This window comes from Serinus canaria, chromosome Z (assembly GCF_022539315.1).
Source record: "Serinus canaria isolate serCan28SL12 chromosome Z, serCan2020, whole genome shotgun sequence".
Lineage (NCBI taxonomy): Eukaryota > Metazoa > Chordata > Aves > Passeriformes > Fringillidae > Serinus > Serinus canaria.
Window position 1 is genome coordinate 66,427,542 of NC_066343.1, and position 205,137 is coordinate 66,632,678.

Genomic DNA, 205,137 nt, shown 5'->3' on the forward strand with positions numbered 1-205,137 from the left:
AGCGTCAGCAGGAGAGCACATCTTGGGAAATGACCTTATGTAGGTTATCATGAACCATAAACTACAGGCCCAAGTTTAGGGCTGTAAGGACCCTAAAGACCAAGAAGCTTCAATGTGGACCTTCTGCAGATTGATTCATGTGACAGGCAGGCACCTGTCCCATCATCCTGGATGTGCAGAGATTCCATTCCATTCCCTTTATCTGCTTTTATACCCTTTGTAATCACCTCACCCAAGCCATCAAGACTCTACAATATTCCCACGTGCAGCATCAGTCCAGACTCCTCTGGGTGACCACTGGAGCTGACTGACTGCCTTTGCCTGGCACAGAAACCTGGGACTGATGCCCTGGCATGGATTCCATTTATAGCAATGTGCTGACACTGCACCTTTTTGTGCTGGAGGCCAGGCTCGCCACAGGGTCCATGTCTGACAGCTCCCACCAGCTGCTGGAACCCAAACACATCCTGCATTCCCACCTCAGCTCCAGGCCAGGCTTACCTTCTGCAGGCAGAAGATGCGTTTGACAAGGCCTGTGGTGGTCCAGGTGTTGTTCAGTGTCACGGTGAAGTTGCCATAGACCTGCTCCTGCTCTGGCCAATACTGCTCACACTTGATCTGTCAACAGAAGTGAGATCTCTGGGCGCAGGAGAACTCACATAGAGAGCATTGCGGGGGTGCAGCACTGGTCCCTGCCCCCACTGACAGCTGCACTGGGAGCACAGCAGATGTGGAGGCCTGGCCTCTGGCAATGCCCAAGCTGAGCATGGGCTGAGTGGTTTTCTCTACCTTGTTCTGCTCCACTAAGCCCGTCAGCATCACAATGACTGAGGTCTTCTCCTGCCAGATCATGTGCCAGAAATCCTCCAGTGTCCCAGGCAAGGGACCTTGGGAAGGAAGAGGAGAGCCCTGTGCAAGTGTCCAAGCCATGGGCACATTTTTTGACATTGCCAGGCTTTCCTCTGCCTGAACACAGAGGTACAGCCAGCAGACATCAGGACCTGAAGGGGGTGCTGGCCACATCAGCTTTATCACCATATTAGAAATTAGGACAAGGAGAAGGGAGAGAAGATAAACCCATGTCAGGGATTCACTGCTGCTTTAGGGGCTCTTGCCTGCACACTCTTCAGATGACTATCAGCTGGTCCCACATTTAGGGTCCTATTTTCCAAGGAGCATTTCTGCAGCTCTACAGGAAGCCAAGACCTCCTCATTGCATGCTGCACAGAGCAGACAAACCCATCCAGGCTTTGCACTGCTGGGGGGGAGACTGTATACGAGTGCACTGGGTGCAGATACGCCAGGCATTTGCAGGATTGTCCCTGTCATGCCAGCTGCCAAAGGGAACAAACTAGGCTTGTGAGTGGAAGGACCATGACCTCATACGGGGCAGTGCAGACACCATCTCCAGCTGCTGCCAAGCTACCACTGAGACTTTCCATGCCCTGTAGCACCTGTAACAACTGTTCAGAGAGAGCTGAACAAGCCCAGAGACCCTGGAGATACAGGGACTTGGAGTGAGCCACTCACAGCTCCCTGGCGAATGAGTGGCTCACTCATTCACCCAGTTCCCCATTTCCCAGATTGCTCAGGCTAGTGAATGGCATCTCCTGTGGAGGAGGTTTGGGAGCACCTACCTTGAGCTGCAATGAAGAAGCGTGGACTTCGGTAGGTCTGCAGGGGAGAAAGTCAAACAGCTCTGATCACATGAGTTAAATGTTTAACAGGGAATGAAATAAAGGATCCATGCCCTAAGCACCAAAGCCCAGAACTCTCAGCATAGTGTGTCCCACAGCACCTCTCCTGGCCAGCACAGACAGTGGGTACCCAGGGGCTGCATCTCAGTTCCTGTCCCTTCACATGGGTCCCATTTTGTTAGAGGTGAGAACTGTACACAAATCCAGAGTTCTCCAGGCAGCTCAGAGAGGATTCAGGGGAATCAACATCCCAAGATCTACCAGCTTAAGGGCAAAAATGCCAGACCTCATGGCCCCCCTGTGTGAGCAGGACTGTCCTCCTGCCAGGCACCTTTCCTACCCTTCCCAGGGAAAAAATTCCTCACTACCTACATCCACATAGCTGGCATTGATGTAGCCATTCCCGGTGTCAGAGGGCTGCAGCACCACACGGCAGTGATCATCTGAAAGAGAGGTGAGGTGGGCTGATGCTTTAGGGCAGCAACAAAGAGACTGATTAAGAGGGAATGTGTAAATTATTAAAGTCTGTGATTGTCTGTTGTCTCCCCAGCAGCACCCGAGGCCTCAGGACATGTTCAGGGTTAAAGAACAGCTGATGAGACAAAGGCTGACATGGCACAGCAGGAAGTGCAATGGAGTTTTAAGGAAGATTATGAAATGACCAAATGTACACACCATGTGGGGGCCAGAGGAGCTTTAAAGTTGGGAAGAAATTGGGTCACTCCTTCCACTTGCCCACAAATACCTGCCTCTGGAGGGGACATGGCAATGTTCAGCAATGACTAGCACCAGGAACAGGAATATGATGTTTGATTAAGTTTGCAGGAAGATTTGAAGAGCAGAACAAGGATACTCCAACTGTATATAAAAGAGTGGGGCCAGAAATGTCTCTGGGTTTCAGTGGCCATGGAGGATGAGATGAGTAGCTCAATATTTCTGAAGTGCTGGAGGGACACCTACACCAGCCCAGCATCCTGTGCTACCCCAGCCAGCTCCAAAAGCCTGAGCCAGTCCCTGGAGAGCTCTGCTTACATGGGATGATGCTCTTGTAGCGGTTCTTGTTTTGATTACAGAGCTCCTTGCCAGCATTGCAGGGGTGCAACAAAGTGGAAGACAATTTCTGCAGAGGAAGAAAACAAGCCCAGTCAGTACTGGGATATTTTCTGGGGCTGCGGCCACGGCCGATTGTATCACACATCCAGGGAAGTGCTGAGGAGTGGGCAGTGCAGCCAGGTGGGAAAGCAAAGCTAAACCAGACCTGATATTCTCTAAGAAGCCCAGCACCATGCCTGTTGACTGATTCATCATCTGTCTGTTCTGCCTCTATTTCTTCCCTCTTAAACATCTTCAGAGCCTCCAGCAGTTCCTCCACTGGGATTTGTGTGTTTGGCTTGCATACATCTGCAGAGACCACAAGGACAGGACTTCAGCATCCAGCTGGTGCTAAACTGGCCAGTCCTGGAACTCTGCAGCTGGGACTGAAATGGCATGGCAGTAGCCAGAACTTCTCCAAACCTTAGACTGTCCCTCCCCACACAAGTGCCTTCTCCTGGGAGGAGTCCCTTTCCCTGTGCCAGCCAGCTCTGACCACCTTGTTCCTGCAAAGAACTTGCGGAGCTGCAATCATCCTGCCTGTTCTTTTAACAGACAGCCTGTTCAGACAAGGCACACAGGGCCCTTGCTCATACTGCACCTTTTTGACATCCTCTCAGGGGTATAGTGCTGTTGTTCTCCGAGCCTCTTGAACTGTTGCGCTTTAGCCTGCAAAACAGCAAGTCAGGTGCACAGACCAGCAGAAAAGAGAGACAGAGGAGAAGCTGTTGCCCATCTAACCACCCTGCCTCATCTAGGGCTCCACTTGGACACTCCCTGTCACTGCAAGGTGCTGAATGCCTCATAGAGGGCAAGAGAGGTGAGCCACATACTGACCTGAAGACCACAAAAAGCAGCAAAATCCCCAGTGCCAGGAATGCAACAGTCAGTGCTACTGCCATAACCACAGACTTGCTGACCAGCAGAGATGATGACTCCTGCCCTGCAAGCAGCACAGCCCAGGCTCAGGCTCCTGCACAGCCTGTACCAAGCATTGGGACATCCCACAGGCACATGGAGAGAAAAGCAACTTTCCTTGTCTTCCACCCTAGGCTTTGCATTAGAGAAAAGCTGAGCTGGGGCAGAAGAAGCAGGTGCTTGCCTAATGTGATACCTTCCGTTGTGGAACCTGTGTCCCTGAAGACCCCAAGCACTGCCAAGTGAGGTATCCACACTGAAGGGTTGCAAATACAGCAGGGGATTACTGGGATTGGACTAAATATGTGGTGATGGCAGGGATGATGTGCAATTTCCAGTGGTCATTGGGACCCCACCAACCCAACAGTCCGGAGGATGTCCAGAGCCCATCTACCACAGATAGTCTCAAAATATAGAGAACTTCTATGAACACCAAAGTATGACAATATTTCACCTCATCTGCCCTGGGCCAGCTCGTTTGCAGGGAAGTGGCCAGGCTGGCAAAAGGGAACAGGCAGGAGAGAGGCTTGGGCACGAGGAGCAAGGTGGCACTTACCAAGAGAGAAGCTGTAGCAGACACAGGTGAACTTCTCTGCCTGTTGGAGGAGACAGGAGGGAGAGCTCAGGCCACTCCTGCAGCACTGGCCTAGCTGGAGGCAAAGGTTCCCCCGCAGGGCCAGCGAGTGAGCCGGCTGTGGCCCGGGAGCCCAGGAACACCACGGTGCCGGGGCATGGGCCAGGAGCATGGCCTCAGAGGCAGCCCAGAGGCAGCGTGGGCCCAGCCCCGGCCGGCAGCAGCCGCAGAGAGCGTGAGCCCCCGGATGATACCTGCGGGCCGAGGCGGACGAGGCGCAGAAGGGCCGTGTAGTCGCGGCCCGGGCTGAGGGCAGCGTTGTGCAGGCCCTGCCCGCGGCTCCCGTCGCCCAGCACGAAGTCCGTGGGGGCGCTGAGGTTGAGGACAGCGGCCAGGTACACGCTGGCATTGGAGAGCCGTGCCTGCCCCGAGCAGATGCTCTCGATCAGCGAGGCGTTGTGCGTCGCGGCCACGATCAGCTGGTGCTCCCTGCGGGCCCAAAGGCAGTGGCACAGGGCACGGGGCCACGGAAGGGAGGCGTCTGCAGGCAGCGCCGGCGTGGGGAGAGCCACGGCGGGGCTGCAGAGGCGCGGGGCTGCGCTCACCTGGCGGCCTCAGAGCCACGGGCCATGGGGAGCAGGGGGAGCACGGCCGTCCCTTGCGAGGGGGCGATGTCGCGGGCACTGCGGCAGCTGATGGTCTGGGGGTACGGGGTATCTGCAGGGGAACAGCGGGGAATGAGCATCGGCAGGGCCGGGCGAGCAGCAGGGACGGCCTCGGGCAGCGCAGGCCGCCGAGCAGGGCTCGCCTGTGCCCGGGCTCCCGGCCCGGCCCCCCAGCAAAGCTCACCGGAGCTGCTGTTGCTGTGAAACTCCCTCATCAGCGCAGCCCCGGCTCCAGCAGCCGTCAGTCCCTGGATCATCACGGCGTAGCTGCTGCCAGGGCTGTGCTCCGGCAGCCGGTGCTCGGTGACGGAGCCACTGAGGCGCAGCCGCTCGGTCTCCAGCACGCCGCTGTCCCCTGCGTTCCTGGCTGTGATGTTCAGCTGCGGACAGGAGACGCAGCTGGGACGCAGCAGCTCCCAGCTGGCCGCTGGGAAGGTGCCCGCAGCTGGCAACGTCCCTGCCGGCCTGCCCTTCCCTGTGCCTGCCCCCTGTGCCTGGGCAAGGCTCCGGAGAGGAACGGGCGGGAGCCTCAGCCCCACGCGGGGAGCTCAAAACAGAGGAGAATAGTGGAGGAATTTGGAGCCAACATTAAGGATGTATGAGCAGCAACGTCTGTGAGCAAAGGGCTGGGCCTCTGAGAAGGGAGGAGGGATGTACTCCTGATATTTTCTGAAAAATCCTTTCCTTATTATTTTTTCTCCTGAGAAGCTGAGAGGCCTCAGGAACAAAATATAAACAATTTTTATCTCCTGCTGTGGAAAGCAACAGGTGGATCTGTGACTGGTCTCATGTGGTTGTTTGTAATTAATGGCCAATCAAAGTCTGAACTGTCACGGTCAGTCACAAGTCTTTGTTATCACTCTTTTTCTATTCTTAGCTAGCCTTCTGATGAACTCCTTTCTTCTATTTTCTTAGTATAGTTTTATTATAATATATATCATAAAATGATAAACCAAGCCTTCTGAAACATGGAGTCATTATTCTCATCTCTTCCCTCATCCTGGTGTTCCCTCTGTGAACACCACCACAGAGGGCGGCTGCTCATTTGAAGGGCTGTAGATATATGTACTGTGCCCGAGGACAGGTCTGGCAGCATCAGAGGCACTGTGGTGACATGCTCCACAAGAGAAGCCCTGAGCTTCTCAATCCTCCTGTATTCCCTCATGGCTGTCCCTTGCCCACAGTTCCCAGTGTGCCTGCACAGAGCTCCAGGCCATGAGGTGAGGGTCTGCCCTGGTCCCTGGTACCTGGTATCCAATGATCTCCCCATTGCAGGAGGGCAGTGCGCTCCACCTGAGAGAGCCCCTGTTGGGATCCAGCCACAGCTGCTCTGGTTTGTCCGGCACTGCAAGCACAGACCATGGGGTCACACACAGGGCCATGGGCAGGGGCTGAGGCTGCAGGAAGCTGCAGCAGCTCCTGGCCAAGGGACAGGATGCAAAGGGGCTCTCTATGAAGGGTTTGTCCCCTGCCAAGGCTGCGTGTGCTGCAGCAGTGGAAGCACAACAGTGTGGGGTGGAGTGGGACAATGAGAAGGGGCTGTGCCCTGCTCAGGGCTCTCACAGCCCTACCCCAGAGGGCTCTCCAGAGGACCCAAGCAGCTCTGATCCCAGGCACATCCCTGCATGGAGCAAATGATCAGACTGAGCTGACAGGTGAGGAGAACATCTATCCACCCTGTGACACATCTCTGGACTGTTCCTTGTCTCTGATATTTCTGTGCACTTACCTGTTTCCTTTGTTGTGAAGAACCATGAGAACAGGGTTGTGTTGGGGGGCAAGTCGAAGGTGACTCTGTACTCAGTGAAGGGCTGCAAAGGGGAGCAGGTGAATGTTCCCTCCTGGCCATGTAACATCTGCTCTACATTCACCTCCTCAGCCTCACAGGGAGGGGAGGGAGGTGCTTCCAGCCGGCACATGGCCCTCATGCCCTGGCAGGCATTGGGGAACCTGCAGGTCCATTTCAGTTTGATGCTGGTGCTGGAAATCTCAAAGGTCTCATGGTCAACCTGGAGCACTTCTGTGAAGGAAAGTTTACCAGAAGGTCACTTGATTCCCTTCCACTCCCAGCCATGCAAGGATGCTGCAGTCAGACAGCTTCGACATCTCATAACCCGACATAGTGGGAGGGAAAGGGAGAGACTGCAGGTGATCACTGCAGCCCTCTGAAAGGGGAGCAGGAAGAGTTTTCAGTCATAGGGCATTAGGAAACTGAATGTCAGCCAATGGGTGAATTTCTCCAGTGGCAGAAGTGCTCCTGTTCATTCAAATATCAGGACATCCTGGGAAAACAGAGGGAAGCCAGGAGGGTGTCCCCAGCTGGGCTATATCACAGCTCACAGGGAGCAGCAAAGGGATTTTGCCTGCTTTAAACATTCTGAGCTATGTGGATGCAGCCATCCTTTGGTGCCATGGGAGAGCACAACAGGAGACATTTCCTCCTGGCCTGGAAGCAGGAGCGGCTTCCACAGCCTGCATCCTCACAGACCTTCCCATGCTGTCCCCCCCTCAGAGATGTTCTCAGGATCTCCCCCTGCAAAGGATTACCCTGCTCCAGGTCCCTCCCTTACCGATGCACTCCACACTGGACTGAATGGGGACCCAGGCACCTCTGGAGTCTCTTCCAAGCCAAAATTCTTTGTAAACATGTGTCCCATAAACCTCATACTGGAATTGAGTCTGACACTGGATTTCAGTGAAGGGTGGCTGGAAACCCTCAGGGCAGCTCAGCATCACTTTCTCATCCTTCTTATAATTTGTCTTGTCTGGTGCCAGTGTGAGTCTGGAGTCCCGCTGGGGCATTTGGCACGTTTCTGTCAGAGGTGAAAGTGGCTGTTAGATGGGCTAGACATGATGAGATGATGAAGTGGTGGGAGAAAAATCCCCAGCAACCCCTCCAGGCAATGAAGGGAGAGGGAAGGTGACACATCCATCTGCTGGGATGAGACCAGAGGGCAAGCCTTGTTGGGAAGGGGCTTTCCTGATGCATGGAAATTGTGAAGGATCACTCATCCAGGAACTAGCCCCATTCCCACTTGTGTCCATGGGCACCATATTCCCTCCTCCAAAGCCCAGAGCAGGGACATTCCCAGCACAATCACCCCTGCGCCAGGGGATTCCCTCCAGCCTCTCATCCAGGTCTGTCACCCAGCCCAGCCCAGGTGGCACTTGCTGGGCCATGGCACCACCACTCCTGCTGGCATGCAGGGCCCTTCAGCCATGGCTCATCCCTGCCACAGGGATCAGCCAGGTCCCTGTTACACTTGGGGGCTCCCTGTTCTCACTCACTCTGTGCCTTGGCTGCTCTCCTCCTGCCCCACACCCCTGGGCAGGGGGACAGGGGCTGAGCAGTGCCTTCTGCATTCACATCTCCCTCTTTAACAATGCCCCTGCCCCTTTCTCCTGACACAACCCTTCCTTCTTCTCATCACCTCCTCACCAAATTCACCATGCTCCAGGCTCAGTGGGCAGTAGCTGAGCAGCTGGTCCCAGCAGTTTGTCCAATGCTGCAGGGGGGAGGCTTTGTGGCAATGATTCCTACAGAGAAGGATGCTGGCTTCTGGAAGGAGCCCTTGCCTGTTCAAGCCTCTAGAGGAAGGTTTGTGCGGCCTGAAGGGGTTTAAAATACAACCTGCCTTCTCCCAAAGGGGCACATGTGGGTCTCACAAGGTCCAGACCAACTTTGGCACAAAGGGAAATGCTGTGACAAGGCACTTGTGCTGAGGCTTTGTTCTCAAACAGCCCTGATGGCAGAAGACCAGAGATGCCCAGCTGAGTACCACAACCAGCAGCTTTGTCCCCCTGCCACCCCAGCCTGGTTGGATGGAAAGGGAGAGACTGAAGGTGGTCACTGCAGCCCTCTGAATGGGGAGCAGGAGAAGTTTTGGGCCATGGGGCACTAGGAAACAGAATCTCAACCCTTCGGTGAATTTCTCCAGTGGCAGAAGTGCTCCTGTTCCTTCAAACATCAGGACATCCTGGGAAAAACAGAGGGAAGCCAGGAGGGTGTGTCCCCAGCTGGGCTACATCACAGCTCACAGGGAGCAGCATAGGGATCTTGCCTGCTTTAGACATTCTGAGCTATGTGGCTGCAGCCATCCTTTGGTGCTGTGGGAGAGCAAAACAGGAGACATTTCCCCCTGGCCTGGAAGCAGGAGCTGCGTCCACAGCCTCCATCCTCACAGTGCTGTGGTCAGGGAAAAACCCTGACCTTCCCATGCTGACCCCCTTCAGAGATGTTCTCAGGATCTCCCCCTGCAAAGGATTACCCTACTCCAGGTCCCTCTCTTACCAGTGCACTTCAGACTGGACTGAATGGGGATCCAGGCACCTCTTGAATCTCTTCCAAGCCAAAATTCTTTGTAAACATGTGTCGCGTTATCCTCATACTGGAATTGAGTCTGACATTGGATTTCAATGAAGGGTGGCTGGAAACCTTCAGGGCAGCTCAGTGTCACTTTCTCGTTCTTCTTATAATTTATGTTGTCTGGTGCTAGCTGGAGTCTGGAGTCCCGCCGGGGGTTTTGGCACGTTTCTGTCAGAGGTGAAAGTGGCTGTTAGGTGGGCTAGAGATGATGAGATGATTAAGTGGGTATGGGTGGTGGGAAGGCAATCCCAGGAACCCCTCCAGGCAATGAAGGGAGAGGGAAGGTGACACATCCATCTGCTGGGATGTGACCAGAGGGCAAGTCTTCTTGAGAAGGGGCTTTCCTCGAGCTTGTAAAGTATGAAGAATCTCTCATGAATGAGCCTGCCCCTATCCACCCAATTCTCTCTGTGGACACTCCTATCCACCTCCCACATCCCAAAGCAGGGAGATTCCCATCCTATCTCTCCCTGTGCATTTCTCCTGAGCTCTGCCATGTACTGCCGTGCCCCCAGTGAGCACAGCTCTGTCTCTGCCAGGGACAGCTCTGCATCTCCATCCCCTCATGTATGCATTGCTCCTCACCCAGGTCCATCCAATACAGGCTCCTGTCCCAGTGCCAAGGGCTGAGCCAGCCCTGCATCATCAGGGCTCCTTTCATTCCCCTCTACTCCAACCCCTGCAGCTGCAGGAGGTGTCCACCAAGTCCCTTATCTATGGGCCAGCAGGGAAACAAGCAGACCTGTGCATTCCAGGGTGCAGCTGGAGGCACAGCAAAGATAATGGAACTTCCATGGGCACCTGGGTGGCAGCCTCGGATCCTGCCCCTGGCCTGGGCACCCGGGAGCCCCAGATTTGGCCTGCTCAGGAACCCCTGCAGGAGATTTCAGCTTGCCCAGCTGGTTCTGCCTGGTCTGTTGTCTCCTGGCTGCGTTGTCCTCTTTGCACAGGCAACAGAGCCCCAGGGAGGGTGAGGGTAGAATGGACACAAGGGCAAGCTGCTGCAGCCTCACTTACCCATACACAGGACATCCTCCTCAATGCGTGTCCAGGCACCTGTGCTGCTCCTGGCCCACCAAGCATCCACATAGGCTGGTTTTCCAGAACTCACTCTCTGGATTTCCTTTGTACATTTGACCTTGGTGAAGGAGGGCTCAAGGCCTTTGGGGCAGATCAGTGTCAGTTCTCTATTCTGTGGGTACTCAGTTTTGTTCTCCAAAAACTGAAGTCTTGTGTCCCACTGAGGTTTTGGGCATTTTGCTGTCAGGGAGAAAATATGAGAGTCCTTCTCAGTGAGGGAATGCTCAGGCAGGAGAGGGAACAAGGCTTTTCCATGATGAACTGTGGTTAATGTCAGCATTCCACACCATGAGGAAACCCAAGGACCCCCAAGAGTAGCAAAAGAACATGTGCATGGGCAAGGAGGTGATACAAGACACTGGAAGAGAGATGAAAAGTGAGGGGCAGGATCCCCTCCAACTTCCCTGTGACATACAACTTAGGAATAGACTGGGAGATGCAGGGATAGAGAAAACCTGTCCCACACTGAAGGCTTCTAGCCCTCTCCACCTTGGAGACTGCTCCCAACTGGGATCTGACTGAGCTGTGCCCAAGGTGTCTCAGAGATACAGCAGGATGTCCAGGTCCCCTCCACAGTGTGAAGTGCACGTAAGAAGGGGAGACTGACTGCTTCACAATTTACCTGTGGTGCAGCTCAGTTTCTCTGCCAACCTCTGCCATTTTCCTGACATGTCCAACACCTCCCAAGCATCCTTCCCGTCTGCACATCTGATCATAGCGAGGGGAGGAGCGTTGTTCTTTAAGCAGCTCAGTGTCACCTCTACATTGACCCTGTAAAATCTCTGCTTTGGCCTAAACTGGAGCTGTGAGTCCCACTGGGCTGCTGACATTTTTCTGCACAGAGGAGAGGAGAAGGAGCTCATGTAAGCAGGATGGGAAGTGGTCTGCTGAGATATCTCTTGCTGTGATTTGGACAGGACACATCTCCTTTGGTTACCACATTCAACTGTGGATCCCTCTCTTGCAGCCTAGAACAGAGTTATTGGTGGCAGCAGACCCAAGAGCAGTCCCATCCATGCCTACAACAGTCTTGCAGGCTCCACTTAGGAAAGGCCGGGCAGGGACTGAATTCCTTCCCAGTCTTCACACAGAGTTCCATTCCCTCCCACCACCTTGGCCATACACCCAGAAATTCTTGGAAGGCACAGGGCTTACAGTAGCCCCCAGGGCAGGGAGCATTGTTCCTGCCTTTGAACCTCTCCCAGGAGCACAGACCCCAGCAGGTGCCTACAGCAAGGTGCTGAGACAAAAAGAGCCTTGTCACTGCCAGGACATGGGGAAAAGCCAAGGCATCCAGGTCTGCACTGTCATCTGTGTGACCAGGTCACAGAGGGTCTGCCACCAGCTCAGGTGGCTGGGTCAGGGTGGTGCAGGGCTGTGCTTACCCTTGCAGGTGGGACAAGGATCATTGCACAGGATCTGGGTCTCTCTGGAAACGCATTGAATCTACAGGACAGATGGTGCAAACTCCCCAGCACAGCTGAGCTGCACCACTTTGTTCAAGGCATAGTTGCTCCTCCATGGATCAAACCGCAGTTTGGGGTCCCAGTTGGAGGGAAGTTTACATTTTCCTGTGTGTAAAGGCCAGGAGGCAGAGCCTGAGGGTCACTGGGCTGCAGCAGCATCCATGAGGATGAGGGAGTTCCATCCAGAGGGGTGCCAGTGCCTCTCTCTTCAGAGGGGTGACAGAGATGGCACCTCCCAGGATGAGCCCCATCCCCCAGATGCTTATCCCTCCCCACACCCTCTGGAGCAGTGCAGGAGGGTTATCCACAGGGTTATCCTGCCCACCTGCTGCTGTGGAGACACCTCAGCCAGAGGGGTCCAGCAGCCTTGGAAATGCTGCTCTCTCCCACAAATACAGGGGCTGTGGGAGTGCACCAGACTCTGCTGGCACCACTCATTGGCATTCCTTTCATTCTGCTGGACACAATCTGCTCACACCCACAGGCACACTTGTTTGCAGCAAAATCCCACTTGAGCTGCTACTTTGCTTTTGGTCTGGATGTTATGCTTGTTATTTCCTCTGCTCTATCCCTCTCACAATTATCTGCTGGCTCCTAGGAGCAGCTACCTCCCATCCCATATCCCTGCTATCCTCACCCAAGACAAGTGAACACCCCTTCATCTGAGTGGGCTGAAGGGGCTTAGAGCATGTAGGTATTTCACCGGCTGCACGTTTGGTTGTGTTTTGCACCATGCAGATTGGGCAATTGATTGAAGTAAATCTTCATATTTGTTTTCATTAAATTCTAGACAGGCATGCTGGTGCCTCTCTGCATGGATCTGCATTTGGGTCTCTACCCTCTGACCAGACCCCACTTTTCACAGAACAACTGTAACTCTCTGAGAGTGTTCCTCCACCTTACAAATTTAGCTGTAGCTGTCCAAACTTTGTCCAATGTTACCAGGGTGCAGTCAGGCAGGCACAGAGAGTTTGCACTGCTTCCTACAACACCCAAGTGGCATCAGGACTCCCCAGGAAATCAGGAGTGCTCTGCAGACCTCATGCAGTAATGGACCACAACAGCTGCACCCCCTCAGGCAGAATGAAACCCCTGACAAATAAGTGGGGAAAAAAATAGCCCTAGACTGGCAAATTGAGCTTCAAGTATTTCAGTCAGGTGAGCGCTAGTCATGAAAGCATTTCTTGTGTTTTAATTTGTATTTCAGGGCCTTAAATGTGCCTCTAGGATGATTATTCACTGACGGGTATTCTTTGATCCTAGAGGTACCACAGAAATGTGAACAAAGTTGCTTGAAAAGAGTCATGTGAGGCTTGGCCTGAAGCAAGAAGCAGTTTGAGGGGATGGAAACTCTGCAGTGGAGGTAGCCTTGGGAGCTGAGTGGGTCGTGAATGCTCATGAGCTTGTCTGGCCTCTCCCACATGGCCATACTCTTGACTTCAGTGCGAGGGGGCCTCACTATTTATCCTTCTGTACCACACCGCCTGCTAGTTGTGAGACCTCCCACAGCACTCAAAACCTACTGGCAGCATCACACTTGGCAAGCTGCCTGGCTGTAAACCAGGAGGAAAAGAAAAAATTTCCTCTGCAGGCACTCTGCTGACACAGGTGCTGATTTCAAGAGGTAACTAGGACTGGGTCTTTCAACAATCATGGAAGCTCTGCTGGCAAGGGTGATTGCAGCTGCAGAACAGAGCTCTGCCTTACTTGCAGCTCTCGCTAAGCCTTTTCATAGAGCAAAGCTCTTGCTGCTGAAATAACTGCAAATGAACCTCTCTAGACTTGCCAGGCTTCCTTGCAGGGGCCGGGGTAAGGTGAAAAAGCCACACCTTATGTTTGCTGCTTTAGAGGTGCAATATAAAGCAGACTTACTGTAGCAAAGATGAGAGCTAGTCTTTGTTTAAAGTTTGTAACTTTTCCTTTTACTAAAAGGTGCTACTTCTGCATAACTGAAATGAGGCATATTTAGTGTTATGCTAATTATTGTTTTCAGGCACCTAGGACTCATTCAGTTTTTCATAAAAGCATAGAAAAGCTTGGGCTGGAAGGTTCCCAACAAAGATCACTTAGTTCTAGCCCTTCTGTCATGCACAGGGACACCTTCCACTATACCAGGTTGTCCAAAGCCATCCACAGTCTGGCCTGGAACACTTTCAGGCATGGGGGAATCACAGCTTCACTGGGCATCCTGTGCCAGTGCATCTCAAAATACTGACTGCAACACTTTGAGTGTTGCAGCTAACTCCTCCCCCACGGAGTGGTCCATCCATCAAATCCACACCTTCCCAGTTTGGAGACAAGGATGTCATGAAGGACAGTGTCGAATGCCTTGCACAAGTCTAGGTGGATGATGTCAGTCACTCCTCCCTTATCCACAAATGCTGTGCCAACAAATTACTCAAATACGATTTGATCTTTTGAAGCCATCACAAGTAATTTCCATGTGCCTCAGAATAATTTCCAGCAGGAACTGCCCCATTATCTTGCCCAGCACCAAAGGGAGACTGACTGGCCTGTAGTTCCCTGGGTCCCCCTCACTTCCCCTTTCTAAAAAGGGGGTTGTGCTTCTCCTTTTACACTCAGTGGGAGCTTTACTGGAAGTTGCTGGCGACAACTTCTCAGCTGTGATGGATAGTGTCTTTGCCACTTCCTCTACCCTCAGGACCCACACATGCATCTGATCAGGTCCCATGGATTAGTGCACCTTCAGGTGCCTCAGACAGTCTCAAACCTCGTCTTTTCTTACATTAGGATGGTCTTCATTCTGCCAGCCCCTTCTTTTGACCCCTGGAACTCAGGTTAGTTTTCCTTGGTGCCTTATGGGTACAAGAAAATAGGTGCTGTGTAAGACTCCTGGGCTGGAAGCAGGTGTGAAGGGAGTGAATGAAACTGTGAACTGAGCTGGCATAACAGCCACACATTTCTGACTAGGTGTCCACCTTCACCAGGACTCCAGCCAATCATTTCTCTTAGACCTGGGCATTTATCAGATTTAATCCTTTGCAGGAACATCAGCCTCTTCTCTGTTGTCTTTGTTTCAAACAAAAAGGCCTCCACAGATGTGCAGACTTGATCCAGGGTTTCCTCAGTGTTCCTGTCAGTGTCTGCTGAGCTGGAAGGGTGGGATGCTGCTGGGACACTGCATGGATTCCAGCACAGCCTCAGGCAAGGGTAGGCACGTGAAATGTGCTTCTGCAAAGACCACACGTGTGCCAGCAGTGTGTTTGCCCTTTGGACACAAAGACTACACAGGAGAGCAGTCCTACAGGCAAACCCTCGTGCTCCCTCCTTGCTTCTTCTCTGCCCACAGGGCCCCTTGCAAGCACCAGAGTCATTCCTGTCCTCTGTGACTCATCCTTTCCTTCCCAAGCTCTCTGAGCTGTGTTTGATGCCATGTGCTTGCTAAGGGGAGCTAAGAAAAGCAGCCACAGTTTCCACAGAGAAAACCACTGTTTTTCCAGTTGCATTGTAAGCCATGGAGAACAAATCATGGGTCTTACAGCATCTCTCTGAATTTGGGAAGGGAGGTGATCATTTGGCCCCACTTTTAAAATTCCTTCCAGGTTCCCCTGTGCCCTTTGCCCTGCCAGATGTGCCCCTGTTGTGCTCAGGGGCAGACAGAGGCTGATACAGCACCCATGTCCAAGCTTGGCACAGACCATGCTGGGCAGAGCCCAAGGGCTGGGTGGGAGAGATCAGAAAAGGCAGGCAGAGCCCACAGCTCATTCCCATACTCAAAGAATCCAGTGACTGGAGAGTACCACTACAGGGGAATGCACCATCTAGAGAAATTATCCTGGGAGTTAACAGTGTCTGACAGAGGGATGAGTATGGCAAAAAAAAATCTTGTTTGCCTTGCAGAGGGGCAGTGTATACCAACAGGGCAGCCTGAGGGACTGCCAAAGCCTATCTACCTCGTGCACACAGAGCACCCTGCCAGCAGTGCCCAAACATCACACCCCCTCCAGGGCTTGCCTCCTGCCCACATTCCTACTGCTGCAGAGGAGCTGAACCCCCTGCCACAGCACTGACACCATCTGTATCCAGGCATCTACAGCTGCTCAGAGTCTCTCCTTGTGGCATTTCTGATGATTGAGGGTAAAGCCTAGAAAGCTCTGCAAATAAGTGGGGAAAAAAATAGCCCTAGACTGGCAAATTGAGCTTCAAGTATTTCAGTCAGGTGAGCGCTAGTCATGAAAGCATTTCTTGTGTTTTAATTTGTATTTCAGGGCCTTAAATGTGCCTCTAGGATGATTATTCACTGACGGGTATTCTTTGATCCTAGAGGTACCACAGAAATGTGAACAAAGTTGCTTGAAAAGAGTCATGTGAGGCTTGGCCTGAAGCAAGAAGCAGTTTGAGGGGATGGAAACTCTGCAGTGGAGGTAGCCTTGGGAGCTGAGTGGGTCGTGAATGCTCATGAGCTTGTCTGGCCTCTCCCACATGGCCATACTCTTGACTTCAGTGCGAGGGGGCCTCACTATTTATCCTTCTGTACCACACCGCCTGCTAGTTGTGAGACCTCCCACAGCACTCAAACCTACTGGCAGCATCACACTTGGCAAGCTGCCTGGCTGGAAACCAGGAGGAAAAGAAAAATTTTCCTCTGCAGGCACTCTGCTGACACAGGTGCTGATTTCAAGAGGTAACTAGGACTGGGTCTTTCAACAATCATGGAAGCTCTGCTGGCAAGGGTGATTGCAGCTGCAGAACAGAGCTCTGCCTTACTTGCAGCTCTCGCTAAGCCTTTTCATAGAGCAAAGCTCTTGCTGCTGAAATAACTGCAAATGAACCTCTCTAGACTTGCCAGGCTTCCTTGCAGGGGCCGGGGTAAGGTGAAAAAGCCACACCTTATGTTTGCTGCTTTAGAGGTGCAATATAAAGCAGACTTACTGTAGCAAAGATGAGAGCTAGTCTTTGTTTAAAGTTTGTAACTTTTCCTTTTACTAAAAGGTGCTACTTCTGCATAACTGAAATGAGGCATATTTAGTGTTATGCTAATTATTGTTTTCAGGCACCTAGGACTCATTCAGTTTTTCATAAAAGCATAGAAAAGCTTGGGCTGGAAGGTTCCCAACAAAGATCACTTAGTTCTAGCCCTTCTGTCATGCACAGGGACACCTTCCACTATACCAGGTTGTCCAAAGCCATCCACAGTCTGGCCTGGAACACTTTCAGGCATGGGGGAATCACAGCTTCACTGGGCATCCTGTGCCAGTGCATCTCAAAATACTGACTGCAACACTTTGAGTGTTGCAGCTAACTCCTCCCCCACGGAGTGGTCCATCCATCAAATCCACACCTTCCCAGTTTGGAGACAAGGATGTCATGAAGGACAGTGTCGAATGCCTTGCACAAGTCTAGGTGGATGATGTCAGTCACTCCTCCCTTATCCACAAATGCTGTGCCAACAAATTACTCAAATACGATTTGATCTTTTGAAGCCATCACAAGTAATTTCCATGTGCCTCAGAATAATTTCCAGCAGGAACTGCCCCATTATCTTGCCCAGCACCAAAGGGAGACTGACTGGCCTGTAGTTCCCTGGGTCCCCCTCACTTCCCCTTTCTAAAAAGGGGGTTGTGCTTCTCCTTTTACACTCAGTGGGAGCTTTACTGGAAGTTGCTGGCGACAACTTCTCAGCTGTGATGGATAGTGTCTTTGCCACTTCCTCTACCCTCAGGACCCACACATGCATCTGATCAGGTCCCATGGATTAGTGCACCTTCAGGTGCCTCAGACAGTCTCAAACCTCGTCTTTTCTTACATTAGGATGGTCTTCATTCTGCCAGCCCCTTCTTTTGACCCCTGGAACTCAGGTTAGTTTTCCTTGGTGCCTTATGGGTACAAGAAAATAGGTGCTGTGTAAGACTCCTGGGCTGGAAGCAGGTGTGAAGGGAGTGAATGAAACTGTGAACTGAGCTGGCATAACAGCCACACATTTCTGACTAGGTGTCCACCTTCACCAGGACTCCAGCCAATCATTTCTCTTAGACCTGGGCATTTATCAGATTTAATCCTTTGCAGGAACATCAGCCTCTTCTCTGTTGTCTTTGTTTCAAACAAAAAGGCCTCCACAGATGTGCAGACTTGATCCAGGGTTTCCTCAGTGTTCCTGTCAGTGTCTGCTGAGCTGGAAGGGTGGGATGCTGCTGGGACACTGCATGGATTCCAGCACAGCCTCAGGCAAGGGTAGGCACGTGAAATGTGCTTCTGCAAAGACCACACGTGTGCCAGCAGTGTGTTTGCCCTTTGGACACAAAGACTACACAGGAGAGCAGTCCTACAGGCAAACCCTCGTGCTCCCTCCTTGCTTCTTCTCTGCCCACAGGGCCCCTTGCAAGCACCAGAGTAATTCCTGTCCTCTGTGACTCATCCTTTCCTTCCCAAGCTCTCTGAGCTGTGTTTGATGCCATGTGCTTGCTAAGGGGAGCTAAGAAAAGCAGCCACAGTTTCCACAGAGAAAACCACTGTTTTTCCAGTTGCATTGTAAGCCATGGAGAACAAATCATGGGTCTTACAGCATCTCTCTGAATTTGGGAAGGGAGGTGATCATTTGGCCCCACTTTTAAAATTCCTTCCAGGTTCCCCTGTGCCCTTTGCCCTGCCAGATGTGCCCCTGTTGTGCTCAGGGGCAGACAGAGGCTGATACAGCACCCATGTCCAAGCTTGGCACAGACCATGCTGGGCAGAGCCCAAGGGCTGGGTGGGAGAGATCAGAAAAGGCAGGCAGAGCCCACAGCTCATTCCCATACTCAAAGAATCCAGTGACTGGAGAGTACCACTACAGGGGAATGCACCATCTAGAGAAATTATCCTGGGAGTTAACAGTGTCTGACAGAGGGATGAGTATGGCAAAAAAAAATCTTGTTTGCCTTGCAGAGGGGCAGTGTATACCAACAGGGCAGCCTGAGGGACTGCCAAAGCCTATCTACCTCGTGCACACAGAGCACCCTGCCAGCAGTGCCCAAACATCACACCCCCTCCAGGGCTTGCCTCCTGCCCACATTCCTACTGCTGCAGAGGAGCTGAACCCCCTGCCACAGCACTGACACCATCTGTATCCAGGCATCTACAGCTGCTCAGAGTCTCTCCTTGTGGCATTTCTGATGATTGAGGGTAAAGCCTAGAAAGCTCTGCTTCCCTGCAGATTGGGGAAGAGAAGGCACTTTCAGTCCATGCCTGCTTTCGACTCAAGAACATTGTTGAGATTACAATCCAGCTCAGCCTCACCTCTCCAAGCCTGTGTGGCATGTGATTATCACTTGAGGCTAATCAGGAGAAACCAGTCCATGGCTGCCTGGATGCAGTCGGGATGCACGGGCTGGGAGGGACACCTCTGTCCTCACGCTCCTTACACCCCTTTCCAAGTCATTCCATAGAAATTGCTGTAGGAAAAGGGCACCTAGGAGCAAAGAAGCCTGTGCTTTAACCCAGGGTGAGTTTTTGTGTGCTTTGGAGGTGTCCATGGGAAGCTGTCAAGGAACCTCCACTGGAGAGATGGAACTCCCCACCAGTGCAATGCAGATGGATGTATTTGTGAGGCTGGAACACTAAAGGAGAAAGGAGAGTGCTCAGACAGAAAGGGGAAAAAAACTCTGAGCTTCCAACCTTGTAGGGATTAACAGCAATTGGGAGAGTAATGGAACAGTTCTCAGACTGTTTTTTACCCTGCACATTGGCACGCAGAGAGACGCCCACAAGTCTCTCTCCCCAGCTAGAGGAAGGAGGCTGAGTCAAGTGAAATTTCAGCAAGGAAAATATGGAGTAGATGTGACCAAATAGGCGCCTTTTGTAGTGTGCAATGTGTGCTCACTGTGAAATGGGAAATACTGAATGCCTGAGACAGGAATGGTAACAACAGGTTGGTCTATTTGCCTCCAAAGGCAGATATTTACTGTTTTGGGTTTTTTTCCTAGTTGATGCTATTAAATGAATACTCTCCCCCTCTGATATTGTTTATTACTCTATGAATCTAGAAAGCCTTTTCCAGAAATGTCTGGACTGTCTGTCCCTGCTGCAAGGAGTTATGAGCCTGGCAGGCTAAACAAAGGCCCAGCATGGGCCAGAAGGGGAGGGTCAGGAGAAAAGAGAAACAGCTATGCTGATCATTCAGGACAGGCTCCTGGGTTCAGCCCTTTGCTTAACAGCAGAAGGTGTTCTTTCTTACACTGTATTATCTCACGCACAAAGAAGAAAGGACAAGGTGAAATATAAGAAGCAGTAGGCAAAGTTCAGCCCTTTTGGCAGGGCAGCTCAGCAGCTGAGAGAGGTGACAGCAAAGTGCACTGCAGTCTTGCTGTGTTTGATGCCATGTGCTTGCTGAGAGGAGCGAAGAAAAGCAATCACTCTCAGTGGAGAGTTGTATTGCAAGGCACTGCGAACACAAACATGGGTCTTAGAGCCTCTCTGTGCTCCTGACTACCAACCAAAGCTGCTGAGCAGGTCTTCAAGAGTGATGGAGCAGAGAGACCCTGGGGATGCTCTGCTTGGGAGTCATGGCAGGGAAGGGGGTGGCAAAGCAAGTCACTGAACAAGGGCTGAACAAGGCATTGTGAGAAGAACTGGGAAATGGTGGTGCTTTAACCTGTACTGGTCCACCAAATGCTAAAGGACATCTGACATGTGTCTAAGGACAGGAGGAAAAAATCATGTTTCCTGAATCTGTGCCCTGGTGATGGGAAGTGGAAGCATGGTGGAGCACACAGTTCACCACCTCTAGGGTGCCAAGACCCAGGCACTCCTCTGCAGTACCTCTTAGCACTCATGCTCCCCATAGGATGTACTCTAGGCACAGTTTGGAAGTCGGCTGACACAAACCCTTTCAGATTGGCTATGGCTTAGTTTCAGCTACCATCCTCCCATGCATTGCAGCTGTGCTCCTCATTAGAACCTCTTGTCAGCTGCCACTAGATCACTGCACAGTGTCAAGCAAGGCTGATGAAAAAGGGGTTCGAGCCAGCTTGTATGCCAGACCCTTTAAACAGAAACGTGCCCTAGAAGCTTCCCCACCCACCTTCCAGGTGCACTGTGGCCATAAAGGGAGGAGAGTTTTGTACAGGTATGGCATTTTAGGGAGGAAAAACTCCCTGTGAGAGTAGCACAACAAGACAAAAAGACAATGACACAATGCACCCTGCTCAGTGCACAGTGTCCCCATGATGGGGCGAGCTGAGCAGCAGGGCAAACCGCACGTGCAATCCACATCCTGTGCCTGTGGTTGCACTGCTGCTCACTGCACTGCTCTCTGTGGCACTATGCACAATGGGTTGTACCCTGTCTCTGTCAGGGGATGTGCTCAGGGATCCCGCCCTATTGTCGCCTCTCTCTGTTCAACAGCTTTACCCTGGCCCACTGCCACTGTCAGCCCATTGCACCCTAGCAGGGACGGGAGAGACCCTCCTGCCTCACTCGGGCCATTTTCCTTGTCCTGTCCCTCTGCAAGAGAAGGACCCTGATGCATCAAGTTGGAGCTCAGCAGAGGTGCCAGGATGGGATGAGCCCACATGCTGAGGATGCAGGCAGGGCTGCTCACACTGCTGGGTGTGGCCAGCACATGTTTCTGTCTTGGTTCCTCTTTTCACAAGCACCAAGGTGCAAACTCAGCAATATCATCTGTGTCACGGGCAGCACCAGACTCCTCTGGGGATGGCTGGGTGGCTGAGATCTGCAGAGTGAGACAAGAGTCCACAGGACCCTATTGCATCCCACTGTACATAACACAGACCAATCCTGGTCCTAGTGTGCACCAAACAGGAAAGCCATGATTGCACATGCTGGCATGGGAGAACAGCTTCAGCAGGGATCTGAGCAATGGGAAGGCACTCTGGGCAGGAGAATTCTTCTCTTGCAGTTTTAGCCCTTGTTTTCTGCGTGACAGTGTGCTGTGCTTACACTCTCTGCAACCACACACATTTTCCCTGGAAACAGGCTCCCGTGACACCTCTCACACAGTACAGCCCCTGATGTCACTTCACATCAGCAATTAAAGTTTCTGATCCCATTCCCTGTACTCTGTCACAGCCACTAGATCAGCTGTTTTCTCTAGCCTGCATCCACCCAGATACAACACCACAGCAGACCAGGATGACAGGATTAGATGCTAGTTTAATGATTTTTATCACCTAGCTCCAAGTTTAATGATTTTTATCACCTAGCTCCAAGAAAATTAGTTTAGACAAATACTCCAAGAACGATACAGGACAATGCAAGGTCACAGTTCCTGCACCCACAGCTCAACTGCCAGACAGTGCAGCCTCCTGGGAGGACAGACAACATGTGAGCCTGCAAATTCCCACTGACTCTGCTGGCATCAAAGTGTGCAGCCAGGGAAGGAAGAGCCCAGCAGAACCCTGGGGGTGCCCTGATCCTTCCAGCACCAAGGAAGTGCATTAAAGAGCAATCCCAGAATATGATAGGTCTTGTCCCCAGACTGTCCTGGACACCCTGGGCCTCAGCTCATGGCTCCCCAGGTCTTGGCTGGGCACCAGTACCCATCTCCTCTGTGGTGAGCACATGGCATGCTGACACTGTGCCAGGACAGATGGACACCTTGTATTTCCAACTCCATGGAGAAACACTACAGACTCTGCAGAGGCTTTCCCAGCAGCCCAAGCTTTGCTGCCCTCCTTCCTCAGCAGAGCTCTGCCCAGCCACAACCCAGCTGGTGGACTTGGGCCCCAGTGTGGACGTCAGTCAGACTTCCCTGATACAGCTGCTGTATCCTGCACGCCATAAGGCTGCACAGGGGCTCTGCAAAAGGAGCACAGTAAAACCTTCGCTTGTGGGGGCAGAGGAGAGAGAACTGCTTACCTCTTCCCTTGGGTTTTCCATAGTTGTTGGGATAGAGCTTATCACGATTTTGTGCTGCCAGCAGAGGTGTAAGGAGCAGGAGACACATCCATTGCAGGGCCATGTTTGCCTATGCTCCCAGGGCAGGACTGATGTCTCAGCTGCCCTGGCTGCCTCACTACACTCTCATCTGATTGTGAGTGGTGCGAGCACGGAAAGGAAACAGGCACGCAGAGAAGTCACATATGGTGCAAGAAGCTTCCTCACTGGAGAGGGAAACTCTGCCAGTGTCAGCACTGCCTTCTTTCTCTTTCAGCTCCATGACCATTTTGCTTTCTTGCTGTCTCTAATTTCTTGTCGAAAATCATAGTTTTTAGGTCTTCTGTCAGGACCAGCTATTAGTGACAGCTGGGTTGCCTCCTCTCCCAGCACAGATTTCAGAAGGACTTGTGAGATGTTCTGGTTTGTGGCTGGGCTTTAGTCTGGCATGAAGCTGAGGTGGGAATGCAGGATGTGTTTGGGTTCCAGCAGCTGGTGGGAGCTGTCAGACATGGACCCTGTGGAGAACCTGGCCTCCAGCACAAAAAGGTGCAGTGTCAGCACATTGCTATAAATGGAATCCATGCCAGGGCATCAGTCCCAGGTTTCTGTGCCAGGCAAAGGCAGTCAGTCAGCTCCAGTGGTCACCCAGAGAAGTCTGGACTGACGCTGCACGTGGGAATATTGTAGAGTCTTGATGGCTTGGGTGAGGTGATTACAAAGGGTATAAAAGCAGATAAAGGGAATGGAATGGAATGGAATGGAATGGAATGGAATGGAATGGAATGGAATGGAATGGAATGGAATGGAATGGAATGGAATGGAATGGAATGGAATGGAATGGAATGGAATGGAATCTCTGCACATCCAGGATGATGGGACAGGTGCCTGCCTGTCACATGAATCAATCTGCAGAAGGTCCACATTGAAGCTTCTTGGTCTTTAGGATCCTTACAGCCCTAAACTTGGGCCTGTAGTTTATGGTTCATGATAACCTACATAAGGTCATTTCCCAAGATGTGCTCTCCTGCTGAAGCTACACCTCAGATAAAGGGCAGAAGTTGAAAGAGTTGCAAAGAGGGAAAATAGGTATAATATGAAGAAATTGCAGTTATGCATATTCCTGTCCTTCCTTGTCTTGCCCAAAGCAATATGCAGCCTAAACGTAAAGCTCCAAGAGCACCTGATGGTAAGATGTAGCATTAGTTCATGCCAAGTGAATGTGATGTTTAGAGAAAATCACAAAGGGCTGGTAACAAGTGACTACATTCACATCAGTGTAGTAAGAGCCTTAGGGTATATCTTTTCTGGGCAAGGCAGGGCTTTTTGATGACTGTGGAAATACCCTAAGCTGTGATTTGTATCATTTCCCTCTGGGGCACATGCTGCTTTTCCTGCTTTGTGTTCACTGCTCATGGTGAAGCAGAGGACAAAATGAATTGTGTGGCTGTGTGATGGGTGAATGTGCCCTTTAGTGTCTGAGGAGCTGCAGTGGAGCAGTCCTTATGATGCAGTGGTGCTGGAGGGAGCACTCTGTGCTGGTGCCCCTCTCAAGTGGTTTTCTCCAGTGCCGCCTCCTCGGTGGCAGGCAGTCACTTGACACAAGTTTCCTGGTGGCTTCCAGCTCGCTGTTGCCAGCCATGTCTCCCTTTCTGCAGGCAGGCTGTGCTCTGCCAAGAGCAGTGGAGCAGTTTCACTACCTGCTGTGGCCGGACCACGGGGTGCCCAGAAACCCGTCACAGCTGCTGGGCTTGGTGGAGGTGGTGAACAAGAGGGTGCTGGAGGCACCTGCAGGACCCGTGCTGGTGCACTGCAGGTACCGTGCTGGGGCTGTTTGGGTGCTGGGGCACAGCCAGCGGGGGCAGCACTGACCCGCGGTGTTCTCTGTCCTCAGTGCAGGCATCGGGCGCACAGGTACCTTCATCGCCCTGGACTTCCTCCTGAAGATGGGCAAGGCTGAGGGGAAGGTGGATGTGTTTCACTGTGTGCAGCAGCTGCGGGAACAGCGGGTCAGCATGGTGCAGACCAAGGTGAGGAATTTGTTCCCTCCACGCCTCGGGCTGCAGAGCCAATGCCCATCTGTGGGGTCAACACAGGCGGGTGGCCAGAACATCCACAAACCCATGGCTGAAATGCCAAGAGTAAATTTATTCATTACCTCACTAGCTGGAGGATGCCAGGAAGTAACAGACGAGTGGGAGCACCAGCACCATCAGGCTCAGTCCATCCTGGGAGACAGTAGAGCTGCTCTTTTCACCCATTTAACAAAGGCCTGTGCACCTGTAGTTTACCAGCTGGGCTGTGACCTCCACTGTGTCTTTGTGACCTCTGGTCTTTGATGTGTCCCAAAACAGGGAGTTTAACCATGTTCATGACAATGGGCTCCAGGTCTCTGTAAACACCAACATTCCCTCTGCACGGATTCTCCTCCCCAAAGCAGAGAGAGGATAAACAGCAGTAGGCTGTTTATACACAATATATAGGATTTCTCACACTGTCATTTTCCAGACCTTGGTATTTCCAGCTGTAAGGCCACTTGAGACAATCCACCATGCTCCTTCTGAATGAAAAACCATTCTCCTGCTTTTAAGCCTTTGCTGTCAACACCTCCTTCCCAGAGATGTGGCATGCAAAGCCACATTAGCCGTGCTGCTCCTGATCTAGCCACAGGAACTAAGGCTACCAGGTGATGGAGACTGAAGGATCTTTTTCAGTTCTGTTTCCAAAGGTAGCTGGAATCTGCATTTCCCCGAGACCCTCTGAGGTATCATCAGCATTTGTATGTATTGGTCACCCTGACACAGAAGGGCTGTATTGTAGGCAAGGATGATGAACGAGAGTCCACCTGTCCCTCCGGCTTTCAGGATGTCTGCCCTCCTGGACACTCCTGGGCAGCAGCGTCCTGGCCTAGGGACTATGACCCCATGATCTGCTTAGTGCTGGGCTCATTCAGAGAAAACCACACTGGGCTGGGCCAACCAGCCTCTTGTACAAGGTCTAATTAGTCCACAGGTTTTGCGGGCTGCCTTCCTCAGAGCAGGGGTCTGGTGTGAGAGGGAGCACTAAACCTCAGGAAGACGGTCTTGTCTGGGTTGCTGGAGTTGCTGGCTGTGTCCCAAAGCAGGGCTGCCTACAATGAGAAGTATCTGGCCTCAGGGATCCACAGCAGGAAGGTGAAGGATGAACCTGGCTCACTTCTGGCACAGTTTGAGGACAGCTGGCGATCTGGAGCTCCAGGGTTCCTCCTGGACTGGCTCCAGACTGTGCAGCTGAGCCGTGTCCTCCCACAGGAGCAGTACAGCTTCCTGTACGAGGCGCTTCTGGAAGGTTTGCTCTGTGGCAGCACCGGGGTGCCCGTGGAGAGCATCGCCAGTCTCGTGCGCTCCCTTCGAGACGAGGAGACCTCAGGCTGCAACAGCATCCTAGAGAAGGAGTTCAAGGTACCACCAGGAGACAGTGCACTGGTGCTGGGAGGGCTCATCTGTGATGCCAGCCCCCTCCCTGCTCCCCTCCCCAGCAGTGGGATGGAGATGGGGGATCATTCTCTGCAGTGGCCCAAGGTGAGTGGCTGACATGCAGATCTGACTTGGCTGAATAATCTCTACAGGCCCTGCAGAGATTTTCTGAGTTGTTCCAGCTCCTGCCATGCAGAGAAGCGGAGAAACCCAGAAACCAACCCAAGAACCGCAAGCCAGGGATCCTGCCAGGTAACACTGGCAGGGCTGGGCAGCCTCTTGCTCTAAAGCCAGAGCCTGACAGCAGCATGGGGAGAATGATGCTTTCCTGCTGCTGCTCTCCTTGGCACATGACACTGATAGGTTGGGCTCTGGGTCCAGGAGTTGTACTCTGGTTAGTAAATAATAAATACAGATTAGACTGATTCGTTCTGAGCCTGTTGGAGTTACAGGAGGTACACCTGGGATAAATAAGTCCCTGGTCTAAACTTTCCCAGTGGAAAAGATCAGATGAGGCACATCAGAGAGCAGTGAGGAGGGTGGATGTGCTGTGCCCCCAACCACAGGGTTTTGGGCATCTCTCATCAGGGTGCCCTGAGCTGTCAGAGCCGTGGGTGTGGTGCTGCCTGTCCGTTCAATCCAATCCAACCCATGCTGCAGGGAGCTATATTGACTGAACCTGTTGCAGGGAAAGCCCCCTGCTCCTCTGTGGGGAGGGAACGACCGATCATTTCCCCCTCTCTGCTCCTTGCCTCTGCAGCGGACTCCTGCCGGCCCATCCTGATGTCCTCGGTGAACGCAGACGGTTCGCCAGCTTACATCAACGCCGTGTTTGCCAGTGTAAGGCTCCGCCCGCCGCGAGAGCGGGAGCGTTTCGGGGCAGCCGGGAGCCCCCTGCTCCAGGCTAGGGTAGAGCCCCCAGCCCGGGGCAGGTGTCCCAGCCCTCGGGCTGCTGCACGGTGACTGCTGGCGCTGCTGCCAGGAGATGGCCCCCGCGACCGCGATCGGCGGAGCCCAGCCTGCGCAGGCAGCGCAGCGGCGTGTGCCAGCCACAGCCTGCTGGGAGCTGAGCCCGGGTGCGATGAGCTGCGAGGGCAGCGGGGCGCTAACATGAGCTGCTCTGAGCAGGGCTGGGTGGCCTGTGCCCTCTCCATGTCATCAGGGCGGTAGGGAGCCGTCGCGGCTGTGGGAAGGGCTCTCAGGGATTGTGGGACTCTCCCCACACACATCGTCCTGGCTTTTGCAGACGTACACCGAGGAGGAGAGAGTCATCATCACGCAGCTGCCTTTCCCCACCACACTGGTGGATTTCTGGGCTCTGGTCTGGGATTACACTTGCACATCGGTAGTTGTGCTGAATCAACTCCGGGAGCTGGACAAGGTCAGCAGCCCAAGCTCTGACAGCTGTCCCCTCTCCTGGTTCCTGTGGGGCCGAGCAGTGTGATTTTGGCCTTTGGCCCTGCAAGGATGTTATCATGAGAGCCCTGCCTGCACCAGGATCTACTGCAGGCTTGTGGGGCTCCACCTGGGAGAGCCCTGAGGACAGTCCCAGCTCCACAGCAGGGGGCTGTCCTCGGTCGCACTGCAAATGAGCATCCCTCGGGTTTTGCTGACCCTTACCCAGGTGTTCTGTCTGATGGAGTGTTATTCTCCGGCTGCAGCACTGGGTTGGTGCCCAGCAAGTGTCTGGCAGAGCCATGTGCATGCGGCTTATGGGCGAGGGGCTGGTGTAAGCCCCCCATGTGAGGGGCCAAGCTCTGCCCTGTCTGCAGGCGGGGCCGTGTGTGATCATGCCCCTCTTGCCCTTCCCCAGACATACGTGCAGTTCTGGCCCAGCCAGGGCGAAGATGACTACGGCCGCTTCCATGTCCAGCTGATCTCAGAGGAGCCCGGGGCTGGCTTCACAACCTGGACACTTGTCCTCAGCAACAGGCAGCAGGTGGGCCCTCTGCTCAGAGCTGGCAAACTCCTTTGAGAAGAATCTTTGCATGAGCTGGGAGGAGCAGCTGTCAATAGGCTTTAATTGGCGTCAAAGTCCCAGCTAGAGATGGCAGAAGGATCTGGTGGGGTCCTGGCAGGGCACTGACCACAGCCCAGTCTTTTGCCTTGGCAGAGAGGGTAATCCCAAGAAAGTGAGGCTGCGGGCAGAACTAGAAGTTAGAGGTGTTTCTGTGGGCCTTTCCAACTGGAGGACAGCAGCTGTGGATGGAGTTTGTGCATCTCAGTGGTTCATGGAAGGGGAATTACTGCAGGCAGCTGGACACAGGACTGGTGTCAGTCTGAGCTGCATCTGGTGCTCAGCTCTTCTCTTATGCTCTGTCTGTTGCTGTCAGAGCACTTGGTGGAGAAGAGCAAAGTCTGGAGTGGCATGGCCCACTGTGGGGCTGCTCCCTTGATCCAGTGTGCGTGGCTGAGCTAGGACTGGCATGCACTGTCCCTCCCCTTCCCTCCATGAGGCCAATAGGTCTCTGCTCTGCCCAGCCCCCTGTCTCTCTTCCCCACTAGCCCAAAAAATCTGCAGTGGAAATCCGGTTACATCAACTGACAGACTGGCCCATGCAGCAGCCCCTTCCCCCACACCCTGACACCATCATCAGCCTGCTAGGGAAGGTGGAGACACACCATCGGCAGAGCCAGGATGGACACATCCTTGTCACCTGCTGGTGAGTGATGTTTCCTGGAGGAGCAGCCATGGCACAGAGCTGAACACAGCTCAGGCTGTGTCAGTGACATTGGTGACAGTTCCATCTCGGGTGGATGTGTGGATATGAATTCGGCTATGTTGAGGGAGGAAGGCTCTCCCATGGAGGCCGGTGGGTGTTGCAGTGCATGCTAATTTCATTAAGTTGATTGTTCTGTTATTAAGTGCTGCGAGGGCAGCGGGGCGCTAATATGAACTGCTCTGAGCAGGGCTGGGTGGCCTGTGCCCTCTCCATGTCATCAGGGCGGTAGGGAGCCGTTGCGGCTGTGGGAAGGGCTCTCGGGGATTGTGGGACTCTCCCCACACACATCGTCCTGGCTTTTGCATACGTACACTGAGGAGGAGAGAGTCATCATCACGCAGCTGCCTTTCCCCACCACACTGGTGGATTTCTGGGCTCTGGTCTGGGATTACACTTGCTCATCTGTAGTTGTGCTGAATCAACTCCAGGAGCTGGACAAGGTCTGACAGCTGTCCCCTCTCCTGGTTCCTGTGGGGCTGAGCAGTGTGATTTTGGCCTTTGGCCCTGCAAGGATGTTATCATGAGAGCCCTGCATTCAGGATCTACTGGTGTAGATATAAGTGCTATATTCACTTATCCCTTGTTTTAACCTATATGGTTCTTCCCTGAGAATGCCCTTCAATTTAACTGTCCCTTAAGTTGCTTTCTCCCTTTGTTCCAGACCCTTCCTTGCCTGTCAATGCAACCCTGCCCATTCTGCATTGTCCATCACAGTAAACCCTGCCCTTTTTTCTAGAATGTTCTTTGGCAATTATCTCTTGAACCAATTCCCTATTAGATCGTCTGTCTTCCCCTAACCCTAATTAGCTGCTATCCTGAAACCACACTCTAAGAGTTACCCTATTGGTTACTCTATTGTATCCACACCCTGTTTTTTGATAGTTTAAAAACCTGTGCCCAGAATGCTTGGGGCTCTTGCTGTCTGTGAACCCCTCAATTGTGGGTCTTTCTCCTGGTTATCCTCCACATTTCCTCACCAATAAATAAGTTGGAATGTCACCACAGAAGAGCCTTGCCTGCCCTCTTTATCCAGCCCTTGCTGTGTCGCCCTACAGCACCTTTGCAGAGCAGTAGGCTCTAAGGTTCTGACTTTATCAACGCCCTACCCAGGTCAGTTCCCACACTTGTCACTGCTCCGGAACTTCACCAAACTAGCCAGGGCTCTGGCAGACAGTGGCAGCTTGGGTGTGGGATCCATGGCCAAGATCATCTGGAGAGTGTGGGGGTCTAGGGGGATGCCTCTGAGGCTCAGCCCTCCCACCTGCCATCCCAGAGCAAATGAAGTTCCCCTTGCCCTCCTCCACAGGGATGGAGCCAGCCGGAGCGGGATCTTCTGTGCTGCTGGTTTCCTGTGTGAGCAGATCCAAAGCGAGGGCATGGTGGATGTATCCCAGGCTGTGAGGATGCTGAAGAGGAGGCGGAGACAGTTCATTAAAAATGTGGTAGGTGCTGACTTCAAACCCAGCTGGATGGCAGCACCAAAATGAGCATGATCTTACATTGCCCCAGTAGCTGCCCTAGCCCCTCTGTTCTCAGATTATCCTGAGGCTAGGTGCCAATGAGATTGTTGAAAGCTCCAGTTTCTGCTGCTGGGACACACCCACTCCCTCAGTGGCAGGTTCTGCAGAACTGATGTGGCACCAAAGCATCCTGCATGATGAGTGGCCCCTTTCTGGTCCACCTGCCTGCTTAACACTTTGTGTCATGGATGTTGGCCCTCCTGCAAAAACCAGCTGGCTCCAGTGCTGGTGTTATCCTTCCCATCCTCTCCACTTCTCTGGATTCTCCCAGGTCCTGGCTGGGGCTGAACTGCCTGATCTCCAGCCTAGCCCCTTTACCTGTGGAGAAAAAGGGCACCAGTGTCAGAGACAGGCTGGAGGAGCATAATGCAGTGCCTGCCACAGCCCAACCCTTCCATCCCAGCTGTGCCCAACCACAGGAGCTCAGAGGTGCTGTCAGTGCTGAGGTGAGAGCAGCAGCCCCTCAGCCTGACCCTCCTGAGACCCCTCCCTGCAGATCCCTAGGAGGGATGGCACAGACATGGTCACTCAAAGAGCTCAGTCTTCGGGATGCTGTCTTTGCTCACCCTGTCCCTGCTGCAGGCAGGGAGAATTGCCTGGGACCAGGCTCTGCCTCCTTGTGGGGCTGAGTGGGCAGAGCCATCCTGACCATCCCCAGCTAAGGCAAATCAGGAGATGTATCAGTGCAGAGTACAAACTACTGCTTCTCCTGAAACTTGGGTTCTCCTGGGAGATTGCTGCTCTCATGCCACCTGCCCCATAGCCTGATAGTCACCTCTGTGATGGCTGTCTGCAGAACTGCATTTTCCTGTGGGAACTCAGCACATCACTCCTGATGTCCAGAGCTACCGAGAGAACCCTTGGGGGGGCTCGGGATTCTTGGAATGTTGCCAAAAGCACTTGGTGGCTTGATTTTGATCCATCTATGGATGTGCCACCGGTGTATGAGGAAATGAAACCTGTGAGAATCACTCAGGTGTGAATGGTGAATGGAAGACATAACTATAGGGTAAATCACAGATTTTGGGGTTTTGGTACAGGGGGGTTATGGAGACAAGATAGAGGAATCAGGGCATGTCACAAGACTCTTCTTTCTTCTTCTTGTCGTCCATCTTCTGTGGTGGTGTTGGCACTTGTGGATTGGTCTGGGGTGAGGGTGCACTTGGTGATGAGGGTGATAGGTATTGGGAATAAAAAGTAAATATGATATATGTAGTTTTTGCTATAAAAGACGCGACTGCCTTTGGCTGCCGTGCTGGTCAGATCCAGGTCGGGCAGAGAACGGAATTTGTAGATAAGAAACAATAAACAATTCTGAAGACCGAAAAAATCTAGAGTCCAGACTCATCTTTGAGGCCCAGCGTGCAAAGAACCATCCTAAGCGTGTGTGGGAGCAGAGACGGACAGCCGAACGCCATATTTTCCTACCTTTTTAAAAATCCTCCTGAGTTTTTTGGGCAAGTACTTCCTTTTCCTAGAAAGGCAAAGGGGAGTGCTGGATAAGAAACTGGCATTGTGTATGTACCTGCTGACCCTGTCCCCTTCATACCTGCTGAACCTGTCCCCTCCCTACTTACCTGGAGTGCACAAGCCACAGGATAACTGCAACCACAAGACGGTCTGCCAATAGCACAACCAGTCCTATCACAAACCAATGCCAATGGCCCACAGTCTGCCCTGCAACAAACACAGAGGCAGGGGTGAGTGCCACAGCCCCAAGAATGGCAAAGGGAATGTAGAAGTGTGTACGCCTGTGTCCTGGCTGAGGTTTCTTCTGGGAGAGAGGATCACCCTGTGTGTGGGGATCTTGCTCTGTTCCACGTGAAACCCAACAGCTCTTGTGCTGGGCCAGCTCGTTTGCAGGGAAGTGGCCAGGCTGGCAAAAGGGAACAGGCAGGAGAGAGGCTTGGGCACGAGGAGCAAGGTGGCACTTACCAAGAGAGAAGCTGTAGCAGACACAGGTGAACTTCTCTGCCTGTTGGAGAAGAAGGAGGGAGAGCTCAGGCCACTCCTGCAGCACTGGCCTAGCTGGAGGCAAAGGTTCCCCCGCAGGGCCAGCGAGTGAGCCGGCTGTGGCTCGGGAGCCCAGGAACACCACGGTGCCGGGGCATGGGCCAGGAGCATGGCCTCAGAGGCAGCCCAGAGGCAGCGAGGGCCCAGCCCCGGCCGGCAGCAGCCGCAGAGAGCAGGAGCCCCCCGATGATACCTGCGGGCCGAGGCGGACGAGGCGCAGAAGGGCCGTGTAGTCGCGGCCCGGGCTGAGGGCAGCGTTGTGCAGGCCCTGCCCGCGGCTCCCGTCGCCCAGCACGAAGTCCGTGGGGGCGCTGAGGTTGAGGACAGCGGCCAGGTACACGCTGGCATTGGAGAGCCGTGCCTGCCCCGAGCAGATGCTCTCGATCAGCGAGGCGTTGTGCGTCGCGGCCACGATCAGCTGGTGCTCCCTGCGGGCCCAAAGGCAGTGGCACAGGGCACGGGGCCACGGAAGGGAGGCGTCTGCAGGCAGCGCCGGCGTGGGGAGAGCCACGGCGGGGCTGCAGAGGCGCGGGGCTGCGCTCACCTGGCGGCCTCAGAGCCACGGGCCATGGGGAGCAGGGGGAGCACGGCCGTCCCTTGCGAGGGGGCGATGTCGCGGGCACTGCGGCAGCTGATGGTCTGGGGGTGCGGGGTGTCTGCAGGGGAACAGCGGGGAATGAGCATCGGCAGGGCCGGGCGAGCAGCAGGGACGGCCTCGGGCAGCGCAGGCCGCCGAGCAGGGCTCGCCTGTGCCCGGGCTCCCGGCCCGGCCCCCCAGCAAAGCTCACCGGAGCTGCTGTTGCTGTGAAACTCCCTCATCAGCGCAGCCCCGGCTCCAGCAGCCGTCAGTCCCTGGATCATCACGGCGTAGCTGCTGCCAGGGCTGTGCTCCGGCAGCCGGTGCTCGGTGACGGAGCCACTGAGGCGCAGCCGCTCGGTCTCCAGCACGCCGCTGTCCCCTGCGTTCCTGGCTGTGATGCTCAGCTGCGGACAGGAGACGCAGCTGGGACGCAGCAGCTCCCGGCTGGCCGCTGGGAAGGTGCCCGCAGCTGGCAACGTCCCTGCCGGCCTGCCCTTCCCTGTGCCTGCCCCCTGTGCCTGGGCAAGGCTCCGGAGAGGAACGGGCGGGAGCCTCAGCCCCACGCGGGAAGCACAAAGGAATGGAGAGGAGTGGAGGAATTTGGAGCCAACACTAAGGATGTGTGAGCAGCAACGTCTGTGAGCAAAGGGCTGGGCATCTGAGAAGGGAGGAGGGAGGCTGCTCTTTTGAAGTGCTGTAGATACATGCACTGAGCCCGAGGACATGTCTTGCAGTTCGTCATGGCTGTCCCTTGCCCACAGTTCCCAGTGTGCCTGCACAGAGCTCCAGGCCATGAGGTGAGGGTCTGCCCTGGTCCCTGGTACCTGGTATCCAATGATCTCCCCATTGCAGGAGGGCAGTGCGCTCCACCTGAGAGAGCCCCTGTTGGGATCCAGCCACAGCTGCTCTGGTTTGTCCGGCACTGCAAGCACAGACCATGGGGTCACACACAGGGCCATGGGCAGGGGCTGAGGCTGCAGGAAGCTGCAGCAGCTCCTGGCCAAGGGACAGGATGCAAAGGGACTCTCTATGAAGGGTTTGTCCCCTGCCAAGGCTGCGTGTGCTGCAGCAGTGGGAAGCACAACAGTGTGGGGTGGAGTGGGACAATGAGAAGGGGCTGTGCCCTGCTCAGGGCTCTCACAGCCCTACCCCAGAGGGCTCTCCAGAGGACCCAAGCAGCTCTGATCCCAGGCACATCCCTGCATGGAGCAAATGATCAGACTGAGCTGACAGGTAAGGAGAACATCTATCCACCCTGTGACACAGCTCTGGACTGTTCCTTGTCTCTGATATTTCTGTGCACTTACCTGTTTCCTTTGTTGTGAAGAACCATGAGAACAGGGTTGTGATGGGAGGCATGTCAATGGTGACATTGTACTCAGTGAAGGGCTGCAAATGGGAGCAGATGAATGTTCCCTCCTGGCCATGTAACATCTGCACTACATTCACCTCCTCAGCCTCACAGGGAGGGGAGGGAGGTGCTCCCAGCTGGCACATGGCCCTCATGCCCTGGCAGGCATTGGGGAACCTGCAGGTCCATTTCAGTTTGATGCTGGTGCTGGAAATCTCAAAGGTCTCAGGGTCAACCTGGAGCACTTCTGTGAAGGAAAGTTTACCAGAAGGTCACTTGATTCCCTTCCACTCCCAGCCATGCAAGGATGCTGCAGTCAGACAGCTTCGACATCTCATAACCCGACATAGTGGGAGGGAAAGGGAGAGACTGCAGGTGATCACTGCAGCCCTCTGAATGGGGAGCAGGAGAAGTTTTGGGTCATGAGGCACTAGGAAACTGAATGTCAGCCAATGGGTGAATTTCTCCAGTGGCAGAAGTGCTCCTGTTCATTCAAACATCAGGACATCCTGGGAAGAACAGAGTTAAGCCAGGAGGGTGTCCCTTGCTGGGCTACATCACAGCTCACAGGGAGCAGCAAAGGAATCCTGCCTGCATCCAACCCTCTGAGCTGTGTGGCTGCAGCCATCCTTTGGTGCTGTGGGAGAGCAAAATAGGAGACATTTCCTCCTGGCCTGGAAGCAGGAGCTGCGTCCACAGCCTGCATCCTCACAGTGCTGTGGTCAGGGAAAAACCGTGATCTTTCCATGCTGTCCCCCCTCAGAGATGTTCTCAGGATCTCCCCCTGCAAAGGATTACCCTACTCTAGGTCCCTCCCTTACCGATGCACTCCACACTGGACGGAATTGGGACCCAGGCACCTCTGGAGTCTCTTCCAAGCCAAAATTCTTTGTACCCATGTGTCCCATAAACATCATACTGGAATTGAGTCTGACATTGGATTTCAGTGAAGGATGGCTGGAAACCTTCAGGGCAGCTCAGTGTCACTTTTTCGTTCTTCTTATAATTTATGTTGTCTGGTGCTAGCTGGAGTCTGTAGTCCCACAGGGGCTTTTGGCACGTTTCTGTCAGAGGTGAAAGTGGCTGTTAGATGGGCTAGACATGATGAGATGATGAAGTGGTGGGAGAGAAATCCCCAGCAACCCCTCCAGGCAATGAAGGGAGAGGGAAGGTGACACATCCATCTGCTGGGATGAGACCAGAGGGCAAGCCTTGTTGGGAAGGGGCTTTCCTGATGCATGGAAATTGTGAAGGATCACTCATCCAGGAACTAGCCCCATTCCCACTTGTGTCCATGGGCACCATATTCCCTCCTCCAAAGCCCAGAGCAGGGATGTCACCGACATAGTTTATGAAAAATCCTTTACTTAGGGATTTTCCTCTCCTGAGAACTGAGAAGCCTCAGGAACGGACTGTAAACAATTCTTATCTGCTGCTGTGGAATGCAACGGGGAGAAAGCTGTGATTGGCCCCGTCAGACTGTTTGCAATTAAGAGCCTATCACAATTCACCTGTTCGGCCCGTCTCGGGCTGAGAAGACTTCAGTTTACACATTCCTATGCTATTCTTAGCTTAGCCTTCGTAGTGAAATCCTTCTCATTATTCTTTTAGTATAGTTTTTATATCTTATATATCATATCATAATAAATCAAGCCTTCTGATGCATGGAGCCAACTGTCTCGTCTCTTCCCTCATCCTGGGACCTCAGAAAACCGCTGTAACACAGGGACATTCCCAGCACAATCACCCCTGCGCCAGGGGATTCCCTCCAGCCTCTCATCCAGGTCTGTCACCCAGCCCAGCCCAGGTGACACTTGCTGGGCCATGGCACCACCACTCCTGCTGGCATGCAGGGCCCTTCAGCCATGGCTCATCCCTGCCACAGGGATCAGCCAGGTCCCTGTTACACTTGGGGGCTCCCTGTTCTCACTCACTCTGTGCCTTGGCTGCTCTCCTCCTGCCCCACACCCCTGGGCAGGGGGACAGGGGCTGAGCAGTGCCTTCTGCATTCACATCTCCCTCTTTAACAATGCCCCTGCCCCTTTCTCCTGACACAACCCTTCCTTCTTCTCATCACCTCCTCACCAAATTCACCATGCTCCAGGCTCAGTGGGCAGTAGCTGAGCAGCTGGTCCCAGCAGTTTGTCCAATGCTGCAGGGGGGAGGCTTTGTGGCAATGATTCCTACAGAGAAGGATGCTGGCTTCTGGAAGGAGCTCTTGCCTGTTCAAGCCTCTACAGGAAGGTTTGTGCGGCCTGAAGGGGTTTAAAATACAACCTGCCTTCTCCCAAAGGGGCACATGTGGGTCTCACAAGGTCCAGACCAACTTTGGCACAAAGGGAAATGCTGTGACAAGGCACTTGTGCTGAGGCTTTGTTCTCAAACAGCCCTGATGGCAGAAGACCAGAGATGCCCAGCTGAGTACCACAACCAGCAGCTTTGTCCCCCTGCCACCCCAGCCTGGTTGGATGGAAAGGGAGAGACTGAAGGTGGTCACTGCAGCCCTCTGAATGGGGAGCAGGAGAAGTTTTGGGCCATGGGGCACTAGGAAACAGAATGTCAACCCTTCGGTGAATTTCTCCAGTGGCACAAGTGCTCCTGTTCCTTCAAACATCAGGACATCCTGGGAAAAACAGAGGGAAGCCAGGAGGGTGTGTCCCCGCTGGGCTACATCACAGCTCACAGGGAGCAGCATAGGGATCCTGCCTGCCTCCAACCCTCTGAGCTGTGTGGATGCAGCCATCCTTTGGTGCCGTGGGAGAGCAAAACAGGAGACATTTCCTCCTGGCCTGGAAGCAGGAGCGGCTTCCACAGCCTGCATCCTCAAAGTGCTGTGGTCAGGGAAAAACCGTGATCTTTCCATGCTGTCCCCCCTCAGAGATGTTCTCAGGATCTCCCCCTGCAAAGGATTACCCTACTCCAGGTCCCTCTCTTACCAATGCACTTCAGACTGGACTGAATGGGGATCCAGGCACCTCTGGAATCTCTTCCAAGCCAAAATTCTTTGTACCCATGTGTCCCATAAACATCATACTGGAATTGAGTCTGACATTGGATTTCAGTGAAGGATGGCTGGAAACCTTCAGGGCAGCTCAGTGTCACTTTTTCGTTCTTCTTATAATTTATGTTGTCTGGTGCTAGCTGGAGTCTGGAGTCCCGCCGGGGCTTTTGGCACGTTTCTATCAGAGGTGAAAGTGGCTGTTAGATGGGCTAGAGATGATGAGATGATGAAGTGGGTATGGGTGGTGGGAAGGCAATCCCAGGAACCCCTCCAGGCAATGAAGGGAGAGGGAAGGTGACACATCCATCTGCTGGGATGTGACCAGAGGGCAAGTCTTCTTGGGAAGGGGCTTTCCTCGAGCTTGTAAAGTATGAAGAATCTCTCATGAATGAGCCTGCCCCTATCCACCCAATTCTCTCTGTGGACACTCCTATCCACCTCCCACATCCCAAAGCAGGGAGATTCCCATCCTATCTCTCCCTGTGCATTTCTCCTGAGCTCTGCCATGTACTGCTGTGCCCCGAATGAGCACAGCTCTGTCTCTGCCAGGGACAGCTCTGCATCTCCATCCCCTCATGTATGCATTGCTCCTCACCCAGGTCCATCCAATACAGGCTCCTGTCCCAGTGCCAACGGCTGAGCCAGCCCTGCATCATCAGGGCTCCTTTCATTCCCCTCTGCTCCAACCCCTGCAGCTGCAGGAGGTGTCCACCAGGTCCCTTATCTATGGGCCAGCAGGGAAACAAGCAGACCTGTGCATTCCAGGGTGCAGCTGGAGGCACAGCAAAGATAATGGAACTTCCATGGGCACCTGGGTGGCAGCCTCGGATCCTGCCCCTGGCCTGGGCACCCGGCTGGGAGCCCCAGATTTGGCCTGCTCAGGAACCCCTGCAGGAGATTTCAGCTTGCCCAGCTGGTTCTGCCTGGTCTGTTGTCTCCTGGCGTTGTCCTCTTTGCACAGGCAACAGAGCCCCAGGGAGGGTGAGGGTAGAATGGACACAAGGGAGAGCTGCTGCAGCCTCACCCATACACAGGACATCCTCCTCAATGCGTGTCCAGGCACCTGTGCTGCTCCTGGCCCACCAAGCATCCACATAGGCTGATTTTCCAGAACTCACTCTCTGGATTTCCTTTGTACATTTGACCTTGGTGAAGGAGGGCTCAAGGCCTTTGGGGCAGATCAGTGTCAGTTCTCTATTCTGTGGGTACTCAGTTTTGTTCTCCAAAAACTGAAGTCTTGTGTCCCACTGAGGTTTTGGGCATTTTGCTGTCAGGGAGAAAATATGAGAGTCCTTCTCAGTGAGGGAATGCTCAGGCAGGAGAGGATACAAGGCTTTTCCATGATGAACTGTGGTTAATGTCAGCATTCCACACCATGAGGAAACCCAAGGACCACCAAGAGCAGCAAAAGAACATGTGCATGGGCAAGGAGGTGATACAAGACACTGGAAGAGAGATGAAAAGTGAGGGGCAGGATCCCCTCCGACTTCCCTGTGACATACAACTTAGGAATAGACTGGGAGATGCAGGGATAGAGAAAACCTGTCCCACACTGAAGGCTTCTAGCTCTCTCCACCTTGGAGACTGCTCCCAACTGGGATCTGACTGAGCTGTGCCCAAGGTGTCTCAGAGATACAGCAGGATGTCCAGGTCCCCTCCACAGTGTGAAGTGCACGTAAGAAAGGGAGACTGACTGCTTCACAATTTACCTGTGGTGCAGCTCAGTTTCTCTGCCAACCTCTGCCATTTTCCTGACATGTCCAACACCTCCCAAGCATCCTTCCCGTCTGCACATCTGATCATAGCGAGGGGAGGAGCGTTGTTCTTAAAGCAGCTCAGTGTCACCTCTACATTGACCCTGTAAAATCTCTGCTTTGGCCTAAACTGGAGCTGTGAGTCCCACTGGGCTGCTGACATTTTTCTGCACAGAGGAGAGGAGAAGGAGCTCATGTAAGCAGGATGGGAAGTGGTCTGCTGAGATATCTCTTGCTGTGATTTGGACAGGACGCATCTCCTTTGGTTACCACATTCAACTGTGGATCCCTCTCTTGCAGCCTAGAACAGAGTTATTGGTGGCAGCAGACCCAAGAGCAGTCCCATCCATGCCTACAACAGTCTTGCAGGCTCCACTTAGGAAAGGCTGGGCAGGGACTGAATTCCTTCCCAGTCTTCACACAGAGTTCCATTCCCTCCCACCACCTTGGCCATACACCCAGAAATTCTTGGAAGGCACAGGGCTTACAGTAGCCCCCAGGGCAGGGAGCATTGTTCCTGCCTTTGAACCTCTCCCAGGAGCACAGACCCCAGCAGGTGCCTACAGCAAGGTGCTGAGACAAAAAGAGCCTTGTCACTGCCAGGACATGGGGAAAAGCCAAGGCATCCAGGTCTGCCATTCCTGCACTGTCATCTGTGTGACCAGGTCACAGAGGGTCTGCCACCAGCTCAGGTGGCTGGGTCAGGGTGGTGCAGGGCTGTGCTTACCCTTGCAGGTGGGACAAGGATCATTGCACAGGATCTGGGTCTCTCTGGAAATGCATTGAATCTACAGGACAGATGGTGCAAACTCCCCAGCACAGCTGAGCTGCACCACTTTGTTCAAGGCATAGTTGCTCCTCCATGGATCAAACCACAGTTTGGGGTCCCAGTTGGAGGGAAGTTTACATTTTCCTGTGTGTAAAGGCCAGGAGGCAGAGCCTGAGGGTCACTGGGCTGCAGCAGCATCCATGAGGATGAGGGAGTTCCATCCAGAGGGGTGCCAGTGCCTCTCTCTTCAGAGGGGTGACAGAGATGGCACCTCCCAGGATGAGCCCCATCCCCCAGATGCTTATCCCTCCCCACACCCTCTGGAGCAGTGCAGGAGGGTTATCCACAGGGTTATCCTGCCCACCTGCTGCTGTGGAGACACCTCAGCCAGAGGGGTCCAGCAGCCTTGGAAATGCTGCTCTCTCCCACAAATACAGGGGCTGTGGGAGTGCACCAGACTCTGCTGGCACCACTCATTGGCATTCCTTTCATTGTGCTGGACACAATCTGCTCACACCCACAGGCACACTTGTTTGCAGCAAAATCCCACTTGAGCTGCTACTTTGCTTTTGGTCTGGATGTTATGCTTGTTATTTCCTCTGCTCTATCCCTCTCACAATTATCTGCTGGCTCCTAGGAGCAGCTACCTCCCATCCCATATCCCTGCTATCCTCACCCAAGACAAGTGACACCCCTTCATCTGAGTGGGCTGAAGGGGCTTAGAGCATGTAGGTATTTCACCGGCTGCACGTTTGGTTGTGTTTTGCACCATGCAGATTGGGCAATTGATTGAAGTAAATCTTCATATTTGTTTTCATTAAATTCTAGACAGGCATGCTGGTGCCTCTCTGCATGGATCTGCATTTGGGTCTCTACCCTCTGACCAGACCCCACTTTTCACAGAACAACTGTAACTCTCTGAGAGTGTTCCTCCACCTTACAAATTTAGCTGTAGCTGTCCAAACTTTGTCCAATGTTACCAGGGTGCAGTCAGGCAGGCACAGAGAGTTTGCACTGCTTCCTACAACACCCAAGTGGCATCAGGACTCCCCAGGAAATCAGGAGTGCTCTGCAGACCTCATGCAGTAATGGACCACAACAGCTGCACCCCCTCAGGCAGAATGAAACCCCTGACAAATAAGTGGGGAAAAAAATAGCCCCAGACTGGCAAATTGAACATCAAGTATTTCAGTCAGGTGAGCGCTAGTCATGAAAGCATTTCTTGTGTTTTAATTTGCATTTCAGAACCCTAAAATATGTCTGTAGGATGATTATTCACTGATGGGTATTCTTTGATCCTAGAGGTACCACAGAAATGTGAACAAAGTTGCTTGAAAAGAGTCATGTGAGGCTTGGCCTGAAGCAAGAAGCAGTTTGAGGGGATGGAAACTCTGCAGTGGAGGTAGCCTTGGGAGCTGAGTGGGTCGTGAATGCTCATGAGCTTGCCTGGCCTCTCCCACATGGCCATACTCTTGACTTCAGTGCGAGGGGGCCTCACTATTTATCCTTTTGTAACTGTACCACACCGCCTGCTACTTGTGAGAGCTCTCACAGCACTCAAAACTATTAAATAAGGGAGAGGAGATCTTCCTTTCAGGGATGGTGGACACTGGAGTTGATGTCACTATCATTGTCTGCTCCCAGTGTCTACTGGACCGGAAATTGTTACCTGTGAATAGGGTGGTCTCTGGGATTGGAGGAGCTTCCACCTTCATGAGGAGCAAAAGGACCATCCTAATTGAGGGACCAGAGAGAGGGGTGGCCACAGTAGAACCGTTCATGGTAAGGGTTCCCATTACCTTTTTTGACGGGGACCTATTATCTCAATTGGGGGCAAGGTGAGAGACCCCTTCAACGCCACAGGATTTCTAGTTGGGGTTGCTGTGGAGCGTGCCACTCCACCACTCTTCTGGAAGAAAAACTGGTGTGGGTGGACTAGTGGCCCCTCCCAGCTGAAAAGCTGAAGGCATTCGAGTCCCTCATGCAGGAGGAGTTGTCCAAGGGCCACATCGTACCAACCAACCCATGGAACACCCCTGTCTTTGTTATCAGAAACTCCAGTAAGGACAGGTGGCTCCTGCATGACCTCAGAAAGATCAATGAGGTCATTGAAGATATGGGTCCCCTGAAGCCCAGCCTGCCCTCACCCTCAGTGCTCCTCAGGGATTGGAGGCTGGCAGTCATTGACATTAAAGACTGCTTTTTTTTACATCCCACTCCATCCCAGAGATGCCCCGTGGTTTGCCTACTCATTCCCATCCTTGGACAGGCAAGCCCCCCCGAAAAGATACTACTGGAGAGTACTCCCCCAAGGCATAAAGAACTCTCCATCATTGTGCCAGTGGTTTGTCACCCACATTCTCTCACCTATCAGAACAAAGTTTCCCGACGCCATTGTCCTCCCCTACATGGATGACATTCTGATTTGTACCCAGATGGACACATATTTAGACATTGTGCTCAAATAGACCATCCATGTCATCAAGGAGGCAGGATTTGAAATTGCAACAGAAAAGATTCAGCACACCTGCCTGTGGACCTGCCTTGGACTCTGAATTGGTGAACAGACCATCGTACCCCAGCAGCTCACCATCAAAGATGACCCAAAACCCTGAGGGATCTTCACCAGTTCTGTGGAGCATCAGATGGGTCCATCCACTGCTGGGGATCATGACAGAGGACCTTGCAATGGTTTTCAACCTTCTGCAAAGCTGTGAGGACCTCAACTTACGGCACACTATCACTCTGGAGGCCAAGGCAGCAATCCAAAAGGTATTGACCAACGAGATTGAAAGCATTTACCATGAGACAGGCCCACAGCGCAGACCCTAGCCTGCCTTTTTGTTTTGCAGTTTTGGGTAAGTTGGCCAAATACCATGGACTAATTCTTCAATGAGACCCCACTTTGAAGGATCAACCTTTAATTATAGAGTTGGTGTTCCAATTCCACCAACCAATTAAAACCATTACAACACCCGAAGATCTGATGGCTCGGCTCATCACAAAGGCCAGAGCATACCTCAGGACCTTGGTGGGTTGTGATTTCACATGCATATACCTACTATTGACATTAAAAGATCTGGATACTTTGCTCCAGACAACGAGAACCTCCAGTTCACTCTTGACAGCTACCCAGGTCAAATTTCAACTCATTTCCCAAAACACAAACGTTTTATTTCAACCTTTAATCTGGTTTCAAAATCATTAAAAAGTAAAACTCCTCTGAAGGTACTGAGAATTTTTACTGATGGCTCAGGCAGATCCCACAAGTCAGTTATGACTTGGAAGAGCCCAGACAGTTAGGAGGGGAAGTCTGATGTCTGAATTGTTCAGGGATCCCCACAGATTACAGAATTAGCAGCTGTTGTCAGGGCCTTTGAGAAGTTCAAGCAGCCTCAAAATCTGGTCACAGATTCGGCCTATGTTGATGAGGTAGCTGAGAGAGGTGAACATTCATTGTTAGAGGAGGTCTTCAACCCAAATTTACACAATTTGCACTTGAAACTGGCTCACCTACTCTCCCATCAAGAGAGACTGATGGGACTGATTGCTGAGGGTAATCAGAGGGCTGATGCTCTGGCCATGGCCGTACAAGATACTTTGCCTGATATATTCAACCAAACAAAGCTGAGCCATCAATTTTTTCATCAGAATGTTCCAGCCCTTATCCAAATGTTTAAAATTTCACAAGATCAAGCCAGGGCAATTGATGGCTTGTGCCATAGTTTCCAAGACTTTAACCTGCCTTCTTATGGGAGCCAGAGTTAACCCTCACAGCCTTGAAAGTCTGCCGTTGTGGCAGAATGATTCACCCACTATGCTCCCTTTGGGACACTCTAGTACATTCATGTGTCCATTGACACATTCTCTGAGGCTGTGTTCACCTCGGCTCATGCAGGAGAGAAGCTAAAAGATGTCATCAAACACCTCCTCCTTGCATTTTCCACCTTGGGCTGGAAAATAAAAACTGACAACAGTCCTGCTTACACTTCCCACATATTCCAGCAGTTTTTAGCCAGTGAGGGGTGAAGCACACCACTGCCATACTCCACTCCCTGACAGGACAATCCATTGTAGAGAGGGCCCACCATACCATCAAGCAGGTCATTGATAAGCAGCATGGGGGAGGCTGAAACCTTATCAAGCATTGAAAGACTGTGTGAGGCTCTTTATGTTATCAATTTTCTTAATAATTAATTTGCAGAGCCAAATACCCCCATTGTCAGGCATTTCTCAAATAATACCAGAGCTCATAGAGAAGCCACCTGTGCTAATCAAGGAGCCTGAAACCAAATGGATAATGGGCCCTTTCCCATTAATAACTTGGGGGGAGAGAGTATGCCTGTGTGTCCACAGGATCAGGCCCCAAGTGGATCCCCAGCTGTTTTAGGTGTGAAATGGGTGTGTGTATTCTATTTCCATCTGTGGAGCAGTTATCTTCTGTTAATTGGGCAGTTTTCTTTATCTCTTCCACAACCAATCCTCCCTCTGGGGAGAGATCTCCTGTTAATGGGCCACTGCATGTCACTGCTTGACTGATAAAATTACATCATCCTCTTGTGAGAAGCTCCGCCCAGAGGGAGGAGCCAAGCATTCCTATCTGGGTATAATCAGATATTTGGAAGACCACAGGCAGCATTTTCCCCTGGATTCTCAGAGGATCAGTCCTTTCCCACTGGATTCCCAGAGGAATAGCAGGCCCACCTATACCACCACTGGATCTTCAGAGGAAGACTACACCCTTTCCATAGGATCACTGCTTCAACAGACCCACATCTGTCACTCCAGAAAAATGGCAGCCACCATGTAATGGGACTGCTACCAATACCCTGACCCACAGGGTGTCAGGTTGTATTCTGACTCTGACAGTGTTGGTTTTTTTTACTACATTGTTCATTTTATTTTTTAAAATTTTCTTCCCCAATAAAGAACACGGTGTCAGGTTGTATTCTGACTCTGACAGTGTTGTTTTTTGTTACTACATTGTTCATTTTATTTTTTAAAATTTTCTTCCCTAATAAAGAACTTCTATTCCCGCTCCCATAACTTTACCTGAGAGCCCCTTAATTTCAAAATTATAACAATTTGGAAGGAGGGGGTTTACATTTTCCATTTCAGGAGAGGCTCCTGCCTTCCTTAGCAGCCACCTGTCTTTTTAAACCAAGATACTGGCAAAAACATCAAGCTGTATCAAGAGCCACCAGACACAGAACGCAGAAGAACTCCTGAAGACAAGAAAAAGAACATACAGCCTGGAGAAGGAGAAAGAGAATAAAGAAAAGAATCACACGCTGCATAGATCCAACTTCTGAAATCAGCTCTGCCTTACCTGGACAATGAGACTGCTTACTGGATTTTCCATGGGAAAAGTTGTGGAAAATAACTTGGGAAAGGTTATATCCCAATTTAAGATCTTGTTACTTTTTAACTTCCTTTTCTTTCATAATATTTCTATTTTATGCTATCCTCTAAGTTGCTACATTAGTTTCACTTCCCTCATCTCCCTCTAACATAAAAACAGAAAAAAGGGTGGAGTGTTGTGGGAAGAAGACAATAGAAGTTACAAGGTTACATATTTCTCCAGTTACAAGTTTCCTTTTAAAACTCACGGGAAGAACTCCTCTTTCCTAGGACATGACCATGAGTTACCAACTACTCACCACCACACTCTGGATGTTCCTCACCCTACCACCAGTGACCACGTGGATCGTCCCGCAGTCAACCCAAAACATCTGGGTCGCCCTGGCAATGACCCTCCAACAAGACAGTTTGTGTCTGCCCATGGACAGCGTAGAAAATCTACTGTGAACATGTCTGAGCAACCACAGATTTTCTACTGCTGGCCCATGGACACGGCTGTCAAGACTTTGCCGGGATGTGCAGTTTTAACTTATCCTCACATTCAAGGTTGATCCAAGCAGAGTTGATACAAGGTTGATCCAAGCAGAGTTGATCCAAGGTTGATCCAAGCTCTTTCAGAGGCTGGAAGAGCTCACAGAAAACATCAAGACTGAGAAAAGCACTGATGAACTTACTGAATTCTTTGAAAGAGGGGGACTCACAGGATGGGTTTCCTGTGAGTCCTTAGTCAAGGGCATGTTTTAATTATGATTGTTGTTGTGCTAGTTAGGTTTCTGTGTTTTATTAAGTGTCTGCAGAGGTCCATGGGAGAAGCCTTTTTAATTAAACAAGAAGGAGGAGTTGAGAAGGCCCGTAAGCCCAACGGGAAAAGGACAGTGGCAATGCCCTGGAGGCATCCCCGATAGGTTAGGGGTAGACAGAAGGCTTCCCCTACGGTGCTCTGTAGCACTATGCTAATTTCCCTCAGTTTGGTATTCCCTGTTGGCCTGTTGGCCATCCCTACCCCTTTTACCCCATATGATCTTTTTCTAGCATATTCCTCACTCCCTGTGTCCCCATTGGTTAATGAAACTCTGCCTGTCCAACCTGGCGCTCCCTATTGGCTGCTGCCCTTTGTACCACACCTATGTTCTCAGTTGATTGGCCCTGATGCTTTGCTCCTACCCTTCTTTTGCACATTTATACACTGGAACCTCCATTGTCTTCTGTTCCTGGATTCTTTCACTGATAAACCTTAATAAACCCTCGCTGGAACCCTATAAATAAGATCCTCCTGTGTCTTTCCTGCCTGCTAGCTGTGGTGTTCTTGAGTTATTGAGTGTGTGAATGTTGTGTGTGTGCCCAAATATTCTCCCCCCGAGGACACTTGCAGGGAAGGTAGAGGCACTGACACCCTCACCTCACTGCTACCCACATGTGTGCCAGCAATGTGTTTACCCTTTGGACACAAAGACTACACAGGAGAGCAGTCCTGCAGGCAAACCCTCGTGCTCCCTCCTTGCTTCTTCTCTGCCCACAGGGCCCCTTGCAAGCACCAGAGTGATTCCTGTCCTCTGTGACTCATCCTTTCCTTCCCAAGCTCTCAGGGCTGTGTTTGATGCCATGTGCTTGCTAAGGGGAGCTAAGAAAAGCAGCAGCCACAGTTTCCACAGAGAAAACCAGTTTTTCCAGTTGCGTTGGAGAGTTGCATTGTAAGCCACTGAGAAAGAAACATGGGTCTTACAGCATCTCTCTGAATTTGGGAAGGGAGGTGATCATTTGGCCCCACTTTTAAAATTCCTTCCAGGTTCCCCTGTGCCCTTTGCCCTGCCAGATGTGCCCCTGTTGTGCTCAGGGGCAGACAGAGGCTGATACAGCACCCATGTCCAAGCTTGGCACAGACCATGCTGGGCAGAGCCCAAGGGCTGGGTGGGAGAGATCAGAAAAGGCAGGCAGAGCCCACAGCTCATTCCCATACTCAAGGAATCCAGTGACTGGAGAGTACCACTACAGGGGAATGCACCATCTAGAGGAAGGAGGCTAAGTCAAGTGAAATTTCAGCAAGGAAAATATGGAGTAGATGTGACCAAATAGGCGCCTTTTGTAGTGTGCAATGTGTGCTCACTGTGAAATGGGAAATACTGAATGCCTGAGACAGGAATGGTAACAACAGGTTGGTCTATTTGCCTCCAAAGGCAGGTATTTACTGTTTTGGGTTTTTTCTTAGTTGATGCTATTAAATGAATACTCTCCCCCTCTGATATTGTTTATTACTCTATGAATCTAGAAAGCCTTTTCCAGAAATGTCTGGACTGTCTGTCCCTGCTGCAAGGAGTTATGAGCCTGGCAGGCTAAACAAAGGCCCAGCATGGGCCAGAAGGGGAGGGTCAGGAGAAAAGAGAAACAGCTATGCTGATCATTCAGGACAGGCTCCTGGGTTCAGCCCTTTGCTTAACAGCAGAAGGTGTTCTTTCTTACACTGTATTATCTCACGCACAAAGAAGAAAGGACAAGGTGAAATATAAGAAGCAGTAGGCAAAGTTCAGCCCTTTTGGCAGGGCAGCTCAGCAGCTGAGAGAGGTGACAGCAAAGTGCACTGCAGTCTTGCTGTGTTTGATGCCATGTGCTTGCTGAGAGGAGCGAAGAAAAGCAATCACTCTTTCCACCAGTGGAGAGTTGTATTGCAAGGCACTGCGAACACAAACATGGGTCTTAGAGCCTCTCTGTGCTCCTGACTACCAACCAAAGCTGCTGAGCAGGTCTTCAAGAGTGATGGAGCAGAGAGACCCTGGGGATGTTCTGCTTGGGAGTCATGGCAGGGAAGGGGGTGGCAAAGCAAGTCACTGAACAAGGGCTGAACAAGGCATTGTGAGAAGAACTGGGAAATGGTGGCGCTTTAACCTGTACTGGTCCACCAAATGCTAAAGGGCATCTGACATGTGTCTAAGGACAGGAGGAAAAATTTGTGTTTTCTGATTCAACCAGCCACATGTGCAATCCACATCCTGTGCCTGTGGTTGCACTGCTGCTCACTGCACTGCTCTCTGTGGCACTATGCACAATGGGTTGTACCCTGTCTCTGTCAGGGGATGTGCTCAGGGATCCCGCCCTATTGTTGCCTCTCTCTGTTCAACAGCTTTACCCTGGCCCACTGCCACTGTCAGCCCATTGCACCCTAGCAGGGACGGGAGAGACCCTCCTGCCTCACTCGGGCCATTTTCCTTGTCCTGTCCTCTGCAAGAGAAGGACCCTGATGCATCAAGTTGGAGCTCAGCAGAGGTGCCAGGATGGGATGAGCCCACATGCTGAGGATGGCAGGCAGGGCTGCTCACACTGCTGGGTGTGGCCAGCACATGTTTCTGTCTTGGTTCCTCTTTTCACAAGCACCAAGGTGCAAAACTCAGCAATATCATCTGTGTCACCGGGCAGCACCAGACTCCTCTGGGGATGGCTGGGTGGCTGAGATCTGCAGAGTGAGACAAGAGTCCACAGGACCCTATTGCATCCCACTGTACATAACACAGACCAATCCTGGTCCTAATGTGCACCAAACAGGAAAGCCATGATTGCACATGCTGGCATGGGAGAAACAGCTTCAGCAGGGATCTGAGCAATGGGAAGGCACTCTGGGCAGGAGAATTCTTCTGTTGCAGTTTTAGCCCTTGTTTTCTGCGTGACAGTGTGCTGTGCTTACACTCTCTGCAACCACACACATTTTCTCTGGAAACAGGCTCCGTGACACCTCTCACACAGTACAGCCCCTGATGTCACTTCACATCAGCAATTAAAGTTTCTGATCCCATTCCCTGTACTCTGTCACAGCCACTAGATCAGATGTTTTCTCTAGCCTGCATCCACCCAGATACAACACCACAGCAGACCAGGATGACAGGATTAGATACTAGTTTAATGATTTTTATCACCTAGCTCCAAGTTTAATGATTTTTATCACCTAGCTCCAAGAAAATTAGTTTAGACAAATACTCCAAGAACGATACAGGACAATGCAAGGTCACAGTTCCTGCACCCACAGCTCAACTGCCAGACAGTGCAGCCTCCTGGGAGGACAGACAACATGTGAGCCTGCAAATTCCCACTGACTCTGCTGGCATCAAAGTGTGCAGCCAGGGAAGGAAGAGCCCAGCAGAACCCTGGGGGTGCCCTGATCCTTCCAGCACCAAGGAAGTGCATTAAAGAGCAATCCCAGAATATGATAGGTCTTGTCCCCAGACTGTCCTGGACACCCTGGGCCTCAGCTCATGGCTCCCCAGGTCTTGGCTGGGCACCAGTACCCATCTCCTCTGTGGTGAGCACAGGGCACGCTGACACTGTGCCAGGACAGATGGACACCTCGTATTTCCAACTCCATGGAGAAACACTACAGACTCTGCAGAGGCTTTCCCAGCAGCCCAAGCTTTGCTGCCCTCCTTCCTCAGCAGAGCTCTGCCCAGCCACAACCCAGCTGGACTTTCAGGGAAGTCCGACTGACGTCCACACTGGTGGACTTGGGCCCCAGTGTGGATGTCAGTCAGACTTCCCTGATACAGCTGCTGTATCCTGCACGCCATAAGGCTGCACAGGGGCTCTGCAAAAGGAGCACAGTAAAACCTTCTCTTGTGGGGGCAGAGGAGGGAGCACTGCTTACCTCTTCCCTTGGGTTTTCCATAGTTGTTGGGATAGAGCTTATCACGATTTTGTGCTGCCAGCAGAGGTGTAAGGAGCAGGAGACACATCCATTGCAGGGCCATGTTTGCCTATGCTCCCAGGGCAGGACTGATGTCTCAGCTGCCCTGGCTGCCTCACTACACTCTCATCTGATTGTGAGTGGTGCGAGCACGGAAAGGAAACAGGCACGCAGAGAAGTCACATATGGTGCAAGAAGCTTCCTCACTGGAGAGGGAAACTCTGCCAGTGTCAGCACTGCCTTCTTTCTCTTTCAGCTCCATGACCATTTTGCTTTCTTGCTGTCTCTAATTTCTTGTCGAAAATCATAGTTTTTAGGTCTTCTGTCAGGACCAGCTATTAGTGACAGCTGGGTTGCCTCCTCTCCCAGCACAGATTTCAGAAGGACTTGTGAGATGTTCTGGTTTGTGGCTGGGCTTTAGCAGGAAGATGTACTCACCCAGATATTCAAGCAGTGACTACCCCAGGAAAATCCTCACCTTTTTACTGCCGTGATAAGGAGTGTGACAAAAGGGACTTCTGAAGGGCACAGATGACCTTAATTCCATGGCAGTATGTGCCACGGATGGACAGCCAAGGTTTTGGCAGGAGTGGCTGGCTGCTCAGGATTGGCCTGAGAAGTGATGTTTGGGCAGAAGTGGACACGAGCCCTGGAGGCCTCAAGCTCAACTGCTATGGCACATTGTGTTGTCAAGGCTTGGTGGGAGCAGGAATAACCATGAAGGGGTGGGAGGCCAGCACAGGCAGCGTGGCAGAATAGGGACTGCTGGTGAGGCTGTCTGTGCAGCTGGAGGCTGATGGCACTGGCCACAGTAGACCCAACCATCAGAGGAGGCCCAGGGCAGAAGCTGATGAATTTGTGTTTCCCCAACCACCTTGCTGGATGTGCCTGGCCTGCATCCCAACTGAAACACAGACTATTGGAAAAACAAGCCCTCAAGTTTTCTCTGAGGCTTCACAGCCAGGCTGCATTCCCCTGTGATGGTTCTCCTCTGTTGTGCTCCTCAGCAAGAACCGGTGTTCGCACACCTGGGGTCAGGCTCTGCTTTCTGCTGATTTGCACACCCTGCAACACCTTTATTCAGCAACACTGAGCAGGCCAGTGCAGGGTGGCCCTCTTCAAATATATTTCCCCTAGCCATGCCCAAAAACTAACCCTAAGCAAATCATGGTAGAATTCTTGTTTTCTTCTTTTTCTTCCAATATAGGAGCTGCCTGTGGGCAGATACTTTATCTGCAGTCCTTTATCTCTCAGGAACAGAGCAGGAGACTGCCCAGCCACATTCCCTCCAAGGCTCAAAAAACCAGTCTGCCTTGTCCATGTTTCACCTCTTCCTGCAACAGCACTGGCAGGGCCAGGAGTCCCCGCCTCCATGAGCCTACCTTTTTATTTCCTTTGCTCAAATATGAAGCTCACCCATAGGGAGTTCACTGAATTCAAACATATCTGCCCTGGAAAAGATGTCCTGGGGCTCCAAGTGCACAGACAGGACCCTGGTGTGGCAGCAGGGCACAGCCTGGGAGGTACCTGGGCGGTAGGTGTGATCTGTCCCAGGTATCTGGGAGTTTTGGGGAGTGGAGGGAAGCAACTGCTGCTCTGCCTTCAGCTACAGCAGCAACTCAGAGGTCACCTCTCCCTGCCCCTTTGTGCGTCTGGGCCTTTCAAGAAAAAAGTTAAAGAGCTGCAAAAGCAAACAGAGTTAGTAGGAATAGGTTCTTCAGCTTGGAAGATCTTTGCAAAAGGAGTAGGAGAATTCCATAAATTAAAAAAGTCTAAAAAAAAAATCACATCCCTGGTCCCACCCTGCAACATTCCCAGCAGAACAATGTCTCTCAGCTCCTATGTTACCAGTATCTGGCATCTCTGAAAATCCTTCATGGCCCTGCCTCAAAACCTCAAAAAGCGATGGACAAAGCAATTTGTCAGGAAACTGTCTAATTCTTCACACTCCCCCTAGCTCTACACCACAAAAATTCAGCCTTGAGTGTAACCCAGGCTCTGGTAGGGAGGATGGAGGGGTGTTGCAAATCAGTTCTGCTTTCTCTGGAGGGTCCAACATCTTCTGGTCACACCAGGCAAACTGAAAGTCACACAGACAGCTGCATCCAGCAGGTCTGGCTCAGCTGGAAGGATGGGCAGGCTGGATCTCAGCAGGTGTAGGCAAGGAGCTGTGTCCTGCTGCAATGCCAGGGTCCAGGAATGCTGCAATGCCATGATCCAGGTATGCTGCCAGGAGTGTGCCCCATTTCACTACAAACTTTGCAGGGCTCTGGCACTGGAGCCATTTTTGCAGCAATTGTGTCACCCCAGGGACGTCACTCTGCTGTGAAGACACTCTCTCCTTTCTACCCTACAGAGACTGTAGCAGAGCTGGAGTTCTTGAAGTGTTCGCAAAAAGGGCAGCTGGCTGCTTCTACAGGCTGTTCTTTGCTCACTTTTTTGTTTGCCTTATTGAAAATTTATGTCTTATCTCTCTGATACTATTTTTGTCCTCTAGACATGACTTCTTCTCTTTGAAGAACCCTTTCTGTTTTGAATAACCTTTGGCCCTGGTCGTTATTCCTGCTGCTTCATCTCTACCTTTTGATACCAGGAGCTTTGAAAGGCTGCCTTAACTCTTTGCAGGATTGCTGGACACTGTGACCGTGCTGCTTTATCTGTTTCCTCATTTCCACATAATTCCCCTTTTTGATGCTGATTAAAATATGCCTGGGCTTTTAATCTTTGGTGATTATGAAATATCATGGAAACAAAGCATGTTGTGTCTGTCACCAGCAGCCCTTTCCTGGGAACATATTTGGCCTGTATTTCCTGCACAGAGCTCAGTTCCCCATCTTCCTCTCAGTCTTGTGGTGCATGTGGAAAGCCACACACTGACACTTTGCTTGCCTCTGCATGGTGTTGCAAACCAGCTATAAGACGGCTTGAAGACCAACAGCAGTAGCACTATACCCTGCTCCATTCTTTCATTTGGGATTTCTGTTCCCAAAGGTGATCCATGGTGCAAAGAGGTCTGCATCTCTCCTCTGAAGCAGGGGCCCCATCACTGGGTATGCACTGGGACCATATGTTGGAGAATCACAGAATCACAGAATGAGCTGAGCTGGAAAGGACCACATGGATTATCAGGTCCAAATTTTTGCTGTGCACAGGACTTCTGCAGGAGTCACACCATGTGCCTGAGAGCACTGTCCAAACTTCTTGAGCTCTGTCAGGCTGCATGGTGAGCTCACTTCTCTGTGGAGCCTGTTCCAGTGCCCAACCACCCTCTGGGTGAAGAACCTTTTCCTAATACCCAACCTAAATCTCCCCTGACACAACTGCAGCCATTCCCTCAGGTCCTGTCACTGGTCACTACAGAGAAGAAACCAGTGTCGAAAGGTCTTGGCCTGCAGGTCAGTGCTTGCACCCACACATGACCCTCCCCTGCATGACGCTCTCCAAGAGTGGCATCTGTCTTGCCAGCCCTCCCCTGACACAGAACACACGCAGCTGCTGGCACCAGACTGGCCCTTGCCCCACGAGTGTTCCAGCCAGGGGAAGGAGCCCTGGGCCATGAAGGCCGCTCACGGGCAATGGTGCCACTGCGGGTCACTCAGAGGAGGCCTTGTGGGTTTCGGTGTACAGCTGGAGGCACTGAGGTAGTCAGAGAAGGGCTCAGGGGAGGGAGTCAGTGCGGCAGGAGCCAGTTTCAGTGCTGAGCCCCAGGATGGGGTCACAAAAGCAGCACTGTCCTTCTCCGGCTGGACAAGGCCTCAGCCCTCCTGGCCTGCTGCCACAAGTCCGGTCGCACTGACCAGGGAGCTGGGAAGTGGCTCCTGGGACTTCGAGCTGGGACAGAGGCAGTGCAGGGAGCTGGCCTGTCCCCAGGCTAGGCTGCAGCTGGGCTGACCCAAAATCTGCATGTTCAGCTGTTTTGAGCTCACACACAGCTCTCAGGGCTGTACTTAGTATCATGAGCCAGTACCGGGCTGTACTTAGTATCAGAGCTTGTGCTTAGTATTATGACCCCAAATTTGTGGCCACAAATATGACAGAGTCACCTGCGTGCCCATCCCCAGCCTGGCAGTCCCTGCCCATCATGGTGCAGCTCCTAATTGGAAACTTGTGGGATTTCAAATGTTCAAGAATGGGGCTGGACTGGATGGGCCTTAGAGAAACTTGGTCTGGTGAGTGGCATTCCTGTCCACAGTAGCAGGGGTGGAACTAGATGATCTTTAATGTGCCTTCGAACCCAAACCATTCTTTAATTCTCTTTGATTCTATTAATTGTGTGTGTCACTGCCTGCTGCACACTTACAGTCTGAGCATGGGATCTGGCTGCCAGAAAGGACATAGGGAGGAAAGGCATTCCCTTCTCTCTTCCAGTACGTATCAGGCCTTTCCATTGGACACATGCATTCCAGAGTTCCTTCAGCACTGGTACCTAGTGTCCATGGTCAGTGCCTTTGACCTGAGGATGAGCCAGGTTCTGATGACCTGGGCAGAGAAGGTCCAAGGGGACTTGTCAGGAACCCCTAGCAGTTGACACCTGCAGATTCCCCCCCCTCCCAGCTGGCACATATCCCTCAGATTTTCAAGCACATCTGGACTCCCATCTGGACTCCCTAAATCTGCCCCAGCCCTGCTGTCACCCCATGACTTTACTCCTTCCAGCACTGGGTCCCCACAGTCATGTGGGTCATCTTCTGTAGCATGCAGAGCAGATTCCTGTACCATGAAAATGGGCTTCTTTTTGCTTCCCACATGATGAATCTCTGCTTGCAGGGTTCACCCTGGGAGAGCCCAGCACTTTGCTAAGACCTGCTTTGACATCTGAAAGGAAGCCAGGAGCAACTTTGCTGAACAGCCACTCAGTGATACCTGCAAGGAGAAGGAGACGAGGACAGTGCTGCTGCCCAGGTGTCATGAGGCTGGCAGGACTGACTGCATCTTGGTGCTGGTCCAGAGCTGCCCTGGCCTGGCTCTGCACCTCAGGACATATGAGGGGCCTAAATCAGCAGTGTCCCCAGAGAGCAGGAGCCCTCTTGATGGTATCTAGGGACATCCAGTGTCTCTTCTTCTCACTTAGCATGACCCTGACAAAGCTCATAGGCCCATGTCCCCATCAGGATCCTTCAGGTGACCCTCCAGAACCAGGCCACCAGCAGGGCCACCTGATCACAGCTCCAGTGCTGTCCCATACTGTCCCAATGTCCCATACACATTGCTGTGTACTTTCAGCCTTGCAGGATTCATTGGCTTTGTACCCGTGGCCAGTTTCTTGTTGCCATAGGCTGATAGCCACCAACCTGGATCTTCTTGACTTGAGCCAGATGACCCTGAAGAAGACCTCAGCAGCTTCAAGTTCCATAGCAGCAATCCCAAATCCAGCCTCTGATACCATAACCACCCCTCTGTGCCTCCCCTGCATCCAAGGCTACCCCAGCAGCAAGCACCCAGGGAGTGCTCAGTGTCACTGCCCATAATGCAGGCAGCTGGAAGTCCCCTTTCCTGCCCGAGGCTGACTCAGCACCCTGGGGGGCTATTTGCCAGCACATCACCCCTTCTTCCTTTGGGAAAGCCAGTGCATGCAGGGAGAGCAGCCTGGCTCCATGGAACTTGTCAACAGCCCTGACCATTGCCCCCTCTGAGAGCTTAATCAAAGCAGCTTATGTACTGGCCCTGCCTGCTCTGTGCTGCTCCCTGCCAGAACAGGGGTTTATTCTGCTTCAGTTGTGGATTTTTTTCAGCAGTTTTGATGCACTGCACATCATTTGTCCACAAGGATGTAACAAACTCCAAATGGTGATCTAGCAGCAAAGCCTGGAGTCACAAGCAGAATTCTTCCCTTCTCCTTTTGAGCTGCTGAGGATTAAAGAGAAGTGGCTCTTGGGGTTCATAGTGGACTTGGAGGCCCAATGTTTGTTTTGGGTCTAAGTTTAGAATCTTTGGAGTGCTTCCTTGTGAGTTACCCACAGCCACTGAAACTCATGGCCAAGTTGTCCCAGACTATGGGTCCCAGTCCACAACCCCTTCTTCACCTTCAACTTCACCTTCCCATGACCCAGGAGAAGCAGATTCCAGGCTAAGATGGTGTGATTTCCTGTCTCAAACCTGCTTGGCAGGCTGCAAGCAATCCAAAGGGAACCCCAAACAGCAAGACTCCATCTGTAGTGCCTACGCCCCCAAGATTTCATCTGTAGTGCCTACGCCCCCATCCCTCAGGCCTGAACTGACAGGTCTGACAGCTGGGGGCAACCTATGTCCTCCTGAAGGTCTGGTGTAGGCTGTGGTGAATGCAGGAGGAAGCCTGCAGTGTAGTGTCCCAGCACAGGTAACCCACAGACCCTTCACAGGGATGTGTTGAAATAAGTCTGGGTAGCAGGGAGCTCAATCAGCACCTTTTTTATTAATATGCATCATAAATAAAGAAATAAATAAAGGCGAGACACCTCATTCTAACAGGGAGATACAAATTAGATATGGTGCAACATCTGCTAAGCGATGTACAAGCAGGAGGTAACCTAGCAAGACCAGGGCCCCTTGCCATGGTGAAGCCAGCCCAGGCACGATGCTGTGAACAGCGTCAAGCCGGCCATGGCACCAAATACTGGCATGGCCTTTCATTAACACTGTTCCCCACCTGACAGGCAGGTGAAGATCCCCACTACAGCAGGCGGCATGAACATGGCAAGGAAGGGGTTGACTGGCATTGCCTCTACCAAGGACCCCAGGACCTCCAGTATCCCCTTGTGTTTGTGCACAACACTTATCCCCCCCACCCCACGGCACTGCTCAGCAAGACCAGAAACCCTGTGCCAAAGGGAGCACCACCCCTCCCTCCCCAGGCTCCCCAGCTCCCTCTAGGAGCAACCCCAATCTACTTGCTGAGAGCACTGCCCCCAAATCCCTAGCCCAGTCAGGGACCCTGCCCTCATTCCCTCCCCTCCAGCGCCCTCCACTGAGCATCCCAGGGCTTCCCAGGCACCGGTTCCCTGCTCAATGTGGAGGGCACACGGCCTCCCCCCAAAGCACCCATCTCTGCATAGGGTGGCACTACCCATCCTGGACCTACATAACACTGAACAACCCCGTGCCTTCCTCACAACCCCTCACACCCCTTTGCTCCACACTCACACACGTACCCCGTCCCCCTCCCCTGGCTGTGGCCATGCACAGCCCCAGCACTGCAGTGTGGCACTGCCGGTACAATCCACCAGGAACCACTACAGCACACTAGGACAGGGATGCTCCAGTGTGAGGGAGCCTACTTTGCAGTGCCCCAATAAACACAAACCATCAGCCCAGCCTCGCAGGGACCCTGCCAATGCAGGGTGCTCCCACCCCCTCAGCTGAGGATACCGGGATGATGGATGCTGCAGACTGCACTGCCACCCCCAGGCAGGGGACGGCCAGCATCCTGCATCTCCAGCATCCAACAGTGGGGCAGCACTGCCCTGGCAGGGACTGCCTGGGTTCCTGTAATGTACAAGTCCATGGCCTGCGGGTGCTGCAGACAGTGAGGGGCGGAGGGGGGAGTCAGGCGGTCCCTGGTGTGGCTGCATGCATGGCGATGCCTGGCAATACGAGGTGCAGCGCACAGAAGACCCCGGGAGGCTAAGTTGGCCTTTGGCAGCTGCACAAGGAGGAGCAAGAAGGAACCACCTATGGTTACTGTATTCTGTAATGGCAGGAAAGGTAAGAAACTAGCAAGAAGCTGTGTTTGTTCCTCTGGCAGGGCAGACTACCCAAGAGGAGCCTCAGCAGCCCAGGAAACTGTGCTTGGCCTCCTAAACGTGTCAATAGTCCTCGTCCTCAGGGTGGGTGACGTACATGATGGGCACCAGTCCCTTCTCGGAGCCAAGGCTGCACTGCAGCCAGTCACCATCCACCTTGGAGATGACCTGCAGAATATCCCCTTTGTTGAAGCTCAGTTGTCCCGCCTCAGTGGCAATGTGATGGCAAAGAGCTTTCACCTCACTGCTGGCAGAAGGAAAACAGGGTTAGCTCACCTCAGGACACCCACCCCACCCAGGGACCACCACAGGCCCAGGGGGAGAGGAAAATACCCCCTGCTCCCCTCCCCAGCCAGGCTCCCAGCTGCCCCCCCAGCTCCCCATCACCTGCTGAATGCAGAGCTGTGGTGGATCGATGCACAAGCTGCATCACTGCCCCAAACCATCCTCTGGTCCATGACTATAAAGGGGCCCAGGCAAACTGCAACAGTAGAGTCGTGCCACCCTCAACCTAACACATTCCAGCACCAGCAGGATTGTCCACTTGGTGTCACTCACCAGGCAGGGTGAGGAGACATCCCCCGGACTGGTTGTGCCACAGCAGGTGCCTCAGGTGGTTCTGGATGCGGAGGGTCTGGCTCGGGGGCTGCTTCACGCCACATGCTAGCCCCAACTGTCTGGGCCACCAGCTGGAAGACAGACTTGTCCAAGCTCAGCCAGCCAGAGGGCAACCTAGAAGGAGGAGACAGAAGCAGTCAGTGGCAGGAAAGTGCACCCAGGGAAACTGAGTAGGTGCTCTCACGGCAAGGTCATGCCTTAGAGGTTTGGCTTCATGCACTAAGTGCACTGCTAGGCAGTGCCCTGGCTAGCAGTGCACTTGGCTCTCCAGGCAGGGAGGGCTCCAATGTAACACCACAGCCTGGACTGGGAAGGGCATTTCCAGTGGTCATTTTCAGGAGCAGTAAGGGTGTATAGAGGGAGAGGAAGTGCACAGGGGTCTCAGCTACTGGCAACTTCACCCTTCCCCCACACCTATTGTAAGCAACAGGGATGGCTCTATGTTCTGCTCTCAACATGTGGTTTTGGGAGGGATGGGGTGATAATGGGGCCATATAGCAGGGTTTAGATGCCAAGTCAGTAACAGCTCAGGCAGAAGAGGAAAGCCTATGAGATGGACTGAGCAAGGGTATGGGAGAAATTAAGGCAGGCTGGCAGGACTGAGCAGGGTTACAGACCCTTGATGTACCACCATGGTGTAGCCCAGTGGTTAGCTCATGGCCTGACTTCCACCTGTACTGCCATACTCCAGGTTAACCAGCCCTTCTCAGCCCCAAACCACCCCTGCCCTTACCTGTTTGGTTGTCTGGGCTCTTTTTGTACCTTCCTGGACCCAAACAAGTGTCCCCACTTGATGGGCTGGCTGGCCTCTGATGCACTGGTGCTGCTGTCCTCTTGGGGGGCTGCTGCTGCTCTTACTCTTTGCTGAGCCTCCTTCTCTTTGCTGCGCTTTAGCTCTGTTAGCACAGAGTCTGGGGGGCTGCCCATCCAGAACGGCCAGCTCCGTTCCTTCACCTCTTCACTGACCACTACCTGCTGGGGCTTTTCCAAGGGCTCTTCCACGGCTTCAGGACTTGGCTTGCTGGCTGCCTTGGGCCTCTCCTCCAAGGTGCCCTCAGCAATGGGACAAGCCTCTGCACCCTCCACCACTCCTTCTCGGGGAGGTGGTGCTTTGTGGGTCTCGACTGATCCGGGTGCAGGATTCAAAGCCGCTTTCTTCTTCTCAGAGCGGATGAACTTTGAGCCTTCAGCTGAGCTCTCAATATAAATCTGAGAGGTCTGCATGAGCTGGTACCACCAGCCTGCCTGCTTGTCCTTCTTCCCCTCCCACATGCTCTCTCGCATCTTGCTCTGCTCTTCCTCCCTGTCACCTTCTCCGCAGGAGGCCCCCACTCCCTTGACCCTCTTCTCACTTACAGCTTGCTGTGGGCTGTGCTCTGGTGAGATGTCACCATCTTGGGCACCCCCTTGGCATGTTTCAGGGGCGGTGCTGCAGCCATCAGGATCCTCACTGCTGCCCCGGGTCCGCATCAGCTGCAGGGTGGAGTGCACGGAAAGCAGCAGGTCCTGCTTCACACGCAGCAGCTCCTTTTGCTGCTGCTGCTCTTTGCCCATCTGCATCAGGTGGTGCTCGAAGAGGAGGTCTAGGTTGAAGGGCAGCAGGGAGAGAGGCTGGAGTAGGAGCAGGAGCTCCTCAAAAAGAGGTTGGCACACACTGTGAGACAGGCACAAGAAGCCCACTGGTTGATAGTGTGCCAGGATGATGTCTGTAGGAAAAAAGACATCAATCAGAGGAGACACTCTTGCCACCATTGCCAAGCCACTAGAAAGCTGCTGAAGCCATGAGGAAAGGAGATGCACACCAGTTTTTGGTCACAGTGTGAGGCTCAGGCCTGGGTCAGGGAGCACCAGATGCTCTGTGACCTCTCAGAAAACTGGCACAGACAGAGCTTTCCAGTTGTACCTGCAGCCAGGACTTGCCTGGCAGACTATCAGCCCAGATGACCTCTGCCACCAAATGCCATGGAAGAAAGATGGGAATAACCTGAGAGCCCCAGCTTTTGCTCACACTTTCAGGTCTTAATGATAATCTAATAGATGGCTGTCTTCTGCTTCAGAAAGCCAGGAGTAGCACAGACCCTATTCTATTCTATTCTATTCTATTCTATTCTATTCTATTCTATTCTATTCTATTCTATTCTATTCTATTCTATTCTATTCTATTCTATTCTATTCTATTCTATTCTATTCTATTCTATTCTATTCTATTCTATTCTATTCTATTCTATTCTATTCTATTCTATTCTATAACAGACACATTCAGTAAAATCTGCTTTTTGTATGTCAGGTTTTCCATTTCTTCCTATTTTCCATGCCTGAAAAGTTTCAGGTAAGTGTGCACATCTCCAGGCATACAAAATTCTCAGGCACTGGGCAAGGAACATAGAAATTTGGGGAGACATAGGTCTGATTTCCTGCAGATAGACTGAGGGATCTGCACTGAAAGATTTGGGTACTAGCTGTGGGTGGGAAGGAGAATCAAAGTCCAGTCAGGTGGAAGGACCTGCATGATGCTTGGACTTCCACCTGGGATTTCCCTGCTACATTGAGACTGTGTAATAGCTTAGTCCTTCACCTCAGGGTAGAGAAGAGCTGCCCAAGCTGAGAGAGCAACAAGAGAAACACATTTCCATCCCATGCTCTATTTGTGTGCAGAGTTTGACTCCCACTGCAGCCCACAGCCTTAGGCACTTACCTTCATGGTTGTAAAGGTGGTTGAACCAGAACTCCAAGGACCGGATACTGCAGGAATGGAAAATTAATAGAGTAAGAAATAAACAGTGAAAATCTATTAACCCATTCATCCTCATTGTTCTGCAAAAAGAAGTGTGTCTGGAAAAGGGCATTTACAAAGCATGAGCTTGGGAACCTCAGGGAAGGGACAGCAGCTCGGTGCCATCAGCATGCCCTGATCACAGACACCCAGCCTATCACTGACCATCTACACGGCTTTACATGTCAACTGTAACCATGAACAACTGTGTTTGCAGTAAGATTCCTCACTGTTCTCCTCCTATGTCCTTGACAGAGCTTTGTTCTGCTGGGAGGAGGCTGCTGTGGAAGAGGCAAATAATCTACAAAACTAAGACCAGTGCTGGTGGCTCAGCCCAAAATATGCCAGTGGGGAAGAATGGGGTCACCCTGTGTGGGGAGAGCAGGGTAGAGCTTGTTCCTGCCTGGAGGAATTCTACAACATCTGGAGATCTTGGGAACTGTTGCCACTGCCAGAGCTCTTGCTGACCACCAGAGAGGAGCAGGGAATCACCATCATAGCAGTGCTTATCCCTTCACCCACAAAAACATATTGCTGCCTTCCTCTGTTAAACACAGCAGAGTGTGCACGTTCCTTATGCAAACCAGGTGGGCCAGTCTGGAGTCCTGGACCAGGGCAATTTCTCCTTCAGAACCTCATGCCTTGGGATCCACTGCAGCTCCAGGAAACAGTGGTTAAAGAGGAATTTCCAAGAGTAGCTCATATATATGTCTAACCTCATATGAAGTTGGACAGAGTTTTCTCACCTGATGTTTTGGGGCTAAATCAGACTGACCCAGTTCTTCACTTGGCTACAGTCACTCATTCTCACTCCTGACCTGGAAGGAGTTCTCTGAGGCTTACAGCTTCTTCCTTTCCTAGCCTGCTTCTGGGAAGTGGCTTCCCAGATTCTTAAGTTTTTTTCATGGTCAGTTGTGACTGCCTACAGTCAAGGACCAACAGCTGCTGCCAGCCCTGGACAGGGACGTGCAGCCACCCCAGAGGCCCTGCTTACTTGAGGAGGCCAAAGATGAACGCGTTGAACCTCATGGTGTGGTTGGTGAGCTCTGTGTACTGGCTGATCTTGCTGTAGAGGCTGTGCAACAACTTTGTAGAAGGCCCTGTGGAGAGAAGCAAATTGTTGAGATTAGCTGTGGTGAGCAAAGCCAAAACTGCACCACAGGATGGAGCATCAAGGCAAGACAGACACTGTCTGGGCGTCCATGTCTGTGTGTGCACCGCCTCTCCACCATGCCAATGTGAGCTCACTCCATACCAGCACTTAGACTACACATGGGAGATGGGCTGTGATCCATCCCAGACCACCACTCCAAAACTCTGAGAGAGTTTCATTACCAGGACCTGCCTCCCACACTTCAGTGACAATCACAGCCACTGGCTCAAAATCAGCGTGTAAAGAGAATATTGTGGTGTGCTTATAATTTGGGGTGTCTGCAATCATAAAAATAACTGCAGAGCTGAAGATTTGCCATATGAGGCTTCCCAGTATGATGCAGAAATCAATGTGGAATTAATTTTGTTGGGGTTTTTTCCTCCTTTTTTTATTGTTTTGGCCTGTTATGGAAGAATTTGCAAATTTCAGGGGAAATGGCAATAAATACTTGGGAAGAACGGCACAGCGTCCCCTCCATCCTTGCAAGAGATGGTACATGTACACCCTGTTCCAAGCAGGAAAATGGGTGTTTTGCACTCTCATCCTTAGGGCCAACCTTCCCCAGCACCTCCCAACCACAACTACCATGGACACTGCTGCACAACATCCATACCAAGCTGGGTGGATGCCTCCACCACGCTCCAGGGGATGTTCCTCCTCTGGCCAATGATCATGTCCAGGACGTAAGCCTTAAGCCCATCACTCAGGATGTCCCGGACAGCTGGGCACAGGTATTTCAGGATGAGATGCCCCACATTGGGGCTCACGGAGCTGTTCCCAAGTTTGGCCTAAAGGACAACAGGCAACAGGGAAAGTGTTGCTAACCATTTTCAAGGTACAGAGGCATGGAAACAGTTCACTCCCACTACAGGCACCCAGCAAGCAATATCCAGGCAGCTCCTTGAACATGCAGGGTCTTTGCTTTCACTCCTAATGCTTCATACACCAGTTCTGGATTGCTCTCTGCAAGCTCTTCCCCATGCTGGGAAGAGGCAGTAACTTGAAAAAAGAATCTCCTAGACTGTGAAGAGGATATCCCAATTAGAAAGGATGCCTGGTTCTCCCAAGAGGGATAAGGCTCTCCTGCTGGAGGAAGAAAAGAGCTGGGGATATTCCTGCTGCTGTAGATTTTCTTGTAGCTAATTTTGGATTAGGAAGCACCAGCCCACATAGAACTACCAACACTGAGGGGTTATGGAACACTAAACTCAGTGACATGTCAAGCTCTAACTCCTAGAAATTACTATAAATAAACAGATAAGGGCAAAATGGATGGCCAGAGCTCAGACTGAGGTGAACAGGAAGCATGTAAGAGCCCAGCACCAGCAGAGCAGGGACACATTCTGCTGCTTACAGTCTTTGAGTTGCCAAGGGGTCTATCCAAATGGGTCAGGCAATGGTGCTCAGGGCACAGATTTTACCAGCTGAGCTGGAATTATACTGACCAGTTGGCACAGGTTCACAAAAGCCCTGAACTGAAACTGAACTTGGCTCAGGAATAATCCCATCACATCCACTGAGCATGGCAGCAGCAGGGATGGATGCTACCTTTTGACAGGTGAATGCTCAGCCCCTGGCTCACTGATGTATAAAGAAACCCAAGGCTAAAACCACAGCATTGTCTGATAAGCAAAGTAATGGGGAATGTTGCAATTATTCCTCAAACCCACACTGCAAGTATTGGAAATTCACAGTGAAGCCCTAAAAAGCCATGGGAATCTCAACAGCTTCAGTTATGTTGCTCAGCAATCTCTGCATCAGCAGCAACCGTAATTAGGACAAAATTACACCGGGCTCTGAGATAAGATTGAATGTTTTTGGAATCTGTCCCAGTCAGGTTTCTCCTCAGGGATGGCATGCCAGGGGAGTTGTCATGTCCAAATAGTGTCACATTGCTGCCCAGAGTCGCCTGACTGAAGCCAAGCATTCAGCACTGAGAGGAGGCACCACAAACATGCTGGGTGTCACAGGACTGCAAACAATGCCTGGTACAAACACAAGCAAAATTGCTCTGCTTCTGTGTTATTCCAGAAATGGGGGATGAGGGAGCACAGGCCAAATACAGCCAGCCCCAGGACAGCCTAGATGCACTTCTGTGTTACTCCAGAAACTGGAAATGAAGGGAGCAAGGGCTTAAAGCAGCTAGCCCCTTAGATGTACTCTAATGTATTCATGGTAAGGGCTACCATGGGTGTGACCAGCTGTCCAGATGGGTGAAGTCTGATGCACTTTTTTATAATTATTAAAATGATACATCTCATATTAAAATGTGAGACGCTGAGGGATGGGGAACACTGCACTGTACCCTGGTAACAGTGCCAGACCAGAGTCTGGGACATGTAACTGAGCAAGACACATCCTACAACTACCTCCAACTCAGAGCCTAAGCTGGACATTCCTATGTGTTTAATAAACATAATTTCCCTGTGTTTTTCTGTTCTTCCTTTAAATACATCTACTTACTGCATCATGCAGCAGGAATTGACATAGATTTACTATCTGCTGCATGGTGTACCATCACCTTTGTTTGATTTGTTCTTGGTACCCCTTCCTTTGTTAGATAACCTGTAGGTTTTGACTGGAAGAGAATGGAGAGGCAATCTTGTTCTGTACTCTCCATGCAACACAGAACAGAGTTGGATGCAAGACATACCTTCACCCCTGGATCCCTGCTGGTTCCAAAGTGAGCCACAATCAGGTCAACAGCAGTGTTGATAGCCTTCACAAGACCTAGTGGAAAATAACAGGTCAAAGAGCTGCCTGAGGGGCTGCTGGGATGGACTCTGACAAAACACTCCTGAAAGTAATCAGACAGGGGCACTGCAAGCCCATGCCTACACATAAGCCCTCTCTGCTAAAACACATGCAGAGACTTTCCTAAATCCTCATCAAATCTCTTCCTACTGGCTCCAGCACTCACCTATCAGATTGCCAGTAGGACAACCTGTCAATATTCCCAAGGGTCACCTCCACACCCCATGCCCTGAGGCAGCAGAGATGGGATCTGAGGCAATGTGTCTGTTGCTGCCTTGATGCCACAGGCTGGCAGGGCAGAAGCCTTGCATTTGGTAGGTTCTGTCATAACCTTCAGTAACAAGCCAGTGGTGTATAATCTGTCAGCTGCACCAGAATAATGTGAGAACACAACTGAAACAGAAGGGAAAGCTGCCACCTGGTAATCATGAGCACATAGCTGCCAAAGGCATGGGAACCTTTCTGCACATCTCTTGCCTCTGAAATGATAACAAATCAGCTGTCAACTCCTGCCAGCCCTGCCCTTAGCATGGATCCCACCACAGCCATATCTCATCCTGCTCTAGAGTCTTTTCTCCCACCTTTTTATATAATTAATACAATTTTATACTACTTATGTAGGACTGAACAGACTTTAACCTAAATTACAAAATCTCAGCACATTGCATCATACAGATACACACAGGCTTACCTTTGTACACAGAGCCTGGGGTGGCAGCATGCCCGGCCTTAGGGTCATAGACACCTGTGTCTGTCTGCTCACTCTGCCCATTCCTGTGCACCTAAGATCCTTTCTAATCATATTTCCTGGGAGAAGCAGCTCAAGCACACTCCATGGCACATTACATGGTCCACCAGAGATTAATGGACTCACCCTTCTTCTGCAGCAAGTCAATGGAGATGGACTCTGTGTTGCCATCTGGGGAGAGGCAGAACTCAGCAGGAGGTTTCTCTGCTAGCGAGAAGTAGTCAGGGAAGAAGTCATTGTAGGTAAGCTGGAGTTGCCTCATAGACTGCCCTGCAGGGATAAGACAGAGGGGACAAGAATCAGCCCCAGTCCCACACACCGAAGCAGCAGCTTTCATGCCACCTGTCCTCTGCTGGGACGGTGAGGCTACAAGCTTGTTGCTACCCCAGCAGTGGTTTGCAATGTGTGCCTGCACAACTGATCCCCATGGCCTACACAATACCACTTCCAGCTTGACTGGGGGCCCACATGCTCTGGAAGATGCTGTGGAAGGTTCACTCTCATGGGCTAGGGCTAAGGGAAACCTTGCTGCACCAGACTCCCCATGCTGCTGCAAGCTGGGTCAGAAGTCAGCACAGAGAAAATCATTACTTGTTGCACACAGGCATCCACACACAACAATCTGCGTGTTTGATGCCTGTTCTCTGGGATGACCTCTCTTTTCAAGGGGTGACATACATAGTTTTCACATGTGCTTGTCTTCCATCTGTCTGACTCTGTGTTATGCATTTTCCCTTGAAGAAATATGGAGAAACTGTTTGGGTTGGTGGAGTGAGCTATAGGGCTTTGGGGAATTCCCTCCATGGCTTGAGGCTAGCCCTGCAGAATGCTCTTCCTCCCACAGACAGACCACACTGTTCTCCCCACAAGAGTCTCGGAGGTTCAGTCAAAATCAGCCTGCCCCTGCACAGGTTTTGGAGGACAGGGAAGATCTTAAGGGTAAAGCCTGTAGAAGACAGAGTCCTGCGAAGGTCTTTAGTGTCATCAGCTGCCTCATGAAATGTACAGTTCAGCACCCAGCACATTGTCAGGGCAGGGGCACAGGATAGTCAGGCACCAAGGGGCACAGATCTGAGATCTCCAAGGGCCCAAACTCCTGTGTCAGACAAACTACAAGCTAACCACAGTCCAGGAGCACTTATCGAGGTCTAAGCAGGCTCTTGGGCCATTCACTTTGTCCTTCAACCAAGCTCAGAGGTGGACCTGACTGCTTTCACCTCATGGAGAAGGAAGGCTCCACAAAGATTTGAACCAGGGAAGGAATTTTCACCTTCCTCTTGAACCCTTCAGCCTCACTGTGAAGAGATGTATCATCCCTCCTGCTCTGAGTAGGCAGAGCAATGATGAATCCAAGCTTAACCTGAGCCTCAAGGAAACTAAGCCTGAGTCCCAAGGTCACCTCCCAAGACCCCCCGGCAGAAAGGTGGTGCGCACCGTTCAGCTTGCAGTAGAAATGGCTGGTGCTGAGAGCGCCAGGGAGCTCAAAGATGGGGTTGCCCCGGTTCAGCCGAGGCTCTTGCTGCCTCCTGTCCAGGCTGCCCGCTAAGCTGGGCAGCCCTGAAACGCGGTCCAGACCCAGGGGGTTCCTCCGCCTGTACTCCCGCCACTTCAGCGCTTGGGGGGAGAGGTGGTTCGCTGGGATGCCATGGGCAGTGAGCAACAGACAGGATGACAAGAGCACATGGGAGGATGTGGAAGGGAAATGGGAAGAGAGAGTAAGAGAATGGAGGACAGAGAAAGAGAGACAGCACATTACTCAGAGGTCCAGCAACATTTTGGGACATTAGCACACACACATGGAGACAGGTGGATGCCACTGCCTGGCAAAGCAGGGCAGGAGCTTGGGTGCCCTCGCGGCTGCAGGCACAGAGGCAGCAGGTTTGGGGTGCAAGCACCTGGCATGGGGTGCTGTAAGACCAGCAGCACACACTGCCCTCTCTGGAGACACAGTGTAGGAGTTGGGACTGGAGGGACATGCTCTTATTGCAGGCCTTCCTACAGCATCCAGATGCAATTTTATCCTGGTCTGCGGCTATAGGAAATGGTGGCACTATCGGGAGCAGACATAGCTACAGGGAGCTGTAGATGCTCCAGACTAGCAGGTCTTGGAGGATGGGTACCTACCATTGACAGGCCGTATTCCCATGCTGCTCAGGGGACCAGAGCTGCTGGTCTCACTGCCACTTCTCCAGTGTGAGTCTGCATGGCCTCCTACTCTGCTCATGGACATGCCACCCACCGAGAGGGGTGGGAGGGACCCACTGTGGAGTCGGTATTCAGAGAGTGGTGGGCTTGGCTCAAGCGGGGCCTTCTTCTTGGGAATCAGCTTGGGGTTCTCCTTTTGCCTCAGGGTGTCAGCTTTGGTGGCTTTGGAGGGCTGCATGGCACTGACAGCAGGAGACGACCTCGTGGGAAGCAGGTTAGCAGAGATGGGGCAGGACCTGCTTCTGGGGGGCTGGCTGTCTTCAGCTCTCTCAGAGGTGGGCGAGGAAGAGGAGTCCACGCTTTGGAAGAAAGGCACGTTGCATCGCACGGGGGAGTAGCTGCCCAGCGGGGATGGACGGGTTGTTTCGGGGCCAGGCTTCTTGATGCCCCCATCACCGCGCGAGGCAGCTCCGTCTGCTGAGCGCTGCTGGGTCACGAGCGTGCCATGGGCTTGGCTCCCTGCCACCACTGCCTGCTCTGCCGAGGTGGCCAAGGCTGAGGACTGGGAAGTGGAGATCTGCTGGCTGGCAGGCCGGTTGCTGGACAAGCTGTAGAGCTGGGAAAGGCTGGAGGCAAAATGGCTGTGCAGGGCACGTGCCTTGGGTGGCTTGCTGAAATGGTGCTGAAAAACAAAGGGCTGGATGGGCAGAGTTGTGGGACGCTGGTCCTTGCTGTAGCGTACCACTGGCTTGCTATCTGTGCCACCACCTTCAGGGAGAGAATGGGGAAGAAAGTGTGAGGAATGGGCAGAGCAACAATCATCCTCAGCCAAGCAGAATACCAGCAAAAGGGAATGTGCTCTCTGCTGCAGGAGGAAGAGGATGAGCTAGAGGCCAGTTACAGAGTGGTTCAAGTCTGAACTGGTTACACACATCAAGAGCTGGCAAGATAAAAGATATGTGGCCCCAAGTGCAGAGTTCCAGCTGTTTGGAAGAGCACAGCACTGTACCAGGACCTTGTCTGTCCTGGTAGGTTCACCAGCTTCACATCCTTTCCCAATCTCTTGCCCTCTGGACAGCACAAAGCCATGGGATCAGGTGCCTGCCCTTGAGCTGCTTCTGCCCAAGCAGTACCACAAAGTCAAAGCCCAACACTTTGTAGTAGAGTCAGATTTCTCATCCCAAAGGACTGTCCCCTCCCACATGCACAGTGGACTTGCACAGCCCAGCACAAGCACTACATGCAACAGCACTGCAGCTCTGCGTCCTGCATCACAATATATTGGTGCTGTTGCAAAGGCTGCCTGCTTCCCTTTCTCCCTCGCTATTCTTTTCACAGTAACTGCCTCCACTTTGGAACACAGAGCTTCCTTTATCCTTCATGCCTCTACCAGACCTAAACAGGACATTCCCAGCATTCCACCTCCAACCCTGGAAAGTGCCAGTCTGTTCCAGTAAATGATGTGCTAGGATGTTCTGAGGGAGTGTGGTAGGCTGATCTACATGCCTCCAGCTCCTGATGGAGCCACAAATATCCTGAGGTACACATCTGAAGTGTGACACACTGTGCATTCAGTGCAAAACACACACAGCACTGGGTGCATATGTGGGGCTGACTGAGATCCCTGATCAGCCCTGGTGTACCTGCTGCCTGTAGGGTATTCCAGACTTTTCTCCCTGTAACCAGCTTTTAGCAGGGCTTGCTTTCCCTCTAGCCCCTCTCAGAGTCCCTAGGCTTGCATGCTGCTCTGGGCTGGAGCACAGCAGATATGGCTCCATCTCCAGCTGCAGGCAGGAGCTTCCTGCACAGCCCTGATGTCTGCCTTGCTGTCAAGGTGAAGAAGGATTCCATTGGGATGGTGGGCAGCAACTGCTGGGATATATTACCCTGAAAGCTCCTGTCTGCCCCCTCTTTCCTGAGCAGGGCCTGCTTCTTCCAAGCCCTCCCTCTGAAGCTAAGAGGGCTGTTGCCATGCTGCCCTCCCCAACAGAGACCTGCCTTCACTGCCATCCCACACCAAGCACACATTCAAGGCTCAATAAACAAAGAGGACAAAAACTAAAAACCTTTTGCTCCAAAGACCAAAATCTCTCCTGCCCCTGCCATGGCAATAAACCACATGTTCTTACCTCCTGCTAGAAATTTTCAGAACATTAAGTGGAGACAGTCTGTTAAAGCACAACAATTTTTTGACATAGTAGGGGCTATTCACTGCAATGGTCTGGTTAGAGGCATTTTAGAAGGGCTTTTTAACTGTGAAGCAGGTATCTGCCTAGGGCAGAGACAGAGGTCTCCGACAGTGATGGAGAAATGGCCATTCTTCCAAAGGGAATGTCACACAGCTTCCTCATGAGAACAAGTGACAGCAATATCAGGGTGGAATACAACTCACACATTACAGGCTTCCCCACAAAGGTAACTGTGACAGTGGCTCCCCCTGGGAACCTTTGCTGCAATCCACAGCACTGTGAAGGACATGTCCAGGATATTCCAGCAGAGACAGACAGATTAGACTCTGTGGGACTCACACTGTTAAGTCCGAGCAGAAACTGTCTGAGCTTCCAGGGCCTGCATGGAAAGGAGACTGCTGGCTATGCCTCTTCCCCATATAACTCCAAAAACAAAGGCTGTGACTATGACTCTTCTGAGCATTTTAACATCTCTGTCTTATGAGCTAAGGGCAGGTGATTCTCATGGACAAGCACAGTAAATGCCCTGGAAGGGGTACAATCCTGCAAGCTGCACAGACTCTCTCAGTATTAATGCCATGTCCTTGCTAACATAAGTGAGAGGTATGAACAAACCCTCCGGAGGCTTTACAAATACAAGGACAAGACACTTGCCCTGATATGAGACTGAAAGACTTCTGTGACAAAGCACAGCAAGACTTTGTCCCAGGGACTGGCAGACCAGGAACCAAACTGCTCTGACACTGGTCTCTTATCACCATGCAGGTTTCCCTGCTGCTCCCCTTATAGCCCAACAAGCTGCCTTCCTTTTTACTTCTCCCTTCTGTCTTGTTTGGCTCCTTACCGTCTGCTCGGGCTCTAACATCTTTTTGTCCGTGGCCACTGGCAGAGCCACCCGAGAAGCTGGCATCTGCCTCCTTCAGCAGGGAGAGAGAGGCTTGCTCACCTGCCCCGTGCCCACTGGGGGCCTTCTCACTGGAGATGGAGTCTTTGGTGGAACAAAAAGCCTGGCTGTCCCCAAAAGCATGATTCAAACAGAAGCCCTCACAGCTCCGGTTTAGGCCATGGATGAAGGGCATGGGTGGAAGACTCTGGCTGCGCCGAGCTCTTTCTTCAAGGAAGGTTGGGCAATCCCGCTGGGTCTCAGGGATAGGAGAGAACTCCAGGGAAGAATCACCACTGGAGCGGTGTGGTGGGGAGGTGCCATTCTTTTTCCGTCCTTTAGCCAGTTCAGCGAACGATGTCACCCTCTTGGGGGGAGAGCTCTGAATGGGTATTGCTGGACTTTCACTCAGCTTGACTGGGCAGCTCACCATGCGCTCCAAGGAGCCCAGCCTGCTGCTAGGACTCCTGTCCAGGTTCTGATCGTAGCTCCTGGAGCGCTGCCGGCTTGTGTTGAGGTTCGGTGGTGACACATTGACATAGACCTGACCCTCAATCATGTTCTGGCTGGATTCTCTCTTTGGCTCCTCTTCACTGCACTCTACATTGCCTTCTTGTCTCAGGTCTGGCCTTCTGAACAGATAGTATTCTGTGGGCTGGGCTGGGCTACCCTTGGTCTGGTCTTCTGAGCAGCTAGTTATGGAAGATCCCGCAGGGCTGGGGGATGACTGGGAAGACAAGTCACATGTGACTAACTTATAGTAATTCTGAGTAGCCACAACAAGCCGTGCTTGGCTCTGGAAGCAGGCAGTGAGGTCTGAGCTCTCCGATGTGCAAGGCTCACAGTGGAGGTGGTAGGAATTGCAGTTAGCATCAAGGACAGGTGAGGAGGAGTGTTGACACCCACATACCTTCCCCGAACTTTCTGGGTTATGCGACTCGCAAGACATCTTGGATTCAGTGGGTGATGAGTGTAAATCCAGGTAAAAAGCTCCTGTATCTGAGTGGCTGCAGAAGGAAGAGTCACAGGACAGGTTAGCTGAATTCAGGTTGGATTGAGGCTGACCATTCATTTTGTTGTAGAGAGCACTGAAGTTCACCAGGACCCCATCAGAACTGTTGCAAGAAGAGTCACTGATGTAGCCCATCTGTTGGTCAATAACTTCAGACTGACTTGATGAACTGTAGCAGCGACAGTGCTGGATCTCTGAGCTGGAACAACTGCATGTCCTGTGCAGGGCATCCTGATTCCTCAGCGGTTCACCCGTGTTCTGGTTCCACTCCTGGTCACCACTGTCGAAGGAGAAGTTGGAGGAGCTGCCACGATGGCAGCTGCATTCATCCAGCTCCATGCGTTCTGAGGCCTGATGGCACCTGTTTGCATTGTTCCTCTTCTGGATGTCGTCACTGCTGAGTTTGTCCTCTTGCCCATCCACCACACCAGACCGGCTGGCCATGTTCCAGGATTTCACAATGTGGTTGGAGTCGTGGAGGTGGAAAGGGGGCAAGGCCAGATCCTGCAGATTGAAGGGAGGCTTGCCATCAACGAGTGAGTTGTGAAGGTGAAAAGATTTTTGACCCAAGTCATCCCCAAAAATACTGAGGTCTTCACCCTCACTCAGCAGGAAAGGGTTGTGTCGCTTACTGACACTAGGGACAATCAGATCCCTTGCTTTTCTTTCTTTGTGATCTGAGCCCTCTGCTGAGGTTTCAGAGGTCTGGAGAAAGCTGCTGTACACCAAGGAGTCAGTCTGTGAGAGGTCTCTGTCTGGAAGGGCAGAGGTCCGTGTAATGCTGAGCTCTGGCTGGCAGAAGGGGTTGGTCCTTTTGCTCACGGAGCAGCACTGTCTATCGGGGACCTGGCAATGCACCAGGGGAATGTGATGGACAATCAGCGTCTCGCCAGTCAGTTTGGGTGGACTATCCATGATGAGGAATACTCTTCAGGGCATCAGTGAAGCTGGTACCACCCATGAACAGATAGGGCTGCACATGAGAGGCAGGGAGGACACTTCTCATGAAGGAATTCAGATACCTACAGAGAGACAAAATCACAAAGGAAGTCACCTCTCAGGAAAGGCAGTGGTTATTTAAAACATCCTTGGTTGACTGAAGATTTCATGTGTTGACAAGGATCAAACAGACTGGTTCCCTGTCAGCACAAGTCCCTGAACACGAGGTCCTTCTTCTGGGAAACAAACCATCACAAAGTAAAAGAAACACGTCAGCTTCCATGCAGGCTCCTGGGACAACACTTGTGATTTCACCTGACCCCTCTCAAAGATATCTGAAGAGAGTAATTGATTTCAGTCAAGAGGCCAAAGGGATGCACAGGATTTGGGCCAAACAAAGACCTCACTGCAGATGGCACTGTGTGCTCACAGGAAAACTGCACAGGGTCTGAAGGGAAGCACTGCACTCTGGTGAGAGAAGTCTATCTTCTCACACTGGATTGAACATCTTTGCTTCCTTTTAGGTACACTGAACCAAACATGGCAAGGTCTTGCAACAGACACACACAATTGTCCAGGAAGAGACTGGAAAGAGGAGCAGACTGGAACATAAAAGCAGCAACAGTCATTCCTTTCCAAAATCCAGGAGACTCCATGAGGTCCCGAGCCCTTTTAATGGTGCCAGAAGGTCATGCCAAAATATGCAACTACTAATGTACACAAGGATTTCCCTAACGCTAGTGAAAAGGAGTGGATGACCTCAGTGGGACCATGGGGAGCCACTGGCATTGGTCAAATATGTCCCATACAGCACTTTTGCTGACCTTTGGCTGATGGTGAAACCTCAGCTCAAACTGGTCTCTGCTGTGGTCTGGGAGGGGATCATATCTCTCTGCCGCAGAATCTGTGTCATTTACCTGCTTATTACCTGCTGCACTTCACAACAGTGTGGCTGCCACAGTCCCAGGAGCCACAGAAGCAAGGCACTGCACAGGCAGGGCACCAAGAGCCTCACTCTCCCTGTATTCACAAAATAGCAGGTTCTTACAGAGCCAGAGGAATAACAAAATGGTTTGAACTGAAGAGATTTTAAAGAAAATCTTGTTCCAACCCTCACAGGACCAGGCTGCTGAAAGCCCCATCCAACCTGGCCTTGAGCACTCCTAGGGATGGGCCAATTTCTGAGTAACCCATTCCAGTGCCTCTCCACCCTCACAGTAAAGAATTTCTTCTTAATATCTAATCTAAACATGCCATCTTTAAGTTTAAAGCTTTTCCCTCTTGTCCCATCACTCTGCTCATGTCAAAAGTCTCTCTTCATCTTTTTTGTAGATGTTCACCAGCGTTTGACATGGGACAGCAAAGGACAAACCCAGTTCCCCCGCCTCACCTAACCCAAAGGTCCAACCTACAAGCACCTCCAGCACAAGTTTGGAGGGGGTTTTCCTCTTGCCTTCCCTTCTACAGATCAGATAATACAACACAGACAAGTGCATCAGCAGGCAGCTAAGGCAGCAAGGAGAGGGAGAAACCACAAATGAGAGCAGTGATCCAGGATGAGTCTGAGAGATTAAAAAATTACCTAATGCTCTCACAGAACAACCACTTGTTCTGAAAACCTTGGCCCAAGCACCCTCCGTCAGCACTTCACATCCCATAACTCCTCCAGGCATCCCCAGTGATCACTGCACCCTGAAAATTGCATCCTGGGATCCCGGGATTGCTCTGGACTCCAGGGCCCCACCACTGACCTTCGGACTCCAGAAAGTGGTATTCACAGTGGGTTTTGCCTACCTTACCTCAGCATTTGTTACTGTGGGGTGATAATGGATTTGGAGCAGACCTGCAAAGGCATGTGGGAGCACAGGAGGGAAAGTGAGAAATCTGGGTTAAATGAAGTTAGAACAAGAGTATGAGAAATGAGACAGCTACACAGAAACATCAGGAACTTCACTTCTTTCAAGGTGTAAGAATAGCAATTAGAAGATGATAAAAATGATCAAAAGAAATTCTTTCCTCCCACGCACAGTAGTGCTTCTCACAGACACAGGATGATGCTGACAGGAAATAAAAACACAAAGATGGACACAGAGCTAATGTTTGCAGTAAGCATCCAATAATGCAAAAGTTAATTCTAACACCAGTGTCAGAGAACAGACAGGGCTTCTGGTAGACGCTACCAGAGACTTACATGGCTGGAGCTCTCACCTACATGTCTGCTTCTCCTGGAACATTTCATCCAGGTTTAGGCTCTGAGGAAAAGAGGACCACTTGGACCAGGTGGTGGATATCCAACTGGACTATTAATTGTGCAACCCTAAACTCCCCTCACCTGTAATCTCCCTAAAACCTCTATTAGCCTTTACACCCCTTTCAGGGGTGTAAAAGCCTTTGGCTTACAAGCCAAAGTCTTACAAGCCTTTGGGTCCTTTACCATGGCTGCTGTCACAGAGGCTGATGTCTACTCAGCCCAGATCCTGGGGGGCACATTTTCTTCATCAAAGATTCCTGAGATCCCATTGCTCAAGATCCACTGCAGATAACAGCAGCTGCTGACCCTGAGAACACACACACACACACACACAAACACACACACACACACACACACACACACACACACACACACACACACACACACACACACAAACACACACGCACCCTCTCTTGCTGGAGGGGTGTTCCTGCCTCAGTTTAGACCCTGTGCACCACTGATGGCACAGCAGGAACTCTGAGTTTATCTGAATTTATTTCTATTGCTCTCAGCAGAAGCCTATCCTGTCTTCCTGCTCCCACCTCACAAACATTTTGGGTAAAAATCTGGTCTCCCAGCGCCTATCTACTCATGTAGCCCACCCCACCTTTGTTACTGCTCTTGTACTTGATAGTAATGCTCAGATCACATCTCTCCACCAGGCTTTGCTGTATTTCAAGTGCTGCCACAATGCAACCACCTGAAAAGCATAATTTTGAAGATACAGACTGTGATGGCAGTGCCCTTCATTGCTGAAGCACCAGGTCTCTGCTGCCTCTGGGAAATGGCTGCTTGGAACAGGCTCCCAGCACCAGCACCAATCTGCTGACAGGCCCTGCTGAGCAGCACACAATTCACGTCAGCACAGAAGCTGCTGTGGGAGGACAGGCTTGCACAGACACACTTTGACATTTGACGGCAAAATGTCAGAGCTGACAGGCAGCCATTTCCCATCTGTCTCTCCGGTGCTCTGGCTGCAACACGAGGCTCTGCCCAGCTCTCTGGCTCCAGCAGCAGCACAGGCTCCCTGGTTGGCTGCAATTCACTGCCCACCAGAGACCTGCAGCAGACGGATGCCCATTCTGCACTCACCCATGACCTGCTCCCAGCGCCAGGCTCCAAGGTGCAGGATCACAGGTGGCATGCACACAGCTCCTGCCAGGAAACATCCTGATGGCTTCTCTAGGGATAGGCATGACATTTTGTACCATAGCTACTCCTTTCCTCTCCCTTGCAACCTCTCCTGGTTTCCTCTGGACTTGGGGGTGCAGGGAGGTTGGCAATGGCAATGGCACTGCCACCACAGGGATTGTTCAGTTTCCAGCACCAGAGCATCCTCCCTGGCTGCACCATTAGTTGACCCTTCTTTATACTGGAAGACTGCAGAAGTATCCTTCCTCTTCCTACTCAGGGTCTGCTACACTGGGATTGACATTGGGGAATAAAATGCAGCAAGCAGACCACTTTCAGATTTTGCTGGTTTTTATCAGTTCTTCCTAAAGCCCTCGATTCCCTTTTGCAACAGGAAATTCACAGATGGGGTTAGGCAGTTCATACCTGAACATTTTTTGCCAAATCAGTTCATTCTTCTTATTGTTGTCATGATTCCTGCTCAACATACAAGAGCAAACACAGCATCCAGCACTGATTCCTGCCTAGAATAGGGTGCAATAGCAGAGCAAGGCAGAGAGAAATGCAGGGAACACCACAAATCTAGACACGCCTGTACATCAGCCATTTTATTTTCAAATGTCAGAATTCTTGCCTTCTCCATACTGACACCATCTGCTGCAACATGGCAGATATGGGTTGTTTATTCAGGGAGCTCTTCCTTGAGGTGCTATGCGTTACCTGGAGAAGGTGAGGGCCACATTGTGGATGCTTCATTCCAAACAGGATAATACAGAGCAACGAAAATGGCTTTTTGTGAGATGCCTGCATTTGCTACAGAATTGCTCATGAATTATTTTAGCCCCATGGAAATAAATACACACAACAAAAACTCTTTAGCTGCAGCAAAGCTCTGGGTAAAAAGCGGGTGAGTGATGAGCAGCAAAGGGTGGTTCAGCATGGATCTGAGAGCTGCCTATCAGGTCACATCTGAGCTTTAGAGGGAAGGCAGCATGCTGCAGGTAACAGAAGCATGCAGAATCCTTTGGGCTCTGCATGCCATGCCTTTTAAGTCCTTGCTGACCACTACACAGAGGCCCCTCAAATCCCTCTCCTGTCACGCCCCTAAGACTGAGGACACTGTGCTAATTCAAAGGTGGTTGGTGCAGCTTCATTGCTCCTCAGCCTCAGGTACCAACTCCTGCCTCTGCAACGCTGCTGAGAAGATGCAGAAGCCACCAGACCTGGCTGCATTTGCCTCTAAGGGCTGATGAGTTATGTGTGGTGGCTGCACACCTCCAGGCATACTCGGATGCTTGTTATGGCTCCAGCCATGATTTTGGAGGTCTAGAGCTGAACCCTTAATACCCTGCTCTGCTGAGAGCTGTCCCCTGCACACACATGAAGTGACAGGGTTCCGCTCACGGTAATACAGGCTTCCTCAAAAAATGTAATCCATTGGAGGAGGCAGGCAGAGATATGAGAGATAAATGTGATTTTAATGTAAAAAGACTGCACATAGAGCACAGAGAATGAGGAAGCAAGCACAACATCATCAGAACTGTCAGCTGGAGGCAATGCTGGCTTTTTGGAGGATGGCTTTTCTGAACAGATTATTGTTAATACAAACCTCAATCACTTCATCCATGACATTGAGTGTCCAAAGGAAACCTTTAACTGTGAGGGTGACTGACTCCTTCTGTATGACTTTGGTTTCACTGCCATCATCACCTTCTTCAGGCAGACCAAAATTCATCACGTCATTCAAGGGTAAAATATGCAAAAACAGGGTTAAAAGCTAGGCGTTCAGTTTCATAGAAGAAACAGAAAAAAATCTTTTGTATTAGAGGTGCTTGTTCTTTGAGGGCTGTTCCATGTGAACCCCTGACTCCTACAGTGCATTTGCATTAACATGCCTGAAGAAACCTCACAGCCCTACAAAACAAGCACCAGTAGAAATGCTGCAAAAAGCAACGGTTTGTGTGATCTTGCAGACAAAGGCACAATACAGACATCTCTTTGCTCCATGGGGAGAGATATTTTCAGTTTAATCCCTGTATGTCTACCTCCAGGAAAAAGGGCTGGGAGATTGATCCAAACTGAAAACCACTCTTCAGACAGTGTGGGGGATCTCAGGGCTCACTGCATCCAGCACCAATGCTGCAGTTCATCCCTGCCTCAGCTCTGCCACTATAAAAGCTGCCAGAAAGTACTGGATGGTTTTAAACAAGAATTTATTAGGAAGATTCCAGAAAACTGCAGGGCATTCAGGTAGCAGCATCAGAGAAGAGGATAAGTGGTTCAGGGTGAGTGGCCTGGAATGTGTAAGCAGAGGGAGGAGGTGAGGAAGCCTGTAAATTGTTGCAGGATGAGTCTATTTACTGGTATTTGCTTGGACACCTGTTTTTTTCTTGCCATCCAATACATCTCCATCAAATTCACACCTTCATTAAGTGCTTTATTAAATCATCCAGTGAGTTTAATGGGAAAAAAAAAAGGTGTAAAAGGAAATGTTTATTGTTTAACTCATCCTAAACCTCCAGCTCTCCTTCCCTGTCTCAGGGGACAGGGAGCAATAGTCAGGGTCTACTACATGCTCCCAGGGTGAATATTCCAGCACTTTATGTTTTAAGGGAGCTGCAGAAAAATAGAAAAACAAAGTACTTCCTAAACTTCTGCTTCTGCTCAGGCTGATTCCTCTTGTGATGCTGTGCAGTGATTCCTGAAAAGACCACTTCCCTTTTCTTTCCACAGAGCCCTGCCTTGGCCAAGGCTTTTTCCAGTGGTTTCCAGGACAGCCTGACTAAGCCCATGATTAATGTATCATTACATCCCAGAACTATATGGGATTATGATGTGTTCCAAATGGAAACCACAGCACGTGACAGTCAGTCACAGCCCTTGTGCTGCTGGCAGAAAAGAGCTGCATGGGCCAGGGATTACCAGCACACACAAAACTAAGCAATGGGTGTAGTGTGTGTATTGCTGATGATGACACAAGCAGCGTGAGGCAGGTACTGCCCCCCAGGCAGAGGACAAGAAGCCCCAGCTGCTCTGCGCATTTAGAGTTACATAAGACATCAGAAACAGCTCAAGCAGCAGATCTATACCAGCTAACATAGGAGCCAGGGCAGTGACCCAACCAGTTTCTCCCATTTCTGTGCTCCTTTGCTCTGTGACTCATCATCTGGCATGTGGCACGGGCAAGAGCCATTTACAGGCCATGACTCAGAGCATCCACTGAGGTGCTCTGGGATGGAACCTGCTCCTCCTCCTCCTCCTGGCCCCAGCCCCCAGCACATATGCTCCTAATTACTTTATGCAAATCCACAGAGAAGAAGAAGACTGATGTTTCTAGCTGTTCATATCACACAGAAGTTGCTAATGAATTAAAATGCAGACACAGTAAATCTTTTCTTATCACAGACTCTCTAGAAGCAGCAACAGTAGCAGCAGGAGGGACTATGCTTGCACAGCATCTTTTTGCCTGAGCACTCTGAAAGCTTCCTGAAGATCTTGCAACAGCAGAAACCACACAATTCCATTTTGAAGTGCAGATCTGGCTGTGTGCTGAAGCCTGGGTTTTGTAGGGTCACCAGAGCACTCAAGAACCCACAGAGAAAGAAAGAAAATCCTATAAGCGTATTAAATTTCTGGGCACACTCAGTATTCAAAGATGCCAAGACTACCCGTGCCTAACTGCACAGCTTTGGTCAGGCCTTGGTGATCCTGACCTAATGGGTGGCTTCCCTGTCCATAGCAAGGGGGTTGGAACTGGATGACCTTTAAGGTCCCTTCCAACCCAAGCCATGGTATGCTTCTATGATTTGTACAAAGCAGGGCTGCCAGCTGGTTGCCTTATCACTGTGCTCCTTCTACTGACCTGCCCAGCTGAGGACCCCACAAACCAGCAGCTGCAGCTGCGTGGTGACAAAACCACAGCCATCGGCTGTGGGTGAACCTGAGTCAAAGCCAGCAGAAATCTGGACTGAAGGTTTTCCTACCACCTTCTATGCCTAGGAGCTGTGAGCTCAAAACCCTTCACCACAGCAGCCACAGGAGGCAGGGAATGGAGTGTCTGGCTGAGGGAGTCAGGCATTGAACTCAGCTCAGCTTCAGGAATCAAGGCCAGCTCCCTGACCTGTGCCTGCACAGGGTGGCAAAACTGTTCCCTAAGTCTGTCACAGAGCTACATACAGTGGTAAATGGGCAGCTGCTCTTATTCAGGTGTCCACAGCAGGGTGAAGGCTCCTGAGATGACATCAAGAGATGGAGAGGACACGACAGTCTCAACAGCACTGGAGATTTCTGGGCTTGCTGGGTAACTTGGGGTGCCCAGAGCACCCCAAGAATCACACCACTGCAGGGAGAAAAGGCTTGAAAGTGGAAAATCTAGTGAGGAGGAAAAACAGAGTTGTTGTCACTCAAGACAACCTGGCAGCTGGGGGACGCTAAGACTATTCAGTGTGGGAAATTTAATGTATTGTGTTTGCTTTGTGTAGTTTTTGTCTGTCTTGAGAAATGGAATTTCTGTAGAAAAAGAATGCTGTCAATGATTTAAACTTTGCTCTTCACACACTTGGGTCTCCCCACTGGGAGAAACAGAGAAAAGAAGCTTGGAGGTTACAGAAAGCACAGAACTGTGAAATGGTCCAGGCCCTTTGAGATGTGGAGGCCCAGGAATGGGCCCATGTGCTTTTGGTCCCTGCTAGGATGGAGAAAGCTCAGCAGCGTATGTGTCCCCATCTGTTTTTGAAACCTTCTAGCCCGCGAGGTGATGAGATAAATCTACTCTTTGCACTGCAGCTGTAGATTGGGGTCACCTTGGCTACTTGCATCTGTCAATTCACACAACCCTGTGCCATGTTTTGGAAAGACCTCTCAAAGAGAAGGGACACATCACTTGCATTGGATTTCCTTCCCTAACCCTTACTGGAATCTGGCTTCAGGCAACATAGTGTTGGCCAGACCATGGCAAAGCAGATGACCTACTTATCCAAAGCTTATGGGAGGATAATTTCAGGAGCAGTTTTCATCTATACAAATAAAAAAAGCACACAAGGCCAGCTCTACCTCAAGTAGTCCTATATCTTCCACCACCTTCATGACTTGGGGAAGAAAGACTAGGTAAGTCCTAAAACAGACAAAGAAAGTCTGTCTTTACTGTGAACAAGGTCTTGCTGCAGTACAGCTCAGCAAATCCATACAGACTCCAGTCACTCTGTGGCTGTAAATCTTTGCAATTGCTTTCTTTCTATACAGATTAAAACTGGCATTGCACTTCTGTCCAGACTTTGTACTGCAGGAATCACAGCTGCAAAACAATCCCTGCAAGAACAAAAACTCTCCCTGTAAGACAAAAGCTTTAGTGACCACTTGAAAAACCCTGACAAATAAAGAACTCAGCCTTAAGATACCTCTGTAAAAAGAGGCTGTAAAATTATGTTTACTGTCTCTTCAGCCCAGAGCACCGCATATGCAGGAATCACTCTCAAGTGAAAAACAAACATTTCTGGGATGGTGGGTTACATATGTAAATCCTCATGCAGCTCAACAGCAAAAACAGAACAGACAGCGAAAGTGGCTACAGGGGGATCAAGTAAAATCACAGCCAGGCCAAGCTCTTGAAATAACAAAAAAATCACCCCACAAGTCACGGTAAATGAAACAGCTAGAAATGTCAAAAAGTGCCAGCAGGATTATTTTCAGACTGGAACACAGCGGTGCTGCCACATCCCAGTGAACAGGAGAAGCAGTGCAGGTATGGCATTACCTAGGAGTGATGGACATTGGGTCTGCCAAGCAGCCTGAATGCCTGCATCTGCAAACCTGCTTGCAAACGAATCAGGAGCACCAAAATCAGGCACAAACAGAACACATCCCAGCAGCAGCCTACTTTTACTTGATGTTCCTCTTCCACACTGCACATCTAAATGGTTTTTCAATCAGCAGCTGTGGCCAACAGCTGACTCCTGCTAAGGCTGCAGGAGACTGTAACCCTCCCTAGCCCTAGGCTGTTCTACCTAGACCAGAAGAAATGCCTGGATACATAGGAAGACATTTTGCTGTGTCTCTTCCGCAGGAATACACAATGGTCTGCAGGATGACAACTCCCTGATTTGGGGATGATAGAACTGTACAAAGACAAAAAAGCTCAGTAGCCCAATGAAAGCAGCATCTGAGGAGTTAATACACAAAATTTATCCTGCCTTCTGCAGTACATTCCACCACATATAATATCAACGTTGATATTAGATTATGTTCTGTTATATTTACATGAATATATATAACAATACATAGAAATGCAATACAAGGTAATATATTAATACATGGATATATATGATGATAACACTGATACCCAAATGCTTTTAGACCACAGGCTGGATTGTACAATCCCTTGAAGGCAGGCCGAGGAAAAGGCTGTTTAGCATTCATATTTGAAAATGGAAATTGCCTGATTACTGTTAAGATCATGCATTTCTTGACCCTATTTTTGGCCAGGTAGCTGAACAAACAGGTCCTCTGCAGTCATGTCTGAATCTCATTTCAGCAGAGTTCAGTGTGGGTAAAAATAAAAAAGGCAGATTTATTCCTGGGATGTTGAGACAAGAAGTGTCTGATGTAGGAACAAATCCTTGGGCCATTGTGAGACTACCCAGTCACAAGCAGCCTCCTTCATTTGGGAGTAGTCTACATTGCAGAGCAGGTTTCATAACCTGCCCATCGAAATTTAAAAGACTATACATCCCTCAGTGCCCCTTTTGTTTTTTGGAATTCTTGCAAATTTTTAGAGCTTGTAACTTCCCGAACCAGTGCCTTCCACTCCAAATTACATGCCACACTATTAGTTATCTTGTCAGTACTTTTGAGCATAGGGATATTTAACTTCATTACTTGTCCTTGGGCTAGGGCAGGGAGAGGATCATATTTTCTACTCAATTTGCCAACCTTCAGTGCCAAGATTTCCGTTCTGCTCAAGCACAAGAGTATTCCCAGGTCCTTGGTCCAATTACCAACCTCACTCCAAGTGTCCTCCTGATGTGTGGGTGTGTTTGTACGTTCACATGGCTGGCAGCAAGGCAGAACTCAAGAGATTCGGGATGAAACCACAACATCAGTTTATATAACAGAATATTTTCCATGCAGCAGAACTAACAAAAGGCAAGCCAGAATCTTAATAAAATACTTATGAAGCAGACCAGGCACTCCTAATGATTACACATACTTTCCTTCTGAGAGGGAAACATATCCCTTGTAGGGGCTGGCAACCCAAACCGAGCTCAGTTTTTAAAGCTCTATTCAGGACAGTTTATTTTAGGATGTCACTTCACAAGACAGCTCATGTGCTAATTAGGCTTGGAATGACTGGGCTCAACAGAGCATTAAGGGTAAACTAAATCTGATAACCCTGGATTAACTAAGGACTTCTGCTGATCATGTTGGGCCACACAGACCCATTGACTAGGGGAAAAAAAAAAAAAAAGAGGGCAAACAAGGATGATCCTTGACTCTCTGCTGGGAGAGCAGTCAGAGTTCCAGAAGACTCACCAAGTCTACTGAAAGGATGGCCACGTTGGATGGGACTTTGAGCAAGCTGGTCTAGTAGAAGAGTCCCTGCCCATGGAGGGGCATGGAATGAGATGGGAACTCCAGGGTCCTTTCCAACCCAAACTATCCTATGATTCTGTGAGTAGTCTGCTTTTAATCACTTCAAGGGTGTTTGAGAGAACTGAGGAGGTACTTTAAGACTGTAGGCTCACATATCTTTCCAGATAGGACACGTTCACATTTGAACATCTTCCTTCTTGAAGCTGTGCATCCTTTCTGGACCATTTGTCTCGGAGAAGACATGTAGCTGAGACAAACATTTGCCTGTGTTAAGCCCTTGCACTGAGATGGGCCTTAACAAAACCACAAGGTTTTAATGTCTTCAACTTCTGAACACATTCTATAAATACAGTGGGTAGTCTTATTCACAAGAATGCCAAGCCATTTGGGAATACTGCTGGCCTTTGAAGTTTGAAAGCAAGATTCATGGACTAATTAATCACAGTATGTGAAAAGTATTCATATTATCAGTTTCAAATAATCCTTCTTAATTTCCTGGAGTGCTTTCACATTACAATCAGGGCACCTCATAAATCACTATTTCTTTCTCTAGATTGTTCAGTATTTCATATCACAAACCCCACAGTTTCCCATTTACCACAAGTAACTTCAATTTTTTCAATCTCTTCTCTTAGGAACATTTTCCAGGGACTTTTTCAGTTTCCCAGGCAGTTTCTCAATTCCCTCCAGCTATGCATTCATGCTTCTGAGCTGGAGCGACTAATTTCACACAGTTTTCCAACTGACAGTGGGATTAGAAGCAGTAAAATAATCTTCCATTCCATTTCTTATGTACCTTAACATCCACATGTATATGCCTGCCAGTTAACGTCCCTTATGACCAGGGTGACAATCAGATATTTTTTGCATTTTAATAACATCAGTTTAATGAGCTGGAATGCATTTAATCAGTTTAATAATTTGGAATCTGACAAAGTGTACTTTTGTGACTATCTTCTCTTACACACACTTATGTAACTTACCATCAAGCTGAAAAATGTCCTGTTGTAAATGAAGAGTTACAACAAGACTAGCCTAGGAGAAATCAGGGGATTTTTTTAAACAAATCTGCTCTCTGAGGGAAGCAGTTGGTTTTCCCTCGTCCCTGGAGTGTGGGTTTTGGAGCTTGCTCTCTCAGGCTGCATAAATTCTCAGTATGTCAACATGCAATTTCTCTTTGAGGTCCCTCAAGAGGTAAAAGGGTCCTTGAAGTCCTTCAAGGGTCTGGGCTGAGGGATATTTCTCCAAAGTGAATTTACCTCACTAAAGCAGTGAGATCTAGTGGTCTGCACCCTTGAAAGAACATTTCCCTTTAATTTTGATGGGCAGGCCAAGAGGCTGTTGTGGTTTTTCTTTTCAACCTCAACTCATGCCAAGGGGAAAGCAGAAACAAGGCACTGGACCAAAATCCTGTCCGTTGAATGTGCTCTGGTACAGAGCAGAATCACTCCTCAGCGCCCCTGGGACAACTACAAATGCATCATTTCGGTTTGGGGTGTTTCTCTACCTTGGGGTACCAAATCATGTCACCAGCATAAAGCCTGGGAGAGGTCAGGGTTATGGAGATGGAAATATTCTATGGAGTCTCTGAAACTTTTGCAAAGCCACCAAGAAAACCGGAGATTACAAAAACCCCAGTGGTTCCAAAATGACTCCCAGTGTCTCAACCAAATACGGCCAAGCATAAATTGAATGGCTGTGGCTGGAGCACTGCCACCTTTGTGCATTAACCACACCCATGCCACTGCCTGTCAGCACCAGGACACACCTGTTTTCTTGCAGTTTGCCCCCCTCCTCCTCTCCTACCGTGCTACGAACAGGCTAGCCCTCCTCACCGGGTCAGGGATGCCGGAGGTCACCCTGTGCTCTCCCCTGACCAAGTGCTCCACCAAAACCAGCCACTCTGAGGAGTACGTGGGAACAAACAAGCTGTCAGGCTTACTGTAATAAGCAGTCACCACCTTCAGAGTGCTTTATACAGTAATTATAAATAGCAAGGGCCCATGGAAATGAAAATTAGGGATATGACAAGGGGCTGAAAGTAATAGGACAAGCTGGAAGACATCTGTGTAAGGACAATGCTCTCCTCAACAACATTCCAAGCACTACAACCTGCAGTTGAAGGACAGCAGAATAAGTTAGATGCCAAATCTCAGCAGTAGAGTAAGTTACATGCCACTGACTGTGGACAAGTGAGAACAGCATGTTGCCAGTAGGAAATGGCTAAGTCCAGATGCATGCTGAAATCCTCTGGCTGGTTTTCTGAAGGGAGCTACAATCACTGCTCAGGGTAAGACACATTTTGGCAAGAAACCCCTCAGAAGCCACAACAGCAATTCACAGGAGACCAAGTGGTGAAGGAGAGGTCGACCAGGCACATGTGTCACTCCAGGTATCAATCATCAGAATAAATTGGGCCAAGACAAGGAATGTACACTGTGTGGGTCAACAGCATCTTGGGACCAGAGATATAAAATATTTACTCCTCCCACTGGATCTTCTCCTTGTGTGGGCTTATCATTTTGCCACCTGAGTTACTGGAAAAGGTTTGATGGTGGGACTACAGGGAAAAACACCATGTAAGCAAACACTGTAATGATCCTGCCCGCTAAGAGCAGAAAATTGTGCTAGCACAATAATCAAGACAGGTCATTCTCCCTGCTAAGAAGGGCATCCAGGAGTACAACTATGCTATCTGAGCTTACACATGACAGTGAAGCCTGAGGCCCACATCCCTGTTCTTTGCCATGGGAACCCCAGAGAGGGACCAAAAGAAGTTATCTTGCTAAACAACCCAGGTCAATTGGGCCCACAGGCAAAAGGAGGCAAAGTAGCTGTGTGGCTGGTCCTGCACCGGGGCAGGCAGACCATAGCAGAAAAGAATGAGCACAATGAAAGCATCTGGGACATGTTCTTCCAGAAACAATGGCAGCTACTGTGAGTTAATAAAGAATAAGGTGAGGTTCTGGAGTCAAACTGATGAGAGTAGTATAAATTGGGTAGGGAGCAAGGACTCTAGTCTGAAATAACAGAGGGTCTGAGGAAAGTGTCAGCCGAAACCTGGTATTTGCTAGGGTTTTCCATACATGCTCTAATTGAATGTGTTTTCCATACAACTCCCAGGGCAGAAACTCCCTTCTAACCAAAAGGAACTGCTAGCATTCATACACTGTGAGATATCTCTGACACTGTCCCCAAAAGCATAACAGAGCAGTGACACTTGTTCTCTGCTTCCAGGGAGCATTTTGTGTTGGAACACAGAGTGGCAGCTTGGTGGCAAGGCCAGTTTCCTATCACTTGCCAAGGGTCAGTACAAAGCATTGCCAATATGACTCAATTATTGATTATTTATCACTCAAAGGTACTGCCAGCCCCACAGCCTCAGCACTGCCCAAAAACCAACACATGGTCTCTCTTCCAGGAGTCCAAATTCAGAGCTAGAGCCTGAGCAATAAGATGCCATCAGCCACTTTACGGCCACTCACCAACACTACAGCTCTGCCTTCCCCCTCCATCCCATTCACCACAGTTAACAAACACAGCGGGGTTTGGTTGGGTTTTTTTATCCCACTGCCTGTAAATTTAGCAACCAACAGCCTTGCCTAGTAAAAAGTATTCACATGTGTCTGAGGGGTAGAAAAAAAATACTGTGTACATGATCCCGAGGCTGCAACACAATCGTGGGGATGAGACAAAGAGCTTGTGGGCCAGCCTGCTTTTGTGCTCATCCTAACACATATGTCCCGGCTTTGACCCACTTTTTTCAGAAAATAAATATTAAAATCATTTTCATCAAGAGAGAAAACTGAAGCAGAATCAGAGACCAGAGATATTTTGACAGACCATTTCTTTCTTATTGGAGAGTAAGCAACTTTGAGATGAGTGTGAGGGCATGCAGGAAACCTGCTTGACAGATAATAATAGTAATGGCAAATCCCTGCTAAGGCTTGTTACCAATACAGCTGTCATTGATCATTGCTACAGATTTCACCCCCTGCCAGCCAAGCTCTCTCAGCTTCTTCAAGCCTTATCCCGCAGCCTCTCCCACAGCTGGAATGTGTTGGTGGGCTTCTGGCTCTTTTGGGCTTATGGACTGGCCAGCCAGAAGCACTTCATCCACATCAGAACACTGCCCATGAAGCAGCAGAGGTAGAAGAGAAGGGAGGTTTTCCACTACCAGTCAGATTCCAGTGGTTTCCATAAGAAAGAAGACAAAATCTTGTCCAGTATGGGCCTTGATTCCACAGTTGACAGGAAGGTACCTCTACCTCCAATCCTCTACTTCTCAAGCAACAGCAGAGATCTCCACATCTCTTACTATGGATTTACTTATTTTGGGTTCAGAACTGTGCCTACTGAGATGAGCTTTCACCCAGCACCCATGATACAGAAGTTGCTTTGGATTGAACATGTCAAGCTGACCCAGTTTATATTAAATAAAATGGTAAAAAGCAAACAGAGCTGTAATGAAACCTTTTTAATTTTTAAAAAGGTTTGCTCTGAGTGCCAGATCTCTGGCACGTCAGAGCAAACAGTTATAATGCCAACAAGAACAAACAGCTTGAAAAAGTACTGCAGAAAATACTTTGAATTTAAGTTTTTTTTAAAAAATCTAGACACTCCAAGAAAGATGAGGAGATTAGAAGAGAAAGGCTCCCGATCAACCTGAAAGAGTAACCACACCAAGAAGGATATTAGTGGCAAGAAAAACAGCACCTTTAGTGCTGTTTTGGCAAAACAAATATAGAAGCTGCTGCAATGACAGGTTGGATAATAGGGGGAAGAAGGTGCAGAAAAGGAAATAGCTTTTGAGTGGAAACAAATTAAAAAAGATGAAAGCACTCAAGTCAGAAGGACAGGATATTCTCGATCCCAGAACAATGAAAGTATAGCTGGTTGCTCACAGCTGGCAACTGCACTATTGATAAAAATACCCATTGGAAAAGAGAGGAAAAAGGTGAAACCATGTGGCTGACAAATATTACAGGTAAAAGTCTTTAGCTGTTCTGCAAAGGCAGGGAAAGTGACCCATGTTAGATTTATCAATGTGCCCTTACTATTACGTAAGTCTTTCAGAAAACACTGGAAAAGAAAAATAAGACAGGGAAATAAATTAAAAAGAGGGCAAAGCACAAGAAGGGGTTGCAAAAGTCAGAGTATTGTCTGGGTATCAGGAACCACACCAGAGTGAGATCTTTACTCTCCAGGAACATCAGACTGGAAGAAAATGAAGAATGTCTGGGACTAAAAATTTGTTCTTTGTTTGCTCACACAGCCTCAGACACCTGACAGGCAGTAACGGAGCTGTGGGCAGGCCATTCCCGAGTTCACAGCATATTCTCCTGGGCCACCTGCACCTTCTGCAATGCAGGTCCAGGTCCCTTGTATCTAGAGATCCAGCTGCACTTTATCTCCATCATCTGCATCGATGCAGTGAGGAAGACAAAGTCCTGTGGATGATTTCAGTCAGCTCCAGTCACCAGAACCTCTGGCCCATCTTTCAAGCATCTCAAGGCAGAGATTATCTGTGCACTCTCACTGCTTAACAGATGTTCTTGTAAGAGTGGTACCTACTAGCTAGGCACAGCCTGTATTCCCTGGGGCCATTCCCACCCCACACAGAAGAGGTTGCATCACCTTTTTTTAATTCCTTTAGGCAGGCATTGTATACACAAACCATATATACATGAGTTTTCTTCCACATGCTGATGCAGGTGTGTGTGTCTGTACATTCTGTTGCACATCCTGTCCTCCAGCCCATGATGTGCTGCACAAAGTCACGCTGTTGTTACCCACCACCCATCTCCCATAGGAACCTGCTCTGCAGCAGCAAACCCGGTCTGGTGCACACCTGCAGGAGACATCCTGCTCTCTGCTCCCATCAGCCTGAGAGGGACAGATTCTGGGAGACACAGAGAGGTTTACCCAGGTCCAAGAGCAAGACAGGGGTGAGAAGGAGCTGCAGCTCAGGAAGCCTTATGTTGCTTCCAGGACATTGTCATCAATCTGCAAGAAGGCAACATGCCACTTTGAGATTTTGCTGGAAGCCCTCTCCTCCTCACCTGGCACCTTGCACTGAAACTCTGGGTTTGCCTTCATCACTGGGTATAAAGGCTGTGGAGCCTTGTCACTCCATAGGGACAGAGAGGAAGCGACCAAAAGAGAACCTGCAGCATCAAAATGGTTCCTCCGGAGAACTACTGCAGAAAAGGCTGTGCTGAGGATCACCCCCACCCCCACAAACCCTGCAGGGCTGCACACAGCGCTGAGATCTCGGGGAACACAGTGAGAGGCTGGAGAATGACAACAGAAACAACACATTTGCATTCCCTGACAATGACAACCCTGAATTTCCCCTCTGTGCACTCTCCCACTGGTCTCTGACCCAAAGCTCCTGCTCTCCCAGCTCTGCAATGCCTCTCATCTGCCTCCTCTTTCCACGGTTCCTCTGCCGCTCTGCTAAACATCTACCATTTAATCTACATTTTTCCTGACATCCTGTTGCTCTTTATAGGCCTAAAAAGCATTTCTGAATTATTCTTGGGTCACTGGCAAATGGGAAAAAAAATTTGTAAATAGGTAAGACCTGCCAAGCTCACTTTTTAGTAACACTGGTATAAAAGACTGCAGGTGTGTGGAGTTAAAATACAGATCTCTACTTCCCTTGTACTCGTTTATGACACCCATCAATCCACACCTTGTACGATAGGTTACTCTGTGACTCTGATTTGCTTCGGATTCACCCAAAATCCTGCAATTGCAACCCCACAGGCCCAGCATTTTCCATAACTCCAAAAGACTGTATCTGCTATTCTGTCATCTCCTTTTGTTATGACATTCCCATTTGCACATTCCCCTACAGCCACGTCACTTTAACACATATACCAGAATCTCATTCTTTTATACTTCTGCTTTTTTGTTCTCACCATCATGCTGAACATTGCCCCTCCAGCATCCATATCCCTATCCCACATATATCCTTCTCTTTGTTCATGCCCTTCCCTATTTGCAGAGGCAATTTAATGGAAGGATTTGTGCAGAGGGTGGGGGAGGGAGGAAGAAGAAGGAAGGCAGGGAAGGAAAAGAGGGATTTGGCTATAACAAGACCATGTAATTAAGCTCCAGTAACTGGTACCCAGCCCGGACCCCTCATTTCAGTAATTAAAAGCAGTAATTCCTCCATTCCTAGATAACCTTTCTCATCTGATCTGTGAAAAGAGGCAGGGAGAATGCATCCATTTACACAGCCAGCACAGACACACCCTGGCAACACAAAGGAGTCCAGCCTGCACAGAGCCTGTGTATCGCTCAGCAGAAGGACAGCGTTTTACATGCCATGATATTCACCCTAATGCCTTCTGAACAAATGATTTACCAGTATTTAGGGGACAGAAAAAAGAAAGGGGGGAGGGGGTGGAAGCCGAAAAAATAAGGCAAAAGCCACAGTGACAGCAACCTTTCCTCTGTCTGAGCCCTTTGTCTCTGTCTTTTCATGGAAGCGCTGTCTGTCAAAACAGCTTTTGAGCTGCACAGCAGCATCACCGCCAGGGATGCACGATGGTAGCGGCGGGACCACAACAATCCGCGCGGGCTCGGCTGTCATGGCAGGCACAATGGAGAGCTGTGCGGAGGCACTGCCAGGGCGAAGCACGACTCGCCTCTGCACAGCCAGCCCCGGACATGACAACTGCTATTTCACAGCTACAATGGACAAACACACATTCTGCGCAGCAGCCACAGCCTCCTCGCTCGCTCGCATCCATGACAGCCACAGCCAGCTCCAAAGCAATGCAGCCCCTGAAGAGACAAAGCAACCCTTAAATCCTTAATCTTTATCGGCTAGCTGGCATCCTCCGCAAAAATAAACCGGCCACCGAGCGGCCTGAAAACCAACAGCACAGCTGACACCCATCCCGATAATTCGTCCATCTCACCTTACCACAGATCCTTCGTCCCCCGTCTCCCGTCAGTGAACACACTCTGCTCCGGCACTCCTGAGCGCTCAGATTCCAGAAGCCTCTGTGCTCTCTCACCAGGATGCTGTGGGAAACATAGTGTCAATATTTTTTTTTTCTGATTTTTTTTTTTTTCCTTCACAGCTGCATCCCTGGCAATGCAGAGGGTCTGCGCAATCACATCTCTGATGCTCCTGCTGCTGCTGCTGCTGCTGTGACGTTGCTGCATGTGAAGGAGCAAGCATGCCCACAGCACCGCCACTTCAGCTCGCAGTCAGTCCCTGTGGAACCTCAGACAAGGCAGGGGATGGGAGGGAGCAGAGAAGGAGGGGATGATGGAGAATTGATTCTTACAGGAACAGGGAAATCAGGTAGGCAGCATTAGGAGAAATAAAAAGATCGAAGCCTGTGCCGTAAAATAGAGCGGCAGCATCCTATTTTGTGATGAGACTGGATTTCGGATGTTGTGTGCTTGCAGGCTGCCTGATCTCTTCACCCTTTCTTGGCAAAGGAAAGCAAAAGGGACTGGAGGGTTCCTACTGTTGATAATGGCAGCTAGAACCCTTGGAGATAAAATGGCAGTCTGCAAAGCAATGCAGAGGAGGAGGAGGAGGATGGGAAGACTGCAAGAAGCTTCCTGAAGCTTCTTTAGATTTCTGTAGTGCCTTGCCCTAGACAGCTTCATCAACATATACAGCATCCCTGAAATGCAGCCACCTCCAGAGCAAGATGCAACCACCACCACTTCCCACAGTGCTGAACCCACCTGGCAGGGGCAGGATGTCTGCAGTCCCTGCTTTCACAGGGGACCTCAAATCAAGGTCCCACCAACTCTTAGCTGCAGTTTGTGATTAAAGCCCATAACCTGGGCTAGATCACAGCATCTTGCAACTCAGAGCAGATCTTTCTATCTGAAACAGGGGGTCACCACCAGCAAAGCTCAGGCTCTCTCGCTATCTGCCTTTCCAGAGGCAGCTGGTGAGAAGGGGCGATGGAACTTGCTCCATAGGCAGAGTAGTGCAGCTCCTGACAGGACACTGTAGCTGCGCAAAGGACAAATGTGGCTGATTTTGCTTTTCTACCTGCTGGGGCATAAACACACACCCCAGAAACTCAGCTGTGCTCTGTGCTGTCCCAGGGCAGATCTTTCTAGCACTGGAGCAGCATCCATCCTGGAGGGACCACTCACATTACTGCCCTTTCTCATCCAGCCCCATGCCTACAGCCCTGTCTAGAGCCAAGCACAGCCCAGAAATTAGAGCACCCACACTCGAAAAAGCAAAACCTGTGAGCCCCAACCTTCTGAACTGAGGCTGTGTGGGAAGTGAGCCTATCAAAGCAAGGCAGAGAAGGGGTAAAATTGTTACATGGACACAGAATTCTAAGAAATTAAGAACTGCCACACGGCTGAGTACTTTTTATTTTATGCCGTGATGTACACAAAGCAGCAAACAAGTAACACAAATACAACAACTCAGACATTACAGAACTTTACAGAAGCTTCTGACTCTGGAGAGGTCAAATATAAAAAGCTATGACATAAAAAGCTATGACAGAAATTGTTAGACTTATTAGTGGAAGTGGTTGCCAATTATCTCAGATCCAAGAATACTACAAACTTTTAAAATGTCTCTTCAAAAATATTTAAATCAGATTTCTGCCAGAAAACCATGGGCTGGAGAGGTGGTTCCTACCAAGGGCTTCAGAGGCAGGAGTCCAGGATTCCCCCCAGTGCAGAGACCATTGCACTGGGAAAAGAGCCTTGTGCTGTGCAGACTGTTTGCAATGCACTGAAGCCAGCATCACAGTAGCTCCACTACTCACCTCCAAACCAGTGAATGATCCCTCCACCAGTCCCTGAGGTCAGGCTCCACAGGCCAGGTCCTTCCCAAGAAGTCAATGTATTGGTCCTATCAGCAACACCTTCTGCTCCCCAGCCCACTGCCTGACTTTCCTGGGATGCTTGGGACCCACTCCACCAGCTGGTCCTGTTCAAGAGGCAGGGACAAGGCCCCAGGAGGATGCAGGAGTGAGGAACCCATCTCCATGCCTGGCCATTGCAGCAAGCAGAAAGCCAGTCCTGGCAGGCTCTGCTCCAACCAAGCTGCTGTAAATGAGACTATTTACTATGCTCCCATTAGCGTGCAGCCCCAGGACCCCCGTATGGCCAGTCCCATTGTACTGTCAGTGTTAATTAAGGCAGGCTCAGGCAGACATCTCCGGCCCCTTCAGCTGGGACAGTCAGGGAGCAACAGCAAGGAAAGAGATGGAGAGTTTCAGCTGTGGAGCTCTGTGCAGAACAAGGAGCATTTGTTACCCAGGAGACTCGTTCCCACAGCAGAGAGGAGAATGGAAACTATTTCGGTGCCCTCCCAGTCCTCCACAAGCATTGCCAATGCTGACGCCAGGAGGTATAAATGCTGGCAGGCTGAGTGCTTGCCTTCATCCCTGCCACAGGACACTGGCATTAACCAATTCACTGACAGCAATGCCTGTCTGTGTATCAGACACACACATCAGAGCAGATGGAGCCAGGGGGTATTTTCTTTAAAATCAAACAGAGCAGTGAAGCAGACAGGGATTCCTGAGAAACACTCCTATTTACACATCTGTTCCCAACAAAAACATCTGTACCCTCCTCCCCAAAATACATTCTGCATGTTCCCCAGATCTAAACTCACATGGATCTCCCCAGATCTTACCCTCTGCAGCACACGCCCCTCTGCCGCATCTCCCTCCCCAGTCTGCCTCACTCAGCAACAGCACTAGGAACTGACGGCCTGTCCCAAAGCTTTGCAGGCAGTAGGAGATCTCAGGTACTAATTAATAAGGAAGAACAAAGCCCTTTCTTGCAGACTGTCTTCTAGGAGATGACTTCTATTTGATCACAGAGATGAGTCAGTGCAAGAAGGGGAGCATGGCTGACTCCACAGTGTCATGCAAGGAGGAAGCAGGGATATTCTATATTCTGCAGGCTGGTGACTGTATTCCTTGGAGAATGAAGGTGAGAGAGATGGAGGTGTCAAGACATGCCTGCCCCTACAGTAACAGGGGTTCCCATCCTGCTTCACCTGGTCAGGTGCTTCCCACAGACTCCAGCATCCTGCAGTGTAGGTAGCTTGGCAGGAGAAAATTCCTTATTAATCAGGAATAATTCCTTATTAATCAGGAATAATCACTATCCACAAGCATCCCAAGTGTCGGGCAGGATTTTTGCAATCTTGCCTCCTTACCCAGTGTTCCAGGGCTGTCAGAACTGGAAGCACAACACAATCTCCCACCTGTGAATTCCAGTGAGGAGGCACATCCTCCTCCCAGTCCTGGGCTGCAGCAAAGCTTACCACTCTGGGGGAGCCACAGGTGTTGCACTCTCACTGGAAGTGAGCTGTACATGTACCTGGAGTTCTTGCTGACAACAGCTAGGTCACAAATAGATCAGCTGGGTGTTAGAAAGCCCAACACATTTCAGTCTTGGGCTTGGGCTTCTTTCTTCACATACTATGCAGGAATTGGCTGCTAAGATCAGCACATGCCCACGTACAAGAAGAACCTATTCTATTTTTGCCACAACTGTGCAGAAAAATCACCCACCAGCTGACCCAGCCTCCCACCTATTTGCTGCAAAGCTGCTCCAGAGATGCATGAACTGGAAACAGCTCAGCCCCAGATTCCAATCAGCTCTCTGGGCTGTAGCTTTGACATCAAGCACTAAGCTAGGACAGGTCTTAAATCACCTCTCACCATCAGGTGTGGGGCACAATCTGCCCACCCTTGGAACTGCCAGGCAGCCCCAGCTGCTGCCTCCAGCTTAGAGCTGTAGCCCAGCAAAGGGAGCTGCCTGCCACCTCCTCCTAAAGGGTGGGCATTTTGACCAATCCCTCATTACCTTCAGAATGTCCATGCCTCTTGAGCAAACAGAAGGTGGTACAAGCAACAGCAAGCACTTCACAGCAGAAAACCTGTGCCTCACTATCTGCACATGCAACAGCAGGAACATGCCTAGGATTTAGATTCTGGCCACATTTGTATTGGCCACAGGGACATCTTCCCTCTTTCCTATGTGCTGGACCACCCAGGAGCAAGGCAAATGCAGCTCAGTCTTTCCAAACTGCTTACCCATTGTTTGTGGTAGAAATCTAAATCCCATGGCAACCCCACCCAGCACCAACACCATCCAGGCTGTTTGGGAAATGCCAGAGAGAGGGATGCTGGTCAGAGCTGAACTAAGAGCATGGGTCTGCTCAACTGGAGCAAGGGGGAACCAGAAAACAGGAGCCAACAGGAAAACAGATGATGAAACTTCATCATAAAGGAAAACTAAAATAATTCCCCATTCCTTCAAGTCCTGTGCTTCAAGGTCAAACAACATCTCTCTGACACACAGAGATCAATGCCGGCTGATCGTTTCTGACATACGCTCGGCATCTTTTCTGTTCAGTGGGAACAGACACAGGAGCTTTTGAACAAGGGGTCAAAAATCCTAGTAGACTGATAAAAACATATGTTAGCAGAGTGGAAATGCCTGCCCTTAGCCCTCACATTTCCCTGGGGGATCACCAACCGATCCACACTGAGACCGCCTTCCAAGGGGAACTGAGGACAGAGGCACAGGGGTCTGTGAGGTTTTGCCGGTCAAAGACATATTCTCAACATCCAAATCCACCATCCCACCACGATGACCTGTGTTCCAGTGAGCCCTGCCCACTGCCCACAACAGCCGTACTGATTTCTTCAGGGCTAGCAACCCAAGGCAGGAGCCACACCCCCAAATGAGGAAATGGCTTCAAAGGAGAAAGTTGTTGCTGTTTTTTTAAAGAAGTTGGACAGTTATTGTTGCTTGCTGTCTTCTAACAGAATTAATTCCCCGAGTTCAGTCCTCTGATGTTTAAGAACATTCTCTAATTTTCCAGCTTATCTTTATCCAAGCACAGCTCACACCTATTCACTTATGTTCCAAAAATGAGCTTTAACGTCAGCATTTAAACAGCCTGTGTTTAAAGTCATATCATTTGAGTTCTCCAACCACTTCACATTAGGTAGGCTTTCCATTTCTTTGATCATACCCATATTCCTTCTCTGGACCCGACCCAGTTTGCACACAGCCTTCAGAGAGTGACTGGAAATGTGCACAGTCTTACAAGCAAGGTCTGCCATGCCTTAATATACTAAAATTTCCCCATGTCTGCAAGAAATGCTTTGTCCAATGTGTCCCATTGGATGACATGTGTCTTTTCCATGTCTACATCATGTTGGATGCTCACAGTTACCTTGCACATCACTCTGAAACCCTGAGTTTTCCCCCCACTGTCACTTTCCCCCAGTGAGCTTTCAGACAGAGCTGAACTTTTTGCTCATTTCTCAGTCACACAGCCATTCAATTTTGAACTATCCAGTTCCCATTTGTACTGTTCCTTAAGGAATAATCCCAGCTCTTCCTGCCGAATAACACTGAACAGCCACGATGCTTCCTTAACTTTGTGTCTTTAGGAAATATCATTATTGAAGTCTTACTTTTTGGAGCACAGAGCATTATTTCGTGTATTGAACAGCTTCCATTTTGAGGCTAATCTCCACAAACAACTTCCCTTCAGAGCAGTAGTTCCTCTTTCAACATTCCTGTTATCTTCCTCTAGTCTGCTTACTGCCTCTTACTTCTCAAAGGGGACTATGAATGGAAGAATTACACACGGATTAAAGGGAGGCAGTACAAGCACTTGAGAGATCCATTTCAGGTTATTAAACAAATAATACTAGCAAATGTCCTGGAACAAAGAGACAGGATACAGTACTTTGTGTCCTGCTCCCATTCTTTGCTGAGCATCTGCAACCACTTCTAGAAAAATCATACTGGGCAAGATGGTTCCTCCATCCCAACCACCATCTGAATTCCCAACTTCCAGTACTGAGGTCAAATCCTTCCTAGTGCTGGCAATTGATGCTTCACTGCCCAGGAACAGAGGCCCTCACAAGCTCCATAAAAAGTCACAACTCCCAGATAGGGCTGGGGCTGGCACAGCTCTGCACAGGGCTGGGCTCAGTTCCACATACCTCCAAACTACTGAGGCATCTATGGGAAAACTAAACCCTGCCCACAACCAGCTGCCTGTCTCCAGTCCTTTCCAGGTCAGGATTCCAGTATGTTTGCACCCCAAAGGAGGCTGGGGTAGCAGGGAGATGTGAATCACTTGGAATTCTGTGTGAAAGGGAGAAATGACCCTACAATCCAACTCTCAGTGTGCATCTTCTACTCCTCCGCATACTTAGTACTGCCCAAGCAAGAGCACAAAAAAAGCAGCTGAATGTTTCTAGACATAAGAAAATCAGAACACAAACAGCAGAGCAGCTCCTGGATCATGTCAGAAGGCTCAGCTTCAATCTGATAAGCCAGACTCATAGAGCTGCTCAGAAAATCTTGAATTGAAGCAAAGCCTGGACATAACTGATCTAGACTGAGGTTTCAGGGTGTTTTAAGTAGGAGCTCAGCTCTAAGAGCAAAGCTGTTTCTTCAAGCACTCACTCAGATATTGATGCCACACTTACTGAGAATATAAACTCTTGCCAGTCAAAACCTATTACTAAAAAAAAAATAAAAAAGCCTGCCTTTTTATCTGGCAAACAATCACTCTGAATCACTCTGAGCAGCCATGGTAACAGCGGATATTAAGGTGTAAATGGCTTCACTCCTACTAGAATTAGTTTTCAAAGCAGGATCAATGCTGCCCCAAAGCACCATTTACCTAAATAACTAGTTTCACAATAACTTAATAGTTCCCCACTGCCATGAGGAAAGCCTTAAGTTGCCACATAACATAATACACTGGGGCTGGTGAGCTTGGCTCCCACAGTGCTGCTGCATTCTGACCTCAAATAAAAATTATGCACTTCCAACAGATGAAAAGCTGCAGGGCTGAGCTGAACCTGCAGCCCTGAAATGGTTCACTGTGTTCATAGCACTGCTCGAGGACGGTGACTGCTAATGGCTCCCATGATGTGCAGCAAAGTGACATTCCCTTCCCACTCCAGGGGCATGGCAGGGCTGACTCAAAGTGAGGGTGACTGCACTGCACATGAGGCTCAGCTCACAGCAACTGCAAGGGAAGGGATGAAGCAGAGAAAGGGCAAGCAGAGGAGAAGAAAAACATTACTGTTGGATGCACAAGAGGCCACATCCAAGAATGGAAAAAACCATCCTGCCCTCTTGCTCAAAGACTGAGTCATAAACATTTCAGTTTTCCAAGGCAACAGTAAGTATGAAAACTGTCCTGGATTTCCCTGCCCAGGGCAGGGAGGTTGGAACTAAGTGATCTTTGAAGGGTCCCTTCCAACCCAAACCATTCTATGATCATATGATTCACATAGAAAACCCTCATTAACATGGCTCTTCACGTGCCAAACTCCTTCCCAGCAATCCTCATTCTGAGTAACAGCAAAAGTCAAACAGAGACATCCGTGAACTCGCCACAAAGAACAGAAAGTTCCCAGCAGACTTCCCAGCTCTCAAACATTCCCACTCCACTTTGCAACAAAGCCCAGGGAGTACAGAACCACTTTATTAGAGACACATGATATCATTTATGGTTGTTTGTACTGATTTTCCCTCTAAGTTTCTCCAGTTACACCCGAACTGGACACACAGTGCTGCTCTGCACTGTTACCTGCTCCAGCTGGCTCTGTTTTAGTGGCAAATAGAGCAGTCTTGGCAGTTGCAAAGCACTCTGTGATTGAAAGACACTTGAAGATTCACTCCATCCTCACCTATCAGCAGCAGGGGAAGAGCACAATATTGGCAGGCACAGGGCTCCAGTGCTATACAACTGACTGCTCCTGAGCACCCACATCCCAGCAGGCACCTAAAAAAGCTGCAAAGGGGAGAGGGAACAGAACCATTGAAAACTACTTGAGACCCTGTCCACCACTTGTAGATTAACCTGCTGGCTCTCAGATGGAGCAGTTGTCTCTTACTCCTCACCCGTGCTGTCTGCAGCACTGTTAGCTGAAGGGAGAAGGTCTATACACAAACAGCAAATTGGCATAAATTACAGCCACCGCCACAGCACTTCACACAGCACGGACTGCACATCCCCACCTTTAATCACTGTGCATGACTTGCTCATTCAGAAGGGATCTGTGGTAACTGCAGATCACAGGCAGAGCTTGAGCAATAGTGGCATTTTGCTTTGAAGCAGGCAAACAATATATAGGGCTGTATGAATAGGCATGTCTTGCATGTGCAAGACTTGGAGTCATCCTTCCCCTCTGCCCACACTGGCACACAGCTCATGGATGCATCCTAAATGGACAAACTGAGAGCTTGAAGACAGCATGGAAAAAAGGACAGAAAAGAGTAAAGTGCAAAGCAAGTGGGTTGGTTCTCAGGGGAAAAACAGGGGGTGCATTAAAGCAGTTCCAAACTGTATAAAAGGCTGCTGCCAAGAGCAAGCTGCTCTTCACATCCTCAACAAAAAGAAGAGGATCCCTGAGAGCCATAGAGGGGAGTTGAGGTTAGACACTAGGTATAACAGATAAAACTAACCATTCACTATTCCACCAAAAAAGCATAACACTCAGGAAGCAAACTGGTTTTCTTAAAATTTTCCATGGTCTTATGTATCTCAGAAACTCTTTGCTTTACTATTTTTGAAGTGTGCACACCTGTTAATTTTCACAGGCCCTTACTGTTAAGAAATGGAAACAATATATTTTTCCAACTTTACTGCAAAACAAATGCCCATGTTACAATCTTGGTCAGCTCACAGCATCAGGAAATATCAAGAGAAGGAAGAGATTGAATTGCTAAAATGAAGGATGTAGCAGGCAATGTCCTGATCAATGGGCGCTTCCAGAGATTAAATAAAGAATCCCAAGGAATGGCATAGGAATGGCATAGCCCAGGTCCACTGTGCCTGCTCAGGGAGATGTGATTATTACCTGGCTTTTGGAGGTCTTACTGTCGTGTGACTTCTGTTTGACTCAGAAAAACAGGAAGCCTCTAACGGGGGATTAAAAGCTGAGAGCAATTTATTCTGTGAGGCAGAATACCTGGAGAAACACACACACACACTTCTGGAAAGACACAGCAAACACACAGGTGCAGCTGCGAGTAGAACAGCATCCTGAGCCAGCTGATCTGGCTGCTAATCCACCTGGCTGTTAAAAACATACTCCAGAAGTATCTTTTCCCTGAGCAGAATATGCTCTGTGAGAGCTTTCAGCCAATGGATTCACCCCTTTTCATCCACCACAGAGAAGAGACCTTTTCCTCAAGAATTCAGTCCTGTTGGAGACGATCCTTGGTCACAGCTGAGAACCCTTCTAAATTTCTCTCTGGTTATTATTAACATCCTCCCATCTACCAGGGCAAGCTGTCATGGATCATCAGTCAGCTGTATTCAAGGTCTCCATGTCAGGTCAGCCCATGATTAAGCAACCTTGGGGCTGAATGTGCTTATCGGTGTACATTTAATTAACATAAAGAGTCTTAACTCGCACCTCCCAGCTGCTGTGCAAGTTGTGCAAGGTCTGCCTCCTCCAAAAGTCATGTTCAAACAACAGGCAGCCATACCATATGCAGACAGGCACACAGAGCCAGAAATGGGAAATTTTTTGGCTGTGGGCAATGATTTCACTGAGGCTGGGAAAGGACCCCCAGTGAAGAAAATGCTATAGGGATAAAGAGGATCTGTGTGTGGGAGGAAATCCTGCTCTGTTCTTTAAAATAGAAGATAAAAGCTGGCAGAGGCAAAGCCCAGGCAACAGTGGTGAGGCAGGCCACAAAGGCAAAGCAGGTCACAGGAGATGGCTGACAAACGTGCCAAGCTTGGATTGTGTCGGGCAGACTGAAATAGGGCTCAGCCTCCTGTGAGGCAGATGAAAGCTGGGGCAGACTGCTCTACACATTCCCCATGGAGACATCTCAGCACCTCAGGAACTCCTGGCATCCCTGGTGTGGGGCTCTGGCACCGCAGAAACTACAGGAGAATAGTCTAGAAGGCTATTCTAGACAGAAGAGCCATTAGGAAACTACCAAGAAACATCCAGCAAAGAGGTGCTTCAGGACAAAAAACAAGACGTCCCCACGCACTCCAGACACATTCCTGTCAGAGGAACAAGAGCATGCCAGGGTGGAAAGAGCCCTAGAAGAGCCCTCAGGAGCTCTGTAACATATGATGATACACAGAGCCTTGGCTCAGGCCTAGTAATAAGCAGCCACCATGGTGACTCAGAGAGCTCTTTGTTGGTCGGACACGGGAGAGCAGCAGGAAGGAACAGAATAACTGAGGAGCAGGAAGCCCCTGATGAAGGACTGATTGCCCAGAGCACGTTCCTGGAGAAACAGAAACATGCTTTTCATCTCCATGACGTACTTCCATGTCTGGACAATTCTGAAGTCTGTGCTTTCAATAAGTGCTTAAGAAAGCGCTCCATCCTGTGCACACACCCAGCCTGTGGCTCTCGACACACAGCATGAAAAAGAGAAGACCAGCCAAAAGGTGAGAGGGCAAGAATGATGGAGATACAACAGTACAAGCCAGAAGCCAAGCATCTGCTCTGCCCTCTCACTTGTTCTCAATGCAACAGCCAGGGAAAATGCTTGGTCATGATGTTCCAACAGGACCTGCTCTCCATCCTTGGGAACATCTGCCAGAATTAGTAATCCCAAATCAGAGGAGGTGAGGCATAGAGTGTCCTACAGCACTTGTAACCTTTTTAGCAATTTTCACATGTCTGCTGCATTCACAGCAACCTTCTCTTTCAGCTTAAAATAAATGAAGCCCTTTTGAAAGTGCTTAAAGGCTACAGAACCACAGAATCATTGAGGTTGGAAAAGACCTCTAAGATCATGAAGTCCAGCTGTAACCAGCCAGCCCTTCCTCTGCAATCCCAGAAACTGGAACTGATGTATCTGGGGATGTAAACATGGGGCAATGAGCTACAAAGGGGGATTAATGCTATCATCTGGAATTCCAGCATCTGAAAGAGATGCATCTCTGTCCATGATACTGTTGCTGGCAACTCAGAGCAAACAGGTGAGCCCCAGATTTGCCCCTGTGTTTGCATCCAGAGGACATCTCACCTCTTCTCCTGTGCATGAGGCTTCATGTATTAAGCTGTGTAATTAAGCAATGAGTGCTCTACTCCCACAGGGGCTTCTACAGCCCATGTGAGACCAGGCCAGAGTGGAGCCACATCATCCATCTGCAAGAGGCATTAACTCTTTCTTCAGTCAGGGCTTCTTTGAGCATGAACCCCTCAATAAGCCTTTCTGTGAGCTCTGGGCTTCACACACCAGGCACAAGGACTAAGGGAGGTCTGCTGCCTTCCAGTGAGGTCTCCTGCTTTCCAGCACTCACCATGATGCTGCTGCAGCTTGGCAGTAGCTGAATTACAAAACCAGCAAAGAACCTGACCAACAACAAACAAAACTCAGCCTGAGGGAACAAACCACAGCTCCAGCTTCACAGTGGGATGGTGCATCCTGCACTGGCTGCACAGCTTAAGAAGCTCCCCAGGTATTTCTGCTGTGTTGTCCAGCTCTCAGTTATAGACACCAACTACCATGAAAAAGGAAACAAATTGGGATAATGTTCATGTTTATAGGGATGTCAAGAATGTCCAGAGCTACAGCCATAATGCAACAGACATTTAATATCCTTTATACAGTTAAACTAATCTCCAGCTACCAGTCCTCAGAATAAACCTAATCCAGAACCAGAATGCCTCCATATCCCATTCTACAGCCCAAGACTTTCTAATGAGACAGCAAGCTGTGGCCACCAGCAGGGACCTGGCAGCAGGCTAGGTTAAACTAGATTAAATTTCCTGTACTTCTCATTAGACCCAGTGATAATGCTCAGAACACACAGGGAAAGCCCAGTGGCAGATAACCTAATTAGAAGGGAAAGTCTCACACCTTCTTGGTGACCAGTACATCTGCTGAAGCTGAGGGTCACAGCCCTTTGTAGTCAGCAGGACAGCAAGAGGATGAAAATACAGGAAGCTGTTCTGGACCCCCTCCTGCTGCCCCCCACCAAGGGTCCAATGCTGCTCTCTATGGAAGATTCCCAACACTTTGGCTGAAATGACGCCAGCACTTGGGCAGGGCTTGGTGTTATTTTTAACACTTGCTCACATAACTCTTTGGATGAATCCTGGGAAGAGCTTGTCACCAAAATAGTACACTGTGGGCACTATTTATACACCCACTGGCAGCATCGCAGGATAAGCTGGAGCACCCCTTTATCCTCCTCACAGGGATATAGCAGGGCCCTAAAACATGGTGTGCTGTTTGGGGTAGTCCTCAGAAGTGAGCCATCACCTGCAGGAGGCCTGGTATCACTGTCTGTCCTGCTGAGGAGACAGACTCTCGTCCATATGGGAGGGAAACCCAGGTACATTAGGCCCGTGGAAGATGGATGGCTGAGTGTACATCCCTCCCAGCTGCTGTGGACTAAAAAGGGAACAGTTGTGCCTAAACACAGAAAATGCTGATGCCTTTCTATTTTATCTCTCCTTGGCTGCTGCAGGGAAATCCAGCAGGGATTTGGTTTCTTGGTTGTCACCTCTTTTCTCAATGGGGGGGCAGCAAAGGTGTGCAGTGGCGGGGGCAGGTGCCCTAAATGCCAGGGAAAGGAGAAAGGAGGCACCAGACTAACAAGAGTGACTGCCCTTTATCCCTAGGGACAGCAGCAGCTTCAGGCCTTTCCATATAAAAACAGTGTGCCCTGAAGCACTAAAGGAAAAAAAAATCAAAAGCAAACCACCCGTTTGAGATTCTGCAAGGAAAAGAGGCTCTTCCCCTGTCTGATTTTCTGGGTTAAAAATAACTTCTCTAAAGCCATTCCCGAGCCTATTGGAGCTTCCTTGATTTTTGTCTTCAGTGAGTTTCTCCTCCCACCCCTTTCTCCCAAGACACATCAGACCGCTCTCTACTCTCCCATCTCCTGGAGAAGGAGGTGACATGACCTGAAGAACATGCACAGGATGCTGCATGGGAACAGACAAGACAGAGAAAAGAAGACTCCATCTTGAAGCAGAAAAGTTTGATTTTTCTAGTATGTAGGTAAAAAAAATATGTATACATGCGCATCTCCTTTCCCTGCAAGAGAGGCTACAGCCTGAGCAGCATACTGGCTGTCTGTGAGAGCTACAGAACAATGCAAAATAAACTCACTAATTGACACCTGCTGTAGAGGCAGGGGCAGGACCGGTGACATTATTTGGTCATTAATGGTCACATTACTTTTAGCAGAATAAACAGAAGGGATCGGCTCCTACCTTGCCAGATACAGCCACCCCAGGACGTGGGCTCAGCTCAGCGCAGCTGGAAGCCGAGTGCAGCAGCACTGGCATGAGAGCCACAGGAGGAACACAGCATGCAGAGCCAGCGATAATCCAAAGCAAAACCAGCTCGTCCCCGTGCCGGCTCGGGGATCAGCGAGCCGTGCTGCGGGGAGTCTCCGCCGCCTGCTCCCCCGTGGATGCAGGATGGCGGGCAACAGGCAAGATGACAAGGCACTTCTTCCAGACAGGAGCTGGCTGAGGAATTCCTGCTACTGCCAGCCACCTGCCCCCCGTCAGGCACAGCGGTGCCAGGGTCTCACTCAGCGAGCATGTGGGCAGGAGAGAGGAGAGAGGGCGAGGGCCAGATTGCTAATGAAAGCCCCAGTCAGTGTAAATACAGATGCGCACAGGAGAGGGCTATGGCAGAAATGCAGCTCGTGTTACAGAGAGCCATTTACAGCAGGCGCAGAAAGCGGGGAGAGCGTGGCAGGGCTGTGCGGGATGGACCCACTGCCTGCCTGCTCGGACAGGGGGTGGGAGGGAGGGGAAAATGCCTGCCAGGGGAAGCATGGGGTGAAGTGGCCACTAGCGAGGGGAGACCTCCCCAGTTCCGCGTTCTCCATCAGATCCTAAGCTCCGTATGCAGGACGTGCTAGCAGTAATGCAAACCGATCCCACTCCCCATCCTGCACCCCAGCTGACACATCCCCATCTCCAGCCTTCCCTGGGGCAGAGTGCCACAGCAACCCACCATGCCAGGGAGAAAGGCTGATGGGAGCACTGCTCCATTCACCTGCTCAGACCCACTCCTGTTGTCCAGGCCCTCTCCCCAGGCTCCAGGTCTCCACATCTTAGACACTTACCCGCCTCTCCCCAGTTCAATGACTTTGGTATCTCCTGCCAGGATTATTCTTCCCTGCCATCTCAGGGTAATTTACAAGCTGTACTGAAGCTGGATTTACAGCAAGTATGGAATATGGGGAATAGGTTAGCATGACAGACTATTCTGAATTGGAAAGGACCCCCAAGGACCATCAAATCCATCCCTTCAGTGAAAGTCCCATTCAGGGGTCAAACCCACAATTTTGGAAATATAAGCACCATGCTCTAACCAGCTGAGCTCATCTCACAGTTAAGAAGCAAGGCTGTCAAAGCGTTCAGGGTCTTTTTCTCCACTGTGCCTTCAACTAGAATCAGCAGCAGAGGAGAGAATCACAGGCTTCATGCACTGCCCATTAAACAAGGCTTGGAAGATCTTAGCGACAGGCTGAGAGGGAAGGAGCTGTTTCAGAACATTTCAGAGCCAGCAGGTACTGCCTGTAAGCCCTGTGCCAGGCAGACATACAGCTCACACCAGTGACCTCTGGATGAAACTGGCAATGAAGAACAAGGAGCTCCTGTAGTTCTCAAGCGACCATGGTCTGTAAGGATCTGGGTGATCTCCAGCTCAGCGGTGTAAAACCTCAAGAAGAACACTTCCCTGCTCAGTGCCTGTTTCACCCCTTGAGAAACAAGGACCATAACACTTACCAAGCTGCTGTGGATGCTGCAAAGTTAACTTCATCATGGGACGCTGGAGCCCGTGAACAGGAATGAGTGCTCTGTGGGACTCTCTTCCCACCCATACAGCAGAGATCCCTTGTGGCTTCCCTCAACATACAAGCTACCTCTTGCCGCTTTCTTCACCCTCACCACAGCAGGTACCCTGCAAAGACAGGGATCCCCATTACCCCAAAAGCAGGAGCATCAATCCCTCTGCCAGCTGCGCCCAGGCCATTTGCCAGGCAGGAATGCAGTGCACCCAGCCTCAGCCGAGCTGTCAAAGCAGCGGAAGGGCTGAGGCTGCACTGCTCTGGAATTCCAGAAACGCACAAACACCCTGTCAGCCTGCACCAGGAATGACTCCTCCCTGCCCCGACCAGGCTGAATCACTGGAAATACCAAAACAACGATGAGGTCACGTTCCCCGAACAAAGAACTGGAGCCAGATATAGCTGCATGGAGCAGTGTGCTAAAAGGGGACTCGGTGTAGGGGCTGGGGGCTCTGGCAGACAGGCACCATGGGCATTTGTCTCGTTTAAAAACAGCTTGGGGCTGCCAGAAGATTTTTTTTCTTCTCTGCAGGGAACAGGGAATTGGCTTTAAAGCACTATCCTTCCTGCTGAAAGAGCCACAAACATTCTAATGTTTATGAGTTCAAGGAACTAGGCAGAAGTAAAATTATGACTGGATTCTGAGTCCAGTGTTCCCAAAAGCTCATTGTGATACCATGATCAGGCTTAACCAGTGAAGAATCCACTTGCAGCAAACTGAATGGCAGACAAAATATAGTATGCCCATTACTCCTTTTTGCTTTTGCTCCAGCCTCAGCCAGCTTCCACCAAAAAAAAAAAGAACAAACCAAACCAAACTAAACCAAAAAACACCACCACCACTACCAACAACAACAAAAACCCACAAAAACAACCAAACAACAACAACAAAACAAAAAACAAACCAAAACACCAGAAACATTGATTTGGTAAGTTTTCAACAGGATGAGCAGCAAGTAAGAGTGGCTTCTGTCAATGCTTCAAAAACGAGAACTTCATTATCAACAAATAGACTTTTCAAGGCTTTACAGTTCCAAACTTTCACAGTTCTCTGTGGAGAGAGGCTGGAGACATTTTGCTATTTAGACTGTGAAGGAAATTGCAACATAAGACTTGGAAAGGATAAAGGAATTCACAATAGAATTTGAAATAGCCTGTTCTTTCCCCTTTCTGTAGGACAAGACATTTGGATGGATAACAACACCACCCACAGTTATGTGAATAAGAGGCTCTAAGAATCCAGACTTTTCTCCATAAGAGGCTCTAAGAATCCAGACTTTGCTCCATTAGGGCACAAACCATATCTTAATCATAAGCCAAGAGGGGAAAAAAGATAGGACTGGACAGCTAATGCCAAGCATGTCACCTGCCTGGCAGGGCAGTGCTCGCTGGGCTGGCACACCCTGCAACAACCAAGCAGTGCCTGGCACACCGAGCCAGCCAATGGGCTGTGCCTGCATCAGTCCCCTTCTCTTGAAAGTCCATCCAGATTTGCTAATAAAAGTGATAAGAAAATTTGTGGTGAGCTGTGTGTGACTCCTGCAGGAGACTTGTGAGAGCAGAAGTGCTCAAAACCAAATCAGTTCATTTTCACCCCACTGTTCCAGCACGCTCTGGTAACCAGAAACATCTGAGAGGGATGCACCACAAATTCTTTTGGTCTAGTGCCCTACCCCTGACAATGTGGCATTGGCATATAAAAATCACAGAGTGATTTCACTGAATGCAATCAGAGTGATCTCCCCTAAGGACACATTCTTCAATCAGGAACTCCTAGAGCTGGAGGTCACACACTGACCATCGTGTTTCAGAGACACTGAAACACATCTCTGCCATTGAGGTGTCTGGTTCCTTCTGGAATCTGTGTGTATTTTCAGTCTTCATGCCATCTCGTAGCAACATGTTCTACAAATCAACTGTGTTGAAAAAGGGCTTCCTCAGCCTCCTGTCTAATAAATTATTTTGCTGGATGCACTTCCTCTGTGCTGTGAGAAATAGCAAAGTTTATTAAGGTCAGTCTTTGCTCAACTTCTCCCTGCTGAATCCTGTATTACAGATGTTTGCTCCTTCCCAGTATCATCTACTTTTGCTTGTTTCATCTCTCTTCCTATAGAAGCTATCCCAGTCCCTTAATCATCCCCATTCCACTCTTCTCCATCATTTCCAGGTCTACACTACTCTTTCTGAAAGAGGGTGACCAGCTGGTATGTGATACCCACAGGCAGGCACAGCTTGTATCTAGTATACAAGAATATATACCAGTAAATTTTGTTTCCAGTGTTTTTTGGCTACAGCTGAACATTTAGCTGATGTGCTCATATAACAATCCACGGTGACTCCAAACAGCTTGTTGTGGGCAGTGATAAACTGTTTCCAGATCACCATTACATGTGGCATTTATCAGCACAATCTCCCATTTGCTGTTTTACCATGCTAATAGTTCTGCAAGATGCTCCTGCAATTCCTCAAGAAATTTTCAAACCAAACACCCTGACCAACTCAGAATCACTAGAAAATTACAGTCTTCACTATGTTTTCCAAACCACAGCTAGATATGTTGCACAGGCATCCCTGGGACCAGGCACTGCAGGTACCAGAGCTTTGATGCCCTGCAAAGCACAGCATTTGACAAGGAGTGCTCCAAGCACAGTGACCAGGAATGCTACATAACCTTTCAGGTCCCTTCCAACCCAAACCATTCTACATTTCCTGGCTATCAGGCACCTGTTAAGAAAATAAAGCTTTAATTGAAAATAGGATTCAGTGCCATCATCATTCTGCCAAGGATCCCTAAAAGAGCCTGCAGTGTTGGGTGGCTGTGACACATGCTCATCCACTGAGGCTCCACTGAGGACTCAGGTGGAAATGCAGAGTCCACATCAATGCTTAAGAACTACAAATATGCTCACCAAACACTCACCCCAGGCACAAGAGATGTGAACTGTGGAAACCATAATTTCCAGTCCAGGCAAACACACACAAGAATGAAGAGACGGAGAAACTGTGAGCTTCAGGTGAGCAGCAGGTATCAGCAACAAAAACTCAGCCAGCCTTCATGTTCCAGAATCAGAACAACAGAGACATAGAGCCAGCAAACCTCATTAAACACCCTAGGAGTCCAGGGCTTTGGTGAAGAGCTGGGAATTAAATATTCAATGGAGGGCAGATTACATTAGGAAAAAAAGAACTGAGGGTAGCCAGCCTCCTTGTATATGTGGGAGGGAGACTTCAAGCAGAAAAACTCCTCACAGCCAAGTTTAACCTGAACCACTCTAAGCTGAGCTGGCAAACCAGCAGGTTCTGACACCTGGCCTAGCTGCAGCAGAGGTTACCACAGGAAAGAGCATCAAGCAGCTACAACTACATACAGTAACTTCATTTCATATCTTCCCAGAGCTCAAAGCCCAGGGATGGAGTGGAAAAGGGTGAAGGAGCACTTCATCTATCCCTCATCTGTTTTGTACAAAATACTGCTCACACTCCCAGAAGGGAGACAGAAATGAGGTTTTAATAAATCATAAGCCCTATGCAAAATCATGGTTTGGCACATTACATTCTCCAGCTCACATTAAAAAAAAAATAATTATTCCTGGACATTGTCCATTGAACACTGCCCTGTCAACAGATGCATTGATCCATCCAAAAGGCAACACAACGAAGCCACTGAGTAAGGAAAATGCAGGATACCATGCAGGCTGCGCAGGAAAATGTGTCAGACAGCATCTGCTGCCACAGCAAAAACTGAAACAGAAGCAGAACTGCAGAGAGACTACTGCACAGCCATAAACCAGGCCTGCACCTTCTGAATATTCTATGATCCCTTATCCACAGCCTGAAGATTTTTGAGGGACGACTGCCAGGAGGTAAGGAAGCCTCTGAAGCAGCTGCTCTAGGTGTTGCTGTCTAAGACGAAACGATGCAAACCCACTGCTGCCAGCAAAAGGTCACCAGACTGGAACCCTGCCCAGCAGCTTCTACAAAGCACACTAACTAGGAGACTTTCAGACTGCAATTTTTCAACATGAGAGTACAAATTAGTTTTCTAAATACAGACCTGTTCTCTTCATGGAATGAATGGCCTGGATGCCCGCAGGGCCGATGGAGGCTAGCACTTGATGACACAAAAGCCTTCAGTTTAAAATCCAGGGCAGCTACTGACTCCCTGAGTCACCTTGGTGTGCATACTTCAGGCCCCAGCTCCCTGGTGAACGAGGAAATATTGATTCTCCCTGCCTCTCTGAGGAGCCAGAATCCAGCAAAGCTTAAAAGATCTCAGGATCCCTGCCATAAATCCCAAAGTTAAGGGAGGCAAACAGGATTGCTCATTATGTGCAAAAGCCAGGCCTCCTCTATGAAGTGCCTGATTTGGATGTGGAGGCAGGATGCAGCTAGTTACAAAAACATTGTCCTTCCCTGGAGACACACTGCTCAGATCAGACGATGCTGTGTTTGTGGGGCGACCTGTGGGGCTGGGGATGGCACCTGCAGGTCTGGCATTCCGGTCTGAGAGCAGCTGCTCTCACAGTGCACACAAGGAACTCAGCAGCACAGCCCTCACCAGGACACACACAGCTCCCCACAGCCAGGCACGGTGCTGACAGAGAACCTACAAAGAGCGAGCAGTTGGGTCATATGTTTTCCTAATTCAGAGGAAGCCTGGCCCAGCTCCGATATCCCACAACATCTCCTGGTGCTGGGAGTGGGGTTGGAAAAGCTGAGATCCATTTATAGCTGAAAAGTCTAGCAGAGGGCTCAGCGCAGGGTGGAAAAGCAGGAGCTGACAGCTCCCTACAGTCAGCTCCACCCAGCTGGAGAGGAGAGGCAGGCTGGGGAAAGAGACAGGGGTATGGAAACCTCTTTCCTTCAATCTGGGGGTAATAGGAGAGAGGTGGCTTCCCTACAGTGCCAGGAAGAGAAAAACACTCTCTACTTCTAAATGCATTACAAGAGGCAGGGCAGCAGAAGACTAGCTTTGGAAAAACTGAAGACTAGCTGTGCCACAGATACAGCCAAAAGCACTCAGAGGTCAAGCCCAGGCTGCAGGGCTCTGTGCCCTTCTTCTGAACTCTTCATCACATCCAGCCCTGCAGCAACACAGACCTTTATCACAGGGACAGGGACAGGGACAGGGACAGGGACAGGGACAGGGACAGGGACAGGGACAGGGACAGGGACAGGGACAGGGACAGGGACAGGGACAGGGACAGGGACAGGGACAGGGACAGGGCTGTCTGGGAGCTGTGGCTGGGAACTCAGCCCCACACTTATTGCTGGAAGAAATGGCAGCTCCCTCACTCCAGCATATTTACATCAGCCAACACATCTGCAGAATGTCCTTGCCAGCCCTCATGGAAAAAGCTTGGCCCTGAGGACAAGGCACCAGTTTAAACCATCAGCATGCGCAGACTTATTCTGTGATGACTTCAGCTCTTCCCCATGTTGTCAGGCATGAGAGGAGAGGTATTTATATACCTAACCTAATTTAGCTAACAATTGTGCATATTCATAATAAAATTAGGAAAAATAACAACTAAAACTGTGTTAAAGAACACAGAGATGATGAGGCTGTAAGAAAAGCAAACACATTCCTAGGCGAGGCAGTGAAATACCAGAGCTACTGTAGAGGCACTGATAAAAGAAGCATCATGCAAAAAAAATTCTGGTCACCCACATTTAAAAATTATAAACTCAAATGAACAGGTGCAGAAAGGGCCTGAGGGAAACAAAAAACCTATCAAACAAGAAGAAACTTAAGAGCCTGGCTTGTTTAGCCTAGGCAAATGTAGGCAGAGAGCGGATAGGATTGCTGTCTAAATATATCACAGGAGACAAACTAAACTGCTAAAGCAAAAGCATAAAGCTGGCATGATAACAAGAGAATAAATGCAGTGAACACATTTAGGTTGAAAATTAGAGAGAGAGAAAATTCAGCCCTTAGGACAGGAAGCTTTCCAACTGGAATACCTGGATTTAGAAAGAATTTTATCAGAGGTCTCATGGGGTTAAAGGATACAGTGCATGTGCCCACAGATATCCAAGAGGGCCTTTATGCTCCTGGTTTTGTTCCAGCTCGTAATTAGCATGGGTCATTACTGAGATATCTCTATTCCTACAACAGACTTTGCTGAGTATCCAACTGGAGAGCCCAGGGCAAGCATGTAGTGCTTCTCTGCCCTCCCATTTCCTAAGAGCTGTTCATGAGTAAGGGCTTCCAGGCAACAGGTCAGTGGGAGAGAGTTGTGTGGATGAACACGGGCAGAGTGAGAGCTACCAGGCAGCCTGGAATGCCGGTGTTGCAGTTGGCAGTGGAGAACACCCTTGAGGTGCCACTTACCAATGCACCTGCTGCCCCATGGTATTAGGGACAGAGATTGCTCACTGTCACCCTGTGGGTTCAGGAGAGAGAGATGTTCCAAGCTTTCCTCTGCTGCATTGAAAGACAAGAAAACCTCATCACTGGTTATCAGAGAACCACAGAATGGTTTGCATTGGAAGGGATCTTAAAAGACCACCTTGTTCCATCCCCCTGACATGGGCAGGGACACCCTGCCCCAGACCAGGTTGTCCAGAGCCCCATCTAACCTGGCCTTGAGCACTCCCAAGGATGGGGCACCCACAGCTTCTCTGGGCCTCCTGTTCTAGTGCCTCAACACCATCAGAACATAAACATTCTTGACCCCCAAACTGCAGGTCAGCAGGGCAGCAAGGATAGGCACAACAGCAAAACAATGTTCAAACTCTGAATATTTATATTATGGAATAATGAGGAGGGGAAAAGGGAGAGGGTGAAAACAAAATCAAAAATCTATTTCACGGATTAATTTTTGACATATCTGTGAAACACCAGAGCTTCATAAAAGACTAAATTATAATTTTCAGACACCTCACAGACGATGACACACGGTTTGACCTCCCCCGGGGAGCCAAGCAGAGCACCGCGCACACGAGAATCAGCGACCCCGCTCCTCCCCGCGCAATTCCCGCACAGCTCCCGCACCATCCCCGCACCGTCCCGCCCGCCCTGCCACCGTCCCTTACCGATCGCCCGCATCGCTCCGCTGTTTACAGCCGCTCCACGGGGCGGGCTCTCCACGCTGCCCGCCCCCACCGGGTCCTCCGCCTAAGGATGTCTGACGTTTCCTCTAAGTTTCCTCTTAAAACATCCTAGCCAGGATGGAAAATTTTGGGAATTTGTGTGCTTCCCGCGTCAGGATACCGGATGAAAAGGGTTGCAGTCTCAGACCCATTGTCCCACAGTCGGTCCCCACCCTCCCCCCTCCGTGCACTTCTGCGTACAAACTTGCTGCATCATTTAACAGAGTGCCGAGGAATCTATCATCCCAATATTCTCTTTTTATTTAAAAAAAACCAATTATTTTACAAAATCAGGAGTGATGTAGGACAGACATCACTGCCAGGTGATGTGTTTCAAATGCTGATTGTGTCAAACCACTGAAAGAATTGTATCTGGTGCAAGCTCACCAACAGCTTTATTATCCCCTACATGTTGTAGCCAACATTTTCAAATCCCCTTTTAGCCAGAAGGTGAGTTCTTTGCACGTAAACCGTATGAGAAGAGAGGCACAGTGTCAGATTTTCCTTGCTCTGTCAGCACACGGTCTGCCTCTGCTGCTCTGCAGTATATTCTGCTGCATCAGATGCCAGGAACAGCTTCAATAGGACTTTCAATCCACAGACCAGTGTGGGTATCATGGGGATGTCTGCTAATCTGCACAAATTCTCCTTTTCCCCCTAACCCCAGGGAGGCTGATTGTGAAAAACATAATCCTCATCAGAAAAGCCATGATTGTCTCTGCAAAGTGAATGGTAAATCAGGGGGAGGTGACAAGCATTAACTCCACGGTGGTTTCCTCAGCCAGAGTGCAGGCTCTCACTTTACTTAGGTGTCTCCTTCCAGGGGAGATCATCAGATAATTTACTCCTTCCCTAGCAAGCAGCTCCTAGACACTGCAGTCTGGACCTAGTCCCAGCTCCAGTTTTGCACTGGCTATGCTGAAATTTAATACCACAATTTACAATAAGCCTCCCCAAGCAGCAGGTGCAACAGACTAGTATGGTTGTCTTGTTTTTTTTTTCCTTTCCTGCACTGAGTTAAAACACAGAGAGATGAAACCTTCTATTAGAGCTTAAACAATCTCACACAGTGACTGCTGAAACTGGGACCACAGGCAGCAGGGTGTTCCATGAAATGGGGACATGGCTGGCCTCTTGCCATCATACACTGCCTCCTGACAGCTCAGAGACTCACGGCAGTGAGTTACTGGTTACTGCACAAAAAAACCTGGTTACTGCACAAAAAAATCCAATTCAAATTAAGGAAGGAGTCTAAAATAGTATAATGGAGCTGAAAAAAATCCCCCAACCTCAACAAAAATCAAAAACAAACAAAAACCCCACCCCTGTAACAACAGCCACAGGCTTAGTCCTCTGCACAAAAAAAGCTGCATTTAGACAGCTCAGCAGTGCTGGCAGGACAGACTCTCACACTGCCACGCTGGCCTTCCACCCAGTAACCCTGCTGATTATGGAGCTGGTGTGACAAAACAACAAGCAAATCCCAGTCCCTCAAGATCACCACATCTTTAGCTGAGTCTGTGCATTTTAGGTCCCTCTGCTGGCAGTCTGACTTGGTAGGATTTTCAGCTCTCTGCTACCCATTGTTGATAGATAACCTGTTACCAAGTAAAATTTGAGCCAGCACAGAGAAACACTGCAGCCATGAAACCCTGCAGAGACTCCTGAGGCCTCACTAAGTTCCTCTGAATCATGGCCACTTTGCTCATCAGGGAGGGTGAGGGAGCCACCAGGCCATGCTTCATCCCTTACACTGAAGCCCAGCACCAGTGGAACAAAGGCTATTTCAGCTGCTGGCCATGAAATAGCTTTTCTGGCTTCAGTAATTCTGGTGTGATCACCATCAAGCCAGATGTGCACACACCTCATTCTGTTAAGGGGAGCAGATGCCTCGTGCTGCTGCTCGGGTGAGCCCTTACCATGGCACGGGCTTCTCAGGGGCCAGATTTCATGGTTTGATCCATAAGGAAGCCTGAGAGCCTTCTGCTCTTTTATTTTAAGTCTAAATGAAATGGCTGATGCCCACTTACAAAACTTGAGAGGGTTCTGAGGACAATAATCCTTTAAAAGAGCAGATTTGCAACCCAGATAAATCAGGGCAGGCTGATGACTGTCAGCTCCTGGTCCCTTGACCTACTAAGGGTTTCTCTGAGCTTGCAGCAATTCCTGATGGCAGATGTGGGAAGAGGGTGGTGTTTGGGTACTGGCCATCTCTTGAGAAAGTGGATCACAGTCAAAAGGCTACAAAATCACACGTTACAAAGGTTGTGGATTTGTGGGTTGTGTGGGTGGACCTAAGGCACACCTGGGGTCAATACTGTCACCCCAGTAATATGGCCCAGAGTGAAATCATGAAGAAAAATAGAAGGCACATGACTGAGAAAGACATTGCTAATTCAACCTTTTCCTCAGACTGAAATTCTCTTTGCTCTGAGGTATATAGTTAGAGGGAGAAAAAAAAATTAGCATTATGAACAATCTCAGGGAGCAGAGATGCCTCCCACAGCACGCTCTCTCTTGTGCCGGGGAGGCCCTCTGAGATACCATGCAACTCCACTCTCCAGCTCACCCTGCCCGCCTTCCCCGAGAGCAGCACACATCTCTGGGGAACAAACTGGAATCAGAGAGTGCATGTGGGTGAAAGGAAAGCCCCAAGTCCTTGATTTGGCAGCCCAGAGGGCAGAGTTCTGGGCAGCCACTGGCTCAGTGCCTTGCAGGCAGCACAGCCTCCTCTCCTGACAGCCCTTTACTTTGGTTTGCTTTGTTAATTTTTAAGGGGAACGGGGAAGGGGGAAGGGGAGGGGTGTGTCTTTTTTCTTCTCTCCTTTTTTTTTTTTCCTTTGTTACAATCCTTTGTGTTTATATTTGTCACTGTTGGGTGAAAATGTTCCCGTTGTGGCAAAAGGTGATTTTGGCCTCATGTTCCTCCCGGACATGATGAGTGCTCCGAAGCCGTGCTGGTGAGAGAAGGCGTAGCCAGAGCGGCGCGTGCTGGTCCGGCGCAGGCGCCGCTTGGGAGAGGGTGGAGGGGGCCTCTTTTTGGCTTCCTTGATCTTCATCAGGACCTGGGAACCAGAAGAGAAGGCAGAAAAAGTGTAATCATTATTAACAAGCATCATTAAGTGCATCACTATTTGCAATCACAGAGGAAGAGGAGCAGAGAAAGGGAAACAAAAGCAGGGATCCAAAGGCAAAAATGAGGAAAGGGCATATTCTATTCTATTCTATTCTATTCTATTCTATTCTATTCTATTCTATTCTATTCTATTCTATTCTATTCTATTCTATTCTATTCTATTCTATTCTATTCCATTCCATTCCATTCCATTCCATTCCATTCCATTCTATTCTAATTTGGTGTTAATGGCAGCGTCATCTGTAAATCGTGAGAGGGAATTATTTCCATGAATTCCCCACATCTCTGATATGCCATGGCTGGGGTATGGCTGTAGGACTTTCAGTCAAATCACCCACAATGTGAAAGTCATCCCAACAAATTAAAATTCCAGAAAACTAATAAAGAGACATTCAAGAACTGGCATATTTAATATAGAAAACAGACTACTAAAGGGAGTTTCTGATACATAAACTCTTTTTATAATTATAATGATGAATGTTATAGAATTATAGAATTATAGAATCATAGAATGGCTTGGGTTGGAAGGGACCTTGAGGATCACCTCGTTCCAACCCTGATGCCACTATATCAGGTGTATCAATACCCCATGCAACCTGGCCTTGATTGCTTACAGGGATGATAGAGAGATTCCTGTATTCCTTGGCAGACAGGAAATAAATACTGCACTTTATTTGCAAGTAGTGGGTTTTCTGCTCCCAGGTGGGCACCGAGTTAATCTGCTGTCAAGACCCTTTTCAGAATGGGGCTGTCTAATGCAAGAGGCTGCTATTGAGAGCCTATGGCTCAACAGAACCCCCAGCTGCCAGACTCCTGTGTTTCTTGCTTGGCACAATGTCAGTGGCAGGTGCTTGGCCTCTCTAAACATCAGTCCTGTCTGCTGCCATCTGGGGGACTCCTTAGAGCTGGAAACCCACTCCTCTCCTGTGACCATTCACTTCCAAGAGGAGGCAGAGAAGTAATTTTATGCTAGAGAGAGAGGGATGCTCAACCTCAGCAGTGAAGCTGGGATTCTGGGTGACAGCTGTGTTTGACGTCTACTCAGCTGGGGTAAACTCAACCCATTTTTACACCCCCCAACTGCCTTGGATTGTGTCCCAAGGACCTCCCTACCCAGCAGTCTTCTCTAGCACCCGCCTACCCCCTCTGTAAGGGCTGAGAATTCCCCTAACATGTTCTCCTAAGTCATCCGGAGGATGACCGGGAGGGCGTCAACTGCCGTGCCTTCCCCTGGGGCTGTGCTCTGATCCCGATTCGCAGCAGCTCGGCGCAGGGAGAGGAAGGAAGCACGAGGTGGCAGTAGCATTCAGCAAATGCTCCTGTTTGGAAGCAAGCCCGGGGAGCTCTGCACTAATTTTCTTGAGGGGTCCCTTGGCTGCAGTGAGCAGTGCTCTCCCTGCCCACTCCATAACTCCCGGCGTCTCCTTGCCCTGGTGCCCTCATCTTCATATTCCCGGGGATGGGAGGGAAGCTGGTTCCAGAGGGAGCATACACCCATTGGCTACAAAAAGTAAATTCTGAAATAATTAAAAAAATCCCCAGCAAACATATATTCCCTGGTGGAGGGTGAAAACCTGTGGTCTGCCAGGCTAAAAACTGCACAGCCAGGGCAGGAGGAACACGCCACTCCTTTGCCACTGAGCCACAGCGCTTAAATCCTGCACCTAAAAATAGTGCAGCTTTCCTGCCTCAGAGCAGTCTAATCCACATCTAAATAATCTCAGCCTTGGTTCCAGCTGCAGATGGTTTGAACCGTGCCAAACCCCAAATTCAATCCTCCTTCTCTGGGGAGTCAGGGACAGATGGATGGCAGCAGTTGCACGGACTCAGACACACACCCCAGGTGATGCCAAGCCCATGCAATGTGGCTCCACGGTGAGCCTAGGCCGTGGCAAGCAGGATTTCTGGTTTAATAAGGTGTCTCCTTACTTTGTCGCTGGGAGTTGGCTTTAACTGAGCCTTCAGGAATCGAAAGCCAACCACGGGCAGCACGCAGAGGGTGATGCTGAGGAAGATGGCCAGCCACACGTTTGGCTGGCTGAGGGTGTTACGAGCCGTACCTGGAAAACAAACACATCATTAAAACTGTAAAAGCAGCACCTCCCAACGTTATTCCCTGTTGCTCTCTGTGATTTCAGAGCACCTGGCAAACAGACCATAATACAAGGCAGGCATCATCTCCAACAGTGAAATCAACTGGCTGTAGAGAGAGCTGCAAAGCCAGTGTCACTGCCTGAGATGAGCAAAGAGAAATGCAAGGTCCAGACATGATTGCAGCAACAACCCAAGTGGACAAGAGTGTCAGAGTGAGTCTTTTCTCTCTGTGAAGAGTCAAATCACAGCAAAGGATTGATGTAAATGTTCAGGAGACCTTAAGCAGCAGCAGCCCAGGACTCCAGTACAAAAGGAAGAATAATCCTTTCTTGCTTCCCAGCACCATTTCCTAAAGAATATGGAATACTGGCTCTGCCCAGCAGGCAACGGGAATCACAGCCCCTTGAGAGAGGAGCATGTGTTGCTCTGGGGAGCTGCACAGACAGTGTAGTCTAATGGGGGTATTGGCAGCACCACTGCCACGTGGTGGCATGTCACTGACACCTCCTTTGAAAACAAAGTGCTCAGTTCTGGCTTTTGCAAAACTGTGGGGATGTAAAATAGAACAAACAGTCTGCAAAACCCTCATTACAGGACTTAATGATGCTGGTGTTGGCAGTATATTTGCTGAATATTTTCTTTCCAGTTGGCCAAATTCTGCTGTAATACAACTTCAGTGAAATTTAAGTAAACAAGTTGTCTTAGTCCAGACTAGAAACACTTCCCTTAAAAATGGTTTCAAACTGAGACCTTAGTGTGTCCCTCAGCATTATGGCTTCTTTGACCAATGTAGTAATAATAGAGCAGCAGATGAGATACCCCTGGCAAGTAAGTTAGAATCACCATAGAATCCTCAAGGTGGGTAGAGACCTTCAGGATAATCCAGTCCAACTGTCCACCTGCCCTGGGAAACTGAACAGACATTCTGACTTCTCTCACTCAGCATTTATGATTCTTAAAGCCATCTCAAAGTGGATGTGATCATCTCCTTGAAAAATATGTTGCAACAACTAACCTACATCGCAGATATTTCTAAGTTGGCTAAGCCCCGTACTGTTGCAGTGAAGACAGACAAAAGAAGTTTTTACTGAAAAAGTCAGTAAAAAATGAAGGCATTGATTAATACAAAAATCTGAGACTTGAAATAAAAAGTGTTGGGATTTCATAAGTAAAGACTCATAACAATGCTGTATCTATATTGGCTATGGATGCACAGAGCTATTAAAAACATCTGAATTACTTTGAATTACCTTGCTTACATGTACATACATGTTCTTCCTGGTCAAAGTCTCAGGAGATGGACTCATTTTTTTATCCTTTGTTTTTTGCATATGTTCAGAAATCAGTTATGTAAAATAACTACAAAGACCTGGTCACCACTGGTATGTTTTGTTGTTGGGGATTTTGCCATTTAACCTGGCAGAGGGCTCCCCATAATCACATGGCGTTTTCTCATGTCTGACTGGATGTTGTACTTCTACACCTTCCTATGCCAAAATGTTAACTTATTTACAAAGATCACACATCTACAAATAAGATGCTCCTATATAGCTGTAAAAATTGGATATCTGGAACCCAAACATAGAAGAGCAGCAGAAAGCATTCCATCCAGCTCATTAGGTTTATTTAAAAGACAATTCTTATGACTGCATGGGAATCTTACACAAGGAAGGGAACATGGCACACATTCACCTGGATGGATGGAATTCAAAGGAAATCCCAGCAACCCTCAGAAATATCCTGGCCTTTCTTGCAGAAAAGGCAACCAGTATATCCTGAAATATACACAGAAGTACTCGGAAGCCCTGCAGTATGCCCATTCTGAGTGCAATCCAGATTTGTCCCAAGGCTTACCAATGAAGGGAAAGGAGGCTGTGAAGATCAGGTACATGCCGTCGCTGTACATGGTGAAGGTGATAGCAAAATAAACAGAAAGGCTGCCCCAGATGAAGAACTGGTTGACAACTGTCCAGTAAGAGGTGTCCAAGCCAATCTGAAAGAACAGAGAAATGCAGCTGTTGTCAGTGCCTTCCTGATTTAGCAGATCTGTGCTGAACACAGCTTGTCCTCTGCTTTGTACGTCTCCCCCTGAGAATGCTATTCATTCAAGCCTCAAGAAATAACAAGTCACAAATCATAAGATTCTGGGAAAACATTGAAGGCAAGATTACAACATTTATTACTACTGTTGTTGCCCTCTTCTCAAGCATTCACTAGTTGCCAGTCCTGGAGACAGGATATTAAGGACTTTAAAGATCATCCTGTTCCAATCCCACTGCCTTGGGCAGAGACACCTTCCACTAGACCAGGTTGCTCAGAGCCCCATCCAGCCTGACCTTGAACACTTCCAGGGATAGGTCATCCACAGCTTCTCTGTGGATGTGCCTCAACACCCTCACAGGGAAGAATTTGTTCCTGGTATCTAACCTAAACACACTCTCATCTCAAAGCCAGGAACTCTTCTTCTGTTACTACCTGCCCTTGTCAAAAGTCCCTCCCCAGCTTTCTTGTGGCCCCTGGGTAAGTACTGTGAGGCTGCAATGAGGTCTCCCTGGAGCCTCCTCTTCTGCAGACTGAACAATGCCAGTGCCCTCAGCCTCCTTAGCAGAGGTGCTCCAGCCCTCTGATCAACTTCATGGCCCTCCTCTGGACTTGCTCCAACAGGCCCTCGTCCTTCTTTTGCTGAGGGCCCCAGAGCTGTACACAGTAAGTTCAAACAAGTCAGGCTTGATTTCCCCACTCCTTAGCTCTGATGTAGCGCTGAAGGTTAGGAGAACAAGCCTGCAAAGACTTCAGACAGCAGGAACTGTTATCCAGGGAAGTGTGATTGATTGGTTTTCTTTTAAGAAATCTCTCTCATCCTGATGGTACCATCTGAATTTTCTACCACCAAGTCTTAGCTATTTCTTCCAGCAAGTTCAGGCTGCGTCACACACATACATCATGCCCTGGGCCAGGCTGCAGAGACATCTCCATAATGGAGAGCCTATAAATAACTGCCTGATGGCAGACAGAGAGTCCTGTGCTTCAAACCTTTCCCATAAAACTAGAACATGTTCTTCTCTATTCCCAGCCTTAACTAATTTGTCTGTTATGACTGCAATCTTCCCAACGCAAAGACTCTTCTTTCCTGTCACCCTGATCTTTTGTAACATACAGATCTCCTGTTCTGTAGAACTGAGGAGACTAATCTGGAGACTTTTTTTACAGGAATGCATGATGCACTAGCAAATGCAATGCTGTCAATGGCCCTCCAGATGCTGCTATCGTGAAACAACTAATTCCTCAAAATATTACCTGGGATGCCTTACCTGTACAGACACCACGATCAGTAAGCAGGTCTGGGCCATCAGAGCAAAGGACTGGTAGTCAGCAATGGCCTTCCCATCACTCCTCATTGTATTGTACATGGCCCCATAGGGGATGAAGAAGAGGATGAGGGAGCTGTAGATCCCTTGCAACATGCACTTGACAAACACCACCTTGTTAAAGTAGAGGTTTTGCTGGCCAGGCACATATAGCTGAGGGAACAGCATGCTCCAGCGATCATCCACATCCTGAAAGCATACAGGAGACAGTCAGATTTGCTGGCTGCTACCCAACCAAAGACACAGACCCAGTTAGGGCTGCCATGTCCTTGTGACATGCATTTCCATGAGAAAAGGCATAGCACATAATTCCCTCCATTGTGCTTACTGGCATGGCACAACCCGAGGTCACCTGGGCATATTTTCTATAAAGTATTTTACCTTTCTTGTGCTAAAAAAAATTGACAGCTGATAAAAAAAGAAAGACTATACACTTCATCTAAAGCAGACCACATGGTCTGTTCTACAGAGAACTGACTGGAAGCTAAGGGTTAGAAAATATCTCCCCACATAGGTAAGGCTGTCTCACTTGGATCCCTCAAGTGTCCAGAGTGGAACGCTGAACCACTGGAAAGCAGCCAAAGCTCTTCATTTAACTTGTAAAATGCATATAGGAGCAGCTTTATTTCTCCTTTGTCTTTCAAACAGAAACAGTGAGGTTGAAGTTTGTGTGAGATTACCAGAGAAAGAACTCACTAAAGGCTGAACTTGCAAAATCTGGTTTCAAAGATCCAGTTAATTGTTTTGTTTGGTCATTAAGAAGTCACTTGCCAGGCTTCAGGAACACAGGTAGTAGGATATGACTGGTCCAGGGGAGGGTTGCAATGGCACCTGGTGCTGTCGGCAGCAGCCTAACCCAAAAATCTCATCACACACTGAAACCTACAGGCCAAATCAGGGTAATCATATTTATCTCAACTCCCTGTTCCTCACAGGACAACTTAAACCCAAATTATATGACTAGGAGGGAATACACCTTCTCTCTGATTCATCTTTTTATTTGTGATTTAAGTCTTCTCTGTCAGGTTATTATTTCAGGGGTTACCACGGTATGTAGCCAAAAGGTCAGCTGCTTTTGCTTCATGGAACCAGCTCAAAATACTTGGACATGAAAGCCCTATGAATAAAATCCCCAAAGTGATGACAGAAACAGTACCTGATCAAAGAGACTCATTCCTAGCACTGGGAGAGAGGTGTACACCAAATTGTAAAGTGTAATGAACCACTCATCATAGACAGTCTGGAAAAAAAAAAACAAAGACAAAACAAGTGAAGTTAGCAAAATTTCTTTGAAAGTATATGCAATTACTTTCTGCAACACCTTGGTTTGAGTTGTTACTGAGACAAAAGAGATGAGATGACTCAAACTCAGCATCCCTAAAGAGGGGAAGGATCACTTCATGCCAGCCCAGCCTGCTGAGCACCCACTGCTGGCTGTAGCCAGAGCAGGATCCTTCTGCACCACCCTGCAGCCCCAGCCCCTGATATCTGCACTGCCCATGTCTGTGTTTGGTTGGAGGCTGGTGTGCCCTGAACCAAGACCAGTTTTTTCACTCTGGATGTGTTCCTCTGGCAAGCTCCTGATGCCCACAGGTATCTCAGGTTAAACTGTTTGCTCCAAATATGCTAACAGCACAAGCATAAATCTTACAAAATCTGCACCAAACTCTAATCTGTGTCATCAGCTGATGGTTGCAATCACTTTGAATACTTTTGAAAATCCTACAAGTGATGTATGTGCTTCATAATGCACCTAAATGCCAGAGAAGTTTCATACTGGATATTAGGAAAAAAATTTTCATTGAAAAGATGGTCAGTGTTTAAAAAACATGTGGATGTGGCACTGGGGGACATGGTTTAGTGGTGAACATAGCAGTGTTGGGTTTATGGTTGGACTTGATGATCTAGGAGGTATTTTCAAACCTTAATGATTATATGATTATATAATAGATATATTCTGTCTCCAGGCATCCATCCTCCAGCAGCAGCAATAGCTGCTGTAATGGAGGCAGCAATAGCTCCTTTATACCCATGTGGCTAAAGAATACAGACCTGAGTTTGTTCAGTGAGGTGTGAGGAATGGCTTAGTTTATTTCCTTGTAAAATGTTTCCAGATACTTCACTTGAAAATGCTAGATGTAGACTTACAGAATGGTTTTGGTTAGAAGAGTGCTGTAAAATTAATCTAAACAAGCCTCCCTCCAATCAGCACAGACATCTTCAACTAGGTCAGGTTGCTCAGAGCCCCATCCAACCTGACCTGGAATGTTTCCGGAAAGGGGGCATCAATCACCTCTCTGGGCAACTTCTGTCAGTGTTTTACAAACATCGTTGCAAAAAACTTCTTTGTTGTACCAATCTAAGCTTAGTTTAAAATCATTACCCTTTGTCATATTGCAACAGGCCATGCTAAGAAGTTATAGCATGAAGTGCTCCTGTAGCACTTTCAGCTAATGAGAGGTGCTCTAAGATCTCCCTGAAATTTTCTCATCTGCCAGGTGAACCAGCCCTCCACCCTCAGCTGTCTTTCACAGCAGAGCTGCTGCCCTCTGACCATCTCCACATCCCTGACAAAACCGAAGCCAGACCTACCTGTGCTGAGAAGCCAGAGAAGAAGCCATACCAGAAATGCACCAAGGTGAAGGCAAAGTTCTTGTAGAAGAAGTACTTGAGGAACTTGCACATGCGGATGTAGGACCACCGTCCGTGGACCAGGAGCAGGCGCTGCAGGTAGCGGAACTGCGCGAAGGAGAAGTCGCTGGACAGGACCGCCTGCATCCCCTCCTGGCCACTGATGCCAACCCCGATGTGGGCAGCTGCAACAAGAAGGTCACATCATTACACGGAGAGTTTTCACTGCCCCATTTTTCAAATTCAGTTTTTAAAATGAATTATCCAGCACCGAATACCACGTTAGTTCCCTCACGGCCTTCATAGAAAGTCAGAATGAAAAGTTATTTAAAGATAAAAAACTTTTGGGTGCACTAATTCCTTCAGCAGCACTATGATTTTGGCTCTGTGGTACATTTCCCATAAGTGGGCTTTTATTATTTGAAAGAAATTATAGGTTCAGTGACAGTTTATGGCTTTTTTCTGAATGCTTTCCAGCAGCACAAACACCGTTGTTTATAACGGCTGCTATGATGAAACAATAACTTATAAATTTATATTGATGTGTGACTTTTATTTAGCATGCATGCATGTCCTTCCAGGAGCCTTAAAACATCATCCAAGACAGGTAAAATCTTCAAACCATTTTAAATTTTCTCAGACACTGTGCTAAAAGGCAGACTGTAGCCTTTTTATGTTTCCTGGGCTTTATTAGTTTAATCAAATAATAAGATAGAAGAGTCACTTTTTTTTTTTAATAGTAACTTGCATTTTTTAAACATGAACATAAGTTTAACGTGGCAGCTAATTATAAAGCTTTAACTGATGAATACAGTCTTAATGGCTGAAGGTTGGTTGGATTCAGATGTTTCCACTGAACTGAATTGATAAATCCCATAGCCTCAATCCTCTTGTGGGGGGAACGGATTAGTTTCTAATTATTATGTACACTTTAACTTTCTTCTCCTTTCTTTGCTGACTGCCTGACTTGTCTCTCTTGAAGCTCCCTACTTAGCCTTTTCTTTCTTAATTAAGAGGCTCCAGTTAATCAATTCTTGCAAATTAACACAAGGAATATTAGCAATAGGTCTGTCTGAATAATCTTAATTTAATTATACCTAGTTAGGACTTTTTTTCATAAATTCACTGAGGTAATGCAGCATCAAATGATGCTCAAGGATGGAGAGGCCTGGAAGCCTACCATCTGTAACTCAAGGGAGATAATTTGCAATCAGTCCTGACACAAATAAGTGCTGAAAAAAAGTACCCCACATAATATTATACAGAAAATTTACAGGCACAAAGATTTTATTTCTGCTTTGAGTCAGGCCCTCTATGATCCAAACTGTTTGTTATATACATTGCCCTTGTGATGGTGGCCGTGCAGACACACTGACTGACATATCACAGCCCAAGTGGGCTTTTCATAGAATCATAGAGCCATTTAGGTTGGAAAAGATCTGTAAGATCATCAAGACCAACCATTTTGTCTGCTCTGAGGGAAAAACCAAAAAACAGGCACTTGGTGCAACCTTAGCTCCTGAAGGAGCCCAGTGTGACCCACAAGGCTGGAGACACAACTAACCTGTAGTGACAGTGCTCTGCAGAGATCTGCCAAAAGCTGGGACACAGACACATGTTTCTACAAAGAGGGTGGTACAGGAGGCACTCAGGTGTGTCTTCCTGCTGCCAGCCTCCCTCAGAGAGCAAACACCTCTTTGAGCCAGTCTGCTAAGCATGCTGGCTGTTGGCCATCACTCACTTTTGATCATGCTGACGTCGTTGGCACCATCTCCGATCGCCAGGGTCACAGCCTTCTTGTACTTCTTCACCAGCTCCACCACCTGGGCCTTCTGCAGGGGAGTCACCCGGCAGCAGATCACCACTTTGCACATGCAGGCAGTTCTCACCAGCTCCAGCTCCAGGTTCCCTTCCAGCGCGTAAGCCTGGAAAGGAGGAAAGGGAGCACTCAGGGCAGGCTCGCAGCAGCTCCTGGCCTGACCAAGAGGGTGCAGGGAGGTGGCCATGACAGCTGAGCTCTCCCTTACACCAGTGTGGGTGAATCTGTCCACCCAGTCTCAGGGAGCATCCACACTGCACATCCACTGTGCCCTCTACACCTGCAGGGTTGCACTTTGGGTGCACCACATCTGGGTGTGTACCACATCTGGGTATGCACCACATCTGGGCATGCACCACATCTGGGTATGAAAAACAGCTGGGCATGCACAGCACCTGCTCTGGCTGATGTAACCTGACAGAGGGCAGAAGTGTCAAACACTAAAAGCAGGAAGCTGGTGCAGGGCCTGAGACAGCCTTGTGTGTCTCCATGTGAGAGAGTCTCTGCTCATCCCTCTTGGATTACTATTTAAGCTCTGGGAGATAAATAGGAAAGATTTCAATTTGTTAAGTGCCTAATTAAAAAAAAACATGGAAAAAGTTAAGCTCAGGTGGGCATGACACAGCAAAACACAAAACTAAGGAGAAAGCTGCTTTACTCTGAGTGCTGACCTTTTAAATCAGTCAGCTGTGTTATTTCTATTTGAGAAGCACTGAGATAATTGGATGTCTAGTCACCCCTCCAGCTCTTCATGAGGAGGAGGGAGCAGTGTGAGCTTTTCAAATTTCTTTCAGATCATGCTTTATGGCACTGCTCTTTATTGTCTCTTTTTAGCAGACATGTACGGAAGGAATCTACAAGGCCCATCCTGCTCAGAGCCATCACAGCAGGGTCCACTGCCTTGTCTGTGTAAGGCAGACAGTCCTTGGGCCACATGTTCTTTCTTTTTGAAACAGAGAGCTGTGAGTCACCAGTGTCCCCTTTTTCCTCTGTCACAGCAGCAGGCTTCCTCAACAAGAGACCCTTTCATGGTTCAGCCTGGGTACTGCTGCTCCGTGCAGCCAGAGATGGCTTTTGCCTCAATATCCTCACTGCACAGCACCAGCAAAATGTTACCCCTTTGTATATTAATGGTGCAGCTGCATACAAATAAAGTGGCATGATGATGCCATTAAGGATGCTGACAATTTTCTGTTCACTGCTTTCTTCAGGCAACACCATATGTGTGCATAGCCCAGCACTGCCCTCCCACCCCTCTACAGGCAGGGATAGAGCACTGAGCAGGTGCTGTGTGTGGGACAGTATCACACCATTGCTCAAGCTTGCAGAAATAAATAAATGACATCTAGATTTGTCTGCCCTGTCCCTGTGGTCCCCACAGAGGAGAAAGACATAATCTCGGTGAAGCTCATTGTGTCTGCTGTGTGGACTGGCTGCTCCCACACAGCCCAGATTGTGTGGGACATATCCCCTTGCCAGGGTGTAGGTTAGTGTGTGTTTTTCCAGGAATATAAAGAAAGCTTTGCCATCACTGCCAGAGGTGTTCTGCTAGCGCAGCACTCGGGCTGCTCTGCTGGCTGAAGGGATGGAGGAGGAACAGGCAAGGGGCTTCCAGCTGATGTCCATGCAGTGCACATGGACCAAACCTCTGATAGACCTCTTGTCTGCTTGGCAGTGGGAATCTAAAGGGGATTATGGCCCTGGAGTTCAGGGGGAAGTGAGTGTAAAAGAGGGAGAAAGGGTACTTAACAACCTAGGCGCTGTCTGACCGTGTTTGGGGTCTATACACATGGCACATGAGCCAAAAGTAGAGAAAGATGAGATTTTCTTTTTTTTCTGGGCTCATGTAGAGCTGGCAGTGAAAATTTCTGGGTTGTCATTAAGAAAGGTAGCAACCACAGGGAACAGAAGCACCTTGTTTCTGGGAGGAAGCACCTCCCAGAACTTTCTAAATATGTCTATTTGCTATGTCTATTTGCTTTCACTGAGATCTGGGAAAGTAAAATACAACAGATAAATAAACCTCACATAAATTACATGTTCCTCACAGACAGGTTTGAACTGATCTAAGTTGTTTTTTCTTTCTTCTAACTGGCTCTAAAAAAATTCTAATATAGATAATTTATTGCAGAGTTTCACTGTTCTCACCAGGAAGACATTTCACACAGAACTCTCTTATCTCAGTTTAATTCCATTACTTTGTTTACCTGTTATAATTTTGAAGAGTATTACCAAGACTGATGAGTGTTCTCCAGGCTCAGAAATCCCAACTGACTCAGTTTCCCCCTATGCTTTCTAGATTATGGCTGACACAGATGTCTTTGTACTCTCTCCCAGCCTGGTGTTACCTGCTCTCTTTCTAAGCAGTTAATGCAAACACTGAGCATCAAATAGATGTGGGATAACCCTCTGCAGATGACAGCTAACATTGTTTTAGACCAGCATTGAGGCCTTCAGAGTCACACTTCCCAAGCAGTCTTTAATCTGTCACAATTTCATCTGGAGTGTATTGCTTCAGTTTGTTCAAAGAACATTGTGGGAGAGAGTATCAATATATTGGTTAAGTCATATTATCTATATCCTATAAATTAAGCATATCTGTTTTCAGCTATATTTAGCAGAATATGTCCTTGGCATTGAAACCCACGTCTCATGTTATCTTCTTGCTGCAAACACAAACCTTGTTATTTTTCTAGTATGTTTCCAGAAATTAAATATGATCCAGCTACTCTATCCTTCTTGTTCATCAAAGATCAAGGCCAACTGTTCTCTGTTCCTGAAACATCTTCTAAACATTGTCTGTCACCTTTGATGTCTCAGATAACCACTGAACCTAGACTTCAATAAGGGGGAAAAAAACCCTTGCCCTCTAGAGTTGAATTTTTAAAGCATTTTTGAGACTTTCAGTATGTCTTGCAGTAAGTTTTTCAGCGAACTCATCCCTAGCAAGGCTCTGAACCTTCCTTACCAGGCTGTGGCCAGTGATAACCAGACCGTACACCCCATTTGCTTGCTCATCAGGTATAATTATTTGCTTTTTTGAAGATTTTTCAAACTGAATGTTGATTTCATCACTGTCCAGAAAGGAATCTGGCTTCATCTTTTTTCTTGCATTCCTGAAAAAAAAACCAAACAAAAAAAAAAAAAAAAGAAACCAGGATAATAATGAAAATCTGAAAACTTGCAAATATATATCTATGTTTTGTAAGAGCAACTTTATGAAAACAAAAAAATCAATGCTTTCCTTTGATAATTCAGTCCAATTTTTACTGTATCCCTACAAAAATATGCATTGTTTAGCTGCTGCTGTCTGCACAGATCATGCCCATCTCTGAAACTCTAACAAAGTGTTGCTAAACTTCTGCTGATTTTAAGTCCAGCAAACCATCTGATTGCCAGGAAGGATGGCATCCCAAAAGACATACAATTGTCTGAGCAGGCTGTCTGGCAGCCATCTACTCTAAAAGAAAAGGACTGCAAACCTTTCCCATTTTCCACCCTTACCTAAGAACCTGTGGCTACAGAGGAGGTGAGGAATGAAGGTAAGTTCTCAGATACTGTCAAAAAAGTATCCAGACAAAAGACATTCCCAGACAAAGGACAGCAATGTGAATAAATGGTAAGAGCAGCACACAACAGCATAGCTCAAACCTGGAGCCAAACTTTGTAGCTCAGGACCACTTGGTCAATTTCAGCTGAAACTCCCCATCTGACTCTGCTTTTAAAGGTATAAACCTTTATTTAATTTGAGATCTTGGATCAAGAAGTTTCAGCATTTACTCTCAGAGAAGATTTCTACATGGTGTTTAGCCTCTGGATCTTCCAGGGAGGCAGCTCTCCCTTATCTAAAGGAGAGCTGAATAAACTCCAGCAAGGAAAGCTGACAGGGAAAAGGAAGGTGGAATGATGCAAAACACAAATAGCGCTAGTGCACATCACTGAAACTGTTTTTCAGCCATTTACCTCAGCTCATTCAGTACGTCATCAGATGTGCTGCCTTCAATAATGAAAACTTCTTCCATGTCATCATTCAGCAAGTTGCAGGAGTAACCAATATTCATTGCTGTCTCTGGGAAAGGTAAACCAGGAAGATAATCCATCTCAGCAGCCCCAAATTCACCCACTTCTGCGGCCTTTTTTGTTCATATGACAAAAGCTCTCTTTCTGACTCAAAAGAGATTGGAGCCTTTCAGAGTCAACAGTAAAAGAGCCAGGAGAGTCTCTTTGATGGATGCAGCAGCAAATTTGACTCCAGAAGACCACAGGAAAAAATAACTCTACCAAAATGAAAAGGCTTAAAATACCCATTGATTGATATATTTGGTGTAACAAAAAAAAAACATTTCATGCTGATTAAAATTTTTTTTCGGGATTTTTAACTTGGCCTCTCCCTGCTTCCAGAAAAGCCCCAAACAACAGCTCTGAAAAAGAATATGGACATTTTGTCCATAAAATTCTGGAAAAGATATTTTGGTATTTTATAGCAAATTTATTTCATTTGGAACATGACAAAATGAAGTGTTTCATTTTTCTCAAAAATTCTCTGCTCATGTCTTGGATGAAATTATTTGCAAACACTTATGACCCCCCTGAAACACCATTGTTTCAGTGAAAATACTATGTCTCCAAAAGAATTCACTGGAGTCTATCTGCTGTTCTTTCCGCCTCCAAAAGCCTATGTTCCCTCCATTTCTATTTGGGATGATAAGAGCCAGAAACAAGTTGAAATGCACCCAACATCCACTTTAACATTAAAGTTTCTGGAAAGCAGGACAAGTTTTTTTCCACTTTCTTCACCTGAATGATCAACTGGATGAAGGTGGCACCTTTTCACAGCTTATGTCAGGAGCCATGGGATGCCTACAACCACCTCTCTGAAGGCAAAGGCTCCTGCCTTCACCCTGCTTCCACTCTCATGACAGAAATTAAGGACAGACATGAGCTAGTCATCTGGTCTAATTCCAGTTAACTGAAATTTTGCATATTAGCATAAAGCTGTGTAAGTTTGTCTTCTGTGCAGTTTTCAAGGAATGAGGACACAGGTCCTAACAGAACCACTCCATCAGTGGAGGAGAAGAGAAGCAGCAAAGCTGTAGTGCCTTTACCTTGCTTATCTCCAGTGAGAACCCATATCTTGATGTTTGCTTTGGCAAGAGTCTCAATTGTCTGTGGGACCCCATCTTGTAGCTTGTCTTCTATGGCTGTGGCACCTAGCAGCTTAACAGAAATGGCAGGGAGCTAGTTAAGTCCTCCCACTGCTACTGAAGGAGAAAGCATTAAACCTAATTATTTAAGCAAACACAAATGAAATCCCCAGGAATAAGGTTGTACTGATTGTCATTCTTCCTCAGCAAACTTATTGTACAGAGTACAGCCCTGATCCTGCAGATGTTCTAGGCTCTAATCTCCCCAGGCTCTGATGGATTATGCATATGTGTGAAATAATTTGGAAGAATGTTTGCAGAGCTACAGGTCTGTGTTGCTCCATGTGTTCCCTTCACAGCAGATAGAGCTTTAATAGAGGGACAAAGACACTCTGGATCCATGTGCCCAGACCTCCTCTGGTGTGGAACTGGATCCCAGCTGTTCTGTACTGCAGGTGTCACATGGCTGCTAAACATCTTCTCCAGCCCTTAACAGACCTGTGCCCACCCCTGGTCCACACTGTCACACAGCTACACCACGGACTGCTCAGGACACAAACCTTCATTATTTTTAATTGTACTGCTTTTTCTGATGTCTGAAGGTAGTTGGTGGCTTTAACCTGTCATCAGAGACATGGAGGTTTCACTGCTACCTTAGGTTTCACTGCTACCACCAACCTCCTGCTGCTTGGAGACTAAATTCAGAGGTTGGCTTTAAGCCTGGGATCCCTTTTGGCATCCTGAGATGTCCATAATACATCAGCTATGAGCGTTATCAATGTAAGTAACAGCTCTGAGGGAATTTCTCTTCAGGGTCCTCAAAACTCTACAATCCCTGTTCTACAGTAGTTCCTGATCCAGCTAGAGACCATGCAACTTCCAAAGGCCAGCTTTTCCCTAGCTCACACTTGCTTCTTCCCTGAGTACTGCTGGCATTCTGGGCATACAGCTAATGGAAGGAGCAAAGGTATCTGCCAGGATTTCTGGGGTTTCAAGAAAGCACTGCCACAAAAGTGCAAAAGCTGGATTGCTTCTCTTCAGATCACACACATGCTTTCCATTCATTATTCATGGCTCTAAAACACAGGCAAATCCTCCAGGGCATTGAAAAACTGTAACAACATGTAGGGAGAGAAGAATGACCCAAAGATCAGAGTTTAGCTCGATTTCAAATTGACACAAACACGTTCATGGATATTATCTACCCATCCTGCCCAGGGCTGGAAGAACAAAGGAGACACTCTCCTGGGCACTGGAAATTATTCACTGCCTGCCATTTCAAAGGCTGGAAAATAAACAGATCAGCCATTTGCACATACAAAGGATATCTATGAAATATTTGTGTCCACGTCATCTCCTGCAGGCTCTGGTATGTCACTTCATCACGAGAAAGCTACTCTGACACCCACGGGAGTTAAAATAAAATCATCCCCCTGAACTGGTGGCTGACACCTCAGTGATGGGCTCCTGATGGAGGTGCCAGGGAACACCCAGGGCTGCCATGTTCTGACCTGCTCCTGTCACACAGCTCACTGTTGCAGAGCTGTTTGCAGAGCAGTGTTTTCCAAAGTCATTCTGAGCTGTTTATTGACAAACCACCACCCTCGCTGCCTCCTCCAGAGCCTGGCCCAGATTCCCTGAATTACCAACCATTAGGTCCTTTTCAATCTCTTCATACAACTCTGAGAGTTTGTCTTCCCGTCCTTCCAAGGCAGTGTTTGCTTCATGGTGACGCCTGATCCAATCTTGGAAGTAGTCTTCCTCCAAGCTCTTATAGGCCACCACGAGTGTCCTCAGGCCTTCCCCAGCAAACTCCTGCAAGACAGTGGTGAGACAGAGGATCCAAGGTCTAAGAAGAACAGTCTGGTCACTTAGGCTTACAAAGGACCTTTGGAAATCAGACTGGTAAAAGCATCTTGGTAAAGTTTATGGAGGGAAGGTGAAAAAATGACACCTTAGGCCACAAATGTTGGGATATTTTTAAATAGCAATTCAAGACCACTTTATCATTACCATCTGTGGTCCTTATGGAAAAAAAAAAAAAAAAACCAAAAAAAAACCAAACCTCAAAAGGGCTTTTCTACTTTCTGGCTCTAAATCTTTCACTAACCAGGCATTTGTTTTTCATGCTTGTATTTCTCAACAAGAGGTCCAGAACAGTGAGACCTAAATAAACACTGAACACAGCCTCACATTTTGGACATGGATTCAACATTTTTAGGCTATGAATTCTGGCTAAAATGCACAGAATGAGCACATCTAGATGCTTGTATCTCAGCAAGCCCTTGCAACTGTGCTTTCTGATGGACAGCATGGAGCTCAGTGTTTGGTGGAACAGCAAAGATGCGTTTGTGAAATGCATCTCTGTGAGGTTTTTCCCCAGGCTTGAAGTAAAGGTGCATCAGAAAGAAGTCACAGGTCTTCTAAATGTCCTGCATTGGATTTTCCATCTTTGTCCATATTACAGAATCATAGAATGATAGAATATCTCGGGTTGGCAGGGACCTTAAAGATAATCTCATTCCAACCCCACTGCCATGGGCAGGGACACTTTCCAGGAGAGCAGGTTGCTCAGAGCCCCATCCAACTCGACCTTGAATGCTTTCCAGGGATGGAGCATCCACAGCTTCTCTGGACAACCTGTTCCAGTGTCTCATCACCCTCAAAGTAAAGAGATTCTTCCCAATAATTAATCTAAATCTTCTGTCTTTCAGTTTAAAGCCATTAACCATTGTTTTATCACTACATGCCCTTGTAAGAAGTCCCTCTCCACCTCTCTTCTAGCCACTTCAGGTACTGGAAGGTGTTATAAGATCTCCCTGCAGCCTTGTTTTCTCCAGTCTGAACAAACCCAAATCTCCCAGTTATAGGAGAGGTGCTCCAGCCCTCTGCTCATCTTCATAGCCATAGACTCACTCCAACAGATCCACGTCCTTCTTATGCTGAGGATCCCGGAGCTGGACAGTGTTCCAGGTGAGGTCTCACAAGAGCAGAGCAGGACAGAAGCATCCCCCTTGATCTGCTGACTGTCCTAGAGCAGTTCACATGGCACCTGGTTCTCATGCCTGGGCAGCTAATTTGAGACCTAAAGTCATAGAAACTAATTTGTTTCTCTATCCCATAACTTAAAATTGGTGCTTAAGTGCTGTTTTTAAATCTGGGGTTTTTTTTTTCCTGAAGACAAAGTATGCTGGAGAAAAGAAAAACATCAAATACAGAGATGTTGTTGAGGAGGAAGCTCTTACATTCAGGTGTTCTGTGGTCTCCTCTTTGAGAGAGTTGCAGGATGGATGAAGCAGTTCATAAAGAATGGTGTCAGCCCCCTTGCAGTACAAAGTCAAGTCACCTTCTGGACTCCTCACTGTGAGGAAGAGGAAAAGAAATGCAATAAATCCCAGACTGAGTCTTTTGCAGTACAAAGCCCTTCCATCAAAACCAGGAACAGTTTCTACAGGTGTCTGAATTTCCCCAGGTTTTGGCAAACTCCCAGGAATCAAGACAAGCTCTGATTAGAAAAGAGGCTGCATTGGTCTGAACAGACACTGCATTGTCTGCTGCAGGCAGAACTTCACTAAAAAGCAAAGAACAACTTGTTTTTAGGGAACTGGTCCTAATTCTCCTATTTTCCTACCAGTAAACTGTAACTACAATTACAATATTCCTGAAACATTAGAGTGAGTTGGAGTATTAAAAAGGCTGCAAAAACTTTCTTGACTAATTTCTCCATTTTTTGTTTGGGAGAAATTGGAATTTTTTTATTGGAAAAAAACTGTTTTCTCAGTTTGTTCTTGCTTTTTTCTGTCCTACTTCCTCAAATTTCACTGAAAATGTAAAAGCTGATTAGAAGAAAAGCCTTTCCTGCATTGTAATGAGGGGAGCAAGATACCCGTAAAGCTAAGTGTCTTTAGGAGGCTGGCTTGCATCACTATGGTCCAGATATTGAGATTTACCCCACCTGCCTCATCTAAGTATTTTTCTGGCACTGCTGCTGTGCAATTATAAAGTCAAGGCAGCCCATCTCAAGTCCTCAGAAATAAATGTTCTTCACACCATATTGCAAAGGAGGTCTCCTGGAAAAATTCTGCATCATAGCAGGACAAGGGACAGGTCCAGAACCTAAAAAATTGGGAAGAAAAGAAAGCAGCAAAGGGAACATACCTATCACAGACATTCGCTTGCGAACGTTGTTGAAATCAAGAATAGCCAGAAGTTTGTAGACTTTTGTTTCTCCCATTTCCACAACAGTGATGGTCTCGGGTGTGCGAGCCCGGAACACAAATCCAAAGTTTCTGGCAGCAGTGACTAGGGCTCCCTCATCAGGAGATTGTGCTTGATACACCAAGTTTCCTGACATGCAAGGAAAAAAAATGTAATGTGGCTTTTGACTTATTTCTGAGCTTAAAAAAAAAAAAAATGCAGCATCTAAGATATAATATAGCAGTTATCCCTTTGCTTTTCAGTCTATCCACAGAGGTGCAGCACTAAAAAGCACTTTATGTCCACACATCCCCATCATGTCCTACCAACCCATCCTCCAGGACAGTACAAGAGGCCTCCTGGATTCTTTTGGGGATTTTAATCACTTCTTTGGAGTCTAACATCTCACTGACAGGACAAGTTCCTTGGTTTAGCCCCTTCTAGTCAGATCTGCATGTATTTTTCTGATCAGTATTTTTTCTTTATACCTGTCAATTAATTCTAGCCTTTAAAGCATGGTTTTCATCCTGTCTGGGATTTGAGGAGGCTGACCTAGTAGCTGTGGGAACACAGGGTGAGAGGAGCTAATCAATCTCCAGTGGATAGGTACACAAAGTTCTTTGCTTTTTGGGGCTAGGAGCAGAGTAGAGAGAGAGCAGGGCAAGCCTCTGCCCGCTCAGGGAAGCTGCAGCACCTGCAATTTCCGCACTCCAGAGATGTGGTGTTTGCAGTAGTGTCAGCTCCACCACTGGAACACACAGGGACTGGAGGCCCTGGTCCTTTCTCTTCCCGTGTGGCATCTCCAAAGACACTGATTTATGAATAGCCATACACTACAGAAAATCACCAGGGAGCCAGAAGGACCAATAACAGCTTCTGTGGAGAGAAGACATGCTGTGGTGCGAGTGAACATAACCACTCGTTCCAGTGCCCTCAGCAGTCCTCACCTTCCTTCTTCTCCTCTGGCATCACTGTGTGGCAAAGGGACAGCAGCCGGAAGAACCTGTGAGTCGGGACATCGTTCAGCTTCACAGCTTCCACCAGGCTGTGGTCATAGAAGGCAAACTTTGGGTCGGCTAATGGGTTGTAGGAGAAATCAACCTTCTCTGTGTTCTGAAAAACACATGGCTTGGTATTATTTGTTAAGCTCTCACACGGCTGTACACCAATTCCTGCCCAGCACTGCCCCTGTCTCCTCCTCATGTTTACAAAGGACCCCATCCCGCAGGCCTGGCTGCTTGTGGCAGGGATTGGTGGATTTAAGGATGTGGGAGGTCAGGAAAGGTATTTAATCATAGGAGAGGACAGGCACTAGATGTGCCTTTCAGAGCAGCACTCAGGCCAAGAACCAGTTGGCTAAACTGCCTCTCTGAGCAGCAGCTAATGTTCCAACAAGAGCCCTGCCAGTGGATACCTACAGCAAAGAATTGCCTGCCTTCAACACATGCCTGCTTGGAAGCATTGCGCTCATGATGTCAAAAGTTGCCTATGACAGTGGAATGCAGGAGCCCATTTTAAAACAATTCAAAAGTCTGTCTTATTCACCATGTTCTCTCAAAGCCAGAAAAAAATCTGATATGGACAAAATAGGACAGACAGGTGAAGTAAAGGTTAAACTCCACAGGCACTACCTATTTTGTCAAAAAACAAGGAGCCCCAAGCAGAGTGGAACACACTGGAGAAACGTCCAGAAGCTTACCACATGATGTGTCACGGAGCAGTGGACTGCCAAGCCTGCCTCAGACAATTCTGACTCCCACCCCATTCCTGATGAGCTCAGAGTTTCCAGGATGGAAATCATCCTTTTGACCTCCACACACTGACATTTAGCACTCAGTCCAAGAGCACAGACCCACCCCTCCCACACTCGTCTGTGCAGCAAGGTCCAGGCACAGCAACATCGTGGGTGTGTGGGCAGCAGGACTCTGCTCCACAGAGTGTCACCAGCAGCAGGGTGGGGTGGGCAGTGGGCAGGAGTCCAGTGTGTGTCACCAAGCAAGGCTGACGGAGAGAGGGCAGGCTGGAGGCACAGCCCTCAGCACAAACAGTCTGTTTCAGTGGGCACTTTAAGTTCTAAATGGATTGGAAATGAATCATTGGAATGAGGAGTGAGATTTTCATCATCATCTTGCTATTTGTTATTTGGATTACTGCGTGAAACTTTCAGACATTTAGAAATGAAGATGTGTGCATTTGTTCCTGCAAGCAGAGGCTAAAGAAAAATGTAAAAATGACACATTTTCACACTTTCTGAAGTCTGGACATCAGAGGAATTTGACAGTGACCTTGCTATTAGTGTGAACTGCACTCATTAATTCCTCGCTAAAGCTTTAATTAACTGACTAGGTTAATAAAATTCACCAAGGTTAATAAAATTCACCAAAGTCCAAGTCTCCAACAAACACCAATGGTCAAGTGCTCAAGAGAAGCTGTGCATGCACCAGGATGTCAGGTGAAGCAGAGAGGACAGTGGGCTGTTCCCAATCTGCAGGTTAAACCCAGGCTTACCGGAAAGGAACTTAACTCTGGGAATTTTCTGACATCCAGAGGAACACACATCTCTGTTTTGAGCATCAAGAGCATCAACTCTTGCAGGGTGAAAAGAATAACCTGTGCAGGGTTCTGTCCACTGGTACTTATCCAGGTCCACTGAAAGCACAGATCCTGATAGCACTTGAGCGCTTACCTCATTTATTTCTATCCTTTGCCCAGACATATCATACACATCACCTGCAAGCAAGAAAGATGAAATTATAGCCACAAACTGTGGGTAAGTGCAGTCTCTGAGCCACAAAATTGAGTAAAATGTTTCTAAGTTAGAATCTATTTTTAAAAGTTTCAGTGCATTGACATGGGCACTGATGACTGATGATGCATAACAATCAGCATCTAGGTTGACATGACAAAATCTGGAGACTGATAGATGCTTGAAACACAAAGCAGTTACCATAAAAGTGACTAGCTTTTGAGTAAAGAAGACTCGTCTTGAGCTGAACACAGAAAGAATAGGGTTTCTAGTGCTAGACAGGAAATTAAAGTGCTTCCAGGAAATGATTTCTCTTGTGCCTTCTCCTTCAAAATCCAGCTCCTGCATCCTACTATTAGCAGCAGTCCCTGGACCCCCACAGAGAAGGAGTTTTCAAAGCCCATTTTCCCCACATCTAAGTAGCAAGGCTGCTCTGTTGATTCTCCCTGAATGGATGATCTGGTCATAGGAATTGAAGACAAGTCATCTCCAAGAAACATTGTTAAAACTTCTGCCTGGAGAAAAGACAAGGAAGGTCTGGACTGTCCCAAGGCCAGCCAGTCCCAACACTTCATTGAAATAAGATCAAAATGCAATGAATTACAGGGATGATTAACTCATGCTTGCACCAGCAACCTCAGCTGTGACCAAAGTCAATTGTAGTGCTGGTGTGCCTTCATAAAGGCCCCAGGAGTGTAACAGGAACTTGCTAAACATTTCTCCTGAGAATCCTTGCATCAGCTGATTCCCTGGGAACCACAGCCAGGAGGTTTTTGTGCACCTCCTTCCCTTAAGCCTCCAGAAGGGAGCAGAACTAAATCATCCTTTCTGGCATTGCTTTCCAGAATGTCCCTGAGCAGCAGAGAAGTACTGTGCTAGAAAGAAGCTTAACATTTAGAAAACTACAGGCAATAGATTGTTTGCCTTCTTTGCATGTATTTCCCATTCATTTCTTGAACCCTTACCCTGTATCTGTGTTGGTGGTGACATGCACTTCAGAAAAGTCAACTAAGGGCACCCGATAGGAGAGATTTCAAACTCCTTATTAGCAGTACTAATGTTAAATATCATACCAACACTGTTTGAGATAAGGTGGCCTCCAAATACACACAGATTCATAGAAAGAAATATCTTCTTTTATTAGGTCAGCTGATAGCACTGAGAAAAGATGCAAACTTTCTGGCACATTAGTGCATCAGCAGGTCTGACACAGGCAAAGCAAGCATCCATAAGCAGTGACTAATTTCTTGGACTATCTAATGATGTTAATCAATTAGGCAGTTTACAAAGTGCTTGCACCTCTTGAGCAGTATGAAGAAAGCTGCCTGGGGCCATAGCATGAGCAAGCCTTTTAAATCAATAACTTCTAGGACCTAAAAGAGCTAACAACTCATGTTTCCCATTTTTCCAACTCCCTACAAACTTTTCTTTCTTCTGGTAGCTGAAAAATGTCAGGTGTAAAGACAAAGACCAGGTCATTGACTACTCCAACTACCTGAAAAGGATGAGGAGCCCCATGAGGGATGGCTGATTTCATAAGTGATTAGGAGGGAGTGAGTTATGTGAGTTACATGTTATATTTTGCAAGGTTAGCAATACCTGGCTAACCATGCCAATAATACCATAAAAAGCTGTGATTACCTAACTAGTGATATCAGAAAAAACAAACAAACAAACAAACAAACAAACAAACAAACAAACAAACAAATTTGAGTACAGATGTAAATCCGGGACAAATGAGGCAAAACTAATAGTGTTGGGGCAGTAGTGGGGCAGGAAAAGGGAGATTAAAGAGTGATAAAAAAGAGGAAATAATTATTAATACATGGCAAATGATGCAATCAGGGTGTCCAGACATCCCTGATGGGTAGCCTTAGACTTGATCACTGCAGCTCCTTACATGGCATTCTGCTCTGGATATCGGATTTAGTCTCTGTGGATGAAGAGGCACAGTGTGAAGAAAACTCAGAGAGTAAGACAAACATACCATAGGATTTGCCATTGATGGAGCATTTGTTGAAACACATGATATTCTGGGTGAGAGTTCCTGTTTTGTCTGAGAAGATGTACTTGATCTGCCCCAGCTCTTCGTTGAGTGTAGTGGTTCGAGCCTGAGCTGGCGTGTCATTCAGTGGGTAATACATCTTTCGGTCCCAGTCGATGTAGAAACTGTTACCCAAGCGTATAATCTCCACACTGATGAAACAGAAACAGAAGGTGATGGAATATCCTTAGCTTAAGGGACAAGCTCTTTATCTTCAGCACCACCCTTATCAATTGCAATTAGAAGACAACTTTGAAGGTAATGACAGGTTGAACTCATCAGTCCATAGATGGCCTGTGGTAAGGGATGCTGAAGCAAGTCCCACTGAAATGATCTGCTAAGTTTACAGCAAACTCATTCCCTTTGTTTATAAAGCAGTACTTTATAAAAGTACTTGGAAAGTTCCAGAAGTTTTTGGACTGAGAAGAGAGGCAGGAGCAGTGGGTTTCAGTTAGTGCTGCTTCAGGAGGTGGTTTCCAGCAGAGCTGTGGGCTGGGCTGAGCCCAGTGGCACGGGATGAGCCCAGCCATGTCTCCGACAACAGAGAGCTCCACACCAAGAGAGCCACTGGGTCACTCAGTACAACCAAAAGAGTGGCATCAGCTTCTAGATGACATGAGTTTTCATCTTGCTGGGTGATATAATGGACAGGAATGGAATTAATTCCTCATGTTTACCAACGCAAAAGAGAGTCTCAGTAGCGAAGGCGACTGAAGGTAGCTACAATGATAGACTGAACAGATCTTTGCAGTCTCTACACCAGCCCCAAGTTTTGAGAGCATCACAGACACATTGCCTACCTGTTATTCCTATTTGTCTATCACCAATAACCAACACAGCTCTGTTGTCTGGGAAGAGAGAACACTCTCAGCTGCTCATATAGCACCAAGTACTTGAACCTGGTTGCACCTACTTGCCTGGCAGTCCTCACACAGTCCTGAAGCCACCTCGAAGAACCAGCCATTCATTCACTGTTAGCAAGTTGCTAATGGTGGCAGGCTTCCAGCCTTGCTCCTATAGCATCCTACATGTCTACACCTCCCCTTTAAGTGCAAAATCATCCTCTCTTCTTCCAGGGCTCACTGCTGTCCCCACTCCAAAAGGTTTTGTCCCTGACAAAACCTTCTGAAGGCAGCAGAAACAAGAAAAGTGTCACTGTGGTTGTCTAGGAGCATCCATGATGGGGCTGTGTTAGGTTTTAAGGAAAATGCTGCTCCCAGTTAAGGCAAAAGAGAAGTCTCGCCTAAGACCAAAAGAGAAAGGAGCTTCTGGCACGTACCTGACGTAGAGTGAAATAGGTACCACTGTGTTTAGAATGATCACGTATGACCAAAACATGAGGAAGCCTGAGTAGGAGGCAGAGTTGACACCCTCTGCCCAGGGCAGATACACCTGGAAGTAGTAGCCCTTATCATGCTCCCAGATACCATTGCCAATGGCGAGGATGAGACACATCAGTGCTAAAAATGCAAAGATCTGAAAAAAAAAAAAAATCAAAAAACAAACCAAACAAATCAAAACCAAACAAAATGTATTGCATTTTAGAAACAAAGAATTTCTTATGCTCAGGTTAATCAGAAGACCCTAATGGAATAGGTTTGGATAGCCTATATCATAGAAAAATGTGCCTAGGGATGAAGAGAGAAAACCAGCAAAATTATGATACTTTTACCTCAAGGACAAAACTACACAGTACAGAGCCTGGCAGCTTGGAATTAAAAGTCCTCAAACAGCTGGGGATTTAAATCCCAAGCAGACATCTCAGCTAGGGTGGTTACAGCAGTCTGCTGTACAACAAATCTCCTTAGAGGAGAGCTGAGCTGAGGGTCCTCAAACATCTGGCTGCACACTCAGGAATACAAACTGCCTAAAGGACTTTACCTGGCAATTTGCCAGATGCATCACAGTCTTCCTCGCAATTTCTGAAAGACCGCGGAGGATAATCCAGCAGCATACAGTCTGGAATTTAGCACTGGATTTTATTCTGATGGTTAGAGGAGAGTTAATTGCTTTCTCAAAGCTAATGGTTGCCTCGGTATTTGCCCTCACAATTTGATTACATTTCCTTTGAGCAAACAAAAAGCAGCACCAACCAGTGATGCATATCCTTGGGCTTTAGAGAAGCCTGTTTCCTGAAGCCTAAAGTAACCAGGGCAACAGAAACTGGGAAGTGAATTTCGAATTGGGAAACCTTACTGAAAATTTGGGCTTGCTCAAGAACAGTATTTAACAGACATAAAAACATTACATAGGTCATAAAGCATTTTTTTATTTAAAAAACCCCAAGACTGTAGCAATACATTTATTTGGAAAAGAAGACAGAAAGTACAGGAAGAAATAAATTTAACAGAAATTAATACAAACTGCAAGGGATTACAGAACTGTGAATATCCAACAGTAATGAAATATCAAGAAAACAACAACAACAAAAAAATAAAGTCATTAACAGGTGTGTGAAAAGCAAATGTGTTAACAGATAGCCCTCCAAGAGGAAGGAGAAAGGAAGAAGGCTTTATCTGCCCTATGGTAGATGAAAAAGGAAGATTATGTTCACTGATGAAGAGCACTGTGTGGCTCTACCTGCTAATAAGCATTTTCAGTGCAGCAAGTCCATCTAATTCAAAGATGGACCTTAGAGGATGGTTTTTAACATTTAATAAAGTTAGTTTTTAACAATGCTTTAAAAACTTGGAAGACCCATCATCTTTGAATCCTGCTAATATAATTACTATATTTGTAAGGCAGAAATGGTGATGGTGGGGGATATAAACTGCAGTTAACTTGTCATCCTTCCTGGACAAATGATGAGAAAATAATTCTTTTGGCATGGTCTTTTCCTAACATTTGATGAAAAACAACCAATATAATAATAAAAAAGTGAAGATATGGAGTCAACAGGCTGCACAAAAGAGCAATTAAAAATCATCTTTTGCAAGGATAATCATTAGGGAGGAAATATCAGTAGGTTGAACCATTATGTAAAGGCCACACAGCAACAATCACATTAAAACAGTAATCAACCTTTTTAAAAAACAGTAATTGAGGGACAAACATAGAAATGTTGATGGTAAAGCTAATATTTGTACTGCTGAGGTAATCTGTGGGAGGAAGAAAGATACTTCTGTGGAGAAATATGAATCACTTGATGAAAAGTTCATGCCTGATCAACTCAAGTTTTAATATCAAAAAGCCACAAAAGGGAACTGCAGTGAGAAAAGGTGGCAGACTGAGTTTCAGGGGACACATTTATTTCACACATGAGTAGTAGCTTTTCTATTTAATTGTGCGAAGCCAAATAAATTGCTCAGCTTGTAAAATGGAGACAATATTGCTTGCTGGTAAGGAATGTGGTGCAGTGTTTTTAAACCTCTGTGAACCAGAAATTAAAACATACTTCAATCTGTGCTATTGTAATTATAAGGACTTCAGAGTATTTGAGAGGCATGACCCGCCTCACTGCCCCAGAGGTTAAAAATTATCTATTTGCACAATATCACAGTCCCTGTAGGAATTTCAATGTGTGATTCAGCAATAGAAATATATGTGGGGCAAGACAGGAGCTGAGCTTTCCCAAGGTGTCCCTGCCCATGGCTGAGGTGCTGGAAGGTCCCTTCCCTTCTTTAAGGTCCCTTCCAACTCAAAGAACTCTGATTCTATACCACAGCAGCTCTTGCCTACAGCTGCATTTGATTTGTTCACGTTTTGTTTTCTGCACACTGGGTGTGTCAATGCTCTCACAACCCCACTCCTGTGCAACATTCGTGCTTGCACAAGGCTCACGAACATTCTGTTTGATCTGAAACAAATGGAAAGGACCAGGCCATTAAAAGCAGCCCTCGAGATGAATTTCTGTGCCCAGAAACAACTGTGTGCAGGGTGCTGCAATTGCAACCACAGCCCTCTAGAGAATGACATGAAAAATCATTGCTTGTGCATGCTCATGGAGCTTTCCAGCATGAGCATCATCCCTCCCTGGGTCCTGCCCACGCACTGACTGCTGAAGATCCTCCTGGTAAGAGTTTTGTAAAGAGGAAGTGGCTTTGGACTTCAAGACAAACATTGACTGTTGGACTGTGAATTAAAACAGTTTCAGTTTCTTGATTGGTACTTTGAGTTCTGCTCTGGGATTTGAAGGAGTCAGTTGTTTAAGAGATGAATGTGAGAGCTCTCTTTCTCTGAAAATTTGCTCCCCCTAGCCTGCTAAAAAGCAGCTTTTGGAGAAAAAAGCATTTCTGGTGCTGGCAAGTGCATCCCCAGTGGAGGAACGTTAACTTCTCTCTCAGATTGATGAGAAACACCTCCAAATGTGACAAAACAGCTATGACTGCCATCTGGGAAGGTTTGCTTCTGATTAACCCTTGTTGGGGCAGACCAGGGCAACATTTAACAGGCACTCCCTTGGCGAACCTGCTTAAACACTGCTTTGTGCCTGGAAGTCTTATGGGCAAACAAACACAAAATAACTTTGCCAGTGTTAATATGGAGTAAGCTTCACTACATTTAAATTACCTATTTATAGTAAGTCGTGGCTGCTTTGTATTCTCCAACTCAAGAGCACAATATCCTGCCTGTTTTTACGACCACACTCTGTAACCTTCAGCCATCCAGTGAGCTGGAAAAGTGCCACATCCCCTTAGGTGTGCAAAGAGCCTGGTGTTCAATGGATGATAGAGCTTTACTTAGACATCAAAATTTTAGGTTCCTTAAAAATGTGTAAAGGAGGCAAACACACCCTTGGCTCCTCCACTGCCTGGGAACTCAGGCAGAGGCTGATGCAATCGGCTGCAACTTGCTCAGTATTTTTAAAACAGAGCCAGGAGGTAAATTCATCTCATTTGTTTTTATAAAGAGAAGCCAAACAGATTGGAAGTCCTGGGTGGGACCCTTGGCTTGTGCAAGGAGATTTAGCAAATCTTAATTGAACATTAAATTCTAGATTCCTGGTTCAGTTTTCTTCTGCTTTTTTTCTGTGCCCTGTGGATGCCTCCACAGCCCATTCTCCTCTCCAATCAGAACATAGCAGATCATCTATCAAAATGTGAAATTCTTCAAATGTTTGAAGATTTTGAATGTAAGAGGCACAAACTTTGCTTGGTTTTGCTACCCACTTGAGGGGAGAAAGGGAAGAAATACATGGAGGGAGACAAGCTGATGATAACTAAGCTCGATAAACCAAGATTTCCTGTGGCAGAGATTGGTGCAAGATTATTAAAACTAAGGGCACGTCCTTACTGCACACAGAGCAAGACCTCAAGAAGATTTGAAGTTAACCCTAGAGTGGCTCTCTGTGCTGTAGCACTGCTGGGCATCCCTGGGCTCGCCTAAAGGACTTTTGGGATCCAAAGAAAAACACCGGGAATACAGTGGCTGAGATGAAATGTGGAGGTTGGAGGGTGGTGCCACCCCAGAGATGTTTGTGCTTTAAGCCCCTGTGCTGAGGAGGTATGAAGTCAGAGAGGGTAGGGAGAACTCAGAACAGACTTGCTGTAATGCACAGACTTCTGTTGGATGCCTCCCCAGGGCTTGTTCCAGCGCCTGGGAATGGATCCTGTCCCCAGCTGGCTGCTAGTGTGATCTGGAGAGCAAGGGTAGTAGGGAAGAAGCAGGCAGAGTGAGCACTGACCACCAGAGCTTCCCATAAACTAAGGGTGGTGCAGCATGCATGGGAAGCATGACAAATTTGCACTCATAGGGAAATAAAATCTGAAATGAAAGACCTTTACTTCAAGCAACATTGATTAAAGTAGTGTCAGAGTGTATGTCTTCCTCCCCTGAGTAGCTTTGAACTCAATCAGTAAAATCTTGAGAAAGTCTGTGAAAGAATCACTATTTCTGCCTGGAAGTATTTGCCATTTGTTAAAAGCACTGATGAGCTTAACCCTCAAATTCAATCTGTTTTTCAATCTGAGAACAGTGCCCGCTATGTAAGATTAGTGTTCTCAAATTTCCCAGCTGCTTAAAACACCAGCTTCTGACCATTAATGAGACCATGTCTAATAATTTACCCTAATGTGTTAAGTCAGGAGCTGGCGTCATGTAAATTAGCAATCTCAATTACCAAGTCCTATTCAGATATCACCAGAGATGCCAAGAAATCGGGAGAAAGAGAGAGAACTGCTAATGTTTATTTAAGTAGAAAATGACAAAATTACTAGAAGGAAAAAAGGGCTTTGTAGGCTTCAAACTATTTCTCATGCAAAGATGCAGAGGAGAAATGGGAGAGCAGAGCAAATGACAAGCTCAGAAGGAAAGTCCTTAATTCTGTCAGTGTAATGGCCTTGCTTTGCAAGATGGGCTGGCAGAGGCACTGCAGAACTCAGGCTGCTAATAAATTATGATGTACTTTTTCTTTTTATCATTAGTCACTTCTGACATTCCCCCATTTGTGTGGACAGAGAGGTGGAGCATCTGGAAGTGATGAACACATCTGAAGAAAGGAAGACACATTAATCAGACTCACCACCAGCACAAGGACATTCATGAGCCGATCAATGCTTGTTCTCTTAAAAGTTGTTTTTCCGCTGTTCTGCATGAGTTTCGTGTCTGGCCCTGGAGATGAAGCACACTTGTTAATTTTAGTAATGAAGCTTAGCTGTTCTAAAGCTGATTCCCTCTGAGGCCCCACTGTGCTTTTCAGCATAAATAACCATCACAGCTCTCATGAAGTCAGGTAGACACAGTTTAAGAGTGCTAGTGGGGAACTTGGGCAGAAACAGGTTAAGTCATTTGTCTGAGATTATACAGAGAGAGTCACATAAAACCACTAAATCTGGACTTTGACTCAACTCTTTTCTTTCAACATTCAACCCTTCCTTTCAGGTTTAATCACTTTTCTCAGCATATTTGGTATTGCTATGTTATTGGTGACATATTATCCGTTATTTCACATGTCTAAAGTATAGAAACAATAGAAGGACTAGGCTCATGAAAAGCATATATCTAATCAATAATATTATTGATGACCCTGATATTCCAATGTGGATGAAAATCACATAGAAATGATACACAGAGTGTATTTCAATACACTTGAGAGAATTCTTAACCAAATTTAATTGTTACATTCTTTCTTAGTCATCGATCAAAACTCCCCTCCTGTATTTTGCTGAGTGGATTTCTGAAACAAGAAACTTTTTCTTCTTGTACCTGGTAGAAACATAAATACTTGCTGGATGTGCATGTATCCCCACCCTAGTGCTGCTGGGCTCTGCAATCAGCATGTCAGTCTTTTTACCTACCAGCATAAATAACGAGCCCAAAGCACCACTCTGTGTTCCTGATGGTACAGCCCCTCAGCAACATCTTCTCATTGTCCAGGGCATATTTCTCTCCACGAAGAGTAAGAGTTCCTGTGAATTTATCCAGTTTGTTGTTTGGTGCCTCACATCTGACTTCTCCTGTAAAAAGAATGTAAAAGCAAAAATGGAAACCTTGGTCCAGAAAGGTGCCATCAATACTGCATTCCCAGCTGCTCCTCAGAGAGACAATATTTCACACTCTAGTTACAGCCGACTCCTAACCCTGTCATTCCCATTCTACATCTTATATTTACTGATGTTCTGGGATGTTGCTCCTTCCCCATATTCATCTCATAGTTGAAGGGACCACAGTGAACTTGCATTTATCTAATTCTTTGAACACAGCAATTTTTTATTGGTAGAGTACAAAACAGCTTCTATGTGGGTGAGAAGAAATGTTGAACTAGCAACATACTTTTAATCCATTCACAGCAAGTTCATAGTGGTAGGATGTCACTGGATAACTTTAGCTAAAACTGCTGACATCACCTTTTTTCCTATTTCATTTTCCCTCAAACTGCAGTAGCCCAAGCGAATAGAATCATAGCCTAAAGGCTGCAGAAGTGTAATTAACTGAGGTATCTTTATTCACTGATTTTTAATTTCATCTGTTTTATAACTCAAGTCCCAGGAGTGCATTAAAAGATACCACTACCTTCTTTGGCCACTGAGCAGACACTGTAAGTGATTGGAGTGTCTATTTCCACGCTTTATATTTATTTCTTGTAATAAAATGCGTTCAGATACCTCAGTATAAAAATGACTATTTAAGTCAAACTCTGCACCTGACATTTAAAGATTCAAAGCAGAGCCCTGTGGATGTATTGAGAACTGGAAAATACAAATATGCCTTACTGAAAGGCAATCCAAGAGTTCAGTCTGTTCACTTAATCAGCAGTTATTTTCACCACAGGCTATAAATACCTACTAAAATACTAGCATTTGCAGAGAATACAGTTCTTCTATCTGCTGTCAGATTTACACACCAGGCTCAAGAAACCGGAAACAAAATCCAGAGAAGTCCAGAAGAAAAGTACAGTTTTAAGTGTCATGATCATCTTCACCACTACAGATTTAAAATTAAACATTATGCAAATGATCAAAAAAGAAGCTCTAATCTAGGGCAGACCAACCATAAGACATGAAAGATTGAATAATTAGGAAATTCAGTGACACATGTGGCATGGGAATTCATACTAACAACTGTGCTACTCTTCTATTTTATTATCTGGTTAGTCCAGCAAGGATCAGACCTCTGCCCCATCATTTCTAAAAGTCTCCAGTAAGCAGGCCCATCTCACTGCCACCCTTACAAACACCTTGAAAAGCACAAATGAAACAGGATCTTTGCACTGGAACCTCAGACAGCACAATGCAAAGCAAATCCAGGGCATGGTCTCCCACCAGGAACACCGTGCCTGCTCTGGGACCATGCTCCTGTGAGCCCCTCACGTGTCCACATCTGTTTTCCCATAAGCAGGTGGGTCTGGGCTTTTGACGTGCTGATTTTGAGATAGAAGGGATTCATCCAAATGAGACTTGAGCACAAAAGATTGAGAAGCTCTAGAGGTCCCCCCAGGGCAGCTGCACTGAGCCCAGCAGCTCTGCAACTGAAGGCACCACAGCCAGGCACCATGCCTCCTGTCCCCCTCACCCAGGAGCAGCAATAAGATATCTGGAATACATTGCAGCCGAAAGGGTTAAATACTGTCAAGCCAACTGTGATAAGCAGAGGGTAACTGAAAAGTACTGTTGCCTTTCTGGTCTCCCAGTTCCCCAAATCAAACCAAGAAATTCAGTGTTTTGCAAGCATCCTCCTTATCTGAACCATCAAACAAACATCATAACTCACATTAAGCATTCCACTGAGTGCCTGTATTAGCTGCACAACCCTGTCCTCTCTTCCTGTCTTAAAAAGTAATTAGATAAAGAGTTACATAAATATTTAAACATTTCTACTGAGGTTTGCTAAGGGAAATGCAAGGCTGGGTCTGATTCCAGGCACTCTTCCCAGTACACTGTCAAATATAAATCATCCTGGGAAACATTTTATTCATTTCAAGTATTATGAAGAGGTCACTTTTATTTACAACATAAGTAAAATGGAGATTCAGAGAATAAATAAATATCCAATAAGAAAATTCTGAATTTTCCAAAATATTTTAAAATGTTTTTTTAATTAAGCACTTCCAAGAACACCGTGCCCTTAGATAACCATCACACTAAGCATGTTTGAAAGATTATCTAAGATTAAGATTTTGCTTACAAATTGATAGACACTTCAGCCTGCTCAGGAAAATAATCAGGCATGCCACTCCAATTGTTAACATTAAGCATCTAACTGTACATACAGAAACATATTTCTCAATACCTAAAACATCCAGAACCTCAGCCATCATTTCAAAGAAATCCTGATGTACTGAGCTGACACTTGGCAAAACCCAACATATTATTGCATAAAACCTCAACAAAGAAGGCAAAAGAAACTCTACCAGAGACAGTCTCAGCTATGCTCTTCGCCACATCCCCACCACTTGTCCTGGAATCATCCACTTATTTCAGAAACTTTTTTTTCTAAAATTATTTTCCCTCTATATCTAAAAGTATTTCCTGAGAGCCTGCAATCCTTAAGGCATTCTAAGGACAGCAGCACTCATTCCACCCCTTTCCATAATAACTCCTCCTGTAATCTTGACCTCATATCTAAGCCAGCAGAGCCCTGGAGAACATGACTAACACCTCTTGGTCTGTTCCCTCATCTTCTCTCCACAGACAGATGATGTGTGAGGGTGGAGTATTCTGGCTTTGACGGGTCTAGCTCCTTTCTCTGCATGTGCTGCTAAGTGTTCTCTGGTATCCAGTGACAGGACACATGGGAATGGTTGAAGTTGCACCAGAAGAGGTTCAGACTGGACCTCTTAGGAAACATTTCTTTACCGAGAGGGTGACCACTCACTGGAACAGGCTTCCTAGAGAGGTGAGTGATGCCCTCAGCCTGCCAGGTTTAAGAGGCATTTTGACAGTGCCCTTAAAAACATACTTTAATTTTTGGTCAGCCCTGAAGTGGTCAGGCAGTTGGACTAGATGATCATTGTAGACCCCTTCCAATTAAACTATTCTATTCTATTCTATTCTATTCTATTCTATTCTATTCTATTCTATTCTATTCTATTCTATTCTATTCTATTCTGTTCTGTTCTGGTCTAGTCTATCCTTGTATTTAGTACAGAAAACAGTGCTGAGAAAAGACATGTTTCTTGTTAAGCACATCTATGCTTGCCTTTAGATATTTTAAAACTCAGTCTTTATTGTTTCATTGAGAGAGAAAAGGAAAGGCTCCAGGGTGAGGCTTCAGTCACCTGTCCTGTGTGCACAGTTAGTCCTCAGGTGTGTGGGGTGTCTGGGAAGTGCCGCTGATCAGAAGATAAATGTATTCAGTGTATCAGCATTGATACATCAGTATGAAAGTGCAGTGTGACAATGTTTTGAGACCAGAACTAAGCACAAGGTTTTAGGAAAACAGTTTCCATTGTGCAGTTATGTGAACCCTTGTGCTGGCTTTCAAGGTGGGTAGTCTTGACTTGTGCAGACAGGCACAAAAGAAAAGTGTGCACCCAGAAGAATTGCCACCAAGGTAGAGCCAGGTTATAGCCATGCATGGCACCAAGACCTGCAAGCAAAGAGGGACCTTTTCCTTTACATGTGGTGTTGACACCTGTTGTACAGACTGCAGAGTGCCTGTTCTGCTTTGCTGGCACTGTTTGCAGAGAAAACCTAGCAGGGAGCAGTGGACAGCTTGGAAGGAAGAGTCTCAACCACTCTCTGTAATTTGGGCAAATCATCTATAAAGCTAATTTTCCATTTGTACTCACCTTTGAACTCGGTCAGCTTCTGAAGATCTTCTCCAAGCTCTGCAGTGACTGTCAGTGCCTGCTTCACCTTCAGGTTTGTTTCACTGTGGTGAACAATATAAGAAAAAAAAATATGAACTGAAAGTCATATGTGAACTGAAAACTCTCCTTGATAATCACTTCTGCTCTTGAGGACAGTCTCCTTCCTTAGCCATCTGATGAACTGTGACACTGTACATCTCTTTCACCTGGCCAAAGAGTGTAGATTGTGTCTTTCAGTTGCACTGACAGGCAGTCAGAGGAATTCTGAGGAGTGATACCAAAGGTGAAGTGGCTCTGTCTTAATTTCACCACAGAGCAGTGCAATCTCTACCCTTGTCATTCATGACACATTGAAACCCAGGGTATCTAAGTATATATGAGAGCTCTGAGTCTTCTCTCACATGGTATTCTAATCTGGAAGATTACTTCAGTCCTGGGACTAGCTAGCTGGGGAGCTGGAAATGCAATGTCAAAAGAATACTGCATTTGTTCAGGGCCTCTTAGAAGTGGCAGTAATGTGTACGAAAGCTACAAACCCATTTTAAGCAGAAATCAGATGGGGAAAGTCCAGAGGGCTGTCTGTAGGGCCTTGGGAGAGACAATTCCTTAAAATCTCTGGTCTTAGTCACTCAGACTGTTGCTAGTTCTGGGCAATGCATGAAAGGTAATGCAAACTGGGTCATAAAGGTGAGTCAGCTCTGGTTTATTCCAATTAATGCAAGTTACAGCCCTCTGGTTTTGTAGCCAGTTGTGTCCTGGAGTGGGCAGCATATGGAAGCCTTTGCTGTATGCTTGCATTGATATTATTCTACAACAGACCAAAGGAGATTACTGGAGTTATTCATTATGATTATTTCACCCAGATAATCTGTCTCAAGGAAAATACTAGAGGAGAAAAAAGCAACAGCTTCTGATGGGGATATTGCAGGGACATGTGTCTAACTAACTCTCCATGTTAGAAGAGCTGTCACTGAAAAGTGGAGTCCCCTCCTCACATGACATTTGCACTCCAGAAGCAAAAGTTATCCACCAGAAGACTTTATTTTCAAGATACCAACCCAAAGTTTATTCTACATGTTATGAAACTCTGGCTACCAAAGCTATGGCAAGTATGCCTGCAGCACCTAGGGTCCCCAGGACCGTGGCTTTGCAGTGGTGGCAGTGGTGGCAGTGGTGGCACGCCAGCACCAGGCTCACTTACCCATCCAGCTCGGCTGTCTCGATGTACGTCAGGCTGTGTGGCTCACTGCTCGACAGCAACAGGAGATCAGCCTGAGCACAGATAGACAGACAGACTTGGCATGAATTCACACAGTCAGCAGGCATTGCACAGCACTGCTGGTTGTGGTTACTGCCACATCATCACTATGACTGATTTTCTTGTGAGTGGTAAGAGTGGCAGAGATTAGCTGTGATCAGGATAGAGACAAACGGTACTCACTGTCACAAAGTTGTTGTTTTCTAGTTTTATTATATCCCCCACTTGAACATTCATCCATTTTTGCTCCTTTAACCTGCAAGGAAATCTCTGGTAAGTAAGCACATACAGCAAATGCCTCTTGGGAAAGTGGGGAACTTAGCTCTGCTCCTGGAGCCATACTGTAGGCTCCATCAGGACTGGGGAGCAGGGCCTGCCATGATGTGTCCTGATCCATACTAAGCTAGGACAAAAAAGTCCAGTAAAAATCAATGAAAGCACTGTTTGGGATGACCCATGCTGGGTTGAGACCAAGCCCTACAACAGTATTACAGCCCATGTGCACTATCCTTGTCCTTGTCTCTGCAGTGACTGCTCCCTTCCTTCCTTTTCTTAAAGGGACACATTGCCTCAAAAAACCCTCTGTGCTTTGTGTGAGAGACTTCATCTGGGAAAACTGCAGATTGTGTAAGGTTTTCTGGGTGGTGCTTAGGGCAAGAGTAACCAGCTTTCAGGAAGGTCAGTGCAGCTGCTTTGGCTGTGCACTTGGCTGTCTGAGCCATGGCTGCAGTGGTCTTCACAGCACTAAGCCAGATGTGCACACAGGAAGCCAGCTAAACTGCAGGCACCGACACAGCCAAGATAGCTGTATATGAAAATTCTAGAGGTGAGAAAGATCAGTCTCAAAAACAGGACTGGGAGCTCAAGCTTGAACTCAGTTTGATCTTGCTTATTCGGTGCTGGTTAGAGCTGGACAGGATCTGTGGTTTCCAGGTTTTGAAAAAGGCAAAACATTATCAAATTTCTTTGTCAAAATTTGTTTCCTAGACACAGTAACTAATACACAGTAAACTAAGAAACTGTTTTACTTAGCAGAGAACACAAAAACTATGTCCCTATTCTTCAGTTTCCACTTATATTTTTAACTGTTTGATCATCTGCTGGAGTTTACACAACATACTGCTATCTATAGTGTGGAAAAAAGTCACAAAATACTTCCCAGCTGTCTACAGCTGTGTCCTATGCATAGTTGGACTCCACGGAGCTGTAAACACATCTGTCTGCCACGAAAGCCAAAGCCTCTGCTATTTTTTTCTGCAGGAAAGAACTAGCATTACAATGTCCAAAGCACGCATCTGAAATGTTTTGGATACATCTAAGCCAGAAGTGCTACACACACTCAAAATATAATGAAATATATGAAGGAGATATTCCAGCTTCTTAATTTAAAATATCTTATTGATAATGCCTAGTTTTGCTTAATGCAAAATAAATGCTGTGAGTATAAATGGACCCAGAAGATAGCTTTGCATGTTACTTGTGGGGTAAGGAGTCAAGTAATACAAGACTCTGAAATTCTTACTTAAACATAAACACCCAGGAACAGAGAAAGAGTTTAGTTTTTGTCAGCACAAGGTCACAGCCATAATGTCTGCACAGATTCTGGTACTGTATCTAGGGTTCATTAATCAGACACATAATCCAAAACTGCATGATGAACTAGTGGTGTGAAACACAATTCAATTTGAAATTGTTTAGTGATCCTTGAGAATCTCACACACACAAACACACACCAAAAAAAAAAAAAAAAAAAAAAAAAAAAAAAAAAAAAAAAAAAAAAAATCAAAACTATTTACTAATAAAATGCTTTTCCCGGTGAAAACTGCAGCAAAAAAGGACTTACATGCCATTGATCAGGACCTGGACTGGGCGGTTGTTGACGTGTTTGTCACTTTTGTGTCGATTCTGAAAATTGGATCAGAAGGTTAAAAGGCATTTCCAGGAAACCAAACACACAGGAGCCCTAGGCAGTTCATTAACATTCTGGGTTTCCACCCAGCTGCCTGAATGGATCAGGCAGATTAAGGTCACAACTGAGTCAGTGTCCAGCACATGTTTATGGCAGTGACACAGAGCATAACCAGTCTGCAAAGGGCAGCAGGCAACACCGGGCTTGCTCTTGGAGAGAAGAAGGAGGGTAGAGCCTTACATGTCACCTTAGCACAGCCCTGACTCAGCTGGCATTGCTCCCACCCACCTTAGTCTGTAAACACCAGAGAAATTCATTCCTCTGCTCTCATACAGAAAGAGGCCACTGATGTTCTGGCATTGCTCCATTGAACATCAAAATCATTTTAATAAGGAGAGAAAATCAGATGTTAAACTCAGCTCTAATATTACTGTGTGAAGTCAATTGGGCTTTTGACCATTAGCTCTGGTGGCAGCAGACTTTGGCCAAAGCTGAGCAAGTTTAAAAAATCACAAGTGGGTTGAGCACTTGTTTCTTACCGATTTTTTTCCCCACCTACATTGTACTGGATGACAGAGGATGAGCTCTCTAAAGGGGAAGCCTAAGGAAGATTTCTGTGCCTGCATCCAGACATATTTATGAGTGATCCCATTTTCAGACATGCTGAGCAGCTTCAGAGAAAGTCAATGAAGCTGCTAGGCTCTTCAGCAATTTGGAAATTCTAGCTCCTGTTTCAGGAACAAACTATAGGTTTTGGGGACTTAATTTCAGACACCATTAGAGTGCCAGCCACCAGCTGAGTTTAAGCAGTTTATTTCAGTTACTGTGCTGAAGAATCACAGGTCAACTCCAAAGTTAGAAATCTTACAAAGTCATCAATGGCATCCTTGACTCCTGATACAGCCAGCACCAGCACCAGGGGCACCACTGTTGTAAACCAGGCCAGTGAGGAAATTTGAGGAATCAACTGTAGGAAGAAAAAATCTGAGTTAAGACACTTCCTGCCAGTTCAGAAAACTACTGCTGCCTAATCAAGCTGCAGTCAACATTTTTCTATGATACCTGAATACAGAATAAAGGCAGAAGTGTAGCTCCATCCCTGATATGTGACCCATCCCCCTCCAAAGGTGGGAGAGCCAGGGAACCATGTTTTCCTTTCAAAACAAGCTATAATTTAAGTTAGAAAAATGGAGCTGTCAGAAAGTGTAGTGAGCTGCTCTTTATTGCTGTTTGCAGAATTAGGATTGCCAAACCCCCAGGGTATTTCTTTGGAAATACTGACATGGGCAAGTCTGCTGTGAGAGATTCAAGAGCTATCTGAGCAAAACCAGCTGTGCAGAGCCCTCAAAAACTTCTGTTCTTTGTTTCAGTAACTTCTCACATTTTTGCTGAAGTAAATTTTACATCAATGGACAATGCAAGGTGTTGCCAGGGCTGACCTTGCTCTCCCAAGAGCAGCACAGCCACTTTTGTTACCTACATCTTTAACAGTGAGAGGACCAAAGAGTTGAAGGTGACTTTCTTAGGCTGTCAGTCAAGCAGAGGGAGATGTCTCACCCCCACACAGTTCTCCCCCTCCTCTAGAAGTGCAGCACTAGGGATGGAAACAATGTGAAACCAGCAGCAGTATGTCCCTCAGTTTGGATCTGAGAAGTGCGTTGTGAAGTTGACATTTATGCACTGTCATAGCCCAGATCCTACAGGCACCACAGCCCTGCTCAGCTGTACAGGCTGCAACTGCTGCCTTCTCACCTCCCTTGGAAAATGCATGTCCCACTGGTCTGTGACAAAAGAGAGGGAGACAGAGTCCCCACAGCCTGCCCATCGCATCCACTCCTGATGCAGGAATAGTCCCACAGGGATGGAGAGAGGAATATGTCGACTAATGCCTGCCCTCTTTAGGCTACCTTGATGTAAAGAAAAAGCTGTGTGCTTTCATATATAGTCAACCCTAAATGGCCTAGCAAAACACACAGTGGAATAATTTTAGGCAAATACTTTGGAATGCTATGAATTTGACAGACAAACAGCTAGAGTGCAGCACAACAACGCAGGAACTGTGCTCTCAGCTCAGCTGAAAAGGCACCTTCTCTTGAAAAATATAGATGCACTGTAATTTCAAAAATTCATTCCCTGCAAATAAACAAAAAGGATCATTTGTGGCTTGCTGATGGCTTAACCACATTTCACCTATGCTTTTTTGAGCTGAAATTGTAAAAAAAAAAAAAAGCATTTGAGACGGGTTATTTCGCACATTTGTGTGCAGTGAAATGATCAACTTTAAAACATTAAGCTTGAAACATAATCAAAATTATACCCTTCTTTTGATAAGGCGTATTCTGATATGACTCAACAATGGCAGAGTACACAGCAAGGTGCAAAGGGGCAGAAATCCTGATATCAATTTATCCGGTGTGTTCAGCTTTCAGGGTATCATTAGCAGTGATGAGCAAAGTGCAACACAATGCCATGGCAATCCACAGGGTTCAGCAGTGCTGCCAGAGTCTGACACACTCCCTACTGGACACCTCCTCACCCTGGAGAGGGTACCAGCAATATCCAGCTTTATGCAAACTAGCCAAAACCTTGAGCCTTCCTGATGTTAACCCCTTCCTTCCCAGGGAAACACCACAGGTTGCAAATGTCGTGTCCTTCTTGCTCTTTTCCTTTGTGACTGCCTGTGGAATTCACCTTAAAAATCCATGGGTAAGAGACAACTTGGCTTTATACTACAAAATGAATAAGTAATGTAAATCTGAGGACAGCCAGGAGCACTCAGAGGTAGACACAAAGGGATATTAGAGCAGGGCATGAAAAAGTTGCACAGTTTGTTGAAAACTAATTAACTTTTTTCCTTCATTTAGTTCAAACCCTCATATCCAAAGGTAAAAGAGAAAATTGCTTTTTTCTGCCCTACTTTCTATGTACTGTAAGATTTTACTAAGATGCTAATTCACACCAGGACTATAGCTTGCTATTTACAAGCTTCATTACACCTGTCAAACATAGAGTGGCTTTGATAACAGAGAACAATCTGTTGGAAACAGCACAGTGATTTCATACCTGCAAAATCAGCAAGAAAAGGAAGTAAGCATTGGCTATTCGCTGAAACTGCTCAAACAGGTTGAGAGGCAGGAAAGTGAAGAAATTGTATTTCGATGTTTTAATTGAATTGTTCTGTAGGGAAAAAAATGAAAATAAGGATTGGTAAAACAGGAAACAAAATTACAGCACAACACATTTTAACTGTGTTTTACTTGCTTATATTTAGCAATAGCATTGTTCCCAACAGCAGCTCAAAAAGCGTTTCCTTTTCTCTCACACAAACATGCCAAGTCTGGATAAACAGATAATTCCTCTTGGAATGGGTGAAAATATGATGCTCGGCTTATGCCAGTGCTGCTGCAGGTAGATTAACTTGTATGCTGTTGCTCACAACATCTTCCCTTTATTAATAGTCTTCTTAATTACACAGTGCCCAAAGAAAATTGAGAATTGTAACCAGAAGACAACATTTTTTTCTGATGCTTTTTGTCAGATGCTTTGAAATTCCCATTGGCTGTACAGCCCTACTGGAGGTATATGTCCTCCCAGGAGCAGAATATGACATTATTATTATCATTTTCAGCTCATTCAGCAAACTTTCAGCTCAGCAGCTACGACGGGTGACTTGTTTCTACTCCACAAAAATCACTTGGATGTGGTGTTGTGCAAACAGTCACTAATACAAGAACTCACTGTTTCAGTAAGTGAGCTGCAGCTCTGTTCCCTATTTCCAGTTTCCTTTTCTAATTTCAAATTACCTCTCCAGCCACAAGAAGAGTTTACTCCCCAGTCTGTCTTTTGCAAACCACAGAAAGACCTAAGCTTGATGTTGCAGGACAGGGTATTTTCTTCCCCAAAGATGAGAGCAGTCTGGTCCAGTATGTGCCACCAGCCAGACAGGCTCAATGCATCCTACTGACCCACCAGCTGCTGCTGTGCCTTTAGTTTTCAGGTGTGCTAGACCATCTTTTCATATGGTGTTTAACAGACCCTGGTCTGGGTTTCGTTCTGGAAGGATGAATCCCCCCTGTTGAGAGAACATCTTACATTTTTTCCCCCTAGAGGCTCTCCAGATAATGCCCATGAACCCCCTTCCAGGGAACCTAAGGTGTGACAGCCCAAGGAGGCAGATTTGAAGCACACCTGAATTCCATAATAAATATGCTGGTTCAACAGGAGAGAAAATGGTGATTGTGGTATTTGTAATAGCCTTTAGATATTGCTAAGCTGGTGGGAGGACAGAAGCTACTAAGTATGAATCACAGCCCACTTTTTATCTATGCATTAATCGGGGATCTTGACATCCACACTGACATGCATCCGCATGTTTCCAGCACTAAACCAATTATTCCAGGTTACCACTGAAAGGTATGTGTGGGGGAAGCTATTCTGTTTTTGGCAGTTACTGGATTTCTCTACCTTCAGTCTCACAGTACAGTGTATGTTCTTCAGCATTAAAATCATGTTTTATCCCTTGGACAAGCCAAATGAGTAAATCTCTAAAAGGGCAGAAATTAAAACAGCCTTCATAGAAGAGCTAGCCAAATCCTCCTCCTGGTTGCACTCCAGCAAGAAAATATATTTATCAGTGATCATCATATATACAATATTGCCTGTCTCCTGGTATCATGCGGCTACCTGCGAGTGTGGTTAACTCTGTCCATGCCATGACGTGTAGTTAAATTTGGTTTATTTCAAAATCCTTAACTGTGGGGTATGTGTCGTGGACAGGCTCCATGAACACTGCTGAAACAGAAGCAATGGAGAAAGAGCATCCTCTGCAAACACAGCATACTAGGAACTAAATTGCTTGACAAGACTGTGTCCATCAGGCTCACAATCTAGCAGATTTTTTAATAAAAGCTGGATCTAAATAAAGAAATCTGCCCACTATTCTGAGGACAAGTATTATGACCAATTACTTAAAGAAAAAACAAAAGACTGTTGCTGCAGGAAAAAGTAAATGCAGGGGACTTGACCTTTGTGCGCCAAGAGATTTCAGAGGGTTGCATATAACATGGGAAAAACTACTCAGTAAACACTCAGATAAAGTTTATAGATCTTTGCCTGCAAAAATCTCAGAAGGGAATAAGAAAAGAATGGGAGTGGTTTATTTCAATTCCTGCCTTCTATTTCTGTCCATTAATTACGTCAGAAAAATCATTGAATGAACCACAGCCATTCATTTTATTTCCTATTGCCATTAGGCATGGTAAAAACCCCAGACATAACAGCTTCCAAATGCTTAACTGCAGGAATCTGGATTGTCAGTGTTTTCTCCATAGTTGCTCAGGATCATTATATTGTTGGGCACATACTGTCTTTTGGGACACTAGGGCACTTTAGACCTGAGGATAAGGACAGGGAGTATTATCATGAATCTTCTCATTATTCCAGAATCTATAATTAAAATCAATCACCAGAAAAAAAAAAAGAACTTATAATTACTATAAATATATCTAATTAAACACATAACTTGTTCATGGACTTCAGGGGCTAAAGGCATAGCAACAGCAAATTATAATGACAAACTAGAGAAAATTTCAGTCTTTCCAAATCCAAACTCTGCATTTTCGCATCACAGGTACAGCTGAAGCACCATGCAGGGTATTTTATAATCATGGAAATACAGAATGGTTTGTGTTGGAAGGGGTATTAAAGTTCATGTCATTCCAGCTATCCCTGCCATGGCTAGGGACACCTCCCACCAGACCAGGTCGCTCCAGCCTGGCTTTGAAAGCTTCCAGGGATGGGCCATCCACAGCTTCTCTGGTCAACTTGTGCCAGTGCCTCCACATCCTTACGGTAAATAATTTCTTCCCAGTATCTAATCTAAACCCACGCTCAGTTTGAAGCCATTCCTTTGCCCTGTCTGCTACCTGCCCTTGTAAAAAGTCCCTCTCCATCATTCTTACGGGCTCCCTTCAGGTACTGCAAGGTTACAGCTAGGTCAGCCTGAAGCCTTCTCTTCTCCAGGCTGAGCAAAACCATTTCTCTCAGGTATCGATTATCTTTCCAGGCAATACTACAGGGCTGCGTGCTTCGACAGCTCAGGCTCTTGGCCAGCTACAGGGAAATCTCAGTTGGCCTCTGCTCTCGATCTTATCCTCTTCTGTGATGCTTAACGTGATCAAACCCTGTCACTGGGTTAGACTGGACCAGAGCCTGACTCTGGGGTGGGAGGGCTGCTACAGGAGCCTGCATCACTGCAGTGCATTAAATAGTCCACATGCAGCCATCATTTCACAAGCAATGCCTCTAACACATCATCTGTCTCACTGTGCCCACTCTCTGCCTTCAGTGGGGGAGACTCCCATAGAGAAAAAGTCATGGAGAGGAATAATCTTTGTAACAGCAATTAGGAATTGAGAGGCCTCACTGAAACTTCTGGTTTTCCTATAGATTCATTAAAAACAACAGCTAAGATGAGCAGTTCTATGAACTAAGCACAAAGATGGGGAGCTTTACATTTACTTCCTGATCTGCCCTAGACTTCTGGTTGTGCGAGGGCAGTCCCTGCATGCACCTGTGTCCTAAATGAGCAGGTCTGAGCGTGGTTACCCACAGCCAGCCTGGAGCTCTCCAGATGCGAAGCTTGACACCAGAGCAATGTTGTCTGTGGGTGAGAGATTATTCTCATCTGCTCTTTTCAGGGGCTAGATTCACACCTCCTGGAGGTGTGACTCCACCAAAATGCTGTCCCTAAGAATAGTGCTCATCTCTCCACAGTTACACAAGTCCAGATCTGGCGGATGAGCTGTTACTTTGGGGGTGTTTTCAGAAGCCCGCCTGTGACGTCCAACATTAAGCAAAACTCAGCAGATGGCTCCTACCTTAGATCGCTGAGCAAACAAATCATCTCCTTGCCATAAAAGTCACTGGAAATAAGAGACACCAATGCTTTTGTGGCTAGATTACAGGGGATAAAGTGTATGGCAAGGCATTGACCCTCTGAATTTATACCCCTGGCTCAGTGACATAATAGTTCCCAGCAGCTGGACAATCTAGCCCCAAGTAAATTTTAGCAAGACTTTGGTGACCCCAGAGGGAGGTGTTATGTCACAACACTTGGCAATTTCGTTGGTACTTGGGTAGCACAGACCAATGGAACAGCTGAGGAGCAGAAATGTCTTTCCCAGGTGTTTTGGTGAAGCCTCACTGAGGAGGTGGCAGAAGTGCAATTCCATGGTGCTCTGTTTAACTGCAGCAGTGCCATTGGAAAGAACACAGAAGCCATAAGCAGAAATGTGACCACAGGGTTGTGAATGTGCTCATGAAAATTTTTAATAAACTCATGTAAGAGTGCATAATGTGCTACCAAGGTTTTGTCTTCACAGGGAGTACATAACTCCAGACCAGACCATTTTAAGACTCCCAAGTTCACTGACTTATTCCTGATGGTAGGAAGCAGCCACAGCTCTACAGAAGACTGGTAAAGGCCAAAAGGATGTGGTGGTGTTAATCTGCTCCCTGTAAAAGTCCCTGTAAAAAAGTAAACTCCCAGGAGTAACAGACTGGCCAAACACTAGAGATAAAAATGCCAATTTCCAAAGCACAGTTCTCTTTTCTTCCCTTTTATTTTTTTTCCCCCATTTTACTTTTTTTTTAAACAGAAAAAGAATAGGAATGTCTTAACATATGCAAGCCCTTGACCCTCTCTTGGCAACACAATTGAAGTGATTTCCAGGATCTCAACACATGTGAGGTATGACATGAAAATCTGCAGGAAAGCATGATCACTGGCTGTGTTTTCCTGTGTTGTTCCTTCAGTCTGGTGTCACCCCATTACTGAGCAGTTAGCCATCAGTGTGGTGAGTGTCCTCGTCATGGTGGTGCACAGGGCTGGCATGGCTTGATAACCTCATGTCATTACTCACAGACAAGCCAAGCACAATAACCTAAAGGTCTTGTCTCTGAGGCATCCCCCTTTGACAGCACTGTGCTCTCCTCTGGCTTGGCTCAGTACCTGAAGCTGCTGCCTGTCAGGAAGGAGGAAAGAAGGGGAGGGCAGAGCACTGCTGATTGGTGCAAAGGAGACAAACTCCAAACCACTGTTTTGTTTTCATTATGGTCTCACACAACAGAACCCAGCCAGTGTGGTGGTAGTATTCTCTCCATGAGACTTAATCTGATGGAGAGTGGAAGACTTGATCCAAAGGAGTCTGTGGACTTCACTGAAGACTACATCTGGCACAGCTCAATCTTTATGTGCTTCTCAAGGCCTGATATGCCTTGAGGACCTTGACCTCCCCTGGTGTCTCCAGCCACAACCCTGTCCAGAGCTCAGGAATTCACTTGAGCTCAGCCAGGAGCCTTCTATCCTTACCTGAGCTATGTTGTAGAAGTTCCCATCTCCAGAATGTCATCTGTCCTTGTTTCCCTGATCTATCCAGGGATGGATAGATGGATGGATCTATCCTTGATGGACCTTGCATCTCTGGTATAGATTTGTCTTCAGCCCAGAATGTCATCTGTCCTTGTTTCCCTGATCTATCCAGGGATGGATAGATGGATAGATCTATCCTTGATGGACCTTGCATCTCTGGTATAGATTTGTCTTCAGCCCTATCTCTCACCACTTCTGCCTGGGCTCCCTAAGAGGGCCCTGGACCTGGTTCATCACCTCACCTTGTCTGGAATGGGCAGGATGGACCCCATCACCAGCATCCTGCCCTGTCCCTGCCATCCTGCCATCCTGCAGGACTGCACCATGGTCAGTGAGAGCTCTGCCTGAGCTGGATCACCTCCACTTCCAGCTTGCCATTTCTCAAAGTACAGCCCCGCTCTGGCTGCTCTCTGACAGTGCCTCAAGTGCTCTTTAGATGGACCCAACTTGCACTTTACTAAAGAGCAGTGCAGGTTGCTGCTGTACCTATCCTTCAGGGACTACTGAGACCACTTTTCACTTCATCAGACCACACTCCCTTCTGCCTTGAGCCTGAGGGACCCTGGGAGACATTTGCAGGTTGAGACAGGAAGAGAGGGCAGCTGGTGCCACAACCCTGGCCATGCTGATAAGGTCCTTGAGGATCACCCACCAGGCAGCCTTCTGAGATCAAAGGCATGCAAGCAGAGGAGGTGGAGCAGAGTCTGAGCCACTACCAGAGCTCCCTGCTCTCCAATTAAATTTCAAACAGATAAGAGCCCAGCTGCTGATCCAGCCCAGGCAATGTGTACTGGCTATAGGAAGTTATATACATCCCTCCTGCTTCACTAGAGACTTCATCAGGTGACCTGAGTCCAAGCAGCCCCCTTGCCGCTGGTCCTGATGAAAGAATGCCGGCTTGACCCTGGGTCCTGATCCAAGATGAAATTTGTCATTGACTCACAGGCCTTGCATTTCCTTTCCTATTGTCTGAAAGCCAATTTCAAAGTTGTTTTCGCAGGCCTTCATGACGTCCCAGTGCAGCTGTGCTAAATTCCAGTGTGAAAGCAAAGAATTAAAAAGGAACTAGGATCAGATCAACATTAAAAGCCTTCAGAAGAGATTTTCCTCTCCAGAGTGTTGATGGAGAGCCCATCGTGGTGGACACACAGAGGCTGTCCCCTCTGTAGCTGTGTTGGGGTGAGTGCAGACAGATTAAGTTGATTAAAGTTCTTAAATCTTGTTATACCTCATCTGCCACCCTACTTTTCTCTTTATTTCAGTCTTTACACAGAACAAACCTCTTTCTGAATTCAGGAAGGATCTTTCTGTCTGCATTGTGAATAAACACAGGATTAGGACTTTTCATTTTTACTGACCTATATTGAGCCCTTTCCTGTGCTGCTCTAAGTGCCTTTTCATGCCACTCATTCACACTTGGTTTCTGAGTCATTCCTAACTAATTTTGTGAGCTAGTGGGTAGTGTTCATACCTTCACACTCAGCCCTTCCAGTTAACTGCACAGCACTTTGTTTTAAAGTCTGTTTAATTTTTCTAAGCCTTCTGCTCAACTATCGAGACCTCATGGCTGGAGAAGTGTGGCAGGAAGGGACACGCTGCAGTTTAGCATCTCCAGTGTTTTCTGACAGCTCAGGGAGGGAATTTGCCCTCTGAAGTCTCCTGCAAGTTGAAGTGTGATGGAGGTGGACATGCCCTTGCATGCAGTGGCAGACATGGCTTTCCACAGCGCTGTACCAGCTTCCTGCAAAGCTGGTTTGAGCCATTCGGGAGTCTTGCCTCATTCCAGGAGAGCCACCTTTCAGCAGCTGCCAGAGCTGATGTCAGACTCCACACACAATAGAGTTTTCAAGTCTTTATCAGTTCGTCTCTTCTCCCTTCACAGATATCCTGGGGACTTTGCACTGGCAAGGGACAAAGTCCCACCAGGAATAAGGATATTCAGGGACAACACACCCACCTCTGGTTGTACTTTCTCACCTCCCTGCTCTTGCTGTGATGAAGAGGGACAATACACCTCTGTACCTTTGATCTATGCCTACATGATAGAAACTGCCCCTTTTAGTGAAAGGCTCAAATCTTCACAGCAGGTGGGACAGAGAGCTGGCCGCAGCAGTAAGTCAATACACATCCAGGCTTGCATTTCCCTTTCTTTTTCCTTATTGGCCTTGCTCAGCAACTGCCTTACTCCAAAGAAACATTTCCCGGCTCACCTAGCTTTGTTGCAAGAACCTGTTCTATAGGTTTTATGGCTAATGTGGCCTTAAGTTACCAAGAAACCTGAAACTCAGTCCTGTGACTTTCACTGTCTAAAATGCTATTAAAGCTTTGTTATATTGGTGGGTTTCTTTTGGATCTTCATGGTCCTTTCCCCCTGAATCACATCCTAGTGCTTAGCAGAGCAACCCCACCATGACAGACAAACCTGAATGTGAGGAAGGCACCCAAATTTAACCCTTGCCTGGAAGAGCTAACTTTCAGGAGCACCGTAGATATGTTATGGGAGGATGCCAGGAGACTATCTCCCTTTTTGTCATTTCCACATTCATCAGCAATCTACAGCATGGGGTGTGATGTAAATTATGAGCAAGTTTAGTTCTTTTCATACACCCTAGTAATGTGGAGATAATAAATTGAACTTTTATGAGGACTTCTTGGGAAAAAGTGGCCCAGGACATGTTGTGCAGCCCTGTACACTTAGGGCAGTTCTTGCACCACCACCTAAAGTCTGTTAGCACCTCACCATCCACTCACCACTTCCAGGCTTGGCTCTTTTGGGGCAGTTTCCTGGATTTTCCAAGCCTCAGTCTCCAGAAATCATGAGCCATAGCTGACTAAAATGAGGTGCATGATTACCAAAACTCACTGCCAAGTTTTACCGAATTATACTGAACTGGCTTTTTGGCTGCCTTCACTTTATCACCTAATCACAGACTTACCAAAATTCTGAAGTGTTCTCAAAGCTGTCTACTTCATTGTGGCTATTTGCAAATCCTTGGGCACAATCAAGCAATCATCTGGGAAGCAGTGTCATGCAAAGTCAGTTTTCTGAATGGCTTTTCACAGAATCAGACAGGGAACCAGAAGAGTTGCTTGTTGCCTCTACCCTGACTTACCTGCCCATCTCCCTCCTACTTTTCTGTCCCACTACTGCACATTGCAACCATTCATTGGAAGACAACAAATCCATATGTAGTGGCAATAACCTTCGCTGCACGCCACTGGCAGGTTGTGTGTAAATGAAGTTCACTTCCCCAGTCTCAAATCACCAGTCTTGATAAGAAATTCATGCTGCATAGTACTTCACATATATTAACTGCCATGCATTTCATATTCAGGACACATGCAGCAGCTCTGGACCCTGGGACTCTCTAACCCATGTTTGTGGCTGAAAACCCCTGAAAACCACATGTTGCCATCAGTCAAACCTGCTGGCAAGTCATACTGTCCCTATCACAAGAAATTAGTGTGTTCTAAAATGCTTAGTATTTTCACCTCTTGCCAAGAAAATACTTGAGATGTTCCTAAACCAAAAAATGATTCAAAGAGCTCCTGAGTAACTGAATGATTACTTTCACCACTGGAATTCAGATATCCAAAGGACAAAAATTCACAAATTTCACTCCGGTATTAATTGGCAGCTGCAAACACTTTGAAAGAATGCAGCTTCAGAGTGGCCTCACAGAGGGGATGCCCCTGCAGACAGGACAGATCTAGAGGCTGAGCTAGCCCTCCTCTGCACATAGCATCAGAAAATTATTCACAAGCTTTGGAATTGAAGTTGCCCAAGGGGCTCCCTGGCAAATTAGCCTGGCAGCCCTGGGACACAGCCAGCCTGTGTCAAGGTGCATTTTGGAATCACGGATTTCATGGCACCAAGTGAACCTAAGTAGACTGTTAGGAATCTGGCAGAAAAGCTGGCAGTAAGCCACAAGGGCCAGATTCAAAAGCTTCCTGACAGAGATGATTTCACTGCAAAAGCTGAGGAACTGACACATTTCCTTTCATGTTTTACTTTAAATGGAGACAAATTTCCACAGAAAAATCCCCCCAGGTTCCATTATTGAAAGGCCTTGGATCCTGATCCTGCAAACGCTTTGACTCACAAATAATTCTCTCTAAGTGTGCAAAGTCACTGTGTCATGCTTTTCTAGAACTGGATCTCCTTCAGCTGCCCATTTTTCAGGCTGACTTAGCAGCAATCCACCTCTGATGGTTCATCTGGCTTGTGTTTGCCTGGTTTGCAGAGCCATAGCTGGCACGCAGTTCTGTTCACCCCTTTGAAGCAACACTTGAGACATGAAACAGACGCAGCTACATCTGTGACTACATCTGCATGAAACAACATACACTGGTTACTTACAGCATATTCAAACTGCAGATTAAAATCTCGGTTGTTTGCTTGAAGTTGTCTCTCTTCCTCTGCAAAGAAAAGGAAACACATCAAGCACACTTGAGGGTAAGCAGAGTCAATACAGATGTGGATGGAGCACCAGAAAATGCAGGCAGAGCTGCTAGAAGGGAGTGACACAGAGAATGGGAGCCCCGTGTCAGGGACTGGGGTGGCTGGTGACACTGATGGAGCGGCACTGCGGGCTGCTGCCCTGGCACTCTTAACACCGTGGAACACGTCTCCTCCAAGCACCACTCGCTGCAATGCCCGTGCCTGGTCAGGTTGTCCCCTACTGGGTAGGGGTTCCCACTTAACTAGTGCTGCCCACTCTTCCTGCTCTGCTCCTTCTCTTCCCCCTGAAGTCTCTGGAGCTTTTGCTATCAGCTTACAGTTGGCACCCTTCTTCCAGTACAGGTGCATTTCTGAGCATCATCCCACTGATGGAACACCATCCCCACATCTGTCATGAAATCAAAAATTACTGGAAGGATATCAAAAGGTCATCAAATCTGTCCATTACCTCAAAGCAGGGGCTTGCCTGTCTTCCCCAAAAATAACATTAAAAACTCCAGCAACAGCTGTTCTTCAATTGCCCATTCCAGGACTGAAGTCTCCTTCCCCTAGGGCAGTTTTTCCCTGTATTATCTAACATAAAAGTCATTACTTAAATTTCAAGAGGTTTTGTCTTCTCCCAGAAGGGTCAAAGGCAGTCTTCTGCTTCCCCTAAGTTCCTTGTGCTGTTTGCCAAGGATGCAAAGTACAGATAGTTGAGGGAGGGGATTGTCCCACTCTGCTCTGCACTGGTGCAGCCTCATCTTGAGTCCTGTGTGCAGTTTTGGGCACAACAGTGTACAAAAGGTATAAAAGCTATTAGAAAGAGACCAAAGGAAGGTCATGTGGATGGTGAAGGAACTTGAGGGGAAGCCATATGAGGAACACCTGAGGTCACTTTGTCTGTCCAGCCTGGAGAGGAGTAGACTGAGGGGAGACCCCATCGCTGTCCACAATTTCCTCAGGAGGGGAAGAGGAGGGGCAGGCACTGATCTCCCTTCTGGGTGCTCAGTGACAGGACCAGAGTGAATGGCCTGAAGCTGTGTCAGGGGAAATTTAGGTTGGATATCAGGAAAAGGTTCTTCACCCAGAGGGTGGTTGGGCACTGCAACAGCTTCCAGGGACGTGGTCACAGCAGCAATCCTGACAGAGTTCGAGAAACACTGGGCAGTGTCCTCAGGCATGAGTTGTGGTTCTTGGGGCTGTTCTGTGGAGGGATTCTGTGATTCTGTGGTTCCAAGTTCCCTACATACTGAAGGCTGTTATGCCTTACACTAGCCTTCCCAAGGGCAAGCAGCTCCTCTTTCTTCATTCACTACTTATCCATTAATCCATTGGAAGGAGCATCACCCTTGGTGCCCCCTCCAGTGGGCTTCCCACCTAGTTCAGCCCGTTATGGATGGATGCCCAAAGTGGGCCATGGTTTGCAGCTGAGGCCTTACCAAAGCTGACCAGGGCACAAGGGACATATAACTTTCCTTGCAGACAATGAACATCGTGCATAAGAATTCACCCAGGAGTCATTAAAAGTAACATCCTTATGCACCACCAGCACACAGAGGACGGCTTCCCAGCATATGATCCATTTTGGCAGATCCTTTCTGGCAGAGCCAGATGCCTCATCAGGAAATGCAAATCTATCATTTGTCCTTGCTGAACTGCATCCAAATTCTTTCAGACTATTTCTCCAAGTAGTCAATTCCAATCCTGTCTTTCAGTGTGCTTGTAGCTCTTGCCAGCGTGGTGCCATTCACAGATGTACTAAGTGTGTTCTTTATTCTGTCAGCCAAGATGTAGAAGTAAATATTGAATACCAGACTCAGGATGGGATATACCCCTGATGAATCTTTCAAGTTTCCTTATCAGTCATCAATATCTATTGTTAATGTCTTCTTTTTTTCTGAGAAATCTGGCACTCACTGTTTTGTGATTTTATCTCCAGCATGTATCTCCAGTTTACTTGTAAAAATGCCACAAGTGACAGTCAAGATACATGGCAGCTATCTGAGGCTTTTTCAATAGCCCTCCAGCTACCACTAAAACAAAATTAATTTTGGTTTGATGCAGTTTTTCAGGACTGCTGACTGTTAATCATCTCTTCCCCCCACACACACACTCCTGGTTACTTTGAAGTGGTTTGCTGTATTGTTTTAACCTTTACTCAAGTGAAGCCAATGCATCTATAATTGCTCAGCTTTTCTCTTTTCCCTGTGCTTGCTCTCTTCCCAGACTTCTGAACTTTTCCTGCCTGTGAGCCAGACTCTCAAGGGCAGAACTGCTCCAGGGCATGCTTTACCTAACCCAGTCAACACATTCTCTCTCTATTCCAGCCCAAAACCTATCCCTCCCTCCTCTGCTTTTGGCAAGTATTATGTTAGATATCTAGAGGGGAAAAAAAGAAAAAAAACCCAAAACCCAACAAACACACCACAACAAAACCCCTCTGATTTCTTGGCTTTATTTGCTAGGCTTTTTCCACTGAGCCTCCCCAGAGACCCCAACTCTTACAGAACAACTTTTATTGCCCTTCATGTCCTTGATAGCCTTTTCTCACTTCGAGCCTTTGCCACACTGTTTGTGCTGGATAAAACAAACTGTTTTGCACCTTCTAGAGACATCCTTCCTTTGTCTGAAGCTTTGGGGAGCTTTGGGGAGCTTCTGATTTCACTCATCCTTCTGAGCCTTTCTCTGAAAGGTGATAACTTATACATGTGCCCTTAATATCAATCAATAATATATGTGCCCTTAATATCAATTAATAATATATGTCCCCTAATATCAATTATTTAAGGAAATGACAGCTCTGTCTAATTCTCCCCCCACCCTAGGATTCCTTCCATGAGGTTTCAGCTATTAGTTCTTCATATTTATTGAAGGTTTCTTTCTTGAAGTCAATGTTAAACAATTTGATATCGTCACTTTTTCCTAAGAACCACCACATCATTTCATAACTATTCCTGTTTGCACTCCCTCCAGCTTCAGAGGACCAGTCAGCTCCTCCCATTCCCTCCCTTTTGGAGGGAATCACTTCTGAAACAACCTCCTCTCCATTCCAAAAAGTTACCCACCTCTGCACCAAAACTCTGTGCCAGCTGAGTAGGTCGTGTTCCTCTACACTTCTTTCCAGCTCTGCTTCTGCATAGATGGAATTCTTCCTTTACCACCATATCCTGCCTCTCAGAATTTATTTTTTTTCCATAAAAGACTGCCCTTCTTGGTTTTCTATGCTTGTGTTCATTACCTTGTAGCATTATTAAGAGATCTGCAGTTTGCTCATCTCTTTCTTCAAGCTGCATTTCAGACCACGTAATCATGAAAGGAAAGCTTCTGTTAACCATACAGAGTTAGTTTTATTCTTTTCTATTAATATTCCAGCCTCATGAGTTATCACAGCACGTGTCTATTACACCTATTAAATGATGTGTTAAGATAACTAGTTCTTCCTGTTTGCTCACTCTTGCATTAGCAAGAATCTAAGCTGTTCAATGCATTGAAGTGCTAGCCTTCCTCCTTTTCCTTCAATGACCCTGTAAATACACACCATCCCTAATCTTTAAGCCCTTTTTCAGATCACCATTTTTTGGTCTCCGTCTGTCAGCTATTTTCATCAAGTCTTCTAATCACTAATCTAAACCTCTGTTAGTAGGCAAATTTGCCTTTCTCCTTTTTCAGGCACATCTAACAGTATCAATCATTTTGAAATCAGGTGCCGTCTGTCCCAAATGGATGATCCAGATCAACCACCAGTGGCTTCATTCAATACCCTCAATGTGCTCAATCCTTCACTGCTTTCCTCAGACAAACTTTTCTTATCTTCACCATGGGGAGAACAATGCACCAAGAGATCAGAGTCACTTATCTGGTGTCCCAGAGGAAAACAGAAGCAGAGCTCAAGAGGTCCAGACTTGCCGGGCTTCAGCTGTTGTGTTATGTGCTCCTTCAGGAATTTTCCTGAGAGCAATTGGTATTCTTAAAGCTGGTGAAAGACAAAGCTATTTGTGAGAAACAGAACTTCCCAACACTTGCCTGTTTCCTGCCATACAGTAAGTGCTACCTTTATCCCCTCCTCAGGGGCTCCAAACCTAGTCCTGGAAGAAGTGCCACAGAAAAGATAAATGGTGTTAATGTAAATAGGAATAGATGACAAAGCTTTGGAGAGCTTTGGTGTTGCGCAGCAGCTTCTGAAGTCCTTTGTGGCTTTCTGTTCTGTATGCAGAAGCAGAAATCCAAGTGCTGCAGGCAACAGCTGAACATGCCCTGAGCTACTTTGCTCTTCCCAGGGCACACTGAGGGAGCAAGAAGCCATCCCCTTTCTCAGGTTGCCCCTGGGTCTTTGACACATGGATTTGAACTCAAGAGTCTCAAATGCTCTTGGAAGAAAGCTGACACATGTACGTGCCCCAGTGGGGAAAGGAACCTCTCAGAAGAGTGAGAGACACGCTCTCCAAGTGTCTTTTATGTGAGAAACATTACAGGCAGCAAAAGGCTCTGGATGGCACAGAAACGTGAGACAGTGGGATGTGGAACAGAACAGAAATGGCACTGCACTCCCATACAGCACCTAAGGGCAGGTTTTCTGTGATAACCCTTTCTTAAGGCCCCAGGTAACTCCGAACCTGGTTCAAAACTGAGTGGAGCCTTTGCCTGCCATAGCAAACCACGTCTCTCAGAGGCAGTGTCCCTAAAGGCCAAAATACAAGGCTAATTCCTAGTGGCAAGAATTTAATTTTCCTGCTGGGTAACAGCCAATATCTGTGGCTAAATCAAGATAAACCACAATAAATTTCCCAGGGAGCCTCATCCAGCAGCATCAGCAAGGAGAACTTCCTGTCCTCTGGCTACACCAAGGGAGAACCACTGTGACCACTTGCACAAGGCAACACTGCCTCAGTGGCTTTTATCAGCTGAGGACTGTGAGGTCCTACTGCTGTGCCTCCTAATCCAGCAGTTCTCAACCAGTGCAGACCACACAACTCTCATTTGTTTCTGGAACAGTCTGGACAGAAATGAAGTCTCTTGGATCATCACAATAAACAAAAAAATTTAAAAAGTCAAGCATTACACCATCTTTGCCTGGAAACCATAACTCAGGGGTTTTTGGCTGTAGATCCAAGCATACATGTCTTATCATGCCCTGTTGATTCTGAAAGCAATGAGGAAAAAGGGAGGGTGAAACTGTATGGATATCAGATGAGAAGTCTTTCATTTCTTGAAACTTTTTAATATATCTCTAAGTAAATCAAATGTTCTGCTTCTGCAAATTGCATTCACTGGAAAGAAGGAATGGTATTTGTGCTCCAAGTTATCATTTCACTGCCACTGAAAACTATTTTAAATTATTCAGCAGTGGAAACTCGGCGTACATAAATATGGCTTAGTGCCCAGTTCTTGGTCTAACCACTGAGACCAAGTCACTGGGAAAGTGCCTGTTTTCTCAGGCAGACAGTTTTAGAAGCTAAACCTCAGAATAACATCTGTATTTAATAAAATTAAACCTGTGCCAAAAAGCCAGCTATAAATGTAACTGGCAGCCCACCAGCCTTCTTACTTTAGGATTGCTGCATGGAAAAGTCCTGAAAAAGGTTAGATTCAAGATCTGGTCAGACAGCCTGGAAATTTGTTTCTGGTTTATGCTCAGGAGCATATGCCAAGAGAAGTGCTTTCAACGGGGTATTAGAGAAGTTTTGTAGATATTGGGTCTTGTGGCTCCAAGAAAAGTGAGGTTAAGATCTGCCTGGTTTTGCCAAGTCCCGTACAAACCAGGCACTGATACTTCATGCACGAAATGAACACAGACCAATTAGGGGAGTGCCTGCATAACTAACCCTGACAACAGAACAGAGACAGCATAAACTCTGTGAAAATAATAATCTCTCCTCCACCCTTTAAACAAGTGACCTCAAGAGCAAAAACTCTGCCCTGGACCAGCTACAAAGAATGGCATCCAGGAGCCAGACTCATCTCCCCAGCTTCCCTTATTGAGTGGTTCTTAGCTAAGCTATTAACAAGTTGTGAAAGCTGTAACAGATTGTTCTGGTTCGAGGGAACTGACCCTACTGGGACTGTAATTCAGGTCTCTACTGCAACAGGCTGTAAGAGGTCTCAGAAGACCCCCTCTAGTCACACATCTCATGACGTGTCTCCAGCTACCTCCTTCCTCCTTGTCTCATCTCCCTCCTAACTTTTGTTTTGTGCCTACTTTTGGGCACCTCATCATCACTATGTGCCCCAACTTCTGGTACAACCTCTCAGCTGTGGCCACCTCACACCCAGCATCCAGGAGATCAGTCACCTCTTAACAGACAGACAAGTCCTGGCCCTGTTTTCTGGTCTTTGCTGGACTGCTCCTCTTTGCGCACAAGAGACTGAAAACTGCCATGGTGAGTCATTACCTCTATCCTCCCCTCAAAGAACCTGGGAATTACAGTCTCCACCGAAAGGCAACTCCACGGGAGAGGGCAAGTCATCATATAATGTGTTAAGCAACCAAGATATTTTTCTACTAGGAGGTAATTATACAAGCTAATAGCTAAAATCTCCTTGCACCTTAAAGCAATAATTGCCCCTTTTTGCAATCATTTGAGGTGAAATAACTATGCAACAAGTGTCTCTATTTTCAGGTGCTGTGTCTGGGTAGAGTCCCTGTCACTGGGGTAAAGACAATGGTATTATTTCTTACAGCACTGATACCACAGAATTTCACCTTCATAGTACAGCAGTGCCTTTCTGGGATCAGAGCTGCAGCAAGTGAACTTCATCCAAAACCACAGCCAGGGATCTTTACGCCAAAGGTTCATCACCTCATATGGATCAGAGGATGCAGGGGCGAAGCAAAGAGCCGTATGACAGGTCCGAGGGTCATAGTGGTTAAATTTCTATATTTCACAGGCAGTCTGGGACACAGACATTTGTCAGACCCTCATTTCCTGAGTGCCACCCTCATGCTGTAACCTGAGCAGGGCTGCACACCTGCTGCTCTGCAGCACGAAACCAAAGCCCATCCCTGTCCTGAACTGCAGCCAGAGCCTGGCAGGGTTCAGTGAGTGTGGCTGGGGCAGCAGCAGCACTGAGAAACCAGTGGGATGGAAAGGGGGAGAGGGAGGTCAGAGCCAAGCCCAGCTCGGAGCAGGAACATGTTCAGCTGCCTGGCAAACAAATGCGGTTTTTTTATTGACTCATAGGAGGGGCTCTCCTGGACTCCATGCTACAAACCCACACATTTTTAATGTGCAGATGCCCCCTCTTCTGTGTAGACTCTCTGGCTGGAGAGGATTTATGCTGGCAATCACATGTATTTTCATCTCAGAAATGGAGTACACTGTGCTGAGTGTGAGTCATTTAATTAAGAAAAAGCATACATAATGACCTTATGGGGACACCATCATCAATGGGTTTAGCCCTCTTTCATCCTTCCTGTCCCTCCATTATTAAATAAATATATTTATTATGTATTTTTGCCTCAAAAAGCCAAGAATCCTCCTTCCTCCTGAAGAAATAAAATTCAATAAATACACTTTTGTGATCATGGACAGTGTCTTTGGTGATTGGTGCTGAGCTCAGCCTCCTGCTAAGCATCAAACAAACACCACACATAGTGGAATTTCTCACACAAGTAAAACATTCCATATACCCCTGGTATAGAAGCCAAAATATTTTGCTACTGGAATCACTGACAGAGGGCCCACTTTGGTGATGTACTGACCTCCTCTATTATCATACAGCAGATGAGTGGTCTGAAACAAAAAACCCTGAGGGTGAGGTGGAAATATCTCTGCCTCAGGTCTAGTACATTTTTAATATCAACATAAAGTTCAGTGGTAGACCCTGCCCTTTTCTAAAAACAGCACTTTCTATTATCACCATAAGAAAAGGGAAAAGAAGAAAAGACAGCTCCAAAAGGATGCCCCAGATTTGCACAGCATATACAACATTTGTGGTCAAATAGCAATCTTGGGACACAGGTGGAAGAAGTGTTGTATAACCTTAAACCTGAAAATATTCTCATGTAGGTTTTTCTAGGAAGGGACATAGGTTGACTCATCTCTTCCCTTTTCCCATCTCCTGCAATAACACCAGTTCTTGTTTTCCTTCCTTTCCTACTCCTGGCAATATCTCAGCCACCTGCCCTGGCTCTGGGCAGAGGTGGGGAGTCATCATGTCTCAAAAACGCCTGGCAACAAATTAATTCTCAAGAAGCATCTATGTCTTTTCATATTTGTTTCAGTCCACTTCAGGATGAAATATACATTTTTCAAATATATTAGCAGTATAAATTGCCTTTTCTTAATTTTGAAAAACTGATTTTTCCCCCTTCACAGTTGGTTTAGAATTTTATATCACTCTGTGTCCTGGTTTTATTTCTGATAATAGTTCACAATATTTTTACTAATATTGGCATGCCAAAAAAAAAGCAGCTTTTTTTAGTCTTGTGTTTTTATTTTGAAAACTAGTCTGACCGTGACTGGCTGGCACATATGATTTCCTTTACTAGAAAACAGTATCTCTTAGACATGCTGGTAAATACCACAGCTTAACACAATTGCACATGTTGTTAACAACAGCAATGCACAGAGATAGGAAGTGATGCAAAAAATCATAAAAATAAATACAGCTCCAAAACTAACTTTGAGAAGTTTTTCAATTCGCAGTTATTTCCCTCATGGGAAATTATGTAAAACTAAATATATTTTTCATACTCAATGTCTATTGTGGCGAGACACTTCCGATTGGATCGGAATGGGGATCCCAGAAGGCAGCTGAGCTAGATGTCCCATAGTGCCAGTCATGGGCTGCCTTCCTCAGGAGCTGCCAAGCTCTGCCCAGAGCCTGCCTGCTCCAAGCCCAGCTGCCTTGGCGAGTGGCAAGGAGGAAAACCCAGGGGAGCTTTCCAAAAACCCTAGCTCGATTTATAACCTTCTTCCTCCTCTCACAGTGCCCTGAGGCTGGGCTTATGGAGATGAAACTGCAGTAATGACTGCTCTTCCATCTGGGTAGGTGAATTCTCCCTGCTCTCTATTCCCATTTTTTTGATGGACAGAACCTGCCTATCCCTGTCCTCAAGGTATGAAGCTCCAGTGCTGAACTAAACCACTGTGGGAGGAAGGCAGTGAACAGAGATGTTCCACAGTTACCACAGGGCACCAGTTATGGGGATTTTTTAAAGAATTCTGAATGAATTAGAGATGGGACTTCTGAGTTGGCTCAGCTCACATCTTTACTGCACTGTTCAGAAGGCCACAAAATTCCTAGTTACAAGACCTTTTAAGGATTTCTTGATCAATAAAACACAACCAACAAGGATATTTATGTTTTTGACCCAATCCTTAAATATTTCGTCTTATGGACTCATGCTACAGTGTAAGCCAATCTTACACTGTAAGATAAGCCAATCTTACTGCCAATTAATTAGTCAATCATGTTATGATACACAAAACTACCCTACTACATTCTAAACTTATTGTTTACTTTTGTAAGTACCTTTTTTACCCTACATATTAATCTCTAAACTTTCTTCTTCTTAACGTGTCTCTGCTTTAAACTATAAATCCACATTCTTGCTTCTAGTACTCAAGTTCAGAAGCCTCTTCCAAGGTCTCAGATCAACTCCTGTGTTAAATTCCAAGCTTTAGCTTACAGGCCCAAAGTTCCAAGAATTCCTTGCATTTCAGATTCCAACAATCAGCCATCTCCAACCTTCCACACATCTGATGAACTAGAAGTGTCCCCCTTCCTCTCCGTTCCACCCATGTTCACCGTAGGATAAACCTCAGGGTAAAAGATCTCAGGCACCTTTTCCATAGAAACACCTCTGCTGCTTATCTAAGAGGTGTACTTCCCTGCTTCAGCTGGAACAGCTGCACCAACATTATCCAGCAACTGGGCTCCTCCAGGCATCTTTGTGTGTCAACATGAGCTGCGTTTTAGTTACACTCCTGATAAACTTCTATAAAGAACTTGAGACTATAAAAAGCCAACCCTTATCTCCAAGAAACTTAAGACCATGTAACCTGTCCCCTTAAACTAAACCTATCATATTTCACCTGCACCTCAGCTCATGTGGAAACCATGCCTTGCTGGGGAGATATGCTGGGTCTCATGGGAGCAATCCTTATCCCAGGTCCAGCAGCTGATGCCTGAGGTAAAACATTCCCTCCAATTAAAGTCATATCATGATCATGGCTCTTCAGCAAGGTCAATCATCATCCAGCTTTGTTTTTGGAACAGAAGTTTGGTCTTTCCATAAGCAGTACTGCCCCTCCAAGATGAGCACATGGGATGTTCCCTGTGGGAGAGCCTTGCCTGCTCTCAGGCAGCACAGTCCTTTGGACTTCTACAAACACATGTAAAATCTTGCACAGTCCTTTGGACTTCTACAAACACTTATAAACTCTTGGATTAAAATAGCACTTCAACAATGTCATTCTAGTTAACATTCGAGCTAACACGTCTGGTTAAACACTTGCAAGGAGCAGTCATAGCTTTGGGGCTGCAAGGCAAAATAATTAAAAACACAAGAGGAGGAGAAAACACTCTCAGCTTCCTGTTGTGGAAGCTCCTCATTCCCTGATCACCTCTGCTTCCTTTATCCTCTGAACTTTTTCCAGTTTGCCTTCACTGTTTTTCAACTGATGATTTGATGTGAAAAGAAATTATTCTTCCCAATAAAATACAGGGTTTATATCTAGGAAGAGCCAAGTTTCTCAAATATTTGTTTGAGTGTGAGGGGGCTGAACCCTTCCCTGCTGAAATCCAGGCCTGGGCCCAGGCAAAACAAAACACTTTCCTAATATAGCAACAGAATCTATTTGATAATCTGAGCAACTACTGCATTGTAAGTGGGGGTGCCCTGAGTGGACAGTGGCTCACAGACAAACCTGTGCTCCCTCATCTGCAAAGCCAAGATGGGGTAAAAAATATCTGGGGCTGGCAGAGATCCTTCCCTGGGAGCAATCACAACCTCCTCTCCTGGGACTGACAGAGAAGCAAACGGATGCCCCTGTCTTAACACCAGGGCTCACAGTCTGCCCTGGTCCAGGAAGGGGAAATAGCAGCACAATTGCAAAAATAAACCCCTGGGAAAAAGCTGTTCAGTCCTCTGAGCTCGGAGAGGCTGGAAGAGAATTTCTTGTCAAAATACAAGTAGGGCAGTAATTCCACATTACAAATCCACAATTTACATTCCAAATACAGAGGAACACCCTGAAAGGAAAGCCTAGAGACTTTTCTTCTTCACCATGTCCGCAGACCTGGATCCCTGACCAGAGGCTGGGTCTCTCAGGGTACACACACGGGTGTGCTCTCATGGTGCATGTCTCTAATTTACCCTTCCTGTTTCTGATTGGAAGGAATATCTGGGCCATTGCCATCATAAAATAGAATCATACAATTGTTTAGAATGGAAAAGACCTCCAAGATCAGCAAATCCAACTGTTTACCCAGCACTGCCAACTTCATCACTAAACCATGTCCTTAAATGCCACATCTACACATCTGTTAAAAGCACCTCCAGAGATGGTGACTCCACAATTGCCACGGGCAGCCTGTTCCTATAACAACACAACTCTTTCTGTGAATAAATTTTTCCTAATATCCAATCTAAACTTCCCCTAAAGTATTGAGGCTATTTCTTCTTGTCCTGTTGCTTGTTACCTGGGAGAAGAGACTGACCCCCACCTAACTACAGCTTCCTTTCAGGTACTTTTAGAAAACAATAAGGTCTACTCTGAGCCTCCTTTTCTCCAAGTTAAACTCTCCTCAGCTCTCTCAGCTTGTGCTCTAGACCCTTCACCAGCTTCTTTTCCCTTCTCTGGACATATCCCAGCACCTCAAAGCCTTTCTTGTGAGGGGCTCAAAACTGGACACAGAATTTGAGATGCACCAGTACATTTCATCATCCACAGACTGCACTGGACCTTTGCAATGTGCACTGCTCATCCACCCACTCCCGCAAAGGATTCCTGTAGAAAAAACCACCAAAACCCAACTTCCCCATGGCAGTCATGTGTCACAACAGTGCACAAACTCTGTAGCTGGTCCTGCTGCACACATGCCCCCCTTCACTGGCACCCAGTCTGCAGCACTCCTCCAAGGCAGTATGAAGTGCAGGAAAAGGAAAGAAAGTGTATCTGCCCCCACCTGCTCTGGGCCAGACGTGCTCCCAAAGAGGAGCTCAGGGACTTGCACGTGTGCTGTATTCACATTCCTTTGCTCCCATCACAGTGGCATTACCAGACCACACTCACCTTTCAATTTCTTCTTTCCAAATTTTAATCCAAATAGAGACATCCCAAAACTTTATTTTAGTCCAACTCCATGGAACTTCTGCAAGAGAAAAGAGAAGGCAATTCACAACACATAGAGCAGCACATACATGTCATTCTATGCCAAATAAATGGGGGAAACAAATTCCTAAGCACTGTGGCCAGCAGACACAGTTTATCATCTAGAATGCATTAAAATACGAAACAATCTTAAGTTTTCAGGTTGCATCAGGGGGCTACTTTACCTGGGAAAGGTTGGTCAATTCATCACCTGACATGGCACAAAGAAGGGGCCGGTGGAGGAGAGACTGAAAAGGAGATTCCCACTAGACTGGTGCTATATGAAAATGAGAAATACACCCAGAGCTTGTACTTTAGGTACAGAGGAACTGAGTGTCTACCCAGAGCAAGACCAGCCTCCTTGAAGAGGAGGAAGCAGCGGGAAGCACTGGTTTCCTGTAAATCTGCTGCTGCTCAACACGTGCTAGCCCTCACTGTTGTCCATTGCTGGTCATCCTGCATGTTTGGGGCAGACTACAATCAAATTTCTCCTCCACTGGCTGCAAATTGCCTGGCCCAGAAGCTAAGGCCAGGCACCAGAAATGGATTTATGGCCTTGAATAAATCCTGATAGGCAGAGGAATAGACCATTAGAAACAATCACATCAAAACTGTCTGGTGGTGAAATTTTCAGTGTCCCAATCATCAGACAAGTTTATTTAAAGGATTTGAAGGTAATGTTGGTGCTGACAACCTAGAGGATCTGTGAACATGAGAAAAGCTGGCATTGCTCTGTGACCAGGAGCCTGAATCAACAGGAACACTGTAGCAGTTGCTTAAGTGGTCAGTGAGGCAAGCTGAGACACTTGAGAGAGTCACAGTCTATCTAGAACAAGTTTTCGAGGTAACAGAATGTAGTTTTTCCATGTGTCCTATGCTATCTGTGCAGAGCAAGGGCGCCTAAAGAGACAGGAATAGCAAATATGTCATATTGGAAACACACACATGACTTACAAACACAGCCTATGCCACTGCCCAAATGCAAGCCTGATACAACACCATCACCAGTGAGAGCTTGGACTTCATGTGTTTGCAGGAAAAAAAAAGGTAAACATTTTCTAAGGAAAGCTCTACAATCCTTGCATATGTCAAACTTGTTCTCCAGATGCTCCAGCAAAGCTGCAGTTGCATGAATCTGAATTCAGTGAGGAGTTTGGGAGCCTCTCTGTGCCCACTATCCTTGGAAGATGTCCTTTCTCTATTCACTCCTCCAATTGTTTCTGCTCATCATGACAAATGCTTTGGTACCCCCTCTCCCCAGAACTTCTCTGCCTGTGAAGCCAAACCCCTAAAGTTAAAATATGCAATGCCACAACCTAAAGATTTCTTGACCCTGCTGACCAAACTTACTTTCCATCCCTGACCTCAGTCTATCACTTTCAACACATTTCTTCCACATTTTAAAATCAGAACTATGTCTTACAAAAGTCTACTAACAAGGACAAAGAATTCCCCATAAGATGGTGGGAAGAGTGAGACACTCTTCACACACACAGAGGCAAAGACCTCAGATTTCTTAAAGCACCAGGAGTCTGATAATCACTGATCTGGTAATCCTGGCAGCACAAGGATGGCTGTAATCAAAATATTGATGATTACATGATCCATATGAACTCTGGATGTTGCTGTATTTGCAGAACATTTCAGAAAAACAAAAGCCACTCCTCACTGTCAGCACAAATATGCAAAATGTTAACTGGTTATAATCATCATATTGATGATTACATGACCCCTGCGAACCCTGGATCTTCATGTATTTTCCAAACTTTTTAGAAAAACAATCCCCAGCCACCAAACCTCTCCCAGCCATGTACTCAATTGACAAGGCATATAATTTCAGCAGAGGGTGCAAAAAGGATGTTTTTATTTTTTGGGGAGCAGAGAAGCGAAGGTGGTTATAAGCTTTCTTTTATCAGTAATAACATAAAACAAACAACAGACTTTCACATCTTCCAAACAAAAACCTGAAACTTCCTTCAGCTCTGACACATGGCTTTTGTTAATTACTGTGATTCTTTGAACCCTGGTTTCTGGTGGGACTGCAGCATGACAAGAAGACTGAAACAATACAGTGTTTTGATATGGAAAGCATGTAGTTCTCACAGCTTCTCAGTGCATTAAATCAGGATTGCATGCATTGAACGTCTTCATTCAGCAGTAAATTTAAATTACCATCATGGCAGCACAAATACCCTTATAGGCTTTCAATTCCCACAAAACTTTGTCTTTTAGGGCAGAGGTGGAAGATAACTTTGCCACATCCATTTTCACCAATTACCTCTCCAATATGTCATTGCCACCACACAGACCTGGCAGACCTGCTCACTTAGTTAAATCCCAGGAGTTATGTATGAATCTTCCCCAAGCTGACCTGATCCTCTAGGCAAAACTCAGTTCCTGACTTGCCCAAACCACAATGTCATTTGCAAATGTGTCAGTATTCAATGGGCACACAGATTATGGCATTGAGGTCTGGACACACCCCTATTGCATTGAGGTGTACCCTTTATTTTCATAATATTGCAAATACCTTCCTTTACTGCTTTGTTATTGACTCACACATCTAATCCCCATGCTTCTTTACAGAGGAGAGCCACCCTCATGAAGGCTCTGGCTTCTGTGCAAGGCTGCCTGCTCACACCCCCCTGTGACAGGACACTGTCACACTTCCAGGTGTCTGTTTTCAGTCTGAGAGTTCGTTGACCACCGGCTGCCAGTGTGAAAAGAAACACAAGCAAGTAGTGGTGAAGTTGTCCTCTTTGGTGGAGCAACAGGTACTGCTCCAGCCTGTCTCACTTATCACAGCTTGTGCAGACAGATGTGCTCTCCTGGCTGACCTTGGCTCTCCCTGCCTTTCAGCCCCAGGTTTTTTTTCCTTGGGTTATTTTAGACTCTCAGTTCTACCTGCATAGTTCAACATCTTTGCACTTGTATTTATCAGCAACGTCCACCAGGGTATTTTTTCTCCCCCAGAGATTTCACACATAATCAAAATTCATGCCCCTGTTCAGTTTTCTTTATTTTCCTATTTTTCAAATCTGAGATTCAGTTTCCGTTCCAAACTTGCAATGACGGGTCATCAGCCCCCTATCACTCACATTTATTTTTAATTGCAGTTTTAATTTCTCTTTATGCTTTCCAGGGAAAAAAAAAATTAAAATTATCAGGGAAAAAAGGTTATCTCATGTTTCTTTTGTTGTGTGGTATTAAGTACTTCTCAGATTTTGGTAGGACAATTTCATAGCCTCCTTTTCCTGAATTAATTAAAAACCCATAAACACACGAAAAACATTCTACAGTCAGAAAAAAGGCAATTTCCTGCTTGTGTTAATTTTCCCTGGCACCAGCCATGGTCAGACAAAGTGAAGTGCTGCTTCAGTCTCCTCTAGTTGCTTTCCACAGTCTGTGTTCAGCCCTTCTGGACTCTTTGTTGTTCCATTTTCCACTTGATTATTTTTTACTTTCTTAATTTCTTTTTACCCCAGGTACCCTGCATTATCAGTAATCAACTGGGGCTCAGAGTATTTGAGCACTCATGCAGGTCCCCTCAGCTTAACAGGACTCGTGTTGTTTCCCCATGTTTTCAGGCCCTATTGCAGAAATTATTTAAAGTTCAAATTCCCAATTCTTACAGGGAATTGGGTGTATAAGCTGCAAATAAATTATCCCCTCTCACCATAGAAAACTGTTGTACCTACAGGGCTCTACAGAGTTTCTGCTGCTCACACACACATCTGCAATGTGTGACAATCCACACACGGACAACCCACCTGCCTTATGGCTGCTGACACTTTGATCAAGGGCTCTGGGCGTTTCAACAGCCACAATGAGAAGCTGCTTTGACAGGTCTTGAATAGGGAAGTGATGTTTTTTCACAAAACAAATTTTGCCTCATTTAAGAGAGGTAGAAACAAGGTGGGTCATGGTAATCCCAAGCACAAGCTGAGCAGAGAGTGGTTTGAAAGCAGACCAGAGGAGAAGGGCTTGAGGGAGCTGCTGGATGAGAAACTCAAAATGAGCTGGCTGTGTGCACTCAGCCCAGAGAGCCAAACGTGTCCTGGGCTGCATCCAGAGCCCTGTGGGCAGCAGGGCAGGGAGGGGATTCTGCCCCTCTGCTCTGCTCTGCTCAGACCCACCTGGAGCACTGCATCCAGAGCTGGGCTCCCAGCACAAGAAGGACAGGGACCTGCTGGAGTCAGCCCAGAGGAGGCACCAAGATGATCAGAAGGATAGAACACTTCTGCTGTTAGGAAAGGCTGAGAGAGAGGGAGTTGTTCAGCCTGGAGAAGGGAAGGTGAGATCTTAGAGCAACTTTCAGTACTTAGGCTACAAGAGAGCTTGAGAGGAACTTTCAGCAAGGCATGTAATGCTAGCACAAGGGTGAATGGCTTTAAACTGAAAGAGAGTGGGCTTATATTAGATATTAGGAAGAAATTCTTTACTGGGAGGGTGTTGAGGCTCTGGCACAGGCTGCCCAGAGAAGCTGTGGGTGCCCCATCCCTGGAAATGCTCAAGGCCAGCTGGATGGGGCTCTGAGCAACCTGGACTAGTGAAAGGTGCTCCTGCCCATGGCAGGGGAACTGGAACAGGACAATATTTAAGGTCCCTTCCAACCCAAACAACTCCACAATTCAATGGTTTGGCTTGAGGACACAAGTGCAAAGCTCCTCCTGCATGAGGAGTGAGCTGCAATGAGCTACAACATGTGGGCCTTGCAAAGGTTCACTGAGGGCTGTACTGCAAACTGTGGGAGGAGGGAGGCATTTCCCACCACTGTATCCTTGAGTGGCAAAATGACCAAAGGCATGGCACAAGCCGGATGAATGCAGAGCAGATGTTGTGGATGGAAAACATGCCTCTTTTCTTGGCCCTGTTTCTCGGGACAAAGCTATATGATACATCAGATCCAATGATAAATATGAATTAGAATATACTTGGTGCCTCTGTTCCTATCACTTCATTCCCAGACTCTGTGAAATGATCCATGTTAAATACAATCATTTTTGGAAGGGTTATTTTAATCCAGATCATGGGGTGTAGTTCAGTACAGACTGAAATTCCTGCCCAAGCAGTGGTCATATCAGATCTGAGGGGGCAGTGAATTGTGCTGAAGTACAGAACCAAGCCCCCAGAAATGAGGAGAATTAGCCAGAAGAACAAGATTTCTCCAGTCAGTTTTGCCACCAAACATCCTGTGGTATAAATAACTTTAAACAACCCTGTGCAGGTACAAATTCAGAAAGCATATCATGCCTCCACTCACCTTCTCAGGTCAGGACAGTTTTTGCACAAAAGTTTGGGTTTTTTAAAATTTCTGTTTAGATGATGTAATGATCCCAAATACCCACTGATCTTGGAATTCTATTATTTTTCATGCTAAAGTACTAAATTTCCAACCAATAACTCAAAATATGAGAAAATAGATGCCAGGCAGTGAGGATCATGACAAAAAAGGTTGAAAACTTCTTTTCTCCACTCATTGTTCTTGGTGGAGTAATGATGTTAAATATGAGATCTCAGTCCCTAAATTTTGAACATGCATCACTTTACACTGGATTTGGAGGTACATCTGAGAAAATACTAAGGATTTAAAATACGTCAGGTCCTCAACCTCCCTGTTTTTTCCATGCCCTTGTTGGCACATGTCATATGCTGGAGCTGGACAGTCACAGTCACCCACAGGAATTGCAAAAGGAGGACATCACAGCACAGTGTTTGCCAAGGCTCTGGTTAGGGCAGCACGAAGGCCTGGCACAGCTGGCACAAACTGACCTTCCCATGTGCCACACAAAGGTGTGCTTGCCAAGCAGCCCCTTTGAACTGAAGCTGTACTAACTGTTTCAGTCAAATTTGTCAAATTTTGGTTCCAAAGAGAACAACGTATTTGCTTTTCCTTACCAAAAGCAGACGCAAAAATGTCAGCCATTAGAAATAAGTAGTATTAATCATCTTTCAGCACTGAACCACGTTACTATTTTCATTTCTCCACCCCTCCTTACATTCTCTTGTGTTTGAATACCTCAAGAGCAAAACAGGGAATAGCATGTGTTGTACCACTCCCTGCTTTGCAAACACAGAAAGTTAGCTACAGAGTGGACAACCAAAATGTGTGTTTTGAATCCAAAAACTACTCTTTTTCAGGATTGAAATCAGATTTGGCACAGTTAAAACTTGGAATAAGTTTAAGGCACTGTAAGTGGTCACTCCTGCCATCAGGGTTTACAAAAGTAGTGTAGCCTTTGGTTTAAATCTACCGTCTCTGTGCTAAGAGTTTGGAAGTATCCCTGGAACCTCCCTGCTTTATCCACACCTGAAGAGGTATCGTGGATGAGGTGAGCCAGTCCTACAGCTATTTTCTGGTGTTGTTCCAATCTATATTTACAGAAACCCATGAAATTCTGCGTTCCCACCCCTACACTCCAATGTGCCAATGCAATTAGCTGTAATTGCTGGGAAACAGGCTCAGTCTGTTATCTGCCACGTCTTAAAGTAATGATCCAACATCCTCCATCTGTCTTCATTAAAACACTCTTTAAACTGACACCAGGATGGCAGTCAAAAAAACTGCATTCAGCTCCTCTGGGTAGGTTAGTTGCGACGACGCTCAAGTTACGGATCAACAGCTGTGGCGGAGCGGGTTCCCAAAGAGAAAGGCAGTCTGATCCCTCTGGAACAAACAATAGCAGCTTCCCCGGGCGGCTGCTGCTGCTCCTCCTGCCGCTGCTGCTGCTGCTGCTCGGAATCATGCACAGCTCAGCTCACTCCACCCAGACGTCTCTCAGCTCGCCCGTAGGAAAAGCTCAACCCCTAGCGCTTTGATTAAGCTCCGCAAAACTCTTGGGTCTGGGAAAAACCCCACAAGTTTCTGTCCCCCGCACCACCCCGAAACTGTCAGGAAAAACAAGAGAGCGGAAGGAAAGCGTCAAATCTTACCCTTGAAGGCTTGTAAAAGTCACAGCAACAAAGTTGCTGCCCTCCATAGCACTCCGGTACACTCCTCTCTTCTCATTTACACGCAGCTTTATCCCCTCCCAGGACCGACGGCTTCGCTGGCAGTCGCAGCGCCAGGACATTCACCTAAGGACGCAAACCTTATCTGCGCTGGGAGATGGGCATCGCGTGTCTGCTCCGACACCCTTAAAATCCGCCGCTGACTCGCTATGACATACAGTGTCCCGGCAACTACACTTACTCCAAGTTCCCTACTTCTTACTTCAGTCACTGGGCTTGGCTCCTTGCCAAACTTTTTTTTTTTTTCTTTTCCTCCCCTTTTCTTTTTTTATATTCTGTTTCCTGTAGGGAGGGAGAGTGTAGTAGCTCCCTTAAAAATAAAATGTTTCAGTGCTACAAACTGTGAAGGAGTCAAGCAGAAAAGCACAGCAACTAGGCTTGGGGAACCCCAGTTAACTCCAGAGGCAGAGACTGCTTCCTTTACCTACCTCCTGCCGACGTGAAAGCTTTCAAAAAGAAAGCAAGCAAGTAAAAGAGTCCAACATATCAAATTGCTTTCAAAAAGGATGAACTTGGGAAGGGATCAATTTCTGAGCAGCAGTCCCTCTCTCTGTGTCTGTAACACTGGAGTTGATCAGGACTCCTTAAACCCAGAGACACAGTCCTACAAGCTGAACCCAAGGCTCCACCTCACCCACTTTTCAAAGTTGTGAGTAGCAAAAACTCTGCAGAGAAAAGCCTCGTAGAGCACAATTGCATAACTCAACCACAGAGCTTCCTCCAACCAGCCAGAGGATTGCTTCGGCACCGAATTGCTTGCTCATCCCGAGAGCGTGACCTTCCCCCGCCCTCTGGGACACCTGCCTGACCACACTGTGGTCACAGGGACCCTCCTCACCAGAGCCCCCCAGCACTCTCATGAGCCTTCCAACCTTCCCACCCCATTTTCCCACTTCAACAAACAAAACATTGCTTTTTTTCCCAAGCTGTGGGACCTTTCACAATACAGTGCCCTCCTATATGGGTAAAATGCCAGTCCCCTGGCATTTTACCTGCAGCTGCTCTAATCTCCAGACCAAAATTGGGGCAGCTACAACTTTAATCCACTTCCAGCTTCCCTATAAATGTGAATTGCAATTATTTTTAAAGTACCATGTTCTTTACATAGTCATGTCCACAGTAATGCCTGCCAGGAACATCTCCATGTATTGTGACAACACGAGAAACTTTAGCATTTCTATGTGTACTTGTGTCTGAGTTTTCCTACAGGAAAACCCATGAACAGGGGAACTCATGAACATTGTTAAAATTAATTTCATACCTACCCACTTGAATGCATTAATCGGGTGATTAATTATAGTAACACAAGAGTCAAGGCTTTGCCAAAGAGTATTTTCTACAAAATAAAGTCTTCTGTAGTCAAGAGGATAGGTATGGAGGACTCTGGAAGCTGCAGTGGTAGTGCCCCAGTGCTGGTCATGAAAGTTGAGGAACAGTGACAGTTAAGTAACACTCTTAACACCACAAGCAATTTCTGAAAGAAGAAAAAGAATCTGTGCCCTTTGCTATGGCTTCAGGGATATTCCAGCTACACCAAATTGAGACAATGGTAGCTGAATTGGCTTCCTAGTCTGAGCACACATACAAACAGCCAACATGGGACATGGCACACAGGACTGATCTCCTGAAGATCCCAGTCATTTTCAGATGATTGTGACCTTGACAGCATCTAACTGGAGATGCACTAGCCATTCCCCTTGCACTAGCCATTTTTCATTTTCTTGCCCCACCCACCTCATTTCAACAGCAACAGCCCAAATACCACATTTTTTCCTGCAATCAAAAGTACAAGGATCTGGATTAATTTTGGTTCATCTACATATTTTGAGAACCCCTTGTTTTTGCCTCATTCTGGAGTTTTCCTCCTTCTTGTAACTTTCATCTGCTTTTCTTCATGACATTTTAATGTAACTTGATTACAAGTCATTCTACACTATTCCTACTATTTTTGCTGCTGTTTTTATACTTGCTTGTTACCACTTTGGCCTCAGCCACAGTAATTTCTTCTTTCCTAGAATTAGGCTTGTCTCCTTCCATTGACACACAAGTGGAACCAAGCATAAAGTCACCCAGCCTTGGGTCTTGTTTAGACTTTAAAACAGCTAAGGGTTTAGAAGGCTGTTTTATGATTTTTCTTGGCACTGAAAATCCATTTCACATACATTGACCATGACTTTTTCCCTCAGATATGCTTACTTTGTAGACTCCAGTGAACCTCCTCACACAGGGAGGCTTAATCCACATGGAAGCATTCAGAAGAGCAGGAGTGACTCAGGGTTACGAACTGAACTCTGGGTTCTCTTGTCCTTGCCTTACACTTTGTTCCCTGGACAGCATCTTCACAATTGCCACACAATTTGTATCCTCCTTTGCAGATTTCCAAACATGCCAGGGAGTGCTGCTGCCTGCAGTGGCACTTGTTGAATTTCAGTTCCTGTACAAAGGGTGTACACATGTGCTGTGTGTCTGAGTGGCCCCTGAAGCCAGCATGGTTTGGGCAGAGATTCAGCTGGGCAGATGCAACAGGGCAGCAGTCACTTGCCATGATCCACAGTGGTGGGAAGCAGTGAAATCTGTAGTTTTTCCAGTAAATGAGCTGTCTTCCTGGCCAAGCAGCCTCCTCCATACCATGCCCCTTCACCTTTGAATCCTCCACTTTCCCAATGCCCACTAGTCATAGAGGGCAAACAAGAGTGGGATGGATTTAAATGCATGCCATTAATACCTTATCCACTGACTTTGTCTTGGAAAGCAACTACAATCTTTCAGCCTCTGCAGCATTTCAACTGCATTTAACAAGATACAAAACTGAAGCCACACTAACACTGTTTTAAAGTGTGCTCTCAACCTGCTCTCCAGATTAGATTTGATCTTCCTTCAAACAGCAAAGCTGACAGAGCAGAGGACTATCTCAGGAGCACCCAGAACCCAAACATGTCTGGTGACCTAGTAACATTTTGAATGTCTTAATAAGCCCTTGAGTAACTGGAGCAAACTAGAGGACAGGAGAGAAACTAAAGAGAAGCACACCGTGGAGCATCCCACAATGTAGACTTAAATAAAATGCCAGTCCTTGAGAGAATCTCTCCCTAAGATATGCAATTTTTAAAATTACTGATGCTCATCTTGATGCTTTCCCAGTGATCCAATATATTTCAAAAGGAGCACTGACAGTCTGTGCTTTCCCTTACTCTCTTATAGCTGCATTCTGCCACTCCTGAACTGCAAGGTTTGAAGCTCAAGCTGCTCTGCCACAGCTGGTACCACGCTGCAGATGAGTGATGGTACCACTCTCTGATGAGCCACGCTGGGCTCATCCCTCAAGCCCAGAGCTGATGCAATCTCCAGGGATCATTTCCACCTACCCAACCTCATCTCCATCTCCCTGAACAGCGCAAGTGCATTGCTCAGTTCCTAACCATGCCAGTCACTGTTCCAGAAAAACCTTTCTGCATGGCTCTGGAGGGCTTCCTCACAAACCCCCAAGGGTTAGCCTGAGATGGCTGATTTGCCTCCCACAGCCTATGCTTCCCTTGTCCCAACTTTCCCTACTGGTCCTGACCAGTGAGGAGCTCCTTGTGTAGGGGTGGGATAAGTAGCTCACTTCACTGTGGGGACACCTGAAACATTTGTTATTATGAGCACCTTCAATGGGTGCAAGGGCATAGATGGCTTTCCAACGAGAGACTTTCTGTATACTCTTCTTGTCAAAAGTCAGAGTAGGATGCATGAGAAATACAGGACTGAAAGGAACAAAACAGGACATTATTGTCCACTCCTTGGGTATGACAGAACTGTTTTAAAAATAGACCATAAGGAGAACATCCAAGTTGTAAACTGCTGTAGTCCAGGAAACACCAGCACAATCATAAGGTGAATAACAAAAGTCCAAGGACTGTAAAATAAGCTTCATAACACATAAAGTGTCAGTGTTCTTGATCCCTGTGGAGGATCCTACTGGTAGAATGCACACTATAACTCTGCAGAGGAAGGGAAAACTAAATCCTACATGTTGTTGTTATCATGACCTGCCTGTGAGTGGAAAATGAAATAGGAGAGGAAGGTAATGTCATGAAGTGACCAGTTGTTCTAGAGCTGTCCTTGCCTTTTGGGAACTACTCTGCTCAACTCATTTTACCACCACTCCAAGGAATTCCAAATTAACCCAATTTGAAGGGATGCTCTGGATTCCTACCTCTGTATCCATCTCTCTGGATATAATCTGAGGTGCAGCTCCAGCACTTTAGGTTCATACAGAAGTATTCTCAAACTTCCCCAGTTACTCCAGAAGCTGTGACTTGTCCCAGCACACACCACATGGAAATGGTCAGAAAAGAGCTCCTGTGAGTGTGTGTGGAATAACCTGAGTCATACTGATCAGGATATGGTAGCGTGTCACTTACCTTCAGCAGGGAACCATGAGTGTGTGGCTAGAGGTGCCTTTTCTCCACCAATGCCCCTTGCCCAATATTCCAAGCCCTTAACAAACAATGGCCAGCTAAGGAAAATAAAGAGAAATTAAAAAAAAAAAAAAAAAAAAAAAAAAAAAAAAAAAAAAAAACCCAACCAAAAAAAAACCCCAAAAAACCTCAGACAAACCCAGAAAAAAACCCTCTGCTGATCTCCTCTTCCTGGCACCAACCCCTGCAGATGTGATACCATCTGATGTTTTAAAACAGAAATTGAAATACTGTCTCTTAGGTGTCACCTCTGCAGCACTTAGGAGATGGAGCCGAAAACCTTTTGGTCAAAAATCCAGGGGGTGAGATACTCAGATTACACTGAAGAGCAGAAAAAAGTGTAGAAGAAAATCAATTCTGAAGGGGACAAAGCCCAAGGGTATCTCATTTCTGAGTCCAGCTCCCACCAGATTTGGGATTTTGTTTTTACAAACTCCCTCCTGGCCAAAAATTTCACTGCTCTGGGAGGGAAGATGCTATTGCAAGGAGAGAAGTCTGAAATGTTCTCTGTGATCCTGTGAGAAACTGAGTGGTTTGATGGACACAGATATTGGAATGAGCTGATGGAGATCCTCCTGTCTCAGTATTACATTCCTGCAATAAAATATCTCTGCCTTTGTCCATGACACTGATGTGCTCAGCTGCACCAGCAAAACACAGGGATTAATCAGCTGCCCAGCAAACCCCAGAGGTGTCCACACTGCCTTTAACACATATTTCCTAATCACCACCAGTGAAAAAGAGAGGAATCCCAGGGGGATGCCTGGGAGGGCTCGTTCAAAGCTAATCACAAGAATGTGAATAGGAAAATAAATCAGTAGCTGGGGGCAAAGCGGCAGCCCAGCTCCTTAGAGCCCCTTAGGACAGTGTCCTTTGTAACAGGGGTGGTGTACAAGGCCCATGGCTGCTGTTGGCAAGGCAGCAGCTGCCACAAACATGCCGTGTGTGGCGACACTTCAGACGCTGTCACTTGCCCACTCCTCAGATACCCATCAAAAAATCCAGCTCAAACCACTGAGGAATTAGAATACCCCTCAGTGGGACCCCGTGGTTGAACACTCAGAGGAAATCCAACCCCTGCCAAGCCTCCATGTTTTACAGAGACTTCCCACAGTCTTCCACACTTTTCTGCACCAGGTATGGGTGGAGAGGATGGGAAGTCCCTGGATCTGCATGGAGTAAATGACTTCTGCATTCTCAACAGCATCAGCCAAGAGATCTGGGACTTATTTCTTTAAGTTCTTCATGGTTTCATCGCATGTTGCTCTAAAGATCAATTATCCATTCCACAAAAGACTTGGTGATGTTCTGAGAGAATTCCTGTAAATAATATGTCACATCTGTTATGCTCATAAGCATTTTGAGCATAATTCCAAAATGAACATAATGTATGCATGTATATCTCTACTGTGTCTTTTCCAGGTTACAATTATGTCTATCCTGCCAGGAAAAAATGGAGGCAACTTGCTGCCTGCCACAAAATTACTCCTAGTATCAAATTATCCTTTTTAATTTCTTCTAGCATTATTTACTGAATTATGTGCTCAAGGCTTGGCTAGATTAACCTGGTGGAAGGTGTTCTGTCCATGAAAGGGGGTTGAAGCCAAGATGATCTTTAAGGTCTCTTCAACCCAACTCATTCTACAGTTCTATAATTGGGTCTTTATTACATTATTATAGTTTTTGATGGCTAGATTGTGATAAGCTGGCCCACTTCAGAGAGGCCAGAGGGCCTTGGGGGTGACCGACTGATGTTCACTTTAGGGATGTGCAGCAGGACCAGCATTCCATCAAGCCATGATCCCAAAAGGGGATGTGAGCACAGAGGAGTATAATACTGTAGTGCTACAATAACTTGTAGTGCTGATGACTGGGTCTTGAGTTGGCTTCTTGACCTGTCAGAACTCAAGTTCTGTGAACTTTGAGAAGAACCAGGATGACCCTGCCTGTTGGCAAAGGAGGATGCTCTGGAAAAAAATAGCCATCATATAAAACAAGGCACAGAGTCTAATATATTGACCAGAGAGAACTTGGCTCCCCTCTGGAACGTGAAACTTCAGGTAATTAGGCAAAGATCTAAAATATCTGTGCTAACACAATATGACATAAATAAGCACAAAACAATTTATTTCCCTGGATACTTCCCCAACAAAACTGCATGACATTTTAATCAACAGTTTGCACTCCAACTGCAGCACCACCTTGGCAGTAAATAAACCATATATATATCCACAGCTGTGCCAGCGTGGCCACAGCACATGCCAGATCCCAGCACTGCCAGCCTTTGATTTTATTGAGTGCAAGTTTAATTTATGTTATATTGTTCTGGCGTCTGTTCTCCAGGTATTTAACAGAAGTGCATGTTCCTTTGCACTTGCTTGGCTGAGAGCAAAGACATGCATTATTCCCATCTCTGTGCACATGGACAGGCAGTGAATTCCTGTTAACTGAGACAGAAGTGGTACATGCGAATCCCTCTGCAGCCTTATGAAGGAGAGGAACAACCTAATGGGTGCCTGTGGCCTTCAGGACGTGATGGCAAGGAGAAGGAGGACATGCTCTTCACCCAGCAGCTCAGGAGAACCCGAAGGAGACAGCAGCAGCTAAGCCAGTGAGAAACAGGCAGTGCACACAGCCACAAGGGTGTGGGTGTATAACTCATCTGAGGTTAATCACTGCCATTTCTTGTGTTGGGATATGAAGCAGTATCACAGAAGATCCCTTTAAAAACAAGGAGATACAGGAAAGGAAAGGTAGGTATTTAAACACTGTATTCCCAGTGTTACCATTTGTCATACCACTTTCTGATTTTCATGTGCTGCTTGAGGGTTGGATAAATTGTGGGCCCCATGAGGAGGGACAGCATTTCCTACTTTTGATAGAGTAATCAAGGTTTTGTTGGTGTATCTCCAGAAGGCAATGACATACAGCCTCAAATTGGTAATGTGCTATATGAAGATACTCAATAAAAAAACCACATTATCAAAAGACTCTGGGACTAGAGTGATTGAAGTAAGGTTCCAACACTACTGTGCAGCACCAAATGCCTAGTCAGGAGAATGTCGTTTTTTTAATAAGGAAGTAAAAAAACCCACAAAACCCATGGCCCTTTATCTTGGTGTGGCACTGAAGCATAAAAGCTCAACCATTTTTGGTGCCTCCTCCCCACAAGGAGATAATCTTTAGATAATCAGGGGATATCCCAGCTTAAAATAATAGAGACAGAGGTGGAAACTGCATGAGGATTAGTGCAGACAATGAGAAACTGTGCTCTTAAGCAAAATCTCCAGGGCGTGTTTTGTTATTTTAGGTTCTTTTTGTGCTGTGTTCCATTATTTCCAAGTCTGCATTTTTCACTTTCTTAACAGCCTCTTAACATGTAAAGGGAGCCTACAAGAACACCAGAGAGGGACTTCAGACAAAATCATGCAGTGATAGAATAAGTGGGAATGAGTTTAAGTTGAAAAAGAGCTGGTTTATATTAGATATTAGGAAGAATTATTACTGTGAGAGTGGTAAAACACTAGCACAGGTTGCCCAGAGAAGCTGTGGATGTCCCATCCCTGCAAGTTCAAGGCCAGGCTGCATGGGGCTTTGAACAACCTGGTCTGGTGGAAATTGTGCCAGCCTGTGGTAAGGGCCCTGGAAATACATGATTTTACTGTCCCTTCCAGTCTAAACCATTCTGTGATTCTACAACGATAACCTTGAATCTTGGCAAAACACCAACATGCTCCTCATTCCAGATGTGTCACATCTCAAAAGCAGAGCTCTGTAATGCTCTGCCTGTGGCCCAGCTCCACCCTGGGCTGCTGGCATCCCCCGTGCCCAGCTGCCCATGTAACTGCTAAGGCTGGTTTGACAGCAAACACTCACAGGGCTTGAGTCAAGCTGAAAAGTCCTCTAAGGACTGCTAGTATCTGGCCAAGTTCCCTGGGTGAAGCCAAATACTAGAAAACACATGTAATCCCTAAAGACTTTGTAAAGATGGTGTAATCAGAACAGAATAAATGCTTTGTGTCAGCAAATCAAAGTCATAATTTCACTTAGAAAAGCGTGATTGGATTAGCTCTGGGGATGAGAGTGGTACAGAGATGTAAACAGGTCAGATAGAGGTCTGAGTGTTTCTTTGGGTGCCATCTGCCTAACAGGTGGTGTCTGCCCAGGCAAGGACTTGAATTTTTTCCTACAATCCCATTGCTGTTTTAGTCATAGGAGGAAAAAACAGCATTAAACACAAAAGGGATAGTCAAAGGCAGTGTCCCAAGTGAGTTTGCAGAGCATATTTGGGAAGAGTGTATTTACACTAGTCCAGCAAAAAATGCAGAGAAAAAATGCTGTTTGTAAACCAAATAAAGAAAAGCACATTTGCCTGGCTAGTTGACCTGCAGTACGACTTTGCAGCAAGGGTTGATCAGAAATGAAACTGGTGACAATCCAGAGAATGACAATCTCTGGCAAGCACACAAAGTCAAAAGTAATGTCTGGTGTCCAGCTGTAGCTGGGAAATCTCTCTAGCGTATGGTGAAGTTGTGCTTCACAGCTATACCTTGAGACTCCCAAAAATGCCTGGGGCATGAGACAATCATGCCAGTGAGGCATGAAATTTAAATAGACCAAAGTGTATATTGCTTCATTAATCAATATCTGATGTAGTGGAAAGTTTTGGGATTAATGGTTTCTTGGAAAGTTGTTTCAGCAGCTGATCTTGCAAATGTTCTACAATTTTGTTCAGGTTTTTTGTTTTTGTTTCAAGTCTATTGCTTGTTAATGAAACAAGAAGAGGCCTCCATAGAGGCTCTACATCACACAAAGGGGAAGAGTCAAAGAAAAAAGGAATGCTTTTATGGAGCAGTGAAGGCCAGGCAGCAGAGGCAAAAGAATTCACTTTAGGAGCAAACCAGGAGGAAGAGAAACAGCCCTAGAATTAGAAATAAATTTAAAGACAAACCCAATTGCTTGATGGATGTAGTAGTAAGGAAAAGCCCTGGAAACCAGGGAATTTAATGTGTGATGCCTGTGTGTTTGCAGGCAGTGGAGACTGGATGTTCCTGAAAGGTACCTGAGAAGTCTGACTCAGGCATTGAGGCATTAATTGATATTGCAGCAGGTAGAGCTGAAGAGGATGTTAATTGGACTAGTCATGGTTTGCAGTTCCACAAATAAATAAATATAAATCAGCATTAGATTCAGTTCATGCTCACATAACAGCTCCTACAAATTCAGCAGCTCAGGAAGAGATGCACTCTAATTTGGGTGGCTTTGCTGTGAGGGGGCAACCTTTAGGATACAGCCATCCCAACCAGTGCAAAGACAGAGCCCTCGGGGAAAAACACTCTGAGGACATGGCTGGAAGGGTGGAGGGGTCTAGAAAACAAGGGAGAGCAATCTTAATTGGAATGCAAGACATCACTCTCTTGCAAACATGCATAAATTAAGCAAAACTATTGTTCTGACTCCCCTCACACCTGTACCCTTTGTACTCTTGTAAAGCCAAATCTGTACATTTAAGATGGGAAAGTAAACAAAGTCTTGTTTGTCCAAGAAGTGAAATGGCAGGTAGGGAATGCATTGGCAGCATTTCACAAGACAACATGAGTACAAATTGCACACTGCAGCTCTTACTGAAGGGCAGGGGAAAGCAAGTGGAGATCTAAATATTAAACTTGTGGATAATCCAGGTTCCCACTGAAACTGCAACCTGCAGTAGCTGCACATCCCAGTAAACTCAGACCCACCGGAACAACAGAGCAGGAAAGAAGTAATGGATTCAAGAGTAACACTGAATCACCTATGGAGGCAGGCAGGGAGCTCCACAGGCCCCTGGAGTGAGTCAGGGGAAGGGAAAAGGAGTCTTGTTTATCTATGGATCACAGCCCTGTCTGCAGCCCTTTCACTGCTCCTGCTTAGAAGGTGGCATTGGGACCACCGGCAAAATCAGAACATTCCACCTTTAAAGTGTGAAAATCACCTTTAAATATTTAAATATACATACAGATTAGCTATAGGTCTACAGACTGTAGAGCAGAACTCACCTCTGAATTTTCCTGCTGCACGAGTCTCAGGTACTCAGGTGGGTTTTGCTCCTTACCTCTACGGCACTTTACAAGTGTGCAGGAACCTAATCCTGCTCCTCCCGCGGCCAGTGCCCAGCACATGAAAACATTTATAGGTCCCAGACTGGAACCGTGAGTGTAAGGGGCTGGACTGACACCCAGACTAAACACTGCCAATCTAACCGTGTGGAAGGTGAGCCCCGAGTGTCCCTCTAGCACAGACAGCCGACTGCCTGGTCGTAGCCAGGGATCTGTCTTCTCTGACAGAGACGAGCTATTCCCAGTGAAACTGCTAGTGTGGATTCCTGGCTCATTTGAAGAGAGCTATACTGTTACCAAACAGCATGATTTACTGTGATACCAGCAAATTAGCCCACTTTCCAGTGAGCTTTGTTTTGCTTAAGCCCGTAATAGTGACTTTCAGTAATGCAAAACTGCGTGTAGGTCATGAATAAACCAACGCCTAGAACCAGACTTAGGTGCAGTAAGTCACACATTTGACTAAATAGATGTCCACAGGGAGCTTTTATCACTAAGAAAAATAATCCATCCACCGAAAAGGAAGTAAACAGAGGAAGGTAACAGTACTGTGAATTGCAGTGTTACCTTCCTCTGATGCTTTGCAACCAAGTTAATGCTGAGAAATAGAGAGTGCCTCTGATCACCAGTAGTATGGCCTTAACCTTTGCTTTCAATACTGTTTTTGAAGCAATTTAATATTTGCAGAGTTAGGTATCACTGCAAATTTGCTTTACCTAAAACAAAAAGGTTCCTTCTCACATAACCTCATTTAGCAAAATCTTCTGGCTTTCATGGGACTTCTTTTGCAGGTGCCAGGATACCTGAATAATCATGGGCAGAGAGACAAGAGCAGTGTTTTGTGGTGAAAATCCTTCTTCAATACATGATAAAGTGTCTTACTCCTGGGATGTGAGTCAAACTAGTGCCAGATGTGAGAGAACATTGGAGGACTTAGTATATCAGATGAGAAAGGATTTGGGAGGAAGGGTGATCTTTCTCAGTAGTGCAGATGATACTCTGGATGTGTTACCTCTAGCAAAAATTTCACAAAGTCTTCGGGCATCCACGAGTTGACTTTGCAGTGTGTCACACACTGGCTTAATGAAACAAAAATAACTATGCTAAGAAAAGACTGTCCAGGAGAAATCACTGCTCTTGCTCTTGCTCTGTGATTTCTATATAAGGGTCTTAAACAAGTGGTGCAAATGCTTCAACCCGGTCTCATAGCCTCCAGTTTTAAAGGCAGTGACACCATTTATCACTTAGAGCAGGACAGGCCAGAAAACAACTTGCTAATTGGCCCATCTACCAGTTTGAGAGCACATTCCCTCTAGAGGCAGTCAGTTCCAATGCAAAGCTCTTCATGATGGAGTCCTGTGTTTTGTGTCTTTATTGCTAAATTAAAATGCAATTGCCAATAATGATGATAGGGAAAACTCAGAGCACCTTTCACAGAGAAGAATAAGCTCAGCTGTTGCTTCAGAAGTTTATGAAGTGAGAGAAGAGAGGCCTGGACCCAAAGCCAATAAATGAGCATGTGCTTTCCCCCGACTTTGGAGAGCTTTACCAAAGCCACACTGCAGTGGTACTAGCTTGCTCTAGCTTTGAGTGGTGCTGACACACTGGGGGCTGGCACTACAAACAGAAAACTTGGACACCAGGCTCATTATTGAGAAGTAACATTCACAGATGGAGTAATAATCCCGTATGCAAAAGAAAAAAATAAACAAAGAAAAAAAACAAAACAAAACAAAACAAACCACAAAACTGAAGTCTGGGCTTCTGTGCAAGTTTTTACTTTTTTCCCTTTGGAGAAGAAATAACGAGATTGTCCTACCTGGCTATTCTGTGCCTTGTGTTCAACCTGGAGCTGTTTGTCACGACGACCAGTAGGGATTGTTTCCAGCACCATGCAAAGAGCCGCAGTTTGTTTTAAGCTCCCTGGACACAGGCTTCTCCCCAGCTGGGAGGTGAGGCTGGCGAGGGAACACCACGCTTCCCGGGATGCAAACCCGTGCAGGGGCACGCTGAGCGCGATCCAGGAGTCACAGGATGTCTGGGTGCGCTCCGTGCCCTCGATAAGGGCTGCGAGGGGAAAGGCAAAGTTCCCGGGGCTGTGGCTGGAACGTGGCACCGTGTAGCACTGAGTAAATAAAAACCGAGTGATCCTTGGACTCGGGTGTGACACCAGGTATTACAGAGGTTTGTACACCACGGGCAGGACTCCGGGTTTCATCCGAGGGCAATGCAGCCTGGAAACCCGGCGGGGCACCCTGCAGCCCGGGCAGACCTTGAGCTCAGCTTCTGGCGGGCGGCAGATTTGTCCTCTCGGACAGCGCTCGGGGAATTTCAGTCACAAAATGTGTTCTTTCTTACAGGTCAGGCATTTCTCTGCCTCCCATAAGGACCTACAAAACGCGCACAGCTTCTGTGGGACAGTTGCTGGTTTGAGGAGTTTATGGAGCCAAGTACGACAGGATCCTGATTCGTGTTCCTGGATTCCATGGCTATGAGGGAAAACCACGTAGGTTCAGCTTTTGGCACACTTTTTTGTTTCAATGCCCTCTTGAGACTAAATAAAACGTTTGCAAAGATAAATCTGAGATAGAGAAGAGACGGAACTAATCTAAAAAAGCCACCTAAGTGGCTTTTCACAATGGTGATAGGGTGCAATATGAAAACTTGCAATAAAATTTAAATTGTCTAAGTAACGATCTTTATCTGCAACACCAGTAATGCATGCTTTCCTACAATTTGTTAATGCCGACTTCCAGTGCTAATTCACAAACTTTGATTTGCTCCTTTAAGATCTTTTTGCCACCTACTTTTAGGTTTAATGACACCTTCTGCCTGAAAAATTCCAAATTAATGCTGGGTTTAAATAGATAACGATTTTTTTCAAAGCAACTATTTTTTTTTTTTTTTTACGTTTTTTCCAATATGCTAAATAATTGAATCAGAAGCCTTTCTAAATGGTAATTCACATCTCCTAAACCACCTTATCTGTTTGGGGCATTTTTTATTCTGTCTGTTCTTGTTTAATGAAAAGAGATTCATCAGTACCACTGTTTCCTGCAGCCTTTTTCAAACTAAATCTATTCTTTCGCTTTCAGAGCAGCAGACAAACATAGCAAACATAGCAGTGAAAGCTTACAATTTTATTTAAAGATCTCCCAGTAGATAATGGGTCATGGTTATGACTAATAGGGTCATGTGGACAAGACCCAAAGAAGGAAGGATAACAGCCCAAGCAACACTGAAATGAGACTCAAAAGCCCTCTCACATCTGCGAGAGATCCTGGATGAGTCAGTAAATGCTGCTGTGCTGCTCTTTCCTTATTCATAAAAGGGAATAATAATTCTGTGCTTCATCAAGAGACCAAATAGGAGACATTGCCAACTACAAGGTATTAGAAGTTCTCACGTTGCGAGCCATCATTGGTGTGTCTCTAAGTCTCTTTCATGTTTCAAAGGCAGAGGCTGTCCAAAGTCCTGTTAAACAGACTTTTTTTTTTCTGACCAAAATGGCAATGATAATATGTCTTTTGGGCACAAATGAATAAGCTTTTTTTTTCTGCTGGGTTTCCAGTTATTGTATTGGGTCATGACACTATTCTTAAAAGCAGGAGGTCTTCTTAAGGGAAAAAGGTGCCACAGAGTGAACTGGAAATATGACAGCCTCTCCTGTAAGCATTTTGCCTCCAAGCACTGCAGCTGTGAGTCAGCGAGCTGATAGGAAGACTTTTATGTAGCATTCAGAATTAGTCTTGGAGGATACACGAAATTACAATTCTTTCCTGTCCGTGCTGTGTTGGTCACCAAAGTAAAAATAACTTCAAATTAACAATGGTTAACAATTTGGAGCCGAGAGTACAGCTTTAAATTAATGTTTTTGTAACATGAGAACTCCCTTCATCTGAAGTTAAAAAGCTACTCTTAAAGAGTGATGTAACTTTTAAGGCAAAAAGAAAGACATGCTGCTGCCTGATAAAAAAGCTGTGTTGCAAGAGCTGCTTACACGATCTACTCTTCTCTAAATGACTCTCAGAATTTTTCCAAAAAATTTCTTCCAAAGCAGTTCTTTCAAAAGTTGTTATCCCCTTTGCAAAATACAACATTTTTTGGGATCATTTCTGCTTTCTCCCATCTTGTGGTCTGTGGGTTGCACCAATAACCCCTTTTTTTCTCATGCTCCATCAATTCAGTGCCTGTTTGTTCAGAGCTACTGAGGGAGTTTCTTCACCCTCAGTTTCTACCTTAGAAATATCCTGCTGGGCTGTGGCTTCCTGCTGGGCTGTCATGTGCTGGGAAAGAGCCAGGGCAATGGACAAACCCCTTGTGACTTATTATGGATGCTCATCCTGCCAGCAACAAGCACACCAGACATCCTGGGATGAGAAAGTTTGGAATGACACTGTGACAGGGAGCTGTATCTTAGTTAGCCAGGAGTTTTGTGACTCTTTAAAAATTTTGTATTGTACTATGTTTAATTAGTTAAGGAATGTCTGACTGTGGTATTAGCTGGTTTTGATTTAAGTCTGTATTGGCTGAGGGTCAGTAAAAAACCCTGAGAAATTACCTCACTGCACCTGCAAAAAGGAACTTCATGGATCCATACCCCTTAATCAATAGCTGAAGAACAAAATTCAATAGAGAATTGTTTAATGGTTATCATATAACTACAGATTAATTAGATGTCATAGAACAAGAAAGATACCTAGAGAAAGTTAAGGTGGCAAAGGTCTATACACCCTAGAAAACTTGATTAATACATTGCAGGTGCAGTAAGGGACCCATTTCATAGGCTTGTACACCTCAGAAAACCTTATCAATGGTAATGGTCTAACCAGGACAGTGAATTTAATAAAGCACTGTTTAGCTGAATAAAACTTGGGTTATTCATTAAACAAAGACAGATGAGATACTCTGGTAGTAATTAAAAGAAAGGAAACACCTATACCATGATGCAATTAATTGGGCAGACTTTTGGGAGTATTTATAAAAAAATCTTGGGTGTCATGGCATATAAATGTGTGAAAATTTAAAGTAACAACATGTCCTTGGTGAATAAAAACAAACAACATGTCTATAGTGAATGAATTCCCAATATGTTCCAAATTTTGACTCAAAATTTGTATTAGGAATGTTTGTCTAATAGCTTTTTGCTGTTAGATTTAAAACTTTTTGTTTCAACTGACAGATGAAGTGGCAGATATTTGGGTTTGGGACTTCTACATATCCAAAAGAAAGGATAAAATCTAATGAAAGAACAGGCCCTGAAACACAGATGCATTCATCAATCACACAATTTCATTCAACATTTTGGGCAAGGGCTATCCCTACTCCCTTCAGTGGGTCTTGCCCTGCAGACCACAAAGACCACACAGGTCATCAGATATACATAGATGAGTCTCAAGAACATGTATTGTTTGGGTGTGAGGAGAAATGGACACTTTGATTTAGGGACACCAAACCTCAGACTGGTTTGGCACAGAACTTCCTGCAAAGAAAGAGAAGTTCCTACAAACCACCAGGGCAGTTTCACGGGACATCCACTTTAACTCAAAACCCACTGCTAGAAGCTCCTCTTTGCCCCCATCTACAGACTGGAAGCTGATCTGGAAAAAAAAATTAAATTAAAAATTGCATTTTTATTGGATCCTTTCAGAAAGGACAGGGCAGGAAAGAGAGGCAGGGGGGTGCCCTCTGCATCAAGAAGTGCATTGAGCATGAAGAGCTGTCTTTGAAGAACAGTCATGAGCAAGCTGAAAGCCTGTGGGTAAGGATCAGGGACTGAGGAAACAAAGGGAACCTTGTGGCTGGTGTTTACTACAAGCCCTGATCAAGAGGAGCCAGTTGCTGAAGCCTTCTTTCTCCAGCTATGGGAGGCATTACACTTGTAGGCTTTAGTTGTGCTGGGGGACTTCAACCTCCCCAACATCCGCTGGGAAAGGAGCTCAGGGAGCTGTAAGCAATCCAGGAAACTCATGGAATGGAGGATAGCTCCTTGAGCCAGGTATAGACAGCCCTACCAGAGGGGATGTGGCACTGGATATGCTGGTCTCCAATGCAAAAAAGATAATTGGGGACATCAAGACTGGAGTGACCAGTCCACAGTGACCAGGCATTGATGGAGTTTTAGTCATGGGGGATGTAGTCAGGTAAGGAGGTAAAGGTCAGGAAGTGAACTGAACTTTAGGAAAGCAGAGTTCCAGCTTTTCAGGGAGACCTCCTGGGACACTGCCCACAGGGACAAGAGATTGGAATAGACCTGTCAGAAGTTTAAGAGTATTTCCCATAAAGCACAAGAGCTAGCAATCACTAGGAGCATGAAGTCAGGCAAAGAAGACAAGAGACCAGCATGGCTGAGTAGAGAACTGCTGGTCAAACTGGAGGGAAAGCAAATGCACAGGAAATAGAAGCAAGGGCAGTGAGCTGGGAAGAGTATGGAGATGAAGTATGGTTTTGCAGCAGTGAGGCAAGGAATGCCAAGGCAAAGATGGAACTGAACATGGCAAGGCACACAGAGAAAAGCAGGAAGGGCTTCTAAGGGTGTGTTAACCAGAAAAGGAAAGTCAAAGGTGCAACCCCCTTGATGTCCCTTGTTCCCCTTTGACCTAGACAAGCTTGAGGGTTGCGTCCATGGAAACATTAAAAAAACCAAGTTCAAGGTCCTCTACCTGGGTCAGGGCAGCCCCCAGTACCAGCACAGGCTGGGCATGAGCAGCCCCAGAGCAGCCCTGCCCAGAAGGACTTGGGGTGCTGTGGGTGAGAGGCTGCACATGCCCTGCCATGGCACTCACAGCCCAGAGAGTCAAACGTGTCCTGGGCTGCATCCAGAGCCCCGTGGGCAGCAGGGCAGGGAGGGGATTCTGCCCCTCTGCTCTGCTCTGCTCAGACCCACCTGGAGCACTGCATCCAGAGCTGGGCTCCCAGCATGGGAGGGACAGGGACCTGCTGGAGTCAGTGCAGAGGAGGCCACCAAGATGATCAGAGGACTGGGGCACCTCTGCTGTGAGGAAAGGCTGAGAGAGTGGGAGCCAGCCTGGAAAAGAGAAGGCTTCAGGGTGACCTAATTGTAGCCTTCCAGAACCTGAAGGGAGACAAAAAAAAAGATGGAGAGACTTTTTGCAAGGGCATATAGTAACAAGGGGGAACGGC

At 47.5% G+C, this 205,137-nt stretch overlaps 4 protein-coding genes across 33 annotated transcripts; 1 reads left to right on the forward strand and 3 right to left on the reverse strand.

The window, feature by feature from the left end:
- Positions 1 to 188: 188 nt before the first annotated feature.
- On the reverse strand, positions 189 to 50,082 carry LOC108963253 (receptor-type tyrosine-protein phosphatase kappa-like). Of its 16 annotated transcripts, XM_050987129.1 has the most exons (19): positions 49,840 to 50,080; positions 38,356 to 38,598; positions 37,267 to 37,509; positions 35,152 to 35,394; positions 34,429 to 34,577; positions 6,676 to 6,817; positions 6,194 to 6,291; positions 5,131 to 5,326; positions 4,887 to 4,998; positions 4,536 to 4,770; positions 4,264 to 4,303; positions 3,627 to 3,732; positions 3,391 to 3,458; positions 2,956 to 3,098; positions 2,730 to 2,817; positions 2,070 to 2,140; positions 1,638 to 1,674; positions 790 to 887; positions 190 to 618 (listed from the first exon to the last, which is right to left on the reverse strand). In XM_050987129.1, the coding sequence occupies exons 1-19, from the start codon at positions 49,940 to 49,942 to the stop codon at positions 481 to 483; spliced, it is 2,553 nt and encodes an 850-aa protein (XP_050843086.1). In that variant the 5' UTR covers positions 49,943 to 50,080; the 3' UTR covers positions 190 to 480. The 16 variants fall into 16 exon arrangements, with proteins under 16 accessions (XP_050843088.1, XP_050843086.1, XP_050843087.1 ...); XM_050987131.1 differs by lacking the exons at positions 4,887 to 4,998; positions 5,131 to 5,326; positions 6,194 to 6,291; positions 6,676 to 6,817 and adding exons at positions 32,944 to 33,055; positions 33,188 to 33,383; positions 33,804 to 33,901 and having other exon boundaries at positions 189 to 618; positions 34,287 to 34,577; positions 49,840 to 50,082; XM_050987130.1 differs by lacking the exons at positions 34,429 to 34,577; positions 35,152 to 35,394 and adding an exon at positions 7,517 to 7,759 and having other exon boundaries at positions 6,676 to 6,966.
- On the forward strand, positions 23,442 to 30,368 carry LOC127061060 (receptor-type tyrosine-protein phosphatase U-like). The gene is made up of 9 exons (XM_050987137.1): positions 23,442 to 24,504; positions 24,583 to 24,718; positions 25,979 to 26,128; positions 26,296 to 26,395; positions 26,904 to 26,983; positions 27,390 to 27,524; positions 27,957 to 28,082; positions 28,649 to 28,806; positions 30,173 to 30,368. The coding sequence occupies exons 1-9, from the start codon at positions 24,194 to 24,196 to the stop codon at positions 30,351 to 30,353; spliced, it is 1,377 nt and encodes a 458-aa protein (XP_050843094.1). The 5' UTR covers positions 23,442 to 24,193; the 3' UTR covers positions 30,354 to 30,368.
- A 6,168-nt stretch (positions 50,083 to 56,250) lies between the features above and the next one.
- On the reverse strand, positions 56,251 to 113,819 carry RUSC2 (RUN and SH3 domain containing 2). Of its 10 annotated transcripts, none has more exons than XM_018922934.3 (14): positions 113,646 to 113,819; positions 106,546 to 106,720; positions 91,719 to 91,819; positions 70,821 to 72,893; positions 67,767 to 68,555; positions 67,077 to 67,277; positions 65,769 to 65,912; positions 64,794 to 64,870; positions 62,754 to 62,928; positions 61,982 to 62,087; positions 60,910 to 60,956; positions 58,948 to 59,920; positions 58,155 to 58,328; positions 56,251 to 57,843 (listed from the first exon to the last, which is right to left on the reverse strand). In XM_018922934.3, exons 4-14 carry the CDS (start codon positions 72,784 to 72,786, stop codon positions 57,660 to 57,662), a joined length of 4,836 nt encoding a protein of 1,611 aa, XP_018778479.3. In that variant the 5' UTR covers positions 72,787 to 72,893; positions 91,719 to 91,819; positions 106,546 to 106,720; positions 113,646 to 113,819; the 3' UTR covers positions 56,251 to 57,659. The 10 variants fall into 10 exon arrangements, with proteins under 10 accessions (XP_018778479.3, XP_018778484.3, XP_018778483.3 ...); XM_018922939.3 differs by having other exon boundaries at positions 70,923 to 72,893; positions 91,714 to 91,819; XM_018922938.3 differs by having other exon boundaries at positions 56,251 to 57,840; positions 91,714 to 91,819.
- A 121-nt stretch (positions 113,820 to 113,940) lies between these two features.
- Positions 113,941 to 200,009, reverse strand: LOC103822899 (phospholipid-transporting ATPase ID-like). Of its 6 annotated transcripts, none has more exons than XM_018922941.3 (29): positions 199,814 to 200,009; positions 191,843 to 191,937; positions 180,351 to 180,429; positions 168,028 to 168,086; positions 158,300 to 158,413; positions 156,105 to 156,203; positions 155,171 to 155,232; positions 153,511 to 153,583; positions 153,271 to 153,341; positions 152,049 to 152,131; positions 148,117 to 148,275; positions 147,342 to 147,430; positions 142,161 to 142,357; positions 140,825 to 141,033; positions 138,778 to 138,821; positions 137,039 to 137,204; positions 136,053 to 136,241; positions 135,140 to 135,255; positions 133,545 to 133,709; positions 131,856 to 131,967; positions 130,714 to 130,819; positions 129,719 to 129,866; positions 126,673 to 126,856; positions 124,893 to 125,116; positions 123,457 to 123,540; positions 122,244 to 122,489; positions 120,787 to 120,925; positions 118,768 to 118,898; positions 113,941 to 116,767 (listed from the first exon to the last, which is right to left on the reverse strand). In XM_018922941.3, the coding sequence occupies exons 3-29, from the start codon at positions 180,391 to 180,393 to the stop codon at positions 116,546 to 116,548; spliced, it is 3,534 nt and encodes a 1,177-aa protein (XP_018778486.1). In that variant the 5' UTR covers positions 180,394 to 180,429; positions 191,843 to 191,937; positions 199,814 to 200,009; the 3' UTR covers positions 113,941 to 116,545. The 6 variants fall into 6 exon arrangements, with proteins under 6 accessions (XP_018778486.1, XP_050842613.1, XP_018778487.1 ...); XM_050986656.1 differs by lacking the exon at positions 199,814 to 200,009 and adding an exon at positions 197,935 to 198,029; XM_018922942.3 differs by lacking the exon at positions 191,843 to 191,937.
- Between the last annotated feature and the right edge of the window lie 5,128 nt (positions 200,010 to 205,137).

What these genes read in the sequence shown, in the direction of transcription:
- LOC127061060 (XM_050987137.1), top strand. Translation starts at nt 24,194, where the DNA reads ATGATGCAGTGGTGCTGGAGGGAGCACTCTGTGCTGGTGCCCCTCTCA. An exon ending in TCAGCATGGTGCAGACCAAG is followed by an intron (nt 24,719 to 25,978) that starts GTGAGGAATTTG and finishes GTCCTCCCACAG; the next exon opens with GAGCAGTACAGCTTCCTGTA. An exon ending in CAAGCCAGGGATCCTGCCAG is followed by an intron (nt 26,396 to 26,903) that starts GTAACACTGGCA and finishes TTGCCTCTGCAG; the next exon opens with CGGACTCCTGCCGGCCCATC.
- RUSC2 (XM_050986654.1), bottom strand. Translation starts at nt 72,786, where the DNA reads ATGGATAGTCCACCCAAACTGACTGGCGAGACGCTGATTGTCCATCAC. An exon ending in TGTTAGAGCCCGAGCAGACG is followed by an intron (nt 68,556 to 70,820) that starts GTAAGGAGCCAA and finishes CTCTCCCTGAAG; the next exon opens with GTGGTGGCACAGATAGCAAG. An exon ending in ATGTCTCCTCACCCTGCCTG is followed by an intron (nt 57,844 to 58,154) that starts GTGAGTGACACC and finishes TCCTTCTGCCAG; the next exon opens with CAGTGAGGTGAAAGCTCTTT.
- LOC108963253 (XM_050987131.1), bottom strand. Translation starts at nt 49,942, where the DNA reads ATGGCCCTGCAATGGATGTGTCTCCTGCTCCTTACACCTCTGCTGGCA. An exon ending in TGGAAAACCCAAGGGAAGAG is followed by an intron (nt 38,599 to 49,839) that starts GTAAGCAGTGCT and finishes TCTCCCTGACAG; the next exon opens with CAAAATGCCCAAAACCTCAG. An exon ending in CCTGAGAGGATGTCAAAAAG is followed by an intron (nt 3,099 to 3,390) that starts GTGCAGTATGAG and finishes TGGTCTCTGCAG; the next exon opens with ATGTATGCAAGCCAAACACA.
- LOC103822899 (XM_018922942.3), bottom strand. Translation starts at nt 180,393, where the DNA reads ATGTCTCTATTTGGATTAAAATTTGGAAAGAAGAAATTGAAAG. An exon ending in TGAATGTCCTTGTGCTGGTG is followed by an intron (nt 142,358 to 147,341) that starts GTGAGTCTGATT and finishes TTTTTTTTTCAG; the next exon opens with ATCTTTGCATTTTTAGCACT. An exon ending in TCTCACTGGAGATAAGCAAG is followed by an intron (nt 130,820 to 131,855) that starts GTAAAGGCACTA and finishes TACCTTTCCCAG; the next exon opens with AGACAGCAATGAATATTGGT.